Source organism: Bos grunniens, chromosome 2 (genome assembly GCF_055505025.1).
Source record: "Bos grunniens cultivar Pamir isolate PY7600 chromosome 2, Bosgru_T2T1.0, whole genome shotgun sequence".
NCBI classification, from domain to species: Eukaryota; Metazoa; Chordata; class Mammalia; order Artiodactyla; family Bovidae; genus Bos; species Bos grunniens.
In genome coordinates, this window is record NC_141166.1 from 106562135 (window position 1) to 106801855 (window position 239721).

A 239721-nucleotide genomic window follows, 5' to 3' on the forward strand; every position below is an offset into this window, starting at 1 on the left:
TCATCCTCCTCTCTCAGCTTTCCCTTTGGTCGCTCCCCTCCCTGAATAAATTTCAGCATCTCTATGTTAACAGCCACAGGATTGCCGCTGCTTCCTAGCCCGTGATTCCGATGTGCTTGCCCTAAATAACCTCTCCCTCTGCCAGCCTGACTTCTTTATCTGTGACAAATGAGGCCAGAAGTTCATTGGAGCCTCACAGTGACTAAGAGAAAGTGCCTCCATCCCAAAGACACTGCCTTCACCTCCCTGGGGAGGAGAACCCTTCCATTCAGAGGTAAGCCTGGAGGCAGAGTTTTTACTTTCCCTAACAGCTAATATATATTTTTTTCTCACCTCAAAGTATCTAGATTTTCTCTCTCCTTACATCCATCTCCTGGTTCCTCAGGCTCTGGGCCCTCCTTATTAGCCCTATTGTTTGTCTGAATCAGTTGAATTAAAACAAGGGTCTTCCCTGGTGGTCCAGTGGCTAAGACTCCTCACTCCCAGTGCAGGAGATGCAGGTTCAGTCCGTGGTTGGGAGCTAAGATCCCACGTGTCGCAACCAAGAGTTAACATGCTTAAATAAAGATCCTGAGTGCTGCAACTAAAACTCGGTGTATAGCCAAATCAATAAATAATAAATTCTGAAAAAGAATAAAATGGCTGGAGCTCCTCCCTCAAAATCCCTGCTCATAAATCCATGTATAACTGGGTGTTAATTTATGGCAGGATTTTTTTTCCACAAATCTTTGAGAATTTTCAAACATACAGAAAAGTTGAACATCACAATAAACACCCCTCTAACTCACCACCACAGAACTTTCCTGAGATGCTATATCCTACTGCTTTTTTAATTTTTCCATCCTCCTTGATTCGTGTGGATGGTTGGACTATTAGTATTTTTGTAGCAGGGTGGAAGTAAAAGCCCTTAGAAAGGTGGCTGCTAGCTACATGAAGCTGTTTACATTTTTGTGATGGTTAACTAAGATTACAAGTTAGATTCATCAATTGCACTGGCCACATTTCAAATGCTCAGTAGCCATGTGTGGCTAGTGGTTGCTGGATTGCGACAGCACAGAGGTCGTTTGCATCATTTCAGGAAATTCTATTTTATGGCACTTTAAAAGCTCTTGGGTCTTCTGTAGAGGAATAAGTTTATTTAAGAAATGAGTCTGGGTTTCTTGGTGGGTAGGAGGAGCCAGAGAATTGTATCTAAGGCAAGAGAGGGAGGCAATACATGCTAATGTCAAGTGCTGAGTTTGCAAAAACTTAGCGCTTGAGTTTGTCCTTGAAACCGGGACAGAGCCCAAAAGCAATAGGGTCCCGTGATTCCTAGGGCCCCACCCCTTCTTCTGTGACAGTGTACCCAGAAGGAGGCAAAACTTCCGAAAAATGGTTGCATGGTGTGCCCAGCAGAATTGAGTCTAAAATACTGACCGTCAGGGATCCAGTGCGGCCAATAAGTTTGCCCTTAGAAGCTATGATGGGCTTCCCACTTACTAAACACCCTATAAGCCTCAGGGATTCCGATTGAGTCCTGGGAGAGAAGATTGTAATATTGAATGAGATTAAATTTTCTGGCAATCCAATGGGACTGATGCTCAGCTTTGAATTTTACTAGATTTAAAAGAAGAGGTAGAAATTTCTTGTTCCATGCCCATGTAAAATTTAGTGAAGAACTTCCCTGGTAGCTCAGACAATAAAGAATCCAACACATGTATGCCTGTGGCGGATTCATTTTGATATATGGCAGAACCAATACAATATTGTAAAGTTTAAAAATAAAATAAAATTTAAAAAAAATTAGTGAAAACAGTGAAAAAATATACATATATATACATAGTTTTTAAATTGCATTCTTTGTATATCATTCATAGAATATATAAGAATTAAATACCATCAGATGGGCTAATAGTATTTGGCATACCTCCCCATTTTCATTCTCTGGCAGTCATTGTTTTTGAATAATAATAGTATGTCATGCAGCTCCCACCTTCTGAAATATGACACTGTCATACAGGCTGATTGTTAGGTTCCCTGCAAAAAAAAAAAAAAAAGAAAGTATTATTGGCTTTGTGGAAAGTATTATTGGTTGGTCCTAAATTTCAAGATATTGTGAAGGATGCTTTCAATGCAGTTTGCAATATCTATTAAGGTGGTAGGTTATTCATTTATTCAACTTTTTAAAAAGTTCAATACAGGCACTGTTCCATACCATGTAGGATGGGCATGGTTCCTCCCCTTACAGGTGTTATGGTTGTAGAATTATTTGTCCTGGAAGATATGTTGAGAGATGAAAAATTCAAGAGTACCTGTGATCCTTTCAAAGAGAAGCTCCTACACAGTACCTGTTGAAATTCATTTACTGAATCCCTTGTCCCAGCACAGAGTTGTTTTCCCCAGAGGATAAAAGGGAATTTTTCCTAATTTTTTACAAAGGCCTATATGAGCTAATTGTCTCCCTGATGTTAGAACTCCTTTTCTTTTAGTAAATCTAAATCACATAGGTTGAAATGTAAGCTGCCTTGTTATTATTCAGCCCAGATTGCTGGTAAGTCTTTAGATATATAACACGACCATACTTAATCAAACTCGGTAACTCAGAGATGCTACTTGGTGATGTGTCCATTCTGACTTTTGAGTATTTTATTAATTAAGTACTACAGTCAACTAATGATGAGTTCCTAAAGGCCTGAACCTTACCCAGTTACCAATCACTCAGACAGGATTTCTCAGACTTGCTGCTTATAAGACCCTCCTGGGAAGCTTGTTATAACTTTCTTCTACCTCTTTCTAACAGCACAATTCAATAGAAATTTTTAGGCCCTTTCCTGATGATTCTGATTTAATGTGAGATGAGACTTAGAACTAAATTTTTAACTATTGTCCTGGTGGGCTTTTAGATGAAATTTTTTTTTTAATGTCCTAAGATTATTGAAAGGTAAGAGAGGTTATCTAATAGGCCCAAAGACTTGGAGCCCACCACACTGAAGTTACCTTTGGTGTTTTCTGTGACTGCAAGAAATACTGCTGAATAAGACATTTCTTCACCATCCTTGATGAACGAGGAACATTAATAATGCAGATAAGAGTCAGGCCAAATGATATTGAAGAAAAAACATGGTCCAGAAGCCCTAATTCCTTTTAGAGATTAAATTTTAAATGGTAAACTCAGTAGTTCCATCATAGCACAGAACGAGGTGAATATTATGTAGTCCTTGAGCTCTAGAGAGTCAAAAGTCTATTTTTTACTCTTATACCTTGCAAACATTTCTGGATATACAAATATGTATAACTACACTCATATCTATATGTATTTCTTTATAAGTAACAAAAACAGTATATATTCTCTTATGGATGTAATTTATGTCTGTTTAAATATATATTATATAAATCCAATATTACTATAAAATACCAAGGCCAATTTTCATTTGTAACTTTTGTGATGTTTTATTCTTTTATATATCTTGCATATAATGATATCCCTGTGAAAAAACATATAAGAGGGTAAGATCCCAGAGTGGTAAACAATGCTTTCAAAAATAGAACTACTTAGAACAGTGCTAAAAATTAGCTAATCTGCCCATTTACTAAATATCTAGAGAGCACTTTCTCTGTAAAAAGTTACTATAGAGGATACAATGGTATTTAAGGCCAAGCTCTGCCAATTGTACACTTTCTGGTGTGTGTATTCTTATGGCAGAAGTGGAGGAGAAGGATGATGAGAGGAAGAAAACATAAACCAAGGTGCCATGGCAGTTTAAGCCCATACAAATGGAGCATGGAGGTGATCCTATGTCCTGCTTTGCCCGGGAGAGTCCTCACTGATGCTTGTTGCTTTAGCATAATTATTAATTGTCTCTCCCTTTGCTCTCAAAACTGTCCAGGTGTAAACATATACATCAAAATTCCATAGAAGTTCACAGGAGAGAAAATTCTCTTCCAGTAATAAGGCACAAGGAAAATGTCACTGAATCCTGAAGGATGGGTTTGATTTCAGAGGTAGAAAGACAGATGAGGAAGCAGTCAAGGGTTATGTTCCGTTATTGCTTACCTGCATTCTTCCAGCAACTTCTCAAATGATGACCCTGCTTTTTGGCAATCTACAGAATACACATTTTGACCACTATTCTGTAATATTTCTGCTATCTGAACTGCCCCACCCTTCTCATTCTTCAAATCCAGGTCAGAGTTTACAGTTATAACTGTCCCTGAATCCTCCTTCCAACCCTCTAATCCAAGGCTGTAGAGTCACTCACCCATTCCTCTATGTATTCTGTAATTTGTACTTACTTTTGCTGAGCCTGAAGGAAGACCCCAAACAGTGACAGACTGAGAAAGCAGGTTGACTCCTGGCTAGTTTTCCTGGTGGTTGAGAGGAATAGAACATGGTCAAATCAGTTTTGGATGTATGAGGTTGACGATGAAGACATATATGCAAGTATAAAAGTCCAACAGAAAGTTAGAATTGTAACTCAAAAAAAGAGGCTGATGCTGCAGAAGAAATCTGATAGGAGAGGGGAACAATTAAAAAGTGAAGGCTAAGATCCTAAAGAAAGAAGAGACCTAGAAAAGCTTAGTTTTTATGGAAGGCAAGGGAAGATGCAATTCAATGAAGGACGTGGTGATGACCATCTTCATCAAATTCTAAAAATCTATAAAAAATATGATAAAGACTGAATAAAGATAATTGAATTTGAGTAACTGTAGACTGGTTGGAGGTAGAACCAGATTTGAGAACACTGAAGAGAATGAGAAGGTGCTTTGTAAGAAAAAGATTCAACATTGGTTTGATATTTGAATCTGTTGTGGTTTAGTTGCTAAGTCATGTCTGACGCTTGCAACCCCATGGACTGTAGCCCACCAGTCTCCTTGTCCATAAGATTTTCCAGGCAAGAATACTGAAATGGGCTGCCATGTTAGAGTCTCAATATATTTCAAACAGCTTGAAGAAGAAAGATAAAACTTGTATCTTAATGTTCTCTAACACACACCACACTGTGGCAAGTTAAACATGGGGTAGTGAATTCATGAAAGCTTAGGAAGTAAATTGAATTTCCTGTAACAGTATATTTTTAATGAAGAATTTATACTTAAAATATAATTTCCTATAAATTTATTTTAAGAACTTTCTGGTCGCCATACCATGATAAAGACTACATTCCTGGAAGACAAACAAAATACTGCAGTTAACAATTGAATGGTTCTGTGACCATCTTGCTCTTCTAATAAACATTAAATAAAGAGATAATTCATGATAACCAGAAATAGAGTATACACAGTTCTGTTCCACATGGATAATGTTCTTTCTTTCTATATTCACCTTTTGTATTTTCCAGTCTTTTCTTCATAGTGTTATTGAGAAGGATAATGACCAGCATAGTATATGAATACTCCATGTGCTTATGTCAATAAGAATATTCACAGCCAAATTTTCTCATCAATATCATTGGGACCTATATTTCATTTAATTTTAACCAAGAGTGAAAGTGTTGAGTATAGAACCCTGAATTTAAAATATATTTTTAAAAAAGGAATGAGATATGAACAATGAGAAAAAAATGCATCAGGGTTGAGAAAAGTTATTTTTCAAGATTAGAAAGACAGTTTTGAAAGTGCAAAGTTGGACAGAAAGAAGCAATCAAAAGGAGAGAATAAAGACACAAGAGAGGGCAATAACTCAACACTGAGTACTCAGTTGACATTGCAGATTATCTGTTACTGATGTCAAGAATTTCTTGGTGATGCAGTTTCCCCAACAATACTTGATTGTCCAGAATATTTTTCTCCTCTAGTGCCTTTGCTGCCACACTGACTGAATCAGTGTTAATTGACAATTTAGGAGAATATTCCTATGTTCCAGGAAGGACAGTACTAGAAGTGCTATTGTACATGATTAAAGCAATAATATTTTGATTATGAACATTTCAATACATAGTTGACTAAGAAGCATTCATCTTATTACATAATAGTATGAAATTTAGTCCATGTATGGTAGAATAAATAACTACAGGACAAATTTGCAGACTTTAATATAGTTTGTATAGTTCTAGCATCCAAACTTTTTGTTACACACTTGTGAACATACAAGCTTATGAGGTTGAGTACTGATTGTCTATCCCACTGGTTCCTAGACTCTTGATTTGCTGCATCAGTAAAATACAAATGGGAGGACCAATACAGGGTTGCCAACTTGTAACTTAGCTAAATAAAATATTAAAACAACCCACTATCATTTATTCTCACCATCATTTCAAAAAGAGCATTTTAACATGAAATGTTTTTAGTCTTTGGAAATAAAACATTAAAAAGGCACATTTTTACAGTAAAGTTCTTTAATTTGAATATGTTTAGCTTTATAAATAGGAGAAGGCGATGGCACCCCACTCCAGTACTCTTGCCTGGCAAATCCCATGGACGGAGGAGCCTGGTAGGCTGCAGTCCATGGGGTCACTAGGAGTCGGACACGACTGAGTGATTTCACTCTCATGCATTGGAGAAGGAAATGGCAACCCACTCCAGTGTTCTTGCCTGGAGAATCCCAGGGATGGGGGAGCCTGGTGGGCTGCCGTCTCTGAGGTCGCACAGAGTTGGACACGACTGAAGCGACTTAGCAGCAGCAGCAGCAGCTTTATAAATATTTATCACATCATTCATAATTTCCATGGTTAACTGTGGCATGTGAAATACTTGTCATGTGGGTGCTGGCCTGTAGAGCTGAGTTTGGGATTATTGGTTGGTACTTAAAATATCTGGACCCCAGGGGCTCATATAGCCAATAAGACACCTTCTATTACAATACAGGCAGAATCACCAGAGTTTAGATCACAAGTTTCCAATTTAATAGATCTAGCTTCAAATACTGGAGTCTTAACCACAGATCTCTCCTAAAAATATTCTTATTTTTAGTAACATAAGGGTTACCACAAAGGATAAGGAATGTAATCATTTGTCTCTTCAAAAACACAACTTCTGGAAAACAAGAATAGTAATTAAAATGCAGTTTTCTTTGAAGTAACTAGAAATAGTTTATATAATTTTAAGAGTAGAATCATAAATTCCAGAACACAGAAAAACAGGTGATAAAGTGAACACACACTCACACACACACACTGCAGTAACACAAGAGCAACAAAAAAATCTTCACTTCCTTGAAGACACACACATATATCTTTATCACACACACATATACACATATAATTCATTGCCTTTTCTGTGTTAGTCTCTCAGTCATGTCCGACTCTTTGTGACCCCATGGACTGTAGCTCACCAGGCTCTTCTGTCTGTGGAATTTTCCAGGAAAGAATACTGGAGTGGGTTGCCATTTCCTTCTCCAGGGGATCAACTTGAACTCGGGTCTCCCGCATTACAGGTAGAAATTTTTACCATCTGAGTCACCAGGGAAGTCCTTTAGTTGTCCTTCAATCCCACTCAAAAGTGAGTTGCAGACATCATCCCTGGTGCTGCTGCTGCTGCTAAGTCGTTTCAGTCGTGTCCAACTCTGTGCGACCCCATAGACGGCAGCCCACAAGGCTCCCCCATCCCTGGGATTCTCCAGGCAAGAACACATCCCACTCATCCCTAAATACTTTAATGTGCATTTTCTGAGAGTAAGGATATTACCCATAATTATGTAATAGCCTCATTTAGACTTTATAAAATTAAGGAAATTAAAATACTTTTATAATACTAGTACTTAATCAAGAGTCCATATTCAAATTTAGTCAGTATTCCCAGTAACATCCATAATTATTACTATTTTTCCAGTCCAGTATTCAATCCAGAATCACATGTTGTATTTAGTTTTCATAACTCTTCAACCTCAACTTGTTCCCTACCCTGTCTTTGCTTTTCATGACATTTCTGAAGAGTTCAGTCATTTCATAGAATGTCCTCAATTTGATTTTCCTTATGATTAAATTCTGGTTATGCCATTTTGACTGGATACCAAGAAGTGATGTCTTCTTCAGAACTGTCCCATAATTGATGAAGATAGTGTCTGCTAGGTGTCTCCACTGTAAGCTTTATTTTAAAAAATTTTAATGCAGAAGAAATACTTTGAGACAATGTAAATGTCCTATTCCTTGTCAAACTTTCACCCATGAGTTTTAGTATTCATTGATTCTTCTTGCATGAATGTCTTTATGATGGTTGCCAAGTGGTAATTTTCTAGCTTCATTATTTCTTCTACATTTGTTAGTTAATATTCAACTGTGAGGAAGAGCTTTTCACTTTTTCCATTTATGTTAGTACATACTTGTGAATTCTTATTTTATCCAACGGATTATAATCTGTTACTATCTTTCACTATGTAAAAATAATACCAAAATGACTGTGGTGATTTATATGATTATGTTTCACCAATTTGCTTTATATTTGAAAAGGTACCAGTGAGTACTGGTATGAATGTGGAACATTAAAAAAATCTGTAGGGATTATCCTATAATCCTTATTTTTGTTGGTTAGAAAGGGGAAATTCTTTTCAGAATTAGTTGCCCTGGTGTTTTAGAGCAATGATGTCATGAAGAGACAAGGTCAGGAAGCTGAAGGATAGGGAGAAGCACTGTGTGTGATCTCTCCTCTTCTCATCAAGATCACGTCCTCTTTCAGACTTCATAACTGACATTGTGCAAATCTGAAACAATGAGGCTTCTCTTTTCCCATAAATTTAGATATTCCTTCAGCTGTCACTTTTATTGTTTGGGCCACTCCAGTAACTGCTCCATGATCTCTGTGAAATCTGTGCTCGACTGTAGTTTCCCCAGTTCCTCTTTCTCCATCTGCTAATGCTGGTTAGATTAAGCCTCCAAGCTGACCCAGGGCAAATCTTTGCCTGTCGCCCACTTTCACAGGCTATTTTAATCACTGTTTCATCCAGGTGAGAGACAGATGGCACACTGAAATGAGGCAAGAGAGACGTTTTTCATGAAGGGCCATTTACAAAGATGTCAGCAAGATAAAGGGGCCACAGGTCTAAGGGAGCAAGGCAGAGAGTGATGACCAGCCCCTCAACAAAGTAGCTCTCATTGGAGGAGGGGCTGTCTGACTGGAAGTATGACCTTTGATGAAGGCAGCACTGCCAACCCAGAGCAACCTGGCAAATATGACACTAGGTATAAACACCCAGCTTCACTGTTCTCCTGCTTTCCTGATGGTGTTTTCCTGCTGGGGTTTCCCATTGGCCAAACCGATTGCCATCTGGAGGGTAAGAGAGCCTGTTGATTCAATTTACAAATTCACCCTCACACAGAGCATGATGGAGGAGCAGGAAGAGTGGTTCTGGAGGAGCAAACAAAACACCCCATTCACACACAGCAACTTCTAATATTTTAATAGGTTTTGGGGGATTCTGTTTGTACCTTAAGTGGCCACCCAACCTTGCTTCTTGTTCTGCTAGAGCCTCCGGTTTATAATCTGCTGCTTGTATTCCCTGGTAGGCCACTCCCTCCAGTCTCATTCTTACCCCAAGTTTTCTTGCTCTCAGCCCAGGGTGGGTGGGTGGGTGGGTGGGTGGGTGTGTGTGTGTGTGTGTATAACTCCCCTTCTCCCTCAATCTGTAGAATAAAACTTATCTTGTTACACAACATGGTTAACCAAAAGTAACCGGGCAAACAATAAAATAAAAAATGTAATCTTTATTAGTTTGCACATTTTTAATGTTGGTTAGCATCATTTAGGGTAATAGTAGCATTTTCCAGCATGCAGTTCACGAATACAGTTTAAGTATTCTAAGTAGTTTTAAGAAAAAGAGGTGCCTATAGTTTGCTTCTGTAAGAAACAAAATATCCTGATGTAATTAACTACATAAGTTCACTACTCTCTGTTCTTGTGGGGAAAAAAAAACTGTGAAACCCACATTATATTTAGAGCAATCTAGAGCAGCATGACTTCAAATAAATGGAAACATAAACAGAAGTTAGAAAAAAAAGACGCAAATGAAAAATAAACACTACCTTCAATCAGTTAGTATAGGCACTACCAAAAAGTAAATAAAAATTTATACCTTTTTTCCATTTGCAAAGCATAATTTGGATGTCAGTTGTGAATCTATGTTTGCCCCTTAAAATTATGAAATAATCTAAAAGTAGCAAATGTAATAAAAAAGCAGAAATCTACAACTACCCAATCTTGTGTTCATTTCTTATTTAGCAAATTTCTTCCATGAAAAAGTACTATGGACAGAAAGTAAGAAAGTGATTGTGATATCAATCTTTAAGATAATTTCCTCTTCATATTTATGTACATAATGCTGAAAAATAAAATAAAATGACTTTTTACAGTATTTATATTTGCTTATAAAATTCTAAACACATTTTAACAGGTTAAGCAGTGTTTTTTTTTTTTTAAACATGTCTGTACAGTCGGGCTATACACCATATGTTATCCACTTAGAATTTAAAAATAACCAAAAAGCTGTTAAAGTGCTGCAAACTATTGCTTAATGACTTAAATAAATGAGATCTGTTGAACAATTTCTTTGACTTTACCAGTGACATATGGTTTCTCATAAATGAGATTCTGAGCGGTGGGAGAAACCAGATACAGCAGCATGGTAATAGAAACATGCATTCATAGCATCCAAACTATTTATAATGGTACAGAATACATTATATTACCTGTGTAAAGCTTGCACTCTACATTTCTTGTGGTACATATTTGATGCAATAAATACTGTGCTTAGGTCATTATTTGTTTGCTCAAACGTGCACCACAGGGTAAAATGACTATTTACATAATAAATAGCATTTCATTAACATATACATTGTCAACCTTACTGAGCTGAAGATGGCTAAACAAAGTGCAGGATTAAGCAGAAATTTATAAAGGGTTCTTTTGGTCAATTCCGTCTTTAAGGGAGAAGCAATACTCATTATTCAGTATTTTTTAAATACAATAAACAGAAATGTAACACTTAAGATTCCTGACATTTGAGTGAAGTTTGCACCTGCTAAGATTTAATGGGCTATCCCCCTAAAATGACATACTTGGTCTAGGGATTGGATTTGACAAAACAAGATCAGCAAAGCACCTCCAGTTATCACCTAATCACCCCTCCCAGAAACATAGATGGAATTTAAGAGCTCATTGTGTTCCTTGTGACTTTTTTCATGCATGATCTCTAAGTGTAGCATGCCCTCATGCAAACCATGTCTTTGTGCAGATGGGAGGGCCATGTGATTGCCATAACCCCCAGTGGCATACCTGTTTAAGAGGTCCTTTAATCTATTTCCCAACAGAAACCCCATTTACAAAAATAGTCACATATAATAAACAACATATGGACTAAAAAAAAGATGAATCCACTAACAGATTTTGTAAAAACGTGACAAATGTGGCAGTCGAAATGCAAAGAGTGGATACAATTACTACACTACAGTGTTTTCGTGTTAAACAACCCCCGAATTATAGGTTTGCACCCCTTTGAACTGGTCCCTACAGTCTACGTAGCCATTTTGTCTCTTGTCTTCAGCAGTGTCAGCTGGTAGTGAGAACAGTAACCTCCCGTCAAGGTCATCTCCCTTTTACACAGTCACAGTTTTCCAACAAGGGGTCACTGTCTGATTGTAGGCACTGACCTTAAGTAAATTTGTGTAAAAACAGTCAGTTTGGCATTGACTTCCTAAAGGAGTCCTGTTGACAAAAATACATCACCTTCACAGGCTGTAAACAATTTGTCACCCAGTGATTTTTATGTATTTGTGTTTATTTCCCTTTGGCTTTTTCATCTTTGCCTTCTTGCTCGTGCTTTTCCACAATTGGTTTTGTTACCCGATCATAGGAGGGTGGACAAGCTGCTGTGGACATGGTCAGATCAGTTTTTTCTGTAATTGAGTTTTCATTTATTCTGTCAATTATCATGTCTTCTTTTACAAGAAGATTAGCCCCACCTTTGATTTTATTTTTGTTGTACGTAAATGATGCCTGTTTTACAGTTCGCTTTAAAAGGTGGCGCCTGTATGCACGCTGAATAATAACAGCAGACACTTCCTCTTGTTTTCTCTTTAAAGTCGTAGTTATTGGCTGATAGGAGACTTTCGATGGGTTGGAGGCCATGAATCTCTCTTCCATCTGTATTCGAAGGGCATCCATCTCTCCACTCTCCCCCAGAACCCGCTTCGTAAAAGCAAATAAAATGTCAAGACAGTGGATTCGATCACCACTTACCATGGGCAAATCCATGGCAATGAGCTGGAGTTTGTTCGGTTGTGGCAAATTGAGCGGTGGTTCAAGAGCAGCTGCAAACTGAGATAGCTTTTCAAATTCCATGAACTGGGTGGCGTCGGGATCAAACTTCTCCCAAACCTCGTAGAACATCTCAAAGTCATCCTCACTCAGGGGCTCTGCGCTTTCTTCAGTAGCAACACTGAAGTTCTCCAGGATGACAGCTATATACATGTTCACCACGACTAGAAATGATATGATGATGTAACTGACAAAGAAGAAAATCCCAACAGATGGGTTCCCACAGTCTCCTTTAACTGAGCTGCCAGGGTTAACTTTATTAGGGTCACAATCGGGTGGTTTACTGTTGAGAATAGGTGCTAGCAATCCATCCCAGCCAGCAGAGGTGGTAATCTGGAACAGGCAGATCATGCTGTTGCCAAAGGTCTCAAAGTTAAACATGTCATCAATTCCAACCTCCCTCTTAACATACGCGAAGTTGGACATTCCAAAGATGGCATAGATGAACATGACCAGGAAGAGCAGGAGGCCGATGTTAAACAGCGCAGGAAGGGACATCATCAAAGCAAAGAGCAGCGTGCGGATCCCCTTGGCCCCTTTGATCAGACGCAGGATTCGGCCAATCCTGGCAAGACGGATCACTCGGAACAAGGTAGGGGACACAAAATATTTCTCTATCAGCTCAGCCAGAAACATACCTATGGACAAAAAAGATGAGGGTACTGACTAGTGAAGAAGTTATCCATTAAATTAATACTCAAATTTTGTTAAGGCTCACAGGTAAATTTCAGAGTACTAAAATTCAGTTGAAAAGTGTAGTGAAAGTGTTAGTCACTCAGTCATGTCTGGCTCTTTGCGACCCCATGGACTGTAACATGCCAGGCTTCTCTGTCTATGGGATTCTCCAGGCAAGAATACTGGAGTGGGTTGCCATTTCCTCCTCCACAGGGTCTTCCCAACCCAGGGATCAAACCCACATTTCCTGCATCTGCTGTATTGGCAGGAGGACTCTTTACTACTGCACTACCTGGCAAACTCCAAGGTGACTAAGATAGTATTCAATTCAATAAGGATTTTATAGTATATTTTATCCTTGAGGGGTATTGATAGACTAGTTTTGCTTACAGAAAATCCAAAGACTGAATCTAAAAAAACAAGTTAAAAATTCAAGTTTGTCTGAAGAGCAGTAGCTGACAGTATATGGAAATGTTTATAAAAATACAGTGAACACGATGATTTTTTTCTGAAACACTAAATCATATAACCTGTATTCAGTCCTTCCCCATATAAACCTATCTGTAGTTTTGAATGCATTCATCTCTCCATGAACATGATGCTTTCCTAAGTTTCCACTACAATATTCATATATAGATGTATATATTTATATATGCTCTGGTGCATTTCTAAAAGGATTTAAGCTGATGCTTTTTCTGGTTTCCTACATCTGTGTCTTAGCCCTCTTACTTAGAGCGTCTTTATCCATTTACCTTCGAAATAGTGAAATAATGAATGAGCTGAAGAGGAGCTCAAGAAACCAAGTATCTTTGAATTACACTATCTCATTTTGTAAAGAGTAAATAAGCATGTTTGTGTCTGTATGAGAGACGGAAAGAGAGACAGAGAAAGAAAGAGAGGTGAATACAACTAAGTACCCTATCCACAACTAGTTAATACCACAGAATACTATGGGAATCAAAGGGTACATACAACATATAAGTTGGATAAAAGATCAACTTCTTCAGAGGGGGAATGGCATAAAAATCTGCCCAACAGAGGTGCCCCATATTGGATGGTAAAATATTTATTCAATCATATCATCTGCTTTAGGGAAAAAATGGATACTTTAGGCCCACAGACAGACCTCTTCACTTCACTGGGGCTGGAGTTGTATCTTCAATTAGATGGGTTATTGCTCATGTGACCTGTTGACATTCCAGGCTTTGAAGTGTATGACTGATGAAATGATGTTCCATGCCAAATCACTTCTTTTGTGCATCATTATTATACATTGCAAGGTAATCTAGAAAATCTCTGATACTCTGCATTAAAGAACCTACCATTTTCACTGACATTTTGTTCTTTGCTTTACTCTCTTTCACTCTGTATTCTTCCTTATTAGTACCAGCTTCCACTCTTATCTGTATGCCAATGACTCTATGTCTCTGATGTACTGTCTCTCCTGAGTATCAGACTAAATTTCTATCCCTTTTTTCAACAGAGTCATTTACATATTGTATAGACTATTCAACTTCAACATGTCAAAGACATTTCGATCTTAATAGCACATTTAGTTAATAGAATATTTCTAGTTCAAATGACTGAGACTTACTATATTGACAAATAATACACCTAGTCTAAAATGGATAGAACAGGATACAATACTCAGTGTATAGCAGGAGCTTAATTTTGTAAGAAAGACAAACACATCTGAATGAAAAACATCAGAATTTTCACAGTGGTTTTCTCTGAGTGATCAGATGACTTCTAAATTAAATGTGATTGCTCTTTTATTGAGCTAAAAGGCTTGAAATACTTCTTACCTACTATGGAGAGAATGACCACCACAAAATCAAAGATATTCCAGCCTATGGTAAAATAGTAATGGCGGAGGGAGATGAGCTTCAGCACACACTCCCCAGTGAACAGCACAATGAACACCAAGTTGATGCGGGACAAAATGCTAGTCACATAGTCGCTCTGGTCGTCGGTTTCCACCATCATGGTGACCATGTTGAGACAGATAAGAATCATGATGCTGATGTCAAAAACTTGTCTGGTGACGAAGTCAAAGACCATTCCTTGGAATTTGTTCTGTAGAGAAACAGAAAAGCTTTTAGGGACAGAGGAGTTTCCCTCTACACATGAACTTCTATATAAGTAGTTTCTGTACTGTCTAGGATTGTACCGAAGAACCACTGGCTCTGAATTTCGTGAAAGATGGTGTGTATCACATTTAAGTTTTTAAATTTAGTTATCCAAATTACTATTTACCAAAATATATTCCACAGAATAACAATCCCTTGTCAAAAAGGGACTTCTGATAAGAAACACTGCATACTATTACACACTACTCTGAGAGGCCACACACAGCTATAACATTATGCGTTTAAAGTCCCTGTGTGGCAATAGTGATGTTCTTCCACCAAGCAGTCTTTGCTGATATTGTCACACACAGAATGCTGAGCCTACACAGGGATAATCAAACCGGAAGACATTCCTTATGCTTTGATGTCAAAAACCCATGGTGCTTTTCACTGATCTGTGATTTTGCCACTGTCATTCATTGCAGGCCATTGTCTGACCCACTGGGCTTCCCTTGTGGCTCAGCTGGTAAAGAATCCACCTGCAATGTGGGATACCTGGGTTCGATCCTGGGTTGGGAAGATCCCCTGAAGAAGGGAAAGGCTACCCACTCCAGGCTTCTTGCTTAGAGAATTCCATGGACTGTATAGTCCACAGGGTTGCAAAGAATCAGACATGATGGAGGGACTTTCAATTTCACTTCACTTTCACTGTCTGACCCACTTTCCTAGGCCACTGAAGAACTTTGAGGATATCTTCTGTCTTACATTTTTCCTACATGTAATTGACTCATTTCTACTTTCAGTGTTAAGCCTTCACAGAGGACAGCATATGTTTTTTTTATCATTCTCAAGAAAGCAAGTGTGGGCTAGCACAATATGAATATGAATGTTCATTAACATTTTATTCCCCAGTACACCCCAGGGGTTGCTTTAACCTCACATGTCATCATCATAAAAATCAACACAATGTGGGATAAGGCTCTCTATTTCATAGCAGTTGTTTCATTGGTTGTCATGGAAACATGACACCTGTTTCTTATCATCATGAATTGTACTTATTGGCTCTGACTTCTGTAGACATTAGTAATTTCTAACTTCATAGCCATATATATGAATATTAGATACTAGAAGTCTTTTCATCTCCAAAATACTTGGTACCTCTAATGAAAAATAAAATGGAAGTAAGGTATTATTTCACTTAACAGTTCATCAACTTGTTTATCAGGAAACTGTTAAACTTGTTTATCAGGAACCCTATCAAAGATTTACTTCTCTATATGCATGACTCAGCAACTACTCTTGAGTTACATGATCAAATTTCTTGTGCACATAACACTGCCTATGTGTCTTTTGGCTTTTCATTTCGATTCTAGTTGTATAATTCTAATTGACTTGACAATAAAGGTACATTTTCTGTTTCCTCTTTTTCCTTTTGGCCTCTTCCTGTAAAAAATTATTTTACCATTACCATAAAATGTATGAATTAATGATGCTCTAAAAGTGGGAGAAATCTTTGCTGCTAGAAATGTTAGCTGCTATCTCTTCTGTGAGAAAAACTAGGCAAATTTTTGTTTTTGTACATTTTCCCCCATATCATTTGGTATTTCTTACTCCTGGTCGAGGTATAGGCTTTTGTGGCTTTTTTGATCCTAATTTTTTCATTGCATTATAGTATTTCTTCTGTTCTTCTGTCATAAAGATGTCTTGACCTCCAAAGTATAGAAAAGAAAAATAAAAACTGGTTAAAACTGTGTACCTTCCTTCTTTCAATGTTAAACTTAGAAAAGGGACCATTAAAAAAGGAAACACAAAATTCAACCAATTAGCATTATTTGCCTAGGATTTTAAAGTGAAAAATTAAAACTAGTTTTAGATACTATAATCTTATTTATTTCAATCATCCAAAATTGACTTTATGATTTTTATTATTATTTTATGGAGGAAAACAATCCCACAAACTGAGAGGTTAAGTATTTTACCCAAGACTGTAAACTCAGGAAGTAGTACTATTTGGTTCACTGAGTCACTAAATACTTGGTTCCTTACACTAGACACACTGTCTTTCAGAATTTTCAGACAATGATTTTCTTATTCATATGTAGCAAAGAGTTAAAGTAGGTATATTGCGTGATGGTTTCGAGTTACTCATAAAGAGCCACTGTCACTCTGCCAAGAATTGGAACAAAGGCTAGAAAGGAAACTGGGGAAGTTGGTAGAAGAGTTAGGGGAAAAGTCAAAGTCATAAGTTTGACAGGTATGTGACAGGCCAGTAGTTACAGATAACTGGAATTCAAGCTAATAAGTGAAATGAAATAGCTTGATAATGATGACAGAGTAATATTAGCAATAACAAAGGAGGGCATGTTCTATAATGAAAGAGCCTCATACAATGGAAGCAATTATATAATAGGAAAACAGACTGAACAAATGAGATGAAGGGTCAGTACATGAAGGAAGAAATATAAATGGCAAAAAATAGCCCTTGAAAGCATATTCAAACCTACTAATAATAAAAGACATGAAAATGAAAATTAAATACAATTTTCATATATCAAATACCAAGTATCAAAAAACAGAGAGAATGCTTGATGCTAGTGTATCAGTGGTGACCTGAGCACAGCCATATTGGTACTATGAGTAGGAAAGCAAAACACTTTACTCTGGAAATTTATCTTAAAGAAATCATTAAAGGCTCCAGTTTTTTTGGCACAAAGAGTTTTGACCAGGCACTATTTAATCCTTAAAGGTTAAAAATAACCTATATCATCAGTCTACTTGGAAATGGTTAAGTAAATTATGATAATGTATATATGAAGGATTAAAAAGGGAAATATATATGTTAAGTCAAAAATAATTTATAATTATAGATAAAATAATTTCAGTAATAAGAATGTGTGTAGAAAAAGTTTATACAGCAAAACATAAAATGTGAATAATGGTTATTCCTGAGTAAAGATATTTCTTTACTTTCTATTTTATGATAATGTACATATATAATTAGATAATAAGTGGGCTTTATAAAGGATACTAATTAATAAAGAACTTTCAATTCAAAGCTAGAACTGATAGCTTATAATTAACATCAGGGAGAATGAAGTGGGAATATATAAATGGAGCCAATAAAGAATTTTAAAGTGTGAAAAGAAGCACCAGAAGAAGCTTACATCTCATGTATAATTTGTTGCATTCTAAAGGTTTTTGTTGGACAATATATTTTAAGGGGAGATGTCATAGGGATAAACAATAAGCTGAGTCTGGGAAAGAGGTATATGTCTGGGTTCTCTTCCAGTTCTTTTTTAGTTATTTTTTTTTTCAAAAGAGAAAATGTGGTCCCTGAAGTTTGTTTGTTTTTATTTAAAGAGGAGATTTTGTGAGCCTATGCACAGAAATAAGGAACACAGTCATTCTTGGCAAAGACATGGGCAGTGAATGGCAGAGAGGAAGCATGCAAAAAATAGATTGTAATATATAATCCCATTTGGTTTCTGAGTTAAAGTACTCATTTGGTATTGAAAGCCCTCCAAATGATTTATTATCTTGGTGGGAGAGAAAATATTAGAAATACTTATCTTCTTTTTTTGCTGGTTGAAATTATCTATGATGACACCAATAAACAGGTTCAAGGTGAAGAAGGACCCAAAGATGATGAAAATAACAAAGTAAAGATACATGTATAGACTTTCCTCATACTTAGGCTGGAGTTCCACCTACCAAAGGAGAATACTTTTTAGACATTATAATACATTTGATGCTGGAAGTAATTGTTGCTTTTTCATGAGAATAGATAATAAAATTTTTAGTAATACTTAAGCAGTACTTTTATTTCTTATAAATCAGCTACTTCTAAAAATAATCTCTGAAATTAGCCTTTAGGATAATTTTTTAAGTAAAAAAGGAGGTGTTATGTAAAAAAATACCATAAAATGATTTAGAAATTATTTTTTTTCTAACTACAAATACAACCAATATGTTGCCATTTGAACAGTAGTATACTAAATTTGGCAATTTTTAACATACTACATTTTTATAATTTAAAAATTACTAGTGAAAACATTTTACATCAGTAAATATGCATAGATTATGTTTAGAAATAATCATTCCTGATGTGTGAATTTATTTAGCAAACAATTTAGTTATTTATTTATTTAGATGTTTGACATCTAAATAAATAGGCAGTTTGACACTGCCTATAACAGTGTAACAGTCACTGAATTTTTCAGATTAAGTAGACATTAACTGGCACTAGTGGTAAGGAACCTGCCTGCCAATGCTGGAGACATTAAAGACTTGGGTTCTATCCCTGGGTTGGGAATATCCCCTGGAGAAGGGCATGGCAACCCACTCCAGTATTCTTGCCTGGAAAATCCCATGGACAGAGGAGACTGGTGGGCTACAGTCCATAGGATTGCGAAGAGTCAGATCCAACTGAAGGGGACTTAGCATCCAACTGGACATGCCATCTGCTAAATCCTCAACCAGTAATTTAATCTCTAGAGTGTACTCATGAGAAATAAGCATTTGAGCTTTTACTTAGCATGTAACAAAGACATAAATGAGTCACTATAAGACAATGCCCTAATATATTCATGTCCTCCTAAAGATATTAGAGTTAAAAACCAACCAAACACACAAAACAAAATAACAAAGTAAAATAACTCTGGAGGATATCAGGAAGGTACTCAACACAAAACTAGAATCATTTATGGAAAATGTATATCAGGAAAGATAAAAGGGAGCTTCTTAGGTCAGTTTAAAGATTATGGGGGCAAAGGTCATCCATCATGTTTATAGGCTAAACAGATGGGACCTAAGAATGGAAAGATAAAGAGAAAATACTAAATTGTACAAAATTTGAAGAGCAGATTTGGAATGAGCATGGATTTTAATTCTTCTTGAAGTCTAAAAAAGGCTGTAGTAGGAAAAATCAAAAAAGTAGGTCTTAGGTGATAGAAACTTAAAGGAAACTGTTGATCATAGAAATGATAACAGTCTGTAAAGGCTCCAGTAAATTTATGGATCATATAAAGGGCGCTTCCCAGATGGCTCAGTGGTAAAGAATCCTCCTACAACACAGGAGACACAGATTCATTTCCTGGGTCAGGAAGATCCCCTGGAGAAGAGAAGGGCAACCACTCCAATATTCTTGCCTGGAGAATCCCATGGACAGAGGAGCCTGGTGGGCTACAGTCCATAGGGTCACAAAGAGTCAGACACGACTGAAGTGACTGAGCACAGTGTATCATCACATAAAGGAATGGATTTTAAAGTGACTGTTACAGAAATCTTACACTGCCTAGACAACATCCTTTACTTGTCCAATATGGAGGGTAAACTATGGATAGCAATCATATATTTCTTCACATTTGTTTTATCATGCCAAAATTATTAATGAGTATGTAATTGATAGATTGAAAGGAAACAAAATAGAAAAATAGTCAATAGAAGGATATTTGTTAGTTGTTAAATATATGACTGTGTTACTTTCGTTGCACTTCTGTTTTGATATATCTTAGTAAGATTTCTGATAAATACTGCTATATGCGTGCATACTACTGCTATACTTGAGTCTTGAATCATACTTTTTCTTTTTAAAAAATCACTGTAAAATCATTCCATTTAGCTGCTATGCTCTGTTAAATTATTTTTAATGTCTAATCAAAATTGTGAAAAGACTTAGAATGTAAAGAATACTTACATTTCTGGAATCAACTGCTGCATACATTATATCCATCCATCCCTTAAATGTGGCCTATTAAAAAGGACATACATGTTTTATTTTGGGGTAAAAGTAATTCAGACCCAATATTTAATAAATATCCTTACTGATACATTTCTTTAAAAGGAACATTTTAAAAATATATCTCAAAACAAATTTTACATGGATTTTGGACCAACAATATCTCAGTAAGTCTCTTCATTTCTACACCATATAATGAATAGAATGGTCCTTTGATATATCCTCCTGCTTGACAACCAACTGACAAATACTTTTCAGTTCTTTAGTTAATGGAATCATGCAGTTTAAAGTGCTATCAAGATTTGGTGGAATACTTTTAGAAAGTCTTACAAATGCCAACACATTTAGTAATGTTCATAGCAGCAAAACAACTACATCTTAGACCTGATGATCATCCACTAACACCTATCTACAGGGTGATCAAAGTGACTGAAAGCTTACAATTTCTCTTGATTGTAACACTCTAAAGATCATACAGGTATCCAAAAGTCAGTTGCAGCTAACATTTTAAGAATTTTGAAGCGTAACATCAGAAATAATCCTATCTTCCACTTTCTTTTCTGCAATTTTTGATGACAGTGAGTTAATTTGGGTAAGAAAAGTGAAAATAGTACAGTAGACACTTGGTATTCCAAGTGTAATAATTTATAGTAACTTGATACTTGTTCTAGAATATGAGTTTTGAACACTATGGACCTGAGAGGATTATTCCTTAGTCAGAAAGTCTATCAAAAAGCTTTTAGCATCTGTATCTTAACACATCTTTGTTTTTGTAACACTAACACTTATGAAGTGGTAGATGTCATGGGAAGAAAGTCAAGTATGGGTGCTTGCGATGGCAATGAAGAAAAAGCAAAGACTCTTAGCTAGAAAATAGAACTTATTTGTCTATCAAAGAGGGAAATTTTGAATGTGTCAATGGCTGAGGTCAATGACAGAACAAGTTCATTATATACTAGGTACAAAAGCAGTAAAAGGTGATTCAAGGAACCATTTCAATGAATTGCTAACCAACAGAGAGATGATTCTGTATATATAGCCAAGTGTAAATCAGTACTCTGGTAGCAGAATTTATTTACTGGCTTTGTGCAGCATCTTTACCCTAGCATTTTAAGGGATTGCTTGAAATTTTCAATTTTTCTTTCTCAATTTTATGGAGGAAGTGATATATATTAGTGATATTTACAAGTGTGGTTATCAGTTAAGGGTTAGGGTAAGTGCCCAAGGAAATACCATCATGTGTCTACTATAATATTCAAAGAAATCATACTTGTCCAAATATTAAAAATCTCTATTTTAATTCCATGAACATTTAGAATAAATCAGAAACATCTACAAGAGAAGTAAGAATTTCTAACAAGAAGGTAGAGAGAACTTGCAAAAGAGCCATAGTACTCTGAAAGAGATGCAGGAGGATTTTGATCAGCGCAAGCTTGTTTGCTTGCTTAATCTCCTGGTTGAACAGTTGGAAACACAATCCTGGTGAAATAAAATAGATTTCTGCCCTAAGGACTATAGAACTACAGGAACAAATTTATGCAGGTTTTTTTTTTTAATATGAGTTTTCAGTGGCCAAAATAGAACAGTATTTTTACAATGTTTTTCAAATACTCTGGACTCTTTTTATCCACTGCTTTGTGATGCAGCTGCGGTCAGAAGCTGCATCAAATGAAAATGCTCAAGAGGCTACCATCTTTTATATTTTTATACATTGTGAATGGCTTTTCAGTCTTAGAGACCCAGTAGTGAAAACATTAATATTTAGAGGAAAAAAAGACTTCTATAATTGTACTAAAGGCCATTTGCGATGGGATAACAGCTGCTTGTGTTTCATTTCTGTTTCTGAGTGCTATCTGGTATTATTCCATTTCACTATGAGGAGCTAATCCTAAAGCCTAAATATCATTCCCCAATCTTCAATCCAAATGATATAACTCAGTAGCAATTAATTCTCACCAATTTGTTACAATCCAGTCAGGTGTGTTTAGGGTGTGTGTTTGAGGGGAGGGGGTGATCCATCAGTGAACCAAGCTTTCCAATTGCAATAGGAAAAATATTAGCAAATTTGTTGATTTAGTCATCAATTTGTTCATATGAGAAACTGTGTCTGCACTGTTTAAATATACTGACACTTCCACCCATCTGGGCTCATAAACGTACTAATAAATCAAAATTAGAAAAAAGGATATATAAATTTTCTTCTTAGTACTACACAACAGCTGTATGTCATCACTTTGTTATTATTCCAGACAATAAACACATTTCAGAGAAAAGAGTGTTCACTTACAACTTGAAGCAAAGAGAGATACCCAAATCCTACATTATCAAAGTTTACTTTCACGTTTTTCCATCGGGCAGTCTCATTTCTTTCTATTAGTATTAGGCAATCTGAATGATTATTCACTTCGCTGATGTCAAACATGTCACCAGTTGTGGTGTTAACACAGTGGTAGAATTTGCCAGCAAACAAATTTACGCCCATGATGCTGAAAATTAGCCAGAATATAAGACAAACCAGAAGTACATTCATGATGGATGGAATTGCTCCTAAAAGGGCATTCACAACCACCTAATACACAAATGGAAAAAAAGAAAAGTCAGAATTCCTGTTGGTTAAAAGAAAAAACATTATCCCCCTAGTGATATTCAGTGATTCTATTTTTTTAAAATATCAAGACTATTCTAAGATATTTAAAAGCAAAATAAAGTCTTAAAATGAAATATATTCTTTCATAAGCATACATTTAGAGAAATGAATATAGATAATATAACAAAGATAAAAAGTTTTTTAAAAGAGAGGAGAAAGTACTAAAAGTTTAAAGGGAAAACAAAAGCAGAGGAATTTGCTGCCAGATGAAGCCATAAAATTTGTTTATTAGAAAAAGAGAAGTAAGAAATCCTACCAGAGAAGATTAACTCATTAAACAAAGCAATATATTAAAGAATGAAACTAAAATATTGGGGCAAGAGTTGATTTGATTGACTGATATATTTTAATAAACTAAAAAAATTCAGGTGTATAAATATAAAAATATTGTTAAATACCTAAATAATTTTGTCCTTAATTATTCATGCATCACTATGACTAATAATAATTTTGGCATAAGAAGCAAGACAATTTAGCATCATGTATTTCATTAGATCATCACATAGCTTATTTCAAGCTCCAGTCATATCAGTTGTTTCATTTACTGAGTTTAATTTGATAAACTTATTTTAAATGAAACATAGTAGAAATCAGTTTCTTAGGAAAATAAGAAAAGGAGAGATGCCATATTTGGGGTGATAGTGCCCAAATCTGATGTGATTACATCAAGTTCTGTGCTAAATAATTATCTACTTTTTTTTTTTTTAATGGAAGCATTTTTGCCCTTTTTATCTTTATTCCTGGACCATACGTTAAAAATCTGTTTTATTTAGCAACACTGTAGGGATGACTGTCTTTGCTTCCTTCTCTATAGTTCCCTTTGGAGATACACATGAATAGCTAAGAGAGAAAGACAGGCCCTAATATGCTCCTAAGTAGCAGATGATGCCTCAGACTTGAACATTCATAGCTAAATTGAATTCTACCTGCGTACTTCTATCATTCTTGTCAACTTGATCTAAAAGAAACAACAGGCATCAAAATATCTTCTACCTGCCATTTGATACCAATGTGTTTTCAGAAAAAATTTTTTGACTGTCTGAAAACAAGAATAGATGAGGCAATTCCTTATGCTTCTGAGCTGTGTTTAAAGTCTATCAAGAACTCTAGGCCTTCTGGAATTACAATACAGTGTGATAAGTGGGCCAAAGGAAGTAAAAACCATTAATGACAAAGAAGGGAATGAGAATGAAACAATGAAGTCAGCTGAGTTATCTAGGCAGATCCAGATGATGTGAGCTATGCAAGCCTACCAAGCTGACACATGGCCCCTCACCTTATCTCATGGGGCCATCTGTTAATACAATTGAATGAATAAGTCTTTATTTTATACTTCACTTTAAATGTGTGGATACACTTAGATTTCTTTGGATTCAAGATTTGAAAGCTGAAATCAAGTTTTTATTCCTCTCCTTTTCCAAATATTTTGCCTACCATCCAGATTAAAAAGCTGCTTCTACTGTGTATACACAAAGCACACATTAAAATAAGCTTTTATTTTAAAACCTACACCAGCCAGCTTAGATCATGAGCAGAACACTGATTACCTATACCTATTTCTTGAATTCTTTTCATATCCATCTGCAGGTCCCACATTTTTCTTCAAAACTGTTCTCACCTTTCTCACTTCTCCATCTTCACGATCGCCATCTAGTTCTGACACCTGTTACTACCAACTTGTACTACTGTCTTCCAATTGTCTCTTTCTTTTAATTCATGTAAGATGAATTAATTTTCTTCAACTCTCATTTAAAGTTATTTAATGACTTTCCACTGATTATCACGTATTTGCCTTACCTTGATGTTCAAATCACTCCTCAATCTACATGTCTAGTTTTAACTTCACTAGCTACCTAGCCTTCATGCCAATCCAACTAATGTAGTCACCATATGCTAATAACATACCAGAGAATTGAGACACCATTTCCTCTGAAATTCCTTGTCCAATTCCTCCCCTTCTGAAACACTTTTCTTCTCACTAGCTGTATTTCAAGCAGTACTTTTGGCATGCAGCCTCACTTCCACTCAGTTTAGCCTCCAAGACAGAGATGTTTCCTCTTTTGAATTGAAAAATCAGAATTCTAGTACTGGACAGGACTATAGAGATACTTTACTACTGCATTCTCATTTGGCAAATGAGAAAAATGAGCAAAGCCAGCTTCAGTTCAGAATGTAGACTATGAGTGGCATCTAGTGCTTCTTCCACCCCACTGCACTGATTGTCCCTGGGGTCGCTCCTCCTTATCTGCTACCCAGACTGCTCTGCACTAGAGTTAATGGCATTCCCGTAATTTTGACAGATGGTAGGCTTTTTCTTTACTTCAGATAAAAAAATATATTTGTGAATTCTCCAAGGCTTTGAGTACTTTGAATATAGGACTATAAAAATGGTGATTGAATGAATGAAGTAAAGGTTAGCTTAGTATTTATTGATCAAAACAAATTTTAAATGTTATTTCTAGATATAGGAATGAGAATAAAGAACTGTACACAAAAGATGTGGGGTTAGCTAATAAGTCTGAGGGGTCTCCTTTGAAACTGGGGATTAGATTTGCATTCAAATTAACTCTATGTAATACAGGACACAAGCAAGTGCTCTGCAGTAGCATGTTTCAAGATACATTTACAATGTTTGCATACATTTGGTACAGAGAAATGGTTTATTTTTATAAAAGGACTTACTCTACAGAGATCCATCTATTCTTAAAATTTCATTAAATTAGACAATGAAGGATGTGAGAAAGGACTCACATCCCAAGAGCCCCAAGCCCTCTCTTGGTTCAGCACAGAGAGAGGTGTGTTAACTCCTTTCTGGCTCCAGGGAACTGCAGTAATTCGTTTCCAGGTGGTGAAGGCACTAGGCAGAACTGGACTAATCAACTGGAAAGAATAGACTGAGGTTTCAGGCTGCATCAAAGAGGTGTAGAAGAAAGGAACTATCTTAATGAATTAACACCAGAGGTGCTTCTCCTCACAACCATTTTGCACAGCATCATCCTATAGAATTTCTGTATTTTAGCACAACTCACTGTTATAGAAACTGTCTCTGGTTCGTTATCTCCTTTTTAAGTAAATCAACACAAAGCGAGAAATTGACAGTTAAAAATGCAAATTAATGTTGGGAATTTTGATACATGCAGAAATGTCCTCTTGCCTAAATAAATTGTCTTTGAACTTCAAATCAATACTACTCGTGGATTCTACTGCTTCTTTAATCAAAATACTGAAAAGACTGTGAATAAAAATCAAAAGTAGGCAAAGTAGAAGTCACCCCTTTTAAAGTATGAAGAAAAGTATAAAATCTTTTAAAAACCTAATGTCTTCATTTGTGTTGTGGGATTTACTTAAGGTAATTATTATTGAGAGATAAGATATATCAATTATCCAAACAAAAATTCTAACTTTTTCTCTCCCTCAGAAATAACTATCATCCTTGCACATTATCCCAAACTTTAAGAATCAACAAAATGTGGGGCTTCCCAGGTAGCTCACTGGTTAAGAACCTGCCTGCTAATGCAGGAGAAACAGGAGATGTGGGTTTGATCCCTGGGTGGGGAAGATTCCCTGGAAGAGGAAATACACCAGTATTCTTGCCTGGGAAATCCCATGGGCAGAGGAGACTAGTGAGCTACAGTCCACGGGCTCGCAAACAGCCAGACACCACTGAGCACAGCACAGCGGTAGCAGATGCATTTTTATCTAGGCGTTCACTGTGCTGTCTTCTCAGACACTAAGAGGTTAGCTGGGAGTGATGTATTCTATGAAGTCAGTCTATGCATTAAATACTACCTTAATACACATGATATTTTATTTCTAGGTGGGTGTTCTTGTCTGTATAATTCAAATAAGTAGATCGTTTCAAATTTACGTTTCCTATTTAAAACACAAATCACATTTGCTCAGTCAACTCTAGTTTAATATGTTTTTGTTTTTTTGCATTTGGAAAATAATCCCTATAAACTTACACTTAATAAAACATGAGAATGATCATACAATCAATTCCAGTCTATGAAACCTGGGATTTTTACACTCCAGCATCTGCTCACACAGATCAACAAGGCAAGAAGCCACTGTTGGTAACTTGATATTAATTTTCAGGACTCAGACCAATGTAGAAAATAGCAAGGTCCTTTTAAATGACCCAAAGAGCATCATTCAACTTGACAAGTTAAAAATTTTATTCAACCATTCTGAACCAGGGTCCCCCCCCATCACCAATCAGATAAATAATCTCCCCATAAATGGAACTCGATATACACACATCTAATCAGATTCAGTGAAACTTAATAAGGATATCAACAGCTGGGCTTCAAATCCACAGAGGGTAAATTCACAAAAGGTATTTTTCTCAAAAGAAAAGTTAAGGCAATTGAAAATAGGGGATTAGAATGTAAATATTGTATTTTTTTACTGTGGTACAATGGTACCCCTCCCAACCCCTCCCTCATCCCACTACACAAAGTCACAGTGAAAGGATTAAAGGAAGCAAAAGGGGTAATACAGTACCCATAATAAAGGGCTGAGGGGCGGAACCAGCGCTCCACCCCATCCAAGTTGGAGCAAGATTATCCTATACAAAATAGAAATATATAGTTTGTTATTAGTTAGAAATCTGATATGACAGAACAATTGGTGTTACTTTTTGTATATGATGCTCTCTGTTTCCCTATCAATCAAGACTTGAGTTCTTTTGAAAAAAAAGAAGATATTTAAGATTTCCTAGATAAGGAAATTGAAAATACAAAATGTATTTTACTCAAGTTATTCACTCAGTTCAATTTTACAAGTTGAAAAATTTGGACTGGAAATTTGAAATACAATAAATGTTTCAAAGCTGTCAGCCAGAAATGTGCATAAAACATGCAAAACATAAAGGGCAAAGTGATGATAATTTATTTCTCACTTTCTAACTTCTTATCAAGCACTATACAACATGCTTTACTTGGTAATATTGCATTAAAGCACATGCTTTGAAAAAGCGAGAAAACAACGAAAATAAAATGAGTCTGATTTACGCTTTGACATAGCCATTGTGATTTTATGCTACTAGGGAAAAGAATAAAATGAGAGTTTCTGAATATATTCAAAGCTCACTTCTAAATTATAATCATCATTATTATTTCCATCCTTACCAGTATATATGTTTATATTTTTAACAAAGTTAAAAATTCCAAACACCAGAAACAAACACACACAAATAGAATCAATAATCAGGTTACTTTGTCTTTACAATGCCAAATACATGTTGAAACCATCAGCCATTTTAGGGTTGTATACATGCTGTCATTATGAGGCAAGAACTATATATTCATAAATGTGATAATTTAAATGATGAGTTCATCTCCTATCAGTATCTATAATGAGTTTGTGTTTTTCAAATTTCAAGTTTCAAAAACTGGCCTCCCCTACAGCATAAAAAACATTATTGATCAAAATTATAGAGAAGGTCCTTTCTATAAAAATTAAAGGCCCACAGGGCCAGTATTGTTTCAGAAGTAAGGTGTTAAATATGAAAATGTCTGGCCTTCGGATTCATGGATTTAATCAACTTATAAAAGGTCAAACCTGAAATAATTATAAGAGCCTCAAATCTTTAGAACTGTCCAGATTTCAGAAAACTTTTCAAATGTGCATGCATGCTAAGTGGCTTCAGTCATACTCAAATCTTTGCGACCCTATGGACTTGTAGCCCATCAGGCTCATCTGTCCGTGGGGATTCTCCAGGCAAGAATAGTGGATGGGTCGCCACTCCCTTCTCCAGGGGGTCTTCCCAACCCAGGGATCGAACCCAGGTCTTAAGTCTCCTGCATTGGCAGTTGAGTTCTTTACCAGGAGCACCACCTGGGAAGCCCCTTTTCAAATGTGCTGCTGCTGCTGCTGCTAAGTCGCTTCAGTCGTGTCCGACTCTGTGCGACCCCATAGACAGTAGCCCACCAGGATCCCTCGTCCCTGGGAGTCTCAATTGTGACTTCCAATCAAATGTTTTTAAAAAACAAAAAAATCCTTTCAAGTAGAATATATATAAATGATATTTTTCTCTATTTTAAGTGGAAAATAAACTATTTTCACATATCCTGAAGAGAATTTCAGTAACATTTTAGTAAAAATGTGAGGATCTCATAAGACTGGTGGCTCAGATGGCAAAGAGTCTACCTGCAATGCGGACCTGGGTTCTATCCCTGGGTTCAGAAGATCCCCTGGAGAAGGGAATGGCAACCCACTCCTGTATTCTTGCCTGAAGAATCCCATGGGCAGAGGAGTCTCGTAGGCTGCAGTCCATAAGGTCACACAGATTTGGACATGACTAAAGCAACTTAGCACTTATATATAATCTTAAAGTTGATATTACTGTTTATATAAATTAAGATTAATACAGTTACAGGTTGAGGTTATATTAATATAACTTTTTGAAAACTTTGAAATTCAGTTAACTTTTAATATCTACCCTTGAACATTTAAATAAGGCTAACTTTGGCATTGTACAGACAAAATTTTGACAACTTAAATTTTTTTCTTTTATATTTAGGCATGATTCATATTATTTTCAGTAAAACTCATTAAACACAGTTTAGACCCTCACAAATGAGAACCACATGATGTAGGATTTATTTTAGTTGATTATTATCATCATCATCACGACACATAGTACTTTAATATTGCATCTGCTTTTTTGTGTACAGGTTTGCAAGGAAACTCCCAAAATGGACTAAGAAATAAAGTCATTTTGATAAATGAGCACAGCAGATAAATGATATTATATCATTTCAAAGGAGGCCTAAGTTCTCTTGCATATCACCTAGAAGTAAATATGCAACAGATAAAAAGATAAAGTAGCAATTTTGCAAGGATTTGCCATTCCTTTTGCATGCATGAGTTTTCCTTTTTTAAAATTTAGTTTAATTTTGGCTATATACAATACTTCATGTTCTTTCATGGTTCTTACCCTCATCCCTTCAAATCGTGATAAGGCTCTTAGAGGTCTCAGAGCTCTTAGTGTCCTGAGAGATTTGATGGCACCAAGTTCTGAGTAACCCAAGGCATTTGCTGTTAAACTGACCAATGAAACCTGAAAGCATACAAAAATAAATGAATAAAGATAGAATTATTGCCATTCAATATGTAGTATTATATAACACAATTATAATTTATTACAATTTTATTTTATTGAAGTATGGTGGCTCAGATGGCAAAGAATCTACCTGTAATGAAGGAGACCTGGGTTCTAGCCCTGGGTTGGGAAGATCCCCTGGAGACTGGAATAGCTACCCACTCCAGTATTGCCTGGAGAATTCCGTGGACAGAGGAGCCTGGCAGGCTACAGTCCATGATTACAAAGAGTCAGAAAAGAGTGAGTGACTAACACTTCCACACATAGTTGAATTGAAATGTTGTAACAATTAACAGTTTTTATTTATAATTATTCAGAAGATAAATGCTTACATGTTTTTAGTAAACCACTTAAAATTTTAAGGAAATATTTTTAGTTTGATACAAAGAAAGTAGCTTTCATGATGTTATTTAAAGCTAGTTAAATAAAAAACAATAAATGTCATGTGATTTATTAATCCCTCAAGTAGTTAGAAAACCTAAATAAAAACTGATTTTCAAAAGGAAGAAAGCCAGGTACAAGAAAATGTCATTGATCATCCTTCCTTTATTAAGTTGCTGCTGAATTTAGAGATTTGCCAATGGCTAGTAATAAAATGTAAAAACTGCGATGGTATCAGAAAAGGTAAGCAATCGCTCAGTCGTGTCTGACTCTTTACAATCCCATGGATTGTAGTCTACCAGGCTTCTCTGTCCATGGGATTTTCCAGGCAAGAGTACTGGAGTGGGTTGCCATTTCCTTCTCCAGGGGATCTTCCTGACCCAGGGATTGAACCCAGGTCTTCTGCATTACAGGTAGATGCTTACCCTCTGAGCCACCAGGGAAGCCCAGTAATAAAATGTAAAAACTTAGATTGTATCAGAAAAGGCAAGCAATCTCTATCCTGTGTTGGTTGGTATTTTCAATTAATGATAATTGATACCCTCAGAAATTAATGCACTAAGTCACATTGTTTTGAGGTTGATTTTTTGACATTGATTTTTTTGGTGTCTTGCTAATACTTTGTGTTTTCACTTGCCTGAAGTTTATTTCTATATAAATAATGTAACTTAAAAGTAATTTAATCATGAAATTTACTCAAATTTTTAATACTAATTTAGAGCCTCCTGTCATGGTACTTGACCCCAAATGGCTAGTCAATATTTATTAAATAAACTAAATTTCAGTTGCCTGAAATATGCAATAACTAAGAAATAAAATTTTAGGTGTCTAATTCTTTAAACAAAGACCAAAACTCTGTATCCAAATAGAATTTCTTTGGTTTGAGAATAGAATATTGGATCGTTTCAAATAAACTAAACACTATTTTTGCAAAATTATCTATATTTTAGTGTATTAAGTTGGCACTTTTTACTTTACTTGAGATGTGGTATAATTCCTTTTGTCTTTTTTTTAGAGTGATACACTGATCCTTAATAAATAATTAAAATAGAACCTTGAAAAATGAAAGTATTATTGTTGCAAAACTACAAAATTCTCTATAGAATTATTTTCCTAAACTATTTTGGAAACGGCTATTAAAAACCAACTTACAATAACAAAATCATTATTCTTCCACTAAAAAGTTCAGACATGTAATAAGTATAATAAAGAAAAATAAAGCTTAGAAATTTTCAAAAAGTTTAAATTACATTTAGATTTAAAGCCTAATTTGAAAGTTTTTGAAGAGTTCAAATATGAAATAACTTCTAGTGTTTGAAATATCAATAGCAGAAACTTTTTTCTCTTTGTGAAATGCTGAAGCAATTATTCATTTGAGGTTTCTTTTTTTAATTGAAGTATAGTTGATTTCAGTATTCTATTAGTTTCAAGTTTACAACATAGTAGCTCAAAATCTTTATAGATTATATTCCATTTAAAGTTATTATAAGTATAGGCTACATTCCCTGTGCTATACAATATATCCTTGTGAGTGACTTACTTTATACATAGTGGTTTGTACTCTTTATCCTCTACCCCATCTCACCCCTCCCCCATTCTCTCTCCTCTCTGGTAACCACTAATTTGTTCTCTACAGCTGTGACATCTGTTTCTATTTTGTTATATTCACTAGTTTGCTTTATTTTGTAGATTTCACATTTAAGTGATAACATACAGCACTTGTCTAACTTATTTCACTAAGCATAACAAATTCCAGGTCTATTCACATTGTTACATATAGCAAAAATCTCTTTCTTTTTTATGGCTGAGTACTATACTATTTGGGAGAAGGCAATGGCACCCCACTCCAGTACTCTTGCCTGGCAAATCCCATGGACGGAGGAGCCTGGTGGGCTGCAGTCCATGGGGTCGCTAGGAGTCGGACACGACTGAACGACTTCACTTTGACTTTTCACTTTCATGCATTGGAGAAGGAAATGGCAACCCACTCCAGTGTTCTTGCCTGGAGAATCCCAGGGATGGGGGAGCCTGGTGGGCTGCCGTCTATGGGGTCGCACAGAGTCGGACACGACTGAAGCGACTTAGCAGTAGCAGTATTCTATTTAGCCGTATTATAAACCTTCTTTATCAATTCATCTCTTGATGGATACTTAAGCTGCCTCCACATCTTGGTGATTGCAAATAATACTGCTATGAACATTGGGGTGCACGTACCTTTTTAAATTAATGTTTTCATTTTCTCCAGATCTATACCCAGGAGTGGAATTGCTGGGTCATATGGTAGTTCTGTTTTTAGTTTTTTGCAGAACCTCCATTCTGTTTGCTACAGTGACTGCACCAATTTACATTCCCACCAACAGTGTAAAGTTGTTCCCTTTTCTCCACATTTTTTATTTGTGGCCCTTTTGATGATAGCCTGACAGGTGTGAGGTCATATCTCGTTGTGGTTTGGATCTTCATTTCCCTGATGATTAGTGATACTGAGCATCTTTTCATGTTCCTATTGCCCATATGGATTTCCTCTTCGGAAAAATGTCTATTCACTTCTTCTGCCCATTTTCTAATTGGGATGTTTGCTTTTTGATGTTGAGTTGTATGAGCTATTTATGTATGTAGAATATGAGCGACTTATCACTCTTTTGAGGTTTTTTCCCCTAATTTACCCATTTCATAGTAACATTAAGCTTTTCAAATAGCTCTGGATTTGCCTCTGTTCAACAGAATTAAAGAGATATTGCATGGCTCTTAGTTCTACAAATACTTTCCATAAGAAAATTGAGTAGTTCTGCTGGATTATCATTTTAGGAGAATAAAATGCCTATGAAGTTTGTGGTATTTTGAAAATACATTTTTAAAGCTGAAAATATGCCAAACATAAAGCATGATGTTTGCCTTTAACAAATCTCAAAGACAGCTACTTGCTTTGGGCTGATGAAGTATTAATTGTTGAATACACCAACTCTGTGAAGGGCTGTTGGTATATTATGGGCTTGCCGTAAATCTAGTTATATTCTAGAGTAAGTCCCATCACTGCATGAAGTAGAGTTTTTGCACTATTCCCCATACATCTTACTTTCTATAATTTAGTTACAAGCTATATAATCTACTCTTTAAAAATATCCTTTATGAAAATCAAAAAGAATTTAAAAAAAATTGACGGTAGCTTCCACCATTATCACTGGCTTGTTTGTGTACTGAGTGCCTCTAACTCTTATGTACTAATATGATCACTTTATAGTGTCAGGAGCCAAGTAACTTAGTGGCACACAAAATCAATGGTGGGGCTGGGATTCAAACTCAACTCTGTTTGAATCATAATATTAATAAAAGTAACTTAAACATCATATCCTATTTCACCATTCTCTCTACAAACTTCTGATGTTTTTCCCCCAGCTTTTTATCTTAGATAACCACCATAAATCCCATCCTCCCAATGCTAAATCAGTACTAAATTAGCTTATTTATTACAAAAACTACACTATTATTCAGTGAATTAGTTTAGTGTCTATTAAGTAGTATATCCTGTCAACATAACAGAGTGATCAAAGATTCAGTGTTTTGGAATTAGTTTATAAATAAGACAAATTACCTTGAATGAAAGACAAAAACATGGGGGATACTTACATCAACAATTAAGAAGTCTAGCCAACACCAGGCATTGGTGAAATATGTTTGATAGCCATATGCCACCCATTTTAGAAGCATTTCCAGAATGAAAATGTAAGTGAAAACCTTGTCAGCATATTCCAACATTGTTTTGATTGTCTTTCGCTGGTCAATATATATATCCTCAAATGCCTATAAAGAAAAGTTACGCATTTTAGTTTTCTGAAACTTTTATGCTACAGCTATTATAGGCTATTTTCCCTGATTACATAGTTTTTCCTGATTTTCATATACATAAAATGACATTTCATTGGAATAGGAGGGTAGAGGAAAAGTAGCTATTGATGTTTTTTTTTTTTTCTTTCTTTCAAAGATCTTTTAATGAATAAGGAGAAAAGTTATGCTCTCTATTGATCTAACTAAAAGGAAGAAATAAAAGCCTAAGTCTAAGGAATTAAAGTGACTTGTTCAGGAAATAGTTCTTGATGTCACGTCTTGATGCTGGTATCCCAACTTGAAGTTATTTATTCTCTTTGTTTCATATCTTTTGCCTCCTCCTGTTAGCCTCTTTATTTTTTCCACAGAAAGGAGGTTGAAGAAATAAAAAGGCTTATATTTTTCATAAAGCAGAAATTATAATTGATCAATACATCACCTAATTTTACTATACAGTTGAGTTCATTTGTCCCCTTCGTTTTGTTGACAGTTTATGTTTATCAGCAAAGATATGGTGTAACAAAGATGGTAGGATGAAATTCCTTCTCATTTAGACTATAATATGTGTTCTTCTTCTAATATGAACCTCAATGATACTTTATATCTAAGTCTATATTCATTTAAATGGTGAAAAAAACTATTTCCTATCTAAAGTAGCATGTAGATAAAATTTATTTCATCAGAGAAATATGCAGAAAAATATAGGCCTGTGCTGGAATTATACATTTTTAAGTTAAATAAACCTAAGTTATTGTGTTTCAGTTAAGTACTGTATCATCTTTCCATCTCTGTCTGTTTACATCTATTTTATGGTTTAAGTAGTCTATTTGTGTTAGCATTTTCTTAAAGTGCTGTCTATGTGCTATACTTTACATTTTTGTACATGATTTTTATATAAATAGAAATTGATTCTGATGAAATGAACACCTTTATATAGAGAGAAACCAATCCTTAAATGATTACTTAGGCACACTGCCCAGTATTTATTGTTACCAATATTCACTGGTTTTGGAGTAACAAGAGAACACTGGATGCATTTCAAAAGGGACAGAGAAGTGGTCCCTAAGGACTTATCAACTGTCCATAAGGAGTTAATAATAATATAACTCATAAACAAAATTCATCAGACCATAGAAATTATATTAATATATATACCAACCACAGGACTTTCTTTAACTACTCTGTATTATCATGCTTACTTTGTTGTTAAAACATGAGTAATTAAATACTCATGTCCTTTGGTTATCATGAATAAATTAGAGGGACAAATTTTCCGGGTTACTTAATAATAAATGAAAATTAATAACTAGTTAATTAGAAATGTGTGTGTACATAATAAAATAAATGCAGAGCTGCATAGTTATACATTGTCTATAGTCTGGAAGATATGAAGTGGTGTTACTAAAAGTGCCCTGGAGATAGGTAGAAAGATATGAGTGGATGGGTGGGTGGATGGATGGACATAGTGATGTACGCATGTTTAAGGAAGAAGTCATAAATAGAGATAACAGTTCTGGGGTTATCAAACAGAGATTAACAGCTGATTCCATGGAAATGGAAATAGCTCCATTGGATAGTAAAAGAATGAAACAGAAAGGATTAATAAGTCATCAGTATTAGGTGATTCTAAAACTTAGGATTATGGCACTTTTGCTTAATATTCACTCACCAGTGCACCACTACTAAGGAGAATCATGAAAACAATGAAGGTCTCAAACCAGTTATGTTCAACTATTCGGAAACACGTTCTTCTCAGATTCCACCATTGTTTTCCTCTCCCTTCTTCCACACTGATTTGACAACATTTGAATCTTTGCACACAGCCTGCAAATATAATGTTCAAACAGGAGCAGATAAATAATTTCTCCTGCTTCAGTGATACCCTTTGGCATGCTCTGGATTCATTTTCTCATGACTATTGCCATCTCCATCTTGCTGGGCTAACTGTAAGTCTAGGGTAGTAGGAACAGGTGCATTAGCAATGTGAAATTGTGAAAACTATTCAGCCCCTTATTTCCATGGGAAATACTAATCATGGAGAAAACAAAGCAGTAAATATGGATTTATTGTCCATACTGCACCAGACTCAACTAGGTACTGTGCAGGGATCAGGAATAGGGCAGTGCTTATTTCCTGTTCCCCCCAAGTATTGGAAACTGCTGTTTTTATGGAAAAAAATATGCTTGCAATTCATTTGATAATAATATAAAAATTATTTTTAAAGCAAATGTTGTGTATGAGAATTTTGACTAATGTTTAAGATGCTGACTTCGTGCAAAATCACCATTTTATCTGAAAAATTATAAATTAGTCATTCATTCTGACTACATTAAATGATCTTTTCTCCATGTTCATGGTGTCTTACACATGGCAGGTATAACCAAAATATAATGAAATATTTTACGTATGTTAGCTTATTAGAAGTAATTAAAATAGATTGACTACAATGTACTACTCTATTCTGAGTTGTCCATTTTGGATGATCAACAGCTTTAAAAAAAGAAAATAAAAAACAACTGCACTCTATAAATGTAAGGTTAACACGAAGGTCATTTTTTTACCTTCAGTGAAACAGGCTTCAGGTTCAAGGGTTTCCTCGGGTTCCACCACAGGCTGTTCCTCGGCAGGTGCTCCAATGTCTACAGTGCTACCTTCAGATGAACTACTGCTTTCATTAAGCTTCTGACCGTGAGATGGACATAAAAAGTAAGTCACTTTAATTTGGTCACTAAGAAATAGTCTAGCAAGAATACTATGAACTGATTTTAGATTCCCCTTGAAACAAAGAGATTTTTAAGATTAGAGCAAAAGAGTGATTGAATAAGAGGAGGAAATAAGAAAATAATCTATGGTAATAAGAGTATATAAGGTATATTAAGATTCTTATATATAAGATATATAAGATTATATACGGTATATATATTAAGGTATAAGAAAATAATCATTCACCATAATCTGCAGAGTATGAAATCAGACTGCTATATTTTGAAGTTACAAATGGCTATTGAAAATATGTACTAAGCAAACTGTCTTATGAATTAGAAAAGAGCCAAAAGGAAGGTTGAGGGAGGAGGAGTTCGTATAATTGCTATCGTTTTAGAGATGATAAAACTAAGGCTTAGACAGGTTAAGTAACTTGTCTAATGTCATATAACCAGTAAATGAGAAAACCAAGATTTGAATTATTCCTGAGCCCGGTGTCCATGCCCTGCCTTCTGTGCAACTACACTGTTTCTGAAATAAGAGAAACAGTATATTCACATGCTTATAATTCTATCCATTTAAAAGTGAAAATAATCCATAGGAAAAATCCCAAGGTGAGTCTAACAGTTGAAGAGAATCTACAATTCAATCTTGAAGTGACACAAAAACAAAAACATCTATCCATAATGTAAACCAATAAGGAATTTTACAATGATATAGATAGTCAGTATCTTCATGGAAATAATTTCATCAGATGCAAAAAAACTAACCTTTGGGTAGTTGTAGACATGAGTTCCCGTTTAATCTTTGTTTATAGTAATTCTTCCAAATGAATTATACACTTGTTAGAAAGCAAATGGCATAATAGTAACTTAAGTACAAGCAATAATAAAATATTTTGGTATAATATTACTTTAACTCAGAGAAATTTTTTACAAGTACTACTTGAAAAGCCTTTAAAATTTTGAGGCAAATCCTGTTTTTGCTTATCATAGTTCTTCACACATAGTGCCAAATATCAGACTCCATAACAAACTTTGTATCCATTAGTAAATATCATTATTGGTCACCCAGACTTCAGTTTTTTAATTAGCAACTGTGAGTACTAAGATGAAAAGATGTGAACCTAATAATATAAAATCAATTTGTTTATGTCTCTTGATTGCCGCACTAAATATCCTCCTCTGCTGTGTCCTGCCTGTGTTGTTGTTCAGTCACTCAGTCATGTCTGACTCTCTGTGACCCCATGGACTGCAGCATGCCAGGCTTCCCTGTCCATCACCAACTCCCGGAGCTTGCTCAAACCATAGAGCTGGTGATGCCATCCAACCATCTCATCCTCTGTCGTCCCCTTCTCCTCCTGCCCTCAACCTTTCCCAGCATCAGGGTCTTTTCCAATGAGTCAGTTCTTAGCATCAGGTGACCAAAGTATAGGAGCTTCAGCTTCAGCATCAGTCTTTCCAATGAATATTCAGGGTTGATTTCCTTTAGGATTGACTGGTTTGATCTCCTTGCAGTTCAAGGGACTCTCAAAGAGTCTTCTTCAGCACCAAATTAAAAAAGCATCAATTCTTCAGAGCTCAGACTTCTTTATGGTCCAACTCTCACATTCACACATGACTACTAGAAAAACCATAGCTTTGACTATATAGACCTTTGTTGGCAAAGTGATGTCTCTGCTTTTTAATATTCTGTGTCTTGCCTAGATGATGATAAAATAAATCGATACTTTTTTTCTTAGTGTATAGTTACTCCAGGTCTTACTGGGTCATACTTTCTTCAGATGAGAGCTATTGCCAATATATTCATCTTTATTCTCAAGATGGGCAAAATAAAGGACAGAATGGTATGGACATAATAGAGGCAGAAGATATTAAGAAGAGGTGGCAAGAAGACACAGAAGAAATGTACAAAAAAAGGTCTTAATGATCCTGATAATCACAATCGTATGATCATTCCCCTCGAGCCAGACGTCCTGGAGTGTGAAGTTAAGTGGACCTGAGGAAGCATCATGATGAATAAAGCTAGTGGAGGTGATGGAATTCCAGCTGAGCTATTTTAAAAATCTAAAAGATGATGCTATGAAAGTGCTGCAGTTAATATGCCAGCAAATTTGGAAAACTTAGTAGTGGCCACAGAACTGGAAAAGGTCAGTTTTCATTCTAATCCCAAAGAAGGGCAATGCTAAAGAGTGTTCAAACTACCATACAATTGTGCTCATCTCACATGCTCACAAAGTAATGCTCAAAATTCTTCAAGCTAGGATTTAACAATACACGAACCAAAAACTTTCAGATGTACGAGCTGAATTTAGGAAAGGCAGAGGAACCAGAGATCAAATGGCCAACATTTGTTAGATCATAGAAAAGCAAGGGAATTCCAGAAAAACATCTGCTTCACTGACTATGCTAAAGCCTTTAACTATGTGAATCACAACAAACTGTGGAAAATTCTTCAAGAGATAGGAATACCAGACCACCTTACCTTCCTCCTGAGAAACCTGTATGCAGGTCAAGAAGCAACACTGAGAACAGGACATGGAACAATTGACTGGTTCCAAATTGGAAAAGGAGTATATCAAGGCTGAATATTGTCACCCTGCTTATTTAACTTCTATGCAGAATACATCATGCAAAATGCTGGGCTGAATGAAGCACAAGCTGGAATCAAGCTTGCTAGAAGTATCAATAATCTTAGATATGCAGATTACACCACCCTTACGGCAAAAAGCAAAGAGGAACTAAAGAGCCTTTTGATGAAGGTAAAAGAGAAGAGTGAAAAAGTTGGCTTAAAATTCAGCATTCAGAAAACTAAGATAATGGCATCTGGTCCCCCATCAATTCATGGCAAATAGATGGGGAAACAATGGAAACTGTGACAGACTTTTGCCGGGAGCCGGCAAGAGACATTCCGCTCGTGACAAAGGTCATGAGGAAGGAGGCTCGGCATACGCAAAGGCGGGATCGAACCTCGGGAGTCTCCCCGGATATTCTCGAGCATCTTCCCCCAAAAAACCAGAGTCTGGCTACTTTATTGCTTTGTGCTCTCACCTCTGACTTTACTGGGGGCTGTCCCCCACCACCATCTCGCTCTCTCTGTCAAAGAGTTAACTTACAGCTTGAATTAATAAAGTTCCTGGGCAATTAGGAGTGTTTAAATCCAAACCCCTCAGATAGCTCTCTAACTCCCCTGACAAGTTTACCCGGACTCCTACAGCTATGCATACGATTGTTTACAGTCTCCCAGCCTCGAGAGGCACAGGAAGCTTAAGATATTCAAATAGCTTAGAGCCTCTCAGAGAGTTAGAAACTGTCAGAATAAAACTAGTAAAAGATTTCATTGATGAGCCAATGCTTGCTGCCAAGTTTTCACATCCCCTGAATTGTATCCTTGAATATGTATTAATTAATAGTTGGTATGTAGAAAAAATAAGTAGTGGCCTTGGTGTTAGTAACTTTAGACCCTTAAGGTAATAAATTCTTTCCTTTGTTGTAAACCCATTACACATCCGCCCTATAGGAATGCAATTTTATCTTCGGAAGATGGCGCCAAACCTTAAAATAATTACTCTTAGAGAAAATAAGTCTTTGTTGATAAGTCCTTGTCAAGAGTCATAAAATGTTAATAGGCCTTCTGGCCAGAAGATGATGTAAATCACCTAAACCATTTGTATATGATAAATTTGCAGGAAAGAAACCCTGGTTTTTGATAAGGATCAAAAACTGCTGACTTTGCATCTCCTATTATCCTCTATGTGTAACTTAGGATATAAAAGCCCCTGTTGAAAATAAAGCTACGGGCCTTGCTCACCAACGCTTGGTCTCCCCATGTCATTCTTTGCTTTAACTTCTGGCTAAAGTCTCCATCTGGAGCGTGGAGGTCCTCTGCGACCATTTATTTGCCTGGGCTTCTAAGACCCACTTGAGAAGGTGTCTAAGGTGGGGCACCTTCCGCTATTCGAGAGGGCGCCTGCGGCCTCCGTGGTCAGAGCTAACCTGGTGTCACGGGTTATATTGATTTTCCGCATAAACCAAGCTACTCAGCCTCTTTTCTCCACTGAATTTTCCTACTGAGCTATCCTCATTCTATTACTCTTTATATCTCTAATTACCATTTGAATAGGTCGCCGACTCCGTCTCCCCTTCGAATACCCTGGATCAGCCAGGGCTGGACCTCGGCAGACTTTATTTTCTTGGGCTCCAAGAAAAATCACTGCAGTGACTGCAGCCATGAAATTAAAAGACACTTGCTCCTTGGAAGAAAATCTATTGCAAATCTAGGAAGTATATTAAAAAGCAGAGACATCACTTTGCAGACAAATGTCTGTCTAGTAAAAGCTATGGTTTTTCCAGTAGTCATGTACAAAGGTGAGAATTGAACCATAAAGAAGGCTGAGCACTGAAGGATTGATGCTTTTGAACTGTGCTGTTGGAGAAGACTCTTGAGAGTCCTTTGGACAGCAAGGAGATCAAACTAGTTAATCCTAAAAAAAAAATTAACCCTGAATATTCATTTGAAGGACTGATGCTGAAGCTTCAATACTCTGACCACCTGATGCAAAGTGCTGATTGATTGGAAAAGACTCTGATGCTGGGAATTATTGAGGGCAGGAGAAGAAGCGGGCCACAGAGGATGAGTTGGTTGGATGGCATCACTGACTCAATGGACATGAGTTTGAGCAAACTGGGAGTTAGTGAAGAACAGGGAAGCCTGGCGTGCTGCAGTTCCATGGGATTGCAAAGAGCTGGACACAACTGAATGACTCAACAACAACATTCTTAAGAATATTCTTAAAAATTAGCTACTCTTGTTTTAAAATCAAAGTTTATAATATATTACCAGTTATTACACTTCAAGGTATATTTCCCCTTTAATGCATACAGTTTGCAATCAATCTGGGAGAAATTGTAAAAGGATATAAAAGATGATTAAAATGCCCATTATTAGTATTACAATGGAAGATGTGCTCTTAGAAAGTCCCCAGGTTTACACAAGTGATCCTTTAGATGTTTATAAATTAATTTCCAAACACAATTTAAGCAACGTAAGTATATCCCATGGTTTGTTCGGACCATGGTAGGAAAGCAAAAGTGTGTCTAGTGTCACTGAAACTCAACCTATCTCAATTAAAGGCATGACTTCTTTTTCCTCTCTTAAATGTACTTTGTAAACGAAGTTCCTGATTCTGTTTGAAATATCTTTCAGCACCTAGACTCAAAATCATCTTGCTTACTCTTATTTATTTCAAATAATGACAGTGAAGTCAAATTTAATTATACCTTTGAAATACTCTGCTCTCAGTTTCATCTTCCTGATCCCTAGGAATGCTCTGTTCAGCCTTGTCACTTCTTTTCTGGACAGCTATAAATAATACAGTCACCATTTATTCTAGCCTTACCACAAAGGCCTGAATTATGCTAGTTGCCCAATAAATATTTGGTGAATGAATGAGTGCCTGTGCTTCAGATGTTACTACCAAATGAAGTTTCTGTCTCCAGATTGGCTTTCCAACCAAATTTCCCAGATCTGTCTTTCACAGAAGCCGTACTTTAGTCACGGTGACCTTCTTTAATGTTCTCTGGCTTTTAGTAATATAGTGGTTTTTGCCCATCATTTTGGACGAATAATAATTACTCTATCCTCACCACTTTATCTGCACAATTCTTTGGGCACAGACTGCTTTTTATCTAGCCTACCTCCATGCTAATTGACTTACCAAACTAACAATGCTTGGCATTTTCACTGTAAAACACAATGACTGATACCAGTAATTGCTATTTTCTCAGGAGGTCGGCTATACTGTACTACATCTCTGCTTCCACCTGGTGAGTTGTATGCTTATCAAAAATAAGCTGTTTGTTTTCAAATCAATCTGTACTATTGTAAATTAATATATTATAATTATGGAATTTACTCTTGCATAATTTGACAAAGTGAGTTTGAAAACAAAGTTGCTGTATTCATAGAAACTAAATTGAAATCACTGCATAAAATTAATAAAGGCAAATCCCTCAAACATATACAAACACATAAAGAAATGCTTGTTGAAGTTGCTATATAATACAGAGAACCCAACCTGGTGCTCTATGATGACCTAGAGTGGTGGGATGGGGGTAAGGAGGGAGATTCAAGAAGGAGGGATATACATATAATTATGGCTGATTCACATTGTTGTATGGCAGAAACCAACAACATTGTAAAGCAATTTTCTTCCAATTAAAAAACAAATCAAAACATAGCTTGTTGTAAAATTAGGTGTGGGTAGGTTATTTTTAAAAAGGGCATGCTCTAATTATGAATTGGCAGAAATTATCACTCAAGCCTATTACTGTTCTTAACATTTCATTGTTTCCTCTGAGTTTGAGGATAATTACTGAAACATGATAAATGTTTTTCATTTAAAATGCTCTTTCTTCCATTGAAAACATGTCCTTGTAACTATAGTATAGGAGATAGAAAATCATTATAATGTAACTAATAAATATTGAACTTGAGGCATAATCAAATGAAAGATTAGTCTAATTTGGAGAAAGGGGTTAGAAAAAGGAAGACATGGTTTCAAATCCTGGCTTCCACTTACATTAGCTATAAAAAAAAAATAAAATAAAAAAAATAATAATAAATAAACTTTAACAATCAGAGTGTTCAAAGTGGATAACCAATACGTTCCTACTGTATAGCACAGGGAACTCTACTCAGTGTTACATAGCAGCTTGAATGGGAGGGGAGTTTGGGGGAGTATGCCTCCATGTAAATGTATGTTTGAGTGGCTGAGTCCCTTTACTTTCCACCTGAAATTATCACAGCATTGTTAATCCACGATACTCAATATAAAATAAGAAAAAAAAAATAAAATAAAAAGGGCATGCTGTTGTTATTCAGTTGCCCAGTCACGTCTGACTCTTCATGACCCCATGGACTGCAGCGCATCAGGCCTCCCTGTCCCTCACCATCTCTTGGAGTTTGTCCAAGTTCATGTTCATTGGTGATGCCATCCAGCTGTCTCATCCTCTGATGCCCTCTTCACCTTCTGCCCTCAACCCTTCCCTGCATCAGGGACTTTTCCAATGACTCATCTGTTCGCATCAGATGACAAAAATACTGGAGTTTCAGCTTCAGCATCAGTCTTTCCAGTGAATATTTAGGGTTGATTTCCCTTAAGATTGACTGGTTTGACCTCCTTGCTGTCCGCGGGACTTTCAGGAGTCTTCTCCAGCACCACAGTGTGAAAGCATCAATTCTTTGGCATTCTGCCTTCTTTACAGTCCAGCTCTCACAACCGTACATGACCACTGGGCAGACCTAACGATATGGATCTTTGTCAGCAGAGTAATGTCTCTGTTTTTCAATACAATGTCTAGTTTTGTCATCACTTTCCTGCCAAGAAGCAATAATCTTCTGATTTCATGGCTGTAGTCACCATCTGCAGTGATTTTGGAGCCCAAGAAAGAGGAAATCAGTTACTACTTCCACCTTTTCCCCTTTTATTTCCCATGAAGTAATGGGAGTGGATCCCATGATCTTGGTTTTTCTAATATTTAGTCTTAAGCCAGTTTTTCACTCTCCTCCTTCACACTCCTCATGAGTCTCTTTAGTTCCTCTTCACTTTATGCCATTAGAGTGGTATCATCCTCATATTTAACGTTGTTGATGTTTCTCCTGTCTATCTTGATTCCAGCTTGTAACTCATGCAGCCTGGCATTTCTCTGATGTGCCCAACATATACGTTAAACAAAAGGAAACAGCAGGCTGCCCTGTCGTACGCCTTTCTCGGTTGTAAACCAATGAATTGTTCTATACAAGGTTCTGACTGTTACTTCTTGGCCCAAATACAGGTTTCTCAGAAGACAAGTAAGATGGTCTGGTATTCCCATCTCTCTAAGAGCTTTCCACAGTTTGTCATGATCCACACAGTCAAAGGCTTCAGCATAGTTGATGAAAGAGAGAGAGGTTTTTTCTGAAATTCTTTGCTTTCTCTATAATACAGCAAATGCTGGCAGTTTGATCGCTAGTTCCTCTTCCTTTTTTAAACCCAGCTTGGACATCTGGAAGTTCTTGGTTCCCATAATGCTGACACCTAGCATGCAAGATTTTAAGTATGTCCTTACTAGCATGGGTGATGAGTGATGAAGATTGACTTTTTCCAGTCCTGTAGCCACTGCTGGGTCTTCCAGATTTGCTGACATAATGAATGCAAAACCTTGATGACATCATCCTCTAGGGATCTGAATAGCTCTGCTGGAATTTCATCGCATCCACTAGTTTGATTAACAACAACAGTGCTTATTAAGGTCCACTTGACTTCGCACTCTAGATAGAATGTCTGGCTTCGGATGACTAACCACACCATTGTAATATATGGGGTATAAATTTCTGGAACGATTCAGGTTGCTTTATAAAGTTCTTTATAATCTTTGTCTTCTGAAAAAACCTAAACTAGAATCATAGATGATGAATTACAGATGTAGTCCACGATAAGCAATGATGTAGAACTTGAAACAATGAACCCAGGCTAGAACAAGAGGCCCAAAGAGATATTTTAATGTAAGTATGTATCATTTTTCAAAATTAAGCAGTTTAATATTTGGGATCCAGAAGGAGTTTGTATGCATTTCAGGAATGGGACATGATTACAAATTAGATTTTTTAATTTAGTATTCATACATGGTTTAAATAGGTCCCTAAAACAACATTTTGCAAAAGAAGCCTGGTAAGCCACACCCTGGCTGACCCCTTTGATAGACCCTGATTCTCACACTAGTGAGGGATTCTTGCCCCAGCTTTAAATCATACTGATATCAGATAAAGTGACATGTGAATGTTAGAAAAAACCAACCACAGGCAAGTGGACTCAGACAAGCTAATCTACTCTAGATAAACTATACTACCACAAGAAAAATTTTAGTGTTTTTTTCTTTAAGTTTGTACATAATGGAAATAAATAGAATTAGTGTGAAAAAGAAAAGAAAGACAAACAAAACTGATACAGAAGAGACTGAGCTGAGAAGCATGCCTAGACAATACAGAGGAGGCAGCAAGGGTTTTGACTGATGAGATAAAAAAAGAATATTAGTAGGTAAATTTGAAATTAAAAAATAAATAATAAATGTATTAAACAAAAACAGATTAAATAACATTAATAAATTGAACCCAAGCTTGTTGAGTCATTGGCATCATCTTAGGATCCTGCTGATAATACTAAAGTTTGTATGTTTTATTGATTTTTTCCCCTAAGAACCACCTACTACACTAATATCATGTTACATTAATTTCTTTTTATTCATATACCTTTTGCTTTGTTGTTCTATTTCTAATTTCTCAAATTAAGTTCCATGTCATGTTCTTTCATCCTTTCTTGGTCATCTTTGTTAACAGTGAGATATTCAGAGGGTGTTTGGTCCAATTTCATAGATTTTTGAAAGAAAAAGTTCTTATTTTCTAAATAGTTATTTACATATTTTATTTTCTACTTAAACCAACATTTATTTGGGAGGAAACTCTTAAATTCTCAAATGGTTATATTTTTTCTGTTATTTTATTATTAATTTCTAGTTTAACTGCATTGTGATTAGATAATAACCCTATATGACACCTTCTATCTTGAATTTATTGGTATAATAACCCTACAATGTCTGCTTATTTGAATTTATTGAGGCTTACTTTGAAGCCCAGTACGTTATTAATTTATATAAATACACCATGGGCCATTGAAAATAAGAATTCTCTGTACATATACTTTTTGTAGATAACAAACATTTATAACATTTTACTATTTATATTATTCAAATGATTGACATCCTTATTTTTCTTTGATTCACCACAGACCAAAAGAATAGTATTAAAACTCTTACAACCATTATACTTTTTCAGTGTATTTTTATATTTATCATTGTTGAAATCAAAGATAATATGGTTCTGAATCCTTTATTTGGTTGGAGTAAAAACACTATTACTCAAAAAGGGAAGGAAAAGATTTTTAGACCTGAGATATTAATTCAGATAAACATGAGATATGAATTCAGATAAACTACTAAATAAGTTGGATAACAACAAAAATAAAATTTTCAAATAAATACTTGTATTGATTTAAAAACCAATAAAACAATTAATTTTTCCTTTTTTGTTCTTACATTGAAGTTCACTTTTATTTTGAAATTCATCATTCACATAATAAAGCAATTTGTTCTCATGGTCTTTGAGATTAATAGTCTATTTTAAGCGTTGAGTTTTATGTTTATGAAGCCATTAATTGACCTTTAATTTACTCATTTCCAATTGGGCTAGTTCATTTAAAAATATTTTTTCACATGTAACTCTCAATGGCTCAATTCTATACTGACTTATTGTCCACGTATGTTTGGCAGGATGACAGTAAGTGAACAGAGAGAATGAAAGAACTACATTGCATCTGAAGCATCCACTTTGCCTTGTACACAAGGGCATTCAATAACCACTTAATGACTACAATCCTGATGGGAAGAGCATTTTTCCTCCTCAGTGGATTTATGCAACATTTCTTGCTTTTTAAAAAATATTTTGTACTATAGCAAACGATTTTGACCTTGAGGGTGAAGCAAAACAAAGCAAAGCAAATAGTACTCTCTACAATATTTCTTTGAGTAAGTGATCACATTTTTTTTGGTTATTGTTCTCTGACTCATCTTAGGATGTTTATGTTGTTATTTTAGTCTTGGTTTGTTACAGGGAGCTTATTTGTAGGGTGTAATAGAACTTCAATTTATAATATGATAAAATATTTTAAAAATAAATCTGGAATTTAAGGGTCAAAAGGATATGGAATATGTGTATAATACATGTATTTTTTATATTGAAAAAATATTTAAAAGCTGGCATATACTATTTTAAAGGTGAGAATTTTACTGTTATTAAATGTATTCATATTAACATATATATTTAAGATATATAGCTTAAATCAAACATAGTTGAGATGCTCAACATCAAAAATATCAGTATTAATATTTTATTGTGTACATTGTACATTAGTAAATATTTCTAGTGTACACTAACCATATTAAAAATTAAAGTGACTTCTATTAAAAACTTTCAGCAAAGCAACAGTATCAAAGGAACAGATTCTGTACTGAGATTTAGAATTTCCATAGGGAAGCTACAGAAAAATCAAATACTAACTCTAATTTCCTTATCATCCCTAAACTCAGATGATTTCTTCATCAAGATTTATGTTGTAATGACAGTGTTTAGTTGATTATTCATAATCAATACATATAAAATTTTCTTATTAATTGTGAAATCTTCTGTTAGTCAAACATTTGCCTTATGCAGGGGTTAAGGTGAAGAAACATCATTCTAATATACTTTGAATTGGGCTTCCTAGGTGGCGCTAGTGGTGAAGAATCTGCCTTCCAAAGCAGGAGAAGCAAGAGACAGGTTTAATCCCTGGGTGGGAAGATCCCCAGGAGGAGGAAAATGGCAACCCATTCCAGTATTCTTGCTTGAAAAATTTCATGGACAAGAGGAGCCTGGAAGGCTACCTTCCATGGGCTCGTAAGGAGTTGGGCATGACTCAACGACTGAACAAACAACACATACTCTGAATTCTGCTTTAAAGTATGTCAAACTAATAAGATGGAGGTAATCCCTGCTGTAGAGACCATGAGGTAAAGAGATGGTCTACACAAAAAAGCTGGAGGCATATATACCTATCTTCCAGTAGATTCTTAATATCTCCAGATATATTGTCTGCTATTTTTCTATTGGGGAAAGTTATGTTATCATGGTGTTCATAAATTTGGATATTTGCAGAAGTCTTGGTATATATCCATTTGATTCAAGATTAACCAAAGACTTCCTATTCTTATTTTTTTATTTAACATGCATTTACTGGATACTGACTGTATGCTAGAGACTAGGATAAATGTGGGGCATATTATGTTAAATGAAATGAGCTTAATCCTTGTTCTTAGACACATCTGAAAACTGATTATTGTCCACATAAGGCATTCCCTGTAGACCTTTATGTGGTAGCACAAATTTAAATTGCTGATATTCAGCAGTATGTAACAGACTGAAAATGATCATGTGTTCTTCAACTTATATCATGCATAATAAATATAAAAGTATTAAATGAGGAAATATCAGCAAAACGGTAAGGAAATATTTATTACTGGGAGGACAAGTGGGATCTACTTGTTCATTGGGATCAATGAACTGTTCACTACTCATTTATTCATTCATTTAATAAACATTATGTATATGCTGCGGACTTAAGGTGAGTAAGACATGGTTGGTGTTTTCCCTATTCTCAAAGGCTTCATAAACTAACAATGCAACCACAGAAGTGCTTCCTAATTATTTGGAGGATTCTTGCAGGTGGGATTAAATGCAGAAAGGTATATTCCTAAAGCACAACTTTGAGTACCCATAATTTGGGAGAATAAGAGCTCTGTAATTAGCAGATCTCTACAGATTAGTGTGATATGCAGAAGCAGATCAATCTAAATTATAGGCCAGCAAAGGAGGAAGAGGACCCTCCAGGACTGATGGAGATTCAGATTCTCCTGGCTATATCATTAACCTGTGCCAAGTGACAAGGGCTTGGTATTCAATACCAACTCTATAGTGAACACTTATTAGTTTGTCAGTAAACAGTATTATTCAATTCAAAGAGATACCAGAGATAGTATACTTTTAGACATTGTTAAGGAAATTTAAGGTAATGGTTCAAAATATAAACTGTAGCTCACTTCCTGGATTCTAGGCCAGGATCAATCTTTACTACTTGTATGACCTTGGCAAGTCACTTAAACTCTTTGTGTTCAATTTTCTTATTTGTAAGATTAGAATAATAGTATCTATCTCATGGTGTGAAGACTGAATGAGATAATGCTATGTGTAAAGCCCTATAAACAGTGCTTTGTCTATGGTGAGCAAACAATAAATGACATGTTATTAACATGATCTGAATTACAAAGACTCAAATGACAGTTTTACTTCATTCTGGCATGCACTCATTGCTAAAATAAGGGTACTTTCCCCTAACTATGCCACTAATATGTTGTTTTTATTCCAAAGACACATAAGTTTAATAACTCAATTGATTTTAAAAGTATTTATTTAAGCAGAGTTAGGGTAGTAATTGCACCATCACTACCTTTTGTTTTTGAGTCCTTTTAACTTCTGAACAGCTTTTAGATTCTCATAAGATTCCTATAAGCACTACAGGACAGATATACTCATATTATAACTAGGAAATTGGATAATATACAATCAGTGATTGCCCATAATAGAGTTAAGACCAGCACACTCTAACTTTAGTATCCATACAAATCAACCTAAACTCAAAAAGTTATTGAGCCCTTATTATGTATACAACATTGTACTAGGTGCTTCGGAGGATTAAAATAATATAAAACACAATCCATTGCCAAAGGAATTACTTTCTAATTGGGGAGATATGATTTTATTTGTCTTTTGCATTGTCTCAGCGATTTTGCCCAGATTTCAGAAATCTGTCAAGGCACAATCCATGAAAAAGAGAACTGATAAACTAGACTTCATTAAAATGAAAAATATCTGCTCTGTGAAAGGCGTCATCAAGAGAGTGAGAAGAGAAGCCACAGATTAGGAGAAAAACCTTTGCAAAAATGAAGCTGGTAAAGGACTGTTATTCACAATGCACAAAAAATTCTCAAAAGTCAACAATAAGAAAACAACTTGATAAAAAAAAAAAAACAGGTCAAAGCTCTCAACAGATACCTCATCAAAGAACACAAACAGATGACAAAGCAGCATATGAAAAGATCCTCCACATCATATGTATTCATAAAATGTAAATTAAAAAACAATGTTCAATGCAGGACTATTCACAGTATTTAGGACATAGAAGCAACCGAGATGTCTATCAACATATGAATGGATAAAGAAGCTGTGGTCAGTCAGTTCAGTTCAGTTGCTCAGTCAAGTCCGACTCTTTGAGACCCCCATGAACTGCAGCACTCCAGGCATCCTTGTCTATCACCAGTTCCCAGAGTTTACTCAGAGTCATGTCCATTGAGTCGGTGATACCATCCAACCATCTCATCCTCTGTCGTCCCCTTCTCCTCCCACCTTCAGTCTTTCCCAGCATCAGGGTCTTTTCCAGTGAGTCAGTTCTTCACATCAGGTGGCCAAAGTATTGGAGTTTCAGCTTCAGCATCAGTCCTTCCAATGAGTATTCAGGACTGATTTCCTTTAGGATGGGCTGGTTGACTCTCCTTGCTGTTCAAGGGACTCTCAAGAGTCTTCTCCAACACCACAGTTCAAAAGCATTAATTCTTCGGCACTCAGCTTTCTTTGTAGTCTAACTTTCTCATCTATACATGACTACTGGAAAAACCATAACTTTGACTAGATGGACTTTGTTGGCAAAGTAATGGTACATATATACAATGGAAGCTGTGGTACATATATATACTGGAATAATAGTCATAAAAAGAAATGCATTTGATTCAGTTCTAATGAGGTGGATGAACCTACAGCCTACAGAGTGAAGTAAGTCAGAAAGAGAAAAAACAGATATTGTGTATTTATATGGTATCTAGAAATCTGGTACTGGTGAACCTATTGCAGGGGAGCAATGGAGATGCAGACATAAGAGAACAGACTTGTGGACACGGGGAGGGGGGAAGGAGAGGGTGAGATGAATGCGGAAAGCAGCATGGAAATATACACACTGAAAGTGAAAGTGAAGTCGCTCGGTCGTGTCCGACTCTTTGAGGCCCCAGGGACTGTAGCCTACCAGGCTCCTCTGTCCATGGGATTTTCCAGGCAACAGTACTGGAGTGGATTGCCATTTCCTTCTCCAGGGGATCTTCCCAACCCAGGGATCGAACCCGGGTCTCCCGCATTGTAGACAGACGCTTTATCGTCTGAGCCAACATGTAAAATAGATGGTGAGTGGGAATTTGCTATATGACTCGGGAGTTCAAACCAAGGCTCTGACAACCTAGAGGAGTGGGATCGGGAAGGGAGGTTTAAAGGCAGGAGACATATGTATACCTATGGCTGATTCATGTTGTTATATAGCAGAAATCTGCACAATATTGTAATTATCCTTCAAGAAAAATAAATAAAGAAAACCAATATGGTACCACTACACATCTATTGAGCATCACTGACTCAATGGACATGAGTTTGAGCAAACTCTGGGAGATGGTGAAGGACAGGGAAGTCTGGCGTGCTGCAGTCCATGGGGTCACAAAGAGTTGGATGCAACTGAGCAACTGAACAACAGCACATCTACTAGAATGGCCAAAATCCTGAACACTGACAACAGCAAATGCTGTGGGGTAACAGGAGCTCTCCTTCATTGCTAGTGGCTATGAATAACCGTACAGCCATTTTGAAACCAGGTTGTAAATTCTTACAAAATAAAACTTACACTTAGCATATCACCAGCAATTGCCACTCTTGGTATTTAACCAAATGAGTTGAAATCTTATGTCCACACAAAAGCCTGTACACGACTCTGTTTATAGTAGCTTTATTCATAATGGTTAAAATTTGGAAAAACCAAGATGTCCTTCAGTAAGTGAACAGATAAATAAACATCCAGACAACAAAATAGAACTTAGCACTAAAAGATGTGAACTATCAAGCCATGAAAAGACATGGAAGAGTCTTAAAAGCAGATTACTAAGTAAAGGAAGCCAGTCTGAAGAGTCTACATATTATATGACTCCAAGTATACGACATTCTGAAAAGGGCAGAAACAGTTACAGATCAGTGCCAGAGGTTAGTACAGAGGGATGAATAGAGTACAGAGGATTTTTAGACCCATAGAAGCTGCTCTGTGTGATTCAATAACGGACAATAAATGCCTTCAGACATTTGTGCAAGAGAGGAGAGTGAAAAAGCTGGCTTAAAACTCAACATTCAAAAAACAAAGATCATGGCATCTGGTCCCATCACTTCATGGCAAATAGATGGGGAAACAATGGAAACAGTGACAGACTTTATTTTCTTGAGTTCCAAAATTAATGCAGATGGTGACTGCAGCCATGAAATTAAAAGACGCTTGCTGCTTGGAAGAAAAGCTATGACCAACCTAGACAGCATATTAAAAAGCAGACATTACTTTGCCAACAAAGGTCCATCTAGTCAAAGCTATGGTTTTTCCTGTGGTCATGTATGGATGTGAGAGTTGGACTATAAAGAAGGCTGAGCATTGAAGAACTGATGCTTTTGAACTGTGGTGTGGGGAAAGACTCTTGAGAGTCCCTTGGACTGCAAGGAGATCCAACCAGTCCATCCTAAAGGAAATCAGTCCTGAATATTCATTGGAAGGACTGATGCTGAAGCTGAAACTCCAATACTTTGGCCACCGGATGTGAAGAACTGACTCATTTGAAAAGATCCTGATGCCAGGAAAGATTGAGGGCAGGAGGAGAAGGGGATGACTGAGAATAAGATGGCTGGATGGCATATCACTGACTCCATGGGCATGAGTTTCAGCAATTTCTGAGAGTTGGTGATGGACAGGGAAGCCTGGCCTGCTGTAGTCCATGGGGTTGCAAAGAATTGGACATGACTGAATGACTGAACTGACTATAAAATGGATAATACCAAGAATGAATCCAAATGTAAGCTATACACTTTGGGTAATAATGACACATCAGTGTAGCTTCAACAAATAAAACAAATTGGAGTATGTGGAAATTTTGCTGTCTTCCTCTCAATTTTTCTGTGAGGCTGTTTTAAAAATAAATTGTGTAAATGAATTTTTTAAAAATTTGGACTATGTAACCTAAGCCATCTTACCATTTTTGAGACTTCCACACAATAAATGGGAAGTGAAGGTGTTTTGTTTCTTTGGAATTATCTTTTAAATCCATTAATATTTAGATTAATATTTCTAAGTCAGTTGCTATGGACTGAATTGTGTTCCCTCAAAATTAGTATTTTGAAGCCATAACTCCCAGTGTGACTCTATTTGGAGACAGGGCTTGTGAAGTAGTGATAAAGGTTAAGTGAGGTCTTGATCCAACCTCTAATCCAACAGAGATGGTGCTCTTATAAGAAGAGAGACCGGAGCTCACACCCACATGCTGAGGACGGACCGTGTGAGGACACAGTGAGAAGGCAGCTATCTGCAACTCAGAGAGAGAGCTCTCCCCAGACCCTGACCCTCCTAGCACCTTGACCTTGCCCTTTCCACTCTCCAGAAATGTGAGAAAATACATTTTGATTGTTTCAGCCACCCAGTGTGTGGAGCATTGCTATGGCAGCCTGGAAAATTAACATGAAGTTTGGAAGAAAGTGTTAGTTACTCAGTCATGTCCAGCTCTTTGCAACCCCAAGGACTGTAGCCCACCAGGCTCCTCTGACCATGGAATTCTCCAGGAAAGAACACAGGAGTGGGCAGCCATTCCTTTCTCCAGGGAATATTCCTAACCAAGGGATCAAACCTGCGTGTCCTGCATTGCCGGCGGATTCTTTACCATTTGAGTCACCTTAATGGAATGACATAGACTATTTCTTGTTAAATTCTCTTCCATGTATGTGAATTAGTGCAATGCAGTGTAAGATATACAGAGCTCATAATGACTGTAAGTTCAATTCTCAGCTATATCTCCTCATTATAATATGGGCTTAAATTTCCTAAGCTAATTTTCTTATCTGACAGGTTAGAATGACAACAAATCTTTCTGAGGTTATTACAAGGATTAAATCCAATGATGCTTGTTCATTCCCTGGATCATTCATTCATTCATCCTCTAACAAACACCCGTTACTTAGGATGACAAAACTTATACTATTAGGATGAGAAAACATACACATATATTATTCTTTAACTTATTAATCATCTCACTGAGCTTAAATCTTTGGTTCTTCAATGAAATAATATTTTATATTATGGCAAAAATATCCTACATGGAATATATAATCATAAATACAGGCAATATAATATATGTATATACATATACATTTATACCCAACCACATCCTTATAATCTTACCTCTTTGCTTTCTTCCAGATCTGATTCACTACTGAAGTCCTCTGTGTTTAAATTTTCAAAGTCAGATTCTCCTACAGCAATTGGTACAGTCACAGTAAGACTGGGATTGTTTATGAAGGACATGTAATCACTTTCATCAATAATGTACTTTTCAACACTGCTGCCGGTTCCTATTCCACTTGTGGTTCCATTTACGTCTTTAAGATAGTCAAGGTCTTTCCCAATCTCTGTTGTATGATTGGACATACAATTGTCTTTCCTGTTGTTTAGATCATCAAGTGGTTTAATTTCATCTAAAATCTTTTGTTTTCTAACAAAGGACTGCTGAATAAATTCATATATTTTTCTCTTCACATAAGCTATTCCTTTGTGCATCCTATCCACAGCAATCTGGAGATTGTTCATTTCATTATCATCATCAGTGGCCGCAAGGTTGTCTGCACTAAATGAGCTCAGAAGCAAGGCCAAAAAGAGGTTCAGGACCTTAAAAATAACACAAACATCATTATAATTTCACCCCAATGTGAAGAAGACCAGATTGAGATACTTATTCCTTGTTGAGGAAACTATAAGTTCTAACAATGAGGCGAAAGAAACACCACAGCATAGTGACTAGAAGTTCAGAGATCTAAATGTTGTGCTCAGGCTTAACAGCTATGCCACAATTCATCTAAAGGGAAAGATATGATTTCCATTGGTCTCTAGTTCCTCTACTTATAAAATGAAGACACTGAGCTGACCTAAGGTTTTACTAAACTTAAAAATATGTGATTATAAGAAATAAATTTATGTGGGCTCTATATAAGAGTTCTAAACTTAAAATTCCTTAGTTTTTAAAACTATGCATTTAATTGCATATTATAGTTTCTTTTTTGATGAAAAGATATTAAATTGGATATTAATTGAAAGAAAATCATTATGATCCAGAATGAGAATTATGGGCTTAACATAGGCATCAACATATATGTTCTTGATCTACTATTTTTCTCATACCCCACTGTTGACTAATTAGGACAACTATTTATAAACAATCACTAATATTTCCATGAGACTGGCATATTAATGTATGTATCCTTTGGAGTGTATGATATATTTTTATATGGTAACAGTAAGGTACCAACCTAAAAGAGAGGACAGATTAGTTACTCCATGTGGGTTAGGAATCCTTAGCCAACCTCTGTTTTGATGTAAGGATTGACTAACCCAGGTTGGTTCATGCATCTGCCTTATGACATAGAGTGACTGAATACTATCTACAATGAATGAGCAAAGAAAAGTTGAAATAGCTAGGAACAATGGGAAGTGCCACTTTTTAGTCCTGTACTGGCAAGTAAGTTTGGGTTTTCTCTAAATTTATTTTTTTTCAGACTTTTCCCTTCCTTGGATCTGAATTTTTAAAATGTTCCCAATATATCCTTCTAAACCTGTCTTTAATATTATACTCCATAGGAGCTCACATAGTAAGTGTGATGAAATGACTGGCAAAACAGTTGAGAATAAACATTGTAGGGTCACTGGTTGTGTTGTCAAAGATTATAAGTGTATCCAAGGTAAGAGACTTTTGAAATTAATAATGATAATTTTGTTTTAGACAAAATGGTCATCATTTCATTGTGCTCTTAATCCATTTCTGAAACTCATATCTTAAATGGGTACATACCACCAGGTTTCCAATGACCATGACCATCATGAAGACAGTAAGGCACATGGCTTGACCAGCGACCTCCATGCAGTCCCACATGGTCTCTATCCACTCTCCACACAGCACCCGGAACACAATCAGGAAGGAGTGGAAGAAGTCATTCATGTGCCAGCGTGGGAGCTTACATTCACTGTTGATCTTGCAGACACAATCTTTGTAACTTTTACCAAAGAGCTGCATGCCAACCACAGCAAAAATGAAGACGATGATGGCTAACACCAAGGTTAGGTTTCCCAGAGCCCCCACTGAATTGCCGATGATCTTTATTAGCATATTTAATGTTGGCCAAGATTTTGCCAACTTGAAAACTCGAAGCTGGAAAATAAAAAAAAATATGTTATTATGATCAAGCCTTGAAAGCATTACATGTGAGGTTTACCAAGAAATGAATAAAATTGAATCTCTAACAACCTTTGCTCTACAGATGTTATAATGGTGATGGATGTTAACTGAGCTTATTGTGATCATTTTGCACTACATACAAATATTTCATCATATGTTGTAAACCTGAAATACAGTGTTATTATATCAATAATAACTTACAAGAAAGATATTGAAGTATATAACAAAAGACATTTTTTAAGAGAGTTAGTGGATGTCCTGGGCCACTGCTGATTGCAAAACTTATAATCTTGATTGGGGAAATAGGTAAGAGCCACCTTGCATTCTTATACTTTCCAGACTTTTAAATCTGTCTACCTTTGGACCATAACCAATGAGAAATGACCTGTGCCATTGCACTGTCATAGCACCACCCTCCTAAGCAAAAGATGTGAAGAGCAGGCTGTCTGGATGTCTTTGTGTCAGTGCTTGGCTTTACTCCAAGACATATTTCTAATCTATCAGGAACAGAGAGTTGTGAGCAAATGTTTCACTTCACCAAACAAGAAGCAAAGGTCTTCCTGTATGGAGCTTCTTATCTTAAAAAAAAAAAAGAAAAGAACAACAACAAAAAAACTCTCTTACAACATCTGTCCTATCCTTGACCATGGCCAGTCTCATGGCTAATTTTTGAACCCCTCCCTCCCACCCAGGAAGAATCTGATCCTTCCATGTTTTATGTAGATAATTTTCCTTGAGAGTGAATTTTTAATTATTACTTGGGGACATACTGCCCCTCATTTGTTTTGTAAAGGTGGATGTAAGGCATACATGGACTGACACTAATATTAATTTGATCTCAATGATTTCTGCTCAGAGATACTCATTTGTCAATAGCAGGCAAAGTAACAGCACATAGAGCCCTGCTATAAGTAAAGTGTTTATTATTCACAATCTTCCTCTGTTGCACTGACATAGCTAGATGCACCTGCATTTAAGAACTTGGGATACTTCCCGTGACTTCATAATTCTTTCCCTATTTGCATGCACATATATGTGAATCAGTGGACTAAGTAAATACTTCTTCTGATTTCTCTCCTCTGATTTTGGGAAGGAGAATATTTTCCAGAGATACAATCAGAAATGGTTTCTACATGCACATCCTTATCTGATTGTTATTCACCTAATATAAAAGGGTGTTTATATTTTCAAAGTACTACTAAAATACATTTTCATTAAAATATTTTCTTAGATGCAAAAATATTAACTGCAGTCACCTCTAGAAACAATAATTAGTTGGAATGGTAATCGAGTAACATGTTCAACTTTATATGACCAGGATTTTTGCAATAAAGCTTTTTCCTAAATATGTGGGAATATCTTTTTCCACTTAGGGACTGTTTTTAACAATGCAAATGTTACACAAAAAACTTAAAATGTTAATGGTGTGTGGTAAAATCTATGATACAAGAGCCCTGATTGGTGGAAAGGTTTTTGTCTTTGTACTGTTTTGTTTTTTACCAAACGGAATGAACGGAGAACTGATAATCCTTCCACGTTGGCCAGGCCAAGTTCTACCAGGCTAAGCGTTACAATAAAACCATCAAAGATATTCCAGCCTTCTTGGAAATAATAGTAAGGATCCATGGCAATAATTTTCAGAAACATTTCTGCTGTAAAGATCCCAGTGAAAACCTAAGATCAAAACAAAGTTACTCTAATTCCATCAGATAATGACAAAGTAGCATGCCATAATATTTGCTCCTAGAACAAAATATTTACACTAGTAATTATTCTATTACTTGCGTACATTGGCACAATAATTTATAGTTGTTAAAAAGCTCTCATATATGTTATTTAATTTTATCCTCAAACGAAACACTGTTAAACACATAATGTGAGTATCATAACTCTTACTTTACCAATTAGGAAACATGTCTTCACATGGGTTCAGTGGCTTGCCCAACATCAACTAGAAAGTTAGAAAAACTAGGATTTGAGAGCAAATCTATTTTTAACCAGTGTTCTTTCCATTACATCAACTGCGTTTTCCTCCAGACTTCATACAGCACAGGTACTGACAAGACTTTTCCCATAAACAGTTTTATCTATAAGCTTATTCCCATTTCCCTCTACTCAGACAGTTATTTTGCATGCGTGCCTATATTATAATATGTGCATTATTATCATTATTTATTTGCACATGAAAAAATTACTTCAACAGTAAATACTAGAACTTTAAAAATAGGAACACTATAATTCAGGATGCTTTACATATTTTTCTTTCTAACATCAAGAATTTTAAACCTCAAAACAAATATTATGAAAAATGAATACATTATTTTAGAAACCTTTATTTCAGCAAATGAAAGCTAATATTCCTAAACTGAGACAACAAACACTTTAACAATTTTTTTTTAAACCTTCACCAAAAATGGTCTTGTTAATCGTATAAGGCACAAAATGTACTGGATGTTTTTTATTATTTTATAGCTTTGATCTAGACTAGATGGATTAAATAATACAGGCCCTACCTAGATCTTGGAAGTAGAAAAGCTGGAGTCATTTGTGAATTGTTAAATAAGTTGTGGCTTATAGTGAAGATGAATGACTAAGCAAGATAAAAAGATCTGTAATTTTACTTTAGCCTTCTATATGTAGGGAAACTATGATAATATCATTTCAAAAAGTGTGTTCTTAAACTATGAACTGCTTCTGTGCCTTGTATTACTTATAAATATCAGTATTGACTTTTTCAAGTAGTAATATAGGCCTGTTTTTATATTGCTGTCTTTCTCAGTTTCAGCTTGGATCTTAAGGACTGTTAAGGGCTATTTTTGGCAAAGAGTAAGGTATAGCCAGCTAGATATAATTCCCATCTTTTGAAAGCAAGGAAGTAGAAAGGGTGGTGGTAAGACTGCTATAAGACATAAAATGCAAACAGTTTCTCAAACAGAAAATTTGAAGACTGAACACATTTACCTTCCAATATGCTTACCAAGTTTCCTACTGTAAGCACATTATTGAAATGGTCTGTCATGGGATAGTGCTCCATGGCCATGAAGAGAGTGTTTAAGACAATGCAGATGGTGATGGCCAGGTCAACAAAAGGGTCCATCACAACCAAGTTGACAATATGTTTCACTTTTAACCAATATGGCGAACAGTCCCAGATTAAGAATATGTTGGAAAATTTATACCAACAGGGTGGGCATTTCTGCCTGGATTCTTCAAGTTCTAGATTAAAAAAATAAAATAAAAACAACCATCAAAAGAGATTTTTAAACATATATATTCCTCTCAGATCCAATAGATTTCACTAACCAAACATTCTCATTTGCTATAATCGACCTATTTTTGTACTTCATTATTTAAAAAACATGATTTAAAACATAGAATTTACTCTTTAGATTCCTCCCCAAAATTTCTTCAGACATAAACATAGAACAGCGGTATCAAAGAATGATTGTCTTCTCTTATGCATTGATATTGTGGTTCCATATTTGGCTCTAAGTTACGTGGATTGTCTTTTTAATAGAGACACTGTGTGTAATCCTATGTTAACGTCTGGCTATGCTGTCATCTTCAGGCTATAAGAGAGCCAAGAATCAGCTGTTTGTTTTTATTTTGTGAGAATAACCCATTCTTCCCCTCCAGTCTTGAGAGTGTTTAGGATGGTATCAGAAGTCCTAAACGAAATGGAACAGAAGATATGGTCACCATGACTAATAGGATTAGAAACCCTTTACAGAAATACTTTATTGTGCATTTTTAAGGAGTTGCCACACATAGGATTCTGTCATTTTTGAGACTGCACCCAAGTACTGCATTTCAGAATCTTTTATTGACTATGAGGGCTACTCCATTTCTTCCAAGGGATTCTTCCCCACAGTAGTACATATAATGGTCATCTGAATTAATTTCACCCATTCTGGTCCATTTTAGTTAACTGATTCCTAAAATGTTGATGTTCATTCTTGCCATCTCCTGTTTGACCACTTCCAATTTACCCTGATCCTTGGACCTAACATTCCAGGTTCCTATGAAATATTGTTGTTTACAGCATTAGACTTTATTTCATCACCAGACACATCCACAACTGGGTGCTGTTTCTGCTTTGGTTCAATCTCCTCATTCCTTCTGGAGCCATTTATTTGCTCTTCTCCAGTAGCATATTGGATGCCTACCAACCTGGGGAGTTCATCTATCAGTGTCACATCTTTTGCCTTTTCATATTGTTCATGGGGTTCTCAAGGCAAGAATGCTGAAGTGGTTTGCCATTCTCTTCTCCAGTGGACCACGTCTGTCCAAACTCTCCACCACGACCTGTCCATCTTGGGTGGCCCTACACGGCTTGGGTCATGGTTTCACTTAGTTAGACAAGGCTGTGACCCATGCGATCAGTTTGGTTAGTTTTCTGTGATTGTGGTTTTCATTCTGTCTGTCCTCTGCTCGATGAGAATAAGAGGCTTGTGGAAGCTTCCTAATGGGAGGGACTGGTTGTGGGGAAACTAGGTCTTGCTCTGTTTTGCTCTTGTTCTGTGGGCAAGGCCATGCTCAGCAGATCTTTAATCCAATGTTCTGTTGATGGGTGGGACTGTGTTCCCTCCCTGTAGTTTGGTCTGAGGCAGAATGATCTCAGTAGCTTCCAAGGCAAATCATTCAATATCACAGTAATCCAGGTCTATGCCCCAACCACTGATGCCAAAGAAGCTGAAGTTGAATGGTTTTATGAAGACTTACAAGACCTTCTAGAACTAACAACAAAAAAAGATGTCCTTTTCAGTATAGGGGACTGGAGAGCAAAATTAGGAAGTCAAGAGATACCTGGAGTAACAGGCAAATTTGGCCTTGGAGTACAAAATGAAGCAGGACAAAGGCTAATAGAGTTTTTCCAAGAGGACACTAGTCATAGCAAACACCCTCTTTCAACAACACAAGAGATGACTCCACACATGGACATCACCAGATGGTTAACACCAAAATCAGATTGTTTATATTCTTTGCAGCTGAAGATAGAGAGCTCTATACTGTCAGCAAAAACAAGACCAGGAGCTGACTGTGGCTCAGATCATGAACTTCTTATTGCCAAATTCAGACTTAAATGGAAGAAAGTAGAGGAAACCCCTAGGCCCTTCAGTTATGACCTGAATAAAATCCCTTATGATTATACAGTGAAAGTGACAAATAGATTCAAGGGATTAGGTCTGTAGACAGAGGGCCTGAAGAACTATGGACAGAGGCTCATAATGCTATATAAAAGGCATTGGCCAAAACCATCCCCAAGAAAAAGAAATGTAAACAGACAAAATGGTGGTCTGAGGAGGCTTTACAAATAGCTGAGAAAACAAGAGAAGATAAAGGCAAAGGAGAAAAGGAAAGATATACCTATTGAATGCAGAGTTTCAAAGAATAGCAAGAAGAGATAAGAAAGCCTTCATCAGTGAACAATGCAAAGAAATAGAGGCAAACAAACAATGGGAAAGACTAGAGATCTCTTCAAGAAAATTAGAGCTATCAAGGGAACATTTCATGCAAAGATGGGCACAATAAAGGACAGAAACGGGATGGACCTAACAGAAACAGAAGGTATTAAGAAGAGGTGGCAAGAATACACAGAAGAACTATACAAAAAAGATCTTAATGACACAGAAAACCATAATGGTGTGATCACTCACCTAGCGTCAGACATCTTGGAGTGTGAAGTCAAGTTGGCCTTAGGAAGCATGACTACTAATAAAGCTAGTAGAGGTGATGGAATTCCAGCTGAGTTATTTCAAATCCGAAAAGATGATGCTATGAAAGTGCTGCACTCAATATGCCAGCAAATTTGGAAAACTCAGTAGTAGCTACCAGACTGGAAAAGGTCAGTTTTCATTCCAATCCCAAATAAGGGCAATGCCAAAGAATGTCCAAACTACCATACAATTGCACTCATTTCACACGCTAGCAAAGGCATGGAAACATGTAAAATATCATGTATGAAATGAGATGCCAGTCCAGGTTTGATGCACGATACTGGATGCTTGGGGCTGGTGCACTGGGACGACCCAGAGGGATGGTATGGGGAGGGAGGAGGGAGGAGGGTTCAGGATGGGGAACACATGTATACCTGTGGCGGATTCATTTTGATATTTGGCAAAACTAATACAATTATGTAAAGTTTAAAAATAAAATAAAATTAATTTTAAATTAAAAATAAAAACCAAGGGAGCACACCATCTATCCCACCCTTTTCATCTCTGCGATCTCCACTAGCCTTCCTGTGGCCTTCACAAATGAAGATCCTACAAAAATTCAGGTCATTCGTGTCTGTTTCTCTGACACAGGAATTTTTCACATGTGCACTGTCCTGGAGGTAAGGGGCTCATCTTCAGATTCTGCAGGTCCTGATTCCAACCTCCAAACCCATGAGATGTGGGCTAAGCACCCCCTTAGATTCATGCCATGAAGACGAAGCATCTCAGAGACTATGCATACTGCAGGAGTTGCCCTAGCCAGGCTGTGGTTGGCCATGGAGAATGCATGGCCTCTGAGACCAAGGACTACCACTGTTCAACTGGGTAAACTTGGGACTTAGCCTCTCTGAATATCAGTTCCTTAGATAAAGGGTTATTTTTTAAATTATCAGATAAGGTATATAAAAGAGTTTCATGAGTAAAATATGCCAGAGCTTTCCCCTCAAAAGAGCGCAATATTATATGATTTCATTTATATGAAACTCTAAAAAATACAAACTAATCTACAGTAAGCAAAGATCAGTGTTTGCCTAGGGATGGATGGCACTGGGAGATATTTTGTGGTGATGGTTATGTTTACTATCTTGATTGCAATGATGGTGTCTTATGTCAAAACTTATCAAATTGTAGTCTTTAAATATGTGCAGTTTACCGAATGTCATTTATCTCTTAATAAAGCTATTTAGAAGAAAATAAATAAGCCTAAAATAGTTTAAAAAAAAATGAAAATTCTCTGTCAAGAGAATTCTCTGTCAAGAGAATTGAGAACTTGAACCAAGAACTTCTAGATGTTCAAGCTAGACTTAGAAAAGGCAGAGGAATCAGAGATCAAATTGTGAACATCCAGTGGATCATAGAAAAAGCAAGAGAATTCCAGAAAAAACATCTACTTTCATTTCATTGACTACACTAAAGCCTTTGACAGTGTGGATCACAACAAGCTGTGGAAAATTCTTTAAGAGATGGGAATACCAGACCACCTTACCTGCTTCCTAAGAAATCTGTATGCAGGTCAAGAAGCAACAGTTAGAACTGGACATGGAACAATGGACTGGTTCAAAATTGGGAAAGGAGTACGTCAAGGCTGTATATTGTCACTCTGCTTATTTAACTTATATGCAGAACACATCATGCAAAATACTGGGCTGGAATTTAGATTGCTGGAAGAAATATCAATAACCTCAGATATGCAGATAACACCACCTTAACAGCAGAAAGCAAAGAGGAACTGAAGAGTCTCTTAATAAAGGTGAAAGAGGAGAGTGAAAAAGTTGGCTTAGAACTCAAAATTAAAAAAATTAAGATCACGCTATCTGGTCCCATCACTTCATGGCAAACAGATAGGGAAACAATGGAAACAGTAACAGACTATTTTCTTGGACTCCAAAATCACTGCAGATGATGACTGGAGCCATGAAATTAAAAGATGCCTGTTCCTTGGAAGAAAAGATATAATTAACCTAGACAGCGTATTAAAAAGCAGAGACATTACTGTGCTGACAAAGGTCCATATAGTCAAAGCTATGGTCTTTCCAGTAGTCATGTATGGATGTGAGAGTTGGACCATAAAGAAGGCTGAGCATCAAAGAATTGATGCTTTTCAACTCTTCAACTGTGGTGTTGGAGAAGACTCTTGAGAGTCCCTTGGACTGCAAGGAGATCAAACCAGTCAATTCTAAAGAAAATCAATCCTGAATATTCATTGGAGAGACTGATGCTGAAGCTGAAAGTCCAATACTTTGGCTACCTGATGCAAAGAACAGAATTATTAGAAAAGACCCTGATGCTGGGAAAGATAGAAAGCAGGAGGAGAAGGGAAGAACAGAGCACAAGATGGTTGGATGGCATCACCAAGTCAACGGACATGAGTTTGAGCAAGCTCTGCAAAATGGTGAAGGACAGGGAAGCCTGGTGTAGTGCAGTACATGGGGTGGCAAAGAGTCGGTCATTACTGAGAGACTCCCCAACAAAACATACAGGATACATTCTTTAGAGTTGCAAAAACCATGGAGTTTAAGTAACTTTTAAAAAAGTTTCTAGAATACAGAAATATATAACAAATAACTCTTAAATAAGACCTATGATGTTTTCTTTGGAATACACTACTTCCAACTTACTGACATGTGTTTCAAATAAGACAATATAAATTCAGTGAAAACAACCGAAATGGAAATGGAATTTGTTACAAACCTTCTACTGTATTTGTTAAAATGCTGGCTATGCTCATTGCTCTTTGCCTTTGAGATGGATCTTCTAGAAAGTCCATGGAAACATGAAAAGAACTTGACCTTCTCTTTCTCATTTCAGTTTCAGTGGTTGTTCCCTGTAAAGAAAATGTTAATGTATTCAATGCTTAACTTGGGCAATATGATAAGCAAACAACCATTGTGACACAGTGAAATTCATGAAATACATGCATCATGCACGTTCATATTTAATTGGTGATGGCAGATATTGCTGACTTATTGTAGCATTAACCTGGACTGTCCAAACTGTTAGCCATTTATTCATACACCAAAACTAAGGGTTTTCTTTTTACCCTCTGATTTTATAGTTTTAGGTGACAATGTAATTTTGATATCCTTGATAAACCCTGTGAGTGACATATTTAACAATTTGCTTATGTCAGAACTAACAGCAGAAAGCAATAACTTGAAAAGTCACCTAAATGATCACAGCATTTTATTTTGAGAAGGTAGCCCTTTATTTTTAAAGGAATACAAATAATTAGAACACACGTAGCTGCCATCTCATTTTCTGGACACAAGACACAGATGGTCATCGACAACACAAGCTGTATATTAAAAAAAACAACAATACATGCTGCATGGACAACAGTTTCATCCAGGGTACCAAAGCAATAAGTCATCTAGTTCTGACTTGATCATGCCTCATTCATGCTGATATATATCCAGGTCTAATAAGAGGCAGCACGTGTTTAGAAATTCCTTATCCGGGTATATATTCACAAACACATACCTTTGTACACAGAGAATTCTTTTAACTGTCTATATTAATAATTTTGTGTGTCTCTTCATTTAGATTAGTTTTGAGAAGACCTATATCAGCATTATTTTTTAGTAAGACAAGTATGAGTACTAGAAATTTGAAGATAATAATAAAGCTATCTATTTAGGCACAGTGTTCTTGAAATCTTCTACACTAAAGCAAGCTATATCGAAGAATCTGTTGGAAAGATTTATTATACACCCTTTACACTTAAATATAGGAATCGTTCATTTATTCTTATACCAGGTCTTTAGTGGATGGCCTGCTATCTAAAGGTAGTTCAGCATGGGTATATAGCAAATCCTCCAACTGGAGGCAGTCATTTATTACTGTGTATAATTTATCCTTAGGACATTTAATAAATAAATGCATTCAGGTGTTATGCAAGAGAGTGTTGAGGCCTTAAGTTTTAGTTGGTTAGTCTTTTAAAGGTATTACAAGATGCAGGTGCATTCACAGCTTGACCAACCAGGAATCATTCTCAAGGGGTTCCATTCTGTAGAAACACTGGCTGGTACAGCAATCATGGGCCTTCCATGCCTGAACTATTTAAAACTTCCTTACATTGTCATCAGTAGCTGGCTTATCTATTATCACCTCTGGCAGAAGCTGTCCAACAGGCGATGTAGGAACCGAAGGTCCACCAACCAAGGAAACCACACCATTGCAATCCACAGTGCTGTGCATCTTCCCATTGGCTGGAAACACGGCCAGCATTCGGGACGACCTACTGGTCTGACTTAAGTTACTGTTGCGTCGCTCTCCATGCCGTCGGGGCACAAACAAGGAGTCTCTGCGGCTCTCGTTATCCTCGAAGGTGCTGTGCTCATCATCAGCAAAGTCGTTCTCTGATCCCACATCCTTTGCTCGCCCTCTGAAGCTGAAAAGGCTTGTTCTGCTATTTCGCCTTGGAGAAAATAAGGAGCCACGGATGCTCAACAAAGACTATAAGTTTGAAACCGAAAAGAAATTAAACTCATATTAGTATGGTCATTTGGAATGTGCTTTTATTTTGTAAGATTAAGTTGAAGGGGATTTCAGCATTCTTAACAGAATGTGACTCATTCCTTGATTAACATTCTCATTTTATGTGCATTCAGATTAAATTAAATTAGTTTATAAGAGAAGGTTTCTAGCCCTTGAAATTAATAACTGGAGAGATAGACCGCAACTTAAAGGTATTGAAAAACAAAACCCTGAACTACATTTTTCAAGTTCAAAAGCAAACATCTTTAGCACCTAACAGTGGACGCTGTAAACACTCAATAACAGCATGACCCTAACAAGGGCATATCTGTTTCCGCTGCTCTTTCCCTTCAAGAAATTCCAACACTTTGCACAAATTGTTTAAATCCATCCTCCTAATATCACTTGAATTATTTCCATCGCATCTAGTAGGCACAGTGTTGTTGGAGCTTGAAGCTAAGACCTCTGAAATTCAGAGTGATGTGCTTTTTCATAAAGCATACCACAGTGAATATTTTCAGAAGCATGCATTATGGCTTATAAAGAAGTCTGCGTTGAAAAAAAAAACCCACACACACAACATGAAATAATGAAAAAGAAAAAAGGACATTACTGATTAGTTATCCACATTTTTTCTTGTTAAAAAGGCTGTGGACCAGAAAGATATTAGTTAGAACAAGTGCCAGGAGACAAGTTCAGGTGAGAATTCAGGTCTCCTGACTTTTGATGCTGTGCTACCTTAATACACCAAGCTGTAGAGCTTTCTCTCGTGATTCAGATGTAAAGAATCCTCCTTCAGTGCAGGATACCTGGGTTTGATCCTTGGGTCAGGAAAATCCCCAGGAGAAGGGAATGTCAACCCACTCCAGTATTCTTACCTGGAGAATTCCAAGGACAGAGGGGCCTGGTGGGCCACAGTTCATGGGGTTGCGAGGATATGACTGAGTGACTAACACACACATACACACCAAGCTTCAGGTTTATATATATGCAAACTAAAATTCTTTCAAACTGTACAGAAAGGATAGGTTTAAATATATATATATATAAATTTTAAAAAGCAGTCAATTCAGTTGATAAAAATTCCTAAGTTGTAGTCACTTCTCCTCCCAGCCACCAGCCTCCCCTTCCCCGTCCCCCTGCCAGCTTCATGTTCTAATTTCCATCCAGGCATCATTTAACTCTGCAGTGCCATACCTGGTGTGGGGAGGAGTACCTCTTTTCGTATGTCAACCGATTCCCTTCTATGGAGAAGCGAAACCCTTTCCTCCTGATGCTGTCTTCAGATTCAGATTTCTGGAATTCATCATCGTCTTTCTCTTCTCCACCAGATTGCTCTTTCTGTTTTCTTTTCTTTCTCCGATTTCTTCTTTCCTTTGCACTCTTGGAACTCAACTTGGAGGCTTCAGACGAGCTGTCTGAGAGCCTGCCTGCTGCACTAGGTTCTCTGGAATGCTCTGAGGCAGTTACAGCTGCTGCCTGCTACATTGAGGAGACATGGTTTCAGCACAGAAGTGGAGAAGAACTTACTTTTAAAAATATAGCTCAAGTATTTGCAAAGTATTTTAAAAAAAATTCAGCTGACTCCAGTTAATCTTACACTGAAGAAACTGCAAATATGAGGGATTTTTTTTCCTGTCCATCTAATATAGGCTTTTAGAAATAAATTGATTTTCTCTGTGCTAACATTTTTTACAGACCACATACTCAAAAGGATCAGACACCAACAAGAACATATATTCATATTTCTTTGGGGATTTGATTTACTCTAAAAAATGGCATCTGGTCCCATCACTTCATGGAAAATAGATGGGGAAACAGTGTCAGACTTTATTTTTGGGGGCTCCAAAATCACTGCAGATGGTGACTGCAGCCATGAAATTAAAAGACGCTTACTCCTTGGAAGGAAAGTTATGACCAACCTAGATAGCATATTCAAAAGCAGAGACATTACTTTGCCAACAAAGGTCCGTCTAGTCAAGGCTATGGTTTTTCCAGTGGTCATGTATGGATGTGAGAGTTGGACTGTGAAGAAAGCTGAGCACCGAAAAATTGATGCTTTTGAACTGTGGTGTCGGAGAAGACTCTTGAGAGTCCCTTGGACTGCAAGGAGATCCAACCAGTCCATTCTGAAGGAGATCAGCCCTGGGATTTCTTTGGAAGGAACGATGCTAAAGCTGAAACTCCAGTACTTTGGCCACCTCATGCGACGAGTTGACTCATTGGAAAAGACTCTGATGCTGGGAGGGATTGGGGGCAGGAGGAGAAGGGGACGACAGAGGATGAGATGGCTGGATGGCATCACTGACTCAATGGACGTGAGTCTCAGTGAACTCCAGGAGATGGTGATGGACAGGGAGGCCTGGCATGCTGAGATTCATGGGGTTGCAAAGAGTCGGACACGACTGAGCAACTGAACTGAACTGAAAAATTGGTAATTAGCACTGTCTTTTTTTCACTGGGGGAAAAACAAAACAAAACAAAACAAAACTAGAGCATGGAAGAAAAGGTGATGAGTTACTTGGGGTCATATCCAAAGATAGGAGGCATGAGATAAAGAACTGAGGGCCTCTTTCTAGCTATTGAAACAGGATTGTCCAGTACCCTCAAAATATTATCAATCAAATTTATAGAAGGTGATATCCCATCTCACGTCTACAAAACTCTATCCAAAAGACTAGAGACCGGAGGGTCAATAGTTTCTGCTAAGCAAGACAAGACATTCAGTTCTCCAAAGATCATCCCCAGTTTTTCAAGTCAGCACTGGTTTTTGCTGGCTACATGGTCATGGGATGAAAACAGTGCTGTTTATCACAGCTTGTTGGAACTTTGTGATGATTTTCATTGTTCCAAGAGTGCCCTCAATATAGGCTTCCAAATAAATTAATATTCCCCAATCAACTTTCTTTTATAGTAAAGACAATGAGTTTTGATGCTAAACAGAAGTGAAGAAAGACGGAAGTGATAGGAAGGGCATTTTATCATACTATAAGATGAAGTAATTCTCAGGTTCCCTGATCTCCATAAAATTGGTGACTTTTATATGCCTACTGCTGTATCAGAGAGCATTACATTATTTGATCACTTCTTTATTTAGAAAGACAAGCAACCACACAAAAGACAACATATTTTTGGGTAAAGACTGTCTTCTAAGAACTACATGAGCATCTTTTTACACAATAACCAATACATTTTTTTCTAAAATAAGATGATTTCTTAGGGTTTTCTTCTAATGCCAGTATACTCATTCAGTAAAATGTCTCACCTGAGAAGACCTCAAAATCACATTTTTCCTTGAATTCTAAAATTTTTAAGATGATTAAATGTGCATGAATATTGCTATTTTATAATATTGTGGTCAATATTTTATAATAAATATATAAACAATATTTTATAATATTGTTTATAATATTGTGGTCAATATTATAAACATTTTAGAATAGTTAAACTAAAGGATTTACAGATGATCAAAATAATGTAGAAATACTGACTAACCCCCCTATACTATCAGCTTCTCCCAAGTACAAATGATCATCTGGTTCTCACTTTCTTTCCAGTGTTGTTGTAACAACCAAAACAATAAAAAAAAGGTTCATACCACAGGACAGGACATACTTGATTTGGTGAATTTACCTGAGCTGCCTCCTGTTGCTTTTTAAGTTGTTCGAGCATCTGCTGAAATTCAGCCTCTTTCTGTTCCGCCTCTTCTAAGGTGGCCTGATTCTGTTCTTCATAGGCCATGGCCACCACAGCCAGGATCAAATTTATTAGATAGAAGGAGCCCAAGAAAATGACCAGCACAAAAAATATCATGTATGTTTTTCCAGCAGCACGTAATGTCTGAAAACAAGAATACCAGAATTATTTTTTTACAATATTTTTCTAACTGGTGGCTTCAATTGTCAACTTACTTTGTGTAGGACTCTGATATAAGTAATTATGATGGTCACATCCCCTCCTACTTTGTTGACTATCTGTTTCTTTAACCTCATCCTCTTCCTTCTCCCCTAACTCATGCATTTAGCATTCTAATCTGTAGGAGGGAATTCCTGGATTTACCAGGAATAAAGCAGAGTCAAATAATATACCATGGGGATCTCCATTAAAGAGCTGAACCTTTGAGTAAAGTCAGGAAGAGACCAAACTTATCCTTCTACATCTGTTTATTCATCTTCATCACCTGCCACCTGAAGGATAATACCTGAGGGGGTAAACGGAATTGAGAGGAACCTGTGCTTTTCCATTTAGGAGCATCTGTGTATGGGAAGAGTGGGGAATATTTTTAGAGATCAAGGGGAAATGAGACAGAATTGTGTTCATAACACACTGCTATGCTTAATATGTGTTATAATCAATAAGACAAAGAAAGTCAAGTCTTCTGATTTCAAGGTCTGCTCTTTCCATTATATTATGGTGTGGTTTGGATTTCATAACTAAGTTGGTTTTCTTATATACTTCCAATTAAACACAATATGTGTTGCCTCAGGTTCTCACCAGCTGGTAAAGATTTTCCCAGAAGTCCTGAGTCATCAGTCGAAACAGTGACAAAAAAGCCCAACTGAAGGTATCAAAGCTTGTGTAGCCATAATTGGGATTTCTACCAGCTTTCACACACATGTATCCTTCTGGACATTGGCTGTAAATGCGGCAAAAGAAAGTATTATAAGAAGCTCTGCTGTGTTTTTATTTTGGTAGCACACTATACTTTAAATATTTGAGCTAGAAAGATTTGCTATTTCAAGGGATGAAAGTATGTAATAAGTATGAAATAAGTATGAAAGGATGAAAGTATTAAATAAGTAACACATTTCCCAACTTTTGACTTAATATAATTTTACTAATCACCTGATGTCATCATTAAAATATTGTATAGCATGCCTAGTAATATTTTACAAAACTATTTTCTGTCCGTAATCAGCGTGTTAACATGTGTTTAGTTCATTTTCTTAGCATGGATGCTCCAGAGTTGACTCATAGCTCATGAATACTCATCTAAAGGAACTGGCATTAAAGCTAAAGTGTTCCTTCTTGTTTTACACAACATGAAAGCTTGCCTAACATTTAAATAATCCCTCACCTTATAAATAAAAAAATCTTAATTATCACAAATTACTATAAATAAAATTAGCTGGCTGTTATCTGTCAGTTTGTACAAAAAAAGAGAAAATATGTATGCACACATACAGATTATTGGCTTACCCCGCATCTGAGCTATTGCCACACAGTAGTGCATCTGAAAAACCCTCCAGAAAATAATGATATCCTGTTTGGGAAAAAAAAAGTCACACGATGAACATTTGCATGACACTGCAAAATAAGATTAAGATCTGATTCTACTTTTTAAGTTTGTAGTTTTAAATACATAATATAATTTATTCCAAGGCAGAACTATTACTCCCTCTAAATATTAGCTATTATATCAAGGGGACTGGATGCTTACGTAAGAGTAGAAGACATTTGTTCTTTGTGAAGGTAAAACAAGCGATAATCACAGGAACTAACATGACATTTTTAAAAGTAACAGTGTTTTTCTACCCTCCTCATGAAAAATAAAAATTTCATTCTCTACAAATAGATAAGAATGATAGGGATTTCTTTGCTTTCTCAAGACTGCCACATACTTCAAAAGAAAGGAATTTTAGCTTTTCTGAACAGTAGTCTATATTTTTTAACACTTTATAAATGACTAATAAATTATAATTTATATTCTACCAATTTATAAAATATGTCATAGGTAACATAAAAGATGCATAAACCATGTCAATTATTAAAATAAGTGAAATTTAAAAATAATCTTAAATACTAAAGCTAAAATAATTATTATAGGTGAATATTTTATTAACTCTAAGTTTTCTGTCTCTGGGCAAAGTCCTTAGATTCTTTCAATATCCTGTTGAAATGTCAACTCTTCATGAACTATTCCTTGATATCTCCTACTTTCTTCCAATGAAGATAGGCAGAATTAAGAACTCTCACTATGCTACCAGAAACACATATACCCATTATTATTACATTCACTGTCTTGTGTTGTAATTATTTGTTTACAACTCCTTGAAAAATGAATCATCGGTTATTTCCATATTATTTGGGAATACATAGTATTTGGACATAGTAGCCTTTCAACAGGGCTTTCCTTGTGCCTCAGCTGGTAAAGAATCCAACTGCAACGCAGGAGACCTGGGTTCAATCCCTGGATTGGGAAGATCTCCTGGAGAAGGGAAAGGCTACCCACTCCAGTAATCTGGCCTGGAGAATTTGATGGACTGTATATTCCTTGGGGTTGCAAAGAGTTGAACATGAATCAGCAACTTAACCTTCACTTCATTCCAGCCTTTCAATAAAGTTTACTGAATGAATAAGTAAAGGGATGACAAAAATTGAAACACATGAAATTAAAGAGTCGTTTTGTAAAAAGAACAATTTAGGATTTTATAAGAAAAAATATTTTCTAGATGTTAAATTTTCTGAAAAATTTATTCTATGTAGTTTTGTAAGAGATACAAAGATGCATAATAAAATATTTTAATTCCTCATGTCATCTCTGAACATAAGAAAACAAAGGTATAATTTCTTAACTTGTAATTAAAATTAAACAATGTGAAAGAAATATGACATTTTCTGGAAAAATTTTTGATACTAGGTATTTATAAGGGAAGTTTTGTCCATTAAACTCAGTGATCTAGAAGTTTAATCTGAATAAAATATAACTCAAGCATAATGTTTATCTTTGATTTTAATAAATTAGATTTTCTATCACTTTCAAAAACAAACCATTTTATCTATAGGTGCATTTAGTTTAAAATACTCTTTTTTCAACAAATGGAATATTATTAGAAAAAATGATAAGACAGATTTTTAGGGCTGAAATAGCCTCAGATATTCTTAACTTCCTTTATTTTCAATGTAAGAAGATGGAGTTCAATACATTTTCCTTAAAGTGAATAAATCATAAGTGACACCCTCATAACCAGTTTCTTGATTAAAAAGAAAAACAGATTTCAGGGAGTTGGTGACATCAGTGAACTGATGGGCATCATATGAAATGAATAAGAGACGTTTCATGTGTTCCTCTTACATGTATTTTTCTCATCATTTGTCTTAATGTAGCAATTTATAATTATTTGCAAATTACTTGTTGGCATGTCAATAATATCATGGAAGAGTTCATCTGTATCAATCAAGGTATATTCCAGATTTACAACTATAAGAGACCCATTAGTTTTTTTTTTAATTTTATTTTATTTTTAAACTTTACAATATTGCATTAGTTTTGGCAAATATCGAAATAGTTTTTTTATTATGCTATCTTTACTTTCAGTTCAATTCCGTTCAGTTGCTCAGCTGTGTCCAACTCTTTGTGACCCCATGCTGCAGCACGCCAGGCCTCACTGTCCAAAGCCAACTCCTGGAATTTACTCAAACTCATGTCCACTGAGTCAGTGATGCCATCCAATGATCTCATCCTCTGTCATCCCCTTCTCCTTCTGCCTTCAATCTTTCCCAGCATCAGGGTCTTTTCCAGTGAGTCAGTTCTTCTCATCAGGAGGCCAAAGTATTGGAGTTTCAGCTTCAGCATCAGTCCTTGAATGAATATTCAGGACTGATCTCCTTTAGGATGGACTGGTTGGATCTCTTTGTAGTCCAAGGGACTCTCAAGAGTCTTCTCCAACACCACAGTTCAAAAGCATCAATTTTTAGGTGCCCAACTTTCCTTATAGTCCAACTCTCACATCCATACATGACCACTGGAAAAACCAGTAGCTCTGACTAAAAAAAAATCTAGCTTTGACTAGACAGACCTTTGTTGGCAAAGTAATGTGTTGGTCATAGCTTTTCTTTCAAGGAGCAAGTGTCTTTTAATTTCATGGCTGCAGTCAACATCTGCAGTGATTCTGGAGCCCCCCAAAATAAAGTCAGACACTGTTTCCACTGTTTCCCCATCCATTTGCCATGAAGTGATGGGACCGGATGCTATGATCTTAGTTTTCTGAATGTTGAGTTTTAAACCAACTTTTTCATTCTCCTCTTTCACCTTCATAAGAGGCTCTTTAGTTCTTCTTCACTTTCAGTCATAAGGGTGATGTCATCTGTGTATCTGAAGTTATTGATATTCCAATGTTGATTTCAGCTTGTGTTTCATCTAGTCCAGTATTTCTCATAATATACTCTGCATATAAGTTAAATAAGCAGGGTGATGATATACAGCCTTGACATATTCCTTTCCCACTTGGGAACCAGTCTGTTGTTCCATTTCCAGTTCTGTTGCTTCCTGAGCTACATACAGATTTCTCAGGAGGCAGGTCAGGTGGTTGGGTATTAACATCTCTGGTTCCTCTGACTTTTCTAAATCCAGCTTGAACATCTGGAAGTTCATGGTTCATGTACTGTTGAAGCCTGGCTTGGAGAATTTTCAGCATTAATTTGCTAGCGTGTGAGATGAGTGCAATTGTGTGGTAGTTTGAGCATTCTTTGGCATTGCTTTTCTTCGGGAATGGAATGAAAACTGACCTGTTCCTATCCTGTGGCCACTGCTGAGTTTTCCAAATTTGCTGGCATATTGAGTGCAACATTTTAACAGCATCATCTTTGAGGATTTGAAATAGCTCTACTGGAATTCCATCACCTCCACTAGCTTTGTTCCTAAGGCCCACTTGACTTAGGACTCCAGGATGTCTGGATGTCCTGGTTCTACGTGAGTGATCATACCATCCTGATTATCTGGGTCATTAAGATCTTTTTTGTATAGTTCTTCTGTGCATTCTTGCCACCTCTTCTTAATACCTTCTGCTTCTGTTAGGTCCAAACCATTTTTGTCTTTTATTGTGCCCATCTTTGCATGAAATGTTCCCTTGGTATCTCTAATTTTCTTGAAGAGATCTCTAGTCTTTCCTATTTTATTGTTTTCCTCTATTTCTTTGTTGTGATCACTGAGGAAGGCTTTCTTATCTCTCCTTGCTATTCTTTGGAACTCTGCATTCAAATGGGTATATCTTTCCTTTATTCCTTTGCCTTTTGCTTCTCTTCTTTACATAGCTATTTTTAAGGCCTCCTCAGACAACCATTTTGCCTTTTTGCATTTCTTTTTCTTGGGGATGGTCTTGATCACTGTCTCCTGTACTATGTCATGAACCTCCATCCTATCAGACACTTTATCAGATCTAATCCCTTGAATCTATTTGTCACTTCCACTGTATAATCATAAGTGACTTGATTTAGGTCATACCTGAACGGTCTAGGGGTTTTCCCTACTTTTTTCAATTTAAGTCTGAATTTGGCAATAAGGAGTTCATGATCTGAGCTACAGTCAGCTCCTGGTCTAGAGCTCTCCATCTTTGGCTGCAAAAAATACAATCAATCTGATTTTGGTATTGACCATCTGGTGATGACCATATGTAGAGTCTTCCCTTGTGTTGTTGGAAGAGGGTGTTTGCTAAGACCAGTGCATTCTCTTGGCAAAACTCTATTAGCTTTTGCCCTGCTTCATTCTGTACTCCAAGGCCAAATTTGCCTGTTACTCCAGGTGTTTCTTGACTTGCTACTTTTGCATTCTAGTCCCCTATAATGAAAAAGACATCTTTTTTTTTTGTTGTTAGTTCTAGAAGGTCTTGTAGGTCTTCATAGAACCATTCAACTTCAGCTTCTTCAGCATTACACTCAGGGCATAGACTTGATTACCGTGATATTGAATGGTTTGCCTGAAACAGAGATCATTCTGTCATTTTTGAGATTGCATACAAGTACTGCATTTCGGACACTTCTGTTGACAATAATGGCTCCTCCATTTCTTCTAAGGGATTCTTGCCCACAGTACTAGATATAACTAAGATAGCATTTTTTTTTAAGAATTATCAAATCACCAGTAAGTTAACCTTTAAGACTAATTCTACTTGTTTCACATAATCATTACTAAGACTTTCTTTCTTCTTTGATTTTTTCCCCTAAGTATTACTCATCTCCTTAAAATAATAAAGATACAGCTATATTTATGCACCTGTAGAGTCTTAGTTTTATATATTTAATATTTTTCTTTAAAAAGATGTTCTCTTTTCCCATGAATCATGGTCTTTTTCTCTGCTTTTGAAATGTTGCTACTGGCAGATACTAAAATTATACAACAAAAAAATTTTGCTTATTTTTATTGTCACTTTCAAAAGAGAAAGGATACTGGGCCATTTATTTTTTCATCCTTCTATACTAGAATATTTAAACATTTGCATATTTTGTCTAAACTCTTGAAATAAAGGTAAACTGATTCCAATATCTTTACAGATTTTTGACATCTTAAACTTCTCTCTCCTAAAGGTTTACTGATTCTCATTTCCTTCTTTTTGATGGAATACTACTTAAAATTCTCATTTTACAATTGTAAAAACTATTTATCTTTAGGTCTTCACTTGATTTCTATAAAATAACAATAAAAGTTACCTATTAAACTATAAGTACCCTGGAACCATGTGCCATCACCATTATTTTCCTGGAATCCTGTGCAGTTTCTGGTACATAAAATGCATTCTAAAATTGGTATTTAATAAGTTATATTTGCATAATACTTTTGAGTTAACAAAGGGCCTTCAAATATTTTATTTGATTGCCTCAAATGAGACAATGTATAGCTTCATACCTTGATGAGAAGAATGTACAGAAACCCAGTATCCTATGAAAATTTCTTTCTTGCTGAATTTTTCAGTCTCTCATCAGATGATGTGACAGAAAGTGGCATTTAAGAGTTATAATTAGAATATTTATCACTCAAACAATTAAATTTATGTGCAAACCATTATAAGGCAATAAAGATACCACAGCCTGTTACACAATCATTTAAAAATTTTTCCATGCCTATATGGAAAGAAGATCAGCAATGAAAAAAATAAACCTACATAATAGCAATTCTTACTTGAATCTTGAATATACGACTTCCAGTCAAACTCATTTCGTGTTTCGTTTACAAATGTGCCATTGTAATTCTTGGTTATGTTCTTCTCTACAGTGTGCTCCTCCAGGGAAGCGTTGGTGGGAGGCCACTGCACACATTTATTCCGCAGGTTGCCCATAAAGAGCTGCAGCCCAATCAGGGCGAACACACTCAAACAGAACACAGTTAGGATCATGACATCTGAGAGCTTTTTCACAGACTGGATCAGGGCCCCCACGATGGTTTTCAGACCTGAAAGAAGGAAGGTTATTACTATGAAGACTTAGAATGTCTGAAGTAAGAAAAGCTTCACACAATTTTCTTGAAAACATAGATTCCATAAGTATGTTTGAAAATGACTGCAATTAATGGTAAAGGGAAAGCAACACTTCATGGAAGGTTGAAGTGCTAATGAAAATAAACTTTGGAAACGTAACGATCTGAACGATGAAATGAAAATCCATATCCCATTACATTTGGATAAAATAGCTGGAAGTTCATGGTCTTCACAAGGCCTATATGAAGAAAAATACCTTGTATTTCTCTGGTTTGCTAATGAAACTTGCCCTGTACTTTCATTAGGGACAGTGGTCAGTTTTATGACAAGTTACCAGAATAAAAATATTTTCAAATTCCTATTTATAAGTAGGAAAGATTTTGCTATAAAACTGGAGGCAGTTTGGAGTATAATTGCACTTTAAGATAAGAAAGGCTTGGGGAGTTTTCTGGCAGTTTAGTGGTTAGGATTTGCTACTTTTCCTACCATGGTCCAAGTTCAAAGCCTCGTTGGGTAACTAAGATCCCCCAAGCCACACAGCATGGCTTAAAAGATAATAAATCCTCCAGCAGACCCATGCTACTCTTTACTATCTTATTTCCTTGTCTTTTTAAACAATATTAAGATTCACATTGTACAGACATTGTCATCAATGCCTAAAATTAACAAGAAATTACAGACCAGTACATTTGACAGGGAACAAATCTTTAGTACAACTGACGTGGAAGAAAAAACCCAGGACTTATTTAAGTGCAAATCACATAGACTGTATAATACAGTGTCTCATGCAAGAAAGTATTGAACTCCAAGACTGATGAAAAATATAAAAACATAAACATTTATGTTCAAATAATAAGAATTATTTTCTGGGTAACACTCATTTTTTTATTATTATGATTTAAATTATTATGATCCCCAATTTTATGTAACGCTGAGTGTTAAGAAAAGAGACTGTTACTGAAAAATCATGACAGCTGAGCCTCAGTGTTTAACCCTCACCTGGAATGACTGAAATTGTTTTCAGCGCTCGGAGAACTCTGAATGTTCTCAATGCGGAGACATTGCCCAGGTCCACAAACTCTGTCACATATCTGAAATAGGGAGTTCACACACAAACACAATAACAGGATACAAAGAAAGAGCCATAGGTACAAGAAGCCTTATGCTTTGCACTGACCACTTCTTACCTGGAATTACAGAAATAGTTTTCAAAGCTCTCAAGACTCTGAAAGTGTGAACAGCTGAAAAATTGCCTAGGCTTACAAATTCTGTTACATACCTGTAGAATTAAATTAGAGTTATTCAAGAATTAAGTAGCATTTATATTATTTGCTTGGGTCTTTTATAAAGCCCTTCTTTGTGATTTTGAATGATAATTTTGTCAGTAACAATTTAGAAGTTAGGGTCCATCACTATGGTTTTCTTTACTTACATCATTTAAGGCCATGAAGTGGATGTAAATTTCTTAAGTACACAATCCTTTTGTCATTGCAGAAAGCAGTACAATCAATATGGGTAATTTAGGAGAATTAAGTAAAAGGACAATAATTCTTGGCTATAGTTTTAGGCAGAAAGAGAAGAAGAACTAAAGAGCCTCTTGATTAAAGTCAAAGAGGAGAGTGAAAAAGTTGACTTAAAACTCAACATTCAAAAAATAAAGACCATGACATCCGGTCCCATCACTTCATGGCAGATAGATGGGGAAACTATGGAAACAGTGAGAGATTTTATTTTGGAGGGCTCCAAAATCACTGCAAATGGTGATTGTAGCCATGAAATTAAAAGATGCTTGCTCCTTGGAAGAAAAGCTAAGACCAACCTAGATAGCATATTAAAAAGCAGAGACATTACTTTGCCAACAAAGGTCCATCTAGTCAAAGCTATGGTTTTTCCAGTAGTCATGTATGGATGAGAGAGTTGGACCATAAAGAAAGCTGAGCGTCAAAGAATTGATGCTTTTGTACTGTGGTGTTGAAGAAGAGTCTTGAGAGTTCCTTGGACTGCAAGGAGATCCAACCAGTCAATCCTAAAGGAAATCCGTCTTGAACATTTATTGGATGGACTGATGCTGAAACTGAAAACTCCAATACTTTGGCCACTTGATGCAAAGAACTAACTCACTGGAAAAGACCCTGATGCTGGGAAAGACTGAAGGGCAGGAGCAGAAAGGGATGACAGAGGATGAGATGGTTGGATGGCATCACCAACTCAATGTACGTTGAGTCTGAGCAAGTTCCAGGAGTTGGTGATGGACAGGGAGGCCTGGCGTGCTGCAGTCCATGGGGTCACAAAGGGTCAGACATGACTAAGTGATTGAACTGAACTAATAGTCTTAGGCCTTCAGTTTTTAAAAAATATATGAAATCATCCAAGAGAAATTCAGGCAGACTGACTTACTGCCTATCCATATGTGATCAGGATTTTTTGGTGTAACTCTTAAGTGAAAGCTAGGAAAATTAAGAACAATGTTTTATGGGGGCCCAATGATCACTCTTGCCATTCCTGTTATTTTAGCCTCAAGAAACAATAGCCCCTCAAAAATGCTTTCTTTTGAGCCATGGCCAGAGGGGACGGTGAAGAATCAGCTCATCTTGAATAGATATGGAATTTAGATGAGACAGGCAGCATTTGGAGCCTTGAGAATATCAGCTCCATTTCTCCTCTGCTCATCTTCCCACATCCTTATGCCTGTAAGAGGCCAAGTAAACCAGCTGCTGAAGAATGAGGGTGAACCACATTGGTCCATCTTCCTCTACATTCTAATTTCATCTAGTGCACAGCGGCCTTCTGTTATTTTTCTGGGTTTCTTCTTTCTTGGGGAAGTTTATCACTAGACCAAAAAAAAAAAAAAAAAGCAGACTGCAGAAGTTGTGTTGTGTGCATTACTGAATTTATCTGGTTGGGAAATAAGGATAAGAAGGTTTATATAAAGAAAATGATGAGGAAAATTAGGAGGGGAAAGAAGGAGAGGAAGAAAGGAAAGGATCAAGTGAGAAATAGGAAGAGTCAGAGAGTATGCTTGTTTGTAAGCCTTAATTGTGCATTTGTTGATGACATAACCATTTAATAGCAAATATATATTAAGAACCTTATGTTTTTCTATTAGTTTGTTATGTCAAAATGTTTTGATGTTTATTTTCTATTATTCTACCTAAGAAACTGGGGAGAGTGCATGACGTGGGTAAGGTCAATGGACATTTGCAGGGCCAGTAGAGGGTTTTTTGGTTGTAATTTTTAAAAACATTTTCACAGATGTATTATAAATACACTTTTGCTTCCATATTAGTGTGTGTGTGTATATGTGTGAATGTGTGTGTGTACTGTTGAAACAGCAGCATGTATAAAATTTGCTGACAATGTTTGTTATGTGTGAACATTATAATTTCAATTACTGCAAAGCCTTTATGCCAAAGTGAAATGCCTCTTTGACCTCTGTTGCACTAAATTAAAATCCAGAGCTTAAATGTATAAATCACACAGAAACATTCTACAGTTAAAGCAAGCTTATTCTTTAAAAGCATGAACACTTGTAGAAGCCAAAATATATCCTATTTTGAAGCTTCCAAGAAAAACACTTACGCAAATGTAATGACAGTGAAGTCGAGCCAGTTCCATGGGTCTCGAAGGAAAGTAAAATCTTCTAAACAGAAGCCCCTTGCAATAATTTTTATAAGTGATTCAAAAGTATATATTCCTGTGAAGGTGTACCTGGAGACAAGTATCCAAAAAGAATGAATAATCACTTTCTTTCATGACATATCAATTTCTTAACACTCTCTCATTATGTTAATAACAAACATTTAAAAAGGAATCATGCAGGTTAAAATTATTTTCATGGAAATAAAACATAGTCTGAAATTTAAATTCAACTCCTTAACGCACACAGAGTTGTTTTTAAATTGCCCTAAGGGTAGAGTGAGAAATACATACTGTATAAAGTGTATCTGAAATGTCTTAGTATTGACACAAATGAATAGAGCCTCCTGAGAATTATCCAGTACATTCACATGATGGAGTAGCTGATCAATAATATTGTGGAAGCATAAAATTATTTTCCTTAGAAAGTAAAATGCTTAATTTCAATCATGTTTTATGACTGAGGGAACATGGACAAATTAGTAAGTCTTAAGTTTTCCTCTTTTTTCAAGATAAGCTAACTTAGTTGGGAAAAGAATTTTGTTCATGCCAAATGGATAATTCTAGGGTCATCAGAGGTGAAAATCTAATTTTGAATAAAATATTGAGACAGATTGGAAATCCAAAATTTAAATGACTTAGTCAGTTTAAATGAGAAGAAATTTATAGATTTCCAACTAGAAACTTAGATGTTTTCATCTTCATCTCAGAAGTTGGATAATGAAATCACAGAAACAAGGATGACTTGAGACCTGTGGGCCTCACACATTAGTATTAATACTTAAGCAATCCTTTGTATATAATTTTTTTTTTAATTTCCTTCAGAATCTCTGGGCTTTCCTAGTGGCTCAGCTGGGAAACAATCCACCTGCAATGCAGAAGATCTGGGTTCGATCCCTGGGTTGGGAAGATCCCCTGGAGAAGGGAAAGTCTCCCCACTCCAGTATTCTGGCCTGGAGAATTTGATAGCCTGTATAGTCCATGGGGTTGAAAAGAGTTGGACACGATTGAGCGACTTTCACTTCTTCAGAAACTCTATCTTTTTATTGGTTCTAACCTGGAAGTGTCCAGGAAGGGAAAAGGCCCTTAGAATACCCCCATGGTTGTTGTTTTAAGGGTCAGAAGCCACAGAGCAATAGTGGTCACCACGCCAGCCATGAGAACAGCCCCAGCAGCACTTACCACATATCTGGCCTCGCTGTCCTCAAAGTATCCCAGAAGAGTCCATTAGAACAGTTAGCAATGCACTTGGTTTCTGAAAATGCTACTCTTTTATTTCAGTATGCGTGTGTGTGTGTGGGTGTTAGTTGCTCAGTTGTGTCCAACTCTTTGTGACCCCATAGACTATAACCCTCCAGGTTCCTCCGCCCATAGAATTCTCCAGGCAAGAATACAGGAGTGTATTGCCTTTTCCTTCTCCAGGGGATCGTTCCAATCCAGGGATTAAAACCTGGTCTCCTGCATTGCAGGCAGATTCTTTACTGTCTGAGTGACTAGGGAGGCTCAGTTAGCAGAGCCCTCAGTTTATTAAATATTCAAGTTTGAAAATCCCAAATTTCGGGATTTTTTTCCCAGCAGATATTTTGGTTGACCACATTTGAAACCAATATGGGCCTGGCACAGAGTGGCTGTGCCTGATGGAAGTGTAAACTTGGTGAGGCTTCATAGTATGTTTTTAGGGCATGTGGAAGACTCACTGAATTAATCTGGAAGTTAACTGGAACCAAGGTCTACCACATTGGTTCCTTTCTGTGATAACTTTCACCATATTTGCTCTGGCCACTGTATATCCTAAAGGAAGAGTGATGAGTGTGCAAGAATGATGGGCTTCTGGTCACCACCAAGTACACATGGAGAGATATTAAATCCTAAATACATATATATAGACATAGATATACATCTCTATGTCTATGCAACAATACACACACACACACACACACACACACTTATACATACTCACATAGGTGGCTTATAAGTTGAACTTACTCTACATTCTTTGTCCAGTCGGGAGGGTTACTCATTGTCATAAACACACAGTTTGTCAAAATAGTGCACATAATTAGCATGCTGAATAATGTAGGTTATTGTTAAGGAACACACAGAAGAAAACCCAAACCCATGTATTATATTATATAAAACTAACATTGAAAAGCTCAACCTGCAGTTTGGCCAGGAATCAGTGACGAACATACTGTGGGCAAATCATCTAATCTCTTTAAATTTCATTTTTCTCATCCTTAAATTTATATAATAACACTACTCTCACAGAGTAGTTGTATAGATTGAATGAGATAATGTACGAGAAAGCTTTATAAAAGTATAAAGTGTGGTTTTTGCTACTATTATTAAATCAATCTATTTATTCCCAGAAGACCTTATTGGGAAAACTGTGGGCATTCTGGAACTGCATAGCTTTTGAGCAGAGTTGATTTAAATAAACTAATTTAGTTGATTAAAATAGTGAATTGCTGAGGAAGGCACATCCTGGCAGAATTATAATTTCTTAAACACATGTGATACAATATGGATGAATATATTATAGTACGGTGTTAAATGTCAGGTCGCTTTATTTCAAATGTTTGTAAACATATAGCAGCATTGGATAAGATTGAAAGTGAATATTTCAAAGTCATGCCTTAGCATGATAAAATTCAACATAAAGGTGATCTTAGCAACATGAAAATGACTCGGGTAAGTCACTCAACCTCTCTGTGCCACTGAACTTTCTAGTGTCTCCACTGAATTTTACGCAGTGGAGCTAATCAGATGTGGAACTCATCAATTTGAGGTACAGATTAAATGGGATAATATGTGTGAGTTATTGGAATAGGTCTGGTTAGTAGCTATGATCTAAATGTTAGTGAAACAAATGACTAGGACCTAACAGAATTATGGAGCTGAAAGGGACCTTGAAAAACAACTGTTTAATTCCTGTATTTTAGAAATTAGAGAAATAAAGCTAAAACTTTAGAGAAATTAGATAACTTGGCCAAGGAGTAAAACACAGATTTCTTGCATTCATATCTAACATTCAACAACAGTCAACAGCCAAAGCAAAAATTTTCCATAAGAGAAAAAGAAAGTTTTCATCAAATGACCACACGATGGCACTAGGAACGCAAACTAGGATAAAGAAACCTCCATAAATGTCAAAGCTCGGGACATGTAAAAGTTACGTTTCAAATCTTTGAAATTCACTAATACCATACTTATACCATAAGGAATCTCTTGTTATCAGTTTAAAAATAGAGTGGAATGTTAAGTTTTTTTCTACTTAGAAGTAGATGATAGTTATACCAGTAATGGTATAGAAGATAGAGCAGATGATAATTATAGATGATAAGTAGATGATAATTATACCAGTAATTCTATATTTATTATTGCCAAAGCCGTCAAATGAGACATAATCAGAAGTGAAGGCTTTTGGCCAAGGAGTAGGAACAGATAAATTTAGTTGCAGAGTCCTTTTTTTTTTTTTTTTTAACACCAGTGAGAATCACAAAGCTAAATCCCTGAAGACCTTTTGGAAATACAATCCCTGCATCTTTCATTAACTTTCAGAGTCTTTACTAAGCAATCAGTTTTGCACGGCAGAGTCATAATTCAATGACTTCTATTTGAAATTCAGCCAGTGATCCAGTACTTCCTTCACGAATTTCATTAGGAAAGTTCAAAAACTAGCTACATATTGGCCAGAGCCCCCTGATCGTCTCCAGTGGAAATTATGCTTAAAGGTTAACTCTAAGGTACACTAAAATGCTTTATATTATAGATATGGTTATACTTGGCTCTGGATATAGGTTTGGTTTTCTTACTATTATATCAGGATTCCATGCAAATTCCAGAAAGTCACAAACTTTATACAATATTGTAAAAATAAGTCTGTTTTACACTAGATTTGTAGGATGAGTAATTTTAGAAAGAGATATATAATGTTAGAATTTGATATATAAAAGACTGAAATATACATATAGTGTGTATATATAATAGTAAAGACTGTAAATTTCAGTAACATTAATGTAATAAATTTTAAGAAAATGCTTATATGACAAAAGGAAATACAAAATGAAAATGATAAAAACCACAGAATATGACATTTCCCAACTTAATCTTACATTTAGCTACAAAGCACTTATAGATTATGTACAAATAGCTAATATCGATCACTTGAAAAGGATATGAATGTACCAAAATCTTAATAGCTATTTTCCTAAGAGGATTGAAGGGAGTTAAAATGTACAGGGCAGAGGTGGCACTGAACCGGAAGATGGCCTTCCCTTTATTCAATACTATAAAAGTCTGTAAGATAGGAACACAACACAGAAGTATAAAGTATCAACCATTTAAACTCTATTACCCACCTTCTGTTATTTGTCAACATGAGTTATTCCAGTGTTGCAACTTTTTGATGTGTACCATAAGGACAAACTGTTCCAGGCTCTCTTAACTAGAAACAATATCCAGTGATATCACTTACCTTTGACTTGATACTGCAGTTTTATTGTTTATAAGATAGTTAGCCAAAATAATTTATTTTCTTTCTTAGTATTTTAAATATCTAAGTTAAATGAAAGTCTCAAAAGGGTTCACATTTCATTCTACAGATCCTTAAGACACTGCAGTTCTTTTACAGTGATTTCAGCTTTCTCATTTTGATTACCTTGAAAATTAATGACGTAGAACGCAAATCATTTAATAAAACTAATACTTTTTGAAATATTCTTTTACCATTTCTCCTGATAAAAAATCACTCTGTTTATAATAGGAAATAAAAACAGCCACCACTAAACCCACTCTTGGGTTAGATGGATGTAAACCAGTGATTGATTTCTGGAGGCCAAGTTCCCTGGAGAATATCTGCTGACTAGAGTACTAAATTCTGTATTTGGATTTCTGAGTTAGCTGACACATTGAATTCCAGTCCCAACTGATTGCCTATTTCATGTAGTGCTTTGTTAGCATAGAGGAAAAGATCAAAGACCCTGAAAAATCCAGGATGCATGGATGTGAATGGAATTGGCATTCAAAATTTAGCCATATTTGAGCACAATTAACGGTATGTAGACAAAACAACAACAAACAAAGCAGCAATGTACAACCCTGTATCAAGGATTCTTACTCATTGTTTCTTAGGACCTTTATATATGTTCAAATAGCCTGGGGGTGATGAAAGGAAGCCTATTTCTCTAGGAAAGCCTATTTCTTTATGAAGAACATATCTTGGGAAGGGAACTACAAATCTTTTAAATTTAAATTCACCCATTCTTTCAAAAATTCTACCCCCTTCTAAGATGCATAGATGGAAGCCAGCATTACTACATAGCAAGCATTAACCTTATGCTTACTTTCTAGTAAGAATCTTTGACAAGTGTTTATTCTGTACGTTTAGTCTTCAGGTATTCACAGATTTCTCAACTCTTTTTCCCTCTATTTTCAGGGTTTTCTAAATGCAAGCAATCATTCCAAAATATTTACTGATATATTGTTTGAAACTAGCACTTCCTGGCTGGTATGGGTACAAGTGCCCTAAATGAGAGCTTTGAACCTGGTCCAACCAGTGCTTGTCTCCAACTTTTTCCTGATCTGCAACATGACACTGAGAGTAAGTATTCAGAAATGTGTCTGACAAACTAATTTTACATCTGTTGCATCTAAAAATAAAACAGAAGAGTGTATTTTGTGGGTCTGTTTTTTCAATTTTCTGAAGATTAATTTTATTGTATTTTATAGACTAGCCACCTCATCTTCACAATAGAGAGTTTGAGAAGCATTGCTCTACATGGAACTTTGACTCCATGTTTCCACTTTCATCTCTGATGGACTATGAGTCAAGAATACAAAGAAAACTGTATCATCATATCCATTTGTAAGAGGTAAGAGTTTCACACGTGCTTACTGGAGGAGCAATCACCTGTGTCTATAGTACTTTGTGCCTTTTTCTCTGATTCGTTCAGTGCCCCTGTCCCTAAATGACATTGTGATATCATCATACAAAGTGCACAGACTTGTGCAATGCAAATGCTTTTGCCCTAGGGAGTACACACGTGCAAGGACACAGCAAGGCCCTGAGTGAGCTAATTCGGGACCAAATATGGTCCACCTTGCAAACCTCTTGCCTATGCTTCCTCTCCCCAGAATTATGCTGAGTAAACCCTAGTAGAAATATTATGGGCTGGGAGTGGGAGAGCCAGTAAAAACATAATATAGGATATATTTTTTAAAAATAAAAATACCCTTGTTTCAAATAATATTACAAGCCTAATTTTGGAAAGGGCTTCCCTGGTGGCTCAGTGGTAAAGAATCTGCCTGCAATGCAAGAGATGTTGAATTGAATCCCTGGAGCAGGAAATGACAACCTACGCCAGTATTCTTGCCTAGGAAATCTCATGGACAGAGGAGCCTGGTGAGCTACAGTCCATGGGGTCACAAAGAGTCGAACACAACTTAGTGACTAAACAACAACAAACAAATTTTGGGGCTAAATCATGAACTTGGAGAGGGGATGAAGATGATCCTGACTGTAGCTCAGTGGATACGAATAACAATGCAGCTCATCCTGAGGAGATGCGACCACGCACAGAAAAGATCACCTGTGACTCCGGCTGTGTAGCCAGCCTCCAACCCAAACCGTGAGCAGACCTAACAAAAGAAGAAGTAGAAAAGATAGAGGAAGGGGGTGACGAGGCCAAAGGCAAAGCTGCAGAGGCTAAATGAAAGGGTGTAAGAACCTCTGCCCTAAAGACCACGAAGAAAAAGAAGCAAGACTCTGAAATTGAACCAGGAGGAGCCCAGAAAGGCACAGAAAAAGAGCCAGAACTCAGCAGGGTAAAGCTAACGAACGCCACAGCACCCCTGATGCTGATAAACAATTTTCAAAAGTCCTTACACATAGAGAAAGTAATACTTTGACACAAAAGCTAAAGGCAAAAGGACATAATTCTCAATTGTTCAAGACAGACAGGGACTTTTACTGATTTTAGGATATTTTCACTTATTTACTTACAAAATTCAAAGAATGTATTTTTAACTTCAAAAGTTAAGAAATGTGTGCACACTGTGTAAGTGCTTACAATTAGAATGTATAATGAAATTAGTGAGGTTTTACTATATAGCAATGCTTGTTCTTTAATTTTCGCCAGCAGTATAGAGAGATAAGACGTTCTTGATAGAGTTCCCAGGAAGCTGACGATGAGATCAGCATTAAGGGACCATTTCAGGTTTTCTTCTGTGAGGACTCTGTCGTTCCCAGGTTGAAACATATATATTTACATACAATCTACACAAATATTTCCTTAAAATGTTTATGGATTCATTTTAAACTGCTGACTTACAGAGAAACCTAATTTTAGAATCTTGAATCTGTAACCATTTTTATGTGAGTAAGTTCCATTTAGAACTTCAAATTTACTATTTGTAACTAATTTCATACCTATTTCATCATCTATCTGTATTCATCCTCCTTATATTTACTTGCACATCCAAGAAGCCAGACATTTAGTTTGTAAGTATTAAGATTAACGAAAGGATGTGTGTGCATGTGCACCCTCAGTTGCTTGCTGCTGCTGCTGCTGCTAAGTCGCTCCAGCCGTGTCCGACTCTGTGCGACCCCACAGACGGCAGCCCATCAGGCTCCACCGTCCCTGGGATTCTTCAGGCAAGAACACTGCAGCGGGTTGCCATTTCCTTCTCCAATGCATGAAAGTGAAAAGTCAAAGTGAAGTCGCTTAGTCGTTCCTGACTCTTAGCGACCCCTGGACTGGAGCCTACCAGGCTCCTCCGTCCATGGGATTTTCCAGGCAAGAGTACTGGAGTGGGGTGCCATTGCCTTCTCCCTCAGTCACTTACTTGCCCCCAAAGACTCTCAAATACACATTGCCCCAAATAATGGTATTGATGGTACTGAAGGGAGAAGAGAGTAAGAAGGGAACACTGTTACCTACAAGTAGTCAAGTAACTCTAGAATTTTCCAACGTAGAGATATCTGCTTTTCTCATTTCACAGGTAAGGGGTCAAAAAGAAAACAGCAGGGAAGGTAGACAAGATGCTTCTGTACTTTAAATTGTATAAACAAATATGTATGGAGAAGGAAACGGCAACACACTCCAGTATTCTTACCTGGAGAATTCCATGGACAGAGAAGCCTGGCGGGCTATAGTTCATACAGTCCCTGGGGTTGCAAAGACTTGGACACGACTGAGTAACTAAAATTTTCACTTTCAGGCAAAATGTTTCTGTACTTTAAATTGTATCAACAAATATGCAACTTTAAGCAAAGCAAGATTTATGAGCTGTTCGACTGAGTGACATTTTTAACTCTGCCCCTAATTTTTTATTGTATAATACACCTAACATAAAATTTACCATTTTAACCATTCTAAGTGTAACAAGTTTGATATTGACGTTTTTAATGAATGTACTGAATGTGGAAGTGAGAAATAGATTTAACGGACTAGATCTGATAGATAGAGTGCCTGATGAACTATGGACGGAGGTTCATGACATTGTACAGGAGACAGGGATCAAGACCATCCCCATGGAAAAGAAATGCAAAAAAGCAAAATGGATGTCTGGGGAGGCCTTACAAATAGCTATGACAAGAAGAGACGTGAAAAGCAAAGGAGAAAAAAAAAGATATAAACATCTGAATGCAGAGTTCCAAAGAATGGCAAGAAGAGATAAGAAAGCCTTCCTCAGCGATCAATGCAAAGAAATAGAGGAAAACAACAGAATGGGAAAGACTAGAGATCTCTTCAAGAAAATTAGAGATACCAAGGGAACATTTCATGCAAAGATGGGCTCGATAAAGGACAGAAATGGTATGGACCTAACAGAAGCAGAAGATATTAAGAAGAGGTGGCAAGAATACACAGAAGAACTGTACAAAAAATATCTTCATGACCCAGATAATCAGGATGGTGTGATCACTGACCTAGAGCCAGACATCCTGGAATGTGAAGTTAAGTGGGCTTTAGAAAGCTAGTGGAGGTGATGGAATTCCAGTAGAGCTATTTCAAATCCTGAAAGATGATGCTGTGAAAGTGCTGCACTCAGTATGCCAGCAAATTTGGAAAACTCAGTAGTGGCCACAGAACTGGGAAAGGTCAGTTTTCATTCCAATCCCAAAGAAAGGCAATGCCAAAGATGCTCATACTACTGCACAATTGCACTCATCTCACACGCTAGTAAAGTAATGCTCAAAATTCTCAAAGCCAGGCTTTAGCAATAAGTGAACCATGAACTTCCAAATGTTCAAGCTGGTTTTAGAAAAGGCAGAGGAACCAGAGATCAAATGGCCAACATCCGCTGGATCATGGAAAAAGCAAGAGAGTTCCAGAAAAACATCTATTTCTGCTTTATTGACTATGCCAAAGCCTTTGACTGTGTGGATCACAATAAACTGTGGAAAATTCTTCAAGAGATGGGAATACCAGATCACCTGACCTGCCTCTTGAGAAACCTATATGCAGGTCAAGAACCAACAGTTAGAACTGGACAAGGAACAACAGACTGGTTCCAAATAGGAAAAGGAGTACGTCAAGGCTGTACACTGTCACTCTGCTTATTTAACTTCTATGCAGAGTACATCATGAGAAATGCTGGGCTGGAAGAGCACAAGCTGGAATCAAGATTGCCAGGAGAAATATCAATAACCTCAGATATGCAGATGACACCACCCTTATGGCAGAAAGTGAAGAGGAACTCAAAAGCCTCTTGATGAAAGTGAAAGTGGAGAGTGAAAAAGTTGGCTTAAAGCTCAACATTCAGAAAACGAAGATCATGGCATCTGGTCCCATCACTTCATGGCAAATAGATGGGGAAACAGTGGAAAGAGTGTCAGACTTTATTTTGGGGGGCTCCAAAATCACTGCAGATGGTAATTGCAGCCATGAAATTAAAAGACGCTTACTCCTTGGAAGGAAAATTATGACCAACCTAGATAGCATATTCAAAAGCAGAGACATTACTTTGCCAACAAAGATCCGTCTAGTGATCATGTATGGATCACTAGTGGTCCATTTTCCAGTGGTCATGTATGGATGTGAGAGCTGGACTGTGAAGAAAGCTGAGCGCTAAAGAATTGATGCTTTTGAACCGTGGTGTTGGAGAAGACTCTTGAGAGTCCCTTGGACTGCAAGGAGATCCAACCAGTCCATTCTAAAGGAGATCAGTCCTGAGTGTTCATTGGAAGGACTGATGCTGAAGCTGAAACTCCAATACTTTCGCCACCTCATGTGACGAGTTGACTCATTGGAAAAGACTCTGATGCTGGGAGGGATTGGGGGCAGGAGGAGAAGGGGATGACAGAGGATGAGATGGCTGGATGGCATCACCGACTCAATGGACATGAGTTTGAATGAACTCCAGGAGTTGGTGATGGACAGGGAGGCTTGGCGTGCTGCAATTCGTGGGGTCACAGAGTCGGACGCGACTGAGTGACTTAACTGAACTGATCTTAACATTCTTTAAATCTAGTTAGTTTAATAAAAATTTCATCAACATATCTACTCAGGAAAATTTTTATTGCATTAAGTCACTTCAATAGAAAAGAAAAATTTCAGAATTGAATGTGGAGGAGAAAAGGCTGATACAGTAGTATCCAGCTAAAAACAGACTTATTTTTTTTTTTAAACAGCCCAAGGCTGTAGGAAATTCATGAAGTCATTTTAACCTGAGAATAATACTGTGCCTCAGAACAAATTTCAAGACAGCATTTTGACTGAATTGGAAATGAGATGTTATATATAAAATGCCACTTTAGAGACACATTTATAGGAATGTAACTCTTCATATACTAAGTATTGATCAGGCTTGTCACTTATCTCTTCTATGTATAGCTACTAAACTCAAGTAGCATTTACTAAGTCCTTATATGTTAAGCTGTTAATATGTATGAGTGTTTCCGACACTTGGAAAGCAGCCTAGACCTAATTCTCAGTCCAATTGTTAATTCAGTTTACTTCAATGCAGAAGATGTGTGTCAACCATTTAGCACAATATTCACAAAGTTCTGTGCTAAAGTTTGTAGGGAAACCAAAGACCCTCAAGAAACTTGGAATAAGTAGTAAGTTATTACCCTAAGAAGCCTCAAAACTAGTAAATGTTCAACAATCTCTACGGACAGAAGAAAATCTAGAAGTATTAGTGAAAGTTTACTTAGACCAGAGCTACCAAATAGAAATACTACGTGAACTACAAATCTGAGCCACATATGTGATTTTAAACATTCTAATACCCATATTTAAAAAAAGGGGGGGGGGAAAGAGATGAAATTAATCTGAATAATATTTTCTTTAACCTAATATATCCTATATATTATCATTTGAGGATGAAATCAATATTAAAAATTATTGAGATAATTTACCTCCTATTTTCATACCATTCTAAATCTTCAAAGACTGAACATGCCACATGTCAAATACATTTCAAGTACAACAGCCACGCATGAATGCTGTCCACTGAATTGGGCAGCACCAGCCTAGGTGTAAACCATTTACTGTACTGCCAGGTCATACTCTCTTCAGCAAGCTTTGTTAGGTAAAAATCCATTCCAGCTTTAAAGAAAACAACAACAAAAACCCAAGCAGGTTAACACTCCTGATAATCAAAGTGTAATAGTCTAGAAAGCAAAATGAGGAAAATACAATACACTAAACTTGGGGCTTCTCAGGTGGCACTAGAGGTAAAGAACCGGCCTCCCAGTGCAGGAGACGTAAGGGACACGAGTTCGATCCCTGGGTCAGGAAGATGCCTTGGAGAAGGACATGGCAACTCACTCCAGTATTCTGCTTGGGATATCCCATGGACACAGGAGCCTAGTGGGCAATAGCCTGTGGAGGCACAAAGAATCAGAAACAACTGAAGTGACTTAGCACGCACTCATGCACTAAGCTCACAGAGGTGTTGTGATTCTAATTTAGTAAGTCAGATTGTGATGTCCAGTGTTCTGTACTTTTAATGAATAACTAGGGTGATCTGCAATAGGAGGACTATGAATCTGTTTTTGTTATCAATGCTTATGCTATGCACCTGCATTGAAATCTTTCCCCTTTATACATTGCATAGTCAATAAGACTTAAGTCAACTTAAGTTATACTAGTTTGGTAGGATTATTGTTTATGAATCTGTACTTGTTAACTATTTAGTAATCCTTCTTGTCTCTGAGACTTTAGAAGATGACTTATCTTTTCCCTTCAGGATGAACACTGAATTTAACAAACTATAGTTTCCCAGTTCCCTTAAAAACTATGTCCATTATCTTAATATTTCTTTCAATCTAGGTGTTTTCCTTCTTAAATAGTTTAAACCTAAGGCCCAGCTTTGTGTTTATCTAAACATTATTTAAAAATTGCCAAATAAAAAGATCGACGCCAACTCAATTTGCCTGCTCTTATAGTAAATGTACTGGAAAAAGCAAAAGAAATAACAGAAGAAGGTGAGCAGTGACCACGAATAATAGAAAAACAGAATATGCTATCGGTCGATTACGTTTATTCTTTAGCCTCAAAATTTAGAGAGGCAATTTTCAACATGTACTTATACTGTAATCCAAAAATGTGCTTGGAGGTCAACTGTTTGGAACTCTGACCATCTTTTCCCAAAGAAAGGATTTATGTTTACACATAGATTCAAAAGCCTATGTAATTCCTAATGAAATAGAATTCTATGTAATGACAGCGTGGAACTCTATCACTCTTTATAAGAAATCATCGCTCTAAAAGTGGTAACAGATTTCTAAATTGGGCAGCAACTCTCTCCCCACTTTGATATTACCCTGGCATTCAAATTAGGGAAATTCCCTGGCTCTATCTTCTTCGAGAAGTGGGGTCAACCTTTTTCTAGCTCTAAGCTGTTGGCTTGAGAAGAGGTTCCAGCAAGAAAGGGCAAAATGATACCACATGGCAGAAGAGATGCTTCAGAGCTTTGGGTGTAAATAATTGCATAGAAAGGCAAGAGATTCCCATTAGTACATATCTCTGGGGACATCTTTCACTGTGGGCCAATTCCTTGGAATCTAATTATATTTTTTCCCTATAAGCTGTCTAAATTATCTCACCTACTTCTTTGCCTTTTTTTTTTTTTTTTAATAACCTGTGGATTCAGGCCAAGATTTCCCTCATTTCCTGGCTCACTGAGGGATGGAAAGCTTTCTCACAGGTTCTCTTCCTGATTCCAAAGTGAGTGAGCAATAATTTACAAAACGTTTTCTCTCCCAATCTCATTCTACTTTTCTGCTTAGATGAGGGATAACCAGCCTAAAGAACAATCTGTGAACTGAAGCCTGCCCATGGCCCACCAAGCTTTAATATCCAGCCCTCATTTAATTGTCTTGAAGCCAGAGATCACAAACCAACACCCCACAGCGGCTAGACAGTGCAAGAGACATGCTAATTTCTGGTATGCAAATCAGTGATGCCAGATCTGATAGTGTGTGAGAAACCTAAATATTCAGGTTTACACATGTTTGTGCAATCTTCTGATTTATAAATCTCAGACACTAATTCAAAATTTTAAACAGTATTGCATGAGACAAACAAAAATACATCTGCAGGCTCAAGGCCTCATAGTTGTTTTTTTTTTTTTTTAATTTTTGCTTTAAGTTAATGCAAAGGAGAAAAATATGTACCCAGAAAAGAATCTGTAAAATTGCTTGTCCCTAAGGTTTAGCTGGGTAGAATAGTTGCAGTGGGGCCAGTGCTAGAGATGACCCCATAATTGGTCCCCAACTGGATTCTCATCAGTTAGTTACAGATGCTTCTGCCTCTGCCTCAGACGGAGAGAAAAAATTATAACCACCAGTAAATTGATAAAATCTGGGGGTCAAATATTTCTCATCCCTGTATCTTTAGCCTATAACATGGTTATGGTACATAGTCCATGCTCAGTTAATTTTTCATTGAGAGAAAAGGACTAATTGGCCCAGTTTTATTACAGATGTTGCTGTGTGAAGACTTTGGGCAAATTATTCCATGTCAATTTCTTCATCTGAATGGAGAAGATTATAATACTACTAACCTCAGGGTGGTCTAAAGGATAGAAATGAAATAAAACATGTGAATCTCCTTAATGAATTCCAAGTGCCATATAAAAAAAAGGATTAAAGGATTAAAAATGTAAGTATCTCTGGTTCTCAAATATATACACATACAAACACTTGTGTATACAAACTCAAATATATACACAAACACTTGTTAAAACTTATGTGTTTTAACATAAGTTAAAACAAAGCAGTGCCAATTTTCACATTGGAACTTTGCTGCTCAGTTTCTTTCCTCCCAAATTTCATATTCAAAAAACAATGCCATCCGTTTGCTCCCATCTAATCAGTTCAGTTCAGTCGCTCAGTTGTGTCCGACTCTTGAGACCCTATGAATTGCAGCATGCCAGGCTTCCCCGTCCATCACCAACTCCCGGAGTTCACCCAAACTCATGTGCATTGAGTTGGTGCTGCCATCCAGCCATCTCATCCTCTGTCGTCCCCTTCTCCTCCTGCCCCCAATCCCTCCCAGCATCGGAGTCTTTTCCAATGAGTCAACTCTTCACATGAAGTGGCCAAAGTACTGGAGTTTCAGCTTTAGCATCAGTCCTTCCAAAGAACACCCAGGACTGATCTCTTTTAGGATGGACTGGTTGGATCTCCTTGCAGTCCAAGGGACTCTCAAAGGTCTTCTCCAACAGCACAGTTCAAAAGCATCAATTCTTTGGTGCTCAGCTTTCTTCACAGTCCAACTTTCACATCCATACATGACCACTGGAAAAACCATAGCCTTGACTAGACGGACTTTTGTTGGCAAAGTAATGTCTCTGCTTTTGAATATGCTATCTAGTTTCATCATAATTTTCCTTCCAAGGAGTAAGCGTCTTTTAATTTCATGGCTGCAGTCACCATCTGCAGTGATTTTGGAGCCCCAGAAAAATAAAGTCTGACACTGTTCCTATCTAATACTTAAGCATTATGTCTCCAAAATGGATTCTTATCTCATCCATTATTCTTTGTCTTCATTGTCAAAAATCTAGACCAGACCTCTATAAAGACCCCCAACTTGATCTTAAAAGCAAAAAGTGAACATCGTCACTTCTCTACCCAAAGCCTTCAGAGAACTATTTTTCCCTTAAACATCAAACTCTTGGAGCTTTGATCTAGCCCCAAGCCCATCTCCCCAACCACATCTTACTTTCCTTTTACTTATTACAGTCCCAATATATTACATGTCTTCTTACAGGCTGTTCCCTTCCCATGGAAGACTTCTCTCTTCTTTCTACACTTGAGATCCCAATTTAAATGGCATTTCTTTACAGAGGCACACAATTCATGTTACCTGAATCTGTCCTCTTTGGAAAAAAATGTGGAAAAAAAACTATTAAAATTTGATGGGAAATGTAATTTTCTAATTAATTTAGGAACTGATCTAGAGCCACTGAGTCTCAAAGATATTAGTTTTTACGAAGGCAGGCCCTGATTGAGTAGAAGTAGTGAAGCAACAAGTCAGGTTTGGGAAATACTGCCAGCCAAGGAGATGAGGAGGACAGCTTCACAGTGGCCTGTGTGGAGAGGCAGGCAAAGTAGCAACAGGCTTATTTAGATTCCATCGCTGGCTTCTCTTCATTAGTGTGACAACTGCAAATCCAGAGTAGCATAGCAATAAGCCATAGAAGCTGAAGGATCTGGTTTGAAATCTAGTCTCTGTTACTTAATAGCCCTATGATCTTAGGAAAATTACTTTACCTCAGTTTCATCATTTTAAAATAAAGATAAGAATTATCTTGGAAGGGCATGTTGGTTAAATAAGAACTGTAAATTTCCTAAAGCATAGACAGAGCTTGGCTTTTGTTTATCTAGCACACCTTTGTCACAGTCTCTCTCTCTTCCTTTTACAGAAAACCGCTGCCTCACTGTCTAGCCACATGGTTTGGGTGGAGCTGATCCATCCCTTGGCAACACTGGTTAACATTTGACACTGATCTAGCCAATGAGATCATCACAAATCCTTGGCTACAGTGGCTGATTCAGAATAGGTTATGTGACCTAGTAAAATGAATTCCAGGAGAAGTTTTGAAGAAAAAATGAGTTCTTTGGAGTTACTAGGCTGTAGAAGTTAGTTTTGTGCTAAAGTGAAGAAGTGAAGTGAAGTCGCTCAGTCGTGTCCGACTCTTTGCGACCCCATGGACTGTAGCCTACCAGGCTCCTCCCTCCATGGGATTCTCCAGGCAAGAGTACTGGAGTGGGTTGCCATTTCCTTCTCCAGGGGATGTTCCCAACCCAGGGATCGAACCCGGGTCTCCCACATTCCAGGCAGACGCTTTAACCTCTGAGCCACCAGGGAAGTCCCAGTTTTGTGCTATCAATTTTTTGTCCATCAGTTTTGTGCCACTGATGGCTATTTCTACCATCTTGTGGGAAGAACCAGCCTGTGAATGCAGCTGGTATAGGTGGAAGCAGAGTGAGAAATGCAAAAGGACTGTGTCCTGATGACACTGCGTTAGGTACTGGATCCTTTAATATTAAGACCAGATTTACCCTATACACACGTTTAGTTGTTTGATTCTTTGTTTTAAAAAACTATTTTCCATTGAGTTTACGTCACTTTCATTTTAAGTTTTACTAATATGGCAGGTACTTGATAAATGCTAACTGTTATTTAACTACTGCTCTCATCAACTTGGGATTGCTTCTGAGCCAGAGACAGGAAGGTGACAAAGAAGAAAGGGACATAAGGAAGAAACAAACGGTGGGTAGGAGAAATATCTAAAAGTGAACTATAGTGCTCTAAAACTAAGGGAGGGAGAGCCTGGGTGACTGGTAATTTTAGAGGCGCTAACTGGTCATAGCAAACACCCTCTTCCAACAACACAAGAGAACACTCTACACATGGACAAAACCAGATGGTCGACACTGAAATCAGATTGATTATATTCTTTGCAGCCAAAGATGGAGAAGCTCTATATAGTCAGCAAAAATAAGACCAGGAGCTGACTGTGGCTCAGATCATGAACTCCTTATTACCAAATTCAGACTTAAATTGAAGAAAGCAGGGAAAACCACTAGACCATTCAAGTATGACCTAAATCAAATCCCTTATGATTATACAGTGGAAGTGAAAAATAGATTTAAGGGACTAGATCTGATAGACAGAGTGCCTGATGAACTATGGACAGAGGTTCGTGACATTGTACAGGAGACAGGGAGCAAGACCATCCCCATGGAAAAGAAATTCAAAAAAGCAAAATGGCTGTCTCAAGAGGCCTTACAAATAGCTGTGAAAAGAAGAGAAGCAAAAAGCAAAGGAGAAAAGGAAAGATATAAACATCTGAATGCAGAGTTCCAAAGAATGGCAAGCAGAGATAAGAAAGCCTTCCTCAGTGATCAATGCAAAGAAATAGAGGAAAACAACAGAATGGGAAAGACTAGAGATCTCTTCAAGAAAATTAGAGATACCAAGGGAACATTTCATGCAAAGATGGGCTCGATAAAGGACAGAAATGGTATGGACCTAACAGAAGCAGAAGATATTAAAAAGAGGTGGCAAGAATACACAGAAGAACTGTACAAAAAAGATCTTCACGACCAAGATAATCACGATGGTGTGATCACTGACCTAGAGCCAGACATCCTGGAATGTGAAGTCAAGTGGGCCTTAGAAAGCATCACTACGAACAAAGCTAGTGGAGGTGATGGCATTCCATTTGAGCTATTTCAAATCCTGAAAGATGATGCTGTGAAAGTGCTGCACTCAGTATGCCAGCAAATTTGGAAAACTCAGCAGTGGCCACAGGACTGGGAAAGGTCAGTTTTCATTCCAATCCCAAAGAAAGGCAATGACAAAGAATGCTCAAGCTACTGCACAATTGCACTCATCTCACACACTAGGAAAGTAATGGTCAAAATTCTCCAAGCCAGGCTTTAGCAATACGTGAACCATGAACTTCCTGATGTTCAAACTGGTTTTAGAAAAGGCAGAGGAAGCAGAGATCAAATTGCCAACATCTGCTGGATCATGGAAAAAGCAAGAGAGTTCCAGAAAAACATCTATTTCTGCTTTATTGACTATGCCAAAGCCTTTGACTGTGTGGATCATCATAAACTGTGGAAAATTCTTCAAGAGATGGGAATACCAGATTACCTGACCTGCCTCTTGAGAAACCTGTATTCAGGTCAGCAAGCAACAGTTAGAACTGGACAAGGAACAACAGACTGTTCCAAATAGGAAAAGGAGTACATCAAGGCTGTATATTGTCACCCTGCTTATTTAACTTCTATGCAGAGTACATCATGAGAAACGCTGGGCTGGAAGAAGCACAAGCTGGAATCAAGATTGCCGGGAGAAATATCAATAACCTCAGATATGCAGATGACACTACCCTATGGCAGAAAGTGAAGAGGAACTAAAGAGCCTTGATGAAAGTTGAAAGTGGAGAGTGAAAAAGTTGGCTTAAAGCTCAACATTCAGAAAACGAAGATCACGGCATCTGGTCCCATCATTTCATGGGAAATAGATGGGGAAACAGTGGAAACAGTGTCAGAGTTTATTTTTGGGGGCTCCAAAATCACTGCAAATGGTGACTGCAGCCATGAAATTAAAAGATGCTTACTCCTTGGAAGAAAAGTTATGACCAACCTAGATAGCATATTGAAAAGCAGAGATATTACTTTGCCAACAATGGTCCATCTAGTCAAGGCTATGGTTTTTCCAGTGGTCATGTATGGATGTGAGAGTTGGACTGTGAAGAAGGCTGAGCGCCGAAGAATTGATGCTTTTGAACTGTGGTGTTGGAGAAGACTCTTGAGAGTCCCTTGGACTGCAAGGAGAGCCAACCAGTCCATTCTGAAGGAGATCAGCCCTGGGATTTCTTTGGAGGGAATGATGCTGAAGCTGAAACTCCAGTACTTTGGCCACCTCATGCGAAGAGTTGACTCATTGGAAAAGACTCTGATGTTGGGAGGGATTGGGGGCAGGAGGAGAAGGGGACGACAGAGGATGAGATGGCTGGATGGCATCACCGACTCGATGGATGTGAGTCTGAGTGACTCCGGGAGTTGGTGATTGACAGGGAGGCCTGGCGTGCTGCGATTCATGGGGTCGCAGAGTAGGACACAACTGAGTGACTGAACTGAATGAACTGACTGAATGATATACAAAGAAAATTCATGAAGATGAGAATTCATGGAATCATGAGCTTTTACCATCTATTGTTCTGATTTTCTTTTAAATTACTTTTGCAAGAAAAACTACCAAATCTCTATTTGTTTAAAACCAAAACAAAGAACTCTCCCTACCCCACATAACAATTAAAAACTCCTGTAGTGATGACAAACCAGGCATGAATTTAAAATCACAAGTTCCTGTCCGATTTTTCATGCAGCCCCAATAAAGAGGAGCCATGCATCTCTTTCAGAAGAGCTGATAAAAGGGGAGAATAAATTGTCTTTTAATGGTTGGTGAGACAGTCAAGTAAAGAGTACATTTTAAATGGATACATTTGTACATTCCATAATTAACAAACATCCATTTTCACCGCACAGCTAAAATACCTCATTCTATTTCCAGTACACTGTCACAGTCAAAAGGATACTAATGAGTCATCTGTAATTTTAAGAAGAACATGAGAAGGAAGAAGTTTTCTATAATAAAGAGTGGGTGAAGAATTTGAATGTATAGCCAAATGGTGCAATATCAACCAAAGCTATGAAAGGAAACTGTGAAAAAAAAAAATTCCCACGAAGAAATAAAGGTGTGTTCACAAGCTAAAATGTGCCTTGCCACACAGTAAATAAACAAAACAAAAAAGGAACCCAGCCTGGAATCATGTTCTGAAGACCATGGAACCAAAGTTAACACAGGGTGGAAAATTCTGTGGGTCTTTTCTGATAGCACTGTTAATTTATTCCTTAGTTCTTACCTTGGACTTCTGAAGGCTTAAAACATCTGCGGGTCTGGAATGCTTCATGTGCCATGAATGTTCACGAGACAGTTGATACTATTTTTCCAGTTACTGCCACAATATCACTGACCATGGATTAAACTATTTTAACAGTCTCAGCAGAAATTTTGAACATTATGTAATTAGTACATTTTAAACTGGGGCAAAAGAGATAAATATATGTGGGCATATGCCATCCGAAAATACACCATCAGCAGTGACATTTCCATAAGCGCACTGACATTGTCTTTGTAGAAGATCACAGACAGCTTCGCTGCGGTTTGTGTTCTTTCTATTCCTTACAGGTAAATTCCTTATATTCGTGCACCACTGCACTTTAAGCTAAAACAGCAAAGATTCTCCAGCCATTCTGACAAGGGGCTTGCTTTGTTTATTCTATACATTTTTTAGAAGGAGACTATAGAGATGTGGTATATAGACACAACTGACACATTAAGTACTGTACTTGAGTTAAGCCTTAGGGGAATCACTAGCCTGATTAATATTTGTATGTTACAACCCACAAAGGCTATAAAACCCACATCCTCAATATTGGTGAGAATGGGAAATCTCACCCTAGGAAGCTTTTCCCCAGTGACACTTCCATCATTAGACACTTCATCTATGCCAGGAGTACTGTGTATATGCATTGTGTTGTTTAATGACGATCACCCTGCCATCCTTAGACACCCAAGCCACTAAAATGAAATTGGTCAAATATCAAAAGAAATATTCATTATTTTAAAAAGGTTATTATTTTTCTAAGCATTCTACCATCAATCAGAGGAAACACATTCAGAATTTAAGACTATTCCTCCATACTGAAACAATCCAATTATGAAAGAAAATTTAAAACTAGAAAAGAGTGTACACATAACTATAGAAAGTTTTAAAACGTGAAGATGAAAAAAAAAAAAAAAAAGGAAATTTCAAACACACAGCTCAAGCATGCCATGTTAGTTTTTAAGGATTTCAGTCCTGCAAAAAGTTTCATTTGTATTTCTGTTGAATGACTTAAATTTGGAGACTTGCTTGATGTCAGCTCAAAGTGAAAGCAATGGACGTGCCTCAACTTGGGGAAAGCTCCTTTCTGGTAACAATATTTCTCTTATCAGGTTGTGCTACTTGCGCACAGATTTGTTCCGAAATGTCAGAATGTTTTTCCTTCCTCACACAATGTGCATTTGAAGATAAGGATATGGTAAAGGCAAGTTTGAATGTGAAGCTAACAAAGTTTATAAGGGTTACTTCAGCACAAGAATCTGGCAGATTAGTCATTCCTTCAGAGTCTGTCTTTCATCCTCAGTTTCAAGACCTTTCTTTTAACTATTCGGAAGGGTTTACATTACTTTGTTTTCCATCTGTCTTTATATCCTTTGTTATATCTAATTCATTATAAACCAATTGTGGACTGCTTTGTCTGGGGACATTTGCTCAATATGACAACTTTATTAATCTAAAAACTTTTCAATTTAAAGGAAAAGATTGATTGGATGATTTGGTTTCTATTTACAGAAGAGCCGCCCTTGTCAACAGGCATTAGTTTGGTCTTTCTCAATGTATGCATTTATTGTTTTACAGATAAGGACATGGCAGAGGATCCGGGATCCTGGCTTTGGATCCTGTTTGATGAAGTGGTAGGCTCTGGGTGACTTTAATAACTTTCAGATGGTTATTTCTACTGGAAAGCTGGGGACTGGATGTCTAGGGGTAGCAAAATGCCTACTTAGGATGGAGCCCACCTAACCCACGATAATAGCAGCTCTAAGTAGATTGGAAATGTCCAATGGCTATAAATAAAGTCATATACTTTAGTTGCAATGAATTTCTGGCTAGAACATATCAGAGTCATAACTTCAATAATAGAGTAATTTTAAGTAAGGTAAAATGTTTGAATAACTGGTTTATCACATTTTTACTTTAAAAAAAATACAAATAACCCCTTCGTAGACTGCTTAATATGGGTTTTAGCTTTTCAGATATCATTAATTTCCAAAGTAGTGACTGAATGATAAAATGCAATTTTTCTCTTAATTTAAATGGCAGTTATGAAACAGATAATGGTTTACCTACTAAGATTTAATACTACAATGTTAAAAAACAAATTTAAATAAAAGATAATAAATCTATTGAAAATGATTAATCTCTTCCATTACTGTAAAATGACAAATCAGTTTTAAAAAAGAAAATTGTTATACTTAAACCAGGTATAGCCTGACAACTTTAAAAAAAAATCTGAACCTAAGAGGTTTCTACCTCTGAAAACTGTGGTAGTCAATGAGAAGTGATTTACAAAACTGCCTTGAATTAACATACCATAATTCCAAATTTCTGCACTTCATAAAAACTAACATGATAATTGTGCCAGCAACCAAAAACATCCCTAAAAGTTTTGGGGGTATTTTTAAGGACCATATTTAACTAAAACATTTCATTTGCTTAATGACAATCTTTGTGCTGTACCTTCCACCAAGAGTTAACAAATATGTTGTGTTAGGTGAAAAATATAATAAAATATTGCAAATTAACAAGCCATAAATTTAATCTAAAATCAATATAATAATTTTTTTTTATTTAATATTTTTCTTCTTGACTTGGTGAAATCATGGTCATAATGAAAGGATAAGTACTTAATACATTCACTTCGAGCATGAATACTCAAATTTATGTATTTTTAGATTACTAGATTTTGGTTAATCCTTACCAATATTAATATATTCCCACCAAAAGATTAAATAATTGTTTAAACTATAGTTTGTATAGGAATGTTTTTTCCCAAATGAAAAAATTTCAGGAACTTAATTGATGTATTATATATAACATAATATTTATATATAATATAAAAATTGAAAATCCTTGTGGTATCAAATTTTGTTCTATGAGAAATTAATACCAACATTTTTGAGATCTTTATAACTTGTGACAATTTCAGGATTTTCAGGTACAGAAAACTCATAAATAGTAAACACAATCCCTGGGGAGAAGTTTTTAATTTGTCAAAATAGCTGCCTATGACTTACATTTGTTTTTAGATATCTTTTGTGTACATTTGGGACAGCTCCATCTGTTATGATCTAATCAATTTATTTGTCATATATATGCATAAAGCATACACAAATGTGTTCTATTTCCCAAAGAGAAGGATACTTAGAGTTTGTGCTAACTTAGCATATGTTGGTGCTCTAAGAGTCTAAGGTATACTATAAGGCAAAAAGCAGCAAAATATGCCTGATAAAACACACTCACTTTCTTATTGATATAGTAGGGATCCAGGTCCTCCAGGGGCTCTGACACCATCTCTGGAGGGACATCTCCATAAATAAAAGGAAGGTTCTTTCCGGCTTCCAAGTCACTATTTGGCTTTGGGCCATGTTCATCATCGTCTTTCTTGTCTGGTTTGGGATTCTTAGCCTTTTCTTCTGCAATGCGTCTTTCAATAGCCGCAAGGGATTCTCTGGTGAAGAAGTTGAAGCTGTCAGGTCCTGGTGGCACAAGCACTGTTTGCTCCATCTTGTCATCCTGCACATTTTAATCACCATTTACTCTGCATATGAAGTCCTAAAGAGAAAGAATACAGATATTTTAAGGAGCTTTAAAGATCTTAATATCTGCAACCTCCTGTTATGCAATACAAACTAGAGGACTGAAAAGTTCATTTCCAATTAAATCCAAATGGAATAATTAAATATAAATTCTTTTTTTTTTTTGTAGGTAGAACATTTAACTTGAGATCTTTAGCATGACCCTTTAAGCAAACTTTTAAACGTGCAAGACAGTATTGTCAACTATAGGCACAAAGTCATTTAGATCTCTAGAACTTATTCATCTTATGCAACTGAAATTTAATGTCAATGAACAGCAACTCTCTATTTTCCCCTCCCCCAGCTTCTTGCAACCACCATTCCACTTTCTGTTTCTATGAGTTTGGCTTAACAAACACGTTTTCTATCTCAGCTTTTTTGTTATAAACGTCCCATGTTTATTAATCCAATCCTTATGCTTTGCTGAGGCAGGAACCATGCCATAACTTAAGGAAGTTATTCAAGTATAGCCTTAATTAAAGTACATTGGCTAAGTACCACCCTGTCCCAAATGAGCTATTCACTCTGTGAGCCACCCAGAAGATGAGGATGTAGCCCCAGAGAGACCATGGTTAACTCATCAACAGGATGAAGTGGAAAGGGAGCTGTCTCTGAGAGGATATAAAACGCAACTGTCTAATCTGCACAAGTGGCTCCTGATCAAGCCAGTCAGAACAGTTTGCTGCAGCCAGATTTAATGACCAAATAGCCATGGCTGTCCTGATTGAGGCTTCATCTATTCTGAGACAAAGACAATGGAACTGTGACCTGTCATGGCATCCGTCATGCTAGGGTCAGCCTACTTAAATGCATATAGAAAGAGACAGTTTAAGGTTAGACAGACAACAATTAGATGACTAAGAATGGCAGAAAGGCTAGGCTGGAAAAGAATTACTAGATTGGGCAGTGGGCGGGAGAAGATAACTGTAGGTACAGGAGACAGCAGAATTCTCTTATTTCAGAGGAAAAAGTAATCAGAAAGAAGACAGTTCTATAAGCTCAAACACTGAGATATTTTCCTTCACTAAAGGAATAATGATATTCTTGCTGATGCTATAATCCTACAGTGCAAAACATAAGGACCTGAGGCAAAACTCTTGACTCTATATAGCTGCCAGACCTGATCAGATGCTGGAGGCCAAATCCCAAAGGTATTGTTTTAAGGCATATTTAATATCAGCTCAAATTTCACAGATAATACTGAGCCAAAACTTCTCAGAGCCTAGGCTATCATTTGACAAGTTTTATTTGGACACGGCATTAACTCATTGGTTCATGGTTTAGTTGCTAAGTCGTGTCCAACTCTTGCAACCCCATGGACTCTTGTCTGCCAGGCTTTTCTGTCCATAGGATTCTTTAAGCAAGATTGGAGTGGTTGCCATTTCCTTCTTCAGGGGATCTTCCCGACCCAGGAATTGAACCCAGGTCTCCTGCCTTCCAGGGAGATTCTTTACCAACTGAGCTAGGAGGGAAGGTCATTAACTCATTAAGGTCAGCAAACTACAATATAGTTAATTGCAGCTTTGGTGTATATGAACTGCAATATTAAAATTGCTGCCATATATCTTTTGAGAGGTCTTACGGGAACTTCAAATTTTACTGAGGGAGATTCCCACTGCTGTGAAGTTTTTGACGGGTGACCGGAAACAAGGGGGTGTGCTGTGCTTAATCACTCAGTCGAGTCCAACTCTTTGAGACCCCATGGACTGTGGCCTGCCAGGCTCCTCTGTCCACGGGGATTCTCCAGGCAAGAATATTGGAGTGAGTTGCCATGCCTTCTCCAGGGTATCTTCCCAACCCAGGGATTGAACCCAGGTCCCCTGTACTGCAGGCAGATTCTTTACTGGATATACAAGTCTAAATTTGTACTCTCTGTCCTTGAAGTGAACTAGTGAAATTTTCAGAGGTCTTTTCAATCTACCTGCAATTCAGCTTAGGGCCTGGAAGAAAAGAAAATTTAAATCAAGTAAATTTAAATCAACAGAAAAAGCATATTTGGCCTTAAAATTCTACTGTTCCCATAAGGAATCAGGAAAATACTGGCAGTAATTTATTTTGAAATAAATGTTTAGGGATAACAAGTATGGTGCATTTTCTAAGGTAACTATTATAACATCAATGTATGGATGGTTTTATTTCTGACTAGTTTTTTTGATAGAAAACATGCATAAATGACATAAATTCAAAATATTAAAGGAAACTGGAAAATTCCCCTTCCTTCTTGCTCACAAAAAATCAATTTCTGACCTAAGACCTAACCACTGTTATCTGTCTATGTAATAGATATGTGCCAACTCACACATTTTCTGCACCCTGCACTTTTCACTGAAAATATCTATTAGAGTTCATTTCTTATCAGTTTTTACAGATTCAACTCTTTATCAGCTGCATAGTTTTCCTTTTTTTGTACATACTATAATTTATTCAATCAATTCCCGGGTGATAGGTACTGTTTTTAATCTTCTGTTTTTATAAATAAAGATAGAATTAATATATGTTATACACATACTTTCACATATATGTGAATAGTATAGTATCAATTTCTACAGTTGTACTTAGCTATGCAGAATGTGAATCTTTAATTTTGGTATTATTACAAAATAACTCTTTCTGAAGGTTGAACCAACTGGTTCTTCTGACAACAATGGAACATGGTGCCTGCTCATGTACATTCTCACCACATAATGTGTTATCATATTTTCAGTATGTTAAATCGGATTGGGGCAAAACAGGGGCCATATTACTATTTTAATTTGCATTTGTCTTAAAATGAGAAAAGCTGAACTTATGTGAACTTACATGAGCATATGTTCAAGAGCTATATTTTCTTTTCTTTCTGTGACTATTTAAATAACAGTACATGTTTTCATTTTCTTTTCCTTTTTAAACTATAGCACCCTTTTAGATACAATATGAACCATTTAATTTGGGAATGTGGGGGCTTTTAAAAATATATAGTGTATGTATTTTGAGTTTATGGTGTTTTGTGCTACAGATTACAAAATTTAATTAAAACATTTTGCATGTTATGTGATGATTCACTCTAATTCTTCTCTGGTTTCTAGATTTTGTGTCATGCTCTGGAAAGCATCCATGTCCCTGAGAGTGTGGAGGGATACATTATATTTTCTTCCTTCATTTTTATCATTTATGGTTTAGATTTATACATTTAAATCTTTGATCTATCTGGAATGTGATTTCTAATATTTATTTACTTATTGGCTGTGTTGGGTTTCCATAGCTGCACAGAGGGTTTCTCTAGTTACGGGGAGCAGGGCCTAGTCTCTAGTTGCAGTGCACAGGCTTCTCATTGCTGAGGCTTCTCCTGTTCTGGAGCACGGGCTCCAGGGCGTGCGGGCTTCAGTAGTTGCTGCATGTGGGCTCAATAGTTGTGGCTCACAGGCTTCAGAGAGCAGACGCAGTAGTTGTGGTGTGTGAGCTTAGTTACTCTGAAGCAGATGGGATATTCCTGGACCAGGGATGAACTGCTGACCCTTGCATTGCAAGATGGATTCTTAACCACTGGATCACCAGGGAAGCCCTAGAATTTGCTTACTATATGGAGTGAGGTAGACATCCATTTGTCCAGTTGTTCTAACATTTTATACACACACACACACACAGATCCCCAAGGTCAACAAAACACTTTACAAATCCTAAACATACTTTCATAAAGCTTAGGAAAAACTCAACACTATACATACCAATCCAATTATATGTGAGATACAATTACACTAATAAGGATGAAGGAAGTAAAATATAGTTATTTGCATACTATATAATTGTATGCCTAGAAAAAATAGAAACATCTGAAAGATTCCTAAAAGTGGTAAAAGAATTGAGGTGTCTATTTCAAAGGTGATATGAAAAACTCAATATATTTCCTTTATAGGAACAACAAGTTTTAAAATACAATGGAAGAAACTAGAACCTTTCCCACTCAGATTACAAACAAAGCAAGGACATCTCCTCTCACCACTTTTTAAGATCATACGGGAAGTCCTAGCTAATGAAATAAGGCAAGGAAAGGAAATAAAAAGTTTACAGATTGAGAAGGAAGAAATGAGTGTGTCTGTTGACATCATAATTGTTTATATAAAAAAATCCAAAAGAATTAACAGAAGAACTCCTGGAACTAATAAGCAATTACAGTGAGGTTGCAAATTACAAAGTTAATATAGAAAAGTCAGCTGCTTTCCTACATTCCAGCAAAGAACAAGTGGAATTGGAAGTTAAAAACATAAAACTACTCACATTAGCACTCCCCTCAAAGAAATACTTAAATACAAAGTTAACAGATTATGTTCAAGGTCTGTATGAGTAAAACTATAAAACTGACCAAAGAAATCAAGTGAGTGAGTGTTAGTTGCTCAGTCGTGTCCTACTCTTTGCAATCCCGTGGACTGTAGTCCACCAGGCAGCTCTGTCCATGGAATTCTCCAGGCAAGAATACTAGAGTGGGTTGCCATTCCTTTTTCCAGGGGATCTTCCTAACTCAGGGGTCAAACCCAGGTCTCCTGCATTATAGGCAGATTCTTTACTGTCTGAGTCACCAGGAAAGTACTAATTAAATAAATGGAGGTATTCCCGGTTCATGGATAGGAAGTTTCAATATTATCAAGATGCTAATTTGTCCCAAATTGAAGATATACAGTTGGCAAATAAGCATATGAAACAATGCACCACATCATATATTATCAGATCAGTCGCTCAGTCGTGTCCGACTCTTTGCGACCCCATGAATCGCAGCACGCCAGGCCTCCCTGTCCATCACCAACTCCCGGAGTTCACTCAGACTCACGTCCATCGAGTCAGTGATGCCATCCAGCCATCTCATCTTCTGTCGTCCCCTTCTCCTCTTGACCCCAATCCCTCCCAGCATCAGAGTCTTTTCCAATGAGTCAACTCTTCACATGAGGTGGCCAAAGTACTGGAGTTTCAGCTTTAGCATCATTCCTTCCAAAGAAATCCCAGGGCTGATCTCCTTCAGAATGGACTGGTTGGATCTCCTTGCAGTCCAAGGGACTCTCAAGAGTCTCCTCCAACACCACAGTTCAAAAGCATCAATTCTTCAGCGCTCAGCCTTCTTCACAGTCCAACTCTCACATCCATACGTGACCACAGGAAAAACCATAGGCTTGACTAGACGAACCTTTGTTGGCATATAGGAACTCACAAAACCTGTGGTTGTAGTTTTGGCCTACACCTTCTCTTTACATGAGAGCTGGCATTTAAATATGCCTTTCAGTTGACAGAGGAGTGCTTACTCCTTTCATAAGAGACAAAACAATTTAATTTTCTTGGTGGAAAAAGACTTTGAAGAGAGAGAAATACTTTCAAGATGAATAGAGATATGCACTTAAATGAAAATGAACTATAAAAAGTGAGAGGGATAACTAAGTAACCACAGCTGGGTATAAAATAATAACAGGACGTGTATGACAAGAGCATTTCTGAAAGATTTTTTTTCCTAAGTTGGAAATAAGTAGTGCAGTGGGCAATAGAAAAATGGAAGAACATTCTGTAGGAAGACAAGCAAAACAAAAGTAGAAGCCAATTAGATTTTTAAAAATCCTATAAAGAAACAAAAAATCCAAAAGGAAATAAATTGGAAGCCAGAGGCTGTGAAGCAAAAAAAGGTTGTAAAAAAGCAAAGTAGAATTTGTGAGTGGAAAGAAATAGTAAAGTAATAGAAAGAGCATAACCAATATTAATGTGGGAAAAAGAAGAATAAGGGGAAAATATATTAAAATGTACAAGTATAAATAAAAGAAATTATGCATTCTGATAACACCAAATGGACATTAAAAGGGGGAGCTAAATCTACAACATCAGAATTACATTTTAGTAAGATATTACACATTTCTGTGGGCCTTTGTAAGATCAGAAAGTTTGTGATTCTGTATCACCCATAATATGTCCCTAATTAATCACATATATTATAATAAGTGTTTTATTATTTGATGAGGTTTTGCTTCCTGACATTTCATATGGCTTGTTCCCTTAGAAAATAACACATGCATTACATATTGGACTTCAGTAAGCATTTATCACAGTCAAAACATTTTTCTGAGGAGTTTGGACCAGTGAACAGTATGGTTTCGATTATCCTCATAGAACAGCACTCAATATGTCAGCAAATTTTGAAAATTCAGCAGTGGCCTCAGGACTGGAAAAGGTCAGTTTTCATTCCAATTCCAAAGAAAGGCAATGCCAAAGAATGCCCAAACTACCACACAATTGCATGCATCTCACACACTAGTAAAGTAATGCTCAAAATTCTTCAAACCAGGCTTGAACAGTACATGAACCATGAACTTCCAGATGCTTAGTTTTCTGAATGTTGACTTTTAAGCCAACTTTTTCACTTTCCTCTTTCACTTTCATCAAAAGGCTCTTTAGTTGCTCTTTTCTTTCTGCCATAAGGGTGGTGTTATCTCATATCTGAGGTTATTGATATTTCTCCCAGCAATCTTGATTCTAGATTGTGTGTCATCCAGCCCAGCTGTTGCTTCTTGACCTGCATACAGAAAATTAAGATCATGGCATCTGGCCCCATCACTTCATGGCAAATAGATGGGGAGAGAATGGAAACGATGACAGACTTTATTTTTTCGGGCTCCAAAGTCATATGGTGACTGCAGCCAAGTTCAAAGATGCTTGCTCCTTGGAAGAAAAGTTATGACCAACCTAGACAGCATATTAAAAAGCAGAGACATTACTTTGCCAACAAAGGTCTATCTAGTCAAAGCTATGGTTTTTCCAGTAGTCATGTATGGATGTGAGAGTTGGACTATAAAGAAGGCTGAGCACTGAAAAACTGATGCTTTTGAACTGTGATGTTGGAGAAGATGTTGGAGAAGACTCTTTAAAGTCCCTTGGAACGCAAGGAGATCCAACCAGTGCGTCCTAAAGAAAATCAGCCCTGAATATTCATTGGAAGGACTGATGCTGAAGCTGAAACCCCAATACTTTGGCCATCTGATGTGAAGAACTGACTCAGTGGAAGAGACCCTGATGCTGGGAAAGCCTGAATGTGGGAGGAGAAAGGAATGACAGAGGATGAGATGGTTGGATGGCATCACCAACTCAGTGGATATGAGCTTGAGTAAACTCCAGGATGTGGTGATGGACAGGGAGGCCTGGCATGGTGCAGTCCATGGGGTCACAAAGGGTCAGATATGACTGAGTGACTCAACTGAACTGATAGTACACATAGAGGAACTTCAATTAAAAAAAAAAAAAAAACTTAACCCATGATGCTGCACAGTTCAGATGCCTTTAGACATCTGCATTTTTGCATCCAAACAGAATTATCCACAATAGTTCAAATGAAGCATTTCGTTTTCAGAGTGGCATTTCACATAAGTCTTAAACGTGAAGGCAGTCTTATAAAGGCCAAAGAATGTTCAAACTATCACACAGCTGTGGTCATTTCATATACTATCAAGGTAATGCTCAAAATCCTTCAAGATAGGCTTCAACAGTATGTAAACTGAAAACTTCCAGATGTACAACCTGGATTTAGAAAGAGCAGAGGAGCTAGAGATCAAGTTGCCAACATCCCTTGGATCACACAAAAAGCAAGAGAATTCCAGAAAAACATATACTTCTTCTTCATTGACTACACTAAAGCCTTTGACTGTGTAGATCACAACAAATTGTGGAAAATTCTTAAAGAGATGGGAATACCAGACCACCTTACCTGCCTCCTGAGAAACCTGTATGCAGGTCAAGAAGCAATAGTTAGAAACTGGCATGGAAAAACAGACTGGTTCAAAATTGGGAAAGGAATAATTCAAGGTAATATATTGTCATCTTGCTTATTTAACTTCTATATAGAATACATCATGTGAAATGCTGAGCTGGATGAAGCACAAGCTGGAATCAAGACTGCTGGGAGGTTATATGTCAGTAACCTCAGATATGCAGATGACACCACTCTAACAGCAGAAATGGAAGAGGAACTAAAGAGCCTCTTGATGAAGGTGAAAGAGGAGAGTGAAAAAGCTGGTTTAAAATTCAGCATTCAAAAAACTAAGATCATGGCATATGGTCCCATCACTTCATGACAAATAGATGGGGAAACAATGGAAACAGTGACAGACTTTATTTTCTTGGACTTCAAAAATCACTGCAGATGGTGACTGAAGCCATGAAATTAAAAGATGCCTGCTCCTTGAAAGGAAAGCTATGACAAACCTAGACAGTGTATTAAAAAGCAGAGATATTATTTTGATGCCAAAAGTCTGTATACTCAAAGCTATGGTTTTTCCAGTAGTCGTGTACAGATATGAGAGTTGGACTTATAGTCCAACTCAGAAGGTGGAGCACCAAAGAACTGCTGGTTTTGAACTGTGGTGTTGGAGAAGACTCTTGAGATCTCCTTGGACAGCAAGGAGATCAAACCAGTCAATCCTGAAGGAAATCAACCTTGAGTATGCATTGGAAGGAGAGATGCTGAGGCTGAAGCTCCAATACTTTGGCCACCTGATGTGAAGGGCCAACTCATTGGAAAAGACTCTGATGCTGGGAAAGCTTGAGGGCAGGAGGAGAAAAGGACAACAGAGGACAAGATGGTTGGATGACATCACCAACTCAATGGAAATAAGTTTGAGCAAACTCCAGCAAACAGCAAAGGACAGGGAAACCTGGTGTGATGCAATTCATGGGGTTGCAAAGAGTCAGACATGACTGAGTGACTGAACAACAGAGGCTTGGTCTAGATTTTTGACAATGAAGACAAAGAAAAAGGGATGGGATCAGAATCTATTTTGGAGATGTAATGCTTAAATATTAGATGGAGCAAATGTATGACATTGTCTTTTGAATATGAAATTTGGGAGGAAAAATCTGAGCAGAAAAGCTCCAATGTGAAAATTGGTATTGCTTTCAAATACACATTTGTATGTATATGTATTTGAGAACCAGAGATACATTTTAATCCTTTAATCCTTGTGTTTATATGAAGCAACTGAACAATAACAACAACTACTTGAAGAAATTGGGCCTTTTATAAGTTAATACTATGCAGCTTCTTTTGGGGGATACTTTTGTCCCTGACTACACAGCTATACCCTCCAAACAAACTTAAATGAAATTATAAGATGATATTTTGTTATATATGTGTTGTGCTTAGTTGCTCAGTCACGTCTGCCTCTTTGCGACCCTGTGGACTATAGCGCACCAGACCCTTAGTCCATGGGAATTCTCCAGGCAAGAATATTGGAGTGGATTGCCATGCCTACCCCCAGGGGATCTTCCCAACCCTGGGATCAAACCCAGGTCTCCAGCATTGCAGGCAGATTCTTTACCATCTGAGTCACCTGGAAAGCCCATTCATATGTTATCCCTCTGCTAATTTGCCTCTTTCATTCAGAATCTGAGTGAGAAAAAACGTGTCATTTAATGCTGCCCTTAAAAGACTCCCAACATCAACAACTTTGCATCCTACTGCTATTGTTGATTTAGGTGAGGAATAACATAATTTAGGCAACTTTTCATGGAATTATTTTGGTTCTTAAATTCCATGTTACTTTTAAAATCTAAGTGTAATTTCCTTCTCCACTCCCTCCATTCCCTCACTCCAACGTGGTAAGACCATTTTATCACGCTTTCTAACAAACTTCTACTACTGCCATTATGATCTGTTAAAACAATAATTATTATTTTATGCCTTATCTGACTCTGGAAGAGAATTTACAGGGAAAAACTGGCCAACTAATAAGTAAGTTAAACATACAGTCTGATGTTTTCTCAGGTTGTCACTTTAAGTTTTTCCTTACAGACAACTGTTCAATTCAGTTCAAGTGAGTTGGCAGTCATGTCCAACTCTTTGTGACCCCATGGGCTGCAGCACGCCAGGTCTCCCTGTCCATCACCAACTCCCGGAATTTACTCAAACTCATGTCCATTGAGTCAGTGATGCCATCCAACCATCTCATCCTCTGTCGTCCCCTTCTCCTTCTGCCTTCAATCTTTTCCAGCATCAGGGTCTTTTCCAATGAGTCAGTTCTTCGCATCGGGTGGCCAAAGTATTGGAGTTTCAGCTTCAGCATCAGTCCTTCCAATGAATATTCAGGACTGATTTTCTTTAGGATGGACTGGTTGGATCTCCTTGCCGTCCAAGGGACTCTCAAGAATCTTCTCCAATACCACAGGTCAAAAGCATCAATTTGTCGGTGCTCAGCTTTCGTTATAGTCCAACTCTCACATCCATACATGACTACTGGAAAAACCAGAGCTTTGACTAGATGGACCTCTGTTGGCAAAGATATGTCTCTGCTTTTTATATGCTGGCTAGGTTGGTCATAACTTTTCTTCCAAGGAGCAAGCATCTTTTAATTTCATGACTGCAGTTACCATCTGCATGGTTTTGGAGACCAAAAAATTAAAGTCTGTCACTGTTTCCCCATTTATTTGCCATGAAGTGATGGGACCAGATGCCATGATCTTAATTTTCTGCAGACAAATATATAGATAATCCTTAACATAATCATATTTTAATATTGATGTGAAGAGATCCTTAGAATTTATAAGACAGGCTTTTCAGTCAAAGAATTAGTTTGCTTTAATCTTGGAACTTCTGAAAGGTTAAGTAAGTTACTTTAAGAGAATCAGATAAAGATACTGCTACTGCTAAGTCACTTTAGTCGTGTCCGACTCTGTGAGACCCCATGGACTAAATCATAAAATCAAGAAGTAGCAAATGTTGAAAGAAAAGTTAAAAACCATCTAATCCACCCCTTTCATTTAATAGAAAACAAACAAAATCAAAACAGAATTGATACTTTGTGTAGAATTTTTGTGCTTATTACTTCCAAAATAAATACCTGATTTGTCCAGGTCACAAGTTTATTAATGAACTGGATTCAGAATATTTCCTGACTCCCAAACCAGTGCCTGCCCATATTTAATAGTTATGAAATGATTTTCAAGTACTTACATGATTTTAAACTTAAGTAAAATGTATGCAAATATAACACAAGTAGCTACGGTAACCTAGCATTCATTCAATGAATTATATTTCTTGCAAAAACCCAAAACAAACCAAGTAAATGAAGTATTTTGGCAGAAGTTGAAACTATCTTTAAAAAAATCTGAAAAACACTAGACACCAAAAAGAATGATAATACTTAAATTTAGAAACTATGTTATACAGATTTGAAACCTAACCATCATCTTTCCACAATTTATATTTTATTTCTATAACTTTTTATGTTTTATTAAACCTACTTCTATTTACTACTGAGAAGATCACTCTGTATAATTCATTAGCTCCACTCAAAGGTTTTCTAATCAAAGCTATAATTATATGACACTGATGTATCTTGACCATTTTATATAATTTAACATGGAAAATCCTTATATCTGCAATTCTGTCTTTAAAATGATTTGATTTTCAAACTGAGGAGAAAGCAGTCTCCTGCCAAAATGACTGCCAGCCCCTTGCAGCATCCCACTACTATTCTGGGGACGTAATCCATCTGGGCACAGTAGTTCGTGAGGAAGTGTTTCGGTTGATTTTGTGGTGTTTCTGCCACCTACTTTACAACAGAATGTTACTGCCAATAATAATAAAAATAACTAGGCAAATGTTATTCTCACGGTTGTAATCTCACATCATTATTTCTTAAACACTCAAGAAAGAAGCTGCTTTTACATAGAATTTCACAAGCCTAAGAAATATTGTTTTATGAATTTCTTTTCTAGAAATAACTAGCTTTGATATGCTTTTAATAACTGTATTTCATGTGGTTTTTAACAAGACTCTTTTTTAGTATTACAACTGGGATTAACTAAATAACATATTTCATCCCTGTGTTTAAAACATTTGCATCCTTTCAAAACTTTATTAACCTTCAAAAAAATTTGAATCTTTCAAAACTAATTTTTATGCTATATGCAAATTACATTTAAAACAAGGTCACATATCTAATATACATCTCCATGTACATTTGTTCACTTCAGGAGTATTTTTCAGGGCATCCTAATAATAGACTACAAGCTACAAAATTCAGTAAATCCCCTAGTGCCTTTGCTGATCCAATATCAATAAACTACCTTGTTGAAATTGACATCATTATTACTGTGTTAAATAAATGGTCTATATTTACTTCAGATGCTAATGCAAAATTAAAACAGAGTAGAATCAAATATACTACGCTGAACTAAAATAAAACACCGTTTTCTAGGTATGTTTGGAATAAAAAAATGTATAACCAATTTTTTATTAATAAAACTGTGCAATTGTTGGGCTTTTGCCTTGCTGTATGATTATTTAATTAAATGTTTAGAAAAACAAAATATGAGCCCTCACATCACATTAGTTGGAGTCGACTTTGAATGTTATCCCAGTTTGGCCATAGGTTTGAGGCAGTATTTGAAAAATTAAAAAATATATACAGACTTATTATCAGCTCTTATAAAGTGCTTGACCATACATGTACTCCTGTAGACCACAGGCTTATACTGTCACGCCTCAGAGAACTCATCTACTTAAATGTAGCTCTAATAGACATCATCCTGCCTGCCTTTAATCCTATCTTTCTTTGCCCAGTGGAAAATTTTATTTGGCAAAATAATTAATTGGGTCCAGTCTTATGAACAATTGCTATTTCCAGGTTATGCCTTTATACCATTAATTTGTTTCCTGAACTCCAGAAACTGCTACCTAATATAAGATATACTTTGCATTTAGTGTATCCCTGAACAAAATACTTTAATAGTACAAATTGCTGAAATGCTTGTGTCCTAGACTCGGGCTGAGAATCTTAGCCTTTAGAAAACTCATTATGTGATGGCATAATTTAGTGAAATATAATTTTGTATGTTATATATATTCCTTTCTCTGTTTATACATCTTCCTTTCTCTGTCATTTCAAACAAATTGAATTGTGAGTCTTTATTACCTCAGGAATATTAGTAGAGCAGTACATAGGAGCTGCTTGAAGTCCATGCTCCTGGTAAAATCTTAAATGCATTGCAAATAATAGGTTTGGGTCACAGAGTAGGGGAGACAAGGTCACAGATATTAGGGAGGATAGAAAGAGAAGAAGATTCATATGTTAGGTAGGTAGAATAGGGAAAAGAAGTCCAAAATGGCGGTGGCTAAAAGACAAGGAAGGGAAAAGCCCGAGAAAATAGAACAAAAAAGGTCTGAGGACCAGAGTGAGGACCTCAGGTAAAACAAACACTCCTGGCTGGCCCAATTTACATAGGACAGGCCCAGGGAGAGATAAACATATAAATAGAAGAGCCAAAGCAAGCTCGCTGGCTCTCTCTCTCTCCCAAGCGCTGGGGCACTCTTCTCCTGGTGTCTTTGGATCCACGTGCCCTCACACCTCGAAGATGGATTTTCCTGCTATCTTCTAAATAAAATAGAGCTGTAACACTGAGCTGTGACACTGATTTGTCTAAGAGCTATAACACGGTCCATTCGAGACCTGAGAGCTATAACACGGTCTATCCAAGACCCAAGAGCTGTGACACACCGAGGGGGTTTTAATGTCCGTCACTCCAAATCTTTGTTGTGATGAGACAAAGAGCCGAGGAACATACACTCGCGTGACATCTATGGTGCCGTGACTCGGATTTAACCTGTCTGAAACAACCTCCGCGCGGAAGAGGCCAAGCACAGCAGGAGCCCAACTAGAAGCGGAAGGCGAAGAAACCCAGAGCAGGGGAAGGCCCATCGTGCTGGAAACCAGGACAGCGAAAAACGCACTCAGCCGAAAGCTCAAGCCGCCCAGTCTCAGATTCCAGAAGACCTCTGGTTAAGGTAAGAGGTCGTCGCTCCTATGGCTGGAGGGACCTTTACAATCTCTCGTTTCCTGTTTCCTCAAACCTCCCGTGAATAGGCGGGTGGCAGGGGCCACAACTGAGGAACTCTGGAGAGGCTACTCCTCAGCATGTCCCAAAGGCGCTATCTGCTGAGCCCCAGTAGCTGTTACACAAGCCGGTGGGGGTTCTTCTATCCTTTCTCTTCTCTGTGCCAAGGATCAGACCAATGAAACTGAGCACCGGTCAGATATTTAGCAAATTTTCCGGCGGGGTATGAAGGGGATTCCTTGGCATGTTTTCCCCACTGCTTTTTCCTCCTGTCCTTCAGCTCTATTTCCGGGTCGGGACTTGAGCCCAACCAAAACCCAGGAGGCCCGGCTTCAGGACCTAATAAAGCTCAGGCTCTGAGGTCTCATTGCAAATATTCATTGAGAGTCAAAGCGATAGATAAGAGGTAGATTTGTTAAGATTCACAGAGAAGCGCCCACTCTACAGGGTACTGGCCATGGAATGCGGCCTGGCTAGGTTTTGCTAGCGGGGTGAATTCATATGCTAATGAGAGGATCATCCCAGCCACTTGGGAACCACCCACTCCTCCATCTCTTGACAGTGCCTTGGAGCTGTCCTGCCACCTCTGGGTGTGTCTGTTGGCTTATAGATTGGGGATTAAGGTTTACTTAAATTTGACGTCTCATCTTGGACCCAATTGATTTTAATTGGTTTACATTATACCCTTGTGCTATGTCATTCTTTCAAAGGTTGTGCTCTGCCCCCTTCCCTCCTGTTTCATGCTCTTTTCCTGAGCCCCATCCAGACCCACAAGACTGCCTCTACAATCTTCTGGAGGGACAATCAGAAAATAGCTGGGCTTGGGAGGGAAATACTCTATAATATCCAACCCCCTAATCCTACCCAGTACTGGTCACACTGGAGACCTTGGGGACGCCCAAACTCCTGTCCAGGGGTCCCAGGAGGTCATCACGCCTTGACCTGCCTAGGGATCTGGTCCTCGAAAGGTTGTCACACCTCAACCTGCTCAGGGATCTGCCAGTCCCAGGGGTCACAGGAGGTCATCACGCCTCGACCTGCCCAGGGACCCAATTCTCGGGAGGCCGTCATGCCTCGACCTGCCCGGGGATTCGATCTCTAGGAGGCTGTCACGCCTCAGCCTGCCTGGGGATCTGCACCCTGACCCGGGGACGCCTGGCTCTCAGGTTGCAACAGTTCTGGGTAGGATAAGCTTCAAAAAGACTCACCCCTAAGAAAGCCTACCTATGGAAACGAAAGCCTATTACTTGTGGGACTATGCCCAGGTCTCAGCAATAACTCAGGAGCCCAATGAGAACCCCATTGCCTTTCTGGAGAGGCTAAAAGAGGCACTCCAAAAGTTTACCAATCTGGACTTAGACTCTTACGAGGGACAGGTGATTTTAAAGGACAAATTCCTGTCCCAATGTGCATCAGATATTAGATTTAAATTACAACAGCTACAACAGAGGACCCTGCTGCCTTTTTAGATGAGATGGTCCAGACAACCACCAATACCTTTTATAACAGAGAACAGAAGGAAGCCAAGGCCCAAGAGAAGGAGAGAAAGAAAGAGACAAGGCATGCCCAGATGCCGGCCGCCCTCCAGAGAAGCCCTATGGCAAACCCCGAGTCCTTGAAGGACAAGGCACGAGACAAATGCCTAATCTGTAGACAGGCAGGGCATTGGGCCAAAGAGTGTCCAAACCGTGACAAGTCTCCTAGAACAGCTTGCCACAAATGCCATCAACTGGGACACTGGGCAGCACTATGCCCTCAAGACCCAAGAGCCTGAAGGTCAAGTGCCAAGCCTACCCTCATGATGGTTCAAGAGGACTGAAGCGGCCCGCTCTAGCCAGCCTGCCTGTCATGGATAACCATCATGGGACTGGAGCCAAGGATGCAACTGGATGTGGCAGGTAGGTCCGAGAATTTCTTGGTTGACACAGGGGCTACCTACTCTGTCTTGATCTCCTACTCCGGAGCCTTCTCCTCCCAAACCTGTACCATTTTGGGTGCTACAGGAAAAGCAACTACTAAAAGATTCACCCGAGCACTTCTTTGTTGCTGGGATGGACAAATATTTTCCCACCAGTTTCTGGTGGTCCCTGAGTGTCCTACTCCCTTATTGGGAAGAGATATACTCACTAAACTGGGGACCACCCTTGTGATGGGAAGTTTTTCAGCCCCTAGAACTCTACAGCTCCTGGTTACTACTGAAGAACCCATTACACCTTCAATAGAGAGGGACCAAAAACTATGGGAAGACAAAATTAACCCCCAGGTGTGGGATCAGGGGATTCCTGGACGAGCCCACCAAGCTGAACCGGTCATCATTGTCCTCCGAGATCCCACTCGGTTTCCTAACCGGAAACAATATCCTCTCAAAAGAGAGGCTCGGGAGGGACTACAGCCTTTAATAAATAAATTCCTTGCTTTGGGGCTATTGGTCCCCACCAATTCACCATGTAACACCCCAATCCTCTCAGTAAAGAAAAAAGACGGAACCTGGCGAATGGTTCAAGATCTCCGGATCATAAATGAAGCTGTAGTCCCCCTCCATCTCACAGTACCCAATCCCTATGTAATCTTGGGAGAAATCCCACCCAGTGCCAAGTGGTTTACAGTCTTGGATCTCAAAGATGCATTTTTTTGCATACCACTGGCTAAAGAATCCCAATATCTTTTTGCCTTTGAATGGGAGGCCCCAGGAGAAAAACACCAACAGATGACTTGGACAGTATTACCTCAGGCATTCAGAGATAGCCGCCACCTGTTTGGACAGGCCCTTAGCCGAGATCTCCTAGATCTGGACCTGGGACCTAATGGGAAAATATTACAATACATAGATGACCTACTAATCTGCTCTCCAGATGAGAAAAGTGCCCAACAACATGCAATCCAGGTTATAAACTTCTTGGCAGAAAGGGTATATAAAGTCTCCCGTGCTAAGGACAGACGGTCGAGACAAAGGTCACTTACCTGGGAGTTCAGATTACACACGGGTCCAGGAGGCTGTCCTCTGATTGGGTACAAAGAATCCTCCAGTTTCCCTCCCCCACGACTCAAAAACAATTGCAAGCTTTCCTGGGGCTAACTGGATATTATAGAATCTGGATACCCAACTATGGTCTAATTGCCCAGCCCTTATATGAAAGCTTAAAGGGACGAGATAATTCAATCCTACTGATGTAGGGAACTCCTCAAAAGAAGGCAGAGGCTACACCAAAACAGGCCTTAGCTCAGGCACCTGCCTTAAGGTTGCCAGACCCAGAAAAACCATTCAACTTTATGTCCATAAAAGAGAGAGAATAGCCTTGGGAGTGTTAACTCAAAGGTTGGGATCTGAGCCCCAGCCTGCAGCTTACTTATCCAAGAGGCTCGATTCAACTACCCGAGGTTGGCCCCTTCACCTTCAAAATCTTGCAGCTATTGCAATCATGATAGATGATGCTTTAAAACTCTCCTTTGGGGGCAAACTATTTTTACCAGCCACCAAGTAAAACAACTCCTAAATGGGAGAGGCCATTTATGGATGTCTGATCAAAAAATCCTCAGATATCAAGTAATACTGATAGAAAATCCAGGCCTCTCTATATCCCCTTGTGAGGTTCTTAACCCAGCCACCCTCCTCCCTACCCCCGAGGGCTCTCTCCACTTTCACTCTTTTCTAGAAACCTTGGACCACTGGATAAAACCCCGAGAGGGATTGTCAGAAGATCCTCTGACCAATCCTGAGGAAATCTGGCACACTGATGGAAGCAGCTTTGTCTTGGATGGAAAAAGAAGAGCTGGGTATGCAGTAGTCTCCAATTTTGAGACCATAGAGGCTAAGCCTCTGCCACCAGGTACTTCAGCCCAACTAGCTGACTAGTTCAGCCCAACATAGCCCTGACTCGAGCTTTAGAGCTGGGAAAAGGAAAAAGAATAGCCATTTACACTGACTCCAAGTATGCCTTTCTGGTGCTACATGCACATGCGGCTGTTTGGAAAGAAAGGGGCCACTTGACCACCCAAAGGTCCCCAGTCAAATATGGTGATCAGATTCTTCGACTCTTGGAGGCAGTCCATCTGCCCACTGAGGTTTCAGTCTCCCACTGTAAAGGACACCAAAAAGGGAGCACGGAAGTGGCACGAGGAAACCCAGCAGCTGATCAGGCAGCTAGGAGAGCAGCATTACAGAACCATGACCTAATAGAGATTGCCACCTTAGTTCTACAGACTAATTTTCCAGAAACTCCTTCATATACTGAAGGTGAGACTTTTAAAGCTGAGAGTGAGGGCTTTCAAGAAGATTATATGGTTCCAAAAAGAGGGATTCCTTTTTCTGCCTGGGAACCTCCAATGGAAGCTGGTTAACTCCTTACATGCCACTACTCATTTAGGGGGAAAAGCCCTCCAAAGATTACTAGAAAGGTCCTTCAGAGGAACAGGCCTCCAAACAACTATAAGACAGGTGGTCTCCTCTTGTCCCACTTGCCAATTAAACAACCCCCAAAGAGCTCAAAGACCCCAGCTGGCCCAGCCCGTCCAATGACATGGGGCCTACTCAGGATAGGACTGGCAGATGGACTTCACCCAGATGCCAGTTTCTCAAGGGTATAAATACCTATTAGTCATGATAGATACATTCACAGGATGGATTGAAGGCTTTCCCACCTGGACTGAGAAGGCTGAAGAGGTGGTAAAAAAAAAAAAAAATGCTCCATGAAATCATTCCAAGATTTGGTCTGCCCAGGTCATTACAAAGTGACAACGGGACATCATTTACTTCTAAGGTCTCCCAAGGGGTCTCGAAAGCATTGGGCATTACTTATTATCTCCATTGTGCCTGGAGGCCTCAATCTTCAGGAAAAGTAGAAAGAGCCGATCAATTCTTAAAATCGGCAATAAAAAAGATAACCCAGGAGACCTCCCTGGGATGGAAGGAGGCTTTACCAATAGCTCTCCTCCACACCTGCATTGCCCCTAAGGAACAGGTTGGTCTTAGTCCTTATGAGATGCTATATGGGAGACCTTTTGTTTATGTCAATGATCTCTTCCTAGATCCAGAGGTTCAGACCCTCCAGTGTTATACCATGGCCACTGGGGAATTCCAACAGGATATACGCTTGTGAGGTATGAACCAGGACCCAAAAGATTCTAAAGAGTCACCACTGTATGCTCCAGGGACTCAAGTCCTAATTAAAGTCTGGAAAGATGGGTCGCCAAAGGCTCAACTCCAGCCCACATGGAAGGGCCCCTACCCTGTAATACTTTCTACCCCCACAGCAGTCAAGGTACCAGGACATGACTCCTGGATTCACTACTCATGAGTCAAGCCATGGAAGAAAACAGAAGAGGACACTCAATACACCTGTGAGCCCCTGGGAGATCTCAGATACCTATTCAGGGGTACCAATGAGTGCCATTCTAATGAACACCCCCAAAATCTGGTTTCTGGGGATAAAATTTCTCAGGATAACTCTAAAGAGCCAACACAGCTTGACAGAGACTGTACTCCAAAACAGACAGGAGATAGATCTTCTGATCCCTGAACAAAGAGGGACTTGAGCCATCCTGGCAATGTGAATTTAAAATTGACTAATGTCCCTACTAGTCCTTGTTATGCTATATTGATGATGCTTATGATTATTCCATGTACTGTCAATTGTCTAACCTGTTTTGTCTCTGCCCAAGTCAACCAGCTACAACATGCAGTGCCAGTTCAACAAAGATATAAAACTACAGCTGACCACGGAAAATATCACACACCCTTAGATGGACACCGCTATAAGGACTCTGAGGCTTGAGACTAGCAAGAGGGGGAGGCCCAATACCCCTCACCATCCCAGTTCAGCAGGAAGTAGCCAGAAAGACCTTGACGCCCCTATTCCCAAAGAATTGGGCCTCCCATCTCTTGAGGGGGCAATGTTAGGTAGGTAGAATAGGGAAAAAGAGTCCAAAATGGTGGTGGCTAAAAGACAAGGAAGGGAAAAGCCGTGAAAATAGAAAAAAAAGGTCCGAGGACCAGAGTGAGGACCTCAGGTAAAACGAACAACCCTCCTGGTTGGCCCAATTTACATAGGACAGGCCCAGGGAGAGATAAACATAAATAGAAGAGCCAAAGCAAGATCTCTCTCTCTCTCTCCCGCATGCTGGGGCGCTCTTCTCGTGTCTTTGGATCAACGTGCCCTCACGCCTCGAAGATGAATTTTCCTGCTATCTTCTAAATAAAATAGAGCTGTTACACTAAGCTGTGACACTGATTTGTCTAAGAGCTATAACACGGTCCATTCGAGACCTAAGAACTATAAAACAGTCTATCCGAGACCCAACAGCTATGACACGCCGAGGGGGCTTTAATGTCCGTCACTCCAAATCTTTGTTGTGACAAGACAAAGAGCCGAGGAACATACACTCGTGTGACACATAGTTGTTGGCTGTGTCTGTGGTTACAGATTTTGACAGACTGTGAGGCACAGGGCACCAAGAGCCTACTGCGGATGCTCCAGGCCTGCTTACCTGGGAAGGAGGGAAGCACACTTCTATCCAGGCTAACCACAGCAGGCTGTGAATGCAGAGAATTTGTTAGAGCCCAGAAGTGCAGAGACCGGTCCTGTTCTTCTGCTCACCCTTCCCTTTCTTATCGCTTGTGTTTTCTATCACAACTCTCCTTGAATCCCTTTCCCTTCCTTTCCCTCAGTCCCTATTTTGCTTCCGTTGCTCATCTTCCCCACACTCTCCACACATCCCCTTCCTTTGCAGAAATTTCAGGAGTCCATTCAAAATTTTTTTGAAACTACTGCCAAAAGATAATTTAATATAAAACTCCACAAAGATATAGATGAAATAAATGACACTGTTCTTACTGTTCTCTCTCAGGCAAGACAAGTCATTTGTGGCCAGTTCCCTGAAGGAGGGGTGGGCGTTCTGTAGCCCTAAGTAGCAGCCAGGGGTCATGGTGCTAGAGTTGGCATCTGTCCTTTGATGGCTATGGGACAACCAGGGGAGAAAAACAATCAGGCTTTCTTGGTACAATTCCCATTGAAGGAAAGTAGAAGCCAGCACTAGCATTTAACACAAGATGTCAGGGAGGAAATGCTTACATTCCCTCTTTGCAAATTATCTACCTTGACCATCACTTCAGTGAAAGGATGCAATATTTTCAATTAGGATGTAAACAATTTCAGGACTCACAACACACATGATTAGATGCTGTTAATGAGAGAAACAGAGTCCGTCTTTTTGGTCACATCTTTACTGAATGTCTAGGTATTCTTAAGAATTCATAATTGTTTATTTTTTGGGGGGGAAGACTTTCACCCTTCACTCTTGTGAGTGCTGCCTGACAGTTCAGAGTACAAAATAGTTCTCCAGAAGTCCCAGAGCAGCTGCAAGCCAGAAGGATGTGGAAATGGTGTCACACAGGAAGTAGCCTGGAGGGTGGAATTCTGCTCAGGGGGCTCCTCTTTAGCAAGAACGCAATTTGAAATTACTCTTCGGGCCCAAATAAGTTTATATGTGTGACACCATCTCTTCGCAAATCAAAACTGCCGAAGGCAGAGTTGCTATATGGAGAAACACAGCACACAACTGAGGGGCAGCTGAGCAGAGACAGGACAGAACTACAGGGGAGAGAAGAGGAGAGAAAAGTGTTGCATACTAATGAACAGCCCTGGGGGAGAGGGATCTAATGGTGGAGACTCACTTTTCGGAACAACCAGAAGATGAAGGGAAACTCCCTGAGACATGAGGAATTAAGACCAGAAGTATCAGAGCTACTGAAACTCAGTTGAAAAATATGCTGTATATACAAAATCTTAAAATTGAACACTTATAGGCAAAGTAATAGTATTATGTACAATTATTATTTGTTCATAGAAAAATCCTATCAATACAGGGTAAGCTGAGAGAAGTTACAGAAAATAGATTTTGAAAAATAGAGACGATTTCCTGATTCAAAATTCACTATGTTAAATTTTCTTTATTTCTCATCTATGATATACAATTACAATTCACTTATATACAATTATACTTATGTTAACTGTTTCATCTGTCAGTCTGTGATGTGAATTCAATCATCCTCACTGCGTTTCTTCTGTGGTGTACTGGTCTGTGTTAAAGTGACCCTCTAGCTATTGCTATAGTTTTTTCTAGATTGAATGCCCACCAGCTGATGATTAGCACAGATTTGTATAGAGTGGACATGACCAGATGTCCAGAACATCTGTCATAGCAGAACCTTAGCTGGAACTATTTCTGTCTCTCTGTGCAACATATGATATGCACAATCAATTTTGTTCATTCTTCAAATATTTATTGAATGTATACCATGTACAAGGCACTGAGCAGGGCTGTTAAGGATACTAAATTAGCAAGTGGCAAAGAACAATATTGGGAATACTGGAAGGTAAGCAAATTCCTTTTATAAGCTACCTTATGAAATAAACTTTAGGGCATGTGGACCTTGACTTGAAAATTAGAGATTTGCTTTTTTATCTTAATGGATTCAATATTTTTAGTCCCAGAGAGGAGAAAAAAGGATGTTGAACACTGAAGCATTGCAAACTGAACATCTCTCCCAACCTCACAAGTCAAGAGAATGTCTCTGTGTGTGGCAGGTGAATGTGTGAGCTGCAAAGCTATTCTGAATCAGTACTGCTAAACCATGCTTTAATAATTGGGCAACCACTGTACCATCTGTATTTATAGTCTCACACAAAACTATCAGGCCAGAGTGATTTTTCTGTAATCTGGATGCCCATTTTTAAAATAAATTCATTTAAGACATTCTTAGTATATCATATTGAATGTTAATAAGCCTGTAAGACAAGAAAAAGTTCACTGCATGTCCTTTCTTTCAACCAGTTTTGTGGCACCAGTGTCTTTCATCCAGGTGTCAGTGAAGAGCTAGTTAAAATAAAAACTCCTAAAGAAAAATGCATGCTTTTTGGATCCATTTCTCTTCTTCCATATCAATACATTTTTGAACATTTAAGTGCTGAGCAAAATTTCCCTTTTTGTTATCCTTCATAGCAGGTGGCAGCTGAAGTTGTTCAATTATACACTTTGTTAAATAAAACCTTATAAATAATGTAGACTGTTATTACATTTAACTAAAGCTTACACTCAAATGATTTTTCCTTCTGCATCAATTTCCAAACATTTTTCACCTACTGCTTCACCTCCAGCCCCAGTAAAGTCCCAAAGCCCCTGGGCTTGGCAGGGTCTGATTTTTTTTTTTTTTTTTTTTTAAGTTACAGAGCTGATCTAGAAGAGTGCTTGACTTGTTGAGAAAACTACTGTTTTCTGGGTAGAGTGTTGAAAGGAGGAAACATAATGATGTTCAACGACCAGCTCATCACTGGGACAGGACAGGCAGACAGATAGGGAAAGCCAGGGCCAGCTTACACCTTGGAGGATACCAGTAGTCACAATGGTGATTTAAAGAAATGGAATAGGGCTACCAGAAACAATACATGACACCCAATTAAACCTAAACCTCAGATAAGCAACAGACTCTCTTTTATAGTATAAACATATACCATACAATATTTGGGGCATACTCTATACTAAAAAATTATTTATTGCTTATCTGAAACTCAAATCTAATTGGGTATCCCATATTTTTATTTGTTAAATCTAGTCATCCTAAATCCAAAGAAAGGCTTCTTTGCTAAAAATTCTTTTCACGTCGCTTAACATCCAATTAATTAACATTTTTTGATCAGTTAAGAAGCACTCTCTTTTAAAATATAAATATTTCTGGGAATTATATGAGTTGTTCATGTGTCAGTGTGAATTAATTTAAAGAGACTACTTAATTCCCAATGTCTGGCTCATTTCTCTGAATCAAAGTGGGTCAGTCAGTCAGACTGAAGGGCCTGGGAGTGTTTTTTTTTTTTTTTTTGGCGGGAAGAGGTTGATTATGGTTGGGTAGAAACTATTAATTTCTATGGGAGGATATCTGCAGATGAATCAGTTTTAGTGGGGATTTTCTGACAATTATCAAAGGCCAGGGAGAGACTAGACAAAGGATGGAATGGGGCTAAGAGTATAAGGTAGTAGCACCAGAGAAAGCCCACTTGTTCTCGATTTTTTTCTTAAAAACAGTACTTACTTCATGAGGGAATCAGTAGTGGGCTTGTTTTTTTATTTAAGTGGATAATGGTAAATATTAAAATCAGTGGCAAGTAGATTTTCACAAATGGTGAAGAGACAGCAATTAAAATCACAAGACAGGTCAAGTTAACTAATATCATTGTGGTTTCAATGTGTGTAAACAATGATGGTTATATTAATAACATTGGCCTCCATTTTAAACAAAAATCTCAACTAGAAGGGTCTGAAAGCCCAGCTCTTGGCATGGATGGCATTTGCTCCTTCACACCCTGTTTTGTCAGATCACTAAGAATGAAACCAGTAAACCTGAACAGCCATAATAACAGGAAGGAAAATGCTCTTACACATTTGCATGAGTCATAAACCTATAAACTTTTGAAAGAGATAAAGCAATTATAGATTCCCTTCAGCCTTAGATGTGATACAATATATTCCTAGCAAAAATGAAAGGATATGAATTTGGCAGCATTCAGCTCTTCTTAAGCAGAGTCTACACCATACAGTTTCCCCAGTCACCAAAGTCCACACCGTATATTGTCTATCACTCACTGGGCATAAGATAGATGTTTTCTTAAAAAATGTAGCTAATATTGTTACATGTTTACCATTGTTATAAACTCCTTTCACGTTCTATGACACCCAGAAAAGTAAGATGGACTGAACAGCTTTTCAAATTTTTTGATGAATTGAACAACTGTTCATTAAAATTCATATTTTAAAGTGAAATCCCCCAAATAGATTCTAAATTCCAAAATCTAATATTTTATATTAGTATTGCTATTCATTTCTTGTAACCAAACAATCCAAGTTTAAAATTTCATTTTCCTAAGACTTGTGTATCAAAATAAATGTAACTGGCCAAAATTAAATCAGACTACAATTACATTAATTCCAATTACTAGCATGTTATTGTACCCACAATCTGCATGAAACAGATGTCAGAACATAATAATCTACTTTGCAATGGGTTTATATTTTTCGCCTCCTTTTGAACAATAACATTTATGGGAAACACAGCTAAACAGCTGTCTGACTGATGGGGAGAGCTATGCAATGCACAGCTTTGCAGCAATGCACGAATGCAGTACAGAGACACTGCAGAGAGGCTGGAAATAAAATCACTTCTTTCGGGAGCAGCACTGCTGGCTCTCCGCTGAGATGAAACAGAAATTTTCTTTTCTTTTTTTAAAATTCACATAACTAATCTAACATTAATTCCCTTAAACACTGACTACATGGAAAGAAAAAAATTTTGACACTTTTTAGAAACTAGCAACATAGCAGTTTTAAATATTTTTTTGTCTCTCTGGTAACTGAAGAGTCCTTACAAGACTTCTTAGATGCTACTGATTTGAATGAAGGAAAAAATGGATAAATGTATTGTATGCTTTATTTAGCTTGAGTTTCATTTTGAGGTTAGAAACAGGGTTATAGAGCATCAGGGACTTGACAGCCCTGATAGAGGACATGAACAGAGCTGTAGGGATGGGGTTGACAGGCCTCTTACATGTGCAAGCATTACTCAGCATTCTGGGCATCTTTTTAACCTGCCAAATTTTGCTGGCTATATAGACAAGTCAAGACTTCTCAGCTACTGCTCAATTATTTCCCCCTCACCAAAGAGGAAGGCAGAAAAGACAACTTCAGAATTAAGAAAAAAGGCAAACTGCAAATATCCAACAAGAACTAAATCAACTAAATCTCCTTTATCCTCTGTTTTCCCCCAACTCTCTTAGAAATATAAGCAAGATCATCCTATTCAACATTTGGGAGAACCAACACATGAGCCTCACTGTGTTCAGTAAATGTTTTCTTGAATGAATGAATACATGAATGAATTCAGAATCAGAGGCTGACCCAGGCCATCTGCTCAGTCCCAGGTCATTAGAAGGGCAAAGCCACTGTCCTCCCACATCTCACTCTAACATATATGTCATCACCAAACTAAGGGAACTCAAACATAGATAATAAAAATTTTCAGAGCTTCATTCATATAAAAATTCTCCTTTCTTCAAAATTTAAAAATGGAACATTAAAGCTTAATTAAGTGAATTCTTTTTTAATTTGTGGGGAACTAAAATAATAGGGCATATTGTTTATTTAATAGATACTGAACCTTGAGGATATAAATGATTTTATTCATAAAAATCACCTGGGGGAGATTTGGAAAACACAAGTCCAAAGCCACCCAAGTATTTTTGTTTCAGAGATCTGAAGTTGGGCCTGGAATCTGTTTTTAAACCACCTGCTCAGGTGATTAAGACAGGGGGGTTATATTTAATCAATGGGCACGTGTTGATAAACACTGGTATAGACAAATGAACTAGGTAAGGCATACTTTATAAATATCAAAATCAAGTATTTGATACCTAAGGAATTAAATTAATTCATGCAAGTATCAGTTTACTGATTAGAGAGGAATCCATGATTCTATAATTTAAATAATGGAATGGTCACTTCTGACCTGGAGGTTTATTCTGTCAACCATGAAAGCTTTGTAGTGAGATCACTGAACTCAAAGAGGATATCTTGGTTCAAATTTTGGCTCTAACCCTTACTAAACTATGACATTAAAAATAGTTTTTGACTTCCCTCAGTTCAGTTTCATCATTTGTAAAATGTAATTAATTCTTATAATAACACTTGGGGGGCTTACTCAGCCCCATGTGTAACCAGGGCTAAAAGATAACCTAAGTGACCATGTTTGCACCACCTGACTTTCCCATCCCTTCCGGTGGCCACAGCCTGGTAGGTGAAATGAGGACACAGATCACAGTGGAACCAATCCACAAGCTTATCTGAGCCAATAGGGTTCTCTTTCTGGAGAAGGATTAGACTGGAGTGAGACCGAGTGAGTCAGAACATTATAAGCACCTGAACGCAGTGACCCGGGGTTGAGTCTGGGAAGCGCTCTCTGGCCCTGAGCAAGCAGAGGACAGCAGCCAAAGCATAAGACAGAGCAGCAGAGATAAGAAGCAAGCATGCAAACAGTGAGCCAGAGGGAGCTGTTGTGATGTGGCTCCTGACTTCTCAGTTCAGTTTAGTCTCTTTATGCCTTAGCTGTGTTTTGGTCTGTGGGATTTCCAATAAATAACCCATTTGACCTGTACTACCTTGAATGTGTTTTTATGCCTTGGGAACAAGCATTCTCTGAAACCTCCCTTCCCCCCGTTAAAAATGTAAGGGCACTTTGTACATAACAGATTCTTAAAATTTTAACTGTCTGCCTTGTAAAGGAGAAAATGAAAGTTCAATAAAGTTAGGTACCACAGATAATGGAGTGACTAGCTCCAGTCAGATAGCTTGTGGAAGTTTGAAATTGGAATCTGGGTCTACTGTTTTATAGCTCAATGCTCTTGTTATAAAACCAGAAACTCAGGCAGCAGGGCTGATATTTGGTTAGAAACATTTATTGTCACAATATGTTTTCTCACTGAGAAACTGAGTCATCCTAACTTTTCTTAAAAGTAGACTCAAGGAATCCCTCCAGGCCAAATCTTCCTCAAAAAATGGTCTAACATAATTTCAAGCACTTGAACAAGTGGTTACTTGGGATATCAGAACTCTGTGTTATAAAGAATAGAGAAAACTTGTGACTAGGGGAAAAAAAAGGCAGCATTGTTACTATACCCTCCACATTTTAAGAGAAAGATAAGAATGGCACATGGAGAATGATTGATTTTAAGGAGACTGTATCCTGATGGATCTGTTAGAAGGGGTTACCTGCAAATGGAGTCTCTATGCCACTTAATGAATCGAGTGTTGAAAGTATCCTTTTAAACGACCAATTTAGACCTTGCAGAACATCTGCCAGAATAAGTTTTTGTGTAGGAGATACTAAGTTGTGCCCAGAATATTCAATTGAGCCAAATTTATTTTCCACATATAGTCAGTTTTATATGTTATTATATAATTTTTTGGCAGAAGTAAGAAACATTCAGAATGTTTTGCTCCTCAAAATTCAAAAAATCCTAGTATAAAAATATCTAGTGTTTTAGATACTACAAAGTAGGGCCAAATGCAGAAAGTAAGTTGCATATGATAAAAATACCAGCAATTTCTAATTAGTTGGCATAGACATACAGTTGACCCGTAACTGCAGCCTTGAGATTAGAAGATCGCCTCTTGGCAGGTAAGCTATGACAAACCTAGAGAGTGTGTTAAAAACCAAAGACATCACTTTGCTGACAAAGGTCCATACAATCAAGGTTAAGGTGTTTTCAGTAGTCATGTATGGATGTGAGAGCAGGACCATAAAGAAGGCAGAGTGCTGAAGAATTGATGCTTTTGAACTGTTGTGCTGGAGAAGACTCTTGGTGTCCCTTGGACTGCAAGGAGATCAAACCAATCAATCTTAAAAGAAATCAACCTCGAATACTCATTGGAAGAACTGATGCAGAAGCTGAAGGTCCAATGCTTTGGTTACCTTATGCGAACAGCCAACTCATTCGAAAAGACCCTGATGCTCTGAAAGATTGAAGGCAGGAGGAGAAGAGGGCAACAGAGAATAAAATGGTTGGATGGCATCACAAATTCAATGGACATGAAGTTGGGCAATCTCTGGGGGATGGTGAGGGACAGGGAAGCCTGGAATGCTGCAGTCCATGGAGTTGCAGAGTTGGACATGACTCAGTGACTGAACAACAAAAGACATACAGTTGCAGGCATTTGGTAGAATGGAATTCAACAACAACAAAAGATCACTAAATATCAAGCAATCAATTAATCAACCGAAGAAACTATTAAACTACAACCATGCTCAGTTACATGCTAGATGCCAGGGATAGCAGAGATTTCCAGTGTGTCCCCTTCATTAACTTTCTTGTGTAGACAATGGGGTCCATTTATGTAACCCATGACCCTCCATGCTATCCCTTTAGCTAGTTAATGTTAGAAGCACAAAGTTCAGTTCAGAACCAAGTAGAAGTCATATGTTTTCTGGGTTTTGGAACATCAAATTCACCACTCCGTTTAGCTTGTTTGGTCTTTATTATTTGGATTTATACTGTATTTGATTTTTTAAGTCAGATCAAATCACTTTTGGAAGAAGAAAAGAAAAACATGAAGTTCTCTTGCTACCGTTTATGCCCATTGCCAGTAATTTATATTTTTACAAAGATTAAAAAAGATAAAATTACATACTCTCCTTGCAACAAACCTACATACATTTGAAAACAGTTATTTGAAAACCTCTCCCTTCAGTGCTCTCTTTTCCAATCTGAAAAATTTTCAATCTTTTAAGGCCCTATAATTGATACTATGTAATTATTTGCATTGTTCACCTGGTCCTTTGCAATTTCTTCCCAAATTCACTGAGCTCAGAGATTCTAAAGGAATAATAGTAATTAAAAATAGCATAAAGATAATTCCTGGGTTAGGAAGATCCCCTGGAGAAGGAAATGGCAACCCACTCCAGTATTCTTGCCCGGAAAATCGCATGGACAGAAGGGCCTGATGGGCTACAGTCCATGGGGTCTCAAAAAGTAGGACATGACTTAGCAACTAAATGGCAACAACAATAAAAGATGATTCCTAACTTTTGCATAATTTTCTTTACAAATTGTTTCAGTAATAGGGTATCTGTATTCATTTAGCCTGTATCTGCACAAATCAATTCAACATTTATAAAAAGGGTTGAAACAATAAAATCAATCTTTACATATAAAAACATCCTATGATCCTTTTCCTATTATTAATCAGAAACACTTACTGACTTCTTGTTAAACATAAGGGTCTTGATTCCACCAACTTGTGACTAGTTTTCCCAACATCTTATGATATTTATGCTTAATAGTTTGTTCTTGATTCAAAATCTAACCTTGGTTGAACTTTAGAGTCTGTCAGCTTCTAAAAGTTTCAAGTTTATGCTGTGTTCTATTCTTGAATCCCTCAGAGCTTTTAATATGATTTATTATACACCATTTATACTCTAATTCCCAATTTCAACATTGAGGTCAGTGAAAAGTTATTAAATAGTAATAATCTCTGGGTTGATTTCAATGGTGTAATTAATAAATTTCTCCGTGAAATCATGAAATCATTGTTAACCATCCTGAATCACTTGAACACTTAATTTTAAATTAAACTAAATTAATAAACCAATAATTTCAAGAAATCAGGCTCAGGGTTATTCTAGAGATTCTAAAATCTGTAATGCCCACTCTGGCTTTTGATTCATGCTGAATACATGCCATGTACACATTCATATCATAATCTCTTTCAATTATGTAATTATATACATGATAAAACTTAACAAAATATAAATTCTTTCATAGATGCCTTTTTTGAAAAAGTGTATTGTTACTCTCAACAGACACTGAAAGTTCACCTTCTTTCATTTGGTGGTCCCCTTCATAATTCTTACATGAAAGTTGGGAATTAATAATAAAAGATCATAAAAAAAGATCAAGTACGGATATATGAAAGCATCCCCAAAGCACAGATAAATGATATTTATTATATTCGTCTTAACAAGACTTTTTACTTTGTCACAAAGGAAATTAAATTGGTCTGACACAATCTCTACTCACAGGCTTTAATTGTTTTATCTGTGTTATTCTAGATGACTCTCAATTTCAATATATATGGTTTTTATGTGTTATTTTCTCATCTTTTAGGCTATCTCAAGATATTCAGTTAAGATAAAGGTCCTAAAATTCTTTAATCATTTTTCTCAAATATCTCAAATGTGCCCTTTCATGGAATTTGCAAAATACTGTGTGCATTCACCATTTCTGCTGGAAATCTAAAAATACTATACACTTTTTCTCTTTTTATTTACGAGTTTATAAATATATGGCAATTATACTTGGTTTTAATTTTTAAGTTCTTTCTTCCCCTTTTTACCTAGATATGTGTATGTGTGTGTGCGTGTGCACACGTGTGCACACATGCACGCATGGCGCATGCACTTGGTTGCTCAGTCATGTTGGACTGTTTGAGACCCTTTGGACTGTAGCCCGCTGGACTTGTCTGTCCATGGGATTTTTCAAACAAGAATACTGGACTGGGTTGCCATTTCCTTCTCCAGGGATCTTCCCAACCCAGGGATCAAACCCACATTTCCTGGGTCTCTGGTCTCCTGTATTGCAGGAAGATTCTTTATCCATTGAGCCATACAGGAAAGTCCTTCTTACCTTGATGAGAATGTCTAATTCTGTATATCTCCATCTCTATTTCATCTTCTAGTCCCTATTAATTTGATCTTTCCAAATGTCAGATTTAAAAGATCTGCTTTAAATAGGAATCTATTTTGAAAAATTTATATTTGAGGTTATCTAGACTTCAATTTCGGAGAAAGCAATGGCAACCCACTCCAGTACTCTTGCCTGGAAAATCCCATGGACGGAGGAGCCTGGTGGGCTGCAGTCCATGGGGTCGTGAAGAGTCGGACATGACTGAGCGACTTCACTTTCACTTTTCACTTTCATGCATTGGAGAAGGAAATGGCAACCCACTCCAGTGTTCTTGCCTGGAGAATCCCAGGGAGGGGGAGCCTGGTGGGCGGCCGTCTATGGGGTCGAACAGAGTCGGACACGACTGAAGTGACTTAGCAGCAGCAGCAGACTTCAATTTGAAGCAAAAGATATGAAAAGATATTTGGAATATTCAAAAGCCTATATATTCAACTCGATTTTAGGTTAAGTTCTAGATGTTTGGAGAATTGGAAAACTTATATCCAGATACATGGAGTACACATATTTCTTGAGAATTGTTATATATGCATTTGATAAGAAAATAATCTAAACAATGCAGATTGCACATAAATATTTCTAAAAATAACTCCATGTTATGCTGCTTATTTTCTTCTCAAATGAATATTTAAGGATTTTTTAAGAAACATATATATATGTATATGTGTGGGTGTACACTGAGATTAATATTAGAGAATTGCATCTTTTGAGTTAGTAATATGAATGTGAGATTTGTAAATCTTTTACTAATTAAAGTTACTTGAAATAAAAACCTTATTTTATCTTTCTCTAGTTACAAGAGCCAACAACTAAATTGGCTAAATTGGCCAAAAACTAAATATTAAAATTATTTGCCAAACAAACATCTTTTCTATTTCTATATTTTAGAATACTGACATTTCAAAAGATTTATATTGGCACATTACATAAAATAGTAACAAAATTGTATTATATTAATATTCAAGATGAGAATGACTACATGCCTAAATAGCAATCTGGCTGGCCAATCTTTAATTTGACATATATGTTCAAAGTGAAGAAAATATTGACTGAAATTTAGAACAATGATATAAATAAGAAATATTTGAGTTTTAAGAAGTACAACAAATGGTGAAATAATCTTACTGTATTTAACTAAATCAATGTTTTCGGGAAAAAAAAAAAATCCTCATTTTAAGACTTAAGAGTTGTATTATACCTTTGTATAACTTTGCTAATTTAAAGACAAAATTTGACAATAGTTTAAGTCTCTCTCTTTCTATTTCTTTGGCCAAAATAATCAATTCCTACAAAATCTATTATATGGGTAACTCAATATGAAACCAAGTACTTGAACTGGGAATAGGATCAATGACACTTGATTCAATAAATGAATGCCTAATTTTTATTTGTGAATGGGATGCTAGACCACAGTCAATATTTACTAGTTAAAAAGTCACCTTCCATGATGCCATGTGAGGAAATATGTCACACATCTCTAATTCTTTTCTAGGGATGTGTATGCTCAGTTGCTAAGTCATGTTCAAGTTTTTGCAACCCCAAAGGCTGAAACCTGCCAGGCTCTTCTATCCATGGGATTCTCCAGGCAAGAATACTAGAGTGGGTTGCCATTTCCTCCTCCAGGGGATCTTCCCAACCCAGGGATCGAAGCTGGGTCTCCTGCATTGCAGGCAGATTCTTTACTGTCTGAGCCACCTGGGAAGCCCCTAGAGATAGTTTTAAAAATGCAATATCCCAAAATAACTGGTATAATCCTCTATATAATATTTTACTTGTTCTTTTCTAATATGTCAGCTCCAATTCTTTAAAAATTATATCAGAGTAATAACTATATAATATCATTAATTTACATTAATTATATATGATTTAATTATATAATTATATATTATATATATAATTTGTATAATTATATTACCAGGATTATAATCCTTTGAGAAATATACAAATACAAGAAATATAGAAAATTTTTCTCTAATTTCTTTGTAGAAATTAGGATTCTTTACCACTGAGCCAGCAGGGAAGCCCAGGATAGTGATGTGAAATTAACCCTTTATCACTCTAAACTGAGGAACTGGAAAAATCAATAATATTAACTGAGCAAAAGATTTTATAGCAACAGGTACCAATTGGGGATCCAATCAAGTGAAAGAAACCACATGTAAATTTAAACAGGAAGACTTTAATATGAAGGATTATTAAGTTATAATGGCTGAGTAAATAAAAAGATGTAAGAAAAGTCTAAAGCAAATTCTAGGGCTGAGGGAGAGCATAGAAAGGAAGACAGAGAAGTGCTGCCCTTCTTAAGGGGGTGTTTCAGAGCTCATCGGACAAGGGGTAGCTGAAGCCCTTTTTCTGTACAAGCAGCATAGTTTGTGGGGGTGTTCAGGCCAGTGCTGGCTCATAGTTGTCAGGCAAGCAGGAACAACACTTCAGAACCCAGTGACCCAAGTTTGGTATTAAAGATGGGCCCTCAGGAGGAGTGGGGCACTACTCTGTGAGTCAAGGAGCAAGAGGTCTCTGTGTTAGGAGGGCTGGGGCAAAGTGGTCACTGTGCCCTTATCTGAGTTCTGAAGTCACCATGGGCTGCCCCAACTAGGCTGTGGCAGAATATCACTACATGTCACCATACACACACATCCCTAATAGGCAGTGCACCAGGAGCAAGTAAATACAAAATATAGCAGGGAGCGCAGCTCCTTCCGTCAGCAATGTTCCTTTTAGTACCCTCTACTGACAAAGCTTCCCTGACAAAAGCCTTCAAGTGGCTCAGATAGTAAAGAACATGCCTGCAATGTGGGAGACCCGGGTTTGACCCCCGGGTTAGGAAGACGCCCTGGAGAAGGATAATGGCTACCCTCTTCCAGGATTCTCTGTCCTGGAGAATCCCATGGACAGAGGAGCCTAGCAGACTATAGTACATGGGGTTCCAAAGAGTCAGATACAGTCTTTTCACTGACAAAGAACTAATGCCTCTAACTAAAAAGCCCTATAGCTGTCTAGGTTCCAAATGGTGAACTTAGAGCTAAGAGAAAACAAATTGATAACTGGCATGTCATGTACAATGATTATTATTCATAATTATTTTTTTCACAGGTGATACTTCTTGATAGCTACATATATCTCATTTATATTCATCAATCAGATACTTGATGCTTATTTTTTGTGATCACCTTAACCACTTTTATAGGCCAATGGAGAGCTAAATTTGCTGTCACATAGACTGTTAATCTTTTATCCACTGGCGCTTTTCCAAAATAAATAGCAAGTCATCTTTAAATTCCCATAAGCATTTACCTGCAATTCTCACATTTCTTGCCAACTTTTACCTCTTATTATATTTACTTGTGAATGTCTTATTTTCTATCTTAATACATAAACACCTTAAGAATAGCATCCATCTTTGCATTTTTCACTATAACATGCAAAGTGAATACTTGTGAAAGGCACACAATAGTTTCTGCATTAATAAATAAAATATTATACTTGGAATAACAATGCCATCTCCCAAGAGTGAGAGATACAACACAATAGTTAAAAATTCAAAACCTACAGCAAAACTAAAAACCTAAAACACAGAAAATTTTTTTTCAGAACATTTTATAGTATAAGGTCTTATAAAGTGACCATATAGTTTCCTTAATATTTAGACATATGATATTTATAAAGTAGCAAAGGCTTTTATTTTGATTCATTCTTGAATAAGAAGAGAACATTACTTTGATAAAATTTTTATCAATTTAGCTTTTGATTAGCTTTTGATTTTGAATACGACACTGGCCAGTTGATTTTTGAAAAAGACACAAGGCAATTTGATGGGGAAATAATTTTTTTGAATATTTGGTGCTGGAAAAACTAGACTTCCACATGCAAAAGGAAAAAATTGGGACCATGTATAACACCATACAAAAATTAATTCAAGATGAATTATAGATATAAATGTTAGAGTTAAAACAATAAAACTGTTTGAGAAATACAAGTAATTCATCATGACCTTAGGTGAGGTAATGATTTCTTAGGTATAACACCAAAAGCACAAGTAATCAAAGAAAAAAATTGGTAAATTGTACTGCATAAAAAATGATTTGTAGTTCAAAAGGCACCATCAAGAAAATAAATACAAGCCAAAGAATAGGAGAAATCATTTGCAAATTACATAGCAGATAAGGAATTATATGCAGAATATTTTTAAAAACCAATAATAAAAAGACAAAAGTCTTAATAAAAAGACAAGTCAATAATAAAAAGACAAAAACCCAGTGTAAAAATAAGCACAGAATTTGGACAAACATTTGCTCAAAGTAGATACACAAATCAATAAGCAAATCAAACGATGTTCAGCAATCATTATCCATGAGGGAAAGGCAAATCAAAATCACAATGAGATACCACATCACATCTACTAGAATGGGCATAATAAGAAAGATAAAAACAAGTGGTGTTGAGGATGTAGAAAAACTGGAGCCCTCGTATATTGCTGGCAGGAATATAAAACGGTACAGACATTTTGGAGAACATCTTGGTAGTGTCTCACCATGTTAAACATTGGTATATTTTATGACCTAGTAATTTTACCCCAAAGCAAGAAAGGGAAACGGAAACATACACGCATACAAAAACCTGTACGGGAATATTCAGAGCAGTCTTATCACAATAGCCAAGAAGTAGAAACTTCCCAAATGTCCATTAACTGGTGAATGAATAAACAAATATGGTATATGCATACAATGAAATATTACTGAGCAATTAAAAATAATAGTACTGATACATGCTGCAATATGGGTGAACCTCAGAGATATAATGTTAAGTGAAAGAAGCAAGACACAGAAAATAACATAATGCATTATTCAAATTCATATGAAATGTCTAGAAAATGCAAATGTATGGAGGCAGAAACTAAATGGTGTTTGCCTAGGACTGACAATGCAAGTGGGGAGTGAGCACAAATGCGCATTAGGTTTCTTTTCGGCCCAATGGAAGTGTTCTAAAATTAAGTTGTAGTAATGGTTGCACAACTCTACAAATATACTAAAAATACTGAATTATAAAAGAAACTCATGCCACAATGATAATCATGTAAACAGTGATAATTATTGACTTCCTTTCTTTTCTATTTATGAATCAGAATGCTTTCATCATTTCTTTATGCTTTACTCCTCTAAACGAATTCAAGAAGAATATTATAGAAATAATAACTGTAATATTTGAATTATTATTATATTTCTTTACATAATTTTCTTTTTTGCCTAAAGTCAAAAGTGATTATTCCTCATGGAATGTCTATTAATTTGGAATGGCACCCCACTCCAGTACTCTTGCCTGGAGAATCCCATGGACAGAGGAGCCTGGTAGGCTGCAGTCCATGGGGTCGAGAAGAGTCGGATACGACTGAGCGACTTCACTTTCACTTTTCACTTTCATGCATTGGAGAAGGAAATGGAAACCCACTCCAGTGTTCTTGCCTGGAGAATCCGAGGGACGGGGGAGCCTGGTGGGCTGCTGTCCATGGGGTCGCACAGAGTTGGATACGACTGAATCGACTTAGCAGCAGCAGCAGCAGCATGTTGGGCATTACAATAGAGAAAAATCTCTGTTCCAAATTTAAACTGAAATTTTGAATCCCATTATGACCAGTTAAGGCACAGTACTGCATTTGCATTGAAATAGTATACATAAATAAGAATATTGATTTTATTAAGATCAGTAATGCTGAGGTTTAGAGATGGTATGCAATATATTCAGAATCTCAAAGAAGCAATGAATTCTGTTTTTAAAATATTTTTTTATATAGCCGGCTTATATTTCTTAGAATTCAAGTACTTAAAAGATGGTATCTTGAAATCTAGTGTTATACATAGTAGGCTCTCAACCCATATTTGTAAAGTGAGTGAATAATAAGTGGATGAATGACTGAGAAAATTATTTCTTGCTGACCAACTTCCTGACTGCTCTACTCCAAGGCCCAGTAACTATGAATGCTAAAACATTTAGTATTTACAATGTCTAGACAGTGTTATTGGTCAATGTTTCCTGCATTTGTCTATCAGATTGAGCAATCAGTATATATGTTCATCATAAATATGATATGGACTCAATTTACTATAATTTTAAATAATTCTAGATAGTAATATATAACATTACATTTATATACCAAGCATTTCACTCTTTTTGTTAATTTTTTGATTTTGGTTAAGGAGTTTTTGGCTTCAAGATGGCTTGAACTTTGGCCACCTGATGTGAAGAGCTGATTCATTTAAAAAGATCCTGATGCTGGGAAAGATTGAATGCGGGAGGAGAAGGGGATGACAGAGGATGAGATGGTTGGATGACATCACTGACTCAATGGACATGAGTTTGAGTAAACTCTGGGGGTTAGCGATGGATGGGGAAGCCTGGCATGCTGCTGTCCTTGGGGTCACAAAGAGTCGCACACGACTGAGCGACTGAAATGAACTGATGGCTTGAACTAAGAAAGTCCGTAGAAGAGGCAGTTTCAGGGTTGGCTCTTTCAATAATTTCACTTAAGAAGCCAAGCTCTGTTCAAGCCTCTATTCTACCACCTTCAGCGATGGTTGAGTAAGGTGGTCTGCAGCAGTGAAAGGTGTTACATCTAGGGAGGCAACACCAGAGGAAAAATACCATCTTTTCTTGTGGCTTTTTCTTAGGAGAGAAGTGAGTTTTTCTAGAAGCCCCATGGTAGACATTTTATATTTCATTAGTTAGTATGGGATAACGAGTCTATTGCTAAATCAATCATTGATGATGGGAATGAGTTCACCCTAGGCTAATTAGCCCACTCCTAGAACTGGGTGGAAAATTGAGACAGACCAGTTTCTCATGACCCTTCAATGTCCTGAGGAGGGTGGTACCTACACAGAATCAGAGTTATGCTAGGAAGAAAGAAGGTGACTGCTTGTCTGCTGTTTAGTTGCTAAGTCGTGTCTGACTCTTTATGACCTCATTATTGTAGCCCGCCAGGCTTCTTTGTCCGTGGGATTTCCCAGACAAGAATACTGGAGTGGGTTCCCATTTTCTTTTCCAGGGGTCTTCCCAACCCAGAAATTGAACTCAAGACTCCTGTTTTGGTAGGCGGGTTCTTGACCACTGAACTGCCAGAAAAGCCGTGTGTCTATTACCACTACCAAATTCAGGAGAAGAAAGAAAATTTTCTCAGGTCATTTTCACTGACCTTGAAAACAACAACCTCTTTCAAAGCTCTGATGTATAGATTATGCTCTGAGAATTAGATGTATACACTGAGATTTATTACTATCGGGTATAAATTACTAGACTTTATTGACATTCTAGGAATCAGTGAACTAAAATGGACTGGAATGGGTCAATTTAACTCAGATGACCATTATATCTACTACTGTGGGCAGGAATCCCTTAGAAGAAATGCAGTAGCCATCATGGTCAACAAGAGAGTCCAAAATGCAGTATTTGGATGCAATCTCAAAAATGACAGAATGATCTTTGTTCATTTCTAAGGCAAACCATTCAATCTCACAGCAATCCAAGTCTATGCCCCAACCATTAACACTGAAGAAGCTGAAGTTGAATGGTTCTATGAAGACCTACAAGACCTTTTAGAACTAACACCCCAAAATGATGTCCTTTTCATTATTGGGGACTGGAATGCAAAAGTAGGAAGTCAAGAAACACCTGGAGTAACAGGCAAATTTGGCCTTGGAATACAGAATGAAGCAGGGCAAAGGCTAATAGAGTTTTGCCAAGAGAACACACTGGTCATAGCAAACACCTTCTTCCAACAACACAAGAGAAGACTCTACACGTGGACATCACCAGATGGTCAACACCGAAATCAGATTGATTATATTCTTTGCAGCCAAAGATGGAGAAACTCTATACAGTCAGCAAAAACAAGACTGGGAGCTGACTGTGGCTCAGATCATGAACTCCTTATTGCCAAATTCAGACTTAAATTGAAGAAAGTAAGGAAAACCACTAGACCATTCAGGTATGACCTAAATCAAATCCCTTATGATTATACAGTAGAAATGAGAAATAGATTTAGGGACTAGATCTGATAGAGTGCCTGATGAACTATGGACAGAGGTTCGTGATATTGTACAGAAGACAGGGATCAAGACCATCCCCATGGAAAAGAAATGCAAAAAAGCAAAATGGCTGTCTGGGGAGGCCTTACAAATACCTGTGAAAAGAAGAGAAGCAAAAAGCAAAGGAGAAAAGGAAAGATATAAGCATCTGAATGCAGAGTTCCAAAGAATGGCAAGCAGAGATAAGAAAGCCTTCCTCAGTGATCAATGAAAAGAAATAGAGGAAAACAACAGAATGGGAAAGACTAGAGATCTCTTCAAGACAATTAGGGATACCAAGGGAACATTTCATGCAAAGATGGGCTCAATAAAGGACAGAAATGGTATGGACCTACAGAAGCAGAAGATATTAAGAAGAGGTGGCAAGAATACACAGAAGAACTGTACAAAAAAGATCTTCACGACCAAGATAATCATGATGGTGTAATCACTCACCTAGAGCCAGACATCCTGGAATGTGAAGTCAAGTGGGCCTTAGGAAGCATCACTACGAACAAAGCTAGTGGAGGTGATGGAATTCCATTGGAGCTATTTCAAATCCTAAAAGATGATGCTGTGAAAGTGCTGAACTCAATATGCCAGCAAATTTGGAAAACTTAGCAGTGGTCACAGGATTAGGAAAGGTCAGTTTTCATTCCAATCCCAAAGAAAGGCAATGCCAAAGAATGCTCAAACTACCACGCAACTGCACTCATCTCACATGCTAGTAAAGTAATGCTAAAATTCTCCAAGCCAGGCTTCAGCAGTATGTGAACAGTGAACTTCCAGAAGTTCAAGCTGGTTTTAGAAAAGCCAGAGGAACCAGAGATCAAATTGCCGACATCCACTGGATTATGGAAAAAGCAAGAGAGTTCCGGAAAAACATCTATTTCTGCTTTATTGACTATGCCAAAGCCTTTGACTGTGTGGATCACAATAAACTGTGGAAAATTCTGAAAGAGATGGGAATACCAGACCACCTGACCTGCCTCTTGAGAAACCTATATGCAGGTCAGGAAGCAACAGCTAGAACCGGACATGGAACAACAGACTGGTTCCAAATAGGAAAAGGAGTCCGTCAAGGCTGTATATTGTCACCCTGCTTATTTAACTTATATGCAGAATACATAATGAGAAACGCTGGGCTGGAAGAAGCACAAGCTGGAATCAAGATTGCCGGGAGAAATATCAATAACCTCAGATATGCAGATGACACTACCCTTATGGCAGAAAGTGAAGAGGAACTCAAAAGCCTCTTGATGAAAGTGAAAGAGGAGAGTGAATAAGTTGGCTTAAAGCTCAACATTCAGAAAACGAAGATCATGGCTTCTGGTCCCATCACTTCATGGGAAATAGATGGGGAAACAGTGGAAAGAGTGTCAGACTATTTTGGGGGGCTCCAAAATCACTGCAAATGGTGACTACAGCCATGAAATTAAAAGACACTTACTCCTTGGAAGGAATGTTATGACCAACCTAGATAGCATATTGAAAAGCAGAGACATTACTTTGCCAACAAAGGATTGTCTAGTCAAGGCTATGGTTTTTCCAGTAGTCATGTATGGATGTGAGAATTGGACTGTGAAGAAGGCTGAGTGCCGAAGAACTGATACTTTTGAACTGTGGTGTTGGAGAAGACTCGTGAGAGTCCCTTGGACTGCAAGGAGATCCAACTAGTCCATTCTAAAGGAGATCATCCCTGGGTGTTTTTTGGAAGACTGATGCTAAAGCTGAAACACCAATACTTTGGCCACCTGATGGGAAGAGTTGACTCATTGGAAAAGACTGTGATGCTGGGAGGGATTGGGGGCAGGAGGAGAAGGGGACGCCAGAGGATGAGATGGCTGGATGGCATCACTGACTCAATGGACGTGAGTTTGAGTGAACTCCAGGAGTTGGTGATGGACAGGGAGGCCCGGCGTGCTGCAATTCATGGGGTTGCAAAGAGTCGGACACGACTGAGCAACTGAACTGACGACAAAATGAAAATTTAAATTGTTTTTAACACTGTAATGTTACCCTAGTTTTGGGATCTGATGTGATTCTTTCACATCATGGAGGATATGAATGATCCTTTCTTAGATAATATTGTTAGGCAGGAAGTCAGCCATGAGCAACAAGAGTGGCCGCCTAATCCCACTAAGCTATTTACCAACCCTGCCCCACATAGCTCCCAACGGTACTCCAAAATAGTCAGGGGATCAGAAAAACCCTCCACTGGCTGACTGTAGGGACCTTCCCCTCTCTGGCATATGTGCACACCTCTCACTATCATGTACTTAGGTAAACTTTGGCAGCCATTGGGCTCATTAACTGTTCATAAATATTCCATGAGTAGACACATCTAATTATAATAGACTGAAATATGTGCAGGATGTGTACAGTAGAGCCTCTTATTATATAACCTCAGTCAATGGACCGCATGGATTATGCAAATAAGCTTGCCTTAAAAACTCTACACCTCAGCCCTCCAGGGTCATTGCTTCCCTTGACCTGGCCCACCTCTCTTTTGAGATGTTCCCTCTTGCTTTATCTTCAATAAATTTTCTTGCAACAGGTAAGACCTCAGATTCTTCTTTGCAATCTTACCAAGAACCAAGCTAACAGGAGGAGGGGTCTCAACCAGACTCTCTACTAACAATATCAAACCTATAACTACATATAGTTGAAGGGCTTCCCACATGGTGCTAGTGGTAAAGAATCTGCCTGCCAGTGAAAGAGAAATAAGAGATATAGTACATTGGCAGGAAGATAATAATCATAAAAGCATAAACCTCCAAAGGGAGCTGCAGGAATACTGAAATATATTCAGGTACCTCCAAATAAAATAGTATTAAATTGGTGGATTTGAAAGTGGATTGATTAGATTAAGGTACTATGTAGGCTTCCTCAATGGCTCAGTGGTAAAGAATCTGCCTGCAATGTTAGAGACACAGGAGTTGAAGGTTGGATCCCTGACTCAGAAAGCTCCCCTGGAGGAGGAAAAGGCAAACCACTCCAGTATTCTTGCCTGGAAAATCCCATGGACAGAGGAGCCTGGTGGGCTGCAGTCCATGGGGTCGCTAGAGTCGGACACAACTGAGCGACCTCATTTTCACTTTTCACTGTCATGCATTGGAGAAGGAAATGGCAACCCAGTCCAGTGTTCTTGCCTGAAGAATCCCAGGGACGGGGAAGCCTGGTGGGCTGCCGTCTCTGGGGTCGCACAGAGTCGGACACGACTGAAGTGACTTAGCAGCAGCAGCAGCAGCAGCAGCAGCAGGCTTCCTCAGTGGCTCAGTGGTAAAGAATCTGCCTGCAATGTTGGAGACACAGGAGTTGAAGGTTGGATCCCTGACTCAGGAAGCTCCCCTGGAGAAGGAAAAGGCAACCCACTCCAGTATTCTTGCCTGGAAAATCCCATGGACAGAGGAGCCTTGTGGGCTATAGTCCATGGGATCACAAAGAGTCGGACACAACTGAAGCAACTTAGCATGCACACATAATTGAAGGATAAATGAGAACTGTAAAATGATTACCATTTCCTTACTTCCCTTTCAAGTCTCATATCATTCAATACACTTGTTAAAGACATATTTTAATGGGAACTTTAAATCTCTTTAAAACTGTACCTGAATATCTAAGAAGAGTGTTATATGCTACTGGAAAGTGGTTAAAAAAAAAAAAAAAAAAGCAAACAGTGCAATAGTTTTGTGTAGTTGTTCCATGTTAATATTTGTGTTATTTTGTCTCTATTTCTGAAAGTAAGGGAAAATGTGAGAAAATGAACACAAACGGATATATTCTGAACAAATTGTGAGAGGAGGAGTGAATAAGAATAGTAAACCAACCTATTTCCAGTTCTACCCTCAGCGGGGACCCGGAACAACTGAAGGTGAAAGCTAAGGAGCCTACTGCATGAATCCATGCACTGAAATTGTTTGTGCCACATGTAAGTGCTGGTTGACTGAACTTTCATTCTGTGTGCACTACACAGGCAATGTGGGAATTCTGTTTTTTTGGCTCTACTTTATACAACAAATGATCTGATGATTATTAACAGTACTCTAAAATGCTTGATATTTTTAATGTGCTAGTTAAGTTTACCTCAAAAGTAATTATCCAATTAGAAAGAAACAACATTTCCATAATTGTTGGAATAATTAAATAAAAGTAAAACTCTGTGATGGAATACTATGGAGCCATTAAAATGATCTTTTTAAAAAATTTCTGACAGCATGAAAAAAATGTTTAAGATATAACACCTGATAGATAAAAAATTGCAAACACCACAGGAATCCTAAGAAACAAAAATTTCCCCCAAAACAACAAAAATAAAAATTATTTAGAGGAAAATATTACAGTGTCAAAAGCAATATATTATTATTCTTGTGGGCAAAAAAAAATCACACAGAAGATTATAAATTATGAATATTATAGTCTTTATACTTTTAAAATATTCTAAGTTTTGTATTGGAGAAGGCAATGGCACCCACTCCAGTACTCTTGCCTGGAAAATCCCATGGATGGAGGAGCCTGGTAGGCTGTAGTCCATGGGGTTGCTGAGAGTCGGACACGACTGAGCGACTTCCCTTTCACTTTTCACTTTCATGCATTGGAGAAGGAAATGGCAACCCACTCCAGTGTTCTTGCCTGGAGAATCCCAGGGACGGGGGAGCCTGGTGGGCTGCCGTCTATAGGGTCTCACAGAGTCAGACACGACTGAAGCGACTTAGCAGCAGCAGCAGTTTTCTATAATAACTTTACTAATTTTTATAACTAAAAGAGGATAATCCTTGGATAATTTTTTTAAATTTGACTCAAGCAAAAAACAAAATACAACTTCAACAGATTAAATGGGAAGTAATGAAATTTCTCTGAATTAAATCAAGTCATTTTTAACTACAGTTAACAATAAGAAAAAAAAAATTCAGAGTTACTTTGAAAAACAGCATTTAATCATAGCATGTATGGACTCTGTGATAGGAGTTCGGAATTTGCACAAAAATATTAAGATTATTATGTGCTTAAGTATAGTTTTACCAATAAATATATTTATGAAAACATTATTTAAAGTATAGAATTGTCAGGTAATAAAGGTTTCCCTGAAATGTTTCTGTTTTGTCTCATTTTCCAGGCACCTGTGTCCATGGGATTTCCTGGCAAGAATACTGTAGTGGGTTGCCATTTCCTACTCCAGGGGATCTTCTTGACCCAGGAATTGAACCTGCTTCCCCTGTGTCTCCTGCATTGCAGGCAGGTTCTTTACGGCTGAGGTAGGGTGGGTGTGTGTGTGTGGGGGTGTGTGTGTGTGTGTGTGTACGCGCTCAGTTTCTCAGTTGTGTCCACCCTTTGTGACCCCATGGACTATAGTCTACCAGGCTTCTCTTCTCCATGGAATTCTTTAGGCAAGAATACTGGAGTGGGTTGCCATTTTCCTCCTCCAGGGGATCTTCCCCACCCAGGAGTTGAACCTGTGTCTCTTGTGTCTCCTGCATTGGGAGGCAGATTGGGATCTTTTACCACTAACACCAGCTGGGAAACCCCTATTGAGTAGTTAGGTGCCCCCATATGAACTAGGTAGTGGTGATCCTGTTACATCAGAGAATAGGCCTAAATGTGCTACAGAGAAGGTACAGCACATGAAAAGGAAGCCAAGAAATAAGCACAATAAAGTGCAGTTGGTGCTAGGATGGAAGTCTGTTCCAGGCACAGCCATAGCACAGAAAGGAAATGAGTCATTCTTGAGGGAAGAAGAGATCGTGGCTTTTCAGGCAGAGAACGCAGCAGCAGCAAAGGCCAGGAGACAAAAACAGTTCAGATATGCACAGAAATGCAGTATATCTGGGGGGCACATGGTAGAGTAGATAGACCACAGAGAAGAGACAAACCTCAACAGCTCACAGGAGCCAGTCATCCTGAATAAACTGAGCTTTTATCCCTGGATGTCACTAATACTTTTAAACAGTGGAGACTTGATGTGCCTGTTAGAAAGGTTACTAGTGTGGAGGGGAGGGAGGTTTAAGGAGGAAAGATGTGTATATGAAAAAAAGACCAATAGAAAAATTTTACATTGTTTTAGTTGAGAGAGGTTGAAAATCCAAAAAGAGTATCAGAATATTTTTCTTTTATAATGTCTGGTTTGCTTTGCAACACTTCTTCCATTTATTAGAACTTACTGAGTTAAACTGATGATATGTGCAGCTCATATCACAGTAATGGAAAACACACTAGTATAATGTGATAAATACTTTCCTTATTCAGCATAACTTCCGGGACTCAGTTACCTGCATTATAGTAGTTTCAACTAAAACATGTCCATAGTGTAAAAGACATAAATGTATTTACCATAGAAAAAGAATGATCAAATTTATCCTTGTCATATAAACTTTTGATCTCAGGACATCTTTATTGCTAATATTATTGAGGACCTCCAAAAGCTTTTGTTTATATACTTCAGTCACTTCGTTGTGTCCAACTCTTTGTGACCCCACAAACCTCAGCATGCCAGGCATCCCCATCCATCATTAACTCTCGGAGTCTACCCAAACCCATGTCCAATGAGTCAGTGATGCCATCCAACCATCTCATCCTCTGTCGTCCCCTTCTCTTCTCATCCTCAATCTTTCCCAGCATCAGGGTCTTTTCAAATGAGTCAGTTCTTCCCATCAGGTGGCCAAAGTAAGAGTTTCACCTTCAACATCAGTCCCTCCAATGAACACCCAGGACTGATCTCCTATAGAATGGACTGGTTGGATCTCCTTGCAGTCCAAGGGACTCTCAAGAGTCTTCTCCAACACCACACTTCAAAAGCATCAATTCTTAGGTGCTCAGCTTTCTTCACAGTCCAACTCTCACATCCATACATGACCACTTGGAAAACCATAGCCTTGACTAGACGGACCTTTGTTGGCAACGTAATGTCTGTGCTTTTTAATATGCTGTCTAGGTTGGTCATAACTTTATACTAACATTTTACTTTATTGGAAATTAAAAGAGAAATCATTAAAAAGTTAATTTATAAATATCAGTAAGAAACAATAATATGTTAAAATAATAATTTAGGTGAAAAATAATCATAGCTCTAAAAGAAAATCTACTGAGTTTTTTCAATTTACTTTTAAAAGTTATTTTAATTATTTTATTGTCTTATTTTATAAATTTTCAAATCTCTTTAATTTTGGCTTAATGTCTAGATTCTTAAATCTGCTGCTGCATTCAATCTATTATACTTTACATTTTGGATGATGAAAATCTGGCCTCACATGTATATGGAGTTTAAATTTTTCAACAGCCTTTTCAATATACATTCAATATATTGAATATATATTAAAAGCAGAGACACTACTTTGCCAACAAAGGTCCATCTAGTCAAAGCTATGGTCTTCCAGTAGTCATGTGTGGATGTGAGAGCAGGACCATAGAGAAGGCTGAGCACCGAAGAATTTATAATTTTGAATTGTGCTGCTAAAGAAGACTCTTGAGAATCCCTTGTATAGCAAGATCAAATTAGTCAATCCTAAAGCAAATCAACTCTGAATATTCATTGGAAGGACTGATGTTAAAGCTCAAGCTCCAATACTTTGGCCACTTGATGTGAAGAACTGACTCCTTGGAAAAAACCCTGATGCTGGGAAAGATAGAAGGCAGGAGGAGAAGGGGATGACAGAGGATGAGATGGTTGGATGGATCACTGATTCAATGGACATGAGTTTGAGCAAGCTCTGGGAGATGGTACAGGAAGGGAAGCCTGGTGTGCTGCAGTCCATGGGGTAGCAAAGAGTTGGACATGACTGAGCAACTTAACATCAACAATATATATTTCAATACATATTCAATAATAGAGTCTTAGAAATAGTCTTTGAAAGTTTAGCAAAACTAGACAAATAGAATCTGAAAATGTATCAATGAACTTGTATTGTGCTACATTTAAATCTGTTGGTTTATCTTGCACTTTGAATGGATCTATTATCTGTGTCTGATTTTGTATCATTATCCACTGCTCATTTGTAAAATACTGCTTGACTGAGTTATGCAGATCTTTGAAATGTGAATACCATGATTCATCACATCAGAAAATTCTTTGTTTTGAAGCTATTGAACTTATGGTGGAGATACAAGTTTTCCAAAATTCTAATTTTTCTCTCAAATGTTCAAATGTTGTCCTTGGTAACAAATATAGTAAATTATTTTTTCTTGAAATGACAGGCTCATTTCACTCAATTTCAAAAAGTCATCTGCCAGATAGCCAAGTCTAAATAACTACAATTTGTCAGTCATTCTTTCAAGTAAAAATGGTGTTCCATAGAAAATCAGCTAATTCAGCTTGCAACTCCAAGTAATTGCACAAGTGTTTTATTTATTATTTTTTTGAGTCAACCATCATCACACTTTTGTTTGTGGAAACTATTTTGTATGCATACTTCCCATTTCAGCACAAATAACATTAAAAAAAACAGGTGCACTTATTTATGTATCTAGGTGAAATAGAATTAATACTTTTTCCTGCTTCATCAAAGATATTTTTGCAGTAAATCTGGTTTTTAATTTTACTTATTTACTTACTTGTTTTTACTGGGGGTGAATGGTAGTGAAGACTACAGTGACCACAAGTACAGTTTGGTGCCACTGTTTTGATAATTGTTAAGGCTAACAGTTTTAATTGCTTTTGACCCTAAGTGCAATAATCAATACAGTGAAAAAGGCAAAAAATGTTCTTTTTATTATTCTGAAATACTTTTGCCCTGAGGGACTCCCTAAAAGGTTTCAAGAGAACTCAAGGAGGTCTGTGGGCTACATTTTGAAAATAACCAAAGTCATGTTAACAATTTGATAAGGCTTACATGGGGGCTTATTGTTAAAATGGCTCATTATGTTGACCTCGCAAACAAAGGATAAAGTCACAGTGACCCTTGAGACAGACCAAATTGCTCAAATGACATTCTGTTTTCCCGCTGGCCCTACCTTCTCAAGGCTACGAGACCACTGGATGCCAGACCTCTGGCTATGTGACCGCAGGACTCAGCTACAGGCTAAAAATTAACCATCCCTTCAGAGAATTTTTCATTGGCGGTGTATAAGAAAGACCTCATCAGAAAGAGGATGCTGGTTCTCCTTAAGGGCTAGTCACCTCGTTTCCCTCTAATAAATTTCCTTTTCTTTGCCTGACTGCCCAGCTTGTTCTCTTTTTCTCTGCACTCGCTCTCCACAATATTTCCATTTTTTAGATTACATTCTATATGCATCAAAGGGGCTTCCCAGGTGGCACCAGTAATAAGAATCTCCCTTCTGATGCAGGAGATGTAAGAGATGTGGGTTTAGTCCCTGGGCTGGGACGATCCCCTGGAGGAGGGCATGGCAACCCACTCCAGTGTTCTTGCCTGGAGTATCCCATGGACAGAGGAGCCTAGTGGGCTATAGTCCATAGGGTCACAAAGAGTTGGACATGACTAAAGTGACTTAGCATGAGTGTACACATCACAAGCTCTGAACAAACTGAGAATACCACTGTGGAAATATTTTCACATAACCCATGAGTGGAAGGAGAGTTAAAAATGAAATGCAAAATTCAAGGGTAAAACAAAATGCCCAGGAATGGGGAAAAAAAAAAAAAAAGATTGCTCACTTCAGCAGCAAGTATACTAAAACTGGACTGATACAGAGAAGATTAACATCACCCCTTTGCAAGGAGGACACACAAATTCCTGAAGGGTTCCACATTTTTACACATGAAAAGATGCTCAACAACACTAATTATTACAGAAAGGCAAACCAAAACTACAATGAGGTATCACCTTACACCAGTCAAAATGGCCCTCATAAAAAATCTACAAACAATAAATGCCGGAAAGGGTGTTGAGAAAAGAGAACACTTTTGCACTGTTGGTGGGAATGTAAATTGGCATAGCCACTATGGAGAACAGTATGGAGGTTCTTTAAAAAACTAAAAATGGAACTACCATACCACCCAGAAATCCCACTATTAGGGATATAACCAGAAAAAAACTAAAATTCAAAAAGACACATGAACCCCAATGTTCATTGCAGCACTATTTACAATAGCTAGGGCATGCAAACAACCTAAATGTCCATCAACAGTGGAATGGATAAAGAAGTTATAATACATACATAAAATGGAATATTACTTAGCCATAGAATGGAACGAAATTGGGTCATTCGTAGAGACACAGATAAACCTAGAGACTGTCATACAGAATGAAATAAGTCAGAAAAAAAATATTGTATAACACATATGTGAAATCTAGAAAGATGGTATCGATGATCTTACTTGAAAGACAGAAATAGAGACACAGACATAGAGAACAAATACATGGACATCAAGGAGGGAAACGGGAGTGGGATGAATTGAGAGATTGGGATCGACATACATACACTACTCTGTATAATATAGGTAACTAATAAGAAAACATTGTCACCCTGCTTATTTAACTTCTATGCAGAGTACATCATGAGAAACGCTGGGCTGGAAGAAGCACAAGCTGGAATCAAGATTCCCAGGAGAAATATCAATAACCTCAGATATGCAGATGACACCACCCTTACGGCAGAAAGTGAAGAGGAACTAAAAAGCCTCTTGATGAACTTGAAAGAGGAAAGTGAAAACGTTGGCTTAAAGCTCCACATTCAGAAAACTAAGATCATGGCATCTAGTCCCATCATTTCATGGGAAATAGATGGGGAAACAGTGTCAGACTTTATTTTTGGGGGCTCCAAAATCACTGCAGATGGTGACTGCAGCCATGAAATTAAAAGACGCTTATTCCTTGGAAGGAAAGTTATGGCCAACCTAGATAGCATATTCAAAAGCAGAGACATTACTTTGCCAACAAAGGTCCATCTAGTCAAGGCTATGGTTTTTCCTGTGGTCATGTATGGATGTGAGTGTTGGACTGTGAAGAAAGCTGAGCACTGAAGAATTGATGCTTTTGAACTGTGGTGTTGGGGAAGACTCTTGAGAGTCCCTTGGACTGCAAGGAGATCCAACCAGTCCATTCTGAAGGAGATTAGCCCTGGGATTTCTTTGGAGGGAATGATGCTGAAGCTGAAACTCCAGTACTTTGGCCACCTCATGCAAAGAGTTGACTCATTGGAAAAGACTCTGATGCTGGGGGGGATTGGGGGCAGGAGGAGAAGGGGATGACAGAGGATAAGATGGCTGGATGGCATCACTGACTCGATGGACGTGAGTCTGAGTAAACTCTGGGAGTTGGTGATGGACAGGGAGGCCTGGCATGCTGTGATTTATGGGGTCTCAAAGAGTCGGACATGACTGAGTGACTGAACTGAACTGAACTGAATAAGAAAACACTGTACTGCTCAGGGAACCCTATTCAATGTTCTGCAGTGACTTAAATGAATGGTGGTGGTTTAGTCACTCCTGGTGGCTCAGATGGTAAAGCGTCTGTCTGCAATGCAGGAGACCCAGGTTCGATCCCTGGGTTGGGAAGATCCCCTGGAGAAGGAAATAGCAGCCCACTCTAGTATTCTTGCCTGGAAAATCCCATGGATGGCGGAGCCTGGTAGGCTACTGTCCATGGTGTTGCAAAGAGTCAAACAAGACTGAGTGACTTCACTTCACTTCACTTCTTGTGACCCCATGGATTGTAGCCCGCCAGGCTCCTCTGTCCATGGTTTTTTCAGGAAGAATACTAGAGTGGGTTGCTATTTCCTTCTCCAGGGGATCTTCCTGACCCAGGGATCGAACCTGCATCTTCTGCATGACAGGCAGATTCTTCACTGCTGAGCTACCAGGGAAGACCTAAATGAGAAGAAAAAGAAATCCAAAAAAGTGGGAATATATGTATAGCTGATTCACTTTGCTGTACAGTAGAAAAACATACAACACTGTAAAGCAACTATATTCCAATAAAAATTAGTTAAAAACAAAAAGAAAAAAAAAAGGTGAGAGCAAAGGAGAGTAAGTTTTGGCTCCAGAGAAAAGAGAACTGAGCTGAGATTCCATTTTTTGTCATCTTATAGAAAGAGTTATATAGAGATCACCTTCTTCTGTTCTTTTCTTACTGATTTCTATTTAACTCAACTATGTTCAAACTTCCTTTTTCAAATTTCTTCAAAGGAAACTCTTGTCTTCATTCATATAGGTTGCTGATATATAATCCTCTAAATGCCTCAAATCACCTGAAACCTGAAACTTCAAGACCCAAGCAGCACAGAAATTATGGTACTCTAGACCTGAAACCAGCCTGTTGCCTCTTTGGTTTTGTACCAGCACACTGACAGACATAGCCCAAAATATCTGGCCTTTGTAAATGGCATATCACATTCCAGGGTAATATCAAAACTGCTGCCTGAGAGCATTTGTCAAGTCTCAAAGTAACTCTTTCCAGGATTTTCAAATCCACTGAATTTCTTAGAAATATTTTATGTGACAGAATTCTTAGTTTTTCCTCCTCTTTGAATATATACTTAGAAACATTGAACTCTAGTTTCTTTTTATTCAATATTAATCTTCAATTTTTAATTATTAATATTTGCTTTAAAACAATCTAGATTCTGTTACCTAAGACTTGTCATTAACCATCTATTCCTCTTCACACATAATCCTCCCACACCTTCAGCATAAATAATTTCATATCTCCAAATGCAACAAATATTAATAATTACTTTCAGTGCTCCATCCTGCCACCTCTGGCTCAATAGTATAAATTGCTTGTTTAATCTTGCCATCATTGGATTTGGTAATGATGTTAAACTTGTAACTTGATTCTTCCGAATTTGATGAGTTTTATTCTAAATGGCTAAGAATTTATATATTAATACATATTAGTATTTAGAAATTTTTGTTGTTGTCATTCTCAATCTGAGGTCAGTTCTTACTAAAACAACCCAGTGCAAACAGGAGATGCTCCATGAATGTAAGACAACTTTCCCCAAAGTTTGCTGAATTCTACAGGGAGAAATTAAATTACCAAATTACACAATTTTCAGAATAACACCCTTTTGAAATTCCAAAATTAACATTATGTTAGATCCTTTCCCAATGGTTATATACTTGTTACAAATTTTCCAAAAAGTTACAATATTATTATAGAGGAGTTTTGGGCTGATAAATTATTCAAATATTCAACTGTTTCCTTAATAACTTTGAGTTTACTATTTTTACTAGTGATATAATAAATACCTTTGTTCAAAAGGCTAATTCAGTTCCATTTGAAAAATAATGTATGCTTTTATGCTGACTTTTAAAGTAACACATGCTTAGAGAATTTGTACAAAAAAAACACTTTGATAAGTAAAATAAATTATTAACACTAATAATTCTGCATATGTAGAATTGTAGGGGTTATTTTATCCTTTATTATTTAATACTTTCTTTTTTGTTTTACATAATTAGCATGTACTAATTTTGTTATTAGAAAAATAAGGTTTAATGTTTTATTTTTAAAAAGAAAATTGAAGTTGCAATCCCATAAACTGGAGAAACTGTTACATTATTTCCAGAGTTTTTTTTTTCCCTAAGCAAATATGCTTTTTTTGTTTTCTGTCTTCCATTGAGATCATACTAGGTATATATGGTATATACTTTTTCATGTAGCATTATATCCTGAACAATTTTCCATAGAAGTAAAAATGCTCCTTGAAATATTATGTTTAATGGCTCCACAAGATCTCATTATTTGCATGAACCATGATTTATTTACTCTTTCTTCTTACATTGTGTATGTAGACTGTTTTCAGTTTTGTTTGGTGGAATTACTCTTCTTAAAAGGGGAATAGATTGGAGGGACGATCAGTCAAGGGTCCAGTTCACCCTTAACAAAAGGGAAAGATTCAGAGTCCCAAAGTGACCATTCAGATTCTTACTTCCTGGAATTTTAATCATAAAGCTGACTGTATTTAAAAAAAAAAAAAAAGCCTGGAAACAGTTGACGTCAATCATCCCAGGAGATAATAGCTTGTTACAAAAAGCACCAAAAGTCTAAAATCTGGGCTGTCATAATTTTCCTTACTCTTGTCATTTCCAGTTTCTAGATTTTACCTACCCCTCCCACTGTGAGCTCTAATAACTTCCCATGACGTTACTGATATACTTACATTAATGTCATTTCAAGTTGTGTCCCAACTGAGACTGAGGTTAGTTGAAACACTTTGAAATTATTTTAATAAGTGTCTCATGAATACCTCATGTTTTATATCCCTTTTTGTCACTTTTCTCATTGAAACAAGAGCCTTGGCTTAGTAAATTTATCAGAGATTATAAAAAGAGCATTACAGGCATATGAGCGGAATCAATGTCACCACCATTTTCATGCCTCTTTAAATGCAAACCTAATTAATTGCCTTTATTTGACTATCAACAAAAACATAGATGGCTCCTTATTATTCAGCGGGAATAAAGCATGAATAATGAAAGACTACCATTAACAACAATTTGACAATAAAAAAATGACTGTCGGTTTCAATCATCTTTGTTCATTATTTTAGCAGTCGTAAGTGTAGCCAAAGACAACTACTATGGACTGAATTGTGACCCTTTCAAAATTCAGCTGGAAATAGGGTCTTTAAAGAAGGGATCAGATTAAAATGAGGCTATTAGGAGGCTTCTATTATAGTCTGACTTGTGTTTTATAAAGAGAAGTATGGACACAAAAAGAGACACTAAGGATGCACACAAATACACACGAGAAGGTTGCCAGCCACAAGTCGAGCAGAGACATCAGAAGAAAACAAACCTGCAGAGACCTTGCTCTTGAACTTCTTGCCTCTAGAACTGTGAGAAATAAATGTATGTTGTTTCAGACATCACGTCTGTGGTATTTCATTACACAGTAGCCTCAGCCAACTCACACAACTGTCAACCTTATTTTAAAGACTCACTTCTATCTCAAGTTCAACGTTTTCCCCTCAGTGGTGTTTAGGAAGCAAACAATAACTAGTAACATATATTATACAGATAATGTTTGTCTGAATTTGGGAGAGCACGTGCAATATAGTAGATATTTTTTAGAAATAACTAGTAACTTTTCTCCAAAAATGTTAGCTCACTGCTGAACTGCACAACATTGCCTTACATTTCCAATCGAGTCACAAATGAGTATGTGTTAAATTATAATAAAATTTATAATTTTATAAATTATTATAAAAAATTTTATAATATAAAAACTTGACATAAACTTAGGCCAAAAAAGTGTGTAACAGTTAAGAAGATAGAGGCCAGTTTTCTCATACTTTAAAGTTGTATGAATTCTCCAGAAGGGAGAATCTTACTGCATTTTCCTGGAAGAAAAAAGTTGCCCCTAGTACCCAAGGTATCAAATCATTGCTAATTGTATGCTAAAAACATGGATGCACTTAAATATGGAATGACCAACAGCATTAACAACAAAATTCAGTGGGGAAAAATAGTCTTTCAAAAAATGATACTGGGACAATTGGATGGCAACACAAAGAAGAATTAAGTTGGCCCCTACCTCATGTTATAGACAAGATCTGACTCAAAATGGATCCCTAAATACAAGAGATAAAACAATAAGACTCAGAGGAAAAAGAGACGTAAATTTTCATGACCTTGGATTAGGCAGTGGTTTCTTATGTATGACATAAAAAACACAAATGACAAAAGAAAATATTAAAGCCAAAGATTATAGACACATCACCAAAAATTAAAGCCACAGTTATACAGAGAGCTTCAAAGAAGGAAGAGACAAAGGGTTTTATACGACTTACAGTGATAAACTAAAAAGCAAGGTTTATACTAAGAAGGGGCTTCCCCGGTGGCTCAGACGGTAAAGCGTCTGCTTGCAGTGCGAGAGACCGGGGTTCGATCCCTGGGTTGGGAAGATGCCCTGGAGAAGGAAATGGCAATCCACTCCAGCACTCTCCATGGACGGAGGAGCCTGATAGGCTACAGTCCATGGGATTGCAAAGAGTCGGACACGACTGAGCGACTTCACTTTCACTTCATGCTAAGAAGAGAAACACACATTTTCTGGAAAGGAACTACAATGTTAGCAGGTAACTGAGAGAGTGGGAACAAATATAAAAAGGTAAACCATTAGAAAGTGAACTTTGACACTATACCAACAAACGCTTTTAATGTAGATAAACATGAGATCAGATCAGTCGCTCAGTCGTGTCCGACTCTTTGCGACCCCATAAATCACAGCACGCCAGGCCTCCCTGTCCATCACCAACTCCCGGAGTCACTCAGACTCACATCCATCGAGTCAGTGATGCCATCCAGCCATCTCAGCCTCTGTCGTCCCCTTCTCCTCCTGCCCCCAATCCCTCCCAGCATCAGAGTCTTTTCCAATGAGTCAACTCTTCGCATGAGGTGGACTTTCAGCTTTAGCATCATTCCTTCCAAAGAAATCCCAGGGCTGATCTCCTTCAGAATGGACTGGTTGGATCTCCTTGCAGTCCAAGGGACTCTCAAGAGTCTTCTCCAACACCACACTTCAAAAGCATCAATTCTTCGGCGCTCAGTCTTCTTCACAGTCCAACTCTCACATCCATACATGACCACAGGAAAAACCAGATAAACATGAGAGTGGATACTTATGTTTTACTGTATTATTTTAAAATCACATTAGTATGAATTCATGTGCAGAAAAAGATTTGTTCAAACTCTCCGAATACCTACTGTGTCGTGACCCCTCTAGGGGACATACTGATTTGGTTTATGTCTGCTCCCAGGCCACATCTCCTCAATTTGGTCATTTCAGGGGGGACGTCCTGAAGTGCAAGCAAAACTGACAAGGTGACAAGGGGTGTTTTTTATTTTAACTGATAGTTTATAGCAATCTAACGGATAATCTCATTCAAGCAAGTTTTTTTTTTTCCATCAAAGAGTCTTTTAAATATTTTTGAGCCAATTTCACTGCATACTAGGAACTATAGGATTCTTCACAGAACTTTACACATTGTTAAAACTTTGTGTGTGTATAGAAATGATTCAATTTAGTCTTTTTTTTTTAACCTAGTAACTTGTTATCATTAAATATAGGACTTATATTGACTTGACATTGTTCCTTGACTTTCTTTCTTTTTTTTTTTTTTTTAATAAAGGCCAGGGACAATTAGAGCCCTAAGCATGCTCATTAAGACTCCACAGATCTGGCCCCATTTCCTTCCATTTCTTCTGCACTCCAATCCCTCACAAGACAGGTGCCATTCCTTATATCTGCCAGGTGTACTCTGCCCTTTGGGACTTCTCTTCCCAGATTGCTCTTCTCTCACCTCCTTCAGATGAAAATTATTTTCTTCACCTCTCAAACATTGTTTTTTGTCTCTACATGCTGCTTTTATCCTATGGCTCACACCGCCTTTTTTTTTTTTCTTTCTTTCAAAGAACATGTATTTGCTATTATTTCATCACACACTGATTTGTCTACTAACTCCATCTTTAGACTGCAATCACCATGTGGGTAAGACTTTTATTTACCATATTCAGCACCTAGAATAGGGATTCTTCAATAGTACAGAAAGGCACATTTTTAAAAAATGAGTAAATGAAGTAGATACAGAGAATTACTCTAAACCAAAGTATTTTGAAAGTTTGGTATGTAAGAAAAGGGATAAATTATAGCTGCCATGTACAGATGCCAGCAACCAGAGTCTCTACTATGTGGGCTGAGCCCTCATTCTACCATCACATGGGTGATATCCTTATCCTTATTCTGCAGCCAGGAGTACAGATCCAGCAGCCAGATAGCCTGGTTTCAAGTTTGGGCTCTACCATCTGCAAACAAGCTCAGGGCAAGTTAACCTCCCTGTGCTTCCTTGGTTTCCTCATCCATAAACTGGTGATTAATAATAGCACCGACTTCACAGAATTCAATGAGAAAATATTTTGAGGTGCTGCTTAGAATTGTGGCTGGTAAATGCTGGGGCTTCCCAGGTGATACAGTGGTAAAGAATCTGCCTGATCCCTGGGTTAAGAAGATCCCCTGGAGTAGGAAGTGGCCACCCACTCTAGTATTCTTGCCTGGAAAATTCCAATGACAGAGGAGCCTGGCAGGCTACAGTCCATGGGGCCACAAAGAGTCAGACACAACTGAACACACTCAGCAACAAAAGAGTAAACGCTGCATATCTTTGTTAAATAAAATAATTACTAAATGAGAACCTGGACAAAAGAGAAAGTTGGGAAAGCACAGTTTGGGACAGTTTGGGGAGATTTGGCTCAGTTTTTTTTTTTCCCCTGACTATAGCCGCTCTGAGAATCTCTTCCCCACTCCTACCCTAAGGCAGTACTGTCTAAACTGATCTGTGAAATGTGCTTCAGTGACTACTCAGAATTTCAAAGGGAAGTGATTACTTCACAGATCCTAGTTCCATTGACTGAGTCTTAGTCTGCAGCCTCCCCATAAACTCTCCCTCCTCTCCTCTCCCATCCGAGGGAGCTGGGACATCTAGCATGTGCTCTCGGTATTTACAAGGAGGCAGCGATGAGTTCAGCCTCTCCAACTAACCAGGAGGAAACTAATACCTTGTGTGACACCCTAGGGTAATTTTTACAAGGATGCTCCTCTGTGTGAGAAGAATACAGAGAAGAAACACATAAATAATGTAATAATATGCAAAATATACATATCTCCTATGTAATAAACCAATATTTCTTGTGTTCTCCCCCATGGACTATAGCCCACCAGGCTCCTCTGTCTGTCCATGTAATTCTCCAGGCAAGATTACTGGAGTAGATAACCATCCCCTTCTCCAGGGCATCTTCCCCATCCAGGGATTGAACTCTGTTCTCCTGCATTGCAGGCAGATCCTTTACAGTCTCAGTCACCAGGGAAGTCTTTCACTTTCGCTTCGTTATATGCCAGTATAAATTCATGAGGACTGCGTGGTTTGTATTGTCCTAGAGGTAACTCTAAAGGAACCCCCAACTTTTCCCTTCCTTGTCTGCAACATCCAAAGAAGATGCTCCTCCGTTATTGCTCTCTGAATCTCTGGGTTCCCAGACAGTACCCTCCACACAAGGAACTGAAATAGGAGGGAAGGGGGCAGGGCACAAACTTTAAAAGAATGACATAGCCCAAGGAGATGACAGAAACTGATTAGAACCAAATAAATCCAAAATCCAAGACGGCAGACAAGTCAACTTTCACCAGACCTTGAGCCTCAGTATATGCTCATTCCAACACATCAGCAAGCTAAATGATACATCCACAGGCACCATGACAGTTCCATGGCCAACAAAAGGCCAAAAAGTGGGCAGTAGCCCAATTCCTGGAAATCTGCACCCTTGCCCCAAATAGTTGGAATAATCCTCCTACCCATTAGCCTATGAAATTACCCAAGAACTGAAAACTAACTAATCAATGTTTCGAGGCAGCTCTTGCCTTCTGAAATGGCCTACACTCTGTCTGTGGAGTGTGTTTCTCTCTAAACAAATCCACTTCTCACCTATCACTTTGTCTCTCACTGAATTCTCTCTGCAATGAAACTTCAAGAACCTGGGCTTCATTAAATCCTGAAACCTGTGTTCTCACTTAAAAGACCATGGGTTCAAGTTCCAGTCAGAGATTTGGTTGGGTTCAAGTCCCAGTTTGAGGTATGCAATTTCAGAACTAGCACAGTTCTTACTGGACTCCTTTGGATTCTAGAGTTTTAATTTCCTGTGTTGGTGGCAATAGTTTTCTTCTGTGTCTCTGGTCTGTCTCTTTGCCCCTGGCACCTCTGGTTGGTAAAGCTGAATCCTAGCTGAGATACCCAGTGCCTTCTGGGATATGGGATAACTAATTAGGCCTCCAATTGTGCCTTTCCCTTCCCTTCGCAGATGGAGAAAACCTCTCGACCATGCCTTAAAGGGAAATAGTCCTAATAATTGAGTCTCCAGATGCCAAATAACTCAGCATGGGGGGCCATGTAACAGAAACTATCAATATTGGCAGCAAAATCCAACATATTATTTTTATCAGTATGTAAAAATACTGATAAGTACTAGCTATGCTTAAAAAGGTATTTGAAAACAACAGGCCAACAATGTGCAGAGGGAAGAGAAAAAGCCATAAAACTGAGCTGCAGTAAATTTCATGAAAACGAATTCCTTTGCTCAGTTTATGTGATATAACCAGCTCTGTTACAAGGTTACCTCATCCTCTCCACAAAATTGTTTTCCCATAAATCTCAGTGGCCATCCATTCTGTCTACACATTCTGTTCCTAAAATAGACACCATCTAAAAATCTCTTCAAGAAGCTTTGTGGAAGAAGGCCTAAACTGCAACACTACCCCTGCAAGAGGGATGCGATGGCCTGAGGGCAGTTACAAAAGTCGCGACCGCAAAGGAGAGGCTTAAAGGAGTTTTCCACCAAAGTTATTGGGCTTCCCAAATGCAGAGATGAGGGGAAAAGTGTGAGACCCTGGTGTGCATGCAGGAGTTCCAAGTTGCATCTGGTGTGCCAGATATTGTAGCAAACAGGAAAGGTAAGCGACCCACTGCTCTGGAGGACAGAAATGAAAGCAGGGATAGCCAACCTCAGCATGGAATTTTCCTATTTCTGCTTGGCATCAGCCTCTTGGGATGATTGAAAGTGCTTAATGGGGAAATATGTTCTGTTACTACACTAGCACATCAGAAATACCACGTGAACCTGAAAATCCATAGAAAAAAGAAGCCACATTTTATAGGTGTGATAGCAACAGCGTTTGGCAATTTGCAAGTTTGCTACAGCGCCTTAGAAATATTGAGTCTCATGCACATATGGAGAGGATGTTACCCGGCTTTGGCTTTAATCCTTTCCTGGGACATGTGAAAAAGCAACTACCACCACTCTCTTTTGGACTCATTTGCTAAAGAGGAGTGACAACTGTCACAGAGTCACTGAAGGGAACAAAAAGAAATACGGGAAGTAAATGTGGCGGGGGTGGGGGGCTGTCTTTAAACAAATACCTCAAACAGGTAGGAGAGAGGGGATCCATGAGAACAAGGATCTTTGAAAAAGCCTCCAGTCCACCCAGAGACCTTTTCTTGTGCTGTCTGTAAAAGCAACACGGTTCACACTGAGGACTGAACAGGATCTGCAGTATCACTGCAGCTAGTGACCTCTGTGTAATTAAAAGTAACTCAACCTTCCCCATTTGGCATTCCAGGAAGAAGGGCTTCTTTCCCACTACCCTCCAGCTCCTTTATTACCATGCTCAATCAGAGTTACAAAGAATAAATCCTTGTCCTGCTCTGGCCCAAGGTAGGCGGCATTTCTCCTCAGAAGCCCAGCCTCTGCCGAGGAGGCTCAAATCCCTGCAGTGCTAGGTTCCAGCCGCGGTCCCCGCTGCTGGCTTTCTTCCTGTGGGGTTAACTTGAGATCTAATTTTTGCTCCATCCTTAGGAACACTATGACCTCTATTTACAGCTCCGCTTATCCAGTTCTAAAGCACCGGTGAAGGAGGAGGGGGCTTCAAAGGGAGACTTTGAATAGGATGGAGGGTAGCAAAGGCAAGAGCTGGCCAGGTGCCAAGCTATTTCAGGCCAAAGAATCTCCTTGTATCAAAATGCTGAACTGCAAAACAAACCTGATTTCAGTTCGTGGAAGGTGGAGAGAGGAGGGGGGAAGGGAAGGGGAGGAGAAGGGGAGGAGAAGAGAGGGAGGAGGGGGACCCGTCGGTCCGAATTCACATACAAAAATGGACTTCCTGCTCTGCCCACTGTATTTCCACGGTCTCCACAAAAGAATAACTGGAATGAACATGCCTAAGATCGCGACGAAATAAGCAGATGGCTTACCTGATAAAAAGGAAAATTACCCATCTGCAACGAGGAACAGCATCTTCCAAAGACCAGATGATAACGTGCCTTCAGTTGCAATTGTTCTGATTCTTTCTTGCAAAGGTGACCAAGTATTTACGGGGACTGCAGTCTCACTGTGGCAGGACACACACACACAAACACACACACACGCACACATACACACATGCACCGGAGACCTCTGCAGTATCCTCTCGGCTTCATCCTCGCCTCACTCTATGGTACCTAATACAAATCAGCAAATAGCTTGTTTAAAAAAAAAAAAAGTCGAGGTAGCACCTTACATTACATCGCCATCTAGTGGTCAAACATTAAATATTTTTTTACCAGCCGGAATTCTGTGTTCTTTTTCAACCTCTTTTCTCTCAGCCTCATCTCTCTCTTCCCTTTGATCTCTCACGATTGCTTTGTCTGTTTCCTCTTCGTTTCTAATTTCTCTATCAAATAACTAATGACTCAAAGACGAAAAAGTTTAAAACTAAATATAGTTATTTTCAAGTCCAACAAATGACTTTTGTGTTGTTTTTGCATTTTATTTTTGTTCAAAAGAATTACTTTATTCTTACTATGAATCTTTTACATAACCTGTGAATAAAGCTTTGTCTTTTTTATTCCCAGAAGAAAATTAGGAGGTCATTTATGACAGATCAATGGCTTTCCAATGGGGATCTACTTGAAATTTTTTCTCATTTTTAACATGGTGTTTTAATAGCAGGTTCTGTATTATAGTGAAGAGATCTGAGTGCGAAGTTGTGTTACTACAAGCTCAGTCCTCATGAGTGTGTGCCATTAACAAGTCCCTGAACTCTCTGAGAACTTGCATTTCCCCACCTTTATTTGTTGTTAAACAAGATTATACTCCCATTCTGTCTATGGTTCTATTATCTTTTACTGCAATATATTTCCACGGTTTTTAGACATGACTAAAACTTAGTTATAACAACATTTTAGTAAGCAAATATATATTTTGACTCCAACTAAGTATTACCTATTGATAGAATTATGAAAGCCATGTGTATCAGGTTTTCCTAAGACAAGGGAGAATTCATGCTAAACTATTTATAACTCCAGGAAATGAGAGCACAGCTTTCTGTGTTATAAACTGTACTTTAAAAATGAACAGTCTTTAGCATTTGGTCATGCGTATGCTCACAATTAACTATGTGTAGATTAGTCGTCTGGCTAATTTGCAGTAAATATTTCATCCTGGTTATCTGTTATCTAATCCACTTATTATCGATAACTATCTTGCCTTATTATTGATAATTATCTTGCAAAGAGTCAGACATGACTTAGAGAATGAACAACAACAATCTTGCCTGTGCTTTATCATTTATTAAATGACATCACCTTCAATATTTAATTATTCTATTCCTTACTATAAGACAATGTGGTAGATACTATTACTATTATTAAAATTATTCCCATTATACATTTGGGAATACTGAGGGCTTTCTGAGCCTCACTGAGATTTATTCAAGGCTGCATCTAGCTTGCAAAGTAATAAAACTAAAGTTTTTGGTCCCAAAGTCCATTTGTTCTATACAACATACTCAAAAGTCCTCTCTTCTTTCCCTATTTTAGAATCACAGGAATGTAATCTGCATTTCTGTGTTCACAAGACATCTACTAACCCTTATGTATAAATTACTCAAGGGCCTATCTTCTCATCTATAAAAGAAAGAAATCAAGATTATTTCCTGCTCAGCTCAAAAATCCTAAACTTCCATGAAGGCCAGTCAAGGTCGGATGAACACTGCAAATGTATTCAGGCAATTCCTTGGTGATCCAGTGGTTAGGAGGCAGTGCTCCCACTGCTGGGGCCTGGTTCCACCCCTGGTCAGAGAACTAGGATTCCGCAAGCTATATGGTGTGGGTAGATAATGTTCTTCAGTCTCTGGTAGAGTCTGGGCAATCTTGAAAGGAGCTGGAGAGACAGGCGACTGAATGGACCAAGGTTTGGTAAATAATTACTGGGATGTTAAGAGATGAAGAGAAAATGGGAAACGTGTGAACTAACAGGCAGACTTTTAAAATCTTTAGACTAACTTGTTACATGAGAATGGTCCTTATGATTTAGACAAAATAAGGACACCCCTGACCACATGCATTCATGTTTTATAATTGCTTATTATAGCGGTCAATATTTTGAGTGTCTGCTCATCACAGTCTTCTCAACAGCTCTCCCTACCTGATCCCTAGAGATGAACCTGTGCTCCTAGAGGCCCAGGAAAGGGGAAGTTGCAACATGTGATTCTGATAGCTGTGGGGGCCAGTCCTCGCTTACAACGCAGACTCAGGAAAAGTAGACCAGGGCACTGAGAGAGAGGAGTTACGTAGGCATGGAAGGGGAAATAGTGAAAAAGGACAGTCGGAATCATCAGAAAGTCTACAAATAAATGTTGGCAAGGATGCGGAGAAAAGGGAGCCCTTGTACTCTATTGGTGACAATGTAAATTGGTACAGCCATATGGCAAACAGTATGAAGGTTTTTTTAAAAACAAAAACAGAACTACCACATGACCCAGTAATACCGCTCCTGGGTATATATTAAACTAAAACTCAAAACACTAATCTGAAAAGATTCATGCAAAGAAGATGTGATCATATAAACATGCATACACAATGGTATAGATACACATACATACTCAGCCATAAAAAGAACAAAATTTTTCCATTTACAGTGACAAAGATGGAATTGGAGAGCGTTATGTGAAGTGAATGGAGAAGGGAATGGCAACTCACTCCAGTATTCTTGCCTGGAGAATCTCATGGACAGAGGAGCCTGGTGGGCTACATTCCATGGGGTTGCAAAGAGTCAGACACGACTGAACAACTAACACGTTAAGTGAAATAAGTCAGACAGAGAAAGATAAATGTGTATGATATCACTTACATGTGGAATCTAAAAACTACTACAAACTAGTGAATATAACATAAAAGAAGCAGATTCACAGATACAGACATCAAACTAGTGGTTACCAGTGGGAAGTGGGAGGTACAATCTGTTGAATGTAAGACAGGCTCAAGGACATATTGCAACCCCATAGACGATAGCCTGCCAGGCTCCTTTGTCCATAGGATTCTCCAGGCAAGAATACTGGAGCGGTGCGCCATTCCCTTCTTCAGGGGATCTTCCTGATCCAGAGATTGAACCTAGGTCTCCCACATGACAGGCAGATTTTTATTGTCTGAGACACCATGGAAGCCCAGCACTAACAGGGTCAAGGATATTTTGTACAACATGGGAAATAAGCCAGTATTTTGTAACAACCATAAATGGAAAGTAACCTTTAAAAATTGTATAAATTTTTAAAAAAATAAACAAATTTTTAAAAGACAGCCAGAAAACACCTGATGACTTTCTGTTTCTGACTCTAGTTTTTTCCCAAATTGAGATACTTTCCTGATTTGGGGTTCCATGATAGTCACAAATAAACTCCACTGTTGCTTAGTTGAGCTTGGTTTCTGTTCCTCTGTGGAGTTCTAGCCAGTTTCCTCACTGCAGGAATCCAAATGCCCAAGCCCTTGAGAGCTCTCAAGTACCGCTCATAGCCTGGACATCTGACACACCACTTATTCACTTCAAGCACCAGCTAGAAGTCAGGCACTTTTTCAGACACAGGAGTTACATCAGTGAACAAACTAGATCAAAATCCCTCTACCAGTGGAGTTCATTAGATAAATGGAAAGGTGTACCATTTTCAATGCACACATCACCCTTCCACCTCTGTATCTTTGTTCATAATCTTCACTTGACAGAGCCTCCTTCCATCTGTCTGTGGAAAATTCTACCAAGGTTCTAGGTCACATATTCTTTTTACTCTAATGTCTTTCTTGTTTTCTCAATAGGGAAGATCTCTTTTCTTTTGTTAATTACAGAACAACTTTGTATTTTACATTGCAGAATATGGCTATTTGTTAAGCTGAACACACTGGGCATATGAAGTTAAATACATTTTCTGACAGACTCTGGAAAAATAAGGCCAACATCCTATCCACTGAACAATGAGTACATTTAATGAATAGCTTGTCATTCTGTACACAAGATTTATAGTTCATCAGAGATGAACCAGTTGAACAACATTGGTAACTTTAAATATTCCTTATTTTAGGCCTGGCATAAAGACAAGATGTGAGATGGTTATTAAATCATCTTAGTATACACTTAAATGCACATATTCCTAAAAGTTGGCTAAAGATAAATTAAAATGTATATATATACCTATGGCTGATTCATGTTGAGGTTTAAACAAAATTCTGTAAGGCAATTATCCTTCAATTAAAAAATAAATAAATTTTTTAAAAAAGAAAAAAAAGATGAATTAAAATGAATCTTTATCTGTATTCTTTTATAACACTTCAGCTCTTTTCCCCTTTGGCTTTCTGCTGACAGTTTTATGTACATATCTTATTTGTCTTCCAGACTCTAAACTCCTTGTACAACCAGTTTTACATTGCTTTTACATTGGTTTACATTATCTGTGATTGGAAGTTAGTTTATTGAGAGATAATTTTCTTTCCCACTGTTACATTTCCAGTTTCAAAGAATGACAGGGTCATTTCCCTCCTTCCCACCCTGAAAGCTAGCCATTACAAGAGGTCCTCTGTAATCTCATCTTAGAATGTGGAAAGAACATACAGGCCATCTCCCATGTGACAACACTTCTTCAACCTGTGAATACATGGACTTACTAAACCAGTTAAGAGGTCTGGGCTGTGTGCCTTTCCTATGAGAGAGTTCCTAGCAAGGTAGAGAATGAAACCATGAGATGCCCTTTAGTCCTTGAAGCATTAGCTCTGCCATGAGAATTGGATTGTTCCTTTGGAAGAGCTTCGTTGGGGGCCAGTGGCAGCAATTCACTGCTCAGTGCCCAATACAGAAAGGGAATATTGTAATGGGACATCACCACTGTCAATAAATCTTAGATGTGAAAGAAAAAGAGGAGTCACTGAGGTAGAAAAAGTCATGCCGTGTCTTTTTGCCTGTCAGTACTGAGACAACCTGGAAAATCTTCTGCTGTGATGAGAACTCTGCAAGAGTTCAAGGAGAGAACTTAAATTGGAAGGCTGAAGAGTAACTAATATCTCAATGTAACTAATTGTAACTAATAACTCAGTGTAACTAATATCTCAATATTATTTGATGTTTTCTTGCATAAAAAATAAAGGGAGACGTTCCCTGGTGCCTCAGTGGTAAAGAATCCTCCTGCCAACGCAGGAGACATGGATTCAATCCTGGAAGATCCCACATGCCATGGAGCAGCCAAGCCTAGGCCCCACAGCTGTCGAGCCACTGCTCTAGAGTCCAACTACTGAGGCCACACTCCGCAGCTACTGAAGCTTGTGTGCCCTGGAGCCCATGTTCCGTGACAAGAGAAGCCACGCAATGAGAAGCCCGCACACTGCACCCAGAGACCAGCCCCTTCTTACTGCAACGAGAGAAAAAAGCCCTCGCAGCAATGAAGAACAAGCACAGCCCAAAGTAAATAAATATATACAATTATTTTTTTAAAAAAAGAAAATATAGGGAATTTGTTGCCAAAACATGCTGCCTGACGCCCAGCTCTTGGAATTCTGAACCTTTTTCGTTAGCTGCCTTACAAAGAGAATAAATTCACTCAGTTAACTTGGGGCCTCACAGGAAGAAGTGGATAACTCTGAATCATTGGCCGAAAATTTCCCTAAATAATGGTCAAATCATTATGTTTTGAATATTGGATTCCATTGCTCAGAGTTATAAATGGCATTCGGGTTTTAAGGCAGAAGTGTTTCTAGATTCTCCTATAATTTGTATGGGAATCTAGGCTCAAGGAGCTGGGTTCCTTTTTGAAAGAAAGGAATCCGGATGCTGGTGTCTGGAGTTGAACCTGGGCAGTGGTCTGACCTTGGGATGGTATCCCCAAAGATATAGTGGTAATGCCATACAGACTGTGGGTGGTAACAGGACTTTTGATGGAGTGAGTGAGTGATTCCAGCATGGATAGAAAATAGCAGAGTCAGAATCTGAACCCAGACTTTATGATTCTAAATCCAAAGGACCACTGTGTTATTACCTGGCTTCAAATCCTGGCTTTGCCCTTGAGAATGAAACATGGAACTCAGCTAAGCACAGTACTGATGTGATCCCGTGGTTAACATCATTTTCCACTCTAGGGCTTTGCTTCTATAGATAGGAGTTTCCCAGTCCTTTTTTTGAACATGCAGCATTCTGCAAAGATTTACTACCCATTCCTTGCTCTCTCTCCCAAATGTTCACTAACACAGTGCCTTTAGCAGCCACTCTTTTAGAAATAGAAATCACTTCCTAGCAGAAAATAATTAACTCTTATCTTTACTTTTCAGGTTAAATTATCCCTTTGAAAATGAGCCAGAAATAAATGCAGGGTTTACTGACTGTTAGATAAATGAAGAAGGAAACTGCAATTAGGAACCCTCTTTTAGGAGGACTAGAGTTAGTTTTTCAGCAAGTTTTAAGTTACAATTTCTTAATAGCACAAAATTGGTCTTTTGGTTTCAGAGCATTTTGTAGGTACCAGAAGGTAAGCATTTAAAACCGTAGTAAAGTCCATACATCCCACCGAAACAAAAAACAGCTATTTTTAAAATATGATACCAAACTATTTGTGGGCCCCCACTTGAATTTACTTAATCAAAGTTGTAGGGGCTTGTGTTTTCCCACTTATAGATGTCGTTTTAAAAAATCACCTACAATATATTGAGCTTATGTAATTAGAATTACTTTTCTTACTAATTTCTAAGATGTTTCTTAAACACCTATAGAATCAATGCATTTGTGGGTACACGGAATTTTGTTAAAAGTTTCTAAAACATCATTAAAATTACTCCTGACTCTCCCTCTGGTAGTGGAGAAGAATGACCAGTTAGGGGTTTTCTTACCTCACCACAGTTCTGTGTTTCACAGTGAGAAAGAAGGGGAGAGAATCACCGTGGAGATCATCAGATTTCCCCTAGGTTCCCCCAAATCGCTACACCTCTCCCCACCCCACCCCACCACCAGATTCTCCATGCCTTCCCTGCTCTTCCATCCAAAGCAACGAAAGCCAGAATTTAATCACAAATCCACAGAGGATCATTCCCAGGGTTGCAGTTACTTCTTCTTGGAATATTCACTGCAATTTCCTTTCAGTTACATAGGTAGCCATTGGTGTTGGAGAAGGAAATAGTGGTATTTCCTTGCCAAATAAACAGGTTTTATGGACGAGACATGGTAATGCAGAAACCTGACTTCTCAAAGGAGAATTACAAACATAAATGTAAAACATCTGAAGAGATCAACATTGCAATATTGCTTCAAGGTGGGTATTAAATTACAAAACTATTTTTTATCATTTTACATAATATTATCCTTCCTGTTATATAACCACCCAAGCAACACTTTTAAAAATCACTCTATCATTACACAGTATATACATTAATCAAATAATCATATTATTAAAACAAATACATTGGTATATGTCAATTATACCTCAGTTTTTAAAAATTACTCTATTGTTCCATATAAATTTCAATTTAGAATCCATTATTATCTTGAGGCCTGGTTTATTTTTGTTCTTATTTTCCTTCAGTTAAAGTGTAAGAGCATGCTAACAATATTTACTGAGGACAACCTCAATGTCATTTTTTTCCTAACAAGCTTTCCCTAAATAAGCCAGGAGCCATCACATTTGGATATTCTGCTTCCTCCCTTTTCTGCTTGGATTCCTCCTCCTCTTTGCCCACATCCCCATCTTCTGTTATCTGCGCACTTCTCCATTGTCCAATCCAACATAATCTCTTTGACAGCAAGACCTATGTCTCATGCATTATTTCGTCCCCCCAACATACCACAGTGTCTGTGGTTGAATGAAAGTACTTTCTGAAGATGAACTGACAGCATCTGCTGACTACTGATGAATCAAAATTCCAGAATGAAACTCCACTACCATTTACAGGTAGGATAAAATAACATTTTCAAACCTCATAAAGCAGAATGTCAACTGGCATAAATGTTCACCACTGCTCTAAAGAGTCTATGATTTTGAGGAAGTGTGGAGCTGGAAAGTCCTTAGAGATTACTCAGACAAGGGATTTTACTTCAGATATGAGGGATGATGTCAAGAGAAATGATGTGACTTGACCAAGGTCACCAAGCTAGTTTTATCCCCCCAAAGTCCATTCAATTTTTTCCACAGCCTAACTATGAAGGAAATTAATATTGAGCAGGTGCATCAGCACATAAGAAGCAAAATGGAAGTGAGTGGAGTATTTCTAGGTAGGCCACAATTGATTTTCACTCATGTTTTGACAGAGATGGATATGATGGAGTATATCATCGCAGTTACTGTTTAAGAAGGTGATGAACTAACCAACACTGGTTTTAGTAAAGGGTAAAGAAAGTGACTGCCCTTCAGTCTAGCTCTGTGTACTGATCTTAAATATTAACGTAAGTATTCAAGGACGTGAGAATCAGGTACTCAGAGTAAAACACTAGCAGTTTTCAAAAATGCGGACCCAAAAAGAGCCCCAGGAAATATCCATGAAGCAAATGGCCATGAAGCTGTATAATTTCCTCAAAAAGCTAAAATATAATCTAACAATATATTATCTGTTTTTTTAGGCTGATAAACCATTTATGTACGGCACTTCTCTTTCACATGTGAAAACACAATTTAATGTTTCACATGCCTAAGCTTTATGCCTCTTTCTCTAAATATACAAAGGCTTCATAAAGCTTTGGCTCTTGAAATTAGATCAAAGATCACAATATTTAAAGCATTATGTCTAGATCTACTGCCATAAGAGATTAAAGAGAAAAAAGAAATATCAGTATAAATTAAGAAAATGTATGAAGTTATGAAAAGTTAAATTACTGTGCTGGGTTCTCTTCTGTGCTTACATGTGCTCTTTCCCATTTTCTTAAGTAAATTAAATGTTATGCTTGTTTTTTTGCCTGATCAGTTTCTTGCAGCAGTTTCCCCCTCTGCAAAGATGAGTCAAGTTAAAGCTAGTGCTATGAAAAATATACTTAATTACTTATTGGAACCAAGCACCAGCTTGCTATTTTAATATATTTTTGAGTCAACCACATCAGTTGTCTATTTACTGAAGAAGTTTAATCATATTTGTTTCATAAAGAGGACTTTCTTTAAACTGAAGGAAATAGCTGATATCTATGAAGACAGCTCTATTTAGAGAATAAAATTGAATTTTGCCATGACAGCATAAGCAAGCATGTAGTTTCTGTTCCCCTAAAGGATTCCTACTAACATCTTCTTCCTCTCATGTTTAAGGCAAAAAGCCACTGACTTTGCTAAGAGCACAGCAAAGCTATCCATATGCACAACAGTCATTTGGATTAGATGCTGCCATGTTTCTCTGTGAGACTGATATCTTTCACACATCCCTAAGCAGTTCTCACCTTTAGAAATCCATGAACAAACTCACACCATCACCTACAATTATGGCTCTTTTTTCTCTTGAAAGTGGGAGTAATGCTTCCCAGGATTTCCCATTGCTAGGCCAAGTAATGGATAGAGTGAGTGAGTGAAGTCTCTCAGTCGTGTCCGACTCTTTGCGATCCCATGGACTGTAGTCTACCAAGCTTCTCTGTCCATGGGATTTTCCAGGCAAGAGTACTGGAGTGGGTTGCCATGGATAGAGGTCCTTCCTATTTCACTGTTTCACTTGTTAGACATAAAATAATATATGTAAGACCACTGTATCAGAGAACTATAATTTCATTTTAAAAAGACAAGGATAAATTTTTCACAAATCAGCATATTTATCCAGCAAATTCCAGATCATGAGGCATATGTTACTAATGATGCATTGTAGGATAAATGATTCAAACAGCAATATTGAGTCCACTTTTTTTCTTTAATTATCAATGGGTATATGAAACGGGTCTATTAAATCTAATCATCTTGGATTTGGCTGATATTTGGATGACCATATTCTAGAGTTCAACTCATGTATACAAAATATCAGAATTAGAAAAAACAATCAGAAAAAGATCAGCCTAAATTACATCATTTAGGCTCTCAGTTGTCAAAGAAATTAACTTGGTAGAAATTTATTTGGCTTCATCTTTGCTCCCAACTGCTTCTCAAAATAAATTAATCAGTATACTTTTAAATTTCTTTCCCAGTCAGAGGTATTTTCTGCCAATAGTTAGTTATTCTGTCTACCCTGGAAAAAAATTTCTATAGTTGCTAAGCCTTTCAAATCTCTCAAAGGATTATAATCCTGATAACATAATTATACAAATTATATAGTTATTATAATTAAATCACATGCAATTACATGTAAATTAATGATATTATGTTATTATATATGATTATATGTAATATAATAATTATTACCCTGATATAATTTTTAAAGAATAGGGGCTGACATATTAGGGAAAAAAAAAAGTGAAATTATTATACACAAGGTTATACTAGTTATTTTGGAATACTGCATTTTTAAAACTATCTCTAGGAGCAGGGTGAGAGCTCAGATAACCATCCATCCTTATTTAGCTTTCAGTTCAGTTCAGTCGCTCAGTCGTGTCCGACTCTGCGACCCCATGAATCGCAGCACGCCAGGCCTCCCTGTCCATCACCAACTCCCGGAGTTCACCCAGATTCATGTCCATTGAGTCAGTGATGCCATCCAGCCATCTCATCCTCTGTCGTCCCCTTCTCCTCTTGCCCACAATCCCTCCCAGCATCAGAGTCTTTTCCAATGAGTCAACTCTTCACATGAGGTGGCCAAAGTACTGGAGTTTCAGCTTTAGCATCATTCCTTCCTAATTTCCAGTTCCTGATAACCCTGGTTCTTTGAATATTGGTCCTTGAATCTAGAATCTTGAGTCTCAGATCCTGATATTGATACAAATGTCCTCACTGGTCAGAGGATATTAGGAGGACTCCCTGAGATATGTTTGAGAGTGTCTGATGCCAAATATTATCATAAATAATTATTTTCTAAACACATTTAATATGTGAAACACACTGAAATAAACAACTTGACATACATTATCTCTTTTGAATTCTGTCAAGGGGATAGTATCATTCTCACCTGGCACCTAAAGGGGTTTTCAGAAAGGTTAAATAAATTGGCTGTGGTCACAGAGCTAACTGGAGATGAGGAAGGGGATTGTCTGACAAGACATTTACACCCCTAACTCTATCAGGGTTAGGTGTAGGTTGAGAACTTTCACTCTCAATAGAGGACTAGTTCAGTTCCATTCAGTCACTCAGTCGTGTCTGACTTTTTGTGATCCCATGGACTGCAGCAGGCCAGGTATCCCTGTCCATCACCAACTCCTGGACCCTGCTCAAACTCATGTCCATTGACCCAGTGATGCCATCCAACCATCTCATCCTCTGTCGTCCCCTTCTCCTCCTGCCTCCAATCTTTCCCAGCATCGGGGTCTTTTCCAAGGAGTCAGTCCTTCACATCAGGTGGCCAAAGTATTGGAGTTTCAGCTTCAGCATCAGTCCTTCCAATGAATATTCAGGACTGATTTCCTTTAGGATGGACTGGTTTGATCTATCCAAGGGACTCTATTAGTCTCTACTAGTCCTCTAATAGAGGACTAATATTGAGCTAATTCACCACTTCAGAAAAAATAGACATACTACCAGTTCATTTGAAATGTATTGTATTTCAGTTCAGTTCAGTTGCTCAGTCATGTCTGACTCTTTGCTATCCCATGAATCACAGCATGCCAGGCCTCCCTGTCTATCACCAAGTCCCGGAGTTCACTCAGACTCATGTCCATCGAGTCAGTGATGCCATCCACCCATCTCAACCTCTGTTGTCCCCTTCTCCTCCTGCCCCCAATCCCTCCCAGCATCAGAGTCTTTTCCAATGAGTCAACCCTTCACATGAGGTGGCCAAAGTACTGGAGTTTCAGCTTTAGTATCATTCCTTCCAAAGAAATCCCAGGGCTGATCTCCTTCAGAATGGACTGGTTGGATCTCCTTGCAGTCCAAGGGACTCTCAGGAGTCTTCTCCAACACCACAGTTCAAAAGCATCAATTCTTTGGCACTCAGCTTTCTTCACAGTCCAACTCTCACATCCATACATGACCACAGGAAAAACCATAGCCTTGACTAGACAGATCTTTGTTGGCAAAGTAATGTCATATTGTATTTAGTATGTGTTTAAATTATTTTTATTATTGAATAATTTTCTCCTGAATTAATATTCTATAATTGAATAAAAGATCTTTTAAGTTATTCTTGGGTATTTACTTTAAGATCAAATGAAGCTGGATGTGACTGTGTGATCCTGGTGTTTAGAAACTCATCATTTAAAAGAAGAATTTATATTTGATGTTGGGAGTAACTTTTTATGTTGTAAGTCTGAGAAACTCTGTGTATCAAACTGAAAAGATTCTTTCTCAAGGTAAATTAAGAAAGTAGCATGAATGATTGAGAGCTGCAAAGAGTTCCAAATGTATTACAGCGATAAGTGAACCACTTCTTCCTTGTGGAATTTGATTTTTCCTCCTAGTTCTCATTTGTTAGTTGCTATTTAATGGACCTGAGTGAACAGAGTTATGTAAAATCCAAAATATAAATGAACTAGGTATCAGTGATAATTATTCAGCATTCATTCAACAAATATTTACTGAGACTCAGTATAAACTCTGTGCCATGCCCTGGGACATAAGAGTGAATAGAGGTGATCTGTTGGTAGGGTTCCACTTTGTTTTGTGAAAACAGAGCAGATAATAGGATTCACAAGGTAACCCTGTTAAAGCTCAAGTTTAGGTTAAGTTGTTTGTGCCCTCCAATAGTCTGTTTCCCCAGTCCTGTGGAAGTTCCGTAGTCAGATCTCATTAACCTTCAAAGTCACATTCCCTCTGGGTTCTCAGTCGCTTTGCTGGATCCCCAGGTTGGGAAATCTGTTGTGGGCCGTAGAACTTTTGCAACAGTGTGAGAACTACTTTTATAATTGTTCTCCAGTTTGTGGGTTTTCTCCTCGGTGGCTCTATGGTGGGACTAAGGTGGCCAGTGGCTCTATGGTGGGGCATAAACAAAACCTTGTGCACACCAGGACCCAGGAGAAAGGAGCAGACAGACTGTGCCAGACTTGCCTGTGAATGCCAGGAGTCTCCAGCAGAGGCACAGGTTGACAGTGGCCTGCTGAATGTAGGGGAACTGAACATAACAGTCCTAGAGACCCAGCATGCTGGCATAAATCTTTTGGAAGGAGGTTGCCATTACAGCCATTACCCCTACCATAGTTTGGCCTCAAGCTAAACTACAGGGAGGGAATGCAGCCCCACCCATCAATAGAAAATTGGTATAAAGATTTATTGAGTATGGCCCTACCCATCAGAGCAAGATCCAGATTGCCCCATAGCTGGTCTCTCCCAACAGGAAGATTCAACAAACCTCTTACCTGTATCCATCAAAGAGCAGACAGAATGCAAACCACAATCACAGAAAATTAACCAAACTGATTACATGGATCACAGCCTTGTCTCCCTCAATGAAGCTATGAGCCATGCCAGGTAGGACAACCCAAGACAGATGGGTTATGGTGGAGAGTTCTGACAAAACATGGTCCATGGGAGAATGGAATGGCAAACCACTTCAGTATTCTTGCTGTGAGAACCCCATGAACAGTATCAAAAGGCAAAAAGATATAACACTGAATGAGGAACTCCCCAAGTCAGTAGATGCCCAATATGCTCCTGGAGAAGAGTGGAAAAATAGATCCAGAAAGAATGAAGAGGCTGAGTCAAAGTGAAAACATCACCCAGTTGTGGATGTGACTAGTGATGGAAGTAAAACCCAGTGCTGTAAACAATACTGCATAGGAACCTGGAATGTCTGGTCCCTGAATCAAGGTAAATTGGAAGTGGTCAAACAGGAGATGGCAAGAGAGAAAACTGACATTTTAGGAATCAGTGAACTACAATGGACTAGAATGGGTGAATTTAATTCAGCTGACCATTATATCTACTACTGTGGGCAAGGATCCCTTAGAAGAAATGGAGTAGCCCTCATAGTTAACAAAAGAGTCTGAAATGCAGTACTCGGTGCAATCTACAAAACAACAGAATGATTTCTGTCCATTTCCAAGACAAACCATTCAATATCACAGTAATCCAAGTCTATGCCCCAACCACTATGCCAAAGAAGCTGAAGCTGAATGGTTCTATGAAGACCTACCAGACCTTCTAGAACTAACACACAAAAAAGATGTCCTTTTCATCATAGGGGACTGGAGGGCAAAAGTAGGAAGTAAAGAGATACGTAAAATAACAGGCAAGTTTGGCCTTAGAGTACAGAATGAAGCAGGACAAAGGCCAACAGAATTTTGCCAAGAGAAGGCACTGATCATAGCAGACACCCTCTTCCAACAACACAAGAGAAGACTCTACATATGGACATCACCAGATGGCCAACACTGAAATCAGATTGATTATATTCTTTGCAGACAAAGGTGGAGAATATCTATACAGTCAGCAAAAATAAGACTGGGAGGACTGGCTCAGATCACGAACTCCTTATTGCCAAATTCAGACTTAAATTGAAGAAAGTAGGGGACACCACTAAACCATTCAGATACGACCTAAATCAAATCCCTTATGATTATACAGTGGAAGTGACAAATAGATTCAAGGGATTAGATCTCTTAGACAGAGTGTCTGAAGAACTATGGATGGAGGTTTGTGACATTGTACAGGAGGCAGGGATCAAGACCATTCCCAAGAAAGAGAAATGCAAAAAGCCAAAATACTTGTCAGAGGAGGCCTTACAAATAGCTGTGAAAAGAAGGGATGTGAAAGGCAAAGGAGAAAAGGAAAGATGTACCCATTTGAATGCAGAGTTCCAAAGAATAGCAAGGAGAGATAAGAAAGCCTTCCTCAGCAATCAATGCAAAGAAATAGAGGAAAACAATAGAATGGGAAAGATTAGAGGTCTCTTCAAGAAAATTAGAGATACCAAGGGAAAATTTCATGCAAAGATGAGTACAATAAAGGACAGAAATGGCATGGACCTAACAGAAGTAGAAGATATTGAGAAGAAGTGGCAAGAATACACAGAACTATACAAAAAAGATCCTCATGACCCAGATAACCAAGATGGTGTGATCACTCACATAGAGCCAGACACCCTGGAATGCGAAGTCGGGTGGGTCTTAGGAAGCATCACTACGAACAAAGCTAATGGAAGTAATGAAATTCTAGTTGAACTATTTCAAATCCTAAAAGACGAAGCTGTGAAAGTGCTGCACTCAATATGCCAGAAAATTTGGAAAACACAGCAGCGGCCACAGGACTGGAAAAGGTCAGTTTTCATTCCAATCCCAAAGAAAGGCAATGCCAAAGAACGCTCAAACTACCACACAATTGCACTCATCTCACACACAAGTAAAGTAATGGTCAAAATTCTCCAAGCCAGGCTCCAACAGTACATGAACTGTGAACTTCCAGATATTCAAACTGGATTTAGAAAAGGCAGAGGAACCAGCAATCAAATGGCCAACATCTGTTGGATCACTGAAAAAACAAGAGAGTTCCAGAAAAACATCTACTTCTGCTTTATTGACCATGCCAAAGCCTTTGACTATGTGGATCACAACAAAGTGTGGAAAATTCTTAAAGAGATGGGAATACTAGACCAGTTACCTGCCTCTTGAGAAATCTGTATGCAGGTCAGGAAGCAAGTTAGAACTGGACATGGAGCAATAGACTGGTTCCTAATTGGGAAAGCAGTATGTCAAGGCAGTATATTGTTACCCTGCTTATTTAACTTATATGCAAAGTACATCATGAGAAACGCTGGGCAGGATGAAGCACAATCTGGAATCAAGATTGCCCGGAGAAATATCAATAACCTCAGATATGCAGATGACACCACCCTTATGGCAGAAAGTGAAGAAGAACTAAAGAGCCTCTTGATGAAAATGAAAGAGGAGAGTGAAAAAGTTGGCTTAAAGCTCAACATTCAGAAAACTAAGATCATGTCATCTGTTCCCATCACTTCATGGCAAATAGACGGGGAAACAATGGAAACACTGACAGACTTTATCTCTCGGGGCTCCAAAATCACTGCAGATAGTGACTGCAGTCATGAAATTCAGAGACTCCTTGGAAGAAAAGTTATAAGCAACCTAGATATAAGCAGTTATGAGTATATTAAAAGTTATGAACATATTAAAAAGCAGAGACATTACTTTGCCAACAAAGGTCCATCTAGTGAAAGCTAGGGTTTTTCCAGTGGTCATGTATGGATATGAGAGTTGGACTATAAAGAAAGCTGAGTGCAGAAGAATTGGTACTTTTGAACTGTGGTGTTGCAGAAGACTCTTGAGAGTCCCTTGGACTGCAAGGAGATCCGACCAGTTCATCCTAAAGAAAATTAGTCCTGACTATCCATTGGACGGACTGATGCCGAAGCTCCAATACTTTGGCCACCTGATGTGAAGAACTGACTCGTTAGAGAAGACCCTGATGCTGGGAAGGATTGAAGGGAGGAGCACAAGTGTATGACAGAGGATGAGATGGTTGGATGGCATCACCGAGTCAATGGACATGAGTTTGAGCAAGCTCCAGGAGTTGGTGATGAACAGGAAAGCCTGGAGTGCTGCATTCCATGGGGTCACAAATAGTTGGACATGCATGAGCAACTGAACTGAACTGATTGAGGTTAAGTTGAATTCAATCTCATCTATTAAAAAAGGGAGAAATCCCATCTTAGAGATTTTGAGAGCATAAATGAAGTGTTGAAATCCTTTCCTAAGCACTTTAGTAATATGTATGAAGAGCAATTAACTAAGTATTTCATACAAATATATGTATGATAAGTTGGAGAAATGTATTAATCCTAGAATTCGAAGCAAAGAATTAGCAACACGTCTCAGTCCTTATGCATTTATGGAACAACTTATTGGTTCATTATTGAGAAAGGGGTACAACATGGCTGTCAGTTGTCACCCTATTTGTTTAATCTGTACTCTGAGCACATCATGAGAAATGCTGGGCAGGATGAGTTACAAGATGGAATCAAGATAGGCAGGAGAAACATCAACAACCTCAGATTGTGGATGATCACATTCTAATGACAATAAGTGGATAGGAACCAAAGAGCCTCTTGATGAGTGTGAAGGAGGAGAGTGAAAGAGCTGGCTTAAAATTAAGTATTAGGAGAGAACAAGATGACAGAGGAGTAGGTAGACCAGGAGTACATCTCTCTCTATGTGTACATCAGGAATACACTTTCAGATACAGAAGTGCATGCAGAACACCAGCTGAGAATAGACAGGAGTACCTGACCAATGGCAAAGAATATATGGAACCAGGCAAAACTCAGTAGGGTGAAGGAACAAGGGGAAAAAACAGGAGTGTTAGTAGGACTGGACCTGCTCTCAGCGAGTGGGAAAACTGAAGTAGGAGTCTGATCCCCACATCGGTGCAATTGTCTGAGTCAGAGGAGAAACATTTAAGGCTGAGAGTGAAACAGCTGACCTGTGGTAGCCTAAGTGGAATGAGAATCAGACAGTCTTTGCAGCAGCCATACATACCCTGGACAGGAACACAGGTCCCCTGGAAGGTACAGCGGCTGGGAGCTGGAGTTTAGGGACTGTGGAGCAATCCCAGGGTAAGCGCTGCTGTTGACTGTGGAGAGAGGATTGAAGGGAATGTGAGGGAGGAGACTGTGGTGGGAAATGCCTGTGGAGGAAAGCCGGGCAGCCATGGAAACAAGGCAATACTGCTGAGTCATGCGTAAGGGGTGGAGACATCACCATAGCCTCTCTCTCCCCACACGCCAGCATCGGCAGCTGAACAATAGAGAGGCTGGCCCATCAAATGCCTGACACACTGAACTACAGAGTAGGACCCCACCCAGGGTGCTCCTTTAAGTGCCTGATGCGCCAAACTACAGAGTAGGACCCCAGCCAGGGGGACCCTCTATGTGCCTGGATGGGTGGAGCTATGGAGAAAGAGTGGCCAAAGAGACCTTCTGATCACCAGCTACAAAAGGCACGAAGAAAGACTCTGATAGGGCCATAACTCCTGGGGCAGAGGCAGTCCGTGTTCCTACACACTTTGTGGTGCCAGGGTCCCCACAAGCCAAGCAGCTGTGCCACCTTCACACTCAACTCTCACTGGGACAGAACTGCCACAGGCAAAAAAAGTCTTGCATCTATATGCATAGGGTCGCTTCGTTCATGTCCAACCCTTTGCGACCCTGAAGACTGTGGCCTGCCAGGCTTCTCTGTCAGGGGGATTCTCCAGGCAAGAATACTGGAGCGTATTGGCCGATTCTGGTTGCCATACCCTTTTAGAGCACTATATTTCCTTCTGCCCCAGCCACTAACTCCCCTGAGTACTTGGTGCTGCCAGAATCCCTGTGACCCAAGCAGCTATACCACCTCAACACCTGGCCCTCACAGGGGCAAACCCAAGTCCTCCAGGGCAGCCTCAGGAGCAAACTCCAGTGGACGAATCACATGTAGAGGTGGAAATACAACCACAATTGAAACCCAGGGGCAGTGTAGGTAGGAAAGAAGAGCGAAAACTTTCCCACCAGCTGTACAAGCTGCAGATTAAATCTACACGATCAACTAGGCAGACTCTGTGTCTATGGAATATATAAAAGGACATTGAGAGCTCCCACAATAGAAGACACACTAGCTCTGATGGCTGTGGACATTGGAGGCAAGAACACACAGGAGCAGGACCAGATTAGAATCTGAGCTGCCCCTACAATAGGTCCAGAGATCAACACAGTGTTGGAGGGCATCCTAGGGAGGTGAGGTAGACTGTGACTCCCACCAAGGGAAAGGACTCTGACAGCAGTGACTCAAGAAAAACATTTATTATTCTTATGTTTTGACTTACTCTGTAGATTCTTTTGGATTTTCTTTCTTTTAATTTCCTCCCCTCCCCCCTCCCCCATTGTAGTTGTCAATTTTATTGGCACTATGAAATCTAATAAAGTTTTTGAGCTTTTTTTTTTTCCCTCAGTCACATTTTTTACTGTTGTTCTGAACCTCTGTCTCTACATTGAGCTTTTGCAGTTCTGTGTAGTTTGCCTTTTTTTTTTTTAATTTTTCTAAGCCTATTATTATTTTATCTCCATTTATTCCTTTGTTTGCTTTTCCTACTATTCTTTTCCCCTTGCAGTTAATCTTTAACGTATATAAATCTTCTTTATCTACGTCTATGTAACTTTGCACATCTGTTCTTTCTTTCCTTTCCTTTCAACATATTTGTTAGTTTTGTTTTCATTGCTTTACTCTAGAATTGGCACCTTGCTTTAGTTTTGTTTTCCAGTTTGTGTTTTACTTAGTTTTCTTCTTAACTGGTAGATATAATTTTTGGTTTCCTTTGTTCATCAGGTCAATCTACTGTACTTTATTTTTGTTGGACTGTTTTGATTTTGCTTATGGGTGTATATGTGTATAATCAGTCACACTTTTTATTTTTGTTATAAACCTCTGCCTGTATGTTGGGCTTCTGCAGTTCTGTGGGGTTTACATTTTTTTTCTTTTCTCTTTTTTTAATTTTAATTTTGTAAACCTATTATAATTTTTCTACATTTATTCTTTTGTTTGCTTTTCCTACTGTACTTTTTCCCTTGCAGTTAACCTTTAATGTATATAAATCTTCTTTATCTACCTCTATTTAACTTTGCACATCTATTCTTTCTTTCTTTTCTTTTTTTCCTTTCCTCTCAACATATGTATTAGTTTTATTGCTTTATTCCCCAATTAGCACCTTGCTTTAGTTTTGTTTTGCAGTTTGTTCTTTAGTGAGTTTTGTTCTTAACTGGTAGATATAATTTTTGGTTTCCTTTGTTCACCAGGTCAATCTACTGTACTTTATTTTTGTTGGACTGTTTTGATTTTGCTTATGGGTGTATATGTATATGTGTATAATCAGTCACACTTTTTATTTTTGTTATAAACCTCTGCCTGTATGTTGGGCTTCTGCAGTTCTGTGGGGTTTACATTTTTTTTCTTTTCTCTTTTTTTAATTTTAATTTTGTAAACCTATTATAATTTTTTTCGACATTTATTCTTTTGTTTGCTTTTCCTACTGTACTTTTTCCCTTGCAGTTAACCTTCAATGTATATAAATCTTCTTTATCTACCTCTATTTAACTTTGCATATCTATTCTTTCTTTCTTTTCTTTTTTTCCTTTCCTCTCAACATATGTATTAGTTTTATTGCTTTATTCCCCAATTAGCACCTTGCTTTAGTTTTGTTTTGCAGTTTGTTCTTTAGTTAGTTTTGTTCTTAACTGGTAGATATAATTTTTGGTTTCCTTTGTTCACCAGGTCAATCTACTGTACTTTGTTTTTGTTGGACTGTTTTGACTTTGCTCATGGGTGTATATGCATATGCATTATTTTAATTATTATTTGTCTGCCATTTGTAACTGCCATTTGTCAGAGGTTCATCTTTGTTTTCTCATTTTTGTGTATTTGTTTTAATCTCACTTAATGCCATAACAAACCACTTGTGGAATCTTTGTTCCTGACCAGAGATCAAGCCCTGAGCCTTTGGAGTGGGAGTACTAACTCCAAGACCCTAGATTACCAGAGAACTAGCCTTAGGAAGTATCAAATAGTGAGAACTCACACAAAGAAAACCACTTGAATACAAGACCTGGCACCATCCAACCACGAGTAGCACCCTGTGCAGGATGCCTTATCTAAACAACAAACAAAGCAAAAATACAAACCCAATCATCAGCAAACAGGATTACCACCTCATTCAGCCTTGTCCATCAGAGGAAAAACAAACAAAAACTCAGCACAAATTTCACCCTATTCTAAGCTTACACAAACCACTGAACCAACCCTAGGAGGTCAGAAACCAAAAGGAAGAAATAATTCAACCTTGAAACCTTGGAAAAGGAGACCTCAAACACAATAAGTTAAAAAAAAATAATGAAAAGGCAGAGAAATACTACACAAATGAAGCAGCAAGCTAGAAACACAGAAGTCCAAATAAAAGAAGAGGAAAGAGGCAAACTCCCTGAAAAAGTATTCAGAATAATGATAGTAAAGATGATCAAAAACCTTGAAAACAAAATGGAGAAAATGCAAAAATCAATTAACAAAGACCTAGAAAAATTAAAGAATAAACACACAGAGACAAACAACACAATTACTGAAATTAAAAATACTCTGGAAGGAATCAATAGCAGAATATCTGAGGCAGAAGAACGAATCAGTGAGCTGAAAGATAAAATGGTGGAAATAACTTCTGAAGAGAAGAATAAAGTAAAAAGAATGAAAAGAACTGAGGATAATCTCAGAGACCTCTTGGACAATATCAAATGCACCAACATTCTAATTATAGGGGTCCCAGAACCATTGCAACCCACTTCAGTCCTCTTGCCTGGAAAATCCCATGGATGGAGGAGCCTGGTAGGCTGCAGTCCATGGGGTCGTGAAGAGTCGGACACAACTGAGCAAATTCACTTTCACTTTTCACTTTCATGCATTGGAGAAGGAAATGGCAACCCACTCTAGTACTCTTGCCTGGAGAATCCCAGGGACAGAGGAGCCTAGTGGGTTGCCATCTATGGGGTCGCACAGAGTCGGACACAACTGAAGCGACTTAGCAGCAGCAGCAGAAAAAGAAGAGAAAAAGAAAGGGTATGAGAAAATTTTTGAAGAGATTATAGTTGAAAATTTCCCCAAGACAGAAAAGGAAATAGTCAATCAAGTCTGAGAGGCACAAAGAGTCCCATACAGGATAAACCAAAGAAGAAACACACCAAGACACATGTTAATCAAACTAACAAAGACTAAAGACAAAGAATAGTAAAAGCAGCAAGGGAAAAACAACAAGTAACATTCAAGGGAAACCCCATACGTTTAACAGCTGATCTTTCAGCAGAAACTCTGCAGGCCAGAAGGGATTGGCAGGATATAAAGTACTGAAAGAGAATAATCTACAACCAAGATTACTTTACTAAGCAAGGATCTCATTCAAAATTGATGGAGAAATCAAAAGCTTTTCAGACAAGCAAAAGTTAAGAGAATTCAGTACCACCAAATCAGCTTTAACAACAAATGTTAAAGGGACATATATAGTCAAGAAATACAAGAGAAGAAAAAGATCTACAAAATCAATCCCAAACAATTAAGAAAATGGCAATAGGAATGTATATATCAATAATTACTTTAAATGTAAATGGATTAAATGCTCCAACCAAAAACAGAGACTGGCTGAATGGATAGAAAACAAGACCCATACGTATGCTGTCTACAAGAAACCCAATTCAGACCTAAAGACACATATAGACAGAAAGTGAGAGGATGGAAAAATATATTCCATGCAAATGGGATGCAAAATAAAACTGGAGTAGCAATCCTCATATCAGACAAAACAGACCTTAAAATAAAGATTACAAGAGATAAGGAAGGACACTACATAATGATCAAGGGATCAATCCAAGAGGAAGACATAACAATTGTAAATATCTATGCACCCAACATAGGAGCACCTCAATAAATAAGACAAACACTAACAAACATAAAAGGAGAAACTGACACTAACACAATAATAGCAGGAGACTTTAACACCCCACTCACACCAACGGACAGATCATCAAAACAGAAAATTAATAAGGAAACAAGTCTTAAATGATACATTAGATGAGATGGATCTCATTGACATCTTCAGGACATTTCATCCAAATGCAGGATACACCTTCTTCTCAAGTGCACATGGAACATTCTCCAGGATAGACTATATCTTGGGTCACAAATCAAACCTCAGTAAATTTAAGAAAATTGAAATTGTATCAAGCATCTTCTCCAACCACAATGCTATGAGACTAGATATCAATTACAAGAAAAAAATTGTAAGAAACACAAACACATGGGTATTAAGCAATGCATTTCTAAATAACCCACAGGTTACTGAAGAAATCAAAAGGGAAATAAAAAAATTTCTAGAAACAAATGACCATGAAAACACAACAACTCAAAACCTATGGGATGCAGCAAAAGCAGTTCTAAGAGGGAAGTTTATAGCCATACAATCCTATCTCAAGAAACAAGAAAAACATCAAATAGACAACCTCGTTTTACACCTAAAACAACTGGAAAAAGAACAGAAAAACCCTCAAAATTAGTGGAAGGAAAGAAATCTTAAAGATCCAAGCAGAAATAAATTTAAAAGAAATGAACAAAACAATAGGAAAGATTAATAAAGCTAAAAGCTGTTTTTTTGAGAAGATAAACAAAATTGATAAACCTTTGGCCAGACTCATCAAGAAAAAAAGAGAGAAGAATCAAATCAACAAAATTAGAAATAAAAAAGGAGAGGTTACAATAGACAATGCAGAAATACAAAGGATTATAAGAGACTTAAGAACAACTATATGGCAATTAAATGGATAACCTGGAAGAAATGGACAGATTCTTAGAAAAGTTCAATCTCCCAAGACTGAACCAGGAAGAAATAGAAATTATGAATAGACCAATTATAAGCACTGAACTTGAAGCTGTGATCAAAAATCTCCCAAAAAACAAAAGCCCAGGACCAGATGGTTTCACAGGAGAATTCTATCAGACATTTAGAGAAGAGCTAATGCCTATCCTTCTAAAACTCTTTCAAAAAATTGCAAAGGAACACTACGAAACTCATTCTACAAGGCCACCATCAATCAAACCAAATAAAGACAACACAAAAAAAGAAAACTCCAGGTCAATATCACTGATGAACATAGATGAAAAAATTCTCAACAAAATTTTAGCAAACAGAATTCAGCAACACATCAAAAAGCTCATACAACATGATCAGTTCAGTTTAGTTCAGTCGCTCAGTCATGTCTGACTCTTTGCGACCCCACGAATTGCAGCACGCCAGGCCTCCCTGTCCATCACCAACTCCCTGAGTTCACCCAAACTCATGTCCATCAAGTCAGTGATGCCATCCAGCCACCTCATCCTCTGTTGTTCCCTTCTCCTCCTGACCCGGATCCCTCCCAGCATCAGAGTCTTTTCCAATGAGTCAACTCTTCACATGAGGTGGCCAAAGTATTGGAGTTCCAGCTTTAGCCATGATCAAGTTGGGTTTATTCCAGGGATGCAAGAATTCTTCAATATATGCAAATCAATCAATGTGATACATCATATTAACAATTAAAATATAAAAACCGTATGATAATGTCAATAGATGCAGAAAAAGCCTTTGACAAATTCAGCATGGTTAAATGGTAGAATTTGGCATCTGGAGATAAGAATTTTATTTTATTTCAATTATAAAATGATGGGACCTATATATAGGGTTGCTGTGGGTCTTAGAAAAGGATCATGTCTATAGAATTACTTGGAAATAATACAATTATTACAATTACTTTTGTATTACAATTACTTTGGAAATAATAATCCAAATAAAATTACTTGGATATAATTATTCTATCATAATCTATTATTATGATGATTAATCAAAATATAGCTATCTGGTATATTATTTATATTTATATCAAATTAAATCCATTAATTCACAGTTATCTTAAAATACCACAATTTTAATTTTTGTATGTTTTACTGAAAAGAATTCCTTACTCTTAGGGAAAAGCATGTGTATGTGGAGGGGTGACGCTTATCTATTTCCACCATGCATATCAACCCTAGAAAATGTCTAGACTAAATTGCTGAACTGTTTGCAGTAACTCCTCATGGGCAGATACAATTTAATATTCTGAAACGCTGGCATGCAAATGTATAGTTTTATGGACCAAGAACTATCATTCAGTATGAATTCTAAAGACATACAAATTAAATTAAGTTCAATATCTGTTCCAGCCCCATGACTTTATGATTTTGCGATTATAGTACATGAACTCAACTATCTTCCATGAAAGGGAGATAGTCCTAAACTGAAGATCCTTGATCTTCTAAACTCTTTGATAAGTTTGGGCATTTACATTTGGATGTAAGAGCTGTGGAAAACTGGATTATCATGCACGATAGAAAAAGAAGAATTTGAAGGTCTCAGAGCATCTTGCACAGATAGAGTAAGGAGCAGAGATGGTCAAGGAAGGAAAGAGAATGAGGGGAAGAACCAAAATGCTTAGTGAAATCTATTAAACTCCAAAGATGATTTGTATGCATAAATCCCTGGTAGAAACTAGTGATGAATGGAGTCTGGGTCACTTTTTTAGAGTGATGAGTATATATGGAGTTAGGACTCTGGAACATGGGAGAGGATATAAGATTTTAAGTCCCTAAAAAGTTGCAGAAGGGCTGTGGTCTTCCACAGACTCTGGAATTGGTAGATATTTGAGCAAATTATGCCTAGATCTTAAAAAGGACAAAGAACCTATGTAAGTAAGACATATACCTATTTATTCATTTGGGAATTTTAACCTACCTACTTCCAAAAGAAGAAATTATGCATTGTTTTATTATTTTAATAGAACTTTATGCAGAGGCGTCAACAAAAGTTATCAAACATAGGGATGGGATGACTAGGACATGAGAAGATGGGAGGGGTGATTTTGCCCCCAGGAGATAAACTGTTCATGTCTGAAAATAGTTTTGATTGTCATAACTGGGGGTTTTTACCAGTACCTTTTGGGTTGAGGCCAGGGTCGCTGCTCCACATTAAATGATGTGCAGGACACACCCCACAACAAGAATATCCAACTCAAAATGTCAGCTGTACTGAGCTGAGAAGCCCTTAGACCAGCCTATTATTTTACAAAGAAAAAACTGAGCAGAGAGGGTCAGTGACAGAGGCCAAGTCACACAGCGCACCAACAGAAGAGATAGGCCCCTCAGCGCTGTTCCCATCACACTATGTAACTTCTGAAAGCTCAAAATGAAGCTGTTGGGAAATAAAACTTCTTAGGAACAAATTTAGGCTTAATATGTACTAAATAAGTGCATAAATCTTTAAATCCGGGTACTGCTTACACTGGAAAAATGGGCCACCAGAAAACAGAAAACTTACTTATGTAACATACCTTTGAAATATACTTGATAATATAAAAAGGATCTATTTGAAATACAAGATGGTAATAATAATTTTTTAAATTATATTTAACCAAAGACCTGCCCAGCACAGCTGTTCTCAACCTTTAGCAGCTTCACAGGCACCTGGAGCGCTTGTTAAAAGACAAATTACCCCGCCCCCATCCCAGAGGTTCTGACTCAGGAAGTCTGGAACAGGCCTGAGAATCTGCATTCCTAACACATTCCCAGGTGATGCTGCCCTTGCTATCGCTCAAGAGGTAACATGTTGAAATAACACTGGCCTAGCACTTGGTCAATAAACGTTGACTTAATATTGTCGGTATTTAGAAAACAATTTCATCAGAAGATGTTGTCTCACTTTAGCATAGATTAATTAATACGGCTAATTCACACTTAATAGAATATATTCTACAGACGACAGAACCAAAACTAACTTTGGACCTTGCTTAACTCAAATGTTTCACTTTAGAAATGAAAAAAAGTAATGTAACTTTAAAGCTATATTACAAGAATTCCTTTGAACAATAGCCAAAAGAAACAGTATTAAATGAAAATCATTTATAGACAATTTGAGTACTGATAGTGTTATCCTAAGATACATAAACTCAAAGATTATAAGTACAACTAAATATGTATGCATTATTTTTAGCATTATGTTTATGAGGGATATTCGAAATGTCAAAGTGAGTAAAACCTAGTCTGATGGGGCTCTTACTCCAAACAAAGTCTATGGGGAATGTGACTGTTGAACATCAATAATATACAATCAGGCCCTGAGGGACCATAACTGTCTCTTTAAATTATTTGGGAAAAATTGTACATGTTTAATCAATTAAACATAGAATAAGATGATAAGCAGTATATTCTCATCATAAATAATCAATGTGCCACTGTGAATCTTGATTAATAAAAGTACTCTCAAAGAAATTCATTCCAGTAGCACTCATTTTCATTCTGATCATTTAATGCAACAGAATTTCAGATACTTGAAAACTACCTGTGTACCTAGTGTGCTCCGATTAACCTGCCTCATGCTGGTCCTCCCAGTGACTGAATAGTCAACCTTTATCTCTTTAACGTCACAGAGACAGTGTACACAGCCTTTATTTTCCTAATCATGACATTCTGCTTCAAGGCACTGAACTTCTCTTGCCAGGGGCATGCAGGAAGCCAACTCCTCTCAACTGTGCTGCATCTATCTTCAACTTTTAAAATACCCACCTGTCCTTTAACTTAGGTGCCATTTGTTGTCTCATCATCTTGGTTAAATCTTATCAATTTATTTTTTTTTTCCTTAACATCACACTGCTGCCGCAGTCTTAGCAGGCTTTTCTGCAGCATTTCAGTAAGAGCCTCCTGTTTCAGCTAATCCCTGTACTAGGACACAATGTGAGAATCTGAAACAGAATAAGCACTATATTGTTTCTACTTTTGCTCATAGAGCGAATAAGTGTTGATGCTAAACCTGGGATGATGTCTCCAAGCCCCCCAAGCATAGTACACTGTGAGCCAATGCAGTTAACCCAACACCATTCAGGCTTGTACCGAATGGCGCTCCCACTGCAGCATTCACCTTGGAATAAATAGACAGGATTTATGATTCGTTGAAGTCACCTAACTGCCAGGTTATGCAGGCTCCATTCTCATATTATAACAAACTATCACAACAAAAGACAAATATAGGAAAACATACAGCTCATTTACAAGTGAAACAAATTTGCAATCAGACAAGGGCAAAATAATAGCCAAGAACTGCAGTAAATCTCTTTCAGCTAATAGCCCCATCCAATAATGCTCTCCTACAACACCTCTGAGCAAATGGATTGCAGTCAGTTTAAACAGTCAAATCAACATGCATTCCTCGATGGTTAGAGATGATGCTTGACAAGCAAACTCTGATTTATGATTCATTTACTCTTTAAAGGTTTTAAAGCTAGGATGGCTAGAAGACTTCCTATGTTTATTCAAGCATGCTGACAGAACTGAAATCTCTTAATAATTTCTCTCTGCACCTCTCAGCATGGCTGACAGGCATCTGCCAAGACTATAGCACATAAACCACTGATTCATGCAAAAAAAAAAAAAAAACAATATTTACCCCCAAAAGATGTAGTGAAAGCTCAGCTTCCTTCAGCTTCCATAGTCCCTGAAGTGTTAATCTGAAGGAACAGTTCCATGAGTTTTCACAGGCCAGCAGTGTGTCTCCTACACTTGACCTAGACAGCCTTACATAACGAAGCATCGGGGCTGGGGAGCTTGCTGAGTGTCATCACCAGAAAGAGTGAGAAGTATTGGCAGCAGCAGGCAGGCGGGCAGGCTGGGAGTTTGCATGGAAATCAAGAAGTCTTGTCTTTCTCTTTTCAAATGTTTTGGAAGGAGAGTTAAGAATAGCTCAGAAACTGGTCTTGCTCTTTTTGTGGGGAGAGTGACCAGAAGCAGAAAAGCCAAATCTTCCAGCAAGTACCAGACACCTCTTTCAGTGTTTGCAGTAAACCTAGCAGAATGAATGGTTCTCTGTAAAGGACTGTGCTATGACACCTAAAATGAAAGGAATGGTAGAGCAAAGTAATGACTCAAAGGCTGCCACGGAGCTTTTGTCTACCTTTAACTCATTGTGGTGAGTAGAAGGGAACGCATGTATTTATGAGAGAGGAATACTTGCAGGTGTGAGTTGCTTTGCAGGGTGATAACTAAAGGCTTTATAAAGAGTGTTCATGTCCCTTGAACATCTTGTTGCAAGCAAGATGATAGCATTTATAATCTTGTGTATCAAATTCAGAATGTGGGGGTTTAAACTGGTTGCACTTAATATATTTCAGTTTCAGATATTTTCATGAAAGTAGGAAGAGAAGCAGGTACCTCTCTGTGGTGATTTGCAGATAACTTTCAGATGTGTTAATTACTTCTGTTTTCTATACAAAAAAGATCTGAATTTCAGCATCCAGATTTTGCATATAATGAATCTTTTTTTTAGACTTTGAAAGCAATTTATCTGAATGAGGCAAGAAGATCACTGTGCTTTTAAATAAGCTTTGTTAGACTCACTCCTGAATATCTCGGATATACTTTTGAACAATAAATTTAAAACAATGTACTCTCCATCTAATTTTCATTGAATTATCTCAAACGGGTGCAATATAAGTTAAGTCCTTAAAAGCTGGAAATAATAAAACCAGTCCTATATTCTGAGCCTGAGTAGAGTGATATGGTATTATTAATTCAAGAGACATATTGTTTAATTATATATAAAATTGTGGTTTTACATGGGATATGGCCTAAGATATATAATTCCCGAGGCAACGGAAACAGAGAAGCCACCATGCATCATTTAAAAATAATCTTAATGTGCTGCTCTTAGCTGGGAAACTTGTCTACTAATGCATCATGCAGAGAATAGAGCAGGGAAATAAGAGAATTTTAGTTCAATGAAACACATTAATTTAATTCCTCACCATTATTTAACCCCTAAGTAAACAGAGGTGGAAAGAAGTTAAGTGATGTGCTGATGGTGACACAGAGGAAGAGGTGACTGGCAAGTGGTTTTCCTGATACTCACTGGTGTTAATATTTTGCTGACTATACCACTGTGAATAATTGTCCTTTGGTACTGGTGTAAAGGTCTGATGTACAATAATTTTTTTACTCATAGAAATAACAAAACAAAGTGGAATAGCACTCAATATCTGCTTTTAGCAGTTCTCTAATTTTGGAAAAAGTAAGTTTTGTCATGGACAGAATGAGAAATTTTCTCCAATTATTTCTCACGGCTGTAATGAATACACTGGTATGACATTTAATTAAAATTTCAAATTATGAGATAGTGCTCTGAACATTTAGCACTGGATACCATGTTGGTGGTTCAGATTCTTTTATTTTGTTAATGTTGATTGTGGTGCTTATCCATCTCTTGGAGAGCTAATGTACCTGCAATAACCCATAGGAAGCAGAGAACTGGAAAACAGAATGTTTCAAAAAAAGACTTCATCTTATTGCTTTTATTATTTCATCCATTACTTTCAAGCAAATGCAGGTTCTTGCAGTCAGGCACTTGTTTTTCATTTTTGCATCCCTGTCCACAGCACAGTGGTTACTGTGCCCTCAGTAGATGTTCACTGAATTAATGAATGGAGGGATAAACTGTGTTCATACTGACCCTTCTATGAGAGTTGTGTATGTTGTTGCCAAGTAGAGTTCCTTGGAGGACTCATTTTAAAGAACATATAAAAATGATTTATACATGTTAATAATTTTCAAAATAAATGAATGCCTCTGAAATACTTGCTTAGAAACTATTATAAATTTATTTTAGTGTTTTCCTTGCAACCTAATTCAATCAACATGGTTTAGGTTTGACAGCCCATAAGATATAATCTAACTTTCCCTGGGTTAACCAAATAGAGGTTTTGTTTTACCCATGTGACATTAAGTTGAGACAAATGACATAAGTTAGGATTTCACAATCCTGGCAGACCCACAGTCCTCAGGAATCTAAGCCCATTTTTCCTACCTCTTGGCAGTCCTTAATATGTGGCTTTTATCCTGACTTGTTGCCTTGTGGTCTCAAAATGGCTGCCCCGCCTCTTTTATCCTGACTACATTCCAGGCAGGAGGACAGAGAGTGCAAAAGGCAAGTGCCAGCTGAGTGAGCTTTCTCTAAGAGCTTTCCCAGAAGATCATCTAGAGACTTTGATTCGTGTCTTATGTGCTATAACTGAAAAATGCCACCCCTTGCTGGGAACACATGTGGAATAACTTTTTAGCTGAACCCATTGCCACTCTCAATGAAGCTAGGGTTCTGTTTTTAAGGTAAAGTGGGCTGCTTCTCCAACATACATTCTCCCTTAGCATATTGTTTTGGGTTTATGGTAAAATCCTAAAGAATGATCACTTATTCTAAGTGGATTTATCTTCCCACAAAATGAGAACTTTTCTCATTTTATGTCTGGCTTTTCTATGGGAAAAATTATCCTATTTTTGCAGCAGAACGTTACCTGGGAAACAATGGGTTTATAACTACACTGTTGTCAAATAGATGCAAAGAGAAAGCTGTAGATAACCTTTTCAGAATGAAGAAGGAAAAATAATCCCATCTGCCATTTCACCTCATACTCAGCCTATACTCACAATCCAAGGTTGTCTAAAGCTGTATCTTTCTAGAAAGATTCTACAAAAGAATAAATGGACATTGAATTAAAGCTCTAACCTTTGAAACATATGCAACTCCTAAGTAAAATGGTGTCTCACTAATTTAGAAAAGAGGTTTTTCTTCTTCTTTTTTTTTTTTCTTCCCAGTTTGGTCTGTTATCTTGCTGAAATCAACTAAACTGAAGAGCTCATGGTGCCTCCCACTGGGCATGGAAGAACTTCATCAGATATTTCAACTAGGTCACAAGAACACCTCTCTAAACCAGAAGCTGTTCTTTATATTGTCAGGAATAATAATACTGACATCTTTTTAAAAACCTGGAACAAGATTACCCTGCAAATCAAAAGTTTTGCTCTAAGTTTGTAGAGGGTTCCTGGGTACAGTGGAATAGAAGCTCTCTAATTTTAGAGGAAAAAATGATAGCATTCATAGTTTTTACCAAACTTAACTTTTAAAGAAACATAGTTGACTTTTGGGAGAAGGCAATGGCAACCCACTCCAGTACTCTTGCCTGGAAAATCCCATGGATGGAGGAGCCTGGTAGGCTGCAGTCCATGGGGTCGCTAAGAATCGGACACGACTGAGCGACTTCACTTTCACTTTTCACTTTCATGCATTGGAGAAGGAAATGGCAACCCACTCCAGTGTTCTTGCCTGGAGAATCCCAGGGACGGCGGAGCCTGGTGGGCTGCCATCTATGGGGTCACACAGTGTCAGACACGACTGAAGCGACTTTGCAGCAGTTGACTTTTGAACCCAAATCACAATGACCTCGAAATAATCTAGTCAGAAAAAAATGAAATATTTCAGTAGCGTCTACTTCCCTAAATAGCAATGAAGTGAAGTGAAGTGAAATTGCTCAGTCGTGTCCGACTCTTTGCTACCCCATGGACTGTAGCCTACTGGGTTCCTCCATCTATAGCAATGAGGAGCATATTATTTATTTCACTTCCTTACAGAAATCAGTGAGGAAATTCTTTGCAGAACAGCAAGACTATACCCAAACCAAATAGACACATCAAAATTAAAATATGTTTACTACCTGGCAGGTATAGGTTTTATAGATTGTAAACTCAATGGAGAACAAAATTGCAATTTTCTTCATTTCCCTATAAATTAATTTAATTTCTATTTTAATGTCCCATTTTTGCCTAATGGCAGAAAATGTAATTATTTCTATGTTAGCTCAATCACTTTAATGCTTTCTCGGTTATCTCAGGCTTAGCTCAGTAAAGTTTGAGATTTCAATTTTTTGCCCTTAATATTAATCAGAGTAACACTAGTTTCAGCATCAAATACTCCCAAAAGTCTTGGTAGCTTAGTACAATGAAATTGTCTTACTCATGCAAAGATCTCTGTGGTTGTTCCTAGTTGGCAAGTGACCTTCCACATGATCATTCATGAGTCCTTCTGTGGCTCTTCTTGCCTCGAGGTACCCAAAATCAGCTAACAGACCAAAAAAAAAAAAAAAAAAACAGACATAATGAAGAGTTACACCTACCTCTTCAGCCCAGAAGAAGCACACATGACTGGTTTATTTTTATATTTATTTATATTTAGATGGTGAGGAAGAGTCACATAACTCCACCTAGATGCAATGAAAGGCTGAGAAATGTTGTTCCTGGCTCAGCGGCCATTTCTCAGATGGGAGCATAAGTTACTGTGGTCATGACGCTCTCTCGGCCTCCTTTTCATCTTTGCAGTTTAAGCGTCTTTTGAAAATATATCATCTTCTGCCAGTTATTATTTATTGAGATTAGAGAATGGAGAGGATTTAATGGCGGGGTGGGGGACCTCTCCTGGTGTTGGTGGCATGATTGATGATCTTTTGCACCTGCAGATGTGATAGTGTCCTTTGTCTTCTACCTTCAGAGATCAGAGGTATTTTGGCATAAATTTTTGAATGTCTGCATTGTAGTACCTGGAATTCAGGCCTATAATTTTACATTTTAAGTAAAAGTTCCCCAAACTGGAATAGTTCCCCATGCTCTAAGAAACATTGCTTGTATATATGAATTTTGAAAGAACAGTTTCTAATCCATTCTGACCATAGCATTTAGTTAAGCATATCACTTTGGCATTTCAGGCAGGATGTAAGAAAATACAAGGAGGAAGGTTTAGAGCCCATGTCAGGAAAGCAAATTTCTCAGAAATCCTCAGCTGACTTCTTCACGGGGCCTCGTTGGCCAGAATTGTTATATGGCCACTTATGGGTTGCGAGAGAGGAAGCTGGGAAAGATAGCTTTTAAGTTGTATTATTAGATGTTTCAAACTAAATTGGGGTTCTCTTAATAACAAAGGAGGAAGAAAAGAATAACTGTCTAATAGCACACTAATAGCACAGATAATCAGCCTGAGGTGATTATAAACTTCTTTTATACTTCCCAGGGAGCTAAGTATCAGTGGTCCTAAGTGGGTGGGCAAGGGGGGGGGATGGGGGAGAGAAAGAGGGGTGAGGAGAGAGAAAAGAGAAAGGGACACAGAGACAGAGAAACATGTAACTGAATGAAAGCAAGCTAATTTCTATTATAAGAAAATTGGGCTAATGAAGACAAAAATTCAGCTCTAGAAAAAAAATTCTAGAGAGCTCTGAGATGACCCCTAAATAGTTAAAATATGAAGGCTATTCTATAAAAATGAAGAAGTAGATTATATATCAGTAGAAACAGAGAAGTGGCCTGAAAAATATATTACCTACCTGGTGCAGGTATGATTAAATTTAGTGCCCTTGAGCCTGTGTTGGACTCGACTAGGATGAGGCTCACGAAATTCACGTGATAAGGGCCTGAGGAATCCGGTTATTTCAAGTGATCTCTTTCCTTAAGGAGCTGGGGAAAAGCAGCTGTACTTAAGTGATGCCGCAATCCAAAGTTCATGGACAATAAGTAAAATGATCAAAGCAGATGTTTTATTAGATTGGCCAGTTACTGTGTTGCCTAATGTGAATGGTGGCCAGCGCTGACAAGGTTTTCTTAGGCTCACTGTTGGGGTTTTGGGTCTATTGCTATTCTGCAGTGCATCTCTTGCTCTGAATCAGACTTCCAGCAGGAGAAAAGGAGAGGAAGGAGACAGAGACAAAGGTTGGGAGAGAGAGAGAGGGGAAGAAAATGATTGTTGCTAACGATGAATCCCTAGGCAGTCCAGAGACTTCTTTCACTTAAATCTGTTCTGTAATCTGTGGCTAATGAACCAGGTTGTTTGTGGATTTGTAATTTTGCCTTTCCATATTTTTCAGTATTGGATTCTCCTCTTAACAGGCTAGGATATATTCAAAGCAGGTGTCCTACTTCAACTAGAAAGAGGCATTCTTCAAAAAAAAAAAAAAGCTTTCTTGCCTTCTTCAGAGCTGCCATTCTTCATTAAACACACACACATACGCACACCAGAATATCTAAGCTTTTAGACAAAAAGGAGAATCATCCAGATTGGAGTATATGTGGACGGGAGGATGTTGAGATGGGTCCCTGGGAAGAAGAAAGAGATGTGTTCAATTTTTTAAGAAAAACAAACATACACAAATACAGATTTTATTAAATATAAAAACTTGGGAATAATGATATATCCTTTAAAAAGATGTTTTACTTTGTAAAAGGACACCAAATTTTCATTGAAAATATCATTTAATAGCTGCTGTTACATTTATTTTTTCCAGAACAGGCAGTGGCTTGATTAAAAAACATTTTTTTAAACCTAGTTTTAAGAGCAGCTTTACTTTATTCTCTACATGCTTATTAAATTCAAATGTAAAGATTAAGAGAAGCTGGACATCGGTAGTCTATTTGAAAATACTCTAAAAGTTATAAAAATGATATATGTTATTAATAGAGTTTAATATTTTGACCTGGTATTATATGTTTTAGTTTCCCCAGACTCTCACATTTGATTTACTACTTTATTCTTATAATAACCCTATGATAGGTGTTAAACAGATTTCAGCACTCTACCCTACCTCTCCTTGTATTAAAGAAAAAAGATGGAGAAAGTGCACACGGCTCTTCCAAGATTCCCTTAGTATTAATTTACTTTCAGAATTTATGTTTTCTCAGGATGGGCCTCTGGAGAAGGAAATGGGAAAACACTGCAGTATTCTGCCTAGAGAATCCCATGGACAGAAGAGTCTGGCGGGCCACAGTCCGTGGGGTCGCAAAGAGTCAGACACGACTGAGTGACCTAACACAACACACAGGATGGACCTCAGTTCAATAAAAAATTTTAGTGTATCAGCATATCAAACAGTCAACATACATTTTTGGTGTGCCATCCTTTATTACTTCTACAAAGTCCTCAAAGTCACTTTTAGACAGAATTCCAAATTAAGCTATTGTATTTGGAACACAGTTTTAGAAGTGCTGTCTTCAAATTGCCAGTCTTGACTCTCTCATTTTGATGCGAACATCTGTGAGTACATAGAACTCTAAATTGGTAGAGCTCCCTTTGTTTAAGGCCAGTGTTCCTTTGGGGGTAGAAAATTAAGGCTGTAAATGTCGACCTGGGTAACCCAGACCCATTTGTTCCTTTTGCCCCATTTCTTTCCTACTTTGCAACTTTTCAGTTAGAAAAAGATGTGGAAAAAGTAGATAACTTGCCTGAGGCCACATAGATATTTGTCCCTAATGAATGAAAGTTGCTCAGCTATGTCTGACTCTTTGGGATCCCATGGACTGTAGATCACCAAGCTCTGCTGTCCATGGAATTCTCCAGGCAAGAATACTGGAATGGGTTGCCATGCCCTCCAGGGGATCTTCCTAACCCAGGGATCAAAGCAGGATTTCTGGCGTTGTGGGCAGATTCTTTACTGTCTGAATCACCTAGGGCTTGGTCAACACACAGGATTTCTTGACTAGGGTAAAATAAATGAAAAAATAAATTATTGAAATGAAAAACAAACAACCTAGAATTTTTTGGTAGATATAGCTGGATTATAAAAAGTTTGCAATGTATTCCATTCCATTTAGCAAAACCTCTAAACATGTTCTTCGTAGTGACCTCATATACATTGAGTCACCCTCCTCTTGCCACCCACCGCCCCGCCACACTTTTTTGGTAACTGAAGAAGTTGATGAGAATGTTGTGCTCAGTTCACTTCAGTTCAGTTCAGTCACTCAGTCATGTCCGACTCTTTGCGACCCCATGAATTGCAGCACGCCAGACCTCCCTGTCCATCACCAACTCCCGGGGTTCACTCAAACTCACGTCCATGGAGTCGGTGATGCCATCCAGCCCATCTCATCCTCTGTCGTCCCCTTTTCCTCCTGCCCCCAATCCCTCCCAGCATGAGAGTCTTTTCTGATGAGTCAACTCTTTGCATGAAGTGGCCAAAGTACTGGAGTTTCAGCTTTAGCATCATTCCTTCCAAAGAAACACCCAGGGCTGATCTCCTTTAGAATGGACTGGTTGGATCTCCTTGCAGTGGTTAGTGTAAACATGACCGATACTTTACAAGGCATGTTCATAACTTTATTCCCTAGAGACCTAGATGCTTACCAGATCTGCATGAGGTCTTTAAGGCAGTCACTTATCTGATTCTTTGCTTCTATTAAAATGGAGCCCAGATGCATCAAGACAGTAGAACTCTGCATGTAGGGCTCTTTGCATCTTATTACACCGCAGGATACTACTAAGCAAGTATGGGGCCTCCTTGATGTAAGGTGGAAAGTACGAACAAGGAATGTTCAATCCTAACCCCACACCTGCCACGGAGAATCTCTGTTATTCAGGTCTCTACTTGGATTTTGGAAGAGAAGCTCAGGATTTCAGAGGTTGGCTCAGAACACTTGTAAAATCCAGTGATGAACAGATGTTCAGAAATGCCAACCTCTTATTATTCTGAGTAACAAATAGTCCCCAGATGATTTTTATTTTGGGGAAAAAAACCCTCAAAATTGATTAGTCAACTAGTCCAACAGCTGCAAATGTCTTCAGATTAGAAAACATTTCCCTCTTAGCAGGGGATAGGCAAGAGGGCTCCAAATGCAGGCAAATTCCACATATATATAGAACTACTCTGTCAGCAAGCTTAATTGGGTGGAAAAATTTACTCTAATTCCAGTATTAAAGAACATTATAAATCAACCAGTCATAGGATTTGGAGGTTAGAGGAAACCCCAATTTTGCAATTGCTCCACATGGCTAGCTTGATAAATTCATAATCAGATGAAACTTGACTTTGATTTGTGCTATTTAAAGAAAAGATATTTCTAGAGCACATTCCAACTCACAATCTTTCTTCACTAATGTAAGATAATTTTTAAATGTAATATGTCAATAGTTTGATATTTAATTGTTAAGCCCTCATTGTTAACCTTTAATAAGCAATAACATTTGATATATACTAATGAGTGTTAAAAACACTTACACTATTTCATTTAACATAAATTTATTTTATAAAACAGAGCAGAGGAAATATTACATACATGAAATGCCACATCTTGACCATATTCTTTCCGAATTCCTGGTTCCAGAGCAGCCAGGGCAAATATTGTAGGGTAGAAAATGGGAATAATAATGCCTCTCTCATAGGACTGTCATAAATTATAGTAGGAAATTTTGTCACTGGGCATGTGACAACCTGTCAATAGTTTTCACTTCTACCCCTCTTGCTTCCATTGGGTAAAGATGGGCATTTTGGTCCCTGGTCAGCCAGAGGAAGACTGTTTTTAGTCAACTAAACCTTCAGATTACATTAAATTGAAAATCTTCTATTTGACCTTTTTTTTTTTAACTAATTCCTTTTTCTTCTCACTTTCCTCTAATAGGAAAGGTGATCAGACTAGAAGTATCCATGTTTCCTAGGGAAAGCTTACTTTTAGCTTGTGTGGTAACCAATGACCCACTGATTGAATTTTTAAAGTATCTTAGTTTCTGATGTGTTTAATCATTTGTTGTGTACTCAATATATTGGCAAGGAATATCTATTGACTCCTTACCCACACACCTATCTTCTGGAACATAAAACTCAATCCTTTTGGAATGTTTAAGGTCTAGAGAACACATGCTGATATTATACTGTATGATCAGTGTTGGGTGCTGGAAGTCTGAAGTACATTGGGATTCAAAGGAGAACAAGATCCTTTCCTCCTTTGGTTATCTGAGATATCTTCTTGGGGAAAGTGGGATTTGGAAGGAGGAGTGGAGGTAGGGCTATCACAGGGAAGACTATGGAGAGGGTGGAGCACTTAATCATCTTTGAAGAAAAAAGAGAAGAATATTCCAGAAAGAAGGAATAGGCTGTTTATGTGGAGCCGAGCTTTTGTGTATTGTCATGATTAATCACAGGAACATATGCCAAGCTTTCATCATAAAAATATTCTCCAGGAGAATTCATCAAGTTCCATTGCCTATTAATTTCTGTCGATGCATTTTGTTTCACATCTTCAATAACAGGGGAAACTTTTTTTTTTTTAAAGAAATGAAGGCAATAAAATGAAATTCATTAAAGGACTGATTTATGTGTGATATTTTAAAACTGAGCAATGCCATTACCCCAGGCAAATTGAGTCTTTAGTTTTAGCACATTTTTAGTGTCCTTGAAATTTCTAAATGTATGACTTGACATTTTTACCTAGTGCATATCAATTGATAGTATTTTATCATCCTATACTTATCAAGAAATTATGAAGCAAAGCACTACAGTGCTGTGACATATATTTTCAATTGGAATAAAATACTTGGAGTCTGACTTTTACCATTAAATATTCTTTTCTTGTATGACCTTGAATATATTTCCCATCTGTGAATCTGTATAACTTGTATAACAATGTACAAAATAAATGAGACTAAATGTAAGTGCATCTTAATCTCTTCAAGTTTTAAAATTATGTATTTTTTTTTAAAAAATCACAATACTCTTCTATTTTCATCCTTTAAAAAAAAGCCACATTCATGATGAATGGGACCTGCACATTTCAAATGTTTTTCTTCTTAGGTAGCAAGATAATTTTTCATGGGCTACATGGCAGCTTTTAGCCCAGTTAAATCTTAATGTCAAAACCAGCATCCCAAAGAAATTTAAAAAGATAAAGGATGATTTTAAAACAATGTCTTTCTGCTCCTGGTTGGGGCTTGCAGGGAATTCTGAAATATGTATAACTTAACATTAATTTCAAGAGTTTATGAGGTTTTCCAGTTTTAAACGGCATCCACTCATATAATTGCACTTGACCTAAGTGACCTTTCATTAAAGGTAATGTATTCAAGCCTCACCACTGGGGTGGTGATAAGTGGATGCTACTTCTATGTGGAGGGTGTATCCACAGGAAGCCTAGAGCTGATGGATGGTGTCACACTTATGACTATAGCACCCAATTCCTGGTGGTACCATTACTCTCTCTCTCAGTCCCCCATCTTGAAGATTAAGCTCCCATTCTCTGTGTTAGAGAAGATGTTTGCAGGTTATCAACCAAGACAGAGCATTGATTAAGCATTGCGGATGCATCTCTATCAACAGAAACCATGGGGTGGCTGGCAGTTTTCAGAACCTTTGCAAGAAAGCTTAGAATTGGCCTCTGCATAGTCATAGTTTCTCCAGCCCTGAGAAACTCTTTCATTTTCATAAGCCTGGGTCCTAGATGTGCATGTAATTCTAGCTTACACATAAATAAATAACATCAGTGCTAACAATACATACACTTTTGTTGTGAGGTAAATTTGTCCTAAATGCTTATAGTTATACATTTTTAATTCCCTTTAGAATAAATAGAAGCAGTTCTTTACAAAGTGGTTAATGAAAGGTAAAGCCCTTTTCTTTTATTCTTCTATTTGATGAGAATAAATGTCTACATCTTCTTTAAGATTTAAGAATGTAGGAGACCCTATCTTTATTCCCTGAAGCAGATTTGAATTCTCTAGTTTTACTTTTTAATGTTTAAATGTTACTATATCAACCAAAGTAAGATCATGACTGTAAAAACTATAATTCACAATAAACCTGAAGTATATGATCATTTGAAGTTAGCCTCAGTATAGTGTAAAAACCATAGTACAACACAGTTAGGCAGACTGAAATTGAGCTTCTGGCTTCACTAATTGATATCATTATGCCTTCTGGAAGTTGCTTAAGTTTTTTGAGGCTTTGTTCTTGTCTGTTTAATGGTGATGATAATCCAAAATCATAGGGTTGTAAAATAAGATACTGAGATATGTTTGCTATAACAAAGATGTCCAAAAAAATACTATTCTTTTCCCCCCTCTCCTCCTTATGTTGAAAGTACAGGGTAGGAACTTAATGAAAGCTTCACTGAAAAAGAAAATCAAATCTTCATGATTCCTTCCTAGGTCTCCTGTTTTCCTTACTTTATACACTATCTTGAGCCATCTTGATCTCTTTTGGGGCCACAATTACCACCTCTATACTGATAGTGTTAGTTGCTCATTCATGTCCAACTCTTTGCCACCCCATGGACTATAGCCTGCAAGGGTCCTCTTCCCATGGAATTCTCCAGGCAAAAATGCTGGAAAGGGTAGCCACTCCCTTCTCCAGGGGATCTTCCTTGACCCAGGGATTGAACCCAGGTCTCCTGCATTGCAGCCGGGATTTTTATAGTCTGAGCCACCAGGGAAGCCCTATACCGATGGCCCCCATATGTTTGTTTCCGGTCCATAGCACTTTCCTATATTCCAGACTCTTTTATTTATATACTTTTTAGTAATCTCACATGCATGCTCCTGTTAAACTTTGTGTTTTCAAAACTGAATTTATCATCATCCTATCATTAAAAAATGTAATTAACAATTTTAAAAATTGCATTCTCTTACTTTGTTTCCTTTCACAGTTACCCAAGCTAAAAATTTGGGTTATAGACTGATTCCTCTCTCTTTTTCACAACAAATTGCCAAATCTTGCCCTTCTACTTCTAAAGTATCTTTGAGACCTATCAATAACTTTTCATTCTTACTGCCACTACCCTGCTTCAAGCCACCATCTGTTCCCAGATGGTGCCAGTGGTAAAGAACCCTGCCAATGCAGGAGACATAAGAGACATGAGTTCAATCCCTGGGTTGGGAAGATCCCCAGGAGGGCATGGCAACCCACTCCAGTATTCTTGCCTGGAGAATCCCATGGACAGAGGAGCCTGGCAGGTTACAGTCCATAGGGTCACAAAAGGTCAGACATAGGGCCACAAAGGGTCAGCACATCATATTGTGTCTCTTCTTTTATTGTGCTTAAACCCCCATTTCCCATTCTAATGGTTTATACAGTGCATCTTTAATATACTTTATTACAATGGGATGCACTTCCTAGATCTCTTTGAAAATTCAAGTGTTCATTGTAGTGTTGCAGCTAACAGCTCTAAATTCTGTCCTTCCCTGGGACTTTCCCTCAGCTGAAGAGAACCTACATGCACAAGTTTATACCCTCCCCAGGACAGCCGTCATCCAATGACACCTCCATTCAGAAGCATAAAATTCTAGTTTCCTGAATACAATCATAGACTATTCTGAAGGTCCATCCCTATTTCAGAGCTTCTTGTGGGATTGGCTGAAGACTTTGTTGTGATCATATTACAGCCCAACTTCCCAGCCCAGGGAGAGAGAGGTTGGGTAGTAGAATGATTTCATTGCCTCACAGGTGTTGATATTGAAAACTCTCCCCAATAAACCTCCTATATCAAGACCTCAGCCTCTGAGCCTATTTTCAAGATGTTGGGGGAGTGTGTAATTTCCTTGGCTCTGTCTCGTCTCAAGAAAAATTTGAAGCGATGGACCAGCATTACAGCTGTCAGATGGGCCACCGTTACAGCTCTCTGACAGACCAGTGTCACAGCTCCATGTTACAGCTCATTTTTATTTAGAAAATAAAGGAAAATACATCCTCGAGGCATGAGGGCATGATAACCCAAAAGACTCAAAGAGGAGAGAGACCGAGCAAGAGAGCGAAAGGGAGTGAGGGAGACACCGGGTCCTTTGGCTCCTCTTTTTACATATTTTTCTTTTCCCCCTGGGCCTGCCCTATGTAAATTGGGATTAGCCAGGAGTGCTGTTTGTTCTACCTGAAGTCCTCACTCCAGTCCTCAGACCTTCCTTTGTTCTATTTTCACAGGCTTTCCCCTTCCTTGTCTTTTAGCCACCAGCATTCTGGATTCCTTTTTCCTATTCTAACTACATAACAAAGAGAACACAATATTTGAATGAGACTCTCCGATGATGGACTGTTTAGCATTTCAGCCTCATACTGTATGACCTCTTCCCTTTGTACTCTCTCTCTCTCTCTATATATATATATTTCAATCTGGCCTGACCTAACTTCAGTTCTTCAAATATACAGTGCTCTACCTTTGAGCCTTGGCACTTATTCTTTCCTGAGCTCTCTCCTCCCTCATTCTTTTGGTCTTTGCTAAAGTGTCACTCCTTTCAGGAAGCTATTCTGATCCTTATTCTAATTAAGTGCATTTCCATTGTGTTCTGCTGTACTTCCTTACAGCATTCACCACTTTCATGTTGTATTGTTATAGCCCATGGCCATGTCTAGTCCGTATTGTTGACTGGCTGTAGGCTTTGTGCGGAAAGGGAATTATCCACTGTTGTATCTCAGCTCATTTTAAGGTGTTTGGTTTATGTTAGTCTCTCAAAAAATACTTGCTAAGTGACTGAAGGAATTAATCAATGAACAAACTGTTATTTAAGACTGGATTTAGAGTGGTTATAATTATGACATTCATGGAAGAGGAATTATCTTAAGAATGATCATATGCATTTTGAATGCTTTAGTTTTTACTGTACATACTCATATGTGTATGTTAATTCTCACACAAATAATCATGACCTCATCTATCATTCAAATGCAAGAATTTAAAAAAATTCTGTAAGGCATAGCTCTCCATGAGAGTTATTCAAAAAATGTCAGTTCAGTACCTGCTAAGAATTTATGTCTAACTATATTAAAATCTTTCGTGAAAACCTGATTTGACAAACTATCAGAACTTATATTAGGTTTCTCCTCCCCACAACCTACTTCTGTTCTGCTCTTTCCAACAGTCTGGGAAATGAAGAATCAAAATCGATCAAATACTTATGGTTTTATTAAGTGACCTAAGAAATCAAATGGCCTGACAAAGGTGTTTGGATTAGTAAATTCTCAGCCTTATGCCATAAAATGGAAAATTAGGAGGAAATTTGATGTGACTGTCAACCATTCCCCAGATTGACCACCACAAGTTGGGTTCCCTTGAAGCAGGGTGCATTGTCATTCTACTCAGCAGCTAGATTTTGAGGCATCAGATCCTCCCCTCTGGAAAAGGGTGGAATTTTCTATGTGTTTCCTAGTGACGGGGTCACTCTTACTGGCCTAGGGGAATTCTTCAGAAAAGAGGGAAGCTCTGGGTATGAAAACTGACAACAACTGAGGGACCTGCATGCTATCCTAGTAAAGGGAATTTGAGTGAGGACCATGCCTATTACTCAACATTCAAAAAGCTAAGATCATGGCATCAAGTCCCATCACTTCATGGCAAATATACAGGGCAAAAATGGAAACAGTGACAGACTTTATTTTCTTGGGCTTCAAAATCACTGCAGATGGTGACTGCAGCCATGAAATTCAAAGACGCTTGCTCCTTGGAAGAAAAGTTATGACCAACCTAGACAGCATATTAAAAAGCAAAGACATTACTTTGCTAACAAAGGTCCATCTAGTCAAAGTTATGGTTTCTTCAGTCGTCATGTATGGATGTGAGAGTTGGACCATAAAGAAAACTGAGCACTGAAGAATTGATGCTTTTGAACTGTGATGTTGGAGAAGACTCTTGAGAGTCCCTTGGACTGCAAGGAGATCCAACCAGTCAATCCTAAAGGAAATTAGTCCTAAATATTCATTGGAAGGACTGATGTTGAAGCTGAAATTCCAATACTTTGGCCACCTGATGCAAAGAACTGACTCATTGGAAAAGACGCTGATGCTGACAAAGATTGAAAGCACGAGGAGAAAGGGACAACAGAGGATGAGGTTGGATGGCATCACTGACTAGATGGACATGAATTTGAGCAAGCTCCAGGAGTTGGTGATGGACAGGGAAGCCAAGGGGTCAAAAAGAGTCAGACACAACTGAGTGACTAAACTGACTGACACCTATTACACTGTTCCCACGCTTCTATGGCTATGTCTTTAGATAGCTACAAGCCCATTCCATGCTGCTTGCTGTCTTTATCTAGACCTCAAGCCCTTCTTTCAGAATGGAGGCAAACCTGTGCCAGAATCCCCTCCATTGTCAGTGGTGATCACTAATTTTTTCTTAGAATTTACAAGTTGTCTATTGCTGACAGTCTCTTATATCTAAATTAAAAATAATTCTAGCTTAGAATTTAGCAATAATATCCAATTTACTATAAAGTCTCTCAGATATGAGGAAAGAATATGGAAGTCTAACCATTTCTTACAAAGTGTGTTAGTAAAAACAGAAATTATTTTCTAAAGCCACAATATTATACTTGCTTTTTAAATACTTGGGGACATTTTTGATGTTGGTGGGAAATCTGCACCTAATTACATATTCATTCCCCAAAAAACAAGCCAGAAAAGAGAATTAGTAGGAAGACTATTAGGAGGCTCCAGCATGAGGGAAGCCATAGCATAGGTCCCTGCCTCATGTAAGAGCTTTGCTTAAGACATTGTATGCTTGTTCACAAAAAGATGACAGCCTGCCATCTACACATCTTATACTGAAAGCATAGGATGACTTGTGGACATGGCAGGGGAAGCTAAGGGTGGGATGAATTGAGAAAGTAGCACTGGCATATATACACTATCATGTGTAAAACTGATAGTGAGAAGTAGTTGTATAACATAGGGAGTCCAGCCTGGAGCTCTGTGAGGACTCAGAGGAGTGGGATGAGGGGAGGAGAGGGAGGCTCAAGAGGGAAAGGAGCTAAGTGTAGATATGCGTGTGTGCGTACCTGTGTGTATGTGTGTGTGTATATGTGTGTGTGTGTGTGTGTGACTGATTCGCACTGTTGGCATAAACCAACACAACATTATAAAGCAATTTTCCATCAATTAAAAAAATTTTTTTTAAATTACAGTTTTAAAAAAAGAATTTGCCCTTATCAATATCCCAGGAATACTAGTACTTAAGGCCCTTGTCAGAAACTATAACATCAAACTGTTTTTGACTTATCAAAAGTCAGAGAAGTAGAGTTGGCAAAGGATACTTTGCAGTTCAGTCTTTTTTGTAGTTTTTACACACTCCGTTATTGGATAAGCAGAGAGCCTTATTTGGGACCACATGGAAACTCAATGGAAACACACAATGGTCAAATTCTAGAGAGACCCACTGCAGGTTTGATTTGATCATAATCATGTTGTTTTCAACGATGTTCAATAGAATCATAAGATGCTGCAACTTAAACAACTACCAGTGTTTGTTAACAGGCTGACTGAACAGTTGTAGTTTAAAACCAAAGATCATCTAAATATGTATCTTTGGGACAGTAAAGAAGGAAAAATACCTTAAGTGAAAATTGGCTTTAAATCAAATTGAGAAAGGGTTTTAAATGAGATCATGTTTTTCAGATGAAAAATACATGGGAATTGCTACCTAAATACTGACTATGAAACTTGGCACATATTATAAATTGCTAAACTAGAAAGTAGTTGGACAAATACTGTATGCTATCACTTATGTGTGTAATCCTAAAAATACAACAAACTAGTGAATATAACACAAAAGAAGTAGACTTACAGATATAGAAAACTGGTGGTTACCACTGGGGAGAGGGAAGAGGTACACTATGGGTGTAGGAGTAAAATGTACAGACTATTATGACAACAATAATATATTGAACGACACGGAAGATAAAGCCAGTATTTTATATTAACTATAAATGGAGCATAACCTTTAAAAATCGTGAATCACTATACTGTATACCTGTAACTTATATAACATTATACAGCATCTATATTAGTTTAAAAATGATTAAAATAAAACAGGGTTATTAAGTGGCAGATAATTAAATTATACCTAGACTTTGCTTCCAGAGTCCATGGTCAATAAATAAATATTTGTTGAACTGAGGAATAAATAAAAGAATCACAAATTTTTTAAAAAGTTCTTTCATCTTAGAAATGTCTGAAACCTCAGGCAGCTTTAACTTGCATTCAGTGAAGGAAGAACAAGCAAATGAGCTCTGTCTTTGATCAAAGTGCTCCACAACAAACTCAGTATTCAGCTACTAATTTTGAAAAATTGAGTAAAGGGTAGCAAAGTCCTTAGAAAGAACTAACTGTTCACTGTTTACAACTCTCAGATTATGTTACCACCTGCTGTCCCTTTTAAAACGTGTATTATAATCTTTCTGGAATTTTTGAATGTATTAGTGTTTCCACATTTTTGTAGTTGATATTTTCTATGTCTAACAGAAGTACCTAAGTCTTCAAGTTGAGATGATTCTACTTTTGCTTTCATTGCAGGCAAATACTTGAGGCATTTCCCTGTAGAATTTAAGACCGAGCTTCCCCAAAGCAACCTCTAGTTAACTGCTCCACTGTGATCTAAAAGATCTTTCTCTCCCACTGCGGTTACCAGGATTTTGACATCAGTTAGTGAAGCAAGAGGTACTAACTACTGAGGCTGAGTGACGGTCTCAGTCTCATCTTGGCACCTGTGTATGAAACAGGCTCTAACCACCAGCTGACAAAGAAGTCAGAGAGGCTGCTGCTACCAGAAAGCCCTTCCTGGAGTTAAAATCTCAGGTCAGTAATTCCCAAGAGCTTTGGAAGCTATGTGGAGATGTCAATTTCTTCTATACTTCCTTACTCATCCCTCAAAGACACACTTTTATGCACTTTTTTCAAAATAAGTAATGTGAAAAAGTATATGTGTGTGTATATATATTATGTGTGTCATTTAGTCATGTCCAACTCGGCAACTCCATGGATTGTAACCTGCCAGGCTCCTCTGTTCATGGAATTATCCAGGCAAGAATTCTGGAATGGATTGCCATCCCCTTCTCCAGGGGGTCTTCCCAACCCAGGGATTGAACTCAGGTCTCCTGCATTACAGGCAGATTCTTTTAACATTTGAGCCTCCAGTCAAGTATGTGTGTATACACACACACACAATATGTATGTTATAGAACATACAACCGCATACATCCTAGTTCATTGTCCTGGGGATATGGTATAAGAACGTTTTTCTTAGGAAAAAGGACTATATATTGTTAAGGACATCCCCACAGAACTTTATTTTTATAACATGCTTTCTTTATTTTCCTGTGGTAGAAAGGGCTCTATAGAGAGCCAATAAAATTGCTAGCTTCCACATTGGTTTAATGTCTGCAGATGGAATTAAAAACATTTTAGTGTGCCCTTCAGTGCAATATTACCACTTCCTGGCCATTTTAAAATTGGGTTTAAGTGCTTCGATGTCTGCCAGTAGCAATACTCATGTTAAACAGTGATTGTGAGGCACGTAAAATATTTCACCAGGGCTTTTGTCTGAAGTCTCCCACACTGTCTTTACAGATGGGAACTAAACACGAGATACTGAATATTTTCTATGCACACTGGATGAAATACTTAAATATAATTGTTGGGAAGGTGTAACACTGGGATGTCTTAATTGCTCTGTATTTTTCTCTTTTAGTTGTATACAACTGTGGGGAGCTTCACTTTGCCATAAAACACATCTCTTAATTTTCTTTTATTCCAGGACTAATTGATAGAAAGGAAAGGGTGGATATGAATCCATCTCCCTACCTAATCCTTAAGCGCCATAAAAATGAAAACTTTTTACTTTGTAGTTCCTTTGATCCAACAAGTAAAATATTGTATACATTTAATCACAGATTAGTGATTAAAAGATGAGTATCATTTTTTAGAAATCAAGCTCTAAATATTTAATGACAGATTCAAAGTTATCTCATCAGTTTAGTAATGTCTATTCGCTAAGTGATGTTCCATGTTTGCTATGAAAATGCAATTTATTTATTGTCTTCTTGCTTCCTGTGCTTTTTATAAAAAATATCAAGCAACTATTCACTGGTTCATCTCTGTTACAGAAATGAAATGTTGATTTTTTGTCATCTTTACTTGTTTATGTTCTAATCGCCCTTTTTTTTTATGTCTAAACTCACTAATAAAATATCTTGCTCAGTTTTGATGAGAATGTGCAACCAGAATCATTCTGTAAAGCATTTTCATACTAACATTAGCCCTTTTCATTCTAAATGAATCTTATTTTCTCATGAACATTTTTCTGTTTCCAAGAAGATACAAGAGCTTTGGGACCCTCTGCTTAGAGTAGAATAACTAGAATCTTCTTACATAGTAAGCTTTGTGCTCACTATTCTTTAACTGAAGCAGTTAAAACTAATACAAGTATGAGAAACACAGACAGTAGAAAAACTGTCCTTTTGAAAAAATTCATAATTTGTGATTTATTCTCAGGTTTAAGGTATTATTTTTTTTCAAGATAAAATTACTTGATAAATGTTTTGAAAATTTATGAGTATATCCAAACACTAAATGAAAAAGAAAACAGCAGTTTTAATATCTTTGTATTTGGAGATGCTTGATGAGTAACTGGGCAGCTTATCTCACTCACTGCCTGTGTCCTTAAATACAGTTCTGTGCAACCTAAATACCAGTTGGACAATAGAAATCCATCTCAGGTACAGCATTGCTATATTTTTGTTAATTTTTCTCTTTTCCCCTTTAATGTAAAACAGTTACCTTTTACACATAAAGTTCCAATTAAATACAAAACAGAATGATTGCCAACATGACCTTAAAGGAATATACAAGCAAACAGTGAGGCCCAAATCCTGAAAGCATCCTCACATGGCAACTTGCCCACTCTCTGCCCTCTCTGCATTGACCTGATTGTGCTTCCTGTCCAAAAGCCTGGACTCATACTATGGTTCCAAGTCTACCTCAAGGTTAAAGCCTCAGTCTAGTATTCCAATTTTAAATAACCTCTTTGCCCTATGCTCATTAAGCTTGCTTTATGTCTAAATGGATTATAAAATTCATGCAACAGAAGAACCTTGTTCTATAAAACCTCACCATTATATTCACCGGACTATAATGTACATCAATTCTACCAGCTATTCTTTTTTTTTAATTTTATTTTATTTTTAAACTTTACAATATTGTATTAGTTTTGCCAAATATTGAAATGAATCTGCTACAGGTATACATGTGTTCCCCATCCTGAACCCTCCTCCCTCCTCCCTCCCCATACCATCCCTCTGGGTCATCCCAGTGCACCAGCCCCAAGCATCCAGTATCGTGCATCGAACCTGGACTGGCGACTCGTTTCATACATGATATTATACACGTTTCAATGCCATTCTCCCAAATCTTCCCACCCTCTCCCTCTCCAACAGAGTCCATAAGACTGTTCTATACATCATTGTCTCTTTTGCTGTCTCGTACACAGGGTTATTGTTATCATCTTTCTAAATTCCATATATATGCATTAGTATACTGTATTGGTGTTTTCCTTTCTGGCTTACTTCACTCTGTATAATAGGCTCCAGTTTCATCCACCTCATTAGAACTGATTCAAATGTATTCTTTTTAATGGCTGAGTAATACTCCATTGTTTATATGTACCACAGCTTTCTTATCCATTCATCTGCTGATGGACATCTAGGTTGCTTCCATGTCCTGGCTATTATAAACAGTGCTGTGATGAACATTGGGGTACACGTGTCTCTTTCCCTTCTGGTTTCCTCAGTGTGTATGCCCAGCAGTGGGATTGCTGGATCATAAGGCAGTTCTATTTCCAGTTTTTTAAGGAATCTCCACACTGTTCTCCATAGTGGCTGTACTAGTTTGCATTCCCACCAACAGTGTAAGAGGGTTCCCTTTTCTCCACACCCTCTCCAGCATTTATTGCTTGTAGACTTTTGGATCGCAGCCATTCTGACTGGCATGAAATGGTACCTCATAGTGGTTTTGATTTGCATTTCTCTGATAATGAGTGATGTTGAGCATCTTTTCGTGTGTTTGTTAGCCTTCTGTATGTCTTCTTTGGAGAAATGTCTATTTAGTTCTTTGGCCCATTTTTTGATTGGGTCATTTATTTTTCTGGAGTTGAGCTGTAGGAGTTGCTTGTATATTTTTGAGATTAGTTGTTTGTCAGTTGCTTCATTTGCTATTATTTTCTCCCATTCTGAAGGCTGCCTTTTCACCTTGCTAATAGTTTCCTTTGATGTGCAGAAGCTTGTAAGTTTAACTAGGTCCCATTTGTTTATTTTTGCTTTTATTTCCAATATTCTGGGAGGTGGGTCATAGAGGATCCTGCTGTGATGTATGTCAGAGAGTGTTTTGCCTATGTTCTCCTCTAGGAGTTTTATAGTTTCTGGTCTTACATTTAGATCTTTAATCCATTGTGAGTTTATTTTTGTGTATGGTGTTAGAAAGTGTTCTAGTTTCATTCTTTTGCAAGTGGTTGACCAGATTTCCCAGCACCACTTGTTACAGAGATTGTCTTTAATCCATTGTATATTCTTGCCTCCTTTGTCAAAGATAAGGTGTCCATATGTGCGTGGATTTATCTCTGGGCTTTCTATTTTGTTCCATTGATCTATATTTCTGTCTTTGTGCCAGTACCATACTGTCTTGATAACTGTGGCTTTGTAGTAGAGCCTGAAGTCAGGCAGGTTGATTCCTCCAGTTCCATTCTTCTTTCTCAAGATAGCTTTGGCTATTCGAGGTTTTTTGTATTTCCATACAAATTGTGAAATTATTTGTTCTAGCTCTGTGAAGAATACCGTTGGTAGCTTGATAGGGATTGCGTTGAATCTGTAAATTGCTTTGGGTAGTATACTCATTTTCACTATATTGATTCTTCCAGCTAACACCTATCCTGCTCAAACTCTTCCAGAAAATTGCAGAGGAAGGTAAACTTCCAAACTCATTCTATGAGGCCACCATCACCCTAATACCAAAACCTGACAAAGATCCCACAAAAAAAGAAAACTACAGGCCAATATCACTGATGAACATAGATGCAAAAATCCTTAACAAAATTCTAGCAATCAGAATCCAACAACACATTAAAAAGATCATACACCATGACCAAGTGGGCTTTATCCCAGGGATGCAAGGATTCTTCAATATCTGCAAATCAATCAATGTAATACACCACATTAACAAATTGAAAAATAAAAACCATATGATTATCTCAATAGATGCAGAGAAAGCCTTTTACAAAATTCAACATCCATTTATTATAAGAACTCTCCAGAAAGCAGGAATAGAAGGAACACACCTCAACATAATAAAAGCTATATATGATAAACACACAGCAAACATTATCCTCAATGGTGAAAAATTGAAAGCATTTCCTCTAAAGTCAGGAACAAGACAAGGGTGCCCACTTTCACCATTACTATTCAACATAGTTTTGGGAGTTTTGGCCACAGCAATCAGAGCAGAAAAAGAAATAAAAGGAATCCAAATTGGAAAAGAAGAAGTAAAACTCTCACTATTTGCAGATGACATGATCCTCTACACAGAAAACCCTAAAGACTCCACCAGAAAATTACTAGAACTAATCAATGACTATAGTAAAGTTGCAGGATATAAAATCAACACACAGAAATCCCTTGCATTCCTATACACTAATAATGAGAAAACAGAAAGAGAAATTAAGGAAACAATTCCATTCACCATTGCAACAGAAAGAATAAAATACTTAGGAATATATCTACCTAAAGAAACTAAAGACCTATATATATAGAAAACTATAAAACACTGGTGAAAGAAATCAAAGAGGACACTAATAGATGGAGAAATATACCAGCTATTCTTTATTTGGATGGCTAGTTTCCATTCTTCTTCTTTTGGTAAGAATACCAGGATTCACTTTGGGCAAATAACCTCTCCTCATATTTTTGTGCAGTCAAGATGTTTGCTCTCTGTCAGTCAAGAGGACAGGTTGGGTCAACTGGGTTCTTTCTGTAGACTCGGAAACATTTTCAAACTGAACACAAGGATAAAAAAAGTGGTCAGAGTTTGTTCTTTTTGGAAGGGATACTCTGATGGGTTTGTTACATTGGGCCTTAGAGTCTTGGTCACAGTTTTTCCCCTGAGTCCCCTTCTTTAGCCTTCTTGTAAACTTTGAACTACAAAGTATCTTTATAATACATTATTTTCTCCTTAAGTTACCCAGAGTTGATTTTGTTGCTTGTAACAAAAAAATTTTAGCTGAAATATGTTTCTCTCTTGAGCATAGGTCTGAACTGCATCTATATTCCTTACAGAATAATCAACATAATTATTTCTGAATGTATACTTTTGGGAAAATTTTGAGTTTTAGAAATGGTTTCAGGGAGGGTTAGGATATCAGCTTGCATTTTAGGCCAGGTTAAAGAGAAGAGTGCTTTAAAATATAAGATTCCTGGTCATGTAATAAGTATTTGTTTAGGTGCCTATAAAGAGCATATTTCTATGTTAGATTAAGAGGAAGATATAAAATAAAAGATTCACATCTCCATACTGAAGGAAGATTTAACAATCTAATGAGATTATGTTAGACATAACCACAGAAAGTTTTTTCTAACAGGTAAAATGTTTTAAATAAAAATTAAATCATAATACAAAAAGTGTCATAAGGCAAGCACAGGCTTACTGCCAAGTGAGAGACAGAGTAACAAGTGCTATGATGTCAGAGGAAGGTGAGACACCTATGCTTGAATGATCTAAGAAGGCTTCATAGAGATCTGGAGGAGACTGGGTTGAACTGGGCCAAAAAGCATGGGGTGTACAGTTGAGCAGTGTTTTTAATTTAAGCATTTCCCTCAACTCTGCAAAGCATACCAAACCAAAACAGAGTACAGCAGTAGAAGATACACAGTAATTCCCAAACTGGCCTCTGGCACACTGATACCTCACTCCTTTTACATCCTTCAACTCAACTCTCACGTTCACTTTCTTTCGGTTTGTTCAGATCATCTGACTCGGTAACTCCTTTGATCAAATCTCAGGGCTATTGGTCCCCCCATTTACTCACAGGTTGAAAACTGCCTCCTTTATCCAATATTGATTGTAAAGTGTCTTCTTGGTAATGGCCTTCTAACTGGTTCCTCCCCTGATAGAAGACTGGCCTTTTGAGTAGCACCTCCTGGGTATGTGCCAAGCTTCTCTCCTTCAGTCCCCATAAGCTGTACTCAGAAACTGAGAGGAGTTGGAGAGATTTAAGGAAAGAGACTCAAGAGTGATAAAGTACAGGGAAAATAGCATGAAGCCAAGGGCAGAAGTAGAAAGTACATGATGGATTCAGGACAGCAGCTCTGATTGAGTTGACAGGAGTGAAAGGAGGAATTGTGAAAAATTAAAATAATATAACAGGTTGGAGTTGATAAGAGTGTTGGCACCAGAATAATCAGTATAGATTTTATCTCTAGGTAATGGAATAAAATCCAATGGTTTTTAAGCAGCACTATCTATATAAACCTTGACTGGATTTTAGAAAGATTAATTTGGGAAGGTTCTAACCAATAGATTGAAAACAAGAAACTCTTGCAGTAACCTAGATACGAAGGTTGGCTAGATGGTAACAGCAAATAAGTGACTGAGATGACAGGCATAATAATGCTCCTAAGACCCCAGGTGGTTTTTATTGTGCTAAGCTTATGCAGAATAAATTACCAGTGATTATATATTTCAGAGTAAGCCATGATAATAAGAAAAATTATTCTTAATATTTTATCCAGGTTGGTTTTCAAAAATAGACTGATTCTTCAAAATTCTTCTGTTTGAGACACACAGGCATAGAGTTACAAGTACTGTTACCAAAATGGTGACACCAACCTCCATCCTCCCACGAAGATCAACCACGAGGCAATTATGAACAAAAACAGCTTTGGGAGAGCTCAGGAGCCCATTTAAGAAACTTCAGCAAAACAGTGGAAGAAAAAACCTGAGAATACAAAATTGGAATGAAGAACCACTTTATTTTGCCTGCATCACCCCAGCATCTAGGTTGGCACTGCTCATCACCAAAAGGGAACTCCCCAGCTGGAAAGATTTTCCTTTCCTGGGAAAGGGAAAATGGGTGAGTGACCAGCTTACCCAGAGTTTGGGGGCACTCCAATTGGGCCTGAACAACCCAATTCAGTTTCACAGAAGAGAGTGGTAAAGCTAAGACAGATGGAAAAGGCTGGACACAAAGAAGGAGAGCAGACTGGACTAACATCAGCCCTGAAATGGGAACAACTGTGGATCCCAGTGATCTGCCCTCGACAGAACCCTTGGAACTTTTGCCACCGAAGAAACCAGTGGGTACCATGGACACTGAGGACCTCCTGCAGATTTCACTAGTTTTTGTCTCCCAGGTAGTAGCATCTGCAGGCACCTATCCTGAGTCCTTTTCTGTTTCCTCTTCCCTGCCCCTGCCAGGTCCCAGGATTCTCACACACAGCAGCTATCCCAGCCTTCTATCTGTGTGAGAGGCCAGCCTAGACCCCCACAGCTGACCCCCACCACCATGACCACACTTGACGCCAGCCTCTCCAGCAGGGCTCCTGCACACTCCTGGCCTGATGCTTGTCACAGCCCCCACTGCTGTATTTTCCTCTGTGGTGAGACCCTGTAGCCATGGAAGTGCACACCAATAGCCAAGGCCACCAGAGCTGTGCATTGGCCCAGTTTCCATCTTATCTCCTATTCTTAATGGTCTCCTTTTCTCCTATCTCCTGCATCACTGGGCTCAGCTCCAGCTGCCTGTTTACCCATGCACCTGCATGACCCCTGCTCAACTCCTGCTGTTGGACTCTACGACTGTACATGTGCCTGTGGTGAAATCCTGTGGTCATAGGAGTGCACACAGATAGTCAGGACTCCCACAGCTGCCAGTAATTATATAGTTGACCCTGGCTCTTGCAGCTGGCCCTGGCATTAAGTGGGAGTCTTCCACTGGCCCTACTCTAGCCAGGTACTTGCAGCTAGGGCCCACGGCTGAGTGTGTACACACTGCCTACTCCAGCCACCACCACCGTTTGTCCTAGTCCCCAGCTTTTGGGGACTATTAGTGCTTCTGAGAATCCAAACAGTCCTAGAAAACACTGTGGACTCCCCTCAGGGTTTGTCAAGGATTACACAATGAACCCAGCAGCTCAAGATGAGACATCACATTCCCCTATACTTGAAGCAGACACATGCTCCAGCTCTCAATGCCCTGTACCTCTAGTCCTGGGGTCACAGCATGCTCCAGAATGCCTCTACTTGCAGGCAGAGATCTTTTCTTACTGAAGTTAAATCCATAAAATCTGGAAGAACTGTACTTCTTCAAATACAGACACCTACACAAAGCTACAGGGATTACAAAGAATCAAGCGAATAAGACAGCAACCAAAGAAGTAAGCTTCCAGGATTTGACACACAAGAAGTGGAGATATATGAAATGCCTGACAAAAACTTCAAAATAAAAACTTAAAAGTTAGCAGAAGGAGGGATATAGCAAAGATCAGAGTAGAAGTAAATGAAATCTAGAACAAACAATAGAAAAGATCAACAAAACTAAGTTGTTTTTTGGAAAGAAACAAAAATGGACAAAGCTTCAGCTGAAAAAAGGAGAGAAGAACTCAATTATGAGTTAAAGGATAGACATTACAACTCATACTACACATATATATGAAAAGCACAAAGAATATTATATGCCAACAAACTGAACAACTTGTAAGACATGGATAAATATGTAGAAACAGACAACCAACTCTGAATTATGAAGAAATAGAAAATCTGAACAGACCAATATCAAATAAGAAATTGAATCAATCAGTGCTCTGTGATGACCTAGGTAGGTGAGATGGAGGGTTGGGAGCAGATATATGTATACACATAGCTGATTCACTTTGCTGTACAACAAAAACTAACACAACATTGTAAAGCAATTATACACCAATAAAAAAAGAAATTGAATCAGTAATCAAATGAACAAATGGCCATGTTCATGGATCAAAAGAGTTTTTATTGAAATGTCCTTACTTCCCAAAGCCATCTATAGATTCAATGCATTCCCATCAAAATTCCAATGGCATTTTTCAGAGAAATAGGAAAAAAATCCTAAAATTCATATGGAACCACAGAAGATCCCAAATAGACAAAACAACCACAAAAGATCCCAAACAGACAAAACAATCTTGAGAAATAGCAAAGCTGGAAGCCTCACTATATTATGAAATTATGGTAATGAAAAGAGAATTATATTGGCATAAAAAAGATACATAGATCCATGGAACAGAATCAAAAGCCCAGAGATAAACCCATGCACATATGATCAACTAATATTTGACAGTGGAGCCAAGGATACTGAAAGGAGAAAGGATATTTTATTCAATGAATGGTACTGAGAAAACTGGATATTCACTAGCAAAAGAATGAAACTGAGCCCCCAGCTTACATGACTTACATAATTATCTTGAAATGGATTGAGAACTTAAATGCAAGGTCTATAAGCATAAAACTCCTAGAAGAAATTGTAGAAGGTAAGCCCCTTGACATTGGTTTTGGCAATGATTTTCTGGATGTGACACCCAAAGCACAAGCAACAAAAGCATAAATCAGAAAGTAGGAGTCATCAAACTAAAAAACCTTCTGCACAGCAAAAGAAACAATCAACAAAATGCAAAGCCAAGCTACAGAATGAGAGAAAATATTTGCAAATCATGTATCTGATACAGTTAGTATCTAAAATATGTAAGGAACTCATAATTCAATTCCCAAAAAACTCCAAAACAGTCCAATTTTAAAATGGTCAGAAATCTTAAACATTTTTCAAAAATAAATACAGGAAAGCTAAGCAAGTATGCGAAAAGTTTCTTAACATCACTAGCAATTAGGAAAATGCAAATATAAACCACAATAAGACATCATTCCCTAACAGTTAGAATGGGTATTTTCAAAAAGAAAAGGTAAATAAATTATGATGATAATGTGATGTAAAGGGAATATTGTTACCTTGCCGGTGAGAATGCAAATTGGTGCGTTCCCTCTTGAAAATCGTATTGAGGTTCCTCAAAAAATTAAAAATAAAACTCTCATGTGACCCAGCAAATCCACCCATGGATATATCTCCAAAGAAAATAAAGTCCCTATCTCACAAAGAGATATTTGTACTCCCATGTTAATTGCAGTACCATCTACAATGGCCAAGACATAGAAATAACCTGAGTGTCCACTGATGGATGCATGTGTAAAGAAAACGTGGCAAATATACCTAAAATGGACTATTAGGCAGTCAGAAAAGGAGAAAATCCTGGCATTTGCAACAACATGGGTGAACTTTGAAAATGCAAGAGAGAGAAAGACTAATACTGTATGATTTCATATGTGAAAGCTGAAAACAATACATAGAAATACAAATTAGAATGGTGATTGCCAACGGCTAAGGGGTGGAGGAAATAAAATGTTGGTCAAATGTTAAAACTTTTAGTTAAAAGATGAATAAATTCTGGGATCTAATGTTCAGTATGGCAACTATAGCTAATGATACTGTATTCTATACTTAAAAGTTGCTATGAGAGTGGAGTTTTAATGTTCTCACCATAAAAACAACTACAAAATGTAATTATGTGAGGTATAGGATGTGTTTATTTATCTGGTAAGCATTTCTTTCTCTTGCTGTGTGTGTGTGTGTGTGTGTGTGTGTATCAAATCATCACATTGAATACCTAAATTTTTACATTGTTATATGTCAACTATATTTTAATATACTTTAAAAAAGGAGTAATCAGTACTGTAATTTTACAGTAACTCACATTCTAAAGCCTATTTGAAGGTTTCTTCTAGACAGGAATGTTTTCTCCAATTTTAATATAGTTTTAAGCATTACCTGTATGCCTTGGCCTCTGTAGAGGGCAGATTAGTATATTTTTTTAATGATTAAGAATAATAGTCTTCAAGTATCTTCAGTAATGTGATATAAATTGCATAGGATGATATTTACTTGTCACATTATAGTTTTGATTAAAGGTTTTCAAAATCCATCGATGGAGGCAAGGAAAGCATATAAAATTCTGAAGTAATCCTTGAAAATTAATATTCATGCTGCTGCCATATTCAGAAAGACAAATGCTATATCATTTTTCTAGGAATCATTTCGACCGTTTCTGAGCAGGGGACACACAGCAAATAAGCCTTGCTCCATAAGGGAGGCCTGCATTTGCTCCTTTCTGTGCTGGTTTCACCATCCTGAACTTCCCCCTTACATAAACACAGATACAACCAGGGCAAGTGCTGAATTAATCACTTAAAACTTTTTTATTTTTTAAACAAACTAGAAGATATCTCATTTCTGTTAGTAAAATTCATACTTCATTTTCAAAAAATTCAGGCTAGAGATGAAATTCATAAAACAACAACAATTCTTAAAACACATCCAAATATCACCACCAAGATATTTAGTGCTTAATGTATAGGCCTCTACACATTTTCACAAACTTAGGTTTGTAAGAATTTTAAAGAGTTGGAAAATGTTAAAATAAGTAGAAATACTTCAAACACACTCCCCTCTTTGACAAGTATTTTCAAATGCATATACATATACCCATTCTAGTTGTGACTATAGGAGCAATACATGAACACATTTCTGAGGCTGCTTATGATGAAACTTTGAATCTCATGGGAGCCTGCCCCAGAACCAGAGGCTGAGTTAGTAAGCCTTTGCAGCTAAGGGTTTCTATACACATTTTATTTAAAAGTGTTCCCCTAGGAGGATTAATACTTGGAAGCAAGGCTGGTTGATGATTTTGTCTTTGTTATCACAAAGAAACAGCACGCAAAACCCAGCTTCATTTCCCTGTTCACTGGAGTCAATTCAGTTAAATAGTATATCCTCCAGATGTGAGAGTTGGAACCTTTTACCAGCAACAGTGCCTTCACTGCTGAGAGAGAGGGGGGATGCAGAGAGAGAAAGAGAGCTCTGTAAGATGAACCAAATATAGCACTCAGCTGCCAGCTGACAGTTTTAAGAAACAGATGACCTTAGGTTACTCTAACCATGACTCTATCTAAAATACATCAAAAACATAAAAATCAATTTTACCAACATAGAAATAATGGGAAGAAATGCATCAAAATTCAATAATTGTTTATCTCAAGACTGTGACCTTATTTTTTTCTTCTTCCTGTATTTTTCCAGTTCCTACAAAGAGCATGTTACTTTTGCAATCCAAGGAATAAGTACTAGATTTTAAGAAAATAAATATTCTATAGTGCAATGTGTTCCCCCAATACATCAGGAGACACAGACCCCTTTGAATTGTACAGCCTGATGAAATGTGGCTAAGCAGCTTACCTTCATCTGCCGACTGCACAGAGCTGGTCTGTGATTATTGACTAGTGAGTGCGTACTGAGATCTGGTTCATGGTTGCTATTTCTTTATACCAAACCAGCAATGACTGGTGCAAAGATTTAAAAACCAGATACAGACACAAATGGGTAAAGTGGATGCAGCTCCCTAGAGCCCTCCTCCCCTTTGGAGGGACACCCAAAGAGAGCTAGCCACAAGCAGAGTGAGCAAGCAGTGAGATCATGGGGATCTAGAGCTGTGAGCTGGTTGTCTTCCTTATCTTTGGTGGCCACATCACAATATCAGACTTACTTACTACCAAATAGGGCAAACTTTGCGGTCTACAAGTTCACTTTCTAGGTCCATTTCTTACCATTAATCCCACAGGGGCACCTTTTACAGTAATAGCAACCTGTAGTGGTCTGAGGTATTCCTGACCCGTTATTCCTCACTGTTCTAGCTTGCTTAGTCCATGCCTTACTTTGCTTAGTTCTCTTGACTCTTTAGGCCATTTAAGTGAGATTGTGATTAAGAGGCCTGTTTTAAGTATAGATCCCAGTACTGTGTAAGTACTGCATAAAGTCCCCAGAAAACCGAGTATTGCTCAGGGCTGTCCAAACAACTTGCAGTGAGGAGGAGCATCCAGGCACATGAAATTTACAACAGAATCACACTAATCCTTAGCACCCCTCCCTACCCACAAAGTTCCTTTTCTGCCACACTGCACAGAATGAACTCAGCTTGTTGTGTTTTTTTTTTTTTAAACTACAAATGAAGGAAGTGAAAGATAATGAAGAAAAGAAGGGTGCTAGAAGAAATTTGTCACAAATATGATTGACGGATTGATTAGATGAAGAGATCCTGCAGGATCTGATGTAATCACACCCAACTACAATTAGCTATTGTTACTATTAGGTGATTAGCTATTGTTAATCATTAGCCAATGATTAGCTATTGTTACTTCTAAAGACAAACTGTTGTCTGCTTTGTTCCCTCCCTTTCCCGCCTAGTTCCTATAATACTATGTTACAAAGAAGGCATCAACTGAGTTGATTATTCTACCAAAACATCATTGGTTATTTTTTTCCTTGTACATTTCATATTAGAGAATATAAGACCTTGTTAGTGAGTTAGTGAAAATATTGTGTCCATTGAAAGTTCGCTAGAGACTTGATTAATTTGATATTAGAACACAACAACAATATTTTATTCTTTAGTTTTTTTACTTTTGAGGTAATTTTCATGTACCTTCATTTTAATAAAACCATTTAAAATATCTCAACACTGAAGTATTAGAAGATAATAATAATTAATGATATAATTCTTATAGAGCACTTATAGTACAAAAATTATGGTATTTCTCCCTAAAATTTCTTTTATTATTCAATTATTATTATTATTGTACTTGTTTTATTCTGAGACATACTAATAGACCCAATATGCATTAGTATAAATAATATATTAGACTCAACCTGTCTTGATATAATATTTCAATGCATATAATAATAAATCACAATTTCCATAAATATAAAATGTAAAAATGCAATTTAAATTTAAGTACGTCACTATCTCCCTAGTATAAGAAAAGACTGTGTTCCTCTTAATAAGAAGTAAATCAACAGCTATAACCTGTGTATATTAATACTCAGCTACATTGAACCAGTAAGTCATATTTGCTAAGCCCCAGATAGACACTGATACAGTTTAAAATGGTCTGCCATTTTACTATGTTGTATGAACTAAAAAATAAATGGGTAACTTGTATTGTATCTGCTACTGGATATACTAATAAAGAATAAAACATTTCCATGAGATTTATATCCAGGCAGTACGTGGGCTCATAGCTGTTTTTTTTTTTTTTTTTCCATTCAACTACACATTTTTTCTCTGCATTGATCTCTGAGGAAGGCTTTCTTATGTCTCCTTGCTATTCTTTAGAACTCTGCATTCAAATGGATATATCTTTCCTTTTCTCCTTTGCATTTAGCATCTCTTCTCTTCTCAACTATTTGTAAGGCCTCCTCAGATAACCATTTGCCTTTTTGCATATATTTTTCTTGGGGATAGTCTTGATCACTGCCTCCTGTGCAATGTCACGAACCTCTGTCCATAGTTCTTTAGGCACTCTGTCAGATCTAATCTGAGAGATCTAATATAATAGAATGGGAAAGACTAGAGATCTCCTCAAGAAAATTACAGATATCAGGGGAACATTTCATGAGAAGATGGGCAAAATAAAGGACAGAAATGGTATGGACCTAACAGAAGCAGAAGATATTAAGAAGGGGTGGTAAGAACTACACAAAAAAGATCTTCATGACCCAGATAACCATGATGGTATGATCACTCACCTAGAGCCAGACATCCTGGAGTGTGAAGTCAATTGGGCCTTAGAAAGCATCACTATGAACAAAGCTAGTGGAGGTGATGGAATTCCAGTTAAGCTATTTCAAATCCTAAAAGACGATGCTGTTAAAGAGCTTCACTCAATATGCCAGCAAACTTGGAAAACTCAGCAGTGGCCACAGGACTGGAAAAGGTCAGTTTTTCCAATCCTGAAGAAAGGCAACACCAAAGAATGTTCAAAACTACTGCACAATTGCACTCATCTCATATGCTAGCAAAGTAAAGCTGAAAATTCTCCAAGCGAGGCTTCAACAGTATATCAACAGAGAACTTCCAGATGTTCAAGCTGGATTTAGAATAGGCAGAGGAACCAGAGGTCAAATTGCCAACATCCGTTGGATCATCAAAAAAGCAAGGGAATTCCAGAAAATCATCTACTTCTGCTTTATTAACTACACCAAAGCCTTTGACTGTGTGGATCACAACAAAAACTGTGGAAAAATTTGAAGAGATGGGAAAACCAGACCACTTACTTGCCTCCTGAGAAATCTGTATGCAAGTCAAGAAGCAACAGTTAGAACAAGACATGGAACAGCAGACTAGTTTCAAACTGAGAAAGGAGTATGTCAAGGCTATATGTTGTCACCCTGCTTATTTAACTTATATGCAGAGTACATCATGAGAAGTGTCAGGCTAGATGAAGTACAAGGGGAATCAAGATCACCGGGAGAAATATCAATAACCTCAGATATGCAGATGATGCCACCAGTATGGCAGAAAGTGAAGAGGAACTAAAAAGCCTCTTGATGCAAGTGAAAGAGGAGAGTGAAAAATCTGGCTTAAAACTCAACATTCAAAAAACTAAAATTATGGCATCCAGTCCCATCACTTCATGGTGAATAGATGGGGAAACAATGGAGACAGTGACAGACTTTATTTTCTTGGACTCTAAAATCACTGCAGATGGTGACTGCAACCATGAAATTAAAAGATGCTTGATGCTTGGAAGAAAAGTTGTGACCAACATAGATAGCATATTAAAAAGCAGAGACATTACTTTGCAACAAAAGTCTGTCTAGTCAAAGCTATGGTTTTTCCAGTAGTCACGTACAGATGTGAGAGTTGGACCATAAAGATAGCTGAGCACTGAAGAATTGATGCTTTTGAACTGTGGTGTTGGAGAAGACTTGAGAGTCCCTTGGACTGCAAGGAGATCAAACTAGTCAATCCTAAAGGAAATCTGTCCTGAATATTCATTGGAAGGACTGATGCTGAAGCTGAGGTTCCAATACTTTGGCTACTGATGTGAAGGACTAACTTAATAGAAAAGACCCTGATTCTGGGAAAGATTGAAGGCAGGAGGAGAAGGGGAGGACAGAGGACGAGATGATTGGATGGCATCACTGACTCAGTGGGCATGAATTTGAGCAAGCTACAGGAGTTGGTGATGGACAGTGAAGCCTGGCATGCAGCAGTCCATGGGGTTGCAAAAAGTCAGACAGACTGAGTGACTGAACTAACTGAACACATCTTTTCTACTTATTGATACTTATAATTAACTTCCGTTTTCAACAGGTCTTCATTCCTACTAAGCTAAACCCATTAGCCCCCAAAGATCTCATATACTTACTGGGTTCAGATCTACTATTGAGAGTCTTTGTTCCTGTTAGAGCATTCCATCTCTAGGAAGCAAAGCTTGTTTGTGAGTTAGTATCCATACTTCCTCATTGTTATTTTAGCATAAGTATCATAAAATTTCTTCCAAATCAGAATGAAAAATTCAATGAAGAGGGTGAAGTATCAGCATTCTTGAAATCTCAGGGTAGTAGCAGAAGGGGAAGAAAAGAAGAAGGGGAAGAAACAGCAAGGAGGAGGATAGGGAATAATGAAGAAGGAAATCAGAGAGAACAAAGCAAATATGGCACCGTTTGCTTTCACATGACAATGTTACAGACATTGAGCTTGATTCAAACAATAAAGTAAGATTCTCAAGGAAGAAATTCAGTCAAATTCATGGAATCTTTCTGAATTCACCTTATTCTAAGAAGTCACCTTATTCTTTTCCTGACTCAGACTGGTTAACTTGTGGAGCATGACACATAACTGCATTTTCAAGCTTGAAAACGCTTTTATTTCATTCACCAGAAGATGGAGCCATTATATAAAGAATTTTTAAAATTTGCAGGCCAAAATTGATCTGCAGTTTCTCTCTTTAATATTTTCAACCATTTTATGCAATTTGAGTAAACTGAATGCCATTTTTCTTTAACAATGGACAGGAGGTAACATGTTTTAACCTCAGATACACAGAGAAATAATATATTATTTTCCAAGTTTTTTTTTTTTTAATACTACTCACTAATATGTATACAAAAGAAAAAGACAAAACAGAAATTAAATGTCATATTCAACTAAGTAAGGCAAACACTCAGTAAGCAGCAGAGACTGAGACCCTAAGGAGAACTTCCTAACTCATAGCTGAGGCAGTCTGCTGGGTCCTAAACCAGCACTGCAGCTAATGTCATTCAATACACACTTGAAACAAACCAGGACACTGTGGGAATGAGTGCTTTTCTCATGGGTCAGTTGTAGGGGGAACACTGAGAGCTGTGTGCAAAGAATATGGCATCTATGGATTAAAGCCAGAGCAACTTCTCTTGGTTTTCAAACTTAGCCGCACATTAGAATCACCTGTGGAGTTCTTCCTATTTCTACAACACTCAGGCTGCACAGCAGACTAATTAAATCAGAATCTCTGAGTTTCAATCCAGGCATTGGTTTTAAAGTCCCCTTGTAATTCAATGTTGAAAGGTTGTTGTTGAATCACGCGAATACACCAGGATTCTTGGCCCCCGGAGGAGAAGAATTCAATCCGGGGCCAGAGACGAAGCTTGATCGCTCAGAGCTTTTGTGTAATAAAGTTTTATTAAAGTATAAAGGAGATAGAGAAAGCTTCTGACATAGGCATCAGAAGGGGGCAGAAAGAGTACCCCCCTGCTAGTCTTTAGCTGGATGTTATATAGTCACTAGCAGTCTGTTAATGAAAGAAAGGAATGTCTTAAAATTCAGAATGGCACCAGGCCCCTCACCCATAAGATGCATTTTGGGATAATCTTGGCACCAAATGGTTTATCCTGGGCCATAAAATGATTAACTTGAATCTTGAAGAAGGGCAGACCACCATACAAATAGTTTCATTTACATAGATCAGGGGAACAATATCCATACTGGTTTGTCAAGTAGGTTCTGGGCCAAGAGGCGGAACCGACTTGGAGACAGAGTTTGGGGTAAAGGCATAGTACATTAGCATAGCTTAAGACGAACATTTCCATAAGAAAAAGGCATTGGTTATCTCTAGGCTCGAGAGTAGCTAACTTCAGGCGAAACCAGGTGTCATTATGGCAACACAACCAGGTGTCATTATGGCAACACAATATTTTAAGAGAAACCTCCCTTTAAATTTGTATAGAGAAGGAAAAAATATCGCTAGTTTGTTTCCTCCTGCCGCTTAAGAGAGATAAAAATGTCTGATACTTGCAGGCTATTTCCTCTATTTGGAGACCCCTGGCCTTCCTGCCTGTTACCCTCTCAATGTGAAGTTTGAGAAACGTGGTCTTGACCAGTGCTTTCCAATCTGTAATATGTATGCAAATTATTGGGTTATTGTGTGGTTACTGTATGCAGGTCAGGAAGCAACAGTTAGAACTGGATATGGAACAACAGACTGGTTTCAAATAGGAAAAGGAATACGTCAAGGCTGTATATTGTCACCCTGCTTATTTAACTTCTATGCAGAGTACATCATGAGAAACCCTGGGCTGGAGGAAGCATAAGGTGGAATCAAGATTGCTGGGAGAAATATCAATAACTTCAGATATGCAGATGACACCACCCTTATGGCAGAAAGTGAAGAAGAACTAAAGAGCCTCTTGATGAAAGCAAAAGGAGAGAGTGAAAAAGTTGGCTTAAAGCTCAACATTCAGAAAACTAAGATCATGGCATGCAGTCCCATCACTTCATGACAAATAGATGGGGAAACAGTGGTTGACTTTATTTTTCTGGGCTCCAAAATCACTGCAGATGGCGACTGCAGCCATGAAATTAAAAGACGCTTGCTCCTTGGAAGAAAAGCTATGTCCAACCTGGATAGCATATTCAAAAGCAGAGACATTACTTTGCCAACAAAGGTCCATCTAGTCAATGGTTTTTCCAGTGGTCATGTATGGATGTGAGAGTTGGACTATAAAGAAGACTGAGCACCGAAGAATTGATGCTTTTGAACTGTGGGATTGGAGAAGACTCTTGAGAGTCCCTTGGACTGCAGGAGATCCAACCAGTCCATCCTAAAGGAAATCAGTCTTGGGTGTTCATTGGAAGGGCTGATGTTGAAGCTGAAACTCCAATTCTTTGACCACCTGATGAGAAGAGCTGACTCATTTGGAAAGATTTAGGGCAGGAGGAGAAGGGAATGACAGAGGATGAGATGGTTGGATGGCATCACCACCTCCATGGACATGGGTTTGGGTGGACTCCAGGAGTTGGTGATGGACAGGGAGGCCTGGTGTGCTGTGGTTCATGGGGTCTTAAAGAGTCGGACACGACTGAGCGACTGAACTGAACTGAATAAAAAGCCTCAGCATCACCTGAGAACTTGTTAGAAATGCAAATTAGGGCCACACCCTGCATCTGCTTCCCCTCCACTCCTCCGTGGCTCAACTCAGCAATAAAAAATCTGCCTGGAAATGTAGGAGACAGCTCGATACAAGAGTCAGGAAGAACCCCTGAAGGAGGCAATGGCAACCCACTCCAGTATTCTTGCCTGGAGAATCCCACCGACAGAAAAGCCTGGGCTACAGTCCATGGAGTCACGAAGAGTTGGGCAGACTGATCGACTAACACTGACTGACTGACACGATCTTAAGCAGCAGCATTAAGATTAAACATTAATTAACATTAAACCAAAATCCTGTTTGTTGTTGAGGTTAGGATTGCCTTCTTTGACTGCCTCTCTGTGAAACAAATGAGAAATGTGGTTTCTGAAGTCAAGCCTGGAATTGAGCTCTGGTTTTACCCCTTTCCAGATGTGTATTCATGAGCAAGTTACCTAAGTTTAAGTCCTTATCTCTGACATATGCCTATCCATTCACAGGCTGCTTTAAGAAAGGAGAGACTGAATTTGAAATCTCCACCCTGCTCTTGGCACATGCTAGCCAGCAGTGGTCTGCCAGAGCCAGCTTGGACCGGCTGGGGGGGCCTGTGGCGCCCATCTCCTCCCAACGCTACATCCTGAGACTTCAGGTTGTTTGCTTGAACTTTGTTGTTGTAGGAATATTTATACTATAGGAATTGACAACAGGTACATACAAATAAGAGCTTTTTAGTCCTGAAGAAGAGCCAGTTAGTAAACATTTACCAGGACACTACTGGTAGGCATTCATTTTGTGGTTATTTACTCCTGAGGAGAGGTGATTTGCTTTTCTCTTGTGAAACAGAGTAACCAAACATAACCCAAATACAAGACAGGTGTGGGAGGATTTCAGGAAGGCCCTTCCCTGCTAGGCACTCCCCACCATATATTCCCAGGATTTCTGTGTTAAATTCACAGACTTGTGGAAAAGGTAACACTATAAGTGGACACTGACCTTTGCGTAATAGGAGTCCATTGGAGCTTTTCCTTTTCAAGCCAAACTGATGGAGTTCAGGCCTCAGAATAACCCATTGAACTAATCCTCACTGAGCCTCTGTTGGAGGTCAGACCTTCTAGGGTTAGAGAAGGCAAAAATAAAGAGTGTGTCTACCTCACATAGGTCTGTTTATCAGCTGAGAGGAGACAAGTCAACCAATGGATAAAAATCATAAGAATTTTAGGTAATAGTAAATGGTGAGATGAAGACGGAACTTCAACTTGGTAAAGAGTGGCTGGGGCAGTGGGGTTACCTTATATAGAGTGTAAGGCAAGGCCTCTCTAAAGAGGAAACATCTGAGCTGAAATCTAAGTGGCTGCAGCTGGGTTCTGAATCAGAGGCACAAAGAAAAGGGGAGAAGAGCAAACAAAGGAGCTGAGGCAAGAGTAGATTTAATGAGTCAAAGAACAGAAGGAAAGTCAGTGGAGCTAAGGCTCTGTGAGTTTCAGAAGTGGATAGTATGGCAGGGGGACGTGCAGTTAAGCAGGGCCCAGGTCATATCAGGCCCATTATGCTAAGAAGTCTGCCCCTCATGTTAAGTGGAAGAGGAAGCTCTGAAGAACCTTAAGAGGAAGTAGGGCAATGGGGGAGAATTTGTGTGTGTGTGTTCGTAACCCAGTAATGTTTGGCTTGTTGCAACTCCCAGGTACTATAGCCAGGCTCCTCTGTCCATGGAATTCTCCAGGCAAGAATACTGGAGTGGGTTGCCATTCCCTTCCCGACCCAGGGTTCAAACTCAGGTCTCTTGCATTGCAGGAAGATTCTTTGCTGTCTGAGACACCAAGGAAGAATGGTTTGTTTAAATGAGGGTTTCAAAGGATCATTCTGTTTGTTCTATGGAGAAAAGATTGTAGGGAATCAAAAGTGGAGCCAAAAGACCAGTAAAGTGGCTACCAGAACAGATCAAGCCAAAAACAATACTGGTTTAGACCTATGGGTAAAGGTGATAGAGATAAGGAGAAATGAACAGCTTTGGGGTGTATTTTATAGCTTGAACCAACAGTACTTGTTGATGAGTTGGATGCCTATATAAGGGAAGGATAAAAGTATGCTCTGAGGTTTGTTTTTTTAATTTGAGGAACAGGGTAGATATTATTATCTATCAGCTAATTTCTAGTCTGAGGTCAATTTAAAAGAATGACCAGTCTAAATAATGAAGAAAAGAAAAACTTTAAGACACTGCAAGCTGGAGAAAAGAAGGCTGTTCATATTGCATTCTTTATTTCAAGCCATTCCTCAAAAGATAAATGAATGTGTTTATCGTACATCCAAGTTCTCAGATAGCTTTGTGTTGTTAGTGAAATGCAATTACAATGCAGTAGGAAAATGATGTTTCAGTGAGACCACCAAATAATTACTCTCCTCTAAAATAATTAAGACATTATCTAAATTTACAAACTTAAGTCTCAGGCTTAATGAGTCTCTTTGAATAAATTATTTTCCCCCATTTTCCTACTGCTTTATAAAAGCTATTTCTAGGTTTGCTCTGGGAGGCTTTAGAAATGGAGAAAAAAATTCTCTTGGGAGCCAAAGTTTCATTAGGATGATCTTAGCTTTTATGACTTTCAGACAACATCACAAGAGATTCTTAAGTAGGATATCATTTCATGTCCATTTGAAAGTGAAAGTGAATGCCACTCAGTCGTGTCGGACTCTTTGGGACCCCAGGGACTATAAAGTCCATGGAATTTTCCAGGCCAGAATACTGGAGTGGGTAGCCTTTCAGGAAAGATCTCCAGGTGATCTTCCTGACCTAGGAATGGAACCCAGGTCTCCTCCATTGCAGGCAGATTCTTTACCAACTGAACTATCAGGGATGCCCATAAGCTTTATATAAGAGCATAAATATGTATTCAGTATTACTATCAGAAAGGATAGGAACTGAGCTATCATGGAAGCCCATGTCCATTTAATGCTCAACAATGAGATGAACAGATATCCTGAAAAAATTCTAATATAAGATGCGTGTTGAGTAGAATTTAATAGGTATATTTTTGAATGCAAGACGAAGCTTGCAAGAAATTAAAGGAAATTTCTAAGAACCAAAAGAAAAGAAGCAGCGGGACACAGAGGAGAAAACACTGCAGCTGAGCTGCCTTGGAGGTTTGGTGGCTGATCTCTAACTCAGAATACTTTCTAATTGTTGATTATTACTTTATTGAGGTATAATAAATATGCAGTAAGTGAAAAATCATGCAGTTCTAATATACATATTTATGCTCTTATGTAAATGCCACCCAGATTAAGATATAAAACATATCCTGTATTCTACAATTCTCCCTAATGCCCAAGTCAGTAAGCCTCCAAAAGGTTATTACTCTTTTGACTTCTATTATCAGAAATGAGTTTTGCCTGTTATTAAACTTTATAAATTAATTTATACAATGTATAATATTTTGTCTAGCTTCTTTAGCTCGTTATTTTGTTGGTGAGATTCTCTATGATACTGCATGTATCAGCTAGCTGTCCTTTCCTGCAGTGGATAGCATTTTGTTGTATACTCTACCACAGTATCCTTTCTGATAGAAATACTGAATCTGCATTTCTGAATTTTCATAAAAATTTCTTTTGGTGATTATAAACACTCATTTTTGTGCATCACAAAATTTCCAGTAATAGAATACATATATGTTTAAACAGATATTGACAAACATATTTTCAAAGTAATTGTTCAAATTTATATGTTTACTAGCAACGTATGCGGAGAAGGCAATGGCACCCCACTCCAGTACTCTTGCCTGGAAAATCCCATGGACGGAGGAGCCTGGTAGGCTACAGTCCATGGGGTCGCTAAGAGTCAGACACGACTGAGCTACTTCACTTTCACTTTTCACTTTAATGCATTGGAGAAGAAAATGGCAACCGACTCCAGTGTTCTTGCCTGGAGAATCCCAGGGACGGGGGAGCCTGATAGGAGGCCGTCTATGGGGTCACACAGAGTCAGACACGACTGAAGTGACTTAGCAGCAGCAATGTATGAGAATTTCTTTTGCTTCACATTTTAAAAAATTTATTGGGATACTGTTGATTTACTGTGTTGTGTTAGCTTCTGCTGTACAGCAAAGCAAATCAGTTATACATATACCCACTCTTTTTTCTCCTTTATTTTTTTTTAATTTTGCTTTAAATGCCTTACCTGCTTCAAATTTTTAACAAGACTTGTTATTGTCTGTCTTTTATATGTAGTCATTTTGGTGATAGTCTAATAATATCTCATGGCTGTTTTAATTTTCATTTGTCTGATGAATAACAAAACAAAAATTAAAAAAAGAAAAATACTGATATTTCAATGCATTAATAAGGTAGTATTTGTTTGACATTTTGAAGTTTATTTTTTATACCTCTTACATGTTTTTTTCCTCCTTATATCCTTTTCTTATTGACTTCTTCTGTCTAAATAGATATTTTCTGGTGTTTTCATCGAACTACAGGCCTTTATATATTCAGTTGCCTTCAGTACATTTTTTACTTTGACCCATAGTAACTCAAATTCAACACACTCAAAACTAACTCTTATTCACTTTTCAATATTTGACTCTAGTCCACCCTTACTAGATTTAACTCATCTTCCTCGTGCTCCCATGGTACATTAGCACTGAACAACCATCACTGACTGATTCTTCTACGATACAGCAGATGCTGAATATTATCTGATAGAATTTATTTCTGAATCCTAAGAGTGAGCAGTACTTCAGAAAATGCATAATAAAGTGTTTGCCTTTAAAACTCCTACCACATATTTATGTATTTTGGATCTAATAAGTGCTGGTCTCTTACAGATGAAGAAACAGGCTCAGAGAATAGAGTACATTGTTTAAGCTTATAGTCACATTGTTAGTAAGTGCAAGAAAGATTTAAACTCATGATACTATGTAATATGCTGCTGTTGTGTATATGGGTGGATATTTGTATTTTTTGGCAAATCTTAAAGGCATAAGATGGTATCAGACTCTGAAAAGCAGAGCTTAGATTTCTTTAAGTGCTTTCAATGATCTTGTAAAGAGGGAGAGGTTTGTTTTGTTAGTTTTAGCTCTGAAGATGACAGATACTGGGGGTAAACACGAGTTCTCTTACTTTTGGAGGAGATAACTGAACAGGAGGAAATGCTGATAGGGAAAAATGCTAATGGCATTTTCAGTCATTTTAAGCTGCCAGAATGATTCATTTTCCTGGATGTTCTTCTCAATCCTTGAAATTAAGAATTAATTTTATAGTAAAATGCTATGAATAAGAATTAGGTATCAAAATTCCACAGAAAACATTGGTTTTCTTAAACATCCTGTGAAACCCACAACTATCATACTTCTAAATATCTTCTTTTGACTCGCTTGAAGAGATTAGTAAAGACATAAGTTTCTTGTAATCTCCCTAACAACTCAGCCTGTCCTGATATAGTGGTTCTAGTTGATGAATTTAATAAAATCAACTGTGTTAAAAGAATAGAGGAAACAGAGGTGGGAAACAAATTCCTTCATGCTTCATTTTCCTGCCTAATTTATTTTATTTTATATATTCATCTTACTCTAACCACTGGTTTGGAGTCACCTAATTTGGTTCTGATACTTGTAAGTAAAGGAAAAGATGTTTCTCTCTAAGGAATCACACATTGTCCATTTATTTGAGAGGTAATGGGTCTGCCTCCTACAAACCACAGCCAGAGTACCACTTAAGAGCCAGGTTATAGGCAGAAAGGGATCTGGGAGGTAGCCAGGGAGAAGAAAAGAAATAAACGATCTACTTTAGCTTCATGATACTAAACCACAGCCTACATGAGAAATCTGAAGAATAACTGCAGGTAAGAAGTGAATGTGAGCAAGCATAATTTAATCGTTTTCACTGAAATAAAGTTAAAACTTCACTTAACTCTCATGCCAAGAGCTACAAGAGACATGATGAGCTTGGTCTAAGGAGGTCAGTGCTTCCATAGGAAAACAAAGCCCTTTGACTTGAACTAAGCTAGAAAACAGGGACTGGCAGACGTGCAGTAAAAGAATCTGCACAACCTCCAGTCACTATTTTTAAGTTATACCCAGAATTATGAAGCTTTTGAGAGTGGAGCATCCAGATACTGTCTTTCAAAGTATCATGAAAGAAAATAGTCTATAACATAGGTTATAGAAGAAATAGTAAAATAGAATTTAACAAATAGATGATTTATAATGAATGATAAATCAATATAATATTACACTCTGATATTTACATTCAGATGTCATCATCATGTTTGTCTTTCACGAAAGTGAGTGTTGGCAGTTCTAAAACTCTGCAGAAAGACCAAAAGTAGATGGGGTTTGGGTGGCTTTGCCAGAAGGTTGGAAAATGTCTCTTTTCTGTAGTCTCAATTTATTAACAGTCTTTCTCAGACTTTGAGTTGCATTCTTTCCCTTCAATAAATTATAGAAAATTTCTCCAGTAGTTCTCTTTTCAATTTTCCCTGGGGTTTATGCAGTGAAAATCAATTCTATTTAAATTTCTCTAAGGTCTCTAAGGTTCTCTAAGTACATTCTGCCTGGGTTGAAATATTCCCATTGGTGCCACCTGCTAGTTTGTACAATACATAGCTTTTTCAGA

The 239721-nt window shown here is 37.7% G+C and overlaps 1 protein-coding gene and 1 non-coding gene across 3 annotated transcripts; one reads left to right on the forward strand and one right to left on the reverse strand.

Moving 5' to 3' along the window:
- Nucleotides 1–9594: 9594 nt before the first annotated feature.
- On the reverse strand, nt 9595–234407 carry SCN1A (sodium voltage-gated channel alpha subunit 1). 2 transcript variants are annotated; one of them, XM_086370732.1, is made up of 29 exons: nt 234112–234407; nt 199232–199336; nt 184315–184408; nt 105567–105878; nt 86582–86702; nt 84390–84477; nt 82347–82475; nt 79767–79858; nt 78473–78742; nt 72778–72841; nt 72073–72214; nt 71212–71418; nt 68776–69060; nt 67210–67557; nt 65794–65926; nt 60363–60601; nt 58886–59059; nt 57002–57358; nt 55342–55824; nt 37223–37343; nt 36331–36485; nt 34464–34637; nt 30294–30416; nt 22991–23272; nt 20662–20715; nt 18536–18673; nt 16578–16682; nt 14703–14973; nt 9595–12860 (listed from the first exon to the last, which is right to left on the reverse strand). In XM_086370732.1, exons 4-29 carry the CDS (start codon nt 105828–105830, stop codon nt 11683–11685), a joined length of 5997 nt encoding a protein of 1998 aa, XP_086226858.1. In that variant the 5' UTR covers nt 105831–105878; nt 184315–184408; nt 199232–199336; nt 234112–234407; the 3' UTR covers nt 9595–11682. The 2 variants fall into 2 exon arrangements, 1 of the variants encoding a protein (XP_086226858.1); XR_015152755.1 differs by lacking the exons at nt 9595–12860; nt 14703–14973; nt 16578–16682; ... (23 more) ...; nt 184315–184408; nt 199232–199336 and adding exons at nt 199452–199756; nt 201226–201354 and having other exon boundaries at nt 234112–234405.
- Nucleotides 154661–154767, forward strand: LOC147378464 (U6 spliceosomal RNA). The gene has a single exon (XR_015153544.1). It is a non-coding gene; the product is annotated as a U6 spliceosomal RNA (small nuclear RNA).
- Nucleotides 234408–239721: the final 5314 nt, after the last annotated feature.

Bases quoted from the DNA above. Each gene is read 5' to 3' on its own strand.
- SCN1A (XM_086370732.1), bottom strand. From the start codon at position 105,830: ATGGAGCAAACAGTGCTTGTGCCACCAGGACCTGACAGCTTCAACTTC. The intron at 82,476-84,389 runs GTAAGTTCAACT...ACTTGTCTCCAG, and splicing joins GACTGGACAAAGAATGTAGA to GTACACCTTCACAGGAATAT. The intron at 69,061-71,211 runs GTAAATTCACCA...TCCTCAATGTAG, and splicing joins AGCAACAGGAGGCAGCTCAG to CAGGCAGCAGCTGTAACTGC.